The sequence below is a fragment of the Rhipicephalus sanguineus genome, chromosome 2, assembly GCF_013339695.2.
Source record: "Rhipicephalus sanguineus isolate Rsan-2018 chromosome 2, BIME_Rsan_1.4, whole genome shotgun sequence".
NCBI lineage: Eukaryota > Metazoa > Arthropoda > Arachnida > Ixodida > Ixodidae > Rhipicephalus > Rhipicephalus sanguineus.
Window position 1 is genome coordinate 105,281,811 of NC_051177.1, and position 288,358 is coordinate 105,570,168.

A 288,358-nucleotide genomic window follows, 5' to 3' on the forward strand; every position below is an offset into this window, starting at 1 on the left:
TACAACGGAGAGACATCGGCGCATGAAAAAAAATCCACGTATTCCCGAAGCGTGGCAGCACATTCCAAACAAAAGAAATGATCGAAGAAGGCGCGCGTTTGAAACCAACCGCGCCGCGGGTGCGCTTGGTTGCGCAACCGATAGCCGGCGTGCGGCGCGCCGTTTTGCGAAGCATACAAAAAGCAACAACGGAGAGACATCGGCGCATGAAAAAAATTCCACGTATTCCCGAAGCGTGGCAGCACATTCCAAACAAAAGAAATGATCGAAGAAGGCGCGCGTTTGAAACCAACCGCGCCGCGGGTGCGCTTGGTTGCGCAACCGATAGCCGGCGTGCGGCGCGCCGTTTTGCGAAGCATACAAAAAGCAACAACGGAGAGACATCGGCGCATGAAAAAAATTCCACGTATTCCCGAAGCGCGGCAGCACATTCCAAACAAAAGAAATGATCGAAGAAGGCGCGCGTTTGAAACCAACCGCGCCGCGGGTGCGCTTGGTTGCGCAACCGATAGCCGGCGTGCGGCGCGCCGTTTTGCGAAGCATACAAAAAGCAACAACGGAGAGACATCGGCGCATGAAAAAAATTCCACGTATTCCCGAAGCGTGGCAGCACATTCCAAACAAAAGAAATGATCGAAGAAGGCGCGCGTTTGAAACCAACCGCGCCGCGGGTGCGCTTGGTTGCGCAACCGATAGCCGGCGTGCGGCGCGCCGTTTTGCGAAGCATACAAAAAGCAACAACGGAGAGACATCGGCGCATGAAAAAAATTCCACGTATTCCCGAAGCGTAGCAGCACATGCAAAGCAAGAGAAATGATCGAAGAAGGCGCGCGTTTGAAACCAACCGCGCCGCGGGTGCGCTTGGTTGCGCAACCGATAGCCGGCGTGCGGCGCGCCGTTTTGCGAAGCATACAAAAAGCAACAACGGAGAGACATCGGCGCATGAAAAAAATTCCACGTATTCCCGAAGCGTAGCAGCACATTCCAAACAAAAGAAATGATCGAAGAAGGCGCGCGTTTGAAACCAACCGCGCCGCGGGTGCGCTTGGTTGCGCAACCGATAGCCGGCGTGCGGCGCGCCGTTTTGCGAAGCATACAAAAAGCAACAACGGAGAGACATCGGCGCATGAAAAAAATTCCACGTATTCCCGAAGCGTAGCAGCACATGCAAAGCAAGAGAAATGATCGAAGAAGGCGCGCGTTTGAAACCAACCGCGCCGCGGGTGCGCTTGGTTGCGCAACCGATAGCCGGCGTGCGGCGCGCCGTTTTGCGAAGCATACAAAAAGCAACAACGGAGAGACATCGGCGCATGAAAAAAATTCCACGTATTCCCGAAGCGTGGCAGCACATTCCAAACAAAAGAAATGATCGAAGAAGGCGCGCGTTTGAAACCAACCGCGCCGCGGGTGCGCTTGGTTGCGCAACCGATAGCCGGCGTGCGGCGCGCCGTTTTGCGAAGCATACAAAAAGCAACAACGGAGAGACATCGGCGCATGAAAAAAATTCCACGTATTCCCGAAGCGTAGCAGCACATGCAAAGCAAGAGAAATGGTCGAAAAAGGCGCGCACTTTAAACCAGCTGCACCGCGAACGCGCTCGGATGGGCAAGCGATAGCCGGCGCGCCGTTTTGGGAAGCAAAAACGAAATACAACGGAGAGACATCGGCGCATGAAAAAAAATCCACGTATTCCCGAAGTGTGGCAGCACAGGCCAATCAAGAGAAATGATCGAAAAAAGCGCGCGTTTTAAAAATAAACGCTATGCCGTACATGTACGGCGAAAACCCTCAAGGGGTTAATCACGAACAAACTCGCCCAAGCAGCTGTTTTAGCTCGTTATATTACCGCGAATTACTTTTATTGATGCATTCCAGAACAATCTTATCGTCCTTGTCGTCATTCAAGGTCTATTTTATGCCTTCTCGAAGGTCTCTCCCAATAATTTCCAATTTCCATTGACTTGCATGGGCCGATTGCAACTCATTGGTTGGTTGGTTGGTTCCTTAGGAGAATAGCTCAACCCACTACGGAGGATCGGCCAGGAAGCGTACGGCAGTAGACTTTGTGAAAAAATAAAATAAAAGGAATATGCGAAAAAGATAATTTATAGTAAAGCAAAAATGGTGGGCCAATTTTGATTTTTTTTTTCATTTTTTAATGTAATGTAATTAAACGAGTGTTAAATAATAGATTTAAAAAACTAAATAATTACAGAAATTTAAGTAAGGGAATGAAATTATATATTTCTACTTATAATATTAACATGGCAGTCTCTTTGTTTCTTTAATATAAATGAATATGATATCATATATGCCCATGTTGCATTGCCCCAGTGCCGACGCCCCCAGGGAGAGTAATGCCGATGTGGAAAGCTCAAGGCCAAGTTTTTGAAAAGGTGGTTTAAGAAATCTTTGCCTTATGTTTTGGTATCTTCGACATTCTGTGAAGTAGTGCTCTATTGTTTCTGCTTGATTACAATAATTACAGTTAGGAGAATGAACGAAACCAGGCCTGTGTAAATAAAGATTTAGTGACGGTATTCTACATCGCAGTCTAGTTAACGTTACTTCCAACTGCCTTGTACTACACCATGTGCTATTCCACGAAAACCTAAGGTGCTGAAAATATGTATTGTTTATGACAGAAGATTCATGTTTGCGAATTGCTTAAATTCATCACACCCTTTAACCCTCTAACACCCTCGGCCTCGTTTTCTCTCGATTTATATCCAATTCGTAGCTCTCACTGACCATCAGTTATCTATCCTTCGCATTACTCGACTCACCCAGGTCAACTTCTGTCGTCTTAATGACGACAGGGATATGAGCCATGCCAAGTTTTTTCTGTGATCCACTTCGATTCCATCTGATCTCTTAATTCCAGGCCTATCGTATTTCGTCGCATCACAGCCTGCATGGTTTTTAGACTTCAGAGGTATTTTGTTGCCCTAAAATTCCTTCCCCGTGTGTAAGTACTGGTAAAATGCAATAGTCGTACACTTTCCGCTTCAGGGACAGCGGTAAACTCCCTGACATGATTTGGGAATGTCTGCCGTATGCGATCCAGGCCCAACTTCATCGTCATTCATGATCATGATCATCATATTATCTGTATATGTTATATGTCCACTCCACGACGATGGTCTCTCCCAGTGATCTCTAATTTACCCTATGTTGTTCTAGCTGATTCCTTTTTCGCCTGCAAAAATGTCAGTTTTATCTCTCCATCTGCCCGCTCCCGTCCTCGTCTGTGGTTCCCATCCCTTGGTAAAAAAAACTCTGACCACCACCGAATGTCGTATTACGCCAATCCCTTCTGTCCAATCTTTCCCTTTTGTGTTTGTGAATATACTGGCCCCAGTCTTATTATTGCGATAAATTATATGGACACTCTGGGCGGATTTTTGTCGTCGCCGTCATGTCCCGGATATATATATTGTTACGGGGAAGAAACTATATACACAGGGTATATTTTACAGCAAAAGGGTACAGCGCTGTCGCAGTCCAAGCGCGTTCCGCCCAGGACTTCGTCGTCGTCATTCGCTGCCTTTCTCCGCCCGTGACATTACCCGCCGGCGGCAGAAGCACCGTCCCGGTGCGATCAGTTCTCGGGGCGAGAGTGGTACGGTTTAAGTCGCGAGACATGAACTATATCGCTCGTGGCTGAAGCTGTCGCTGACACAGGATTGAGTGGAGCGATCTCATAGGTCACGCTAGTGACCTTTCGTATGACGCGGTAAGGGCCAACATAACGGGACATCAGTTTTTCGCATAGACCAACACGTCGCGATGGTAACCACAGCAAGACCAGCGACCCCGGAGAGTACTGCACGTCGCGGTGTCGGCGATCGTAACCACACTTTTGGTTAACCTGCGAGGCACATAAACGATCCCGGGCGACCTGGCGGGCGATGTCAGCACGGGCCAGTGCATCACGAGCATAGGCAGTCGATGAGGCGGCGTCAGAATGCAACATGGTGTCCATGGGTAAAGGCGGGTCGTAGCCAAACAACAGGTAAAAAGGTGAAAATCCAGCCGTGTCGTGACGTGAAGAGTTGTATGCGAATGTTACAAAAGGTAGGTTGATGTCCCAATCGCGGTGGTCCTCAGAGACGTACATTGCAAGCATGTCTGTCAGGGTACGGTTCAGGCGTTCGGTGAGGCCGTTCGTTTGTGGGTGGTACGCTGTAGTGAACTTGTGGTGGGTCGAGCAGGATCGCAGGAGGTCGTCGACTACTTTAGATAGGAAACAGCGGCCGCGGTCAGTGATCAACTGACGAGGAGCACCATGACGCAGAATGATGTCATGAAGAATGAAATCGGCTACATCAGTAGCGCAGCTGGTGGGAAGTGCGCGTGTGACGGCATACCGCGTTGCGTAGTCGGTAGCGACGGCAATCCACCTGTTACCGGTGGCCGACACGGGAAAAGGTCCTAGAAGGTCGAGGCCGACTCGGAAAAATGGCTCATCTGGGACTGCAATGGGCTGAAGACCACCAGCGGGCAATAGCGCAGGTGTCTTGCGCCTTTGACAGAGGTCGCACGCCGCAACGTACTGTCGCACAGAACGGTAGAGGCCAGGCCAAAAGAATCGCCGTCGAATGCGGTCATACGTGCGTGACACCCCTAGATGGCCGGCGGTGGGTGCATCATGAAGCTGGGCCAAAACATCCGAGCGGAGATGCACAGGAACAACGAGCAAAAGCTCAGCACCGTCAGGGCGGGCGTTGTAACGGTGCAAGATGTCGTTGCGAAGGACGAACATCTGTAGGGAACGGTCAGGCTGTGGAGATTGCAGGCCATCTATAATAGGCCGCAGAGATGAGTCGCGGCGTTGTTCAGCAGCTATGTTGACGAAGTCGCTAATGGAGAGAACGAGTGGTGTTTGTTCATCTTCCGTTGTTTCAGGCGGATCGACTGGGTGCCGAGACAAGCAGTCGGCGTCCCTGTGAAGTTGCCCAGACTTATAGGATACCGAAAATGTGTACTCTTGTAAGCGCAGCGCCCAGCGACCGAGGCGTCCTGTGGGGTCCTTGAGCGAGGAGAGCCAGCAAAGCGCATGATGGTCTGTAATAACCAAGAAGTGTCTGCCATACAGGTACGGTCGGAATTTCGCGATGGCCCATACGAGAGCTAAGCACTCGCGTTCTGTGATCGAGTAATTTTGTTCCGATGGCGACAAGAGGCGGCTTGCGTACGCGACGACGCGGTGTATACCCTGTTGCCGTTGTGCAAGCACTGCGCCTATGCCGTGGCCACTGGCATCGGTACGGACCTCCGTAGCGGCAGACGGGTCGAAGTGTGCCAGAACTGGCGGATTGGTGAGGATGGCAACGAGTGATGAGAAGGCGTTTGCTTGTTGTTGGCCCCAGGTGAATGCGACGTCCCTTTTCAGCAGGCAGGTCAGGGGACGGGCTACTTCGGCGAAGTTCTGGACAAAACGACGGAAGTAGGAGCACAGTCCAAGAAAACTGCGGACGTCCTTAACAGAGCCGGGTGTGGGGAAATCTCGAACTGCACGGACTTTTCCAGGGTCTGGTTGTACGCCGGCAGCGTCTACGAGATGGCCGAGTACACAGATTTGGCGTTGTCCAAAGCGACATTTCGAGGAGTTAAGTTGGAGGTGAGCGCGTCGGAAAACATCAAGCACGGTGGACAGGCGAGTGAGATGGTTTTCAAAAGTAGTGGAAAAAACGATAACATCGTCTAGATAGCAAAGACAGATGGACCACTTCATGCCTCGAAGGAGAGAGTCCATCATGCGCTCGAAAGTCGCGGGAGCATTACATAAGCCAAAAGGCATCACCTTAAACTGATAAAGTCCATCAGGGGTCACGAATGCAGTCTTCTCTCTGTCTTGGTCGTCCACAGCGATCTGCCAGTACCCTGAGCGCAGGTCTATTGAAGAGAAATACCTGGCACCGTGCAAGCAGTCGAGCGCGTCGTCTATACGCGGGAGGGGATACACATCTTTCTTGGTAATGTGATTGAGATGGCGGTAGTCAACGCAGAATCGCCAGCTATTGTCTTTCTTTTTAACAAGCACAACGGGAGAGGACCAGGGACTGGAAGAGGGTTCGATTATGCCCTTATGGAGCATTTTATCCACCTCCCGTTGTATAATAGCACGCTCTGGAGCTGACACACGGTAGGGCCGTCTGTGAATGGGTCGGGCATCACCGGTATCGATGCGATGGGTTACCACGGATGTCTGTCCCAAATTACGGTCGCCGAAGTCAAAGATGTCCTCGTAGGAAACGAGGAGGCGGCGGAGAGCAGAGACTTGTTCAGAAGTGAGCTCGTCGGATATCATTTGCGTGAAGTGGTCGCACAAGGATGGTGAGTCCAGGGTCAAATCGGGTGGCGATTCTAGGGCCAAGGCGGAAACTGTATGGTCGGCGAGTGGTGTCAGATGTGCAAGTGACATCCCGCGAGGAAGAACTTGCGCCGAGAAGCCAAAATTGAGGATGGGAAACGAAGTTCGATTGTCTGTAACTGTCACCACCGTGTTGGGGAGCGCGACATTGCGCGTCATGGCGACGTCAGGAATCGGGGCAGCAACATAATCGCCATCAGGTACTGGTGGGAATGGCGAGAGCTGGACTTGAACGGCGGCTTGCGGCGGAAGTCGAAGAAACTCGAGGGAGCGGAGACGGGATGGGCCGGCAGGGGTGGTATCTGTGAACGAAGGGAGTTCCAACCGGAGAAGACCTGCTGAGCAGTCAATAAGGGCAGCGTGCGTGGACAGAAAGTCGATGCCAAGGATGAGATCATGAGGGCAATTTTCGAGTACAGAAAACAGAACTGAAGTGTGATGATCAGAAATCGTGATGCGTGCAGTGCACATTCCAAGCACAGCAGGAGTACTCCCATCGGCTATACGGACGGTAGATGTAATCGCGGGCGTTAGAACTTTTTGGAGGCGGCGGCGGAGGTCTGAGCTCATGACAGATATTTGTGCACCAGTATCAATGAGAGCCGTGACAGGTATACCATCAACGAGAATGTCAAGAAGGTTGCATTGCTTGTCAGGAGTAACGAGAGGATTTGCAGTCCGAGTCGTGTATGCAGCGTCACCTCCGGGGGCTGCACCGGCTAGTTTCCCGAGTGGCGGTCAAAAGGAGACCGAGAACGGCGAGGTTGGGGCGATCGGGACTGACGGCGCTGGGGCGATGGCGAGCGGCTGGTCCGATGTTCCGAAAAACGCTCCGCACTTGTCTCAGCACGGAAGGACGGAGCATATGGCGCACGTTCGGAGCGGGAACCCCAATTGTTGAAGCTTGGGCGAGGTGATGAGGTCCAACGGCTGCGGCAATGGCGGGCTATGTGTCCTATCCGATGGCATGTGAAACATATGGGCCGATCATCAGGTGTACGCCATTCGGCCGGGTTTCGTCGGGGCGAGAAGGTGGCGTTCGGAGTAGCGGCCGCAACGACTGGACAAGCCGAGACAGGAGTAGCATTTTGGAAAGTCGGTGAAATGCCCATATTCGCAATCTCTTGGCGGACCACGGCCTGGATTAATGAAACAGGAGCGAAGTTGTTTCCTGAAGTGCTGTCGCCAGGGGTAACGGGTGCCATAGCCTCGAGTTCCCGACGGACAATCCTGGTGACGTTTTCCGGAGCTGGTGGCTGACGTAGCGTGGGTAGATCTTCACAGGAGGACGTAGCTGCCGTGTTGGGAAGGCGGTCAAACCGGTGAATGATGCGCCTACTTTTCGCCTGTTCAAAGCGACGACATTCTGCTATGACCGACTCCACCGTCGAGCAGTCCTTGCACAACAGGAAATTGAAAGCATCATCGGCAATTCCCTTCAGTATGTGCCCGACTTTGTCCTCTTCAGCCATGTTCTTCTCTACCTTGCGGCACAAAGCCAACACGTCCTGTATATAAGCGATGTATGGCTCTGTGGCCGTCTGGGCACGAGTTGCGAGCTCTTTCTTTGCGGCCACTTGACGTCCAATAGGTTTCCCGAATAAATCGCGCAATTTCTGCTTGCAGACATCCCAACTTGTCAACTCTTCTTCATGCGTCTCGTACCAGAGTTTTGCAGTGCCACGCAAGTAGAAGAGGATGTTTGCCAGCATCAGCGTTGGGTCCCAGTGGTTGCTGCTGCTGACGCGCTCATATAGAGCCAGCCAGTCGTCGACGTCCACGCCGCTTGTGCCGTTGAATGTGCCAGGATCACGGGGCTGCACCACAACGATCGGCTGTGGGCCTGACGGATCTTCTTCACACTGGGTCGCTTGGTCCGTCATAGTGGCAGCTGCAACGCGCCGTCCGCTGCGAAGATCCAGTTCCTGGTGCTGTATAGCGAGTCGTACCCCGCACCTTCCACCAAAGATGTTACGGGGAAGAAACTATATACACAGGGTATATTTTACAGCAAAAGGGTACAGCGCTGTCGCAGTCCAAGCGCGTTCCGCCCAGGACTTCGTCGTCGTCATTCGCTGCCTTTCTCCGCCCGTGACAATATGTATGCAAACAGAAAAATAAAGCAGAATAAAAAGAAAAAAACATATGAAGTAGCCGACCGGGGATTCGAAACAGCGGCGTTAGACAACTCCACCACACACCATGTATGCGCCCGCGAGGACGGCGATCTATTTATGTTCACCATTTACCGCTGGTCATACGCAGATCTTGGTGGAGCTTGAGCATGCTTTCTATCACGCACCTACATTTTCTCGACGTGCAGCTTCGGCCTCGCGGGCTCTCACCTCAGGATTCTGTCTGCGATCGCGCGCTGCCGCCGCCTTCCGTGCCCTCCGTTCCGCAGGCTTGTCTTCCATCTGGCGACTCCGAGCTAAAGAGAAAGCGTGCCAAGAGGGAACCTCATGGAGCGTTGCTTCTGAAATGTTGTCTTCGGGTGTCGTTGAAAACACGAGACGTAGTAAAGAAGAAAGAACGCCACACAGGCGAACACGCAACCAGAGTGTCACTCGTCAACGTCGTCTTCTTCTTCTACTGCGTACCAGAACGCGCGCAGTAAAGAAGAAAGAATGCCACACAGGCGAACACGCACGAGAATCTCACTCGTCAACGTCGTCTTCTTCTTCTACTGCATACCAGAACGCGCGCTTCTCACGAACTAGAAGGGGCTACTACAAACAAACCTACAAACGGAGGATGCACAGACCCACGGCATAAGGAGCTTCGCCCCTAAAAAAAATCATAGCATATCCACGGAGTGAATGATGATGAGTGGGCGAAGCTGCGGAGGTTCATCGGTAAACCGTGAATCTTCCGTGAATTCTGCCCAGTACATGATCACCAACGTGAGATCGGGCGCGTTTATACTAAAGGTTCGATGAGAGTTATGATGACTTGCAGCTCACTTTAGTTTTACATGTACGCTGTGAATTTTCATTGTTTAGAAAACCATTGCTTTAGAAAACATCTGGCGTCTTTCGTTAAGCAGCTGGCGTCTTTTCGTTTTGCTTTAGAAACATCTGGCGTCTTTTCGTTTTTCTTTTAGAAAACATCTGGCGTCTTTCGTTGGTTTATTTGATCAATGAACGGCGTTTTGAACAAAATTTTTATTGTTTAATCACGCACAGGAGAAATCTCACCAGGCACTACCTCGGAGGTAAACAGTGGCTGCTAATGGGAATGAGAGACAGAAGAAGTCGGCTTTTAGCTAACACTTACACTTCTACTTCTACTAACGTTTCCTACTGGAACATGCCAATGGCTGCTAATGGGGAATGAGAGACAGAAGAATTCGGCTTTTAGTTAACGCGCACGCTGCGAATTTTTTATTCTTCAACAACGCACAGGAAAAATCTCCCACCGGCACCACCTTGGAGGTCAAGATCTGGTACTAGCGTTAAGACTGGTTACGCACTACGACGGGGACGAACGGATGCCGCTTTAAGGAGTTTCGCCCCTAAAACTGATACAGAGTGCTAATGCGGGCTCGTCGGTACATACTGAAAAGAAATGACACCATCTCGCACTAAGGGGGACCATGAGGCGATGCGAAGCCGGAGCACTTGCGCGATCGCGTTCCGTTGGCGTTCGTTGCGGATGCTGCCGACCTCGGTCAGATTGTTATCGAACCAAAGTCGGTCGCACGCGTTGCAGCTCTGCCCGAAGCTCCCGTTGAGGAATTCGCGCTGGAACCGGGCGTCGGCACCGTCGGAGCCCAGGTGGGGAAGTTGTTAGCGAGGCGTTCTGCACGGGCGTTGGACACGCGTCGTCTCTCCGCTGACGCTGACGCTTGGCTTCGACGTCGGCGTTGCGTACGGCGGGGTTCGCTTGCTGACGCTGCCGTTGCGTTTCGGCATGTCGAGCCCGCGTTTCATCCGTAGCAGTTTCCCGCCGACATTACCGTTTGCGCTGGGCTTCCCTAGCCCGGAGCTCGGAGTCCGCTTGCCGACGTTTACGTAGCGCTTCGGCGCGTCGAGCATTCCGCTGCTCCGCGATCTCGGCAGGCGTTGAGGTATTTCTGCAACTGGCGCCGACGTTCACGTTGGAACTCATGACACCGGCGCAGCCGGCGCATTGACCGAGCGTGTGTACGACCTAACGCGAGCCTTTTATCTGAACGAGGAGTGGGAGTTGAGAGGGGGAGGGCGAGTGGATAGGGAGAGGAGAAGGGAAGTGATGAGAGGGAGCGGGTGAGTGGAGAGGAGGTGTGGGGAGAGGGTTTGCGCATGCGCAGTATGGGTGGTGACGCCGCACACCGTTTGAACTGCGCCATAAGGTGCTTCGCATCTAAAAGAACACCGGGCACACCTTGCGTCAGACGCCCCCGTGTGGCAGGAGACGCAGAGGGGTCACTCCACACGCCGCAGTTTAAAAGAAAAAGAAATATCTACGAGCGTCTTATTTTCCACTGTCGACACGCAGTCTTGGCCAATCCCCCAGAGTGGGTATGTGCCATAATTTTGAGGAAAGAAACAAACAACCAAAACAAACAAACATTGTCGACACTTGCATCGCGTTGCTTAAGCACAAAGACGTAACAACTGTGACATTCGTTAGTTCACGCTTGTCCTGTGTACACCTGTGCGTTCATTTCGGGCGTCTTCCTCTGTGCTTCAGCGGCGCGCTGCAAGTATCGAGCTGCTTGTCGTTCTTCGTCCGAGATTCCAATTTCTTGCTATCACATTGTTTGCTTCGCCCTTGCGGTGAAACTAACTTTTCTTTAGCTTTTATGCATTTGCGCTAATTTTCATTGCTCCACGTTCTCAAATACGCGAACATATTGTATAAGCAATATCTGTGCGTATTCGGGAAGTACGGACAATATTCCCTCACGTCCTGCGTTGTTCAAAGAACCGGGAAAACATCTTCCGCTTCCGCACGTCCAACTCTACGTATAGGGGTTTACGAAAGCGGCTATCGCAACTGGACGGCGATCTCCGGACCGTTCATCAGTACGTTTCACCACCGGTCGTTTCCGATCGTTTCGCTGCGCACTTCCTGAACGAACAGGAAGCACAAAGTTCGGTATCCACGGTTAGGCGATGCATTACGAGGTTGGTGCAGAGAAAATATACGAAATATTACCGGTCGCTGCTAACCCTAATGAGAAATCTCGTCACAGAAGATAAATCCGTGCTCCTGAATTCGCTCTTATGGCAGCAGTTGCTATAAGTGACACGAATTTCGGCAGGAATAGGGCACACACGGTGCGTCGTCTTTCATCTATAACTTAAGCAAAGGTGCACCTGCTTTCACGCAAAAATATATGAGGAAGCTGAAGCTCCTATCAGACATTGGGTTTGGCAGAGCAGTGGAAAGCCGAGATCAGTATAAACACACAAAAGGAAAACAGAAAAGGCTGCGTTATGTTTGTCCAGAAAAATCATGGTCACACTGTTGCTTTCTTGAAAGCCAAGGCGAGCACTACCTATCTATATGAGTGACTGAATTTTCTATCCAATAATCGGTTGATTGGTGGCATGGTCAGTCGATCTGCGGATCGCAACTATACGAGATAAGGAAAAAATCTACCTTGCGAATTTGGGTTGTTCTGATTAAGTGAATTTTCTAACCAGTGATCAAATGATTGGTGATATGATTGGGGGATCAGCGGGTGTCCACTTGATGAAACGGAGATTCTAACTTTCGCATTTTAATTGTGCTCTTCCATAACTTCTGAATAACGAGTTAAGTCGCGTTAACATGCGAATCTCGAGGAAACTCGCGCTTCAGACTCACTCGAGAAACAGTGGCAGTGAAATTTTCCTAGGTGCAAGAGGGTTTGGACTTCGCCCTATATTGGAAGACTTCGCACCTTTCTGAGCCTACCTATTAGCAAACAATAATGGTAATCAATCTCGCATGTCTTTCCTTTATTCAGCGCTGCGCTTTCTGTATTTCCACATCAGCAATGCTTGTCAGAGTGACGTTCATAATAGACATAAAGGTATCAAGCGCAGAGTTTTCAGAAAAGTGAAGCAAGTATAAGGCAAATTATGTTTCTTGTTTGTTGACGAGATACGTGCGCCCCAGAAAAAAAAAGAAAGCTTAAGCTTTCTAGTAGTCTACTTTCGTACACTATTTTATACAAACTTCATTCAAATGACGCTGGTGTAAATGAAACGCTCGTTTACCGTGATTTGTGCGCAGCTTGAAGAAACGCAGGTGGTTTAAGTAGTTTCGGAGCACCTGACTACGTCTTCGTCCGTAACGCTAGTGCTACACTGGAATATCCAGCTCTAATTAGTTGGCATGCACCTCTTGTAAAAACTTTCCTGTTGTCTATATATATTTCGGGCTGTCTACCACCGATTATTCCAGCGCCATAGATATAATCATTCATGTAAGGGTACAGATTACAGCGTTGTTACTGGTTAGTTCAAACCTGCAGTGCATATGTTGTCAACGATCTTATTGCCAACAACAGGCTGTTTTTAATATTTGTGCTGACGTGTGACCCGGTGCGCAAACAGTTCCTTTATAAGGTTGTGCAAGGCACCGCTATCCGGCAGCGGTCATTCTAAACAAGCATGCTTTTACGAAATCTTTAAATTCATAGCTGCTATACTACATCATAAAGTAACACACAAGAAAAACTTTCTTACAACGGGGTAGACTTACGCATATAAATTTCTTCGGCACCTAGTATATTATTTTGAAAGCTGTTCTGGTGTTTTGACTGCTGCAGAGGTTTCTCACAAAGCTCATGGGAAATAGGAAATTCTTTTTTTTTTCGCTGCATAACTTTGTGATATGAAGTAGCCGAGGCAATATGGACCTCAACCTCTCCACAGCAAAACAGTTAGAACAGAACAGGAAATCGAAATAATCTCAGGTGCCATTTGCAACGCAAATATACCTTCCATCACTCTAGTAACCACCGAGTAATAGAAAGGCAATTGAATACACGAATGCCATGGCAAACTGCGGAAGTGAAAAACGAAGACTTGCAGGAGAACCGAAAGGGGGCGCGGGTTCTGGGGGAGAAGCGCTGCTGGCAGAAAAAAAAAAATCTTGAAAAGGCAAGGCAGGAAAACAAGTTCTTTCTTTGACTAAACCGAGCACCGTTCCACATCTTAATGAAATCTCGCATACCCGTCCCCTGCAATATTTTACTTTTTTTTACCGCAAGTGGGATGCAACGTCAACCTCTGTTCCATCTCGCGGCCGGTTTTGGCATTCCGCGTGATTTCGAGTTCCTCTGAAATGCAAGCGCCAGGCCTCCGAGGCCTGCATTCAACTCAGGCGTGCAATATAGAAACGGCATATTCATGAAAAAAAAGCAAGATTCACCGCATCTCGGAGTAAGAAATTCCTGCGCTCTGATTTTGGGCCGTCCGCCTCCAACGACCCGATCTAAATAACGCGGAGCCCGCTGAATTCCTAGCCCGCAAAAAAGGGGACGCCTTTTTGAAGGCGCACTTCCTTGGGTCATTTCTAGCACCGTCAGCGGAGCTTTACTTTATAACAACTCACATTGCATTCTTTAAATCTTGGTTATTACTTTGTTGGTTTGTTTGTTTGCGTTCGTTCGTTCGTTCGTTTGTTTGTTTGTTTGCTGCTTGTTTGTATTTTTGTTTGTTTGTTTGTTTGTTCTACCAGTTGTTGCCTTGAGGGTGCACCTTTAAACTCTTTAGATGGAGCAAAGCATCGCATGTTGCGCCGCCGTTTTTTTATAATAGCACGACACACACACACACACACACACACACACACACACACACACACACACACACACACACACACACACACACACACACACACACACACACACACACACACACACACACACACACACACACACACACACACACACACACACACACACACACACACACACACACACACACACACACACACACACACACACACACACACACACACACACACACACACACACACACACACACACACACCGTATGCCCCACGAAATTAAGCACTTGCCATAGGACACAGTGGCGCTTACAGTGCAAAAAAAAATAATAAGCCCCATACTTCTCCGTTGTACTGCTGCCAGCATTCGTTGCTTTCCAGCACGTAACGTCTTCCGTCGTCCTTGTTTATAGTCGAATGTGTCGCTTCTATTTATCAGATGAGCTACGCGAGATCAGTGACCGTGCTAGCATCCGCTGACGCCACAACCAAGAACATCACTAGCTAGGTCGGACGTGGAGCTACAGTGTCAACGTCGCGAGCACTAACGTGTCAAGAGCTTGCAAGGGAATTCGATTTCTGGTGGTAGTTATGCAGTCAGCGCCCATCCCGTCTACTGTCTTTCTTTTGTCCTGCTTATTCAGCGCTTTTAAATGCGAAGCATTTCTTAGCGAACTTCTGCGACTTCGAGCGTATCTATCTATCTATCTATCTATCTATCTATCTATCTATCTATCTATCTATCTATCTATCTATCTATCTATCTATCTATCTATCTATCTATCTATCTATCTATCTATCTATCTATCTATCTATCTATCTATCTAGCCGCCTACGACTTTGTGCTCTGCTGGCCGTTTCGTTAATCGGATGCATACCAAAATTGGTATGGCATAACATGACCGTATTACGAACATAATTGAGAGGTCATAACATGAAAATCATAACACGCATGTCATGAACAGCATGATTTACATCATGCTGTTCCGTTAATTGATTGATGATCATCGTGGTAATTGATGATCATCAATTGATGATGATCATCGTGGCCGTTCCGTCAATTTGATATATACCAAAATTGGTATGGCGTGACAAGAGTACATCACAAACATAATGACAGGTCCTAACGTGCAAACGATGACACGCATGTCATGTGCAGCATGATTTACATGACATGGCCTCGGGGCGCTAGCGGCCGTTTAAATGAATGGATATATGCGAAAACTGATATCACGAGACATGTCTGTATGACGAACATAACTGACACCTGGTAACCAAATCATGACATGAATGTCATGTAACACATGACTTACATGCCACGCTCATGGCGCACTCATGGCCGCTTCGCTAGATTGATATACACCAAATTGGTATTGCGCGATGTGACTGTGTGAGGAACATGAATAACAGGTGGTAACATGAAAACCATGACGTGCATGTCATGTATGTAAGGATTTACACGTCACGCTCATGGTGCATCCGCGGCCGTTTCGCTAGCTTGATGTACACCAAAAGTGGTATTGCGCGACGCGACTGTTTGACGAACGTAAATGAGAGGTGGTAACATGACAATCATGGCATGCAAGTCATGTACGACATGATTTATATCCCACGCTCATGGTACGGTCGCGGTCATTTCGCTTGCTTGATGTACACTAAAATTGGTATCGCGCGATGTCGCTGTATGACGAACATATATAACAGTTGGTAACATGAAAACCATGACATGCATGCCATGTATGTTATGATTTACATGCCACGCTCCTGGTGCACTCACGGCCTTTTCGGTCGCTTGAAGGGACACTAAAGGCAAATAACAATTTATGTCAGAGTGAAAGCTCAATATATGACAACTTCTAAAACGGCAATATTATCAACAGCAGTGCCCTACTTACCGACAAATTAAGATAAATGTATCCCATGATGAGCGCCATGAGTGGGACATTTTTGAAGTGATCCCGATGACGTATGAGAGTCTGCCTACAATAAATCACTAGTAATAAAACTAGCAGCAATAAAAAAAGAACCTTCCGTGCATTAAAAGACGTAATAAAATGCTGCTTGTTCGTTTCCGTTTGATTCATGGAAAGAAGAACCTCTGTGGCGTTGCCATGGGGAACGGCGCGCGTGGTTCAAAGGTTCCGTTTTCGCCAAACTACGCTTCGCCCGGCGCCCTGCTTCGCTCACGCTGTCGCATATGAGTGGTAGCTTCGTGATCGCGTACTGCCGCGTGTGTTTTTCGCGCTCGTGAAAGTCGCTCTGACAGAAAGTTTGACAAAATGCCAGAGGCAACGACGCCGGCACTACGAGCCCTCAGCAGCATACCGCGTTCATCGGGGCTTAAGTCGCTGAATTGGAGCCCAGCGTCGCGAGCCAATGTCTCGTTGTCAAGTTCTCCGTCCACATCCATTGCGATTGCGACAAGCTTTGATGGCTTCGATGGCCGTTGTTGCTGCTGTGGGTCCCGCTACTTTCGCTCTGCTGCTACTAGTGTCGGCGGCCGCGCAGTAAAGGCGGGCAACGTTGGGCACGGCAGCAGTGACGTATGAAAGTCTGATTTCAGGCGGGTCATTTGAAGTGCGCGAACGCGATGCGGACCACTAAAACGTGATTTTATTTCAAAATAACCACTTCCTTGGCATAAAAGTAGCACTGCGAGGTTTCTGGACCACTATTTCAACAATCAACGTCGACTTAACATTTGCCTTTAGTGTCCCTTTAATGTGCACCAAAATTCGTATTGCGCGAAGTGACTGTATGATGAACATAAGTACCAGGTGGAAACATGAAAACCATGACCTGCATGTCACGTATGGCATGATTTACATGCCATACTCACGGTCCACTCGCGGCCATTTCGCTCGTTTGATATGCACCAAAATTGGTATTGCGCGACGTGACTGTATGACGCACATAAATGAGAGGTCTTAACATGCGAATCATGTTATATGCATGTCATGCACGGTATGATTTACATGACACTGTCATGATGCGCTTCCGGCCGCTGTGTTAACTGGATATATACCAAAAGTGCACGGCACGCCACGAGTGCGTGATCAACATAAATGACAGCTCATGCATTGTATATACCAGAAGATATGTTTGATACGCATGGTATATACCTGATTGTGTATGCATACGTGCATGGCAAACATACAATATATTGTGAAGTAGATGCCATGGCATGAATGATTTCATTTGGCTCAAATACAAACAATGCGACTTGTGCAGCTCTTTGCTAGCTCTTCGTATTACATCGAGTCCCACAGTGCGTGGGATCTGCCGGATATTTTAATAAGTCACTATGCGACTTTACTACCCCCCCCCCCCCCCCAACTTGCCGCACTTAAGCCCGTCGAAAAATCTCATGACACATGTGACACATATCAAATAATCCCGTATGATCATACGAGAACACACATGATTCATATGTGTTCATGTGAGATTATTTGATCTGTAGCATATGCGTCGTACAAGCTTTTCGATACGTGCAAGTCTGGTCAACGACCTGTAGGGAATGAATTGCGGTGCATGGGGGAAGCCACGGGACACACAGGGCGGGCTGTTGTCAGGCACATACCTGCCTATATCCTTGCTAAAAATATTTTTATTACTTGTGGTAAATATTTAGTAGGGTCAACAACAGTCAAAGTATCAAAAATGGTAAGACGAAGAGCTTTCCATTTGCCGGTATATAAGAAAAAAAACAACTATGTGGTGCTAAGAACGTAGAAGAAAGTGGACAGGTCATACCTTTTATGTGGGCTTATAACCCGCATAAAAGGTACGGTGTGCTTCGATCGATGTCAGCCGTCGAGTAAAGCTCTACGTATCTTGTCTATTGTTATTTTATCGCTCTGTTTTGTCCTTGCGCCTAGAGCTTATGCCCCTCTTCCCTAAAAAGAGGCAGGAAACCGATAGCTACATGTAATGAGTAAACAGCGGTAATAACGAAGAAAATATGAAATAGAAGGCTACAAGGGGAAGGAAGGAGAGAGCGGCAGCATCAAGAATTTCGGGCGATGTAGTGCAGAGTGGGGCGTCTGTTTGGTCGAAGGAATCGTATATACAACGCCGGTTATGGACCATGCCAATAATGCCACGCCGATGCGTAGGAGTGTGTGAAAGAAACATAACAAAAGAAAGTAAGCGGACAGACAGTGGGTGGTCGGATAAGACCCAATGCGCGTACGAACAGAGGGTGCTAAAGAAAGAAAGAAAGAAAGAAAGAAAGAAAGAAAGAAAGAAAGAAAGAAAGAAAGAAAGAAAGAAAGAAAGAAAGAAAGAAAGAAAGAAAGAAAGAAAGAACCATGAGTCATGCACCGAACTTCCGTTGTAGACAAAGGGTGATTTTATACACGGAGCTATAGAACAAACCTTTGTGTGAGTCACCGAGCGAAGTATCGATATAGGCTAGCAGAAGAGGATGAACGCAGGCTTAAAGATCGCTCGCAGTGTGCGAGTACTTATTTCGCGTTCTGGGTGTTATCGGATTTCCTTACCTGCGGCAAGGAAAAAGGAAAGGAAGAGAAAGAATCACCAACTCCGGTGAAGCGCCTTTGTTATTAAATTTGATCCAGCGGCGCTACACTCCGGGCGGCAAATACCGAGCTACCAGTAAGGGCGTAAAATATCTGATTAAACATTCAGGAGGCCTTTTCGTCCGCCCTTTTGCACAATTTCTACGCACGAAATTTCGGGGGTTGTCTTAGAGACTCATCCAAAGAGTGTCTATATTTCTTAAAAAGGTTAGCGCGCATATAGGACTGTGATAATACATATATGAAATGCGGGGCATGGTGACGGCGCAGATTTTGTCGCTGTCCTCGCTACAGCTCGCACAGACGGCTGCTAGCTGCTGTGTTGACCCGCCCTGACGACGGACCCCTGTCGGAAATGTTATTTGGTATCACAGTGTCAGTTTATATATGTTATGATTACTTTATCATGCATTAGACATCTTCTAGACAATGTCATTGTCCCATGTACTGCGTAAAGGGTACACTGGCCTCGTCAAGCTGTCCATAAACAGCTTTTAGCTGGTGAAACCCTCCAGAACCTGTTGCTTTCTGGGAAAATAAAATTATATGACTTGATTTGATATCAGATCAACAAAGGTGTTTCCACAAAAATTGCATTTAATATTATTGCTTATAATTTATTATTATTTCTTACCCCAAAATTAAATAAATATATGCTGCTAGTTAAGATGATTCAGTGCGCCATTTTCGTCGCTTGCAGCGGCGTCTCAAGCTCCTTGTTCCCGAGTGCAGTGTTCTGTTGCCAACGAAAAAAAAATATTTTCCCCGTGTTTTGCTTACAGTGGAGTCTGCTTATTCAAAATTATAATAGCCCGAATTTTCAAGTACATGCGAGGCCATTATGTTAAGCGCATTCGCACATCCGGGGTGTCGTTCAGCACTCGTAAATTATGTAAGCAACATACGAGAGCAGATGCTGCCACTTAGAATAATACAAGATTAAAGATGGCGAAGGGTGAAAATATGTGCATCTTTGACAATTTGTTCTCGTAGCTTAAGAAAGTACGCCCACGAACTCTTTTTTCGCCACTTGTCCATTACTGCACCTCTCTTCAATGCGTAATTCATCCCACGTGAAGCGTGTACTTTCTGCAAGATTACTGGCTCTGATGATACTGGAAGCAGCATCGCAGTTTCGTGATCCATTCGCACAATGGCGTACATCGTTTCTGAAGCATACAGACTCGCCTGGTACGCTGACCGCTTCAAGCGCATAAGTTTTCTCGTAATAATATGTGTTCTGGAGTTTCTCGCCTTCAACTAACCGGCACAAAAACGACAAGCGTGCCTTGGAAAAAAAATAATAAATAATCGGGCTCGGTGTACTGCTTTCTATTCTGTGTGGACTTTTCTTTTTGCGAGAACCAAGTTTTGGTTGTTCCGAGAAACGGTAACGAAGTGTTAACACGAAGGCATTCGCTAAAACAGCTAGTGCATCGAATCTCAGTGGCTCGGCGCTGCTTTATAATGCACGAATAGGAACCGCGTCTCGCTGGGCAGAATCAGTGTACGGAAGGCGTCGAGCGAGGAAGAGCCATACTGAAGCGCTGAAAAAATAACGACATTGTGGCTGCGTTTGGCCAATGCCATTGTGAGATCCATAGAATGTAAACCATTCCTGTTCATTCTTCGTTTGTCCTTTGTTTACCTAGAGGCAGAAGCTTCCCGAAATTCGTGAGGAAAGAAGCTTTGTTGTACGCATCGGCACATTCTTTCATTCGGCGCTTGTAAGCGCGTGACGTTGACAATGACTTACAATGCCAAGCTTTTCATGTCATCGACACACATGGTAAGGCTGCCTTCTTCAAGTGGTTTTGGGACGTTAAACCCCAGATATTATTATATGCGTTATTGAATGGTGCTTCAGAAACTTTGAAAGCCAGGTGGGAATTGTTCGGGGCTTACTCTAACGAACGGTGCGTCACCAGCCGGACATTTTTACTATATATAGTAAATGCGCAGTCCTGAGGGCTTGTTTTGAGACTGTAGCATTAACATATTAAAATATTGGCAGACTGCAATCTGGTGGTATTTACTTTACGCAAATTTGCTTTAAATGTTTCCGCGTTTAATGAGGCCATTTTTAATCATCGAGATAGCTCGCAGACACCACCACATAAATGCAATGGCTACGTCGAAACAGAAACAAAGTTACACTTGAAACAAGCCATGTGCCAATTTTTCTCACAACTCAGCTCAAAGGGGCTCTTTCCTATGAAAGACAAAAGTTTTTCACAGGAAAGAGCCCCTTTGAGCTGAGTTGGGAAGATGTATTAATTAGACCGCAACGAGGTCTTAATTACGATCGTGGTTGTGCGCAAACATGCAGATCATTGAACGACTGCACCAAAAAAATAAAGGATGGACTAGGCTTCAAGATAAACTAATTCGCTGCAATGATTTATGACTTGCCACTTTAGACACGATTTCGGAAGAAGAAAAGAAACAGCAACTGAGCTGCTGAAAAAATATTATTGCGTTGCAAAAGCAGACTAGGTAACTGAAAACACATTTCTATACGAAGCAGTATCATGAAGAGGTAATATCACATTATAAAGAACAGCAATATTGTATCATGCATCAAGCTAACGACGTGACAACAAAGCTTCATTTATTCGAGGTGGTCTTGATAACATTTTTTTTTAACAACTAACTTCCCTACGGACAGTAATTACGTTGACAGCTATGTAATGGTGCTCTGAGTCGGCGCATATTCATTAAGTATAGAACCTTGCATTGTATCCTGAATAAATTAGTTGTACGGAAGCTGCAGCCTGCATCTTGAGGTTGTGCGTGTTGCTTACATTTGCTTTTGTATAGCCGAAATAATGTAGTTATCACATGACAAATCAACAAACGACTTGTTAGTTTTTAGTAAAAAGGCTTTCTCTCGCTTAGACAAACACGAGTTTCTAATTATTGCGATCGCTATTCTGCTCGTTAGCACTTTGACCAGACCATGCGACAGTGCGACAGGCGGTAATTCTGCGGTGTGAGACTAAGCGGTAGGCGAATGTTTAACAAAGAGAGCTAGGTACGCTCGTGTACTTGAATAATTGATTGTGTTTACTGCTGCTATGTGTCTGCTCGAAGATCAACTAGTCTAGTAGCTATTGAGGATGCCAGTTTTTGTCTATCAATAATACCAGTTTGATGGTAGTCAGCCTTCTTCGCTTCTTGGCCGATGTGTTTGCACATTCAAAAGGCCAATATTTAGAGATCGTATTCATTAACAATGGTTGTGGCGTTGCAATAGGCGGCCTAGGAACAGAATATTTTCTTTGCACTCCACCCCTGCAGGAGTAATGCCGCTACGGTTCAGAACGAAAAGCACAGCCCCTTGTTGTTGCCGCATATCGCCATAGTCCCGAAGCAGCCGTGGCAGGACATCCTTGAACGAAGCAGTGATTTATCTGGTGTACTCACCGATGCTAGCACAACAGGGCACGTTACGATGGAAAGGATACCACTCAACGATAATCGCTGATTTGGTTCTGAGAAATGGCTGGAGCGTGCACCTGTACCATTTGCTAATGTGTGTTTTTTGAATTACTGCATTTATGTAACGTACTATGCCACAATGGTAAGAATTAGTTTACAAATCGGCGGCGCGTGCAATTATCCCACGCGTTCCTGCGTATATTTTGAACTACTGCATTTAAGTAATGTATTACACCACAGTGGTATGAATAAATTTACAAATCGGCGGTATACGAGGGGAGCGCTTCCCCGCGCCCTTCGTACCACCCTGAAGAAGAATTACCTGCTGTTCTACCCAAATCTGACGGTAATCAACACAGATGAAGGTGCGGTAAAGAATCCTGATGTCGTCGTGGCGTACAGCATCTAAAAAATCACGCTGAGTAAGATATTGATGAAGACGGCCGACATCATTCTGCATGGCCACGCCAGCCTATAGGCTTCCAGCGCCTGACGAGTACACACCGCTGCGTAAGAAGATGTTGAGGCACTGTTAACATCGGTACTGTATTCTTGGCATATAACCCGCCCTGCATATTAAAAAATTAAAAACTGTTACAAATTTCCGCGTATTGCCGTGGAGTCGCCTTTTTTGCATTACCACAAAGCAGTGCCGTGAAGTCAACTTCCTCACGAAAATTCTCATCGGAAACGCGGTAACTTTTTGACACCTTTAGATTGAATTATACTATATATCGAAACAATTAATAATCGTTCTTGGCGGGAGTTCGAATTATGTGGGTTTGACTGTAGTAGGTGGAGACATATATCACATACCGCACCATGTATGGAGACGTTGGTAAATGCGAGATCGATGCACGCGCTTCTCGACGTCGTAATGGCTTGAATGGGTGTCTTCAATCTGTCATTGACTCTGGGCCCACATGACAGCAAGGAACGACGGGCTAGCCGGTGCGTTCTGATTAGAGTCCCCTACCACACGGGCTTCACGCCCACACAACGCAGGCGGAATGTTCTTTCTGATGAACCAGCCGCCTCATTCTACACTCTCTCTACAGCAGTTGAAGGCCAACTGATACGGCTGACGATGGCGCTCTCCCTTCAAATCGGCACTTCCCCCTGTGCTACGAGGTCCCATTCTCCTAATCCGCGCCTTCAAGTTGCCGCGGCCATCGGGGAGAGGGAGCCCGCGTTTTATAGACTGTTGCACTGGAGTACAAAGGCTGACGTCGCCGCCTCGGCAGTGCATATTGGAGAGGGGGAGGAGATCTCGCACATTTACAGCAGTGCAGAGGGGATTACGTCACGCTCTCGTTGCGAAAGTACATTGTTAGCATCGGCGTCGGTCACTTCCTGTGGGAGAGTCACGTGTTTTCCGGACAAGGACTTTGCGGGCTCCCTGTAAAACACGTTTTCGCCAATCTAGCCAAGTAACATTTTAGCGTTAATGAGAAGATCCATAGGCCTATTTTTTGGGGTACAAGGGGTCCTCCCTGCTCGCACTGTTGCATCTACTGGTTAACGACTCTATGGTTGAGCTGTCAGAGGCTTGATGGAATAAATTACAAACAGTAATCGCCCAAAATTTGGTGCCTTTGAAATTTGCGCTGTCGTAAAAATGGCTGTCTACGTGTTTTGTATGCTTTCTACCAGACGGCGGTAGAATCGTGAAATTGCTCTTTGAAGTAATAATGCGCGAACCTTTGCGAATAAGTCTGTGCCGATTATATAGCCGTGAGGGAAAAATTTTAGACTATCGAAAATGACTACAACGGAAAAGACTACAGCGAGAAAGTAACATACTGATTCGGCACAATAACTACTAAGTGTAGAATCTTCCGCCAATCTGTTTAGCAAATTGCAGCGATTCCTATCTTCACGCATCTCGAACACGAATCCAGGGTCGTTTCTAGCGTTTACGTATTGGTCGAGAAGAAGTTATTATAAGAAACTTGATCTGCACTTTCCACGTAGGGGAGCCACGTTTCTCTGCTGCCCGAACGCAGCGTCAAATTTCAATGTGAACGACATGGCAAATCTAGCGTCTCCTGCCGACGCCCATACGGATTCGTACGGCATGAGGAGAAATCACGGTGCACAGTCTTATTTCATGCTCTGTGACACGCCACGAGGTGCCGGATGGGGCTGCGTTCACGGCGATTTACAAGGCGTGCCCCACGTCTTTCTCCAATCGGAGCAACGAAATTGCATGCGCCGCTGCGACTTGCTTGCGTGACTTACTTCTGTCATTTCACTCATACTGCTTCCTTACTTTTTTCGTCGGCTGCACGTTCGTACAATTTAGGGTTAAACATGTAAGTGGGGCGGGCAGATGTTTCATGGACCGATTCAAACTGATAAAAATTATTACGGTTTCTCGGGATCCTCCCTTCTTTAAGTATGGGAGTTGTCTCTTTCGTATCGTCGTAGCGCGCTTCTTTGTTTGCTTTTTAACAGCAAAGCTGTCCTTCTTCGAGGATTTCATGTCCGGGGCCGTGGTAACGCTGATCATAAATAGGTATGTGCCACAGAAATGGGGTAAATCCGACTACTCACCACTGGTTCACTAAAAACGAAGAAGAAAACTCGTCATCAAACACTGATCATAAACGCTTATGTACCACAGAAATTGGGTAAATCCCTCTACTCACCACTCGTTCCCTAAAAATGAAGAGAGAAAACTCGTCATCAAACGGGTATATGCCACTGGTATGTGCGTCGTCAAACGGGTATATGCGGTCTATCAGAATACTACCATCATCATAAACGGGCATGTGCCGCAGAAATTGGGTAAATCCCTATACTCACCACTGGTCCACTAAAAATGAAGAAGGCAACAGTTGAAGCTTCTTTGTAAGCCTGTGTATAAAAGTGGTATCGTCAAGACGCAATAACACTATACTACCAGCTCAAAGATCAACAAAGAGTGTTGAATAAAGAGCAGTGATACAACATAACTCAAAGACTTGCAGAACATAGAATCGCGTTAGCATGACGATGGCAAGGCCACCAGCTTCGATGTTTCATCAGTGTCCGCGAAGCGAAGCTGGTTGAATTTTTTTAAGCAACATGCTTGATTTCGGCTGCTTAGGAACTATAGCGCAAAGAAAGGAGTTGGACAGGAAATAGAAATAGAAATAGAAATAGAAAGGCCCTAGGCGCGAAGGTTAACCACGGAGAAAAGCGTCTGGTTGGCTACTCTACGCAGGAGACTGTGAACAGAAAGATGACAGAGAATAGAGAGAGAGTGCGGTTAATTCGCTGAAGCGTGCAATCCTGCGCCACTACTCGAAAGCCTTCGCGCCGAGGACATAAAATTGGCAGGAAGGATAAGTAAAAGCGGTCGCGTTGCCGCTTGGTTGGTCGTTGTGTTTGGCTGTTACTCTGTTGTTATGTAAACGTACCGTTACCTCGATTCTGTCCTTTCTGCGTCGGTTACCATTCACGTACAAAAACGATCTCGTTCAAAGTGTAGGTTAAATGCTCCCGCCACGAAAAAGCGTAGGAATGAATCGCAATAAGCTATAGAATCGTTGTGCCCTGCCATCCGTCTATCTGTAACCGTCTGCTCACACGTATGAATTACGCCTTGCAATACATTCTGTCTCCGTTCCATCTGCAGATGATAGCTATAACTTGGTCGGGTAAAAATCGTCGATACCAGGCTCCACCCAGCGGTCGCACCTGGTGCGATGCACGACAAAATGCGGCCCCCCTTGTAGTGAGCAATGTATTGTATATGGAGACATCGCGTGCTCGACTGCCTTCGGCTCCATTTCGCGCCAGGGGCCAAGGCGGGGCCAAGGTCTCGCGTGATCGCCTTCATGCCCCGTCGGGAAACGCGATGACGCTTCGAGCGTCGACCGCACGTGGAGTGGAAATATTGCCCCTGCTATCTTTGGCTGTGCTCATCCAACGGAACCGCTAACACCTTCCTCTTATTTATGCAAAATTCATAAATTCAGGGAAACATTTGCATACGAAATGAATGTTACGTTTAATCAAGGGGAGGCAAGGCGCTAGCTGGTGTGAATGTCTTGGTTGTCGTTAGTAGGCTTAAAAGTTTTAAACTGATATGAATTAAAGTAACGTGAAACTCCGCTACCCTGATCCTTTTTCCTGAATAATACTGTTGACTGAGATGAAGAAGAGGAATTGGTGAAGGCTTTCGCCTTCGGGTCGTCTTAAAGAGGTGCCCAAAATACCCTGGGAGTTTTTTTTAATTCAGGAACCAAGCCTTATGCGGCTGCGCCTTGAGTCGAACGCGCCATTTAGGTGTATTCGAACTAATCATCGGCTACAGTTACAGTATAACTTGCTGCTACGATCTCGTTATGAGGATGAATAAGAGTTTGCTGCTGACAGACCTAACTGCTGCGACAATTACTGGCGCGACATTTTGCTTTCACCGCACATATCTTGGTTTCATTGATGGAAGCACAGACCGTCCGTGTTCACAAAAACGCCTTACACTAAAAATATTTGTATAATGGAATATTGCAGTCAATCAGGACTGGTGCCGGACATATCACTAGTGAACCAGGCCGACCAATTGAAAGAAACGATCACAAGATAAAAGTTTTGTGAGTTTGGTCCCTGTGTTTTGTTTTTATTAACTAATATTTGCCGCAAGGCATAAGAATAATAAATGAAAGTAAAATGAACTCTTAATTTGGGATTGCATTATTTTGTACGCTCTTAATAATACACGAATGGAATATCCTTCCGTCAAGTATTGTTACCGACCCCTACGCAGTGTGCCCCTTATTCATAAAACAGCATGTTTTCACTTCCTGACGCTTTTTCTTTTCTTTTATTTTTCTATCTTTTCTCGGCGCTTTCTACGTTCCAAAGAGGAAATGCCCAGCCCATGTATGTTGTGCCACATATTGTATGCTGTGATTTATTATTTTGTATTGCCCGTTATGGTTTCTTAGATGACCTGTATGCAATTAAAGGAGTACTCACAGGAATTTTGAATAATTGCGGATTGTTGCGTTAAATGAAAACAGTGGTGTCAATAACCCTTTAAAGAGTATTGTGGTGCGTGGGAATGCATCGAATATAGTTTTAATACCACTACTTCGAAAAAAAAAAACACTTTCGCTTTCGATATCGAAGGGGCGGCTTCTCAGTGACGTGTCATTGCAGTGTGACGTCACGGGGAGACAGCAACTTGTGACGTACTAGCGGCAGGTCTGTGATCTGCTCGTGGTGCACGTAAACAATGATTAGATTAGTGAATTGTGGTCCAGCGACCCCGACAGTGATATCTGCGATTTAGGCTGCATGCAGGGCGCTGAATTTGCAAACTCAGCGGAACTGTGTTGACTCGTCGAGATAATGTCCATTGCGGGGGGGGGGGGGGGGGGGAAGGGGGCTGGCTTGCAGATGCTAAGCGACGAAAACTTTAAAATCAAAGTAAAATTCTTTATACGTGCTGTCTGACTCCCGCGTATGGACAGCGTTAGCATCGCATACCAAGGAAAGGTAACATGTCCCTTCTGCGATGTCTCAAAATCGTGTCAGTACTCCTTTAAGCTTTGTAAACCACCCTACTACAATACTAGAGGGCGCTGTAGGTACTTGTATAAATGTATAAATAAATTTAAAATAATGTCCTAGGTAACGTGCCCGTTATAGCCAAGAAACTGGACATTCTTATATTGTTTCCTGGATATGGCTATCACTTTACATGTAACGTGACTACGAGTGAATTGAATGCGTTCTGAAAGGACAGGCTAAGTTGGCAAATTTACTAGTCGTCCCAACTATGAGCCCCAAAATATACCGTGATCCAAATGCACCTCACTGCCACTATGCAAATTAATATACTGTTTTCTTTTCTTTTTGTTTTTTTCTGGCATGACCCCTCACGGCACTGTTCGAGCTCCCATTTTACGAGTGAAATGTTAGAATTATTGTCTCTAGCGCACCGCTTTACAACTAATCCCTCGGGGCTCTTCAACAAATGGGAGTCTATGCGCAAAACTAATCTATCACTTCCTTTGCGGCGTAAGCTTTCATACGCAGATGCAATTTGCTCGTAAGCCTTGAAATAACCGACGCTCCCTTCTCCTTCGTAACGTACAAAAAACCTCCTTCTCCTTCGGGTGTTCAAAAAACTGAATGAATGGCGGAGCCGACGAGGAAAATGCCACGGGCCAAATGTTGTCTCACTTCAGCAATCGTAACACACAGCAGAGAAGCTATACGCTTCTCCACGTAGAGCGGCGCCACTGGTCTTAACGGAACTGGGGGCATCCACGGCCACAACACTGCCACCCCCGCTTTCGCGCAAGCGCAGAGCTCTCGGATTGCATCTGTGGTGCGTCACAATTTAATTATTGCTGACTAGCGGTGCACCGGGCCGAATGAGTAGCGCATGGGCGTACGTTTCCTTGCCGCCGCCGCCGCTAGCAATTCCGGTTACAAACCGCCTTCGCGGGCAGCGGCTGCCCCCAGTAACGCATAGCTCAGCAGCGTGAGCGTCGCGCCCAAACATGAGCTTGGGTTCCCTATACAGACTGGCGACGCTTTGCGTTGCACTTAGTTCTTTCACTTCTGATACCTGAAATGACGTGTTTGTTTGTTTGTTCGTTCGGTTGTTTGTTTGTTTGTTTGTTTGTTTGTTTGTTCGTTTGTTTGTTTGTTTTCTGGTGGGTGCGCTTTCATTCAAGTCCTAGGAGGCACTACTTCCACCCGGCGAAGCAGCAGAGGGGAAGATAAACCGAACGACAACAGGTGAAAAGGGGGATTTGGGAAGCTCGCCGTTTTCTTTCCAGAGGGTTCATCCAGCGGCCCTTCTGTTTGCGCGTACCTGTGCCAGTCAGTGCGCGAAAATGGCGAAGGGCTGGCAAAGTTTTCGGCGCGGCGTAAAGTGGGCCCTCATTTCCCGTATCTCGCTCGGTGAGCCAGCCAGCCTTTTTTTAGCCGCTAGACTGCCCCGGGGCACCTTAAGCTTCCTGCAAAAGGCGCTTAGCGCATTAGTTGGGAGCAGCTTCCTGCGTATACGCCCTGTACCAGGTAAACACGCCTGGAAGATAACACACAGGAGCGAGAGAATCTGCTCTTCACTTCCTGCTCGCGTGGCAGCACTAATGCGTTAGGAAGCCTCAGGGAAGTTGCCGAATGCTCGTTATCTAAACATCGCCCGTGGCTTGATCGGCCACGTTCATTGCCGATAATATAGCGCAGTAACTTGGACGCCGCTGAGGAAAAAGCGGTGAATTTCGCGTAAGTGACTGCGATTCATGCGAATGGTTCATTGCGCTCGGAAGTCATCCACGTAATTAATGGTAAAATATTAACGCACTCATCTGAATAAAAATTTTCAAAACCAACCTCGTGTTATTGAAATGTGAGAACACCTTTGACACATGCGCCCAACGCAGTTTCGGACTTCCTAATGTGTAGCTCCATGAAAATGTGAGTTGAGCATTCAGCCCATAGTTGCACTAGAATATAAACGAATCTATCAGAGGCGAAGCACCTTAAGGACGAGGCTTGTCCGGCGTCTGTCCGTGTGTCCGTCACGGGACAGCACCGCATATATCTGTGGCTCAGACCCACAGTGGGGGATTGGCTAAGGATTGAGTCGTCTTGTAAAATGTCATGGAACTTTAGAATAAGGCAGGTTATAGAATAGAAATATTCAATCTAAGCATATGACGGCACAATGCACCCTGCAGTGAAAATACACGAGAGGGCGCATAAGCGCGTTCCAGACCACACATTCTCTTTCTGCCATGGATGAAAAAACCGAACGTGAAAGCGCTCTCGCCCGCGAAAGGCAACGCCGACGCAGACATCGGGCTACCCCGGAGGTGAGAGCTTGCGGAGCATCGGCAAAGCGGCAACGCCGACAACAAGCTGCTACTTCGGAGGCGAGAGCGCGTACATCGATCTAGCAATGCGCGATTAGGAAACAAAGTACAAGTACAACCCCTTCGTACTATTCGGTGACTTTAACGTCGACATCATGAACAACGACTGGCTTGTGCAGTATATGACGTCTAGATACGCTCTACGATGTATTTTGTATGACTGGAAACAACCAAGAACCACCAGGGGGACGTTCATGGACCTTGTCTTTGCCAACTTCAGGCTAGATCCGATCGAAGAACCATTGGCTCTACATTTCACGACCACAAAGCAGTAATATTAAAGGGGAAACGGAATCTACAACTCAACACGACATGCCATTTATGACCAATAAACATTGTATATAACTGTACGCCGCTTTGTCACTCATTTACATGTGTGAGTGGACAATGTCACGTGCGATTTACGGTTACACTGACGATCCTAGTGCTTCGCCCACTCATCATAATTCACTTCGTGGAGATGCCGCGATTTGTTGTTCTGCTTATTCAAGTTTCTATATTTGCAAACGTTGTATTCATTGCTGTAATGTTCATTAAGCGTCTCCTAAATTTCGAACTACACTGCTTGATTTTGCGGAATAAATATTGTGAACCTGGCCACTTCCCAAGAGTCGTTGAATGGCTATGTTATCCCCGACAAGTTTGTTTCTTTACAAACATTACGTAATGCAAAACTGGGATCTGCGAGTTATTAGAATTTACTTCGTAAGCTCAGAGTCATCGCACAGCTCTTCTCAACGCGGGGTGTCTGAAAAGGCACAATCTTCTTGTTTCCGCCGCTCACAACGACACTAATTACGGCGTGCTGTAATTTTAAGAGCTTATAAGTAATTAAAGCTGATGTACTAATAGATTTCCGCGCGGCGAGCACCTATTACTAACACCCTCCCCCCCCCCCCCCCCCCCCACCTTTTTTAGCCCTGTCGCACACTTTTCGGTGTTGAATATTGTATAACTTAAGCCTACATGCGACGTTCTCAGAAGGGCTCATTGAAAAAAATATATAATGAGTTGGAATAAAAGAGAGATCAAGCAAATTAATTTATAAAGGAGCGTGTGTGTTTGCCGTTGCATGCGGGCAACACGAGCTTCCATGCATAATGAAGTAAAATGTGCTGCAGCGTTTAAAATGAAAACAAATTGATTATTTTGTTATTCGCATTACTGTGTATATATGAAGTAATACTTTATTAGCAATGACCCAACCCTGCTTTATATTGCTCTTGAAACAATATTGCAAGGTCAGCATCGCTTTGGACTACTGTGAATAGCATAGTGTTTTTCGTGGTGTTCACAAAAGTGGTTTAGTTCACGTTTTCTCTTCTTTATTTAATATTTTTTTTCAATGTGTAATATTTATTTTGTTTCCGGTTTCTTATTTCGTAAAATTACACAGAGACCGAATAAAATTGCGTTGCCTTGTCATCTAAAAAACACACCTCTGGATGAACTCAAATGTTAGCCTACGTTAAGTGGCATCACTGACACAGCTTACGCGGCGTGACAAATTTGTTTTGTTGAGGAAGGGCCAACACCGCAGCTTGGGACCACTTCGGAAGTGATGAAACAATTCAGCATATTCTGTGCGTCTGTCCACAGTGCTGTTCGTGGAGGCAGTCGCTTTGCAACGCGCTCGATAAATTGGACGACCGAACTCTTTTGGACGAAAGAATCCTGCGCCACCGACAGGACTTAACTTCACAGAAGAAGGCTGTGTAGGTGCTCCTGCGCTCTCTGCGTTCAATCGGTCTATAAGAACGGCTCTGATTGGAACGTCCTGAATGTGTGTGCATGTGTGCATGATTTTCTATTTTTCTTTTATTTTGTCTCTCTGTACTCTTTCCGACACATATTTCCCCACCTCTGTGCTGGGTAGCATACCGGTTATTACTACCAGGTTACCCTCCCTGCCTTTTTCCTTTACATCTATTTCTCTGTCTCTTTCTTTTGTTGAGGAGATTGAAGAACATGTGGGCTATACATATAATGTTTCGTTATGTGAATATTGCGCATGTGCTCAAAGAATTCCGCTATAGCGCGATAGTTAGACGCGAAACTATATACTACCGTCACGCACACACACGCACATTCGTTACATTCGTTACATTTTCGTTACAGTTCGTTACATTTTATACAGTGTTGCGGGCACTAACTTCGAGTCAGTCTGCGTACCGCACTTATTTCACTTCAACGTAGGAACGGCAAGAACAGCAACTGCAGTTAAAGGCAAGCTTCTGCAGTAGGGCATTAAACAACTGGAATAGGAAGCGGACTGGTTGGGGTTCCACCTTGTTAAACAGCGCGAAACTAAGCAGTGGACGTACAAGAAAGAAAAGGTGGAAAAGAGGAGAAAAAGTGCTGAGTAATATGAAAAAATTTGAGCAAAGGTAAATTAGTGGCCTTGTTATCTTGAAAGTACACTGACAGCGCATGTCATCATCCCCTCCCACTCCTCTCTTCTTTCTTCCCTCTCCGCCTTTTATCTAGTTTCGCTCTGCTTAACGAGGCGGAATAGTTTAAATGATTTAAGTTTGTTATGTACAAGCGCTAGAGAAAACATCCAACGATCCTAATTCAAAATAATGAATGCGGCTGTCGTACTTGTAGATTCCATGTTTACGATAAAATTCTGTCAATTGCGTAAAGTGTTTTAGAATTTTTTTAGCTTCATTTTTGCCGCGCCTACGTGGCGCTGTAAGGTTGTGGGGTCCAGCACTTCCCGACGTTTGTTCAGTGTGCAACTGAGTCAAAGCCTGCACAATGAGTCGCATGTGTATCGCGAAGCACGATAAAAACACCGTTCCACACAGTGCACACAGTCGCAGCAGAAAACAGTGAAAATTTGATGTTTTCCACACGGCTGGAAGGAACGCATTCCCGGTCCTTTGCTTTGAGCAGTTTAGAATGATTAAATACCGTGGCAGTGTTATAAGCATGCCAAGACACATATTAGTACAAAACAACGTGAGCTGTCAGGCGACAACCTTTTCATATGTGGTCTGGTCTTGTCTGACACTTCACATTTTACAGGATCAGTCATGGAGCCCCACTAGTATATTTCATATTACTATCCCCTCCTTTTTTTCTTGCAGTAATTATGAAAATACTTAAATAGTGTTGAGCAGGCGTAGTGAGTACAAATGTTCACAAATGTAACGAGTCCGATTAGAGATACAACTCAGTATTTAGTTGTTGAGCTTACCTTTTCACTGCATTGTAGGATGTCTTCAGAGAACACTTCAAAAATAGGGCGTATTAAGGCGAAAGCCTTTAATGTTTCATACTAGCGGCGTCCGTCCGTCCGTCCTTGCCCTGGAACTTTACCAGCTGTGGGCCCCTCCCCCTCACACTCTCTCAGCAATCACGTGATGGCACAGCGGCATATAGCAACAGTTGCGCGTAGCTGCTTACAACGCGATTTGCGCAACTGTTGCGCAAAGCGGCGGTGGCATCCAGCGGTGGCGTCCGTCCGTCAACGCGCAACAGTTGCGCGTTGCTCCTTTCAACGCGCGTTGCGCAACTGTTGCGCAACACGGCGGCGGCGTCCAGCGGCGGCGTCCATCGGTGCCCCCTCACATTATATCAGCAATCCCGCGATGGCACAGCGGTGCGCGCGGCAACGCTCCTTCGTCAGACGTCTCGTTGCAGCAGTCGAGTTAGTTGGGTGGCTCCCAAGGGTCCCGGTGATAATTCCACGTCAAGCGGTTCAGAGAAGCGCCCCAACAATGTGGATTGCCCCGATACCATAGCATAGTTAGTCAAATGGCCACAGACTTTAGCCTAGCACAATTTGGAAATTAAAAAGCGTCCTTCGATTTTTTTTTTTTTGGGGGGGGGGCATCTTTTGTAAGACAACAATAACGGTCATCTGGCCTCCAATTCCTATATCGAGAATGGTGCGCTTGCTATTTTCCTGTCAAGCGTCCTATGATACGCTGATCGCGCGCTCGCCGTTCTGAAAGACTTGGAAGTATACCGGGAATTCAGGAATACCGACTGGAATACCGTAACTGTGGAAGTACAAGTGGAATACTGAAATATCGTGCTAGAATACTGGAGGTATACGTAGAATGCCTGGAATATCGATACTTTGAAGTGTCGGGCACGTGAAAATCACTCAAGGAAAGTCAGCCAAAATATGACGACGATTACTGCTATGTGACAGGAAGGTAAAAACTGGTAAGCGCAAATAAACAAGACAGGGACACAGGAAGACTGAACAGGAAGCCGCCCCAAATAGCTTCTTTTGCTTTTGCCTGTAGCAATGTTGACAGAAGCATTCCACTTACCGTTCTAGGAGCAGGCACAAAAAGGAGTACTTATCACATTTTAATGCCCAGATGTACATTGTAGGACAAATTTTCGGTGTTGCTCCACACTGAAGACAAAGTTCATCAAGCACAAACAGTTCGTTTTCGCGTCGTGACTAGTTTTATATAAATATAGGACATAGCCTAAATACCTTTACACGTACACCAGGCAAACGATGTTCAGCTGTCTGAAGCACAAGCGCGGGTTGAAGCACCATGGTGAATAATATGGGGGAGCAGTACATTTCATTTCCCGGCAGGTAAACATGAAAACCATGTGGTATACCTTATTTCATGTATGCTTCACGTATCAATTTATTGGGGACAAAACATGACTGCCATACTTATATTCTGCCTGCCAGGCCCCCGTATAAGAAAAATAATGTGTATGTCTTCTCAGGCGAAAATACAGTACAATATACCTAACAATGAGGTAGCAAATATCAACGAAATTTGTAGTATTTATACCGGAGGTGTTTACCGCAAACAGCCCACACACGCGACGCTTACCTTCTTAAAACACGGGCATGTTGGTATTCTCTTATGTAACATTGCAAAGTGCGAAATAATATTCAGGACAAACACTTTCATTGTGCAATACCTAGTTCTCAGGGAGAATTCGCTACACAGCAGTGCTGCGCCGCGTATGGCACAACTGTTCGACACGCGAATGAAGCGCGTCATTGTTATTCGCAAAATTTGTTTCGGCGCACAAACGGCGTTTGATAAACCGAGACAGAACAAGTGTTCTACGAAATGATACGCGAAAATATGACATTAGGGGAGGGGATCCTCACGTATGTTGATGCGGAACTGTACTCACTCATATTTGGCGAATAAATAATCGTTAACGGTTATCCCTGATTGACTGAGAAAGCACAGCTCGATGACATCACAAGATGTAGAAAAAAATGCTTTGCACTGAACAGTTTTTACTAGATATTATGTCATAAGCTATGTATTACGCACTGATGTTCCATGTTGCAAAATACTTGAAAATATAGAGCACCGGCAAAAGATGCTGTGTTACGTTTTACTGATATTTTATTTCGTATGCCACAAGCTTATCCGTTGAGCAAAAAAGAATATCCCTTTAAAACCCCTGCACGTTAAGACGGAGTTCATTCATGAGCTAAAAGCCACCTCAAGCCTATCGTTAATAAAAGAGACCTATTTCGGTGCCGTTGTATGGAGCAGGGAATGGTTATGTGTACACCACTAAATATTTTGTAATTTAGCGCCAGAAAGCTTGGAACCTATTTTGCGTAGCAAACTTTTATGCTTGATAAGTCTGTGTTGCATTATGCTTAATGGCAAGCAGAGATGACCACATGTGAAAAACCACACCTACGCGCTGTGGGAGGTCTTTGTAAACTTTAATTATTGTTCTATCGTATAACTCCAGCGACCGCATATACATTTTAGAAGCAGTTTTCCGCACGATGTAATTTATTCCGCAAGGATTCACCTGTAAAAATTTTAGACTTTACGTAGACTGACAATTTATTCTTCTATGAAGAGACCATTTCACGAGACTACCTTTAATAAGATTCGCAAATTGAAACCCTTATTATGTGAGAAAACCCGCTAATAATAACGAAATCATACTGCGGATTGTCTCACAATATGCACATCAGGTTAGAATAACTTTACCCTGTTTTTTTAAAGAAAACCCAGGACCATGAGCTTTTAGAATACGCTGCTATGCCACCTTAATCATCGAAAAACCTAAGGCATTGCGTGTGTGCAAGTACTGAAGCGTCAGGTAAAGCAATATAATTATAAACAGATCCGCAAGCTGGGGCCTTTTTAGCAGTTTTGACTCGGCAACAATTTCGCTATATTTTGAGAGTTTTTTGTTACCATTGTGGTGACATGGCCTTTTTGAATCTCTCGGTGTTTTTGTTTTCCTTTTCTGGTGTGCTTTAACATATAAAAAGCGAGCGCATTGCATCGGCAATATTTTTTATGCACACTGTCTCATTTGAACTCGTTGCGCCTGCATCATTTCATGCCTGACAGATGCACCTGCATTTCTGTCCACTTCTAAACGACAAATCAAACAAATAAATATAACGAGCGATGTGTCTACGCAGAAGCTGCTGTCAAGGCAATGCCGGAAAACCACCTGCCGTGTTACTTAATGAAACACTAAAACAGAAACGATGAATGAAATTTAATTGTTGCAATGTTTAGCAGGAAACTGCGGAATGCTTCATAGTGAGCAAGATTCAGTTTTATATTCGTTATGATAGGTTATTGAATTCCTACTTACGTGGAGGCTAAGTTGTAATTGTATACGTCTCATGACAACAGTAATATATATTTAGGATCGAAGGTAATATGTGCTGTGTAAGCACATTTTCTCATTGGTGTGCTGCTAAATCTCTGGCTTTTGTATTAAACATTGACCAGCTTTTTCTCTTCCAGAGATGCTCACATTTTCAGTACGAACGAATCTACGAAGAAAAAACAACAACAATCGATAACGATATCATCCATAGTCAATTTCCTTCTGAGAGCCTTGCTTCACAATGGATATCATACTTCTCACTGACTGAAGTACATCCGTCTTCGTGCATCGGTCATCTGAAACATGTCACCGCATAAAAGAGACGTAAATTCGTCATGTATGCTGCGTAGCTAGCAACTAGGACCACAGAAAAATTAATATTGCTGCTACAGAATACATCATAGTGTTCACAACCTAAAACTATTGTTGCTTGATGTAGATATATTTTACATCGTCAAGGGCAATTAATAAAACAACATGGTATCGTGATTTTGTTTTACACTTAAGTAGTTATTTCCTGCTACCTGATACTCAGCTGCACAATATACTAACACGGTCCCTATCAGCGACTCAAAAAATGCTCATCTTTTTTTTTTGTGCGTGTGTTCTGTTCAGTGAAACATCGGTCATGCAGCGTGTTTTACACCACGAAACGCTATATTCATTCATTGATTAATTCCACATATATAAGCTTTTCGCTTGCGCAGGCTCGTTGGAAGCTGCATCCACGTTCGAAGCTGCTTCGGGTGGAGACAAACACAAAATCTCGCGGTCTATGACGTAAGTGCTGGCGTATAAGCTGGGAGGGAGGCGATGGGTGTCACGGAGTTACACACGACAGACACGCGACAAGACTACGAGGACTATACTCATGCGAGCGAGAGCCCTCGTCGATTAGGTACGAACGCGCACTTAAGTTTTAGCGGCAGAGGAGAGCAGATTCTTCGAAGCCGCGTTAAGGCTCCGTTCTCCGATCCTCCACTAAGGAAGATGATGTTGCTCGCCATCGAGGCTCGAGCTGCTTTCTTCACTAAACCGAAGAGACATTTACTTCTCCTTCGAACAAGCACTACATCTATTACACTACAAGCTACACGAACCACACATACGAAACTCACACTTTACGGTGACACGACAACGTAGCTCTTAGATTCACTTTGCTATCAGCTGAAGCTGGCTGATGAGCCTGGCAAATGTGTCATAATAGTTATGATTATAAGATTCATTTCATTCTAGTTAAGCCCGGTGTGCCAAATCAAGTAGTATCTCAAAAGCAAGGACTTTGTATGGAAACAGCATCAAATGCCAACTCGGGTAGAGTCGCCCACATAGTGTAAAGCTGTACTGAACAAATAATACCTGTCAATAGTAATAGTTATTACTTCTGGAATGTTAGTAAACGTGCCCACAATGCACAATTCACGAAAAAAAACGTTAGTATTTCTATAGGGTGTAGTTGTGCAGACATGTGAAATATTTATCCACCCTAATAAAGTTCTGTTACTTTGCAAGAATGTATCCCACATTTCACGGCTGATGCGACCTAGCGTTACAGATTTAAGTTTGGTGTGTCAAGCAAACATAGGGGAATACAATTGTTGTCTAGAATTCTGCGTACGGTATTTAATAACCACGATTGGCATTAATTTGACGTCATGTCATAGTTACGATGAGTAGGCTCATAAGTCCACTAATTTACTTAAGAATCAATTTTTTCATTCGCAAGTGTGGTAATATTATTCTTAGTTGGGCGTACATCCGGACTTTCTTTGCAAACGAGAAGTCATTTAGAAATCGTAGCAATCACGTTAATTGATTTCGCTCAAGCAATCTCTAACGTTTGTATTGAACTGTGCACTATTTTTTTAAGAATTATAGAAACAATAACAGAATTCTCAAAATAACACAAAACAATACGTTCCTTTGTTTCAGGCTAAAATAATACCCAAAGTAAGAAATACCACTGCTTCCAGGCTTTTACAAGTCACTGTTCGGTAATAAACACAAGATACTGCTTTAGAAAGGGACAAAAAAGGTGCATTCTTGACATCGACAAAGGTGACGTGGATGTGCATGATTACGTGCACAAGGAAACTGCTTCTTACAGTTGTGTTATTCTACTATGCTAAGTTCTAAGTCTGCTCCTTCTCGGAACAATCAGAAGCACCACAATCAACAGTGTAACACTGTAATCCGATAAATTATGAAAAAGAAAAATATTTGCGCTTCATGTCGTATCACTTCCTTACGGTGGTACGTAGTTGCGCTTAGTTAAGTCTACAGCGAAACAAACATTTACGATTGTGTTACTCTAAAACACGTAGGATGCACAAAGCGCGTCCTTTCCCTGCAATGGGTATCCACAAGCGCCACAACGCTTCCTGTAACATTTCCTGGTGCACCGCCGCATTATCACACTATTCACAGCAAAGACCGCTTTACAGGTTTACGATACAAATTCTGCTCATAGCTTCGTGCGCGTTAGCATCACGTCGAGTGTACGAACGAGCAAAACACCCGCATCACAGCAACAGTTCCCCATAGTTTTTTTTTTGTTCCACGGCGCTCGCGTCTCACGGGCAAAGTCGAGTCTTCTCTCACAAATGCGTCCGGCGATTACCCGAGCAAAGGAGGCTGCGAAATGCGCGGCGGAAGTCAGTGTTGAACACGGTGTATATGACGGGGTTGAGCGCCGAATTCACGTAGCCCAGCCAAGTGATGAAGTTGACGAGCCGGTCTGACTGGACGCAGTGGTCGCAGAAGGCAGCCGTCACGTACATGATGAAGAAGGGCAGCCAGCACAGAACGAACACTCCCATCACGATGCCCAGCACGCGGGCTGCTCGCCTCTCTCGCGATAGCGAGATGCGCTGCCGCTCTTCCCAGCAGGCGAACACCTTGACGCTGGGAGGCCTACCGTTCTGCTCCAGCGTCACGCTGGTGTCGGCCAGCGATGGCCGGCTCTCCTTGGTCTGGCCGCGGTGCTGCGGTGGAGGCGTCTCCTCAGAAGACGAAGGGTGCCGTTCTTGGAGAAGCGCGGCCGAATGCTCGGCAGTGGCCGCGCAGCGGGTAGCGGAGCTGGGTACCTTGGCAGCAGCGTTGGCCCGCTCTCGCAGCCTACGCCGGGTGGCAAGAAAGATCTTGAGGTACACGATGCTCATGATGAGCAGCGGGATGAAGAACGATCCGCTCGCCGAATACAGAACGTAACCGGTCTCCTGCACGAAGATTGATGTAAAGTATTACAAAGTTATGATAAAGACTTACTTAAATAAGTATGGTATTCTCTTGGCGTAGAAAGCATTTTTTGTGAAGAGCACGAAAGGTTTCATGGTCGAGGAGTTTGTTAAGTCTCACGTGTAAGACTGCTTAGGAATGAACCTGCCAAGTTCTCGCTTGTTTTAACAGAGAAAAACATACTTTATTTTGTTATCCTCTGGTTGTACAGCTAAACAAGAGAGGGTATTCACTACAAACGAATGAGGGAGTGAAGGTGGCTAGAGTAAGTCATGTGCACTTTCCGTACTTTTATTACCGGTTGAATCATCCTGTAGCACAATGGAAAAAATATGTGTGATTGCCGAAACATTGGTAGATAAACCTGCTTCTTTTTCTTCTATAAATCAAAACCTTCTAATTACTATTTTGTACAAGAACTTAATCAGCCGGGCACATTCCATAAACAAACATAACCAATCACTGTCAACGCAGTATCTTCGTAGTCCTTGTCCTGCGTTCTACGTGCAGGTATACAAAGTAGTTAGTGCTCGGGTTAACAATGCTATGATTATTCTGTCCATTCAAATGGAGTTCTTTAATCTCTGTTTGAGTAGCGAGTTTTCTTGATTTTGCAAACAGTATTTGACAGGCGCAAACGCCCCATACGTTATAGAAAATGAGGAAAAACATTTCTGCATTTTAAGTGTGCTTACAAACCTGCGTCAGTCGGCAGGGCGTCGTCTCGTCGAACTGCTCCGGCCAGTCGTTCCAGCCGATCAGAGGCGGCACAGAGATGAGCGCGCTGATGACCCACACCAGAAAGATGGAGAGCAGCACTCGTCGTAGCGTGCGCTTCTGGGCGTAGTTGATGGGGTCGTGTATAGCCCAGTACCGGTCAAGTGCTATGGCGCACAGGTTCAGTATGGACGCCGTGCAACAGAGGACGTCGCAGGTGAGCCACAACTCGCAAAAGTGCAGGCCAAACACCCAGCGACCCATGATGGAGTAGGCCACGTTGAAAGGCATGACGAGAAGCGCAACGGCGATGTCAGCCAGGGCCAGGGAGACTAGGAACACGTTTTGTACGGTGCGCAGAGGTCTGTGGTTGAAGACGGAGCAAATGACCAGCACGTTGCCGACCACGGTGAAAACGGTGATGAAGCTTAGAGAGAGAGCGGTGCCGACGGCTTCCTGCACGGACATTGCTATACCGCTGGGAAAGGCTTCCACCACGTTATCTACTTCGAAGGACGAGGCATTGACCGCTTCGGAAACAGCCGTGACGCTGGGCATGGGCGCCGTAGTCCAGAGGACTCCGTCGTCCTCGTCCATGGTTCTCGTGTGCGGTCTCACCATCGTGGTTTTGAGATCAAGGTGGAATGCTATCGGATGAAGTCTGCCTAAAAGACGAGAACACTGTTCCCAGAGAGTGCGCCAGTCGATGGCTCGGGTATTCACCGTGTGCGGTCATGACAGAAGTGCCTTTAGAAGTCCACCGGTGGCTTGAGAGCTCTGATTTGATCAACCTGCAGTGAGCAAAAAAAAGTAAAATACATTAAGAGCGGGTTTATAAGCGATGCTCGACATGCTGAACGCATTGGAATTGTCGTAACACACGTAATTGGATCTCTTTTTACTGTCACTCATTTTTTTGCTTCAAAACAAGATGCTGTATTGTAACAACGGCGCTGCTTAAGCTCGGCAAACCCCCGAATCTCCTCGACGAGATACTGCTTAGCTATTACGTCACCTCGAATTGTCTAGAAACTACCTCGCACAGCTGCACCTTCCTCGTCCATCTTGGAAACCGCGTACATGACCGCGTAACAACTAGTCACGTAACCAAAATCCTGTAACATCTCGTGGCAAGTAGTCACGTGACATGTACCCGCCAAAACAACGTAACAACTAGTCACGTGGCATGTTCCCGCCAAGAACAACGTAAATCTAACCACGTGACATGTTTGCATCAAAACCACTTAAGTACTGGTCACGTGACATGTTCCCACCAAAACACTTACAAGCTAGGTCGAACACTTGCTCAGCTGTTGGTCCCACCCCTGCGCCACTAGTGTAAGTGGGGCACATTTTTTTTTCTATTTCGACGTTCGTTTGTACTAAGTGACCACCAAATCTACTTGACCTTACCACTTGAGTCCAGGAGTAGTTTTTATGCCACAGTTACAGCATCTTTGTGTTCACTTCTTTAAAACAATAAATTTTACGGACAGCCCATAGTAACTGAAACAAGAAAATGTCTTTCATGCAAGTGAAGGGCTAGCCGTGGGAACACTCTGATAAACATTTTTCGCATCAATACAATCGAATGGTTCCTAGACTGGGATCATGCTTAATTCACTGGATGTTGACATACTTAGTTTATCACCTGCATTGAAGAAGCACTAATTTCGCTTGAGATTCAGTTCGATGGAAATATTCTGCCTCTTGTCTGCACAGCCATTTCTCTCTTTGTATACGCTAACAGCTGCAGGAAACAATATAGCTTACACGAGAGTAACGCGAAATAAATTTCGTCACTGTTTAATATTTTCTATATCACACTTAGGTTAAGGAAAAGCAAACATTGCCGTCTGATAAACAAGCTTTACTCCACTAGGAAATGGCTTAATATATTCTTGAAATAGACTTCACCGTAGAGATTAAGATAACCTATTTTTTGCACTGCTTGAAGTAATTGACAAATAATTACTAGCCACCAACTTATTGCTCAAGAGTACGTCGGTCTGCGAGTACTCCCTCTGGTGCAAGTTAATTGGTGCCGCCTCATTGTAGGTTGCATTGGATCATAAACAATTCAACTTCTTTTGCCTTGCTGAGTAAGAAATCCTAATATCATCTCTAGGCTTGTATTTCGCACGCACTGGTGGTGTTCAGTAAATTTTATTTGTTAAACTTCTTTCTTTTTTACCAATCTGTGCTCTTCAACATTTGTGACCTAGATTGAATAAATTATGTGTTCCTCAAACTTCAGTGCATTGTGCACGTCATAAAAGTGCCCGATCGTACCAACATAATAATTTGCCTCATGAAAATGCATATTGAAGGGCACATTTTTTTTACGATGAATAATTGCGAAGCTGTTCCGTCTTTGGCTCAATCGCCGAAAGGTGTGAGGTTAAGTAGGACACGTTGAATCGTGGAACTGAATTGCAGAAATGTTGTGTACACCGACTAAAGGGACGTTTATCCTTTCAATCATGTTCAATAACGCAAACAAAATATTTAGTCGAGAAGTAAATCAGTAAGCACGGTGGGCTATTGACATAGTGTGAGTAGCGACCGGTGAAACAGGTAATTCTACACCCACTCTCTGGAAAAGCCTTTCCACTATAAGGACAATAACATTAATATTTAATTCGCTTGGCTCGGGGAGGCGATATTTGCCAGCAAATACAAACACCTTTCTTTTGAACGACGCTTTGATCGCCACATTTAAAATGCAGTATCACGGAACGAGGGCCGGGCGGTTGTTTACTGAAGTTAGTTATTCATGAAAGAATAAAGAGAGAAAAATATATACTGATCAGACGCATTGTATTAATAAATGCGAGGCTAAGCATTTAAATTCATAATCTCCATAAATGATAAACGTGCCCTATGAAGACTGTATCTTGATACGAGAGCATTAGTACGATGCGAATACACATTGTTACAACCGTTTTATAGTGTACACGGGATGAAACAATGATATAACGTTTAGTATGTTTGCCGTTTTAACAACGTGTTGCTGCTAAACCGGCAGATCCGTGCGTAGGTCGCGTGGTGCGTATAAAAAATGTTCCACTCCTAATCTCGCTCGGTTCATGTTCACAATTGAACACATTGACAAAAATGCTTGTCTAATAAATTTGAACCTGCGTAGATGATCATGCGGTCTAACACTTCAATGTTAAATGGAACATAAATGAGTGCTAACTTAAGTGTCAATGGAGAGAAAAAGCTTGGAGAACGCTTGAGCTTCTCCTTCAAGAGCAGAACGCGACAGTGTAATCGGGCCCCGTGCGCATCGCCTTATCAATTTGAACCTAGCTTCGGTTCTCGGTGGATGCCTCAACCGCGCCGCAAGGAAACGAACATCTGTGCGTGTAACATTGGCCGTTTCGAATTATACTAAAATGCCTACTGCAAGTACAGTAGCGAGGAGCCCATGACGCCGTAATTCATCCTTTTCGCGAATCAGCGAAGGACCCACTACGCGTCCGCAAGGCAACACGCAAACCTAGCAGCAGCTCACTATGTTGATGCATTTGGTGATGGTGATGATTAAATATTACTGAGCGCTTCGTAATGAGTGAGCCTATAAAACACCCGCTCCTTGCGCAATTCACGTGTTTTGACGCGTGGCGCGATTCTACGCTTCTGCCACGCAATATCGCGTGCGTTAAGGAGACTCCTCCCCCTACATGACATTTCCATAGCGTTTCTTTTTTTCGTAGCAGTCTCAAGCAATGGCGTGGCTTTGTGAAAGAACACTTGCTGGGCACACAGAATGCCTGCGTTCGATTCTCACTCAAACCTAAGCTTTTTATTATTTATTTTATTTGCATCTGTCTTGATTTGTTGGTTCCAGACAAAGCTGTTTTTCGCTCATAACCAACGACGGCGACACCAACGCCGACGCCTGAATTTCTGCAAAACGAGCTCTTTAATGCTATCGCGTTAAAAGGCGTCACCAGTACTGGAGATAGTTGGATTAGTATTGTTAAGGCCGTAGGTGTGTGTGACCTTAAATCTCTTGTTTAAACAAATTCTGGCGTTTATAAACTCTTTGTGTCATCAATAGTAATTGTTGTAACGAGGAGCAAACAGTGCTTCTACTGGTATAAATCTTTCGGCATTCTGCCGTTTCATTAAACTTGCCAAGTACCATGAAATCGTGCGCTTTATTTTCTTTCTCCGCCTGCTTTCATATATTATTTCCGGATTTGCACGTGCTATTAACTGCAGCGCTGCAAGAGACTCCTTCATGTCCAGAATGTGAAAGGTATGCGGATGCTGTAGTGGCGTTTTATCTTTCGACCGTGGCGCTCCTACTGTGTTTTGCTCTTTGGAAAGACAACCACAACATCCAGGGGTAAATACAATTAGAAAAATACGGAAGACCCTGTACACTCGCCGATTGCTAGCACCGCCTCCCGACACTCCTCAGCTCGTATTTATTTTTCCGCCGAGTCAAAGCAATTTGATCTTCAAGGAGAGACGGCTCCGATATCCGTACTTTCCGAGCATGTTTCCGGGTTCGGTTTATCCTTCGAGTCTACGAGGCAGCGAAATTTCATTTCCTCAGAAGAATCCAGTGTGGCGTAAAAAATAGCTCCGCGATGTGCACTATAGTGGAGGGGCCTTAAGTGTGCCGCTAAAGTGGAAGAATCCCTCGTGGGCTTTTATCAAAAAATAACTGGTCCGTAGATTTGATTTTAAAAATTAAGGATCTTTTCGTGTAGCTTTTCGTGACACAAGCTGTGATCTTGTCAGCTCTGCACGTATTTCTATTTGTCAAAAACTGACATTATTTCGAAGATTTTCATGGTTTAGCATACCAGAAACGTCACTTTCTTTCCTCCTTATGAAGTGTATACGTTGGCATCTGGGCTGTATAGCGGAAGTTTTCGGGCTGACAAAATTATTCGTGAAATCAAGCTAATAAGGCCTCGTTGCTTGTGCTGATATATTTTTGAGGTAATACAACTCCCTTCGTATCAATGAAGCTACACTAAAAACGCAGCTCATTAGTGATTCATTACTTATTGCTGGGAAAATCGGCAACATATTACCAAACATCTGATTGTACGGTTAGGGATTTCTTAGTATTCCGCATTTTATTGCATTTTTCTTATCTAATGTCAATTATTTATGACACATTTCTCAATTTTGGATCGTCCTTTGTGATGTCCCACCATAATAATGAGAAAAATGCACAGATTTCAATGAAAGTGAGAACTGTAGCGTAAGGACAGCGGACACACAACGACATGAACTAACGTTATACAAGAACGCGCTCATCCATAACGTTTGTCACACTGTTAGAATATTTACACACTCTTACCTTTACGGCAATAATGAAATGACTGCACATGGCGGCAAGCTCTAACTGCATATGAAACTATAAAGGGCGTCGTTAAAAACGTTGTAATAGTCTTAACACCGGGTGGGCACAGAAATATCTGGTAATACAATTTGGCCGTGATAGCTACAAAAATTTATTGTACTGTACTTCTCATATTCTCTTTTGCAGATATCATTTTCACTTGCAATGAAAAGTCTACAAAGAAAGATAATGTATTTAATAGCACTGATTATTTTATCTTACCCCTTAAACAAGACGTTGTCAGGCATTGGAAAACCAAACTCCTGTTATACTCCCATAAAGGTGTCACAATTTTGAGTGCCTCTGACGGTTTTCTTGTGACCGCCGTGTTAACGCTACAGTGATTTAAGTATACAACAGACCAGCACAAGAACAATATGTGCTTATCTGCCTTTCAATGAAATGTACTTGAAATTTCGAGGCGAATGGGCGCTAGCTACTCGTTAGGCTGGCGTGTGGCATCCCGAATACGCTCATGAATGCGTTGTTTTCGAAGCACCACGAACGGAATGGCGTAATTTAACTCATGCTGCAACCCGCAACCTTTTTTTTTGCCATCTCGTTATCACAAGCAGTCGAGCGGGCCGACTTCATTCGTTACCGTGCAAGATTTTTTTTTTTCAGAACTGGTTGAAGTTTGTTATATGCAATTTTCGCTTTTCGTAACGTGGAACCGCCTTCTCATTTGTTTGTGTGTTTCACTGTGAAAAAATGGAAGAAGATCCTGTTATGAAGCGCGGATTTCTGAGCTGAATTTCCTATTGCTAAAAACAACATTAGGAGATAAAAAGCCTAGATAACAACCAGATTAACAGCCTCATTTGTTAGCCTAAACTAGGGAAGGCAAATTGCGTTGAAAAGACGAAGCGAAAGGAGAAAGAGCATGTAAAGACTCCGTATAAAACGTATAAAATGTTTCAGAAGATTCTTAAGCATATTGAGACGGCAGCGCCCACTTCGGCTAGAGCAGCTGACGCCCTCCTGCTGCAGGGATTTTCGTCTTTTACGCCTCAAGGCTGCAGGTGGTTGCTGCGGTAGTTGTCGGCACCGGCGTCAGTTCCGTTGGGAGAGATCACGTGCTTTCCGCACATAGGCGTGCGCACAGGTGGGGCAGGGGTGGCGCCCCCCCCCCCCCGTAATCACCTAAGAGGGGGGTGCAAAGTCTGCCTCATACATTGACATAGTAGGGTGGAGGGGGCGCTGCGATGAACCTTTGCCTCCCCCCCCCCTGATGGGGAACCCTGCGCACGCCTATGTTTCCGCATACGGCTTTTGCGGACGCCAGCTTAGTGCGCGCTTTCTCCAACCAAGCCAAGAGACGCTTTCGCGTTAAAACCGAACAGAATAAGACCTGCACAACCCTTGTAGGTAGCAGAAGATATTCTGAAGGTCTGCTGCAGGAAGCGGACGGCTAAAGGAACATCGAGAGAAATGCTACTTTATTGTTCACTCCTAGTCGCCTCACGAGTGACACCGACGGCGTGGAATCTTCACGAAATGATCAGTGGCGTAAAATTGGTGACTCTTTTTTTTCCCTCATTATTGGTGGGCTGACAGATGTCGTAGCACTGGCCACACCACACATACTAGGTGATACTGTGGAGTCGCTTCGATTACTAGATAACAAAGATAAGGCCGACGAAGTACGGACGCCAAAGTACGGACGAAGATTGGCAGTAAAAGGAAGCAAAGGTTGCAATGTTGTCGCTTTAACCTGACGTGCATCAGATCGAGTTTGAGAAATCGAAACGTCCTGACCTATGAGTGCCAACAAGAGAACCTAAATATACAAAAAAGAATAATAAACGAATTCAAAACAACTATGGCAAAGGTTGAAGACCCAGGAATTGAGGGGAAGAACGCACTTTACGCAGAAGCTCTTAGCTTAAGGGTACAAAAGCATAATGAATATACTATGTATACGTATAGTAAAAAAATGTGCTGAGGTTATAATGAAGACGCAAAAGGGTAAAGACGTTCCGCACCAATTTTAATCGAGTCAGCGACAGTCTTTCCGTCTCCTACGTCGAGTGCTGAAACGACATTCGCAGAGGCTTTATTAAGCATCTTTCGTTTTTCTCTCTCAAATATCTTCGCTCACCTTCAAATTTACGCTTGATCCCTGTCTGTTCTCTTGCGACAGTGCAGCCCCAGCCTTTCGTCTCTGTACACTCGCTAAGTCTTGAGAAATTCCTCGGGTTTCTCTTCAAGCCGTCTTTTGGTGCCTGGCGAGTAAACAGCGCTAGAATGGTGACAGGTAGGCAGCCGCCAAGAGGAAAGAAAAATACATAAAACGAAGATTTAGACAGCCGGCGTTTTAGGACAGGTGCTGATTTCGCCATTCCTTACAGCTCTCAGCAGTGCGGTGTGCCTGCGGCAGTGTTCAACCTGTTTAGTGCGTCGGCGCGGGCATTTTAAGATTAGTAATGCTTCTAATTCGTGACGACAGTGAACGTCTTTTAGTTGTACGTATTGGTCGTCGACAGCACGTCGAGTGCTGCTTAAATCGTCTTCGCACGGGTATGAGAGACGTTGCCCGTGCCGATCGATTCGCGGGAACAGCAGCAGCACTCTCCAACTTAAAGAGCGACGCTGTGCTCGCTATTTTAGGACGTTAAGCGTACGCCATATTATGCTGATTTTCATCTTATCGTCCTAGAATTACGTTATCGATCGCCTGCGCTGGCAATTCTGAAATATTCGCTCTTATTAGGCTTTTTAAAGCAGACCAAATTTCTTTTTCCAGCATCAATTGTTCACCCACAAAAGAAAACACAAAGGCGACTTATAATCAACCGCCAGCGCTATTCATCAATAGTATTTCCAAATATAGACGCAGCTCCCTTGATGTGTGTCGCTATAGGCGCCTTAACTTAAATATATAAATTATAAAGTCACTTTACTTAAAGGTAATGAAGCTGAAAGCGCTTCACCACTTGACATACTATCTTACTTATCGGATAAAGACGTAGGTTGCGTTGATTTCGAAGGCTGTCTTTGTGGGCTTCTTCCATCAATATTCCGAGCTGTGTACGATGTTCCATTTCTGGCGAAAAATATGGACCGATACGGAATACAGTTCAATCTGTCGGAGCTTCTCAAAAAGCTAGATGTCACCAGGGAAGGATTAGGAGATATGAAATTGATGACGTTAGAGGCGTAATTCATTACTCCTTGGCCGGCGTTTCGTTAACTCGGCTTTCTTAATTGTTCGTTAATTTCATGAGGTACAAGATACGTAACTAGATTCACTTCAGCAGCAAGCATTGTAAGCTACAACATAGTTTAATCAGTAAATTGTCCAGTTTTTACCGAAAGAGCCGCGGTTGGATTAGTCTGAGTGCTACTTATCGCAGTTGTCAACGCCCTCTGAAGGTATATCTAGAACATTGTCAGAATCTCATAACGTAAACCTGAATGTGCCTAAAGTTGATATGAAACACTAACTCTTGTTTAAGCGACTCAAATGTTGCGTCATGCTAACACGTAGGGGCAAGCTTACAGCAGACTTTTCATCTAAGGTCTGCTGAACCGTCAAAAATATAGGTTTTTGCTAGTTACTAAGCTGGAAAGTTTTGCTGCTACGTGTGGAGAAAATTAACGACACTGCACTTTCTCTCTATATTGCTAACAGAAAATGACAACTCCAAAAAACATTTTTGTAAAGATGAGCTGTAAATGTCACAGCGAAAGTAGGTATGAAAAAAGCCACAGCTTCGCCGCAAGGGCGAAGCAATGGATGCGATAGCAAGAAACTAATGCTATACTAAGTGAGGCTCGCCACTGGATACTCTCAGTTTGAACAGCGCTCCTGTTGCAAAGGCGGCTGAAGCAGCGAAGGAAACTAGCGTGCTTCAAGTGTCGAGCTGTGATACTTGATAGTTGGCGCTCATCTTCTATCTGTTCGTTTAGCGGCGTCCCTTGAGCTCGAGTGACTTTCGTACGCTCCGTAACGTGAGCGCGGACATCACAGTGACAGCTCGAAACATCCCTCTTCCCCTCACCACGAGAAAACCGCGCGAGCAGACAGCGGAAGGGCAAGGTTCTCCCTGTGCAAATATAAGAAGCGAGCGAGCTCGCCGACGACTTTTAAATCCGCCCGTCGCGCTCCTCGCGCCAACTCGCTGGTAGTGAAGAAACACTTGTAAGCGCCTGCCGTCTCTGAGTCCTGCCAGCGGTAAAGGGTGTGTATATAACGCTCGCCGTTAGCTACTTGAAGGATCTGCGCTTTCTGGCGGAGTGATTAGCGCCACGCGCTGCGGAACGAGAGGTCACTGGTTCGATTCCGCGCTTCGGAACCATTTTTCTGAATTATTTTGCTTTGGGACTTTGATATATATATATATATTCATACTTATACATATACGGTGCGTGACGGCGGCGACGGCGACGGCAGAATCCAGCCGAGACTGTCCATATAATTGCTATCGCAATAAAAACGATAATAAACGTGATTCAAACATGGTATTTTGTAAATCAGTGTGCTACACATGCGCCACATAGTAATGGTCATCGTCTCCGCTGCACTACCAATAGCTGTAGCTTGATAATTACAGGTTCCGAGCACTGACTAGCAAGTGCACCAGAGCTACCGACATTACAGTGGGTAACGCAAACGCATTAAGATCTGCAGCGTTCCCCCTGCTCTGTTGTCAAGTACATTCGAAACAACACGTCGAGCAATGGTTGACGTAATCCCAATAGTCACGTCACACCTAATATCCTCTAAACGTACGCAATGTGATAATTTTGGTAAATGCAGACAAGCTGTGCCGGGTCCACAAGTAAGTCGTGATTGGGTTCTTAGAATAAATGGCACCAAACGGTACGTATGAAGACGCCGAGAGCATAGAAATTGCCAGGCTTCGCATTGATATACAAAGAGAAACCAGCCGCTTCACGGCGACAAATCAATACTCCAAAAGAGCGACAGGCTTCTCCGTTTGCTTCTACAGCTATGTCCACAGCGTGGTATTTAGGATAAGTATTTATTTGCAAATTCCTTCTCTTTTTTTTTCGTGTACTTTCCTTCGCTTTTTTTACCTGTTTTTATTCGAGTGTTGTGATAGGGTTTTCCTTCGGCTTGTTGACTCTGCGTTACAAATCCGGAAAGCAGACTCCCGAGCACACACATTTCCTTAACAAAACTTGGTGGGAGGGCGCGGAAAAATCCCATGTTTGCGGGAACGCTTACTCCGGGAGACCTAAAGCCACACATAAAGAGTGGAATAAACGACTACGCGCGTCGCCGGTAACAAAAGAAAATAATGAAATAATTTTGTGCCGTACATATGTTAGCTCTCTGCTCGCTTCAGTCTCCGTACGTTTTCTTACTGAGCTCACGGCCTCTTGCGAAAGATCGCTGCTCTCTTCGCAAGACTCATGCGCAAGCAGAATTCAAGAGCTGCTCAGCGAAGAAAAATGAACCGCGCAAAGTGTTCTGAAAGTTATAAGAGAAGAAATTTAAGGCGTATAGCGATCCTACATGGATGCGGCTTTGTTTTCGCTGTTCTTTCTTGTTACTTTCTTTAGTTTAACCTTAAGCTCCTTCATTTCTTTTCTTTCTGTTTTTTTTTGTGAAAAGGGCTCGCGATTGGCAATTCAAGTCCATGGAAGAAGCGGCGTTTTAGCGCTGTGCGTTGCGGTTGGCGCATCTTTTGCCCGTTCTCCTTTTAGCCTGTAAAGGCAAAATTGCGTGGAGATACGATGTCAAGATTACCAGTTTTTATTTGGCGGCCATCCGCGCGCTCCCATTGATGCGGCTGTGTGAGGGCCATTTTAGCGAAGCATTATACTGAAGCAAGAAGCCAGAGCGTCATATGGCGAAGGTCAAATTTCGTCAACAATGACTTTGCGAGACAGTACAATGGAAAAAAGTTAACATTGACTTTGCTCTCCTAACTGTAAACAGTTATGTGAGGGGAAAAAAGTAGCTGCATAAGCTACGGAATTGCCAGTTTTGTTTAAGGTGCGTTAGCGCTGCAGTCAAGTTGTGGTCCCTGTTACAGCGAAAGTTGTTATGAGTTCACAACCACAGCCGATTTTGGTGTCATAGTTTTCCGCCACCGCCGCCACCGCCAGTGTCCGTAACAGCTATCGCGGGAAATATGAAAAAAAAAAAACATGGCTGATCCCTCCGTCATACGAATCGGTATAACACGAAAGTGAAACGTGTCTTCACAGAAGTAGTGCTTATTGTGTAGTGATATATGAGACCTTGTACAATGTCTATTGGTGTTTGGCAGCTATAGCACCGTTTGACGTGGATGCACCCATGTTAACAGCATGTCTCTATTGCGACAACTAACACCCATGATTATGATTAAACCGTTGTGGTAGCTGACGGTGTGAACATATATTTGGACACAGCGAATCGCGAATCCCGCGTAAGGATGATATCAACAAGCTCATAATCAACACTGGTGCCCAGTATGCACTTCTTCAAAGCGTCGTCAATTAAGCAGAGACGGCACGGTGTGCGCTTTCCGGTAATGGGTAGCCGACGCCTGTGCTCATGCATACATAACACACACTGCGCTTCAGCAACACGGGAGGTAGAGGTTCGTAGCCTGAGCCGCAAACGCGTGCGTCCTGCTGTGCTCTGTCTCGCAGGCTCTGCTCTCGCTCCACCAAGGCACGACATTTGCCCGTCGAAATTGCGTCTTTTCTGCAACGCGTATTGCAGCAGTTTTGTTTGTCTGTGCTCTCGCAACTGAAGCAGTCGGCGGCGGAGAAATCCCGTCGGTGCACGTCGAAGCTGCACTACTCCGATGAGCCGACGCACGCTAACACGAAACGAAAGGCAAAGAAAGACCTTAAGCAACGTAACTGCGTCAAGGGTGCCCCGGCGACGCCAGCGCGGCCAGTCTACCTCGCTGGTATCGAGACGTTGTAACCATAACCTCCGATATCGCGTGCAAACTCGGAGTAAGCGCTAGTAAGTGTCGATCGTGAAGCATTACTTCTTTTCAGATCTCACAGACGGCGGCACCGCCCCGCTCCGCCCGCCGCGAAAGAGGATGTGTGAAAGATATAAGGCGCGTGCGCACTGTGTCTCGCATCTCCTGAGTTAGCTTTTTTTTTCCTTTTTTTTTTTAGTTAGCTTATTCGGTAGAGCGCCGGGCGCTTGCCGTCGCGGCCGCAACGTGATGGGTTCGATTCCCAGCGGGGTATCTTTTTCTTGTTTTTTTTCTTTCTCACCCATTGGCGTCCATTTTATCAACGTCACATCCGTGACGGATGTACTTGGTGGACCGCGGCATAAAACACTTTCGTGTTAAAAAAAAAACGAAACAAGAAAAAATATCAGGATCGGATGAGATATGATTCCGGGCCCCCTGCATGGCAGTCAAGTATTCTACCACAGCGACACGCCGGCGCTTGGAACTCCTTCGCGAAAAGGCCCTATACATGCAGGAGCCAAGTAGGGCAAGGAGCCATGTTCACATATGTGATATAGCGTGGCAGAACAGTAAAATAACAACCAGGTGTCACAGGATGTGAATCGCGTAATGAGTGGGTCGTTGAACGCTTTCAACCCATCACAAAGGGATCAGCCATAATGCTCCATCGTCATCAGTCACATCATCAACAAAGTGCAAATAATGCTTTACAGATGTGTAGCGGTGACCACGCTTCTCCGCAGAATGGCGAATAATGACATAGTGGGTGCTTCTCTACTTCATAAAAATTTAAGATGGTTTATGGCGCCGTGGGTACCTTGCATGCGTATTTGTATTAGTTGCCCCGAGGGGGTGTACAACGGGCTCTAGAAAGGCCCCTCTTCCAGCTTTCGCTGTGACTGTGTTGCGTGTTTCACGCAGGACTCTCAATTTTTTCATACGTAACGCAAACAAATTTGATAGAACTGTTTTTATGCATCGTTATGTGTCGACTTAGGCTTCTGAGAATCGTGGAAGCCAACCAAGCGCTATAAGCAAGACTTTAGTGCCCCTTTTTCCAGAATTAAAAAAAAAACATTAGCGGTCATCATGCCGTCCTCGGACAACATTAATTCTGTACTAGCCAACATCAGCCCAAGTTAGCGGTCATTCTGGCTTATTTATCCAAGGTTAGCCTGCACTAGCCTTCTAGCCTACAGAAGCCGACATTGCCTATCGCTTAGCAAATGCTCAGCAACATTAAACGATGCTAACGAGCACTGGTTAAACATTTTGTTATGATTCATCCCTAGGTATACTGGTCCCACAAATTCTATTGATTCCACAATTTTACTCTTCAATACAATGTTGTCAACAAGTTCCTTATTTTCATTCCGTCCCAGCCAGGTCGCCGATGTTGTTAAGTTTCATCGACCTCTCCAAAGAACGAATGTCATGTGTGGCTGGCTATGTTTTCCAAGATCTAAAGCAATGCAAAGGATTTTACTGCGTAGTTTCATTGGGCCCGCTTTGAAATGATGACGTTCAATATGCCATCATTTCAAAGCTGAGGGTGGTTGAATAAAACGCGGACCTCGTATTTTTGCGAGACGATAAAAAAGTGACAGCGACTCGTTCAACAAATCTTCTGGGTTCAATACTACGCAGTGCGGTTCCGTCCATATTTTACATCCATCATGCTAGAAAGAGCTATTTCATAATCAGAAGAAGGTCACCGAGAAAGTATACGAATTGATGATTGCACAGGAAAGTAAACGTTCGGATCGCCGTAGAGAGACGTAATCCGCGCAATTTAAAGAATCATTCTTGTTTTTATTCGCTGTAAAATTCCCTCTGGAAAAATGAAAACGTTCAGTTATCTTCCAATTGTTTTAAAAACGTGAGAACTAGAAGTCAGATTTGTCGGAGCCAGAACTCCAAATTCCACTACATCAAAAACAACGAAAAAACAAAATTCAAGTAAGATAGCGCACCGCGTGGAGATTATAAGCATAAACGGTTTTCAATAAGCCGACATTAAATACGGAGGTTGTCGAGGCTTTCGCTCTAAAGCTGATTAACTGCTGTAAATACCGCCATACCTCGGAAGACAGCAGCACGAACTGTTACTATCTGTTTTCTTCAAAATTTCGCCTGCGTTTGTGTCTGAGATTCTTTCAAACGAATCATCCTCAGTTGCAATCAAGCATGAAAACAGTATTTAAGCGAGACTGCGTTGCATGTGAACAACATGATTTGCGAACAGTAAACAAGTAGTTATGCAGCGTGCATACTGCGTGCAGGTTAGAGAAATACGCCGCGGTTAGAGTAAGCACACACTGCAGAGTTAAGTGGGTATTTTAAATAAAGATCTAGATATGCAAGCAACATTTGTTGCGTGTATAGTGCCAGTTCGTACAAAGCGCCCCTGCAGTTTACGTGGAGGCATTACAAACCAGCGGCACGTACACAAGGACAAGGGTGCTTGCGATGTGTATTCAATAAAGTTTAATGCAGGGCGAGTGGTTCACGATGCTGAAGATGAATAAAATGTGCAAACAAGACAAGGACGAGGTGTTCACAAGGAAAAGTGTGCTCTTTCAATAAACTTTATTTGTCATCTCTCATGTCGACAGAAGCGCATAATCCCACATAGGTACTAATAAGCGGGCTCCTTGTCAAAAACGTAGCTGATTACACTGCTACACAAAAGCTGTGCAACAACAACAAAAAAAAACAATTTGTCGCCATTTAGCAACGTAACCGAAGTATCGCTCACACATGCACTACATCTTGACAATTTGCCAAAGGCTATCAGTTGAGTATAAGGTGAATCTTTGTTTTTACTCAAAATCCCGATCCCCCGATGAAGCTAAGCGCACAGGCAGGCTTGAGAAGGAGCAGGAAAACGCGGAATACATTAATTTCTTATAGAAAGCTCATGGTACTCGCCTGTCAATGTTTTGTCCTTGTCTGCGCGCTCTTGCATATCTCATCCTCCTTCATCAATGTGCACAAATTATGTTTTGCGATGTGTAATGCGTGCAAAGAAAAACGCTACGTTCTAAGCTTTCAATTTTGTACTACTGAGCAAGTACCGAGGAAACGACGTACTTTCTCGCCCTGGCTAACGTGTTCTATAGCGGTGGATTTCGCCGCAGTAGCTCTGTAATCCTTGCCACTGATCGCTGCTCACTTATTCAAAAACGCCAATGGCGTCTGCTCTAGCCCCTCCAACCAATGCATATTCGAGCCACTTTCCTTGGTGCATGTTGAAGAAAGGCAGTCATACACTCTTAACTTTGTAACTCTTACTATCCGTGCACAAAATCATGTTTATCCGATACTTTGTAACGGATAACTTAGCAAGATACATTGTAACTCATACATATATAAGGTACATTGTAACGGTTACAGATATCAGTTACATTGTAACCCTTATAATTGTTGATATTATATAGGTTACGCTGTAGCCTTGTATTTTTTATAATGTAATGTAACTTATAGAATGTAACTTATAAAAAGGTGTTTTTAAGGGTTACGTCAGCTATTGATATCTTTTAGTTTTGATTGCACTCTATTTACACCGGGTGTTTCAAGAAACCTGCCGAAAATTCTCAAAAATACCGAAAATGCGATATTTGCTGGCTGCATTGAGAATTGCTTGCGCTGTAGCGACAGGCATCTTAAGATTGTTAAAGACCCCACTTAGGAGTGTAATTAAAAATAAACTAACTCTCTAACTGGTGAAGTTAGGTGGTTGTATTAAAGGAGTGAAATGAAGTTTTACATGCGAAGAACCCATGCCAGCTTCGAAATATAGAAAAAGCAGCCTGTAGTAATTATTGTGTCGTAGTGAAATTCAACCAAATTCAATGGATGCCACCTTTCAAAGCCGTGGAATTTGGTTGAATGCCCCCCCCCCCCCCCCCTAAGACAAAAAAATTACCAGAGGCAGATTTTTCTATACTTCAAAGCTGGGATGGGTTCTTTGCGTAAAGAACTTCAATTCACCCCTTTGACAGAACCACCTAACTTCACTAATTAAAAAGTTAATTAATTTAACTCTAATTGCAGTCCCAAATGGTCTTCAACAATCTTAAGACGCCTGCCGCTACAGCGCAAGCAATTCTCAAGGCAGCCAGCAAATATCGCATTTTCGCGATTTTTGAGAATTTTCGGCACATTTCTTGAAACACACGGTATAGCCAACCTTCGGTTCACTGTAATGAGGTTTACAATGGTACTGTCACGTCTGGCAATTGTTCTCACAGAAGATTGTGATGCCAAAATTGGGAATCTGATAAAATCACTTCGCCTATATTTCGATGCATTTGAACAAGTCATTGAAGAGTGGATGACGTTTTCTCTCGCTGCTGCTTTACCCGTATATGGCTTCACTTTCAGTCCCATTGCTCAATCTTCTACACAGATTGTCTCATGAGAACCGACCAGTCGACAAATCACACTACTGACCAAATTTGTGGGCAAGATTTCTAGACATGAGACATCGTCTAAATGTTGAAAACTGGCTGTGAAACAGAGTGCTATCAAAACAAATAAAAATGTCCATATAAGTAGCTAAAGTATCCTGAAAAATCAACACACTCTTTTAAATACTGTCTGGGCTTCCCCACTCACATAAATCAGCTGCAGTTTTTTCACACATATATACTGCCGCTCACTCGGGTATTCCTTCGACATTGGCGTAGCTGGTAGAGGTAGGAGGGTTGGTGGTCCTAACCCTCAAAAGTTTTCAATTTTGCATGTACGCGTACATTCGCAAACATGCACGACTACATGCAGTGACGAGAAGCGGTTGTGACAGCTATATTTTGTATTTATTTTAGGCTGGCTGGTATTAGAACAGGTGAGTTCAATCACACTGCAAAGCTCTCCAGGCAAGGTCTCGGATATCAATGGCATTTCAAATGAACTTGAAGACAATTCCATTAGTGAACTTCCTAACTCTGTCTGAACTTTTCAGACAAGGTATTCCTTTACACATTTTTTGAATTTTCTCAAAAAAGCACTGTCAGGTACAAAATTCTTTATTTAAACATATCTTCTTTGCAAGATGTAATATCTAAAACAGGGTGACACGTCGAGTAGTGTCAGAGCCCTACAGCTATGAAAGACACAAAGTATGAAAGACACAAAAGATGTCACAAATACAGCTACATAAAGTAATGCAACTGCATTACTACATAAACACAGATAGCAGAGAAAAGTGCTGCAGCTTAAATTACATTTTTCTGCTTTAGAAAGGCCAAAAAACATTTCAGGCGTCCACAAACCACACTTTTTGGTGGCCTATCTCCTGGCAATGCAATTGTCTGCACAAAAGCAAGCATCTGGGAATACGCAAATGGATACTGTAAGTTCTTTATATGATACACCAAAAGACAAAAAAAAAATAAGTGCCCGCGGTAATCCAGATGTGGAGACAGAGATGACTTCGTCTTGGCTGCCAGCAAAAACGCAGACTTAGTCAGGAGTGCAGTAAATGTGAGGCGCTGATATTTGAAGTTCATCACCAGGCAATTCCGCCTACAAAAAGAAATTACAGACTACATAAACTACTAGCTAAAGTTTGTTGGTGGTGCGGAGTATGGTACGCATGCGCTTGCCCACAGAATAAAATGAAGATATGTGCCAATAAGGGCAAAATGAGAACAGCGAGCTATTAATGCTGGCACTAGCAAACCATATATTCAGTGCTACAACATACCACAAGTGGGAGTGTTGTGGTGTAAGATACAAAAATTTTAAACAGGTTTTTCAGAGGCACAAGGAATCCTTTTTGCGTATCTACGAGAGGGCTCAAGCCGCAAACTATTAGTGTTGAAGAGGGTGTCCACGTACCTCATTTATCAGACTGTGCCCAACGTTGCCTTGTATGTGCTTCATAACATCCACCAGTGTGCAGACCCGTTCTTTCTTTTAAGAGAAAACGTCTACCCCATCATTGAGTTCGCTCTCGCGTCTTGCTATGTTAGCATTGAACCGAAGTTCCACCTCGATGCACAACTGCAACAAAGCAATTTAGGACATTGAGAACCATCACTCCTATGAAAACAGGCTTAAATTAATGTTAGGCGTCATAAAAATCAGCTGTACAGATGTGAACACTAATGTTCATTAAGTTTATCAGCTGATTCGCTAAGAACTATTCGACATTGGTCGCCATTAAAGCTGACATTTGTTATAGTGGCTCATTTTTAATGAACATCTTTTGCAGATTTGATTCAACAATTCGTCGAATTTCCAGACCGCGGTGCCGGCGATGCCGCAACTGCAGAGCACACCGGGTGCGCCGGAAGGTGCTGCGGCACGCCGGAACAACTTACCTCGACGTGATCTGAATGATGGTGCGCCACGCGAGGACCTCGCCGCGTGAAAAACAGTGTGTCATCTGAGGAGAGCAAGCCGACTGATGGTCCATCGCGCGTGATGTGCAGTGCTTGTCGCATTCTTTGTGATATTAAAGTGGTCATGATAACGCTGCCAGCGTTCCCCTCAACGCTACAGCTCACGTCATGCTAAGCAGTGTTGTTGCGGGTCGAGGATCGCACATGACAGAGACAGCGATGAGCGTCAAAGCTAAAATTACAAAGAAAGACAAAGTCAAAATTACAAAGAAGGCGACAAGCATCGCACATCACGCGCGAAGGACCGTTGCTGGGCTCGTTCCCCTCAAATGACACGCCGTCTTTCCCGCGGCGAAGTCCTCACGCGGCGCGCCATCATGAAATTACGTAAAGGGAAGATTCGGTGTGACGCAGTACACGGACCGCCCTTCCGACGCACCCGGTGCACTGAGTTTCGATATCGCCGGCACAGCGGTCTGAAAATTCAACGATGGATCTTTTGAACTACACCAAATATTTCGATTTTTTTGCTAAATCTCACAGATTTTTTTTGTAAAGCCCGCCTGTAAAGTGAAACTAAATGCGCAGAGAGCGCCACTAGCATCCGTCAGTTACGCCCAGTGAAGGGGCGTATTCAAATTATCCCATCAAAACATGGCCCACAGCTAAAAAAATAAAACATAAGGTTCTTGTAATTTGCCAATCGATGTGTGCTGTTCAGCGCTTGCTTAAAATTTACAACAATCAGGTTGATAGCGATGCCCGGAGCGTCACATCACAGGTTCTTTTTCGTTAATTGCTCGGGGAACTGAAACCAGCCTCTAGAAAGAATACTCGGCACGAAAGGCGTTACGCTTGCCTAGTACAGCGGATACCGTAAAACTAAAACACAGAAAACAGCTATTCTACTTATATAGGTAAGTACTTATTTTAAACAATGCTGGCTTTACGTATTCACGATTACTAAAGGTACCGGCCTGTCCGGAGTTCTCCAGCACATTAGAGACAGCATTTCCAGCCGTAGGTGCTCCCATAGACGCTGTAAAAAACTCAAATTATTAGTAGCGAAGCTCCTTAGGCCGGCACCCCGCCGTCGCCGTTGAAGACAGTCAAAGAAACAGGCAAACATACAAACAAACAGTGTTGAAGACAAACGTCATAGACAAACAATGCACCGTAGGCTTCTCTAAGTGCTTGCAAAGGAGCACGTGTTGCTGACACTATTACACTGTTGCCGTCATAAAAGCTCGAAAAACTGCAAACAACGCCAAACGCGGTTATAATGTCAACAAACGTCATGACAAGGGCACTGCCGAATCTTACGACGACCACAAATCCGGAGTGGCCAAAGCAAACGCATAAAGCGCCAAAGTACCGGCGAAAGCCTTGCCAGGCATCGTTCGCGACGAATTCCCCCATTGGGCACAGCTGAAGCCTCCTTTTCTTTCCTGGCAGCTGTTAAATCTCGACAGGTGCGGGTGAGAACACTTTCGCACAAAAAAAAGTTTATCTATACCGAAAACAGAGAAAACAGAACAATGAAAAAGAACCACTTACCAATTTCGTCTAATCTTCCATGCGATCCGGGCCAATGATCACAGTAGTCACACCGTACGTTAGCTGAAGCGAGCACAGTGTAGCGTTCACAGTCACAACCAACTTCTTTGCAGCGGCCGCGAACTATCCCAAACAAGTCCACGTTCAACGCTGATATGTTCGGAAGCGCGTCCAACGGGAATAATGGTATAAATTTGGCGCGAAGCCGGCGACGCGAGGTAACACACACGGCCAACACCATGCACCGATCACGACGCCATCTACGTAACGCCTTCCCGACACGCAGCGCTGCCGCGCTGCAACAAGAATACATGTAGAGATACCATAGAAACATGGCCGCTGCTTCTGCCCCGAAGCATGATTCAAACTTTCGGATCCGGCTACTCGCACTTAAACAAGACCACGTCCATTGTGAGTAAAATAAAACGAAAGTTTGTGACCAGAGTTCGCTCTTAGCAAGAGTTATGCTGCATTGAAAGCTATCATTTTTTATTGAAGCGTGGCGAAAGAGATCATTGTTGCTTCAGACCACTGCCTATTTCATCAATCCACAAGTCTCCTCGGCAATGGAGCGGCAGTATGTGGCTTTTCGGTGTACCAAGACTCCGCTGGCGAGAATTGGCGCGTTGGGCCACCAGTGCCAATGTACAATATAGCAGCGAATGACGTATTGCAGATGTTTTTTCTGTGCATTTTATGTCATTCAAGTTTGTTCAGACGCTTGCTCGCGCCGTAACTGAGTTTGTTTAAATAATAGATATTTTTAGCCGAGTGTCGCTTACGCTCAGCCCCGCTTGAGTGTAATAGAAGCATTTTGAGTGCAGAGTTACTGTATATACAGTTACTCAATTCGAGTGGGCCGAACAGCCGGTTCCGGGCTTGCTTGGGGGTGAGGCGCGGTGTGTGGAAATCCTATACGTAGTTTTCATGTGACGTCACAGATAGGTTCTCTGCCACCGTGACTTTTATCTCATTACAGAGTGTCAGTGTAGGGCACGACGCACAGTCGTTCTGCCCCTGTGTTATTTTGTGCTCTCCCGCTTTCTTCTGTTCGCCAGCTGCGTCAAGGGAAACACAAATGAACGCTAGAGGGCTCCGGCATTAATGTAATGTCACGGTTTCTCACTCCACGCGTCTTACACGGCATTTCAACCAGGTTGTGCTCCAAGATGGCTAACAAAGTGAAGTCAATGAAAACTGCGATGCGGTCGAAGTGAATAGGGTTGCGTTGTTTGGGCTGTGAGGCACACGTTCCCTTCGAAGCGTCCTTGTAGGATGCAGACCACGTTCGGCAGGGACGCCGATGAGCATCCCTTGCGCCACTATAACGTCCCCACCACGTCACTACGTCATTACGTCATCGCTTAGTAAAAAGTGAGCCGATCATGGAGGCGGTGCAGAACCAGGGAAGGTGCAGAAAGCTTGCAATGTATCCCGTCCTGGAGGCAGTCCAAAACAACATTAGGTGCATAAAACTTTCGCAGGCGGACGGGGGAGAATGAATAGATTGACGGATAAGAAAAAGATGGCTTTCGCCTTCTCATACGGATATACAAGGGCACATGTGTGAGAAGAACGCTGATTTTGTGATACTCGAGAAGTCGGTTATTGTAAGTCTTGCAATATTCGTCGTTATTGTCGCACAACATTTGCCTGCGGGCTAGTTCCGGTATGGCATCCTGCTTATTCCTCGAGTGAGGCGCCTTGAGGCATAATTTGTAACTCAGTAATGTGCACGTTCTTATTAGGCCGACGAACCATGCGGGCACGAAGGCAACTTAGCCTGCACTTTGCTCATGTGTAATTTGCGAACTTCCACTCCATTAGTTAGGTCTCCTTGGAATCTCGGTTATAAGTTACCAAAAAAGTGTATGCGTTACACATGGGTTACAATATATAAGTTACATGCCGGGGTAACGGATAAACTTCCGAGGTAACCGATAAACGCATCCATTCGCAGTTTATTTCAGCAATGTAACCGATAGAACGAGACGGAAATAATGAAAACATCAAAAATACGAACGATGTAACTGTTATTTTATCCGTTACTCACTTTTATCGGTATATTTATACGTTACCGTGGTAAGAGTGTAAGAAACAATCTACCTTGCGTATGCATTGTATTTCAAAGACTATTTACTACTGATGTGTTACTACAGCTCGTGCGTAAGCTTAGCACGGTACATGTGTTCGCTAGTCAAAATAGAATGTGAGTGCATAACTGCTATACGTCGACGAAGCCCACCAGTGTTAAAAATACCACGTTTTAATGAAGTTTCTAGCCGTTCCGCAGTGAACAAATTTAGCGCTTGATGGCTAGTTCGGCAAACAGTATGAGCCCCTTACAACCATGCTGTCCTGGACGTCGTTGTGGTATAGAAGAGAGGAATGTTCACATAAGTTCATCATCGAAATTAGGCAGGTAAGTCGTTCACGCTACTGCATCGCCACGAAGATTCTTTTTTTTCCTCTCCCTTTTAAATACCGAGCAACATCGGTGCTGGCGCAGCACACCTTAACAAACAAACAAAGACAAAAAAAAACTTCGGTGTGCCTACGCCATTGAAAAACAACACGAAAAGGCCAACTTGATTACACAGCCCATTTCAATGGCCGCTTGCAAAGAACGACATTCATTATCAAGAGTGCGACAAAAATAGAAGGAAAACATTGAGGTAGGAATTTTCACAAAGGGTCTGCGGATGATAATGCGATCAGTATTGAACGAATGCAGTACCACACCGTAGTGCCATCGCTAAAAGACGTGATTAGACGTGCATATTACATACAGCCTGACTTCTCTTTCGCTAAGCAATCTGTACAATCTAGTTACAACCGGCCGCACAGTCTATCTGGGCCATCGCTCATCAATCCTTTATGATATGTATCACGTTGGGTACGATGATATGGTTCGTTGGGCTCGAGCCTGTCTGAAATGTATGACAGTAGGAATGTTGTTTATTTTCCTCAATTTAGATTGCAGACACAGTGACCTAAGCTGGGGTGCGAAATGTTAGACACGAAAACGCGCGTTGGCGAATTGCAAACGAGGCAAAATTTCGAAGGAATGCAAATTGCATTTTTATGCTGCGTAGATCTTTGAAGCTTCGTGAACGCGACGCTGAATACGGTCGGTGCACAAGCAGTGCCGAAGACTGGTTCGAATGCAGATAATTGTATTTCCGCATAATGGACGCACCACGCATTGACAGAGATGAGAACCTGCTCTGCAATTCGCCCCGCCCCCCATCCTCTCTCTTGCGCTATCAATAGTACACTACGTGCAAAATGTAAAACTATGCTCTTATTGAGCCAGTCGAATAGCTTTGTACTTCGCTTTGTAAAAGGCTGCGCTGGCCTAGTACGCCTTCGCAAAGCACGCTACGTCTAGTCATCTAACGTGCGACAATGGATGATCCGGGGAAAAAGAACTTTCTTCCGCAAATCACAATCATCGAAGCCACTCGCACGAAAAGAACACCATTTCAAATCCTCCTCTCTACAACAGCCGTGGTCGAATTTACATACGAGCTTCTAGGTCGCATGTTGAGTGCCCGCGCTGAAGGACCTCTTACGAAAAAAGCACCGCGCCTCCTAAGAGCACAGACACCGGTACGGAAGAACGTATTTTTAAGACACACGCACATACGTCGCGCCAGCCTCTTTCATAATGTCTTATTTATTTATTTATTTATTTTTTATTTATTTATTTATTTTTAGCGTACTTACGTTGGAAGCTTGTTACAACTAACTTACAAGGACGCGTTGTAAAGTTAGTTGCAAAAATTCCATGACCCTTACGGAAATGTCATATATGGCACTTATATAAATTATATGCGGCCATATATGAGTATATATGTCTGCATATGTGGCTACCGCTTACCATATATGGATGTAAATAGGGCCATATATGGCGCGATTTACCCATATATGGAGACAAATACAGCCATATATGGCGCGGCTGGTCCATATATAGAGTGAAATGCAGCCATATATGGCACTGGCCGCACCATATATGTACGTCAAGTAGATCCATATATGGGGTTGTGCTACCATATATGGGATGAACAACGTATATACGGCACGAGTTACTAACATATATGGGGATTGTCATATAAGGCAATCCGTACAGGAAAGTGGCCTAATTGGTATCTACACCAACAAGAGTATCAAGTATAAACATTGTTGCAATGCAATCGTAAAAGATAAAATAATAAGGTATATATGTACGTGTCAGTGCATGGTTCACTCGTGTATAGCTTATACTGAGTTTTACATGAACTTTAGGTTTCCAACAATAGGTGGCAATTATTACGACGTCATTATTATATATACGAGATGTTTTTACAAGGGCGCTATCCTGTCCGCACATATAATACATGCAAGCTCCCAAACCTCGCTATTTTCATTAACCAAGCTGATGTGTATAGTTGTGGTATATAAAGAAACGCCATGCATGCAACTTCTATTGTTCACAGTAATACATGGTTAAATAAAAGCTAGTTTTAATGCAGCTTTTTATGTCGCACATCAGTGGACAACCTTGCCGATAATTCGAAGTTTGTGATGGCTATATGCTGGACACTTCATTTAACGAGGTTTCTGTGAACGTTGTTTACTCACATCTGGGATCACTTTCAGTTGACATTTACCATAGTAGTATGCGCAGAGCAATATTTGAGGCAGTATTTTCAAAAACAAAAATGAGACAGTACAACTCGCAGGCCTTATGCTTACATTAAAAATTGGTGTCGTGCTCATGTCTTGCAAAAATGCCGCTTTGCGTTTCATTTGGCTGCGTATAAACTTCTTGACTGTGCAGATGGTCAACTTAATGTTCATTTGTAATAAGTACATTCAAAGAATTCATTTGATGCGAGGTTTGGAAGCGTCAGTTGAATCTCACTCGATACATACTTAAGGGGTATATGTTAAGAGGTGTCCAATTGACGCTCACACGATGCACATTTAATTCACCAATTATTAAGCGCTCAGAATGCTGAAGTTTTATAACACCGAATTCACAAGACTTCTATTTTGTGTGTGTCATTTCTTGATCGGGATCGCTAATAACGTGCACCAATTGCCTTAAATGTTATCTTGCGAATGCATTTATCACGAGACGTTTTTGTGAATAATTAAGGGCCTTACATAAACCAGACTGGCCATTCTATTTACAGCGCTCCGTAGAGCAGCCACGTAATAAATAAAACTTCATGGGGCTATATCCTTTCAACACTAACAGTGTGGCGCATATGCTTGTGAACTATACGCGAATACGTATACATAGGCGCGCACATGCATAATTACACGCTCGAGTGCAGCGGCTCATGGGTACGCGGACACACCCGTTTGTTTCAATGGGGCCATATAATTTTTGCCATGGGAGTAATATCGTTGATTCAACGTTCATCTAGGGGTTGTAGGAACAGTACATTTATTATTACCATTATTATTATTATTATTATTATTATTATTATTATTATTATTATTATTATTATTATTATTATTATTATTATTATTATTATTATTATTATTATTATTAAAGCATGAGAAGTAAGATAAATATCCGGATCAAACACGTCGTGGCAGCCAGCGTACGTGAACGACTCCCTCAAAGGTCATGCACCTGTGCCTCTCGGCAGCCAGCGGGGATAGAGCAAGCCCTATTGTCCCGAAACCCGCGTGACTAGTTAAACGCGGTGCTGCTTGCTCGCGGCGAACACAAGCGAGGACGAGCGATTCCGGTCCGAGGGGTGAGCAATTCGGCGAATGCATACTGGAAACTTCCACTGCACGCAGGAACACAGACGACCAGAAGGCACGTAGGCCCATCTACGGTTGCGATAAAGAAAATAGCACACGAAAAGTTTAACTTGTAAGGTGTTAATATCGCGTTAATATTTATGAAGAGTTGAAACTTTGTTTGCCAATAAGCTTCGCAAAATTTACTGCAGCGACAACTGTGTAAATTGGTGATCTCACGGACACCTTAGCGATGCATCATGATCAAGGCTGTATCCATCCGCGCCGCTGTTGCTTCTTTGCTGACCGGAGCAGCATGCGCGTGTTGTGTTCGTCACTTGTGATCTTTCTTGCTCTTATTTCTTGTTGAGCGACTGCTTTGATTTTGCACTGACTTCAACGTAGACCTGAGGAATTTACTTCTCTGCATGTGGTGCAATTGTGGATGCAGAGGCAAGTGTGTTTTTGTGGAGAGGCCGTTGTTTTGACCATCGTTAACTTTTGGTGCGCAAAAATGGACGCCTAAGCTTGCGTGCAAGTTTTCCTCGCATCTTCCTTTCTGAAAAGCTGTACGGATAAGTGTGGTCGTCTTAAGTTGTGATTAAGTTCCTCTGGATTTACTGGCTCTGTACATCACAGCCTCTGCTAAATTTTAAGGTAAGTTTATCGTTTTCATTGCCTTCTTACGCTGTACTCGAAAATTATGAAAACTCACAAAGCGTAGTGCATTGCATGTTTTGATCAGTATATGACTGCATAATAATTGTGGTTACGTGATTAAGCCGTCGTATTCTAGCTATTTTATTTTTACAACACCATTTTGTTTTGTTTTTTCTATTTCTTCCAGACATGACTCCCCCAATTTATCGGAAGCAAGCGCTGTACCAACTAAATTATGGCTTTCGTGTTATTGTAGTTTTCGTAAAAATAAAGAAAACATAGATATATCTGGATATTTTTTTTTGCTTTGACATGTGAGAGAACACCAAAAGTCAATTACAACTTACGCAATTCAGAAATGAAAAACAGTTGGCAATCCGCATCCCCAAGTATGTGTCATGACATTTATGTGCCCGTGTCTTAATTTGTCAGTTCTCGCCCAGCTTTTACCTTGTTTTTAGAATTACGCTTGTCTTGAAGATAAGTGCACACGGCTAAAACTTCTTTCGAGGGCAATTCTAGAAGACGGTCTACGGTACTCACGGATTGAAACGGGACTATTTAGGACCAATTAACGCACATACTTTTATCTCCACCGTCTTCAGTTCGGGTCATATCGGCGTAATTTCGACTCGAACGCGTAGACTAGAGCAACATTATATGTAGAGACCAGATTAGTCGTGATATGATGTGGTTATCTCGAGCAGTTGCGCATACCAGTCATTATACTAAAAAATGTGATGTCGCCTTTGAATCCGTGAGCACTGTACGTAATTTTGTACAAGTCGACAAATTAGGCCCGACTGATCTGCTTAGGGCTCGCAACTGATTAAAATATTAATGTTTTAGTAGCTGTATCAAAAGCAGGCAAGTTTTGAAAACACAATTCTTTAGCGTCTGGTTTTCAAGAAATGTCACTCCATTTCTACTCACACAGAGACTTATAGCCGCCATTTGTTCCACTATACTTGCACATCACAAGCTTGCATACCAGCCGCTATTGGTCGAACTCCATAAAGGTTAAATATCATGTCCCCTAAATCATTCAATGCACGCGCAGTCCACATGGTCAGTGGCAAGTAGATAATTTAATTTGTCTCGCAAAGGAATCCCAATTGACACGCAAAAATATTCTGAATAAAAACACGGTGAACAATGTGTTTATGAAACTGAATAGTAAAAATACGTTCTTTGTGTTCAAAACGTTTCAGAAAATACAGATAGGACAGAGCGCACTCCTATCTGCCTTTTCTGAAACGTTTTGCGCACAAAGAACGTATTTTCCCTTTTAGAATGCAGTACCAACCAGCCCAAGTAGCCACCCTGTTGAAACTGAATAGAATATGTCGATAAGCACTCAATTTACTCACTATGTATCTTTTCGTGAAAAAGTTGATGTAGCCTGAATGAAATCACTAAAAAGAAACAAGAGAGCAACTTATTTGCATGCTTTTTAGCTACATGGGCACAGAATGTTTCGATCGTGCATGTTAAAAGAATATAACTGATCTGAATCTTAGCTGCCTTGCCAAACTGTTGTTGTGCAGTGAATACCTCCATACATTAAAAAACTTGACTAACAGTCATGTGCTGACCGCAAACAGTAATAAACAGCAAAATGACGGTTTTAGCAATAAAGCTTTGAGGATAACTGTAATTTTTCTTGGCAGGACAGTGAAACAGCTCCGATCCCTCGCGTTGAAAACACGACTGCTACTGCAGACCGTCGGGTGGCATCAATAATCAGGGAGCATTAATTTTAGCTGTAGAATGATTTCTGCAGCTTTAATTTATGCCGTCCTCACAAGCGGAATTCATATGTAGCAGTCATCCATATATGGCTATATATAAAAGTACCCATATAAAGCCATATATGGCTTGCATTCATATATACCCTTACAAAAATCCCATATATGGACATATATAAAAATTCCCATATATGGCCACATCAGGAATTGGGCATATCAGGCCCATATATGAATATTCGCCATATATGTGCCATATATAGCCATATATGGCTTCATATGCCCAATTCCTGATATGTGCCATATATGGCCATATATGGCCTGATATGCCCAATTCCTGATATACCCATATATGGATGAGGTCTATATATGAATGCAAGCCATATATGGCTTTATATGGGTACTTTTATATATAGCCATATATAGATGACTGCTACATATGAATTCCGCTTGTGAGCACGGTATAAATTAAAGCTGCAGAAATCATTCTACAGCTAGAATTAATGCTCCATGATTATTGATGCCACCCAACGGTCTGCAGTAGCAGTCGTGTTTTCAACACGAGGGTTGTGAGCTGTTTCACTGCCCTCCGAAGAAAAATTACAGTTATCCTCAAAGCTTTATTGCTAGAACTGTCATTTTGCTGTTCTTACTGTTTGGGGTCAGCACATGACTGTTAGTCAAGTTATTTTAATGTATGGAGACATTCACTGCACAACAACAGTTTGGCAAGGCAGCTAAGATTCAGATCAGTTATATTCTTTTAACATGCACGATCGAAGCATTCTGTGCCCATGTAGCTAAAAAGCATGCAAATAAGTTGCGCTCTAGTTTCTTTTTAGTGATTTCATTCAGGCTATATCAACTTTTCACGAAAAGATACATTGTGTGTAAATTGAGTGCTTATCGACATATTCTATTCAGTTTCAACAGGGTGGCTACTTGGGCTGGTTGGTACTGCATTCTAAAAGGAAAAATACGTTCTTTGTGCGCAAAACGTTTCAGGAAAGACAGATAGGAGTGCGCTCTGTCCTATCTGTCTTTTCTGAAACGTTTTGCGCACAAAGAACGTATTTTTACTATTCAGTTTCATAAACACATTGTCCACCGTGTTTTTATTGAGAATATTTTTGCGTGTCAATTGGGATTCTTTTGCGAGACAAATTAAATTATCTACTTGCCACTGACCATGTGGACTGCGTGTGCATTGAATGATTTAGGGGACATGATATTTAACCTTTATGGAGTTCGACCAATAGCGGCTGGTACGCAAGCTTGTGATATGCAAGTATAGTGAAAAAATGGCGGCTATAAGTCTCTGTACGAGTAGAAATGGAGTGACATTTGTTGAAAACCAGACGCTAAAAAATTGTGTTTTCAAAACGTTGCCTGCTTTTGATACAGCTACTAAAACATTAATAATTTAATCAGTTGCAAGCCCTAAGCAGATCAGTCGGGTTTAATTTGTCGACTTGTACAAAATTACGTACAGTGCTCACGGATTCAAAGGCGAGATCACATTTTTTAGTATAACGACTGGTATGCGCAACCGCTCGAGATAACCACATCATATCACAACTAATCTGATCTCTACATATAATGTTGCTCTGGTCTACGCGTTCGAGTCGAAATTACGCCGATATGACCCGAACTGAAGACGGTGGAGATGAAAGTATGTGCGTTAATTGGCCCTGCATTGTCCCGTTTGAATCCGTGAGTACTGTACACCGTCTTCTAGAATTGCCCTCGCAAGACGTTTTAGCCGTGTGCACTTATCTTCAAGACAAGCGTAATTCTAAAAACAAGGTAAAAGCTGGGCGAGAACCGACAATTTAGGACACGGGCACATAAATGTCATGACACATACTTGGGGATGCGGATTGCCAACCGTTTTTCATTTGTTAATCGCGTAAGTTGTAATTGACTTTTGGTGTTCTCTCAAATGTCAAAGCAAAAAAAATATCCAGATATATTTATGTTTTTTTTTATTTTTACGAAAACTACAATAACACGAAAGCCATAATTTAGTTGGTACAGCGCTTCCGATAAATTGGGGGAGTCATTTCTGGAAGAAATAGAAAAAACAAAAAAAAATGGTGTTGTAAAAATAAAATAGCTAGAATACGACGTCTTAATCACGTAACCACAATTATTATGCAGTCATATACTAATCAAAACATGCAATGCACTACGCTTTGTGAGTTTTCATAATTTTTGAGTACAGCGTAAGAAGGCAATGAAAACGATAAACTTACCTTAAAATTTAGCAGAGGCTGTGATGTACAGAGCCAGTAAATCCAAAGGAACTTAATCACAACTTAAGACGACCACACTTATCCGTACAGCTTTTCGGAAAGGAAGATGCGAGGAAAACTTGCACGCAAGCTTAGGCGTCCATTTTTCCGCACCAAAAGTTAACGATGGTCAAACCGACGGCCTCTCCACAAAAACACACTTGCCTCTGCATCCACAATTGCACCACATGCAGAGAAGTAAATTCCTCAGGTCTGCGTTGAAGTCAGTGCAAAATCAAATCAGTCGCTGAACACGAAATAAGAGCAAGAGAGATCACAAGTGACGAACATTAGCCGCGCATGCTGCTCCGGTCAGCAAAGAAGCAACAGCGGCGCGGATGGATACAGCCTCGATCATGATGCAGCGCTATGGTGTCCGTGAGATCACCAATTTACACAGTTGTCGCTGCAGTAAATTTTGCGAAGCTTATTGGCAAACAAAGTTTCAACTCTTCATAATTATTAACGCGATATTAACACCGTACAAGTTAAACTTTTCGTGTGCTATTTTCTTTATCGCAACCGTAGATGGGCCACGCGCCTTCTGGTCGTCTGTGTTCCTACGTGCAGTGGAAGTTTCCAGTATGCATTCGCCGAGTTGCTAACCCCTCAGACCGGAATCGCTTGTCCACGCTTGTGTCCGCCGAGTGCAAGCAGCCCCGCGTTTAACTAGTCACGCGGGTTTCGGGACAATAGGGCTCGCTCTATCCCCGCTGGCTGCCGAGAGGCACAGGTGCATGTCCTTTGAGGGAGGCGTTCGTAGAATCTGCAATTCGCTGCTTCACGTACGCTGGCTGCCACGACGTGTTCGATCCGGATATTTATCTTTCTTCTCATGCTTAATAATAATAATAATAATAATAATAATAATAATAATAATAATAATAATAATAATAATAATAATAATAATAATAATAATAATAATAATAATAATAAATGTACTGTTCCTACAACCCCTCGATGTACGTTGAATCAACGATATTACTCCCATGGCAAAAATCATATGGCCCAATTGAAACAAACGGGTGTGTCCGCGTACCCGTGAGCCGCTGCGCGCGAGCGTGTAATTATGCATGTGCGCGCATATGTATACGTATTCGCGTATAGTTCACAAGCATATGCGCCACACTGTTAGTGTTGAAAGGACATAGCCCCATGTAGTTTTATTTATTACGTGGCTGCTCTACGGAGCGCTGTAAATAGAATGGCCAGTCTGGTTTATGTAAGGCCCTTAATTATTCAAAAAACGTCTCGTGATAAATTCATTTCCAAGGTAACATTTAAGGCAATTGGTGCACGTTATTAGCGATCCCGATCAAGAAATGACACGCACAAAATAGAAGTCTGGTGAGTTCGGTGTTATAAAACTGCAGCATTCTGAGCGCTTAATAATTGGTGAATTAAATGTGCATCGTGTGTGCGTCAATTGGACACTTCTTAACGTATACCCCTTAAGTATGTATCGAGTGAGGTTCAACTGACGCTTTGCTTTCAAACCTCGCATCAAATGAATTCTTTGAATGTACTCATTACAAATGGACATTAAGGTGACGATCTGCACATTCAAGAAGTTTATACGCAGCCAAATGAAACGCAAAGCGCATCCTTGCAAGACATGAGCACGACATCAATTTTTAATGTAAGCATAAGGCCTGCGAGTTGTACTGTCTCATTTTTGTTTTTGAAAATACTGCTTCAAATATTGCTCTGCGCATACTATTATGGTAAATGTCAACTGAAAGTGATCCCAGATGTGAGCAAACAACGTTCACAGAAACCTCGTTAAATGAAGTGCCCAGCATATAGCCATCACAAACTTCGAATTATCAGCAAGTTTGTCCACTGATGTGCGAGATAAAAAGCTGCATTAAAACTAGCTTTTATTTAAGCATGCATTACTGTGAACAATAGAAGTTGCATGCATGGCGTTTTTTATATACCACAACTATACACATCGGCTTGGTTAATGAGAATAGCGAGGTTTGGGAGCTTGCATGTATTATATGTGCGGACAGGATAGCGCCCTTCTAAAAACATCTCGTATATATAATAATGACGTCGTAATAATTGCCACTTATTGTTGGAAATTTCATGTTTCAAAGTTCATGTAAAACTCAGTACAAGCTATACACGCGTGAACCATGCACTGACACGTACATATACCTTATTATTTTATCTTTTATGATTGCATTGCAACAATGTTTATACTTGATACTCTTGTTGGTGTAGATACCAATTAGGCCACTTTCCTGTACGTATTGCCATATATGACAATCCCCATATATGTTAGTAACTCGTGCCGTATATACGTTGTTCATCCCATATATGGTAGCACAACCGCATATATGGATCTACTTGATGTACATATATGGTGTGGCCGTGCCATATATGACAGCATTTCACTCTATATATGGACCAGCCGCGCCATATATGGCTGTATTTGTCTCCATATATGGGCCAATCGCGCCATATATGGCCCTATTTACATCCATATATGGTAAGCGGTAGCCACATATGCAGACATATATACTCATATATGGCCGCATATAATTTATATAAGTGCCATATATGACATTTCCGTAAGGGTAGGCCTCATCCATATATGGGTATATCAGGAATTGGGTATATCAGGCCATATATGGCCATATATGGCACATATCAGGAATTGGGCATATCAAGCCATATATGGCTCTATATGGCACATATATGGCGAATATTTATATATGGGCCTGATATGCCCAATTCCTGATGTGGCCATATATGGGAATTTTTATATATGTCCATATATGGGATTTTTGTAAGGGGAGAGACAGCTGTGCTAAAATCAGCGTTTCTATTTTTTATTAGATAGCGCGCGAATATAATACATGCGGAAGAGCATTCATTTGTGGCTGTTCGTCCTGTTACTCCTCCTCTTTCATCTGTGTTTTTTTTTCCTTTTCTGCTTCTTCGCGTCCAGGGCAGCCAAGGGTGCCTTGAACTGGTATAGCGCATTACGGGGAAGAAGAAACGGCCGAGCAGACCGACACAAGAGGACAGAGCGCTAACTTCCAACTCGCCCAATCTTCAACACTTGTGGACAACGGTGCCTAACTTCACGGCAGTTGCTCTTCCTATACGTTTCTTTAACTTATTTCTGCACGCGATATCACTCAGTACCCGCATGGACAAGTGGTTGTAAATTTTATGGAGCATTTACAGCTTCTTTCGAGCTTCTGCTTTCGAGCTTCTGTCTCAAATGTTTACAAGGTCCTAAAATCCTTCCTCGACATATACAAATTAGCCGGTTCAATCGGGACGGCTGACAATCTGCGAGCAAAGCGTTGGTGGTATAAATATACGCGCAGCAACACGGTGCGCTAGCTATTCCTACTGTGTGAGTTCTTGCACGGCGAGCACCTCGGTATCTTGTAAGAAACAGAAAAAATATGTAAAGCATGAGAGGGCGCTGATGTCTGTTGCTCTATCACTACCATATATCGCTGTTTGTTCTCTTTCTAATGATGCACCAAGCATCCCAGCTAGGTGAACTCCTGTATACACTGTCTTCTTTATTGTCTCTTATATGTCCAAGCAACATTAATACAAAAAGTTTCGTTGCCTACACTGGCATAGCCAGGGGCTACCCTCCCCGATCTTTCTTTTTTTTTTCAATTTTGCGTGTGTAGATATAGACGCACACACAGAAACACACGCACGTTCGTACATAAAACATGGCTGACACCCCCTCCCACCAACAACAACAACAACAAAAAAAGAAATTTCTGGATGCACCCCTGGTTGCCTAGTATTGGTCTTATGCACTTAAACATGTAAATAAATAACTCTGCTACTTAGGAGTAAACGTGCTTCCACTACTTGTAACATTTCAGTATACTCAAACTGTAGTTCCTTCAATAGCAAACCATTAAAACAACGAATGAAGCTCGAAAGTTCGATATTACGTGCATAGAGATACCACAACCATTACTTTGCAGGGTCCTTACAGAAATCGTACGCCCTGCGGAAACAAACTTCGGGAGAGATCTTCTAGAGGCAATGTTTCGTGCGTGAAAGCGCCTACGTCACTGCAGTTGTTGAGCGGAAAAAGAAAGGCACGAACGTAGTCTTTTTTTTTTCTGCCTTACGAAGCAGCGAAAGATATATCACCTGGTTCGCCACAGTTTGTTTACGCGCTGCCACAGAATGATGGATGGCACCGCCAGGACCGTCATCAGCCGATACGGTGCCACAGTGTACGACGCCGTTGGGAGTTCCTCAACGCGCTCTTTTTGTTTTTGCGGCTTCCCCTTCAATGCCGCGCAAGTCGGAGAAGCAGTATCACCTGTCTACCTATGCTTTCTCTATAGGAGTTTTTGGCCAGCGTTTTATTTGGGTTTTCGGCGAAAGAAAAATGCTTCGTATACATGACACTCCTGTGTCGCGGCATGGAATACGGCGAGCGTAACCGCTGACGACAATATCGTAACCATGCCCTTTTTTGGGTACATAAATTGCTTTATGTCAGAATCGCAATTGCAGTTTTTGTCACAGAGGTAGTGAACAACGTTTAACATTTCTTATCAATGGGGACAATCATAATTCTAAAAACTGCTAGTACTAATGCAGTAATGGGCTGTACGTTGAAATAAGTCAGTAAGTCAGCTGGTGAGCGAATGAGCGGCTAACTAACTAACTAACTAACTAACTAACTAACTAACTAACTAACTAACTAACTAACTAACTAACTAACTAACTAACTACTAACTAAACAGCCAACTAACTAACTAACCAACCATCTAACGAACGAACGAATTAACTAATTAACTAAAGTGTTCAGCGCTGTCTCCTGTGACCGAAACCATGATCAGCCGTGAAGAATGAGAATGCAGGGGTCTTTTAGACTCGGATCTTAGGCAATACAGTGTAATTCCGGAACAAGACAATAATATGAAAAAAAGGACAGGCAGATAGAATAGTAGATAGAACAAAATATAGTACAATACAGTTTTACATAAATACCACACAGCTACTAGGCAAGAGTTGTTCACAGTTGTAGTACCTTCAAGCGGTTTTGTGTGCAACTCATTTTTATGCTACTATTGCATTTTTTTGTACGTCTGGCAAGTATACATGAAGGAAAGGAGATGACTCTTAAGGGCTCGTTTTTCTTTGTTAGACACAATAATAATGGGAACTAACAGACAATAACGCCAAGGAAAGTATAGGGCGTGTTATCTGTAGTATTTAGAATATATATGAAGAAAGTAAAGTGGACGAAAAGATAACTTGCCGCCGGCAGGAACCAAAAAAAAAATGTGTTCCACACTCGCCGCCATGGCTGCGATTGGCGCTGACAAACACTCCCAGGTTTAAATCAACATATTACCCCACAAAGTGAACGGGAGGATGACCGCCGCCGTAGCTCAGTGGTAGAGCATCGGACGCGTTATTCGAAGGCCGCAGGTTCGGTCCCTGCCGGCGGCAAGTTATCTTTTCGTCCACTTTCTTCACATATATATTCTAAATACTACAGATAACACCCCCTACACTTTTCTTGGTGTTATTGTCTGTTAGTTCCCATTATTGTTGTGGCAAGTATACAATCACGTATGTTTCGATACCTTGTTTTTTTTACATTCCCTGGTACAACATCCATATTAAAAGGAGATATTTAAGAAAGAATGAAATAAACATTTTGATACACAGTAGCGCACACAGAAGCATAGCCTTACCGTTTTTTTTTCTTTCGTTATTTGTTTTTGTAAGCAAACAGTAAATGATTGAATATAGAGCCTTTGATGCATGTCTTACAGGTTTTTCAGTTATATTGCATCTAAAAAATAAAAGAGAAATGCGGGAAGCTTACACCAAGTCGCACGAAGCTTTCCACAGCGAAGCTGCTTGATTCTCAAGTGTTTTGGTTGATGCCGGTTGCTGCTATGTTGCAACTGGTTGATAGGTTTTGATAAGTAAGTAGGTTTGTTGTAAGTAGGTTTTGCTATATTGTAACAATGTTTGATACGTTGAAAGTAGGTTTTGCTTGAGGATCGACCGTCTTCGCTGTGGCAAGCTCTGCGCGACTTAGTGCAAAATTCCTAGTTTTTTTTTTTTTTAATTAACCGCCGAGACAGTGTCAGTGGCAGACCCGTTTTATTCCCACAAACCGGATGAATCTAGCAGTAGCCATCTTTATTCCGTTCGTCGTCACCCACGCAGCACTGGAAATTCTTCTGGAAGGTCTTTGTCGCCATTAAATGCTTCGACCAATTCTTCTTCAATGTGTACAGGCATAGCGTAAATTACACTGGAGGCGCAATGATAAAGAGACACCGCAGCTGATGGGCACCTATGTAGTCCTGGCTATTGCTTTTTTGCCAAGTTTTGCCCTTTTTTTCTTTCTTCCACTGTTTCTTTCTTCTCTCTTCTCTCTGTGTTTTCTACCTCTTTTTTTTCTCTGTTTATCTCTATTTATTTGTCTCTCTCTCTCTCTCTCTATTTATTTCTATTTCTTTCTCTTTCTTGCTCTTTTTGTCATTCTTCCTCTTTCATCCCTTTCTTTCTCTCTATCTCTCACTCTATTTCTTTCTCTCTCTCTTTCGTCGATCTTCTCTCTTTCTCATTCTTTCTGTGCCATACTTCAGTCTCTTCCCTCCCCCTTTCCCTCCTCCTCACGCTCACTTCCCTTTCCCTACCCCCTTGTACACTATACTATACAAGGTTATGCTATACTGCGCTAGCGTGCTTGATACCGAGTGGTTTTGACGCTCGCCTTCAGGTCGTGCTACGCGGGTTCAAATCCCCTCTCGTGAAGAAGTTTTCGGCAAGATTTTCTGTTTTTCTCTTTCTTTGTATATTTCTTTCTTCCTGTCTCTCTGTTTCTTTCTTTCTTTCTTCCTTTTTCTCACTTTGTACTCGTGCTCTCACCCAGCACGGAAAATCAAGGATATTACAGGGATATTATGTAACTTGTGTTCGAAGTTTCTTTCTTTCGTGCCAGAACAATAATATCGTCATGAAGCACGTTGCGTAAGCAAATAAATCTCGGCTATAATATTCACCACCTTGAGTTCTTGACTGTGAACGTAAAGTCAAGCGTAAGAACCCTCACCGTGCGGTGGCAGTAACGAAAAAATCGAACCCACGACTTCGTACTTAGTCGCGCAACAGCTAAGCCGGCGCGGCGGGTCGATGTAGCGGTCACGTATACTATGTATGCGGCTAGAACGCTTACTTCTCATGTAGAAGTTTGATCTCTGTGGAGCATGACTTCGCTCTAACCTATTCACGCAGTACTTGAAACTCTAGGGGAAAATAATTAGAACGTTTTCTTTGAAGTAGATGTCATCGTACAGCAATCCATAGTCAAACATACGAGGACACTACCATGTATCCAACAAAGTATCGTCAATCTTGCGTGTCCACCTTTCCGTATTATTGCGATAGCAATTATATGGACAGTCTCGACGTTTTTTGCCGTCGCCATCATGTCCTTCCGGTATGAAGTCCAAATTGATAAGATCCCCCGCTCATTGTATGTTCTACCGTGGGTAAAAGCGCGCGAGCGGGGGCGACGAACGCGGCCGAAGCAGAGACCAAAAGAGCCGGCTTATTTCCGTCGCTCGGAGGGTGCATGCGATAACATCACCCCGCTCGGGAGGCCTGCCGTCAAAGGAGACAGAAAACGCCCCGCCCGTCTTTAACGACCATGAAAAAAGACCCGAGGGGGGGGGGCGGGGGGAGTGGGGGGGTTGACGCGCGAGCAGCCACTTTGAACTTTGAATCTAAGGGCGCGGTCGCGATCGCTGGCGCGCGCGCTATCTCGAAAGCCATCACAGCGGGCGGCTCGTATACATTTCTACGTGATGCGCTCTCAACACGAAGTGACTGTGCGGAGAACATCTCTCCCTGGAGTGGTCGTATTTTCTTACACCAGCGTTTTGTAGTTACGCGAGATCGGATACAAGACAGTTAGCTGCCAGCCTCACTTCGTGTAACAATACAATTTGTTGCTAGATCGCATTCATTGCTTCGCCCTTGCGGTGAAACTGCTGGTTTTTTTCTCTCTCACATATTCTAATACGTGTAGTACGCTCGACATGGAGGCTCATAGCTTACGGCACTCTGTCATTGAGAACGAGTTTACTATTTCAATTAACGGGTGCATCGACTACCTCCATTTCGAAGGCGGCGGAATTCAAAAGCTTTCATGTACCGCGGTTTCTGTACCCGTTTAAGAACCCGCGCAATCTGGTTTGCGCAAATACCTTTAGTAGAGATTCCGTAATTGATCCCCTGCTGTATACGCACCCCCTCCCACATATATATATATATATATATATATATATATATATATATATATATATATATATATATATATATATATATATATATATATATATATATAATTCTGAAAAGCGTCGGAGGTACTGCAAGATAGGCAACAAAACAAATATATATTTTCTCCTAATAGTTTCGGCTGGCGGTCCAGCCTTCTTCGGCGAATGTCTTATCCTTACTTACATTCTCCGAAGAAGGTTGGGTCGCCAGCCTAAACTCTTAGGAGAAAAGAAATATTTGTTTTGTTTCCTATATATTACGGCAGCCAGAAAAACTTCTCTTTATCCATATATATATATATATATATATATATATATATATATATATATGTATATATATAAAATATGTGTGTGTGTGTGTGCGTGTGCACGTACCCGTTTCCCGCATTACGGAATCCCAGACAAAGTTCATGTTATTTAGGAGTACTCACATTGATGTTATCAACGTTACTCCAGTGCTTGACGGGTCACTGTTAATATTACATCTAGAGGCCGTATCCACGGAGATTCCGAGCCGACAGGGCGATTTAAGGACACTAAATTTCACGATTCAGTACAACTATGCTTTCGTTGTGTTGTGCAACGGCATGATCACGAGGAGTTTTTAAGGCCTCAATGGAGGATACTCTGCTTTGTCACTCTTGTAACCACATTCTTTATTAGAACAACGAAAGTGCCCGTGCATTAAGTTAGTCGGTTGACGTTGGCCACCTTGTTTGCGATTTTAGATCGTGGATTATATGTGCGAGAAATGCAAAGTCGATGGATTTAGGTGCACGTTATAGAAACTGTAGAAGGATGTGTTATCTTGACGTCCAACACCAGAAAATGAGCAGGCGGTTATCGGTCGCACTCTTCTTGGATTAAAAGGAGCATACGACAACGTTTCTCATGAGGCCATACTTGACGCCCTCGAATCGGTTGGTCTTGGTGGTCGAGTGTACCGTTGCATCTGTTGCTACCTGCACATGAGATCATTCTTTGTGCAAACTGATGATGGGCCAACGTCTCAGCACTACGCACACCGTGGTGTTCCTCAAGGTGGCGTCTTAAGCCCCACGTTATTCAACCTTGTGTTGATCGGACTCGTGGAACTTATACCGAGTTCAGTTCATATATCCATTTATGCCGATGACATCTGTGTTTGGACATCAGGTGTAACACAGCCTCAGGTGCGTGCAAGGCTTCAAAAAGCCGCGAGTTCAATATCGGCGTACTTTAGTGAACAAGGCCTCGAGATTTCACCTGAAAAATCTTCGTTGGTCGCATTTACGCGGAAGCCAATGACAGCATATGCCGAATCAATCAATGGGCAAAATATTTGTTACGCCAGGACTCACAAATTCTTGGGCGTCATCATCGATAGAGACCTTTGCTGGAGTCCCCATGTGGCTGGTCTTAAGAAGCGCCTGACAGCCATCTCCCATCTTTTCAAATTCCTCGGAGGGAAAACGTGGGGTACATCGATCCACGCTATGTTGCAATTATACCGGACTCTATTTCTCGGGTACCTGCGGTACAGTCTACCAGTGCTGACGAACACTTGCAAAAGCAACATACGTACACTCGAAAATGCTCAGGGTCAGGCACTCAGAGTTTGTCTCGGACTGCCACGTTGCGCATCAACAGCGGAGACTATTGCCATTGCAAAGGATCATCCGGCTAGCATTCACATAACCTTGGAGGTGCTTAGGGCACACATTAGGCACCTTGCTCGCGCCCCTGCCCACCACCTAGCCTCACTTCCAGAAGATCGGCCCAGTGCCTCCTTTTGCAAGAGGACTTCGAATTTCCGAGAGTGCCTTCCAACAGGCTACACACCTCCTGAAAGAATCATGACACCCCCCTGGTGTCTGGAACAGCCTAAACTTCGTTTGACAGTGCCAGGGGTTCGGGCGAAGGCAGATCTCTCGTCGCCAGCTTTAAAGCAGCTGTCTCTGCTGATGCTACATGAGGAATATGCAGACCGCGTTAAACTTTACACAGATGGCTCTACAACTGTTAGGGGATCTGCAGGCGCTGTTATCTTCCCTGCAAAAGCCGAATTCTATCATTTTAGAGCGTCTCATAGGACTAAGTCGACTGCTGTGGAGCTTGTGGCACTCCGCAGCGCACTTCGAAGAATTGAACCAGAGTCACCACAGAAATGGGGCATATTTGCAGACTTGAAGTCAGCCCTGCAGTGTCTGTCATCAGCATTACGTCGTGGTGCACAAGACCAGCTAGTATTAGAAATAAGAAAAACCTACCAGGAATTAAAGGACAAAGGGCATGACATAACTTTTCAGTGGCTTCCAGGCCACTGTGGCATCGACGGCAACGAACATGCCGATAGTTCTGCAAAGAATGCTCATGAAGGTGGCGTGCAAGAAGCCATTCCATTATCACGAACCGATGCAGCGTCAAAGATTTGCTCGCTCGCACATGATCTAATGCATTCAATGTGGAATACGTCCGGTTTTCAGCATACCCGCCTTCACCGTCTGGATCCATCACTTCAGCTTCAAATTCCATCCGGACTATGCCGATCCGAAACAACAGTCCTCTGCCGCCCGTGGCTTGGAGTGTCTTTCACGAACAGCTTTGCTTATCGAATCGGAATGGCAGACAGTGCTGCCTGTGCTCACTGTGGCAGCGAGGAAACCATTGCGCACGTCCTGTGTCACTGTGGTGCCCTATACCATATGCTACGCATTCAGGGGCCGAATTAACAAAATTTCTCTTTCTTAGACGCTTCTTGCCATTGGCGTAATTAGCATCAGGATTGACTGAAATGTTCTCCTGCAGGCATTTTTTTAACGTAAGACGTTTTCCTGAATATGGCCCCGATTACTGATTGCAACACATAAAGCCGTACCCTTTAATTCGTATATATTCTTACCCAAGTTGTCGTCGTATTTGGCCGGTAAAAAAAAGTCACAGTTTCGCCGCAAGGGCGAAGCAATGAATGCGATAGCAAAAAATTAATGCTATACGAAGTGAGGCTCGCCAATGGATACTCTCACTTTGAACAGCGCTCCTGTTGCAAAGGCGGCCGAAGCAGCGAAGCAAACTAGCGTGCTTCAGTGCCGAGCTGTGACACTTGATAGTTCGCGCTCATCGTCTGTTTGTTCATTTAGCGGCGTCCCTTCAGCTCGAGTGACTTTCGTACGCTCCGTAACATGAGCGCGCACACCACGGTGAAAGCTTGAAACAACCCTCTTCCCCTCACCGCCAGAAGACCACGCGAGCAGACAGCGGAAGGGCAAGGTTCTCCCTGCGCAATGAGAAGAAGCGAGCGAGCTCGCCGACGACTTTTAAATGCGCCCGTCGTGCTCCTAGCGCCATCTCGCTGGTAATGAAGAAACGCTTATAAGCGCCGGCCGTCTCCGAGTCCGTCCAGCGGTAGAGGGTGTGTATATAACGCTCGCCGTTAGCTACGTGGAGGATCTACGTTTCGTGGAGTAGCGGTTAGCGCCGCTCGCTGCGGAGCAAGAGGTCCCTGGTTCGATTCTGCGCTTCGGAAGCATTTTTTTGAATTATTTTTCTTTGCGGATTTTATATATATATACATACTTATACATACACGGTGCATGACGGCGACGGCAAAATTCAGCCGAGACTGTCCATATAATTGCTATCGCAATAAAAGTGGAGCAGCTTTAAGTAATCTTGGCCCTCGGCGTCAAGAAACTACATTGAATATTTCTCATCACTTGAAGTTTTACCATCCTAAACGTTGTAGCGGGAGAAAAAAATCGCATTTCACGAAATTCGCTGCACTGTCCAGGAAGTGTACATAGATATATATATATGCAAAAGGGGGCGTGAACTTCTCGCACTACATAACTTCCGATTTTTCCACGCTGAATGGCATGCGCATTCCAAGCAGCGTCTGAGAGATCGCACGTCATGCAGTGAACATCCAAGATCGCGCTCTCTCTGCTGGAGCAAGCAAACAGAGCGAGGGTTCCACTCAAAAATACGACGAAAGCCTGATACTGAGCACAAGCGTCACGCATCAACCCATGCTCACGGGCAGCTGTCGTTTTACTGCGTGACAGCTTGCGGTGCCGTATACTTCCGAGAGACCCTACCCACCGTCGATCCCGGTGACGGCATGCTATGGCGAGGCAATCTGCGCGCTGTATTTGTTTTTTTTTTATTTCCTGTCGCTCTCGCCGAGGAGTAACGAATAGAGCCCTTGCAGTGAATAGGGCTCTTGCTGTATTGTTATATACCAAGTGGGCCTGCTGTCGACATCACAAATATACCCAGAGAGGAGGCAACGAGACGCTCCATCTAAGTAAACGCAACCCATTGACTGTCAACTCTTAGGCTGAAGGAAAAAGAAATTGAAGTTTTGAAGTTTCTATTTGTTTGTGCATGAGTTCGTTTTTGTTCGTCGATTTTCTGTGGCGAATATCTTGCTTGAACAAACCATTCGAGTCAATTGAGCACACGTTGTTCATATTCTGCAGCTGAAATTTTCCACACACTTTAATCGTGGCTTATTTGTGCACGGTCGTTTGAATCAGTAAAGGAGGGGTTTGTCAACTACAGCTGAAAAAAAAAACGTGCGTGCGTGCGTGCGTGCGTGTGTGTGTGTGTGTGTGTGTGTGTGTGTGTGTGTGTGTGTGTGTGTGTGTGTGTGCGTGCGTGTGTGTGTGTGTGTGTGTGTGTGTGTGTGTGTGTGTGTGTGTGTGTGTGTGTGTGTGTGTGTGTGTGTGTGTGTGTGTGTGTGTGTGTGTGTGTGTGTGTGTGTGTGTTATGCTAGCAAGGTGCAGCCTGTGTTTTTCCGCTCATGTACAGCTAATTTCCTCGTGCTGTTCTTAATGCATTTAACGTCTTTTATAGCCTGTTGCCACGATTTCAGGACATACCCAGACTTAACTCGCGAATTCAAAGGGGACGTTTAAAAGAGAAAAAATAATAAATTTGGGCCTGATGTGCAAATATCTTGCAATATACCGACAGCATGTCACCCTTTGGGGCTTAGAAAAGCGAACGAAATTGCGCACCATGCTTCTAAGGAGGGTGACCGCTATAAAAAAAACTCGTGTAGCTGTATCCAGTGAGGTCAATCGCCCGCTTTTCCACGAAATCACTATCTCAAGAAAACTGATTATATTGCAGACTGCTACAAAGTGAGAAGCAAGTTCACCTGCTAAACCTTAGTTTCTTCAGTGAGAAAACATACCATCATAAAGATATTTTGTGCCAGAGGCCCCCTTTCAGTTGTTCTTTTATCTAGTTTAAACATTTTATCTTTGTAGTGTTGCGAGGGTAATTTTTCATGTTTTAGCTCACATGCCAGCTTTTCTAACTGCAGCTGGATTGTTATTTTAGGAAAAAAAGATCTGGGCTGTAATAGAGAAAATGGGAACTTTCGTGTAGATAGAATTTATGAGTCTGTGCGAATGGATTCCCGCGTCCGCACCAGCGGTATAGACGAAGTTACTCAGACAAACACTGCATCAGCGGTTCTATTCATTCTGTCGCAGTCGCTACTGCGCACCCTGAGTTAATAAAAAAAAAAACGCCAGGCCTGCGCTGAAACCGCAGCACAGTCACAGCGAAAGCTAGAAGAGCGGCGTTTCTAGAGCCCCTTGTATGCTCTCTTGGGGTTACTAATACAAGTACACTAGCATGGCACCCACTGCGCCATAAATCACAATTTTTGTGAAGTTAGGAAGCATCTACTAAGCCAATATTCGTCATTCTGCGGAGAAGCGAGGCACCAGCTACACGTCTGTAAGGCATTATGTGCACTTTGTTGAAGCGACGACGGATGACGATGCAGAATTATGGCTCAGCCCTTTGTAATGGGTTGGAAGCTTTAAACGGCCCACCAGTTATGTAATTTGCATTGGGTGACGCCCGGTCGCTATTTCCCTCTCCCGCCATGCTGTATAACATACTTTGACGTGGGAGAGGGGGGGGGGGGGCGAAGAACTTTATTGAGACCCTGAGGAAAAGAATCATGGGAACCTTATAGGCTTCCTTGGCAACCAATTCAAGTGCTGTAGCATGGAAAGTTGGGCTAGTTGGAATGCATTCATGATTGAGGCAGCTCTAAAGACGAAGACTCAGACTAGGGACACAGAGTGCACAGCACCCGTCCTGTGCACTCTGTGCAAATATCTTGTGCAAATATCTAAAGGAAAACAGAGGAGGAACACACTCCTCTGTGTTCCTTTAGTCTGAGTCTTCGTCTTTAGCGCTCCATCAATCATGAATACAAGTGCACTTGCCACGTACCCACTACGCTATAAGTCATTGTAATTTTGAGAAGTAGGGAAGCAGGCAGTATGCCATGTTTCGTCATTCTATGGAGAGCCGTGGTATCTGCTAAACGCATGTAAGGCATTATGCGCACTTTGTTGATGCTGTGCCTGATGACGATGAAGATTTATGGCGGAGCCTTTTGTAATGGGTTGGAAGCATTCAACAACTTACTCTTTGCGCAGTTCGCATTGTGTGACGCCTGGTTACAGAATTCGCGTTGTGCGACGGTCGGTGCTTATTTTGCTCTTCTACCACGCTGCATTGCATATGCTAATGTGGTTCCTTCCCGACATGAAGCCTGTATAGGACCTTTTTGCAAAGCAGTGTCAAGCACAGGCATGGCTCAGAGGTTGAATACTTGGCTCCCACGCAGAGGGCACAGGTTCGAACCTCATTCCATCCTGGAATTTTTTCTTCTTTCGTTTTTTTTTTTCTGATTTCGAGCGATAGTGGTTACGGACACCGGCTGCGGCGGCGGCGGCGGCAGCGGCGGACAACTACGGCGCCGAAAACGGCCGCTGAAATGATCTCATAACAGCTTTCGCTGTAAAATACTCGCTCTGTGCACAAAACTGGATGTTCTCAGATAACTTGATAAGGGCACGAGGAAGAGAACGGTAGTCTTCGAAGGCCCATTTTCACAAAGAAAAGTCAATCAAAGAATGACTTCCTCTGCCTCCATACAATGCCGTGAATCGCCCTTTACAGGCTCCCTCGTTTCATGCCATTATTCCTCGGGGTCCAATAAACGAACGGCTCCCCACACCGATGCTGCCGCGACCAGCAGCGTCGCTGTCCCGGACGCCTTGACCTTGCCCGATAGCACGTCCTTCTCGCCTAGAATTTTCTCATCACGCCTGCGATGACAAAGTCGGCACGCGTGAGCCTTTTGCGCCGCAAGGTCTGCATTCTTCTAATGCCCGGCTCGGTGCCATAACCATGATAATTCCGAGGTTAGGCGCCAACCTGACCTTCAATTTGGTCCGCAGTGTTTTGGGGTGCACTTCCTAATGCTGGCCCGCCGTCTGTTCGTTGCGCAGCCTTATCTGTTTGTGCATTTCTTGAGCAGGGTAGCGTTACATTGATGTTGTGCTTTCAGTAAGGTACATCAAGCTATATTTCCTGAGAATAGCTTATGTTCCACGGTGGCATAGACAGCTTAGTGGGGAAACCCTAATGTTACTGAGCGTAAGACTGCCACAAGCCTTCGGCTCTAGCAACTAGCATCGCGTGCACTGATTCAAAAAATAAATGAAGAATGTCTTGTTTGAGAAATACTTTTTTTTGAACGCGAATGCGACTCACTATAAAACGTAGAGAGGTGATTAGCGACTTCATGTCACGTTACAATTGTAAACAAGTAAACTGTCTTAATCATTAGACACTGATATGGAGAAACGTAGCAGATTTAGCCTGTCGTCCAAGCGAATGCAGGTAACGAGACACGAGAGGCACAGAACGAAATATTCCTTGCTTTTTTTGCGAACTGTACAGCGTTTTGTTGACATACGTACCTCTAAACTATGTGCTGTAAGAATGTGGCGATCAGTACACAGAGCGCGAGTTTTCCAAGCCATTTCAGCGCAAGCTCTGTCAGCGTATCATAGAAAACCAACAGAGAATTTGAAGTATGCATATCATCGTTTTTTTTTTGTTTTGTTTTTTGCTGAAACGTAACTGTCTCGTACTCCGGCATGCTTCACCAGGCACTGCCAGCTAATCGTGCTGTGATGTTGATATTGAGCCCGATTTAGTAAGCGAGAAAATAACACTGTCTCTAACAGGGCTAGCTGCACACCTGGTTCAATGCTGGCTGAACCACGACGGAAAGATTTCTTCATGTGTAACAGTAATAAAGAAAAACTAAGACAGAGAGGGAGAGAAACAAAAGAAAGACAGGGAGGTTAACCAGGTTGTACTCGGTTTGCTACCCTACACAGGGGGAGGGGGAAGGAAGTAAGAATACGCAGTGGACCAATAGCGATGCGATTATGTTTCCACCATCGAAATAACGAATTCAGTGCCACGAAATGCAATTCGTGACCCTCTCAGTAAACAGCAGACGTTCTCAAGTGTGTAGAGAATATAAGGACAATCGCGTGAAATTACGTTGTCAAGTAGATACCGAGCCCAATATTGAGAGCGCGGGGCTATAGTGTTTGTTCTGAAAGAATCGCGTAGAATAAACAGCATTCATCACCATGCCTGTCTTAGCATATAAGTGCACGCTTGTTACGTCGCTTTCCGAGCTTCGTTCGATGCGATAATGGAGAAAGCTCGAGTCGACCGACAATGACAACTGAAGCGTCTACCGAAGTTTGCCTTCGCGCCAATCCTTTGAGACAGCTTCAAGCGCGAGAAAAATGGGTAAATAGAGTAAGGCAGGAGTAATAACAGCCCACCAAGCCGAAACTTTGTTTTTCTCCCAAATAAGTGCTTTCCGTTTGCATCTGAACAAAGAAACAAAAAGCTCATCTTGAGCCGCTCTCGAGGGAATGTGGTGACACATTGAACACACCATTCGCGCTGCTTCGCTTTGGCAATCGTTTGTTTTGTTCCTGTCTGATGCAGTGCAGCTTGCTGGATGGCTCCTTCACTCGGCCTAGGTGGCAGTGAACAGCGGAATTGGACCGTTGCTAAGCAGGCGATATAAATCGACTTTCTGCGGGTATACACTCAGGTGCTCTTTCGATGCGCAGCAACAGTGTTAAGTTTCTTCAGTGTTCCATAAACCTTAAACGTTAAGTAAACATGATAATATCTAGCAAAGCTTTAATTTTGGCTAGTTGGTACAGCATTCTAATGTTCTTGTGTTGAGAAAGATGCCTTTTTTCGTTAGTCCTTCGTGCATTTTTGTCAGCGCAAGAACATTAGAATGATAATGTCGAGAGCTTTGATACAGTGAGAGCGACGGTGATGCCCATGCGCTCGGCACTATACAACCTTATGTGTTGCTTATAAGCACACGAAAAACATATCAAGAGGATACCAATAAGATGCGGAACGTTCAGTAATTCAAAACGCCTGTCATTAAGCCTATCCCAAGCGTTCCTAAGGAACGCTTTTCAAGCTGTGAGATATCTGCAGATGCAAAACATGTTGTCCAAGCCATGTCATGCCGGACTCACCGTACCCAATCACGTAATTGTTATTATATGTAGCTTCTTTTTCGCGTCAATTAAACATAAGCTATTTAAGTAGTACAAGCAAACGTGTCTGTTGGTACCTCGTGGCTTGTGAACGCGGCACTTTTGGTGATATGACTTATGGGGTGCACCGTGCTACTCCACGCCTCAGCACGCGTTATGTCGAGTGTACTACAGTCTTGAAGTTAAGTCCCGCAATTAAAAGTTGCGCCGTTTCTTGCAAGTATAGGCGTTACTGTCATTTCGTCTATAGTGCGCACCCTTCCTTGTCTATTGTGCCGTTTCACCTTTGGCAATGCTGCGCGAGTTGCCATGCGCCTCTTCGAAATTTCGCCATAGTTGGAGAAACGTGTGGAAAAAAAAGAGGTTTGTCAAAAGGGCGAGGTGTGAAACATTCTTTCTTACTACTACTGTTTACTGAAGCGAAAAAAAAAATTCTGCTGTGTAGTTATTAGTGGCACGAGCAACGAGTAACACTCTCGTTTCGCTTTCAAGCACTTCCGGTGGAGCACTTACTTCCGGATTTCCGAATATTCGGACAATGTATTTTCAAAAAGAAACCTGGTACTAAACTATTGGTTCTAGTTCAAGTCGACAGTTATATTGGATATATGTGATATCGGAGCGCAGCTTACTTAAGATAAGGTCATATTATCTGTCACTATAATTACTGAAAATTAAGTGAATAATTTCTTTAGACGAGCGTACGCTTTTCTTGTGAGCAGCTGGGATTGCTGCGCCACCTGGCGGAGCACATCTCAACCACGTGCTTCTTTCTGCGTGGCCCCCGAGATCCGCTTCGGCAGCGCGACGCAACACAATGTTAACCGAAGTAGTACATCAGGGCACACAGACGCCAACGTGCGAGTTTTTATTTTTCTTCCTGGCACAAAAGAAAAAAAAAAGGTACAGAACAAGCCTACTCCTACGAGGTAATTTTTTTTCATTTTACACCTATAAGCATGGTACATGCGTAACTTTTCCGTTGTGTAGTCGGGTTTAAAGCGGAGTAAGTCGCACATTTCTGCGAAACCACTTTCCTAATTCTGATGTCCACGTCCATGTTAATGCTTCATTTTAAACGTAATCACTTTTGGAAACATTAATGCAAACACTGATACTGCTTTCGAAGGTATACTAATATATAAGGTACCGCGAAACAGCCGCACTGACACATCAATTTTGTCAGCAAATCCACTCAGTAGTCTACTATTAGATAGAGGCACATTTGTTGGCGAGACGAAAAAAGCAAATAACCTGGCGGGTCTGCGTTACGTATAATATGTCCTTGTACGGCGTCCGAACGATTCAGCCAACCGGTCGAGTCAGCCACGTTAACGGAGTAATACATCACGACACGTCTAAGCAATGGGCCCGGAAATGACCAACGCACCGAGGAGAGCAATGTGCGTCGACATTCAGTCCCAGTAAAAAAAGCATTACGACGCAAAAATTTCAAGGCTGTTTTCTATCTCCGGATGGACGGGTGTTGTTTTTCCGGTGCATCGGAATTCGCGACGTGTGTTGCCCTATATTCTTTTGGGGTGGCACTTAGAAAACTGCTGCAGTTTTTCAGACATTATATCGGCTGTATTTATTCCTGCGGCTGCAATTTATGTACGAAAAAAAAAGAAAAGAAGATGCAATGTTTAGAAGCCTAAAACCTTTTTCATGCAAGGCTTGTCGAGAACAGGCGTAGCCTAAAAATTGGGGGAGTCCAACCTCCCCCCCCCCACTCCATTTTTATGCATGTTCGTGTGCGTGTTTGTATGTGTGCGTGCGTATTACACACACAAAATGTGTAAATTTCGGTAGGCAAACGGTGTGGGGGGTGTGGTGGAACACCCCCCTCTTTTCCTTTAGAAGTAATCTTGGCTCTTTGGTAGAATACTTATCTTTCTCTTAGGGTCAATAAAGATTGACATTGAGCTACTCCTGATAAATACCAAATGTTCTTTCCCCTGCATCTATGGATAAGATCGAACATCTACTTCTCAATACATCAATGCTTATAGTCACACAGTTAGGACGGTAAGAAATGCAGTCAAGCCATCAAATAAAGATTTAACTATTTATTGACCGACTTTGTTCTTAGTAAAGCAAGTGACACTCACAGTACGGTAATAGCGAAGATGAAAGTCGTCGGTCTTCTAAAAATTTGTCTACCGATCTAACGCATCTGCTTTTTACACTTTGGTCACGACACATTGCAACGCAATCGCTGGTGCTCGCGTGCGTTCGAGAATGAGCATACTCGACTGTTTGCGTCGGGCATGTAATCTGGTTGGAACAATCCAAAGCATTTTATAAACTGAAATATGCGCAATGAAAAAGAAATCAAATTAGGGGACACAAATCAAAACATAGAAGATAGCCTTTGTAAGAACGATTTGTACCAAGACGGCGAGAGTTGGTGAAAATTCATGTTTAAAGCTGCTGTTATGCTGTTATCATTGTCCTGGTTCTGAAGGCAGTTAGCCCTCTTGTTCGTCTACGCATGTGCAATCGGTTCTCTTGTACTTTTAAATGTGATTCTGTTCAATAAAAATTCAACTGTGAGTTAAGCGCTGTCCTGTCAAAATCTTAGTTCTTTTGTCCTCGCTTTATATGCGTTTAAAAACCTTTCCAATAACTTTATTATTATCAATCAATAAGTTTATTATTATGATATAAAATAATGTTACTGGGAGTAAAATATACAGACGAGGGTTCCAAAGTACACGACTGCAACTTTTGCTTTAAACATAAACATTGTGTACCACGTGCATTTCCTGCCAATATAGTTGCTTATCAATCAGTTTTAATGTAGGCTGCGAGAAGTGCCGCTGGCAACTTGGCCATATAGCTGCTTAATTTGTACGAGTAAATAGCTAAATTTGGGTCACGTGCGTTTTATATACAAAGGCCTACACAACACACAGTGCTGTTCATATAGTCTAATTCTTTTAAATGAACGACGATCGAAAAAGCTCCATTTGCTAGTCATTACTTTCGTCATCAAGCTCGATTCCTCTGAATCCAGATAAATATAAGTTTGGCATGTGACATTTTTTTTTCTCAATTGTGATAAATAGCGATCATTCCCTCTACAGGAAGCACGGTTCTTCTTTAAGTTGATGAACACCTCAAAAAAAAAATCACCAATTTTCAGCAACGAAATTATATAAGGGAAGCAACCCACGGAGAGACCAATTCCGCATGTCGATTTTTTAAAAGTATGAATTTCTAAGCATCGGTAATGAGCAGCCATAAAAGCCATATGCGATTTTGGTCCTCCGCAGTAATTAAGGGCACGAGTGGTGAGCGCAGTGAAGAGCGCCGATTACGGGCGCACTCTCCTAATTGGAAAGATTTGCACTCACCTAGAGATCGTTGCGCAAACCTGGCAAAAAAAGAACAAGAAAGCCAGAGCTACGAACAGGAAATCGGTAGGTTTCGAAAGCCTGAGTCTGCCCAGGAAACGGGTCCGGCTTTATTAAAAAAAAATAGAAAGAGGGCTTTCGATATTTGACTTTAATACACCCTCATCTGCCTGGGTGTGTTGCCTCTCCTCTTTGCTCTTGCGTTAAATCTACAGGCACTGCGGTATACCTTCGTGGCTTCGGCGTTGAGGTACTCAGCCTGAGCTGTGACGTTCAATAAGGGCCGCGGCAACGCACTGCCATGTGGGTACATACGAAGATTCTGACGTTCGTTATAGAGAATCCCAGGTGGTTCAGAATAATTTGGCAACCTTCGCTTCGGGGTTCCGCATACTAAAGTCACGGGTTTTAAATGTAATGTCCCCTAAATTCGTCTTTATGTGCACTTACGTTTACGCCTGCTCTTTATTTCTTTTGTAACAACAGCCATTTTTCCGTGCAGCGGAATGTCAGTACAGCAAATTTCATCCTTATCGGCGTCATCGCGTTCTCCAATTCTTGCTCATAAGTTGAAACTGTTATCGTTAATAAAATGTAAAATTGTGCAATTATTTATGAAGTGACAATAAAGCTACAAGTGCCGGACTGTCAAGCTACCTTCGCGTGGTAATCAAGCTTCTTGATGACACCTTAATGTTACGTCGTAAATAAACAGTCTGGGACTCCAGCGCGGCGTGTCGCTTTCAGAAATCTCCTCAGATTCTGTTGGCATCTTCCGAGAATCATTCGCTAGTCGGACGAGAATGCAGTGAAGGCATTTCTGAGCTTCTTGAGGACGATTGGCCTGTGCGGAAGCCTTTGACTATATATGCGCTGAAATGCTGCACGACCGCACGAACGCGCCGCTCGTTTCCTCCCCCTCTCCCTCTCGTCTTCCTATTCTCCCTTCTCTTTCATCTAGCTTGGGGTAGCCATTCAGAAGCTGATCTGGTATAACCTCCCTACCTTCTCCCTTCATTTCTCCCTTCCTTTCTACCGTCATTGACTTCCCAGAATCATTAGAAGTGTTTGCCAGTCAGCACTCTTGGACTGCTCCGCACGCCCTCAGACGGTACAGAATATATTCTTAGAGCGTGGCAATCCTCGGAACGAGAGCATGTCTTAGGCCTACAAGAATCTCGTTTCTACCGCGCGCACTTCTCTGATTGGCATAGAAGAGGCAAAGTGTCGTGGTTTGCGCTAGCCTTTCTCGAGTCTTTTGGTTTCGTTTCGCAGAAAAACCTTCGAGCGGGCAACGGCTGGGATCGCTGAGAGCGTATTAGGTGTCTTCTTCGAGAGCGTGTGCTTCAACACAGAGGTATATAAAAATATATAGAAGAAATGCAAATGTAATTGTCGCGCAAAAGAAGAGTGCTAAGATTACCTTGATTAGAAAAGGAAAAGAAAGACGACGGAACTGACTTCAGAAATTTAGGGAAGGCACATGCGTATACAAACTCGGATCAGATTTTCAACAAGTGAAGCAAATTACAAAACAAGTTTTTTTTTTTTTTTGCGCTTGCCTTAACCTACATCTTCAGCCATAGTACCAGAACTATTCTGAAGCGGAATCGCGAGTTGGGCTAGTGTGTGGATGTCCATCGTAAAATAACTGACAGCGCAACGGGCTAAACACGGACAGAAAGAAGAAAAGGACACCGCGCTGATGTCAGCGCGGTGTCCTTTTCTTCTTTCTGTCCGTGTTTAACGCGTTGCTCTGTCAATTATTTTACGATACCACTGGGCCGTCCAGCAGGCCCGCGGAGCGGCCGGCAGGCTTGGCCTGACGGTCTCGACGTGGGAGTCGCCCGCTCAATAACCTGAATAAAGTTTTGCAACCAACTAACCAACCAACCAACCAACCAACCAACCAACCAACCAACCAACCAACCAACCAACCAACCAACCAACCAACCAACCAACCAACCAACCAACCAACCAACCAACCAACCAACCAACCAACCAACCAACCAACCAACCAACCAACCAACCAACCAACCAACCAACCAGAGCTATTATTTCTGTGAACTGTTTGTCGATTAAATGGCTGAGTAGCACACTAAGCATGTGACTTACAGACCCAGGATTGACACTGGTGGATGGAAGATCTCCTGTCCACAAGGCGATGAAAGACTTGGTGACTCTTTGAAAGCAGCTCGGATAAAAAAAAAACAGCGTTCGTGACTAACCGTACGTAATAGAATAATGTGAATCTGCGAGCGCACGCACTGCAGAACTTTCTTTTGCATTACTTAACTGTATTCCTTCATTTCCCGTTCTCGCGCGTAGGTTAGCTAATCACGGTTCATCGTCCTGCCTCTCTTTTATTATCTCTCTCTACATCGCATTAGTTAATTCTTTATCGCTGTAATTCAGCGCATCGAGCAGGCAATAGCTATAAACAGTGCGATAGAAGTCGCACGTTCGTCTCGAACACTGAAGATGTCTCCTTGTATATTTCGGCTTGTTTTTCAGCAGCCTGCATCCGCGGCCGTATGCGGCATTGCATAATCGGTGTACGCTATAATCGTATACAACGTGGACACCATCATTTGCATCATTTTGCTTATGATGTGGTTGATGTTGCTGCTGCTGTTGTCGAGGAAATCAGATTTGAACACGACGCAACCAAAGCTCCAATTATACCTTATATATTCCGAGCCAGGGTACTATTCTGATACACAACGTTTTAATAACATGAAGCGCACAAATGGCCACAATTTTTTTCCCCAATGCTTCAAGACAAGAAAAGAGAACAAATATATTTGTGAAAAGACGAAATTGTCATATGCCATTGTACAGCCCGAAACTACAATGGAAATTTCTTTCTTTTCCTTTCTCCAGTGTAGGACAGCATGCCGATTTATTCTGAACTGGTTAACTTCCATGGCTTTCCTTCCTCTTCTGTTTTCGTTGCTTCTTTCTTTTTCGGGAACGATCCAGCACCTTGCGACGCGGACAGAACTTATCTGCCGTATTACAATCACCCTCGCATTGCAATCTGTATTTCCACTGATTAGCTCAGGCAGTGGTGCAACACTCCATGCAACCGTAAAGGGGTGATTCCACGAGAGATCGAACATGCCTGTCTGGTCGCAATTTTTGTTTTGCTTGGGTTTTTTATATCTTATGTGGGCCCATTCAAAGTGCACGGAACCGAAAATTTTATTTCCAAGAAACGTTGCCAGCGCGCCAAAAAAATATTTGAAGCTGGCGGCGCGGGCCTCTTGTTTTTGCTCACTGCAATGTTTTCGGATTTTATGGCCGAATTTAGCGCGAACTGTAAATGATGTGTCGAAAATTTTTTGGCTGGTTTTAATACGCATTACTGTGAATTACATCCATGCTTTTTTTATGCTGTCCTCAAAAGAAGAAAATGTGAAAAAATGGCAAACACGGCCGAAATCAAAAAAGGGTCCTAGGCTTGAGGCGCCTTGGCGCCTTTGCTGTTAGAAACAGAAACTTGAAAACAATGTCAAATATAGAAAAGAGCCTTCGCAACATTTATACGGAAGATCATTTTCCTACAGGTAGCGCAAAAAAAGAAAAAAATAGTTAAAGAAGCGAGTTTTTTCAAAAAAGTATATTTTCAAAAAATAAAATAAAAAACTCCGGTCTCAATTTTGAACACAATTTTTTATCGAAGAGCGCTTATGTCAGTGAACACACGGTTTTAATATCATATGTCCTCATTTGCTTTGTTTACGAGATATAACTGGCCAAAATGACCCTTGCTGTGTGTGCATACTTCAGTGCGACTGATGGTTGTTATCAGCTTGCATTGTGCGTAAATCTCAGTTTTAATTATTCTGCTGCAGCAAAATCTTGCTCTGGTGGCTTTTCGTCAAGAAAAATGTGTTCTCAGATTTTATTTGCTTCTAGCGTGTGCGAAAGTGGGCTGCTGCCGCCTTCTAAAGGGTGATTGCACGAGAGATCGAACATGCCTGTCCGGTCGATATTTTTGTTTTGCGGGGGTTTTTTATATGTTATGTGGGCACATTCAAAGTGCCCGGAACTGAAAATTTTATTTCCAAGAAACACTCCCAGCGTGCGAAAAAAATATTTGAAGGTGGCGGCGCTGACCGCCTGTTTTTGTTCACTGCAAGGTTTTCGGATTTCACGGCCGAATTTAACGCGAACTATAAACGATGTGTCGAAATTTTTTTGTTGGTTTTAATACGCATTACTGTGTCCATGCTTTTTATGCCGTCCTCAAAAGGAAAAAAAAAATGTGAAAAAAATTGGCAAACCCGGTCCAAGTCCACAAAGTTTGCTAAGTTTGATGCACCTTGGCGCCTTTCCTATTTCACACAGAAACTTCAAAAAAGTGTCACGTATTTCAAAGAGCCTTTGCAACATTTATGTGGAAGACGGTTTTCCGACAGGCAGCGCAAAATAAGAAGAAAATAGTTAAAGAAGCGAGTTTTTTTTTTCAAAAAAGTACATTTTCAAAAAAACAAGCTCAGGCCTCAATTTTGACGACATTTTTTTTATCGAAGAGCGCTTATGTCAATGAAAACACCATGTTAATATGTGTGTCCTCATTTGCTTTGTTCATGAGATTTAACAGGCCAAAATTACCCTTGCTCTGTGCGCTCACTTCAGTGCGATTGATAGTTGTCATCAGCTTGCATAGCACGTAAATCTAGTTTTAGTTATTTTCCTGCAGTAAAACTTTGCTCTGGTGTTTTGTCGTCAAGAAAAATGTATTCTCAAGCTTTAATTGTGTCCAGCGTGCGCGAGGGCGAGCTGCTGCCGCTCTCTAAAGGCCTAACGCGTACGCAGTTTGCAGCTTACAACCTCAACTTACCCCGCCAGTATTCGCTAATCAGAAGCACGCGAGACACCGCGTAACACATGGTTTAGGTCACTTTGTCAAAACTCTCCTTGCACACAGAATAAAGCATCTCTATGCCGCGAAGGTCTACTTAATCTGTAACTAAATGCCACAATCAGCAGGCGCGCTGTTATGCAGTTGTGTTCTCACTGCCTGCTTGCTTCCCTTCCATTACGTGCATTGTACGCTCTAACCACCTTCCCCATTCGACGCACACTGTGCCTAAACAACATTTGTAAAAAGTTAGCTCAATCATTTTCGAGCCGTTTATTTCACTTCCCGCTATCACATGTTTTCGGCGTCGCAGATAACGTCTTCCTGTATCATCTCGACCTTTGCCTCAGCGTTTCAACAGCCAGAAAACGTGCGGTGCGGCATGATTAAGCCATGAGTGGCCGAAGCTGCCCAATTGATGATGTTTTGTTGCCACTTTATTAAAGTGCTTTCCCACGTCGAGGACAGCAGAGGTCATTGGTGGCGCCAGACGGACATTACCCTTAGTTTTGACAATGAGAGTGGCCTACAAATTAATTATTACAGCCCAAAGCGCTTAGACAGCCTTACTCATAAAATGTTAAACCGTGAGCAGTTCTGGAAAAGCATTCATGACAGCTGCGCAGATGTGAGATAATTTGTGCGGCACCATTCAGTATAAACGTTTCGACTTGCTCTAGGTCTAGCTGTTCACTACACGCGATGCCCGCGGCCCTTGGCTAGGTCCTTTTATTCTGGGCCGATTATTTACGCGTTCACAAAAAGAAGATTGCTGAGGAAAATTTTCGTTGCGCAAATTTTCTTTCTTTGCTCTTTTTGTTGTTGCCTGCCTCATGAAGCTACTGTCATAGGCTGAGGATCTTCGCGACACCTGCGAGGACTGCTTGCATTGCTTTAGGCTCCTCAAGGAAAACCTGTCTACATCTAAACGCGATGAGGTAGACCAGGCATTCCTTCAGGAAGAAGAAGCGGTTGATATCTTGAACAGGCGTGCCCATCTTTCCTCTGATGATATATAGGCGAGGTTGTAGGCTGCAAACTGTTTACACGTGAGCCGTTTAGAGGGCGGCAGCAGCCCGCTTTTGCACACGCTAGACACAAATAAAATCTGAGAACACATTTTTCTTGACGAAAAGCCACCAGAGCAAGGTTTTGCTGCAGCAGAATAAATAAAACTGCGATTTACGCACAATGCAAGCTATTAACAACCATCAGTCGCACTGAAGTGAGCACTCATAGCAAGGGTCATTTTGGCCAGTTATATCTAGTAAACAAAGCAAATGAGGACATATGATATTAAAACCGTGTGTTCACTGACATAAGCGCTCTTCGATAAAAAATTGTGGTCAAAATTGAGACCGGAGTTTTTTTTTTTTTTTTTTTGAAAATGTACTTTTTTGAAAAAACTCGCTTCTTTAACTATTTTTTTCTTTTTTTGCGCTGCCTGTAGGAAAATGATCTTCCGTATAAATATTGCAAAGGCTCCTTTCTATATTTGACATTGTTTTCAAGTTTCTGTTTCTAATAGGAAAGGCGCCAAGGCGCCTCAAAGTTAGGACCCTTTTTTGATTTCGGCCGTGTTTGCCATTTTTTCACATTTTCTTCTTTTCGAGGACAGCATAAAAAAAGCATGGATGTAATTCACAGTAATGCGTATTAAAACCAGCAAAAAAAATTTCGACACATCATTTATAGTTCGCGCTAAATTCGGCCGTGAAATCCGAAAACATTGCAGTGAGCAAAAAAGAGAGGCCCGCGCCGCCAGATTCAAATATTTTTTTGGCGCGCTGGGAGCGTTTCTTGGAAATAAAATTTTCGCTTCCGTGCACTTTGCATGTGCCCACATAACATATAATAAACCCAGGCAAAACAAAAATTGCGACCGGACAGGCATGTTCGATCTCTCGTGGAATCACCCAAAGGCGTTTGGTCCCAGGTTCGAATCCCGGAGCAGGACTACTCTTTGTAAAATGGCACAAATCCTTATGGATACCCATCGTAGCTTCATGTTGCAATTTGGCTGGTGGTAATTTTTCCCGTTTAGGAATATTTCTTGAATATTGCGGAATTCTGCACGACCGATTCGCCCAAATATATTTTTGTAGGCTGCGATTTCGATGGACATTGAAGCATCCGCAAGCACAAGTGGCCAGTTTTATGCGCTTTGCAGCACATGTATGTGCTCCTCAAGGATTAATTGTACCCCCAACGGACGATGCGCCACAGTTCTTACAATTCACGCGTCCAACGAAGACGCGAGTACAGCTATGAGAGAAAGATGAACTTCAGCATATTAATTTACAAAAAGTATAACCAGGTCAGCAAGGACCTCACAAAAGGCTATTCTTGAGGCATATTTCGTTGAAATATTCAATTCACTCCCAAACCTGCGAGAAATTACAGTCCGTAAACTTCCTATGTACTTTATATTAGCATACACTGCCCATTAGTGTACCGCCACTGGCAAATATTTCTGGGTTTTTCGAGCTGACTGCGACCTAAACGATATAGGTAGCAGCGTAGCGGAAATTTTCTACGCATGAAAGCTTGGCCCTGTGGACCGTAGATCGTTTCTTTTCCACGCAGGCGTACAGGATGGTCAGTTTATGTGCCCAGGTTAACACGGTCCACTGCTTTCATCTCTAATGGACCTTAACGCAGAGGCCACACATAGCACGCGTAGATAGGTAAAGGCTCGTCTGCGCACCCGGCGATGTACGCGCCCAAACGCGACGTGGTATATAGTTTAGTGACGGCGACGTTGCTCTACTGAGCTGGAGCTCGAGGTTTCACTCGTGATCTTGGTGGCGCAATTCAATCGGGTGGAACGCTAGGACGTTCGTGTCGAGTTGCTAAACACGAGGACACGGGTTCGGTTCATGGCCACGGCGGCCACACCACTTCGAAGGGGGTGAAATGCCAAAAAACACCCGTGTGGCAACGTTTAGGTGCACGTTACGGAAGCCCGGATGATACCGACGCCCCCCCCCCCCTCCCCCCAACTACGGTGCGCCACATAATCGTATCATGGTTTAGGCGCGTAAAACTTCAGGGGGCTGAATCTGCGAAACTGATTTCATAAGTGTGTTTTCCGATTGGTCAGCCTGCTTCGCTAATGATATGTCCGTCATCGTGACTGGCTGAAATGTTCTCTCTCAAATATTCTTAGCATAAGACGTTTTCGTGAATATGGGCCCAGAAATTAGTATTATTGAGAACGCTCGCGTACGTATCTTAATAAAATGCAAGATAAAGAAACCCAGGTGGCCAAAAATAATCCCGAGTCCCCCATAACCGGATTGTATTTTTGGAACATAAATTTCTATAACTTAGTTTACTTGGTGCGCATAGAAATGCTACTCCTTTTCTCATGCTTCAGCACTAGCAAGCTGGTACAAGAAGTGGTGCTTTACGCGCATAACGCTTTCGGCATTGAAGTCACAATGATTTTCAAGTATACTAAAATGTCACCTTTATTGCAAAAAGAGGGCAGATGCCTTTTTTTAAAGTAAAGCATTAGAATTAAAACTCGAAACGAGGGTCGTGGACTCAAATTCTATGCATTCGCTTACTAACTAAAATGTGCAATTTCTCAGAGACGCACAGATTACGATAGTTAACTTATTTACAGCATGTACTCGTACTCACAGAGCTGGTGTGATGACGTCATCCGGCAGTGTGGAAAAGTGCGCATATCCCGTGGCGAATGTTCTGTGCTGCCACTGATTTCATCATTGGCAGCTGCTCACGTGACAGTGAACAAGCAGCCTGCGTATGAGACGTCACATCCGGAGAGGTCCGTTGGCGAGGAGTGCAATGCGCCTTGGGTTTCTATTTTGTAACAGTAACTTATTAAGCTTATCCGTACGTCACTTGTGCCTAATTGATATCGTATACTATATATGTAGACCGTAAATCCTCTATTCGTTTTTCTTTGATGACAGATGACCACGCCACAAGGTAACTCGAACATTGAAAAAAAAATTCAGAATACACCCATGACGTTTGTCAATTAGTTTCTAGGAACAGTGGAGTGGAGCACAACTTATTGCATGCCCCATATGTACCTGTCCTTATGAGTTACGATACGTCATAAATCACGCGAGTTAACTAGGAGCACAAGTAGCAACCAGCCTTTCACTTTACGGCGCCGTCGAATGGGTCTGAACTCTGATCTATTCGCGACGGTTAAGAGCAAGGAAAGGATCCAAATGATATCTGGTTCGAATTATCCGCTAGATCAGCCGATACGAAAATATATGACGCTGGTGTGAGCATGTGCAGATGCTAGAGGAAACAGACACCACAGTGCGGGAATGCTGCTGAGAATGTGTCGCTTTAAAATTTGATCTGCTTCATGTCTAAAGCCTCGCAGTCAGGCTGGTTTCGATAACACCAACTCAGATATATAGCTTCACCGTCGTGATAAGCTTCCGATTTCCCGAAGCTTAAGTGAGAGCTATAGAATAACGGTTGAACTCATTAGTGGTGCTCATTAATATAAACGTACTTGCATTTTTTGCTAGGTATGGCCCGGATTCAAATATATATATATATATATATAGTTAAGTTATATTCTAAGGACGAATGTCCGACAGCCACGTCGAAGTGTTCGATTTCTTGCACGTCGTCGCTTCTATTTCAGTGTGTAATACCGTGCAAAATGTCCACGTAAAACGTAGGTGAAACAGCGAAAAAAAACTACAAAGAGCATAAAGATACCGTTAGCAATAGCGTAGGACGAGTTTCTTCTGCACCGCAAAATGAAAAAGAATGTGAGGCGGTGTTTTTAATTTATCATTTTATTTATTTAGCCAGTAGAGAACTCGCAGCGGGGCTATTCGATGCCCGTCACGGACAGACCACGGCGCACAGGAGCGTGGAGTTTCAGCACGTCTGTAAAGTACCGGCCTCATCTGTATGATAATTAGAAGGGAAGCCACCATGCCAACTCCCTCACACACACCGGTGTCGTTGGTTTTTCATCTCGACGCACTGACCAATCGTCGAGTGGCCGCGAGAGCGATTTTCGAAGCGACCAGTTCTTGACTTTATTGCTCCGGTCTCATTCTGCATTCTACGCGGCATATCCCCAAGGGAACCTGCGTAGGTTTGCCTGCCTTCATGGCTGTTAAACCACTACATCATTTTTAGCGCGCGCGAAAGCGTTCCGCACGCTGTAAAGAGAGAGCCGTGACAGTATGCCTGTACGTGTAATCAGAAACGTGCGTGAACTCTTAAGCGCCGTGTACTTTTTTCATCTTCAATTTTGCGTCCCCCACATGACGGTGTCCCCATAACAGCTAGTTTTGATTCACGCACAATGCTTTCTGTCCGTTTTATACGCCCCTAGTAACAACACGTCATAATTATTTTCATCGTTATTACCTCAAGATATAACAAGCAAAACAGCGGGGTTTTATGGATGCTCTATACGCACCTCAGCGGAGACAACGTCCTCATTCAGCTAATGCGCGTGAAACCAAACATGATGTTATTTATTTTAGCAGGCGATCCTCCGAGAAAAATAGGTTAGGGACACTGCAGCTCTAGAGCATAGAACGCGAAGCAACACTGTTTTCTTTTTTTTTTTTTGTTCATACTCAAAATAATGAATACCGCGTTCATGAGCCTAAAAATCTTACACAAGAACTTTTATTTAGAAACTGTCGTGAAGTTCGCATGTTTAACTCTCAACTGTTTTGTGCAAGTCTTTCTTTTTGGTTTTATGGCTTTTATGTGCCGGGATATGGTTCTAATCCTCGACGAAACAAGAAAAAAAATAACGTTCATGAACGTATTTCCTTAACGCATCATACCCAGTAAGACTGTACATCTTAAGTAGAGACAATTTCTAACATATCACACGTGTGACGTCCTGTTGCGTCAATGTTTTGGCAAAGCCTATGATGCAGAACCTTTGATAGTACGTATTTGCATTCATTTACAGCACCATTCAACCAACACGTTATCAGGTTTTTAAAAGCGAAGCTGTTTATACCAGCCATTGGTTGTTAATCCGCGAACAGAAAACTATCGATATCATCATAAACCGGAACGGCCTATCTTCCTCAGTCTTCGTCCTCTTCTTCATCTTCTTCATCTTCTTCTTCGCTCCCAGAACACGTGCGCCGATTTGTCCGGCGTAGGATGCAATAACTCTGATGGGCGAGATAACGTTACAGAGAGAGAGAAAGAGAGAAATTCTTGGTGAAAAAAATTTCTTGACGAGGCGGGATTCGAACACGCGTACCCAGGATCCGAAGGTGAGCATTGTAACTATCCAGGCACGCTTGCGCAGCGTAACATAGGCTTGTGTAATATAGTGCACCAAGGGAGTGGGAAAGGGGAGTGAGTGTGAGGAGAAGAGATTGAGGATGAGGAGGAGAGAAGAAAGTGAGGCATAGCATAAAAAAAGAGAAATAGAAAAAAGGGGCGGACAAGCAGAGAGAGGGAGAATCAAAGAGAAAGAAAGATAAATATATAGGAAAAAAGAGGAAGAGACAGAAAGAAAGAAGAAGCGAGAAATAGAGAGAGAGAGAAGAAAGAGAAATAAAGATAGAAGGAGCGAGAAATAGAAAGAAATACATAGACAGATAAAGAAAGAAAGAAATCGATATAAACATAGACAAAGAACACATATAAAAAAAGGGAGAAGGAGAAAGAAAGAAATGAAGAAACGAAGAGAAAAAAAAATTCACAGCATATCCACGGGTGAATGATGAAGAGCTTGGGCGAAGCTCCTGAAGCAATCATGGTTACACCGCGAAATCTTCAGTTGTTTCGCCCAGCAGTAATCAAAGTGATAGCCCAGTACATCATCAAAGACGTGACAAACACTGCATATATTTATACAAGAAATTTTATTAATCGTAAGTGGTAGCTAGACGTGGCTTCCGTTCCCCCTTCATTATAACGGCTTTATGGTCGGTGAAGTAATGGATCGGTGATGGGTCGTAGTATACTGCCGGTTAGACAAGGTTAGACTAAGAGGAGCTTCGCTCCTAAAATAAATAGAAGCAAAGAAGGCCGCCAAGCTCCGCACTTCCTTCAGGCTTGGCACCACTATAGAGCGAAGCTGCCAAATATTTTTTTTTCAGTTAGAGTGATATTATTCAGATGACAGCGATAATAACAACGTGTTTTCTTGTCGGCTCACTTGCGATTGTGCCATGTTTTATACAGGACAACGACCTTATTTTTCAAAGTGTTTCAATGTCATCATAGATGAAGTGACAGGGAAATACAAGCAACTAATAAATCACTCTAACACGACGACAGCGACGTAAGCCGTGAGCAACAACGTCACTTTTCGCCGAGAGAGGTTCGCTCATCGCTTTGGATTAGATTCATCATTTTTTCTGTTATTTCCGTAAGACTCCAGGAGAATAACTATCGCTCACTCCGACTGCTGGACGGAAAAATGCCTCGACTTTGAAGATTGGTCTCGCTTTTGAAATGTGCAATCGTCGCAGACTTCAAACGGGAGCGAGAATGCGTCTTTTTACCGAGCGCGGGGCGATGGCACCTGTGCGCGGACTTTTTGATGAAAATTTCCCCGTTATAAATAGAGCGAAGGACAAAATGAATAACGCTCCGGTGGAGTTTGGCTCAGAAAGCTCGGTATTCGACACAGCGTCGCCAACCGAAAGCGGTCGCAATGAGAAAGCGCAGTCGGCGAGCAGCTGAGACTTCGATTTTCAAATGAATGAGCACTGTTTTGTAATGCATCGTCGCGGTCGTCGACCATCCACGTTGCCGGTCAGACGAGGTCAGTGTATTTAGCTGCTGCCAGATTTGTTCTAGCTTTCTATATGTCTTCGAAACGCTTCAGTGACATATGCTGTACAGACAACTATGTGAAGTCAGGGAAAGCACGGGGGCTGAAGTGCAGCAGATTTGCCGCCTTGGATTTGAGTGGTGCTGCTCGACACGTACGGAAATATCCAGGAAAGTGGAAGGGAGAGCGGTCCCCGACGTGGCACGGCTGGTAGTGCAGAGCAATCTTAAGGCGTAGCTTTTAGGCTACAGTGTGACTATTTGGTAATGGGTACCAACTATCCCAACTGTAATGCCGTCGTAGTTCTGCTACAGTAGTTGCGTAACTACGCGTGACTACCATAGGCGTGCTTGGTTTCTCCGTTAAGGGGGAAAGGGGGGAGGCAAAGTTTCACGACTGTGCCCCCCACACCCGTCACTGGAATAAAAGATGAAAACAAGCTTCGCAAAGGATGCAATGGACGCAAATATTATAATGAAGTGATGAGGCGCTGCTCACAACAGCCTGCCTTTGGTTCCCGGCTTTCCGGGCGTGAAGATGGGAAGTAAACAGTTCTTGAAATGCAACATCAGGGGTCCTTGGCAGCCATTATCGCCAAAAACCTGCAGGGCCATCGCAACGCACATTAAACAATCATGGGAGAGGTCGGACTGAAGAGACGTATGGGCAGACTTGAAGAGACGTATGAGAAAGACGGTGGCCGCCCCTCTTCGATAATTAGGCCAGCCCCCTCCCCCTTGCACGCGCCTATGGTGTCTACTGCAGCAGAAGAATTTATGGCCTGACACAGGGGCATAGGCAGAAATTTTTCGCAGGGAGGGAGAGGGAGGGGATCTGAAGTGGAGGCCCGGCAGGCAGACGCGGTCCAGTAGTCATTTTGTGCTCTGTATGCCATGCTAACAAACAAAATAACAAACTCGGCGGGGGGGGGGGGGGTGCACGGGCCCGGTGTGCCAACCTCTAGCTACGCCATTGGCCTGACAAGTCTCACAAGAAGCGACCTTAGTAGCAGATGCATCAATATCAGCTGAAAAGAGCCACAGTTTTTTTTTATTTATCCAATTTCTTTAGCCGGCATGCTGATGACGTTTCGACTTTTCTAAAACACAAGTAAAAAAGATTTCTTCAATGGCGTGCTAAAGGAGGTCTTGTTTAAGTCCTATATAAGTCTACCACATCTCGAGAATACTAAATAAAGGAAGTTATTTCGCTGATTGTAAAGTATGTCGCGTTATTTAACTCTATGATATTTGCCTTCAAACGCGTTACCAGGTAATCTTTTATGTATGACACTAGAAAACAGCTTTGTTTCGCGCTAATATGCAAAACATACCGATAATTCCTATTTCATGGGGTGGTGCATGGAAGACGGCCGCAGGTATATCGAAGTTAACGTGAGGTATGCGGTGATCACTAATTCAATCTGTGCGACCTTTGAATCAGTTCATTGAACAGGAAAAGAAATAACTAAATTTCCGAACATTCAGACGGCAACAACACATTCAGAGAGGCCTCGCACCAACATCTAACATTATTCAGAAAGTTAGGTTGTTCTTTCGATTTTTCTTACAAGACAAGATACATTCTACATGCTCATTGGCGTATCTCTTCACTCGTAGAATACAGCTTGAGACCAGACAAGAAATACGGAACAAGACAACCGAGTAGGGCAGTCTATGTCGAAACTTAACGGACTTCCTTTGCAGAAATTACTTTTGTCGTACGGCTTATTTGACACAGCTCCACAACGCATCAGTGGCGCTTCTTTTATTCGATTATGACTAGGAGTAACCTTAATGTGTTGCTCTCTTCCTCAAGAAAATTAAGGAACTTGTTAAAGAAAGGCAGACGAGTTTTTCAGCTCAAAACTTCCTTTTTGCATAAGGTAGCCAGCGGTTTTATGCTCGCCAGCTTGGGATTACGAGTTCTAACTTCACTGAGGAAAAATAGTAAGGATCAAAGATTAAGGCTATGCGACTGCGAAATAGAAGAACCCTTTTATTGCTTAGGAGATCAAACAACGGAACGTTTGTATAAATCACTTACGGCACAGGGCAGCCGTAATGTAGTTCACGTCAAGTCAGAGATCTAGAGAACTCAGATACGTCATCCCAAAAAGCAAAATATCCCTTTTGAGCTTTCTTGAAAGAAGCCAACTGAAGTGTAGTCTTTGCCTCGTCGTCAATTTTGTTCTCTTTTTTGGCAGATGAATAGTTTATTGTTTTGCGTATAAACTGAGTGATATCGGCAGAACGAGGCTTCAGCGTAACCAGGAGCTGGACTGAGAATGTACAGGCGAACACAGCGTTCAATTTACGGATGCAGCATCACAAGTAACTTTGTGTCTTGAATTGTGTCAGAATTCCTTGTAACAAGTATACCAAGTTAAACACAAACGAGAAAACTAAAAGTACTCTTTCTAAGGCGAAAAACTGTCGAAAGGAGCAGTAACGTATGAAACGAAGGTTTAAACAAAATTATATTTAAGGTAAACAGGTACTGCAAATACTCTAGTTGCCACAAGTAGGGCACATGGTAATGAAATCAAAATACAATGAAAGTGCAGGGGACATTTTTTGTAGGCTTTACCTGTAGTTTAGTAATTGCGACCTAAATGGAAAGAAAGTAATGCAGATGAAAAACAGCATTACCTGCGGCAGGAGCCTAACTTACAACCTTCGAATAACGCGTCCGATGCTCTGCTGTTTGAGCTACGGCGGCGGTCGCTTTCCCGTCCGCTTTTTTGGGTATTTTTCTCCATGTAAACCCGGAAGTGTTAGCCGGCGCCTTTTGTATCCATGAGGGCGAGTGTAGAACAGTCTTTTTTGCCAACCGGCGTCAGGGAGGCAGGGAGGGGAAAGAACAAACAGGCAAAGTTAGCATTTGACTATGGCCACGAACCTGCGAATTTGTGGTGTAACTCGTTGTTGTTGTTTTTTTTATTCTTATCTATATTGCACGGTCCATGCCACAACAACTCGCCATAATTCATAGAATATTTTTAATTTTAATTCTGAGGAAGCTCAAGCTGTGAAAGCAGCAGCGTATTCTCGCTCTTCTATTAAGTTAGCATTTCTTATTTAGCTTTGTCAAAAGTGGGAACACGTCCAAAGTTTTTTTTTTTACATACTTTCGCAGCTTTAGCCCACGAACGCCTTCCAGTTTCGACAACTAACGTAGCGCACAAAACGTCTTGGCGAGTAGCCTGCAGATTTTCAAGACTTTTGTCCCTGTTTTCAGCCATATATTTCGAACAACTATTCTTCTAGCTATGCATGGGATTGTGAGAGTTACTCTTGAATTTTATGCGTCTTTCTTTCATCTGAAAACGTAAAAAGAGGCTTTCCGTTCTCCGAGACAATACAAAAACACGTTTTTCGTTTCGGTGTTAGAGACCAATGAGTGAATTGACAGGAAGGTTATAGGGGACGAACGGTTGCCGCTACTGTCACATCTCAAAAACCGTCCTGTGTTGACACCGAGGAGGTTTAAAGAAACTGCAATTTTCTGTTAACCCCCTTGGTTGACAATGCAATAGGCGACTAGTGAATCGAAAAGAAAAACAAAAAACCCAAAGAAAGAGACCTAAGGCTGCTTATTAAACGGCTGCAAAAATCAACGGTGAAAAAGCGTGCGTCACTACCACTTGCCTCATTGTCATATCGTGGTTTGGTATGTTAAACGCCACCCTTTACGTGCATTAACGCGTTGTTTCTGTTGGCTGTGCACTAACGATTCAGCTGGCTGTGCACTAACTAGGTCTGTCAGCGCTTGATGATGCTTGGAATTACGGCACAAACTGACAAAAAAAACAGCCGCCAAGGATTCACTGACGGCACATATTTCACGCGAATGTCCAGATTTTGACGCACTGAAACACAAATGGGGAGAAAGTTCAGAACTGCAGAGTGCATTAGTAAAAAATGAATGTAAGTTTATTTCTTTATCTTTTTCAGAAATTTCCACGAATGATATCGCTCTAATACGGTCAAGATGCATGACATTAATTAAGGCCTCTGCTAAGAACCACTCATTTCATGACAGCTCTCACACTTAGGCTGCGCTATTTTGACGCTAATTACCCGCCAGTCTGGTTAAACAGAGGCAAGCATCACAGCTTTCGCGCTTTATATTTGGCTGTTCTTTAACAAATCTTATCTGCTCTCACTTGCATCCCGCAGCGGCAACACCACGTGTCTTGACAAGGACAAAGTGCTTGCAATTTCGCGGCTCCTTCATCATTTTTCAACGCCTGCTATTACTCACTGAGATTTAACGTTAATGGAGAGTGGCGCCCCCCTGCTGCTTATCATTCGTTTAAAGCTTAATCTCATAACGTTAAGTGCCCTTTCATGTCTTTAAGTGTAACAGAATAGTCTTCATCACTGCGGAGAGGCCCAGCTTCGTATCTTTCACTTAATTCGTATAAAAATCAGCCTCATACTGTTAGACTTCTGAACGAACTAAATTTCTTCGTGTATATTTGACACTCTTTTCCGCTATGCCAAAGTGCAAGCTTTACAAATTAAAAATGAAACGCCAGAATTGGTCACGTGACCTCAAACGTGCGTGTATTTCCGATCCCCGCCCTTTAATAAAACCACTTCTTTAACCATGAAATGCTTTGCAATATACTGGTCAAAGCCCGTAGATGAGAATACGTAACATTTTACAGTTAATTAAACATTCGTTGATGTCTCAGCAAAAAGATCGCTTGTCACAATGATGATGGTAGATCCCCCCACCCTGCGCACAGTTCCAAAGACAGGAGAGTGAACTGATAGTGTTGCAATACTGTGTGTGTACACGCCCTATACAGATGGCTGCTCTCAACAAATTAAGTCGAACGGACAATATGATTTAGCCACTCGTCTTCTGAAAGAGATTCTGCGCCACATTTAGAGTGCTGCACGCTACAACTTTATTTCAGGAGGGTTAGCGGAAAGCTATTAACAAAGAGTGACTAATTGTTCCGTTTGGGACTGCCATGATGACGACGTTTGATTAATAGTTCGTGGCAAGAATTGGCTGTAAATGCGTCATAGCTGGTGATGTGTGGTTTGTGTTAGAAAGCGCCTATAAAGTGGTGGGGGGGGGGGGTAGGTTGCTTTATCTGCTGCGTTTTCATTAGGAAGATTTGGAGGGCGAGGTTCTGGACAGCGGCACCAAGAACGGCATCTTTACAACGTCGCTCTACTGATAGCAAACATCCAGCTGTTTCGTTCTCGCAGAATATATATGCGCTTGTGTTAAAGCGCTAAAGTCGATGGATAATTTGCCTTTTTTGCTTAGAATTGCGATTGTTTCTGGTGACCCCGTTTTTGTCTGCAGACATTATATTCGGACAGTATATATATATTCGGACATTATATACAATTTCGGCTGAAACATGGTGCTGTTTTATTCGGGCTTGCTCACGCATTCTCCGTGTTGATACATACATACATACATACATACATACATACATACATACATACATACATACATACATACATACATACATACATACATACATACATACATACATACATACATACATACATACATACATACATACATACATACATACATACATACATACATACATACATACATACATACATACAAATAACTTTAATGAAAGGTCCTGCGAGTTTGTGGGGCGGGAAAAACGTCCCGCCTAGGTGATGGCCTGGAGTTCTTGAGTCCTGGCGGCTTCCTCGGCCCTCTGGACAGCCGAAAATTTATCGTCAATGGCAGAGCTGTGCAACACAGTCTCTCAGCGCGCGCGGAGGCTTTCGCTAGAAGCAGCGTCCCCAATATTGTTCGTTATCACTCGACATTCCCATAATACGTGCTCTATAGTGGCTCTAGAACCACAGTTCTTGCATTTATCTCTCTTGCTAAGTCTCAATAAATGAGGTGTGAGATCACCGGGTGTGGATAGGTTCTGGTCTCTGTAATCGCCGCCAGTCGACAGACTGCTTTTTGCTTAACTTTCGGTGAGGTGTGGGGAAAAACGGGCCTTTGCAATTTGTAGTGTTGTGTGATGTCACTAAACCTCGTCATGTGATTCTCCCGTTCCCCCTCCTCTCCATCCTCGTTCTCGGGAGACACTGAGGTGCCGGATGTACTATAGACCGTCACTCGGTCCGTATACGACGTCGACACATATAGAATCATATAACCTACGTAAGACTGGCTTAAACTATCCTGATATTTATGAACCGTACTAACCATTGCTTACAGCAGTTGTGCATATGAACATCCCTAAAACACAACCAGCGAGATGATATGTGGTTTGAACCTCGCTCCTGCCTCCTCTCTCTTTTCCTCGTTCTGAAAGAGTAGGCAGATATTATGGCCCTATCGGTGGCAGCTGTCCGTCTGCTCCTTCACTATTTTCTTTTTCTTCTCTGTACAAACATCTATGCTTGCATATCTAACACTACTCGTACTCCTACTCCTACTACACACTACTGCTACTACTACTAATAATAATAATAATAATTATAGTAATAATAGCATCCAAATACTCATTTTTTTCTGCTTTTCAATGGGTCAATAAATTATTCCTTGATCCTCTGAAATAGCCCCGCCACGGTGGTTTAGTGGTTATGGCGCTCGACTGCTGACCCGAAGGTCGCGGGATCGAATCCCGGCCGCGGCGGCTGCATTTTCGATGGAGGCGAAAATGTCTGAGGCCCGTGTACTTAGATTTAGGTGCACGTTAAAGAACCCCAGGTGGTCGAAATTTGCGCAGCCCTCCACTACGGCGTCTCTCATAATCATATCGTGGTTTTGGGACGTTAAACCCCAGATATTATTATTATATTGATCCTCTGAAATGGTATTGTCTTATTTATTTCGATTCTATTTTTTCTGAATCTTCTGCTCATACGAACACGAACTGCACCCAGAAACTTTTTCAATTCTGAATTGTGCGGATAAATATACAATAAATTGTCGCCCAACAAAACATTTTCGCCTGGCAAAATTACTAGGTTTTGTGTCAACTATGGATTCGAGTAGGACATTGTGAGCTCAAGGCAAATCTGAAGAGAGAAGCCCAATCGCATTCGTTCATGGAAGCCCTCTGATTGTTATTTATCTAGGTCAAACATTGGCTGAAGCCATTTCTTTCAAATATTTCTGCTCCATGAAGGCTTGTGTGAGCCACTGTTTTGACACCAGGACGTTTGCGCGCGATTCTGAATTATTTATGTTAACCTTTCACGAATTCATAGGTCTCCCACTTTCGCCGACCTACTGTATTATTACGCATCGCTATGTCCAACTGCGCTGTTGTCGCAAGAGTCGCAATAGACCCTTTCATAATTGTTAAATTAGCTTTCCTGCGATCCACTTAGCCCAACTAATGGCATCTAGCTAATTCTGCAAACAGTCTGCTCTCGCTGTTATGCGGAAAAAAGATAGGCGCAGTTGTCTTGATATAAACTCGCATAATATACGAGCCCCAGCGCATGCAACTAGGACCGCTTGAGGCACGACGCGAGCCGCCATTAGTTAGGCGAAAAATTCGAGGATGCCCTTCAAGAGTTGAACGCGATAACTCAATCGGGCTCCCGCAAACATTGGCTGTTTCAAACTATCCTAGAATGCCCACTTCAAGCATAGAGTTTCCTAAAATTAACTAGCGGGGACTCTGGCGCTGCGATCGTTCAGCTACCACGGGAATGATGGGTAGTACACAAATTTGCCCAGTCTTCGTGCTTGCGGCTTCAAACGTACTTGTGGCTTTGTTTATTGCTGTGTTTTGGCGTTCGTTTTGGATAAAAGAATATACCGTTGTGAACTTCGTGACCAGGTTTGGTTTGGCGAGCTTAAAAAAGTTAAAGTGGTGAAGTGGAACTGCTCACTTTTGCTGAACTTTGTTTTGCGACAAAGCGGATGCAGGCGACGCGCAGTCAAACGGAGCCGAAAGAACGAAGTTTAGACAAATTTGTGTACTACCCATCATTCCCATGCTGGCTGAAGCGTCATGCGTTGCACCTCCCATAGACACTAGCGCCAGAGTTCCCTCTAATAAGTATTGTAGAAAACTCTACGACTTCAAGTACAGTTGCGAAGTGCACTTTACGCGTCCGTCAGCTGCCACGCGCACCTACGCAGCTGCACACTTCGTAATGGGTGGGCAGCTTTAAACCACCCACTCGTTGCGCAATTCACATGTTTTGACGCCCGGTGTGATTCTAAGATTCTGCTACGCAATATTACGTGCGTTTAGGAGACTCTTCCCACTACGTGACATTCCTATAGCGCCTTTTTTTAACAAAGTAGTTTCAAGCACTGCCGTGACTCCATGGCAGAACCCCCTGCTTGCCGCGTAGAAGGCCTGGGTTCGAATCTTACTCGGACGGAATATCTTTTATTATTTATTTATTTTTACCTATCTTAAATTTTCCCTCACAGGCAACCTTGATTTTTTTGCTCACAACCAACCACACTGTCGCCGACCCCGACACCGGAATTTCTGGGAAACGACCTCTTTAACGCTATCCCGCTAACAGGCAGCGCAGGGAAGCGCATTTATGGATTATGAAAGGGGTGTCTACCACGCGGCTTTGAAATATCTTGCGAAAATTAGAATTAAAAGCACATTATAGCCTACAAGCTGGCTAGAGCAGGCATGCAAAAGGATCTCGCCACTAAAATTGTCGGTAATACTGGTTTGCCAAGAATGTAGCGTCTGCTCTGAGGCATTGACCCTCTGCCGTGCTCTCAACTAGGGCTGCATATAAATAGCACCCTTTCCTCACCCCAACTTAATCTCTCTCTCTCTTTCTCTAAGGAGCATATTATGGGAGGACCAGCGATGTCCATCAGTGGACAGGCAGCACACTGTTTTCGCACTCTGGAGAAGTTTACTTGGGGACCTACGTTCGTTGGGTAAACAGATATACACATTTAGTGCCGAGATTCGCGGGGGTCATTAAGCGTTCTCCTTTACTCTCCTGTACACGAGAGCGCAACTTTCGCAATGGGGAATCATCTTTGGGTAGAGAGCCTTAAGCCTCGGACGAGTGCAGCCGAAGTTGTGTCAACAAACAAGGGGAGACACAGGGAACTTGGGAACGCCGAATGCACCTGAACGACCGGCCACTCCGCACCCTCGCACTCTGTAATCCTGCTAAGTGCAGCAGGTGCTTACGAAGATTACGATAGTAATACTGATCGGTCAATACACTTCGAGCAATCTGTATTTCCTTATTACGAGTAATATACATGCTTGAATGTGACGCAAGATACATTTAGTGAAAAGGGGGATGAAAAGAGAAGAGAAGCGCCACACTTATATCCTCCTTTCAGGTAATACATTTTAATGTATTAGCGGTAAAGAGCCCGTGTCGCAGAAATTCTGGTGTCGGCGTCGGCGTCGTTCGTTGTGAGCGAAAAATCATCATTGTCCGTGACCGAAAAATCGCCATGGATGCAAATAATAAAAGATGATGTATCCGAGGTGGTATCGAACCCAGGCCTTCGACTTGATGTTCTACCGCAGAGCCACGTCAGTGCTTGCAACTGCACTTAAAGTAACTTTCATGTTTCACAAATATACACATCCTGTGTACAGGCGTCACAGTACGCGATGTAATATTACTGTAAAACGTGGTACAAGCGTACATTGTGATCGGGCGTCGCACCATCTGAAGTGCATAACGAGTTGGTGGTTTAAAGTCGGCCGCGCATTACAAAAGGCATACACATTACTGCGTGTATTCCCTTACGAACAATTATCACGCGCGTAATTGCTGCTGGCTTAAAGCATGCCACCCGTTACAAAGGGCACACACATAAGTGCGCGCATTCTCTTCTTACACACACGTAGTGGGTACACTGTTGTCATAGAATTGCTGTTGAAGAGGGCAGAAACCTTTACCTTGACTATAAGCGTGTGTGAGTGTGTGTATGTGTGTGCGTGTGCGTGTGCGTATGTGCGTGCCTGCGTGTGTGTGTGTGTGTGTGTGTGTGTGTGTGTGTGTGTGTGTGTGTGTGTGTGTGTGTGTGTGTGTGTGTGTGTGTGTGTGTGTGTGTGTGTGTGTGTGTGTGTGTGTGTGTGTGTGTGTGTGTGTGTGGCCGACTGAACATAATGAGAAGCGAAACAGAGCGCGATGAGGACGGGGCCGGACACCGCTATCGCGTTGAACTCTTAAAGGCGAGGCCCCAATTTATGCGCCACAGTCAAGCATGTCTAAACAATCTAAGCACCAACTCCTCCTAAAGAAGTCCTTTTTGAAGTAAGATACATCTCCTGGAGACAGACAGAAATTGTTATGTTAAGGGTTCCGATGAAAAAAAGAAACATATGTCTTCCAACGCAAACTGTCAGGATACTGCCGATGTCCACAAACCATGAAATCATCATGAAATCATGTTAACTAACTTATTTAACTGAGATTTGCTATCTGAAATTTAAAGAGCATTATTTCTTTACGCCGCACACTGCTTTCGACGATTTCATGACGGTGTGTTCTCAAGGCGGCCAAACTTCAAACAAATTTTCGGCCTGTGACCAGTTTCGAAAAAAAATATAATTCCCAAGGTTTGCTACGAAGTACGCGGGTATTCAAGTTACTCCTCGAGATTTAGTGCACAAAGCAGCGTTTTATTACAAGAGTAACTGAAGCGACGCTACACATTCGCCGCAAGCTTGATGGTGGATATTTCGAAATCCGCGCCGCCCTGAGATTTCATTCCAAGTCAATAGCTCTGGATATTCGCCGGATACTATTTCCGAAGTCTAATGTGTGTGCAAGGTAATTAGTTCATTTGTTATTAGCGAGTCTTAGGTGATTACCTGAGAAGTATTGTAAGTTCAACATTTATGGAGATCCGCCGTACCTGACAGATCACTTTTTATCTTTATTTTTGATAGTATTCTGAAGAACACCCAGCATATTACAATGTTCTTTTCGAAAACTTTCTCCCCCATTCCTTTCCCCTGTGCAGGGTAGCTTACCAGTTATGCCAAACTGGTTACCACCCTTGCCATTCCTCTCTCTCCTGTTTTCTTTCCTTTTAGATGCGAAGCATCTCTTGCTCGGAGGTATGTCCTGCGGCCTTAGCGTCCACACTTACACTACGCATGCGCAACACTCCTCCTTCCCTCTCTTCAACAGCGGCGCGTTACTCTCTCCACTTCTCTCCCAGCACCTGCTTGCGCTTATCCTGCGTTCTCGCTTCTAATCTCGTGGCACATGCGCTACTCTCCTCTTTTTAGTCTCCTCTCCTTCAAGTGTGAATATAAAGTGGGTAGAGCACTGCGCGCGTTCAGCCCAGCGCTTGCTTCGGTTGACTCCTCTGAAATGCGGGCTCGACATGCCGAAATTCTCTCCTGCACAGCGCCGCGATGAGCGCCAGCGCATGCGCGTCCCCTCCCCCTCTCTCTCCTCTCCTACGCTGCCTCCCTCTCGCGCGCCTGTCAACCGCGTTCCCCGCTCGCCCTGTGAGAATTAACGGCCAGGCTAGAGGAAAGACACGACGCGCGTAGTGCTCCTCTTCGCGTTCCACGACGCGAGGTTGGTAGCATGCCCAATGAACGCCAACGGAACGCGATCGTGCAAGTGCTCCGGCTTCGCATCGCATCCACTTTTCTGCGCAGCAGCATTTGCGCTCTCCTTCTCCATGGCTGTACCACGCCAGCCAGCCGGTCTGACAAATGGCTAACTTCCCTGTCCTTCCGTTTTCCTTTTCCTCCTCCCCGCTATATGTATACCCCCACTGATACGTCTGCGTATGCACGCAAAATGAGAGGCGCTATCAAGCGGCTCCTGCGCAGCGTCAGACGGCCACTGCGCAAAGGAGGCGCACAGCTGGGCGCGCGCCATCGCCAATGTGTCTGCCATGGTTATGACGTCACTCCTCTGGAATGCGCAGACCAGCGAGGCGCGCGCGACGGCGGGGGCTCCGGTGCGCTAGCTGTGCGCCGTGGGGCGTCACTGCTCTTCGCGCATGCGCAGCACGGCTCTCAAACTGCCACGAGAAATCGCTCCGCCTCGCCCAGTGTATCTAACGTTACAAAAACACTTAAAAAATAGAAAACTCAGCCAATGAACGTTGATATGAGTACTCTACCGCGGGGAATTTGAGCCTCCGCTCCCTCCCCCTCTCTCTCCTTTCCGATCAACCAAATGCTTCCACATCCAATGACCACAATAAAGAGACGCTCTTCGTTTAAATAACGGGCCGAATGAAGCGTTAGAATACAGTGTATCTGCAGTAATTTCACGCGTACAGCCTAGTTCGTGTACCTGCACACAATAATGAAAGTAGGCGATAAAGATGATGAGACGAGAGAGAGAGAAGTGTTTTAATGAAAAGCTGGAAATGTTAGTCTGGCTCTTCGCCTGACCTGCTGCTCCAGGTAGGTGCTGGCTGATGATAATGCTATGTACACTGATAACCACAAAACACACACACACACACACACACACACACACACACACACACACACACACACACACACACACACACACACACACACACACACCACAGACACACACACAAACTACTGTTTACAAATTTTTGTTCAGCGCGTAACACAGAGGTACTGGTTTTTCATGGGCCCACAGTATGTCGCAGCTCTAAACACGAGTCCCGTTGAAGGTGCAAGGCCGCCTTCAGAGATCGTCTCTCTGACGCGTATCGCCTGCATTCACACAGAACGTGTTTCAGGTCTTCTGGAACGTTACACTGAACGCACAATAGTGAATCCGACAGGATGATTTTGCTAATCTCTTAGTATAACGTTGTTCTTGCTTTCATACCTTTGATTCTTAAGTTAAGCGTTTAACTGTGGAGCAGTGTGGAGCAGCCAAACAGGCTAAACGGTTGGAACGCGAGCGCGCACTTTACCGTGAACACCAGCGTCGCCGAAGGGCTAGTTCGTCTGCCGGAGCATGCTAAGTGACAGCGAAACGCCAGCGCCGGAAGTTAGACACAGATCTACGGAAGAGAGAAGCGGAGGCGAAACGCCAGTGCCTGGAGCTATAGACGCACCACGCTCGGAGAAACAAACAGTAGAAACAGAGTAGAAATCAGAACATAGAACAGAAAACAGATGATCGCAAAAGAAATGAGATAATCACAAAAAAACAACAGGAAAGGATAGAACATATCACATAATGCAACTAAAACAACGGAAAAGAGCAGAAAAAGCAGATAAATACAAGAAGAGATCAGATAAGCACAAATCAATACAAGAAAGACACACTCAGCAGTTCATACCGCTGGACTTGGGGTGAAGCCCTGGCTTTAAATGAGCAAAATGAACAGCTATGCGGTTGCTCTAAGAAATTTCAGAGCGTTTATATCTCAGTCATAGGCACGAATCGAAGAATCAATGTAAGATAAACAAATTGGACGAAAGCACAAATTTTCAAAATCTGTTCGAAGCCCATACGACGTCGCATCAGCATCTATTATTGCGATAGCAATTATATGGACACTCTCGGCGGATTTTTGTCTTCTCCGTCGTCGTTGCCCTATCTATTCTATCTATCTATCTATCTATCTATCTATCTATCTATCTATCTATCTATCTATCTATCTATCTAAGTATATATATATATATATATATATATATATATATATATATATATATATATATATATATATATATATATATATATATATATATATATATATATATATATATATACACACAAAGGCACAAAACAAAATGATTCAGTACAAAGAAATTCCGAAGAACCTGACCGGGGATTCGAATCAGAAAGCATCCGCCGGCATTATAACGGCAAGCTTTCTGTATACACTATTTACCTCTGTGGGTACGATTATTTCGGAGGAGCTCGAGCGTATTCTTTATCACGCGACGCTCCTACATTCTCTTTCAATTTCAATACTGCTCTTGAGACGAACACGAAAAAGTGGCCCTTTTCTCTACCGACTAGTGATGTGGAACGAAAAAATTGGCCGCGTATCTGCGTGCTTCGCTGCAAATGTCGTCTAAAGACGATAGAAGAGGCGCTGCGTGAGATATGGGCCATCTGGCAATACATCGGGAAACATGAGTGCTGTGTTGCGGGCTGGTAGTCCCGGCGCAGCGGCAGGCGAAGACCGGCGGTGACCAACGCGAGCGGTGGGGACGCCGGCCAGCCCGAACACGCTGTTTGGCGCGATGCGCCGAAGGAGAAGAAACGTCCGCACTCAACGAGTACTCTCCACAAACTTTACACGTCGCCTGGGTAAAACAGGAATGCCAGAGCGGCGCCCCCTGTCATTCGTACAATGCAATACTGAACCGAAACCGAAACACAACATGAGCTTGTGCAGAGGGCACGGAGGAAGACAAGTTTCAGCGCAGTCGCATTTTCAGCTCACCTTAAGAAACTAGGGTTGTAACATTGTAGGGCGAGTAGGGCCAGGAGGACCGTCACGACGAAAACCTGCCTCCTCAGTCGTATTCGCCTGAAACGTTGGTGTGGCTTCGCGTTCCCTCCTCCGCTCCTGGCCTTTCCACAAAGCTACTGCCTAAGTACGAAGGCCCCTACCGTGTCCTACGTCAAGCATCCCCAGTTAACTATATGATTGAGCCTGTTCAATCATCTACGAACCGCCGTCGTCGCGGCCGCGAGACTGTTCACGTCGATCGACTGAAGCCGCATTATGACCCACCAGTTGTACCTGTTCCTTAGGTCGCCAGGATGGCTCCTTTTCCGCGGGGGAGTGATTTGTAACATGGTAGGGCGCAGACAAGAACGCCTGCGAAAGAAGAAGACGAAGACGGTTGTTGTTGGCGCTCGCGCTTGCTCGGCTTGGACCGCTGATCGCTTCAGCTGTGGCAGTCTTTTAAGTCTCAACGTTAAACGCATACCATCAAGGTCTTTAAAATTGCGTATCTATGTATTTTTTGTTAAAGGAACACACCGTCTAATACTTACCTAGTGATGTTGCGCCTCAGATATGCGTAATGTTTGTTTTTTGATCAACAATGTACACAAGTATGAACCTAGTCAGCCGTTCACGATGGCTGGCCCTTGGGCAAGTGGTTCAACTTTGGCCGAGTGGCTGAATCGAGGGACGTGCCGACAAACAGAAAGACAGACAGAAGGACAGACAGAAGGACAGACAGAAAGACAGACCAAAATTTCGGCGTTTAAGTTCCCCAAGAAAGACTATCGTCTTTAAAAAAGAAAGAATGCCGGGCACACCTTGCGTCAGACGCCACCGCATGGCAGGTGACGCAGAGGGATCGCTCCACGCGCCGCACTTTAAATATAAAAAACATATCTAAAAGCGTCGGCTTCTGCGTAGTCGACACTTGCAGCGCGCTGCTCAAACAAAACGACGTAACACCTGTGACACTTGTAAGTTCGCCCTTGTCCTGCGTATACCTGTGCGTTTTTTTTTTTTTTCGAGCGTCCTCTTTTTTTTTGTGCTTCAGCGGCGCGCTGCAAGTTTCGTGCTGCTTGTTGTTCTTCGTGTGACATTCCAATTTATATCTATTGCATTCGATGCTTCGCCCTTGCGGTGAAACTGTGACTTCTTTATTAGCTTGTTCACTTTTATTCAGGTCTCTTCATATGAATAACTTTCTTGGGAAGTATTCACTGCACTGGTAAATTGATATCTGGGAGAAAAAAAAGGATTACGCTGAAACATTTTCCGCTCTATGGCTGTCCCATGACATCGACTATGAGTTTCATACGTTCATCGTAAGCGCAAGGGCATGTGCGAATATAGTACGACAGAAAGGCGAAGGTTCACATTATCGGTAAACATGCGTGCTTCAAGTATTAAGGGGGGGGGGGGGAGGCAATTTCATGAGAAAGTTATTTGTGGGCCTGTATTTTCTTATTTTCCTGTGGTCGGCGCTTCATGTTACCTCCATACACTACTCCTCAGAGCTTTGGGACACCATTTCAGCGGTACAATGGGTCATCTTTGTTTCTTCGCGTGTTCCTTGAACATGTTTACTCCTACGCTACGTGTTTACGGCACTGCCTGCTTTCATGCACCTCTGATGATGTTGCCCCTCGGCCTGCGTTGTCGACGTTAATGAAAGTTGCTTTCACCAGAAAATTGCTATTCATTAGCCCTGCGGCTATACGCAACAGTTCCTAATGGCTGTACTACCCGTGCACATATATATATAGTGCACACAGCCGCCTAGTAAACAGGCGCCTATGCAGTATACAGTATTTTTTGTATCCTTAAAAGTATCATCTGCGTCCACAGTAAGGTTTTCTCGGAAATTCGGGACTGAAAGATACAGTGCGGTGTCATGAAAGGGACTAACAGGAGAAGAAAAACAGGAAGACAGAGAGGTTAGCCAGTTCTCAGACCGGCTGGCTACCCTGTGCTGGGCAAAGGGGAAAGGGGAGTGAAAGATGATAGAAAAGAGATGTTACAAAAAGCAGAAAATAAAGAACAAAAATACGATGAACGACACTGCTTAAAGTCTGTCTATGAGACTAGTTGTGCGCAAAAAGCGCAACAACGCTTTCAAAGCTTTCCGTGCCGAGGACGGTTTCGGCCAGTTTCCTAAGATCTTTCCCTCCGACAATGGACGATTTTCAAGTCTATATAACACTTTGGACAGTTCTTCTCTTGGTACACTGAAGCGAGGACACTCACAGATAAGATAGGCGATTGTCTCCTCGCAGCTACAACTATCACATGTCGGGCTGCTGGCCATTCCGATTTGAAACGAGTAAGCATTCGTGAAGGCCACCCCAAGCAACAGGCGGCACAGGAGCGTCTCCTCAGCTCTAGTTATTCCCGACGGAAGACGGAGCTGTAGATTTGGGTCCAAGTCGTGAAGACGGGCGTTGGTAAATTCCGTCGAGTTCCACTCTGCCAGTGTCAGTTCACGTGCAAGTGAACGATGCCTTGTTGCGGCGTCCGTTCTTGACAGCGGTATAGCTGCACAATGGAGAGCATCATGGGCAGATCGGGCGGCTTCATCAGCACGGTCATTTCCGTAGGTACCGCAATTACCATAAGACTGCTTCATCACCGCGCCATTGAGAAGCAGAACAGCGTAACCTATCAGTTGATACCAGGTGCTGTACCATGAAAGAGGCTGAAATACAATAAGCCTTCATGTTTGTAGTCAAAAATAGGTACATTTCCTTGCAGAAATTAACATAGTGGTTGCTATTTCTCTCAGTGTATACCTATGAAAGGTATTCGCCGGCATAGCTTAGAGTTTTTATGCTACACTTCTCATTTAATTATTATAACGTCATCGAACAAAACGGCAACGCTTATACGGCAAAGCTTTCGTTGCCGTAGATATAATGTGCGCTATTTTGTACATTTAAGCTGGAGGAAACCATTTAGCGAGGTTAATTATGACAAACAACGAGTGTTCCAATGAAACAGCACTAACCTTATAAGAGATCAGTGCGATAATCAGTTCATAAGACCAGTTCATAAGAGATCAGTGTGTATAAATAATTTCACATTGTTTATTCACTCTACTGTAAACATTTTTCAACTATGTATAGCTTTCCTTTTTTTTGCGCGATCTGCCGAAGACCAAGCCAAGACGAAGTTATTAAGCGCCATTTCCAAGTCATACAAAATGTCCAGTTTTAGAAGAAATGAGCAACACGTACGCACCTTGTGTGCTATCATTCTTTTTTTTTTTTTGCTGTCCATGTTGATTCGCACTGCACTGTGTTATTAAGCTCAACCAATTAGTCCGCCAACGTGCTTTATACACATCATCCTCGACATCTTGAACGGGTTGCCGAAAAAAACGTTACGACGAGATATTTGCAAAACAACGCGCTACATGCTCCGAAAACATTGCCATATGAAGAAATTCAGATGTCTGATCTGTAGAAGACACTCTTTCCTTGTGGCATCAATGTCCTGTCGTCTAATAAAATTGTGTCTGTCTAGAAATGATTTTAAAATGGCAAATGGAGGAGAAAATGAGGCATATTTCTAAAGCGATTAGGGCGTTCTCTGTATAGCACTGCTCGTCTAATATACTTCTGTATATCACAATTGAAAAAGTGTTCTGCGCTTAATTGCGGCTGGGCACTACATTTTTTCATTGAGTAGTTCCGGCAGTGGAGTGAAGATGGGCACTGCTAAGCATAAGGTGAATAGAGTGATCGCGGCCGTGGCATAGCCACACTACGGTCAGCGCGATATGCCTGATACGCAGATCGTGTATTTGGCACGTTGAAAAGAGCCTTTGGAAGCTACGAACTCTCATGAAGCTTCATAATGCAGATAAATTACAGATATGAACATACAAAACCAGCAATCATCTGGTTGGGATGTGAAGAACTATAGGGCTGGACTTTTTTTTTTATTCGACAGGGAACGAAGGACGTTCAAATAAAAGTACAATGCCCCTTATCGGTCGCGAATGTTTTGAAAAACAGTTTCAATATACACTTCCCGCAGGGTGAATAACCGTTTCTTAAACGGCCTTCATTGCTAGGAGCGCCTAGCCCTGAAAGAACTCGGCTAGGCTCAGATGTGTAAGTGCAGCTATGTTTTTGTGAACTTATGTTTTTGAAGGCAACTGTGCTATCATGAAGGCCTTTCAGGGCAAAAGAATGCCAAAGAAGAAAAGAACCAAGCAATATTTTCAAGTACCATCGACAAAGGAAACATACTGGAGCCACCTACGCGGAAAGCATGTCGAGTAGGAAAAGTGTGCATTTACATTCGCCTGGGTCACAACGCAGAGGTCTTTGCCCTATACAAAAGCGTTCCGTATTGAGGCAGAACTCTTGTAGTGTTTTGAAAAATTATTAAAAATTGAAATACATGAAGCATAATGATGCAAGTTGCACGGAGGTTTTGTATTACTTTGATGGCTCTAGGGCAAGCTTTGGTGGTTCGAGAACTAACTTTAGTTGCTTGCGAAGATTGAATCTTGGGATGGGCTTCGAAACTCTCCTTGACGCGCGCGACTGCAAGATTTAGCCAATGGATTTAGCTGATATGTTCTTAGCAGTGTCTGCTTTCCGCAACCACTTTAACGTTTCTGCTCAAGATATACTCCGAATATGAGTGAAATGACAATAAGTTTCTTTTCAGCAATCTGCTACCTTCAATAGTTATAAAGATTGCAGCCTTTAATGATTAATAAAAACATGTTTGCCGATAATATATTGATTACTTCTTTTTATGTTGTCCAGTAGGAGAGGAATGACGAGTTTAAACGGGAGCTATTTTGGGTGTTCTACGTACCTATATTGCGTTGTGTGTTTTCGTCTCTCGTCTTTTTTCGGGACGTCGTGTGTGGCGTTACCAGTAACGTTTGCCAGTAGCTTCTGATGACAGCACACTGCCCTCCAATGTTTTCTTCAAAACTTTTTAAGGCGAAAGCCTTTGATGTCGTACACCCTTCTCACAGGGGTAAGCTTAAGCGCTGTTATAACCAACTGCAGTTAGCGGATGTAACCACAGTTACCGTAAACCTGACAGAGACGCTCTCACACATTTGCAGCGCTTCCAAACGTTCTTTAGTTGATACATGGCTGCGTTCGTGCAACACCGCTGTAACACCGCCTTGTACAGGGCTCAGGGCTTCACGCTCGATTATGGACGCGTCAGCAGCGTGTTATTATGCGCGTCTATCAAATAGCGTGAAGCCCTGTTCAATGAACGAACGCAGTCGTGTATCAATCTCGTGAAATGTACACGAGATTTTTGCAGCAGGGACAAACTTGCACCTCAAAGCCGGTAATTTATCTTCCCAAATGCGTATCAACGTCTCCGTCGTCGCAACGGTCCAGTTGACACGCTTTTGCCTCGATATTTCGCTGAGAGCCGAGCTGCTCGTCCGACATGGGGGTCGCCATTTTGTCAGTTTACGGCGCTAACAGGTGTTGCCTACCTCCGTTTACGAAAACGGTCATTAGCGGATTAACTGCGGTTAGGGTTGTCGTGTGACACGGTACAACAGCCGTTAGACTTAACAGCCGCCGTGCTTAACTGTGGTTAGACTACCCGTGTGACAAGGGTAGTATACTCGCGGCGTCCGTCCGTCCGTGCCCTGGAACGGTGCCAGTTGTGGCCTCTCCCCCTCACACTTTCCCAGCAATCACGCGATGGCACAGCGGCGCATAGCAACAGTTGCGCGTTGCTCCTTCCATCGCGCGTTGCGCAACTGTTGCGCAACGCGGCGGCGACGTCAGTCGGCGGCGTCCGTCCGTGCCCCCTCACACTCTCAGCAATAACGCGATGGCGCGCGCGGCAACGCTCCTTTAGGGTGCCTTGATGCGCGTTTTGTCCGCTTTAGGGTGAGGACATCTGCAGCGTCTACTGCGCCGCGGCTGCCATATTTGAGCCCACGGCGTCTTACTGGTGTCTTACCACTCTACGGAGGCTGTGCTGTGTGATGCGAGACGCGGGGCAAAAAATGGCGTCGCGGCGGCATCAGCCCCTTCAAAGAATGGCAGCACCCTAAGGGGGGCGCGCACATCGAGGCACACTACGCTCCTTCGTCAGACGTATCATTGCAACACTCGAGATAGTCGGATAGCTCCCAAGCGGCCCGGTCATGATTCCACGGCAAGCGGTTCGGAGAAGCGCCCCAAGAATGTGGATTCCCCCGATACCATGGCATAGTCACTCGATAAGTATCCTTAAATTTCTCTTTCTTTCTTTCTTTCTTCCTTTCTTTCTTTCTTTCTTTCTTTCTTTCTTTCTTTCTTTCTTTCTTTCTTTCTTTCTTTCTTTTTTTTCCTCCTTTCTTTCTTTCTTTCTTTCTTTCCTCCTTTCTTTCTTTCTTTCTTTCTTTTTTCCTCCTTTCCTTCTTTCTTTCTTTCTGTATTTCTTCCTTTTTTTCTTTCTTCCTTTCTTTCTTACTTTCTTTCTTTCTTTCTTTCGTTTTTTCCTCCTTTCTTTCTTTCTTTCTTTCCTCCTTTCTTTCTTTCTTTCTTTCTTTCTTTCCTCCTTTCTTTCTCTCTTTCTTTCTTTCTTTCTTTCTTTTCTTCCTCCCTTCTTTCTTTCTTTCCTCCTTTCTTTCTTTCTTCTTTCTTTCTCTCTTTCTTTCTTTTCTTCTTTCTTTCTTCCTTTCTTTCTTTCTTTCTTTCTCTATTTCTTTCTTTCTTTCCTCCTTTCTTCTTTCTTTCTCTCTTTCTTTCTTTCTTCCTTTCTTTCTTTCTTTCTTTCTTTCTGCATTTCTTCCTTTTTTTCTTTCTTTCTTTCTTCCTTTCTTACTTTCTTTCTTTCTTTCTTTCTTTATAGGTAACGGGCATCCCCGGAACGCTGTATTCAGGCGCAGTCGGCATGGCGTCTTTCATTTTCTTTCTAGCGCTCGTCAACCTGTAGAACATCCCAACGAAAGGACCATCGCAAAATGATCATAAAACGCGGTTGAGGAATTCAATTTTATTTTCGATGGAGGCGAAAATGTTTCCGGCTTGTGTACTTAAAGTTCGGTGCACGTTAAAGAACGCCAGGTGGTCGAAATTTCCGGAGCCCTCCACTACGGTGTCTCTCATGGTCATATCGAGGATTTGGGATGTTAAACCCCATCAATTATTATTATTATTATTATTATTATTATTATTATTATTATTATTATTATTATTATTATTATTATTATTATTAGAGGAATACAATTTTCTCGAAGTCTGAATTATAGAGAGATGAGTAATTCCGGATATCGACCTTGCGCTTTGTCCAGCCGATCGCTTTTTTATTTATCTGGAGTAGAGAATATTCATTGGATAATCAAGGAAGGAGTAATCTCCGTGTGTAGAATACCTCCTTAAGTTTAAGCCACGGATTGACTCGACGAAGTCTGGATAATGAATGGAACTGCAGGCATAGAGGTGGCTAAGACGCTCAGTGCGCTTCCCTTGGGCGCATTCTCAATAGGCGTTGTAGGGACGTCAGGCGTTCAAATCTAGGCTTGAAGTTAAGTGGCTTTTCTGTATACGGGAGGAAGACTTCCCGAAACGTTACGTTACAAAGACAATATTAGATGCGAAGTATCTTAAGGCGGAGCTCAATCCGGTGGTGGTGGTGGTGGTGGTGGTGGTGTGCGGCGTGACCACCCTTACTGCGCATGCGCATACCCTCTCCACACACATCCTCTCCACTCACACTCTCCCCTTTCCATCTCCACTTTCCCTTTCCACTTTCCCTTTCCACTTTCCCTTTCCACTTTCCCTTTCCACTTTCCCTCGCCACTTTCCCTCTCCCCTTCCCCTCTCTCCTCCCTCCCCTCTCCACTTTCTCTCTCCCCTCCCCCACTCCACTTTCCCTCTCCCCTCCCCCTTTCCACTCTTTCACTGAAACGCGGGCTAGACATGCCGAAATTCTCTCCTGCGCAACGCCGCGATGAGCTCGAGCGCATGCGCGTCCCCTCCCCTTCTCCCTCCTCTCCTACGCTGCCCCCTCTCGCCCGCCTGTCGACCGCGTTCCCCGCTCGCCCTGTGAGAATTAACGGCCGCGCTAGATGGAAGATACGACGCGCGTCCCTCTTCGCGTTCCACGACGCGAGGTCGGTAGCATGCCCAACGAACGCCAACGAAACGCGATCGTGCAAGTGCTCTGGCTTCGCATCGCCTCATGGTCCCCTTTAGCGGGAGATGGTGTAATTTTATAAGTGGGGAAGATTAGTGAATCTGTTGCGAAGACATTTAGAAGAAAGCTCAAAAACTCATGGCGGAAAGCTCGGGACCAACCGTGTTAGCGAGATTTTACAGCATCAGTTTGGAAGTGCGGCGAGTTGGGCGGGTTGGTAAAGATGCATAACTAGGGACGTTCAGCGCAATAACACGGAGCCACAAGAAAGAGACGCAGACAACACATGCGCTAACTTCAAACCACGTTTATTTGGGAACGCACATGCATATATATAAAACTCTAATCGCAGCAATCTCACGCCTCGCTCTCTTACAAATATAGGTCTACAAGAAACATGATGTTTTATCAAGAACACGCCTACAAGTCATCAACTAAACAGGGAATCTCGCACGTGTCATCCAGCAATGCCAAATCATACAGAAAACCCAGTAAATCAAATATACAATCGAAATTACAACACATCACGCACGCCCATCTGACGAATATACGGAACGCATGCGAAATGACGCAACCATGCCGGCTGCGCAAAAAATAATACCCTTATTCTGTCGAGTGCGGCCCTACGAAGGCATGCTAAGAAACGAAAATTCTTTTTGATGAAGGAGCAGTGATGGTTGGCTCACGCACTTCGAGCCTTGTTTTTCGATAACGTAAGCCTCAGCTATTTCGCGGGTTACTCTCTCCCTGTGACTCTCGCGGGTTACTCTCTCCCTGTGTCTCTCCGTGTTATTGCGCTGAACGTCCCTAGTTATGCATCAGTTTGGAAGACAACGAGGGGGGGGGGGCAGCCATAGCTTTCAATTATTACAAGCTAAAATTATAAATGTATCCAGTATGATCCAGTATGGAGTTTTGTGGTACTATCCATCGCTTGGATTCCAGAAATCCTCTTAATATCCACCCATCCGTCTAGATTCTACATATTTTTTATTTGTTTGTCTGTTTTAACAAAGAAAGTAATAGCTAGTTTTAAGTTGATGCTGCATGGTGGTGTTCGCTCTTTACGCATACATTCCTATCTCATCTTAGAGCAATTATTTTTGAGTATGAATCAGTGGGAACATGCCCGCCTGTCAGAGCGTTTACTATGCCTTCACAATTGTGATTGTTAAAAAAAAAATCACAGTTTGGCCGCAACGGCGATGCAATGAATGCGACAGCAACAAATTGGAACGTAACGCGAAGAACGGAAAGCAGCTCGAAGTGCCAGCGCGTCGCTCAAGCGCAAAAGGACGCATGAAAAGAACACGCACAGGTGTCATAGCTCACACGCTTAAAGTGTCACAGCTATCAAGTGTCACAGCTCGACACTTAAAGCGCGCTGCTCAACCATAAAGAGGGACGCACGAAACGAACTCACAGGTATACACAAGACCAGCGCGAACAGCTGTAACAGGAGCTCCACTAGGGGCTGGTTTCCCGAACAACCTCTCTGTATATAACAGCTTAATAAATGTTTACTACTACTGCTACTACTTCTTTCTGTTTTAACAGGATGCTCCTTTCGCAAATGGGCCGCTGCATCGAGCGAAGTGACCTTCGCACGCTTCGTAACTTTGGCGCGGACGTCGCGGTGAAAGCACAAGACATGCAAACCACACCCCTCACGAGATAAGCACGAGCGCAGGCGACCACGCCCTGTAGGGCAAAGTGCACCACGCGCCTCTCGCGTGGCAGGTGGCGCGCGCGCATCGCAACGAGCGGAGCGACGACATTTTAAAGCGCGCCTCTCACACACTTCGCGCCATCCGGCTGGTGAACAAGAAAGCAGGCTGAAGTAAATGGCGTATATAAAAAATTCGGCAGGTCCCACGTTTTGTGGGAACTGGTTTCATGCGAAGCATTCAGCGAGTACTTCTATGCTGTATTTTATGGCTTTGAGCCAAGCGTTACGAGGTGAGTGTAGTAAGTGTGTGCACATCGTGGGCTTACCAGGTACGTCAACAACGCTGGCGTTTAAACGGTAACTTATGGGGCGACGTAATGTGAGCCCTCACGTTAGAATGCATGCGTCAGTATTATCGAAGCTAAGTGCACTTTATGGTACAATCATGTGAATATCACGTACCTTTCGTTAATGGATTCCACCTGGGTTGAGCAATGCTTCAATATAGCTGGGAATACAAATGTATTGTTTTCCACAAATACAAATACAATACAAATGTATTGTACAAATGTATCATGGGAATACAAATGTATTGTTTATTAGACTACTATAACAGCGGAGCCAACATTGGAGCCACAGACGTTAATCTGATATGACGCCTGTATCGTAGGACTACATATGTAGTGTTTACGCCTGCACAGGCTGTTTTTCTAAACCAGTCTATGGACTTGGCGCGGCTCTTTGGTAAAATGCCTGATTGCCACGCAGAATGCTTGGGTTCGATTCCTGTTGGGATCCTAATTTTATTCTTTCCATTTGCCGGGTCAACGCTGGCGATGTCGGTTTTTCTTAACGCTCTCGCATTTAAATTATCATTGTCTGTTCTCGCCGTTCGTGGGTAGTTATAAACTTCCAGTCACCTTTGGTGCATACCCATACACCACGGCTCGTGGCAAACGGGTATGTGCCACACATGTCTGGATGAAAGGGTTTGATGGCGTGTACGACAGGATTTTCACGTTATTCATATCGTGAGCCGACAGTCATATTCGTCAAATCATCTTACCCCTCCATGCCAATTGTGGTCTATACCAAGTTAAGGAGGCGATCATGGGAGCCCCATGATGTAGGCGGCTAGATAGATAGATAGATAGATAGATAGAAACGCTCAAAGGGCCAAAGGTTCGCTAAGAAATGCCTCACATTTATTAGCTTGCTGTTAGCATGCTGAAAGACACTTTTCGTGGCCTAGAGGTCTAACGCCGCGCGCTGCGGAGCGAGAGGTCGCCCGTTCGATTCCGCGCGTCGGAAAGTATTTTCTAAATTATTTTTCTTTGGTAGCTTATATACATACATATACATATACGCGACATGACGGCGACGGCATCGCCGATGGTGACAACCAGCCGAGAGTCTCCATATACTTGCTATCGCAACAAAAATAAATCATTGACTTTAACGGGCTTTACAACTGCTCCTGGCGCTTTCTCAGGATGATTCAGCGATTGTCTTTTTTAACTCAGTCCGACACGCCAATAGTGACACAAACTTCGCACCTTGTACGTCTATCTGTTCACTGCTTTTAGCGGTGGACCGAGGCAAGTGTAGTAATTTGTTTTTTGCTCATTCCACGTCGCTGTACAGGAATAGCTGTACTTCAGAAATTCAGTGGCGAACATTACATCTGGAGTTTACTTTACATATGTAAATTTAATTTCAGTTCTGGCACTCAATGCATTTTTAAGTCCGTGGGCGGCCTTCAAACATGCGCGAGGATTGGCAGGATTTTTTTCTTGCGTTCTTCGTACGCTGTCTGGACAATTCTAAATACCACGGTTAAAATTGTATGTGGTACAGCTGTGCGCATACGCTGTTCTTCATTTTAAGTGATTAGCTTGCCAACAGTTCATAGTATCCTCAAGGAAAAGAAAACTCGCAATTTAGATTAACCTTTACAATTTTAGGTACGTGTTCTCACTTATTGAATGAAATGCGCACAGAAGTTGCAGTATATTTATATAGACTACGTATTCAGGATGCATGTTCTCACTTATTGCATTAAATGCGCACAGAAGTTGCAGTATATTTATATAGACTACGTTTTCACGATGCATGTTATAACTTTCACGATGCATCTTATACGACGCGTGCTCAGGACAGACACGTGTGCTTACCTCAAATCAACTCGAACCCGTGACCGATTAATATGTCGGAGACCTGGAGGGCCTAGGCTCGTGTAGTCTTGTCTTTCATCTGTAAAAGGTAGTGATAACGTGTCAGTTATGTAAGCGTCATTCTTCGCGAAATGCGCGATGAAACATCTTGTGTATAACTAATTAACTAAAATTCTGCATAGGAATGAAGCTACCAAAGGAGAAATGCAGAGAAAGCGTAGGCATTATCTGTGTCAATGCTGAAGTCGACTTTGATACTTAAATTCCCCAGAGCCAGTCACACAGATTCAAGTCTGAAGAAGTGTACGCGCCAGCTTTACAGGCTGAATTGGTCGTATGCGCATACGGAATGATTCTCCTGGCAAACATATCCAGCTTTTGATTAAAATGTTTCTCTCTCTCTCTCTTTCTTTCTCTCTCTATTTATATTCCTTTTTTTATGAAACGGGGGCAGGCGCAGTTCTCCTGTCGGTGGCACTTGTCAGACTTGTCTATCTGGTTACGTCTTGTCTTTAGCATACTTGTTTCCATTCCAAATGATCGTAATGAATCCAAGATCGCTTATCGACAGCAAACAGCTAAAAGGTAAGTTACTTAAATCATGAAGTATCAGTATGTAATGCGGCTCGCTTCAACGGACTTGTCGTGTTAGGCATCGTAATCGTCATTCTCATAAGCATAGTGGTGCGATGTTATAGCGGCTGACAGCGATGAGAATTTCACGAAGTGTGGAGATGCGTCTGTCGAAACACTGCATTGCGATTTCAGCGGGCGCCTTTTTACAGGCATTTTTGTCGTGCGTGACCATACAATGATGTGTTCCTATTGAATAGGAAAATGGAAGGTGATCGGCACCTTCCTCTTTGCTTGTACATTTGTTTTCGGGCGCCTGCTCTTCTCGCTGCTCCTTTTTTAAACATTTCTTTCCCTTGCCCGCTCCAACAAGCGTACGGTAGCAAACGCGATGTTATAATTCAGGTCTCTCTCTCCATGCATATCTATCTATCTATCTATCTATCTATCTATCTATCTATCTATCTATCTATCTATCTATCTATCTATCTATCTATCTATCTATCTATCTATCTATCTATCTATCTATCTATCTATCTATCTATCTATCTATCTATCTATCTATCTATCTATCTATCTATCTATCTATCTATCTATCTATCTATCTATCTATCTATCTATCTCTACAAGATGTGACGATAATACCGATAATACCGCGAAAACCTGGATAAAATAATCTTAGATATAACGGCCGACATATGCAACGGACCCTATATTCAGGATGAATAATTTACATAATACTTCGGAGTTAATATTAAAAAAGTACTAAAAGCAAGATACCCAAACAGATGTCGTGGGACCGAGGAGGTTAAGAAAAACATAAAAGAACAAAATATTTGCGCATCAATACCCTTTCACTGCAAAAGATCCTCGTTTTTCTCTTTGCTCTCTTGTAAATTCTTCTTTTGTCTCCGTCTTTTATACGCTGACTATTGTACATCTTGTGAACAGTTACTAACAGGCCGCGCGAGCCGACACCCTTCCGTCAAAAGCATGTGCACTTGTAACAGGCATCCTTCTAAATTACGGCCACTTTTTGTAGTTTTTCCGCGTGCTAATCCGTCACAGTTATGTTTTTCCTTCACCTCACCTCGTGTCTCGATCAATCTTAGAAGACCTGCCAGGAGCACACCATGACAGAATGGTTTCACCAAGAGTAAACCAGCTTGACTTTCGGAACTGAGGGGATCGCGGTAACTTTTCCGAGCAGCTGCACGTACACTGCTGAAAGTTGCTTTGATCTGCCGCGGCTATCGAAGATATCCTTAGCGGTCAGACGAATCTCTCGGCGTGCACTCGTGGTGATTGAACTAATAGACAAAAAAGATACACGGAAAGAGAAATGAATGAAAAGGAAGTTGACAAGTTGGAAAGGTGCGAGACAGACGAGCGTTAAGTTTGTTACGCTGCGCCGGACCAATGAACGCCGTATGAAAAGAAAGTCGAGAGCGAACGGAACATTAGCATTGTGCACAGGTGAGGCTGTCTACCATTGCCTTGCGGTCAGACACAGTCGGCATATAGGTGAATAAATGAATGGTGTAATTTTTTTTGTGCGTGTGTGGAGGGGGGGTGGGGGTGGATGGGTGTGTGTTTTGGGGAGGGGGGGAGGTTTTAACATACCAAAACCACAATATGATTATGATTATGAGAGATGCCGTAGTGGAGGGCTTCCGACCACCTGGGGTTCTTTAACGAACTAAGAAGCTTTCTTTCTGAGAAATCCGTTTGTATGTCCTTTACGTGCTACGTGCTACAAAACAGGTGCTACAAAACAGGTGCTTGTCAATTTTTTTCTTTCGTAACACTTCCGCCACCTTGCGAAATTGCGCAGAATTGATATGTAATATCAGCGAGTGCTGATCATTGAGGTTGGAGCTGGTCAGTGCTTTCTCCCAAAGTTCTTAAGAAGGGTGGAAGGAATTCGACAAGTGCGGCTCAATATTACAAATCCAAGCAACACGGCCGCCTTTCTTCGCAAGCTTGCGACGCACTTGCCTGTGGAAAAAGGATCCTTTGTCTCGCAGAACGGCATATGGTCCAGGTGATTTTTCGCGCACTCCTCAGATATTGCGTTCACCGTTTTAGTCTTGAGAAAAAATCGTGCAGCGATTGTTGTAGCTTTAAATTCCGCGCTCTGTGCAGATCCGCTACTGTGAAACCTGAGTAAGAGCGTAGCGCGGGCACCCAGAGATTCCCGTTCGTAGAGTTCCCACTGCTCCGTTTACGGAGCCGTCGATGACGTGAACGTTTGAAGTAAGCATGTAGGGTTTCCCCGGCACGGAAAGAATCTCCTTAGGGAGATTCGCAAACTGGGTGTGCGACATGCGCGGTACTTTCTGGTGCGCTTTATCGAATCCCTGCTTATTACGGCAGTTGAGATAGCTATCCTCCAGAGCGAGTTCCGTCAGATTGTTTCCCCCCCCCCCTCCTTAGATGTAGCGACGAAGGCGCCGGAGAAATGCCGTTGGGAGGAGCACCCGTGTGATTTGGGAGACGCTGGCGCCCTCTCATGCGCGGCGCGGGTGTTAGCCGCATGTTTGCAAAGCAATTTTAGCGATATTAAGTTGATTACTGCAATTACTTCTTAGTTCTTCCTGTTAACTATTTTATTTTAGACCTTGCCTGTTTATTTTAATCAGGTTTTGAGCATTGCTAGCCTTGTTTTGCGCCTGTATTGACCACTCGATTTTCAGCGTGATCACGCCACATGAGATCTACGGATAGACGACAAGTCATGCCCCTAAAATACTACGCACTTGAGATAAAGTACGTGCTCAATGCCCTCCTGAGATTGTCACGAGTCAGATATGTTCTTGTCTCCAAATCGAATGTGAAAAAAGACAGGATTTACCAATAGACTAACCATGGCTGTATGTAGGAAGGATACATACCTGCGGGGCAGTTGCCACAGTCCTTGCGGCTTCAACAAATAATGCAGTAATGGTCGAGAAAGTTTAAAATGCTCGGTATGTACTGCGTGCACTTTTTTTAATGCATGGTAGGGTGGCCTCCATGAATTTTAACGTGATAGTGATAAGTATGTTGGCTTAATTGCCAGGAAGAATAAAAACATTGCCTAACACTCATCGGGAGAAAAGGATGTTAGAAGGCCAGTGAGGATAACCACAGGTTGTTCGTAGCTCTCCTGTCCTGTAGGATAGGGATGACGTTAGGCAGAGTGAAAAAGGGACAGTTGAAGGAAGCTCCAACCATGTGAATTAGGCGCGCAATCTTGCACAACGACAGATGTCAAAAGCTTAACCACTGCTAAATTTTCTTATATATCCTCACCACTTTATCGAACACCAATGTGACTAGGTTATTATATGAATGTTGCTACCTTGGTAGCGTTGGGCTTCAAATTGAGCTCTGGTAGAATGGGGCTAGAACTTGAGCTCGAGCATCAGCCGCTTCTGTGGAAGGCAGAGCATAGCTGCCGCCGGGAACCTACTGGTAAAATAGGTACAAGCGCATTTCCGGCGTGGTGCTCGGCAGAACGAAGTTGGGAGGGCGCTCATCCTGTGGGAAATTGTCGGCATGGGACCGCCTTACCTAAATATAAGGTCATCCTCTTTCTTTATTACCATTATTATAATTAAATGAATGCAGCTACCTTGGAGCGCTCGTCTATCAGGCACATCGGGTGTCAGTTGCCACCAGGTGGGCTAGCAAAATGACTCGTCACAGCGGCATGTGTCGTAGGTGACTTGTCGGCCATATACCACACAGCAAACGTAAGTTACGATATTCGTCCCACTTCAAGGAACGGCTCGCTCAGCATGGCCTTTTTGCGCCGTCGTAACCCAGGTAGTTTTCGTTAGCTATCTCCCTAGTCCACATTCATTACTACTTATTGGTGATCCGCCACGGGTGGTGCGTAAACGAATGCTCTGTGGACCCTTGACGAGATCGAAAAATTCCATGTATTGGTGGTTTACTGATGGAAGTTATGTGGAGCACTCTACTGGTTTCCTTGGAGCACTACAGAGATGCACCGCGGCATGCTTTGTACGATAGCCTCGTTAAAATTGAACACGCGGACCACAGTTGCCTGGTTCTTTGATCCTGGGCCGCGCTCCAAATCGGAGCGTGGGGAGATACTGCTACCTTCTATTTAAGAACGTCACCAAGAACTGACAATGTTTTGGTCGTATAGGTTCCAGAACTTCATCTGCGATTATTTTGTTTTGAATTTTTAAAATTGTTTTCTTGCAGTGTATTTGCGTGTAAGTGTGGTACCCCGACAACAACGCTTCCTCATTACACAAAATGCACTGACTGGTTACCGCTTCTTTTTTCACTTTGCTCAGGGCGGCCGTCAAACACTATAGCATCTGAAGAGGGGGAGCAAGCTTAATGTGGCCGCTAGGCAGCTACAACAACAAATCTAAAGCTGACTCGAAATTGCGTAAATCCTAGTAAGAGCGCCTTAGGAATAAATCGAACGTAAGATAATTAAGCTTCTAAGCTCACGCCGTGTGTGCATGCATTCGTCGTTGTGGCTTGGTTTGTCACCGTTGTTGTATGTGTATAATTGCTGACGGTGAGAGCTAATTGGATCCTGAACTTCCTTTTTAAATGTTGAGTGTTTGTTTTTTCTTGCATTGTAGCGAAATCCCTCATGATGGCAAGCGTGAACAGAACACAGTACACAGTACAGTACACAGGCGCTGCCCAATTTGCTACCTCATTGCAGCGAAATCCCAGTGCGTATTGAATGAACACTTCAATTTATATGTCAAGAGAGTTCTGTGTTTGGTTCTGTTTGTCAGTACAACATAGGCCGGGAAAATTCCAAGAAGCAGGGCTGTATCAGTACGAACATCAACTATAAAGCTCGTATGCTTTCCTTCATGGTACCGTTTTGTGAAACTGTGCTTCGGTATTTCGTATAAATGCTACAGGCTTTAGCCTGATTAAAAGCCGCAACTGTTTTTCACGTAACATTCCCAGGACACGTATACCAACGCATGGTTTTCATGAAAAGCCTTTGTGCAATAGTATCACAGTCATTCACGAGCAACAATATTCGCAATCAGTGTGTCGGAACGGAACGAAAACCGAAAACGAAAAGCGCAAAAAAAAAAAACGAAAAAAGAAAACCGATATTTTTGACCGGAACGAAAACGTAACCGAAACTTTATCTATTATTTCGTTCCGCAGTGAAACCGAAATTTTTCGATTGTTTTTCGGTTCACGAGAAAACTTCGCAATCGGAACAACTGCGCTGATGCAATGTGAGCATATCTCAGGGTACAGCTATTAGCGCGTACCTCAGGCAGGAATTTCAAAACAAAGATATGTTGCAATTGTGCGAAAAACGAAAACAGTGGCAACCAGACATGTTTATACTAACGCAAGTGGGCTTTTGCGCGCCTGTAACACAGGCCAAAGTGGAGAGGGCATTGTAGGCGCTGAAGTTTGTTACAGCGGAAGCTGTTATAAGATCGCAACAGCTGATTTTCGCGCCATAGTTGTCCACCGCCGACGGTGTCCGTGACCGCTATCCCGTGAAATAAGAAAAAACTTAAATGAGAAAGAAATTTCTAGGTTCGGATGAGATTTTAGCCCGCGTCCTCTGCGTGGCAGTCGGGTTTTCCACCACGGTGCCATGCTGGTGCTTGTAACTCCTTCGCAAAAATACTCTTACAGTCGTCATGTCGGGCAAGGAATCGTGTTAACATATGTAATATAGCGTGGCAAAAGAGTAATATGACAACCAGTCATCACACAATGCTAATAGCGCGAAGATTGTGTGGTTTATTACTTCCCACCAGTGTTGCGGAGGTGCCACTCCAGAATTGGAATGACTACGGAATCATTCCGCATTTTCACGACCCCGAAATGAAATGGGGACAACGCTTTCTGAATGGAATGGAAATGGAATTGAGTTCCTATTACACGGAATGGAATGGGAATGGAATTGCGTCTTTTTTCCAAAATAGAGCACGTTTTCGTCTACGTGTTTTGTTCAAACTTCAAACATGAGTTAGTCAGAGCCTCGATTTTAACAATAAAGCAGTATTTTTAAAATGACTTGGCTGATTACAAGCACGGTACATTTATAAGCAACGCGCCTACTACAAACCGAGGCCTAAGTTAGTGTACAAACAAATACATTATCCCAACAGATGCTGAAGGGAGAAACAAGTTACCCCTGCGCGTTGGTTCTCACTGATACCCCCAGACGTTCAGTGCACCAAGAAAAGAACTGTCCAAAGTCTTAGATAGACTTGACAATCGCCCATTGTGGGGAGGAAAAGCTCTTATGACTCTGGCCGAAACCGTCCTCGGCTCGGAAAGGTTTGAAAGCGTTGTTGCGCCTTTTGCGCACATTCTCAGAGGCAGACTTTAAGCAGTGTCGTTTGTCGTATTATTGTTTTTCTCTTCTTTTTTTGTAACATCTCTTTTCTATCATGTTTCACTCCCCCTCCCCTTTCCCCAGCACAGGGTAGCCAGCCGGCCTGAGAACTGGCTAACCTCCCTGTCTTTCCGTTTTTCTTTTCCTCCTCCTCCTCCTCCCACACGAAAGTACCGAATACCCTATGCACGGCCGGATCTTTCTTTCACGAGCAGTGAAAGAAAGATCCGAGCTTTCACAGGAAGTTCTCCTCACCCCATCTATGCTTGCGAGGCGCGCTTGACAAGCGTGAGTGCTGACGAGCAGTGCGGCCCAGTGTTGCGTATTCGATGCAAAGGCACAAGGTGCTGCCCCAGCGGTGCACTAATCGAATTAATACCAGCGCACCTAGAGGGCTTTGTTCCCCATTAACCAAATCTTAGTTTTCTCCATATTCACGACCACTCCAGACTCGTGGCAAAACTGCTTAGTCTTCTTGAATACTACTTTTGTCAGCCTCACAATACGCTAAGTCGTCATTTTAGCATTAACACATTTAGGCTTAAACAATATTAAAACAACACCATTCGTTCAAACATGCTGACCCTGGAAATATTATAGGTAGCGGGAGAACTGCCCATATAAGAATTAGTAGGGTGGTTATACTGCACGAGATACGTCACCAAGCTACTATCTCTTGACATTGGTAACGTGTTTTGGGTACTTTTGCAGTTCTTAATGCATCTGATGACATTAGCTTTACGGGGCGTTTATTCTTAACTCGATAAAACTATCAGATACATTTCCTGCGTTGAGGAATTATAGGAATGGAATTGAACTGCCCGGCCATTCCCGGAGTGGGAATGGACTAAGTTTTTTTTTTCATTTCGAGGATCTGAAAGGAATAGAATTGCGGCTAGTTCTAATTCCCCGGAATGGAATTGGAATGGAATGGAGGCGCCCATTCCGCAACACTGCTTCCCACCCACTGCAAAGTGCTCAGCAGTAATTCTTCATCATCATCAGCCACAGCACAAGGTGCACATAACGCCTTACAGATGTGTAGCGGGTACCACGATTCTCCGAAGAATGACAAAAAATGGCATAGTGGGAACTTCGCTACTTCAGAAAAATTACGATTTATGGCGTAGTGGGTACCTTGCATGTGTACTTGTATTAGTCGCCCCAGGAGACTCTACAACGGGCTTTACAAACTCTGCTTTTCCAGCTTTCGCTGTGCCTGTGCTGCGTGTTCCGAGCAGGCCTGGCTATCTTTTTATCAGAACAGCGGTCAGGTAGTACACTCAATGACGTGCTGCTTCTGAGATAGTACTCACTCCCTTGACACAAAGCAATGAGCCCACTAAAAAAAATCGTATTTGCCTTTTGAGAAAACAAGTACTGCAATAATATCTGGAGTTTAACGCGCCAAAACCACGATATGATTATGAGAGACGCCGTAGTGGAGGGCTCCGGAAATTTCGACCACCTGGGGTTCGTTAACGTGTACATAAATCTAAGTACATGGGCCTCAAACATTTTCGCCTCCATTGAAAATGCAGCCGCCGCGGCCGGGATTCGATCCCGCGACCTTCGGGTCAGCAGTCGAGCGCCATGACCACTAGACCACCGTGGCGGGGCAAAGTAAGTACTAGGACTTTGAAATTATTTTGGTTTGTGCTAGTTGGTAGGAATTCGTAGTACAGTTACTTCTGCTACTTTGAAGAACGTGTTTTACCCTTGTCCCACTTTCTTAAGAGGAGGGCAGGTAACTACATCACAAATCCAATGTTCTTTATGATTACCTTAACTTCAAATTTCTGCATAGAAAAAAAAACCGTTACGAACCATTACGGAACAATTTTTGTTCGTTCCGGAACAGAAACGGAACGGAACTTTTTGCGGTGGAACGAAACTAAAACCGAAACGAAAAACATTTTGTTCCGACACCCTGTTCCCAATAACGTCGTCGGGGCCATAAGCTCCTGTTGTGCACACGTGCATGACCACATCGCTTCTTTCGCTCGTCGGAGCTGTCGCCTCGAGACACCTGATCAAATTTTCAAAGCTTCTCCGGTACCACACCCAAATGTATCGACCATGCTTATCTGCTTGATTTTGCTGAGCTGTGTTGGAGTTGGTGGGTTCGACCTTCTAAACAGTGTGCGGTCGCGTTGTTGTCTCTGTGAGGACTTCAGCAGCCATGGTGCCAAATAAGAATTGAACGAACTTATGCCCAGCGATCTCGTGCTGAGGAAAAAGTTCCCAGGCACGATTAGACGAACTGGGCATAAGCTCGCCCAATTGTGCTAAGGCGCCATTGAACGTATTTGTGCCTATAGACGATTTTACATAAGGTATATATATGGGCGCCGGCACCTTGGGCTTTTAAACGAGCGTTGTTTGATTTTTGTATACCGCGGCGTCAATTTTAATGTCACGGACCGTCGAATGCACCGACCCAACCATTTTCACGTGTATACATCCGCAGTAGCATTGTTCGTTTGTTTGTTAAAGATACAAAACGGCAAGATTAACAACCCAATATGGCGGCACCGAAACCCATTCGTTGAGTAGTCTATAGTTGGTTACAAACCAGATAGGATTTGCATAGACGTTTTGTTCATAAAAGAAAGTTTATTTAACCGGTCCACGCAAGTGCTAGAGACGCTTATAAACTAAATAATGATAAATTGCATCCGTGTAACGTACACAAACGCTCGACGCAATCTTATGCAGGCTGCAGTAATACACTCTACGCTACCAAGCAACTATACAACAGCAAACATGTTAACTAAAAGCATCTTACTTCTCAAGAAGATGGGAAAAAAAAGGAAAAAGAAAGGGGGAGTGTAGAACGGGGAGTCGGGTAACTTGTTCCGTCCAATCACATTTGTTCACTTCCGTGACATCAGGCACATTTTGCATGTATCAGATAGTTGGGGTTCCCAAACAGGCACACGTTTCTGTCGCTGGTTATAAGTCGATAACTTGAACGTCCTACTGGATTTCTTCAAAGATTATGGCATCATTCTGCAGCCGAAAGTAACATTTTAGTTAGGACCGACGAACCTTTACCTTTCGATATTCGTGTGTTTACATTAGCACAGAAAAAATTACCGTGAGTTGGAAAGGAAACCAGCTTGCACGACTCTATAGGTGATTGGCAAGCGTTTGGCAAGCATAGGTGATTGACAAGCGTATTTATTCTGAGGTTCTAACCGACTATAAGAAAGCAAGAAGCGTGTGCTCACATTGCAATGATAGTAGCCAGCACAGTCGTCGGTGGTCGTAATCTAACCTATGGACATAATGAGTCGCATAATTATGCATGAATTATGGTGCAGTCCGGCTGGCGTTCGTTCGATAATCTATATACTCCACTACCGCGTCGCGCTTGAAACGTGAAAAAAACTAGTGCAAACTCCGAGGTTGCTTCGACACATCAGAGGGTGGCTTGGGTCGAGCGAGAACTCATGTCGCCCTTTTAGCTAGGGAAACGCGATCACACTGGAAATTGAAAACAACTACGCGTATCAATATGAGATGTTGCGGGGTGCCTGAAGCTGCACGGGATAAATGCCATCATTATATGAATCGTCTCAGATATAATGAGACGAGTGGTTGTTGTGAGATTCAGCGATTGCTTCGACATACACGAATACATTATTTGGATTTTAGTGCTACTGTTTTAGCTTTGTTGTAGCTGTATTTAAGATGTGTATAGTCACGTCGTTCGCCATACAATGCAATTTTCTGTTTTAGCACCTCTTTTATGTGAAGTGTTATTCAATTTTGTTTTTCCTTTCTTTGATCCTTTCAACAGCTGTGGCTCAAGTGTGATGCATATTGTAAAATTGAATTCATGAATGCATTAGAAACAATATCTGAGAGTTACTCGTTAAGTTTTGAGTTCAGTTCTTCAAAGGGTATTCCTACATCTTTATGAATAGGTGAATTAGGACAGCAAGCATGACGAACACACACAAAAAATGACTACCTTATACTTTTCACCTCTGTATTGAGCAGTGTTCTTCAACTGCGCCTCGACCTACATTTATTTTTTCTCTCTTTCAATAAATTAAACAGTTGCTATGTTTACACGGTACGCCATGTTTCATAATTATAAAAGTGCATTCCCTAGTTCTTTTCTTCCCTGGTGCCCTGCATAACGCGACCTAAACGCATGCCGTCATATCGACATCTGCACGCGAACTGTTGGACAAGTACAGGGTGATTCTTTTAGAACTGACCAATTTCATCGTGCTGTAGTTTTCTTATAAATTATCCTATTTTATTGTGGTTTGCGGCAAAACATTCAGGAAGGATGAAAATTTAATGGTCCTTCCCATTATTCTTCCCATTATTTGGCTGCAATGCCTAAAAAAAGAATAAATAAAAAAAGTTGGTTGATCCCTCCGTCATAGGAATCGGAATAACACGAAAGTAAAGCGTGCCCTTACAAAAGTAACTGAATGTTTACTGTACATTGATATAAGAGAGTTTGCACAATGTATATTGATGTCTGGCAGCTAATGGCACCGTTTGACGTGCATGCACCCACTTTGATGATTGGTGGTACATCTCCATCTCGATGACCAACGTTCATGTTAAATGGTTAAACAAACCCTTGTGGTAGCTGTAGTAGTTAACGGTGAAAACGTAATCATAGAAAGAGGTGTGATAGCCAGAAGAGCGTCGCATATTGGACGCAGAACTTGGTCGCCATCCCGAGGTATGTTGGAATGTGATTGAACACATCGGGCGGACTAGAGGGAAACGCAAAACGCGTCGTGCTGCCCCAGTAGCCCGGCTGCGATTTTTCTCTGGGCGAGCGCGTGAGCGGGGAACGCGGTGTTACAGCCAGGTGAGGCAGGCGCGCGTCGCTGAGCTATTTTTGGTTTGCATTAGCTTGGCTTGATGCTATGAGCGACGCACACGCTTTTACGACGCTTAGGTTGAGGTCGCCACCTCGCGGTGCGTTAAGGCACTGACAAAATTGAACTTCTATTGAAAACGCGCCCAATGGTACTGACGTGTAACGCGTTGCAGGTGCTAATTGCGGAGGCCTCAGTAATGAAGAATTACTCTACTTTACGCTCCCAGAGGCCACACCACCCCGCCGACCGGGAGAGTGGTAGTTATAAAAGGCGCGTTTGTAAAGCCTCGAGAGTATGTGACCAGTGGGTTCCCAGAGTGGAGTCGTTGTTACACATGCCAAAGTTTTAACATGTAGTCAGCTAACAGCTGCTGGTGTATCATTGTACTGTTCCCTGGTTTACGATTAGTGTATGAAAATACTTTGTGAGGCAATAAAGAAAAATAAAAGTGACCGTGGCGCAGTGGATAGCGTGCCCGGCATCTGTTCTTGCGGACCGAGCGGTCGTGGGTTCGATGCCCGTTGACGGAACTTTTTATCTTTGCCATCTGATCGCGTAAATTTTTGCGACGTCATTTCCGTGACGGAAATACGTCACTGAAGTCTTGGTGGATCCCGGCATAAAACATTTTAGTGTTAAAATAACAAAAGTCGCGACATTCCGCGAAATTCCATACAAGAGACACGGCTGGTGTGTGCAAATGCGCATGCGTCAAGGCGACGTGGCACGGCGCGAGTGTGGGAGTATAGAGTGCTCGGTTTTCACGTCAACGTAACGTGATGAACCTGGCGTCGCCAACTTCCGCCGCTGCTGGCTGACGCGAACGCGGCACCGAACTTGCCACCCCTCCTTTTATAGCGTTTCACCGTTTTCGTTATTTCTTATTTATTCTATTTTTTTCGGCATTGCACATCAAAAAGTGGGACGGTCGATTAAATTTCAATCATTTCTGAATATTTTGCCGCAAATCGCATTAAAATCAGATACTTTGTAACAAAACTACATCCTAATGAAACAGGTGAGTTCTAAAAATAATCACCCTGTACTTGTTTTTCAGCGGTTCAGGTTGAAGAGCGGTTCTACGCATCTACTGAGTGTGCGTCTTATCCAGCGGGATGGGGTTTTAAAAAGCAGTTAATCGCGTTCAGCTCCAGTATCTTCTACCAATGCAGACGTATTACGTTGAAGTGCTTTCAATATCAGATGTCACTTTGTTAGTAGGTGTATTTTGACTGTCTTCGCACACTACCATGCTTTATAAATAACGCATGCATGCGCTAAGTAATTGTTGGCAGTACACAAAAATAGGCACGCTTGAGACGACACGTATACGTACTCCTCCTCATTGACCGTGCCGCTGAGTATGAGAAGCTCTTATTTTGTAGGTGATATTCCATACCGATATACTTCGTCTCAATGACAATAGGCTTTGCAGTACACATCCGCGTCACAATCAGAATGCATTTCGTTGATATAGTTCATCAACACTCGACGAAACTACTCTTCTTGATGGACTCATCTAAAAAAAAGTACGGACGCTTCTCGCGTTTCGCGCTAGCATTTATGCAGACCCTGCGGACTAAACAATGACTAGTCCTACTGTAAGCTGATAGGAGAGATGTCTGTGCTTACGCGTCTTATCAGCATAACGTATTCATCCATGTACATAATTTACACGTAGGCAGATTCGCCATATGCAACTCCTATTTCTTCGCTCGGATTACAGCAGCCGACGCGCACGAGAATTGTGTACGCAGCCGTGTCAGCAGAGAAAAAGAAACGGGCCGAAAGTATCCTCAGTGTTCCCACATACTCTGCTCCACTCGTGTGGTTTAACCCTAGAGTTTGGAAGCAGTTTCGTTTCGCGAGCGCCGTGCAGTGCTTGCCTAGCTGTCATTGGTGATGGATCGTGAGCCATACCGCACTGGTACTTTTCCAACCTATCATAACTGAGCGTCGCGAACACCTCATACATTTTTTTCCCGCATACTCGCCCATAGACCTAACACTGGCTCTTTTTTTTTCTGTGAGAGGTTGATGCTCTGAAAGAAGTCTTTCTTTTTTCTTCGGATGTAACGCTCTTGCACTTACATGCGTGATGTAGCACTCCAGTGCACGTGTGAAATCTTACCCAACTTCAATTTCGTTCTCATAGTAAATCTTCCGCGATCTCACCCACCGCGCTTCAATTCCAGAGCTAGCACTCTACTTCTTGTTCATGCTGTTTGCACAGAAGCAGCTAGGAGGCCGCGAAATAGGAGTACACGCAAACATACAAACAGCCTGTCTAACGTCTTTTGCCACGTGATTCAAATGCGAAAGAACGAGTCGTATTTTACAAATTCTTTTTCCCAGCTCTTGGCTCTGTCGTGCATTCGAGACCAGACAGGATGCGGCAGTCGTAAAAAGATAAATAAATAAACAGCCAGAACGACCATGCCAATAGCCTGCTGCGCACCAGAAGCAAAACGCAGTCAGGCACAAAGAGCGAGCACGCTGCCAAAAAAGTGTGACAGAACCGAGTGCTTTTGCAGCAGGCGTTCTGTCGTGATACAAGAGAAAACAAAATAGCAGCAGTGGTCAGCTCCCATTGAAAGCACTTGGGCGACCCCACGTTACGAGAGCAAAGAGAGGTCAAAGGCAAATCAATTTCTGCGTGGGCTGGCATCGATTGGTAGCAAGGAGTACTTTTATATGACAGCCACCTTTTCACGTCCTACAGACCATAGATGGCTGTCGAGCATCGTGCTGTGGCAACGTAAAATATCAGAACAGTAAGCGCAGTTGCGTCGGACAAGCTCGCTACAATTCATAGACGTCTTTCTCGGCCTGACGACCCGATGACAAACGAAATGAGAGTCGGCATCTCACTGGAAGACGATCGAAGCCTCATGTCTTGAAATACAAAGACGCATAGTGCTCAGCGAGCTTGTTCAACGCGGCTGTCTGTTGTCACTCAATAAGCGATATACATCAACTTTCACTGGTTACCCGGGCACAGTAGTATCGTCGGAAACAACCTTGATGACGTTGCCCACACTTTAGCAGCCCCGCCACCTCCTCCCCCCCCCCCTTCCAGAAAGAAATCCCCAGGGTTTCCATAGCTTCGTCGATGACAGGCCGCGCGAAGAGTTTTTGTTTGCTTGATCTAACTAAGCGCGAACATTGTGGAACGCTCCGAGTGTCTTCGAGTGCTGTCTCCACAGACATCACGCTTCGTTGAAGCTAGACATTCTGTCACACTTCGCTCAGTGTGATGCAACTTTACTGAGCCTCTACTCGCTAGAGGTCCCCTTTATGATTGCCCAATCATGTGTTTTTTGAAAGGTCAGACGCGCGCATCTTTGGTTTGTACGCGTGCGAAGAGACGATCAGACGCGGGATGTATTTTGTCTCTTCTGCAGCTTCTGACACTAGGTTCTTCAGAGTGTATTAAAGAGACAAGACGATGGACTGTTTTCGCAGACGGACTAGCAAAGGGAGACGCTCATAGGTGCCGTTAATGAGCGTGGCTGGCCTCATCGACCGATCATAGGAATGATGGTCAGTCGCAAGTGTTTGCTTTGATAGGGCTTTTTTTGCTCCCTCCACTCTCCTTCTTTTGATTCCTTAACGTCATTCCTCTTGCGTAGGGAAGTCAAAGAAACGTGTTTAAAGGGGCCCTGCAACACTTTTCGAGCATGCTCAAAAAGCGCTGCCGATCGGTAGTCGAGGCTCCCGAGAACACGCCAGCCAAATATTATAGCGATGCGCACGGCCTGGAATTTACAATAAATTCTCAAAGTCAGCTGAAAATCGCTCCCTCTTCTCTCGACAAATGATGTATTAGTCCGCAAAATATGGCGTGATTGTCGGCAGTTCCACCATTGGCTGATGTTATAATCACGATAACACCCTCATTATTACTTTCGTTGTTAATTTTGAGTTCAATAAGTAGATAATATGTACGTTTATATTATGTTATCGCGTTAAAAACACCGAAGAAACATTAATATTAGCACTTCCGGTCTCACCGACAGCTCGTCTGCTCGTAGTTGCGTGGTTCCGTTTTCTTCGCCATGCGCAGTGCCGAAAACGTGAATATTTCTGTGCTTTTGACCATCGCCGGTTGCCGTTGAGAGTGGCAGCCGTTCGAGTGTTGCCTCGTCAGCTGAGAACTGCATCGTCGGCACGTTCTCACGACCGACCGAGGCACGGGCGCAGCGTGTCTCCGATAACAATGCTGGCGTCCGGTAATGGCGGCGCTTCGGGGTCGTCTGCCAGTGCCGTCTTACGAGGCGGTGTATCGGAGTATGGGCCGAAACCGATCTCAGCTGTCATCCGTTCCAAACGAGCGCGCACGTTTGCTTCCATGGTTGGCAGAGCGATGAAAACACTACGGCGTTCGAGGTGCACACCCAACATTACCAAACCGACGCGCAGTTTTCAAGCACGCGCGATACACAGCGCGATCGACTCCGCTCGACGAGAACGACGCAAGCCGACCGGAAGTGGCGGCACAGACCACGTGGTTGCGCCGAGAGGCCAGAGAGAAAAAAATGAAAAAAATGCCGCCGGCGCTGACGTCGCCTCCTCGCACCTCCGCCCTCCCTCCCTCCCCTCACGCCGCGCGCAGCTTTCCGCGCGCTCGCTGCGTTGAGTTGAGAGAGAAAGCTGCGGAACGTGATCTCTCTAATTTGGTAACACCACTTAGACTTGACGGATTCGAAAAATTTTTGCGGCATATGGCTCGTGAAGAGTCATACGTCAATAATGGGACTATTCCAATATAACAAAGAAAGGTGTTGCAGGGCTCCTTTAACATTTTTACACAGCCCCGTGCGTAGATGATTCTTCTCATAAGGAATGCAAATGCTCCTAGATGACAATCACGTATGAGTTGCTGATTTGTGAGAGAGAACAAGGTTTTATTTGGGAGGTAGCGAAATTTTTTCCCTAAAGTGGGCAGCCTCCCTATCCAGAAGACCATCCATCCTAACCATGTTTTTAGTTCAGTGCATTAGCTCTCGCTGGTCTGCGTCTATGTCGCGGGTACTTGTGTCGCTGTGTTTTCTGCGGGATCCCCACACTTTGTAGTGTAGGGTGTTAGGCCCATCACAGAAAGTGTGCATATAGGAAACTTGGGCGGCTGAGACGTGGTGTTGATGTATTCCGCGCACGCTTTCCTGAAGCTACTGTCTCTTCCCTTGTGATTCTGTGGTATTTGTTGGGTAGGTTCTCAGTTGCACTCGGTGGTGTTGCAGGATGTCTGTGCATTTCTTAATTCGAATAAACGTTTCTCTTGAACATCAGAAACAAATTTTCTGAGCGTAGGTGTACGTGTTTTCTTTATAGTTATGACACATTCTTGCATTTCAGGTGTGATGACGTCTTACCAGACGAAGAGAAAGCTTTAATAGTAGCGCATTTGCAGAGTTACTTATGCGTGAACAATGCATACGGCTAAAATGGCACGTAGAATTTTGCCGGCAGAGGTCGCTTCGATACGCCATTCGCACCGCTCGACTATGTTTCGGAGACGATTCAGTGCGCATTCCTGAATCTCGCTATAAGCGAAAACGTACAATCAGCTTGAATGAAATGACGCTTTTTACCATATCGTCATCTTAACTTTAAGCTCACTTCAGTCGTAGTAACGTTTATTTCGCCTTCCATATTTCCTGCTTCGGTTTTATCGACTCCTTACCGTGATACGGAGTCGATAATCAAGCCATGTCAAGTACAAAGTCATGTGCATAGTCAAGTACATAGTCAAATGCACTTGTGCTCAAAGCTTCCTACCTGTATAAAAAGCATCGCTACGTTTCCACCCAATACATTAGGAAATTCCAACCGTCGTCGTATATCCCAAGTTACTCGAGCCCTGAAGTGCTCATTGCTTTCCTAAGTCCGGCGTTATGGCGCTGTGCAGAGCATACAAAAGCAAAGCGCGGTCAGCGCCTCCTTGATGTTCGTCTGGTTCCGTACGTACTACATGCTCGTTTAATCGAGGAGGCAGGCAGGCGTTTGCGCGAACCGCTAAGTCGGGGCGATGCCCCGCATTTCACGGGAGCAATACGAAGCCGACACCCAGGTCGTTACACCCCGCGTTTCGCAACTATCAAGCTGAAGTGCTGCGGGAAAACGCAGCGCCCACATAAACAATAAGAGAAAAGGACCGGCCGGATGCAACCATTAGCAGTTCGTGTATATACTATGTGTTACCGAGAGCCGGCGTCGTTTTCTGCGGCGTGCTGGCGAAAGCCCTCGCTCACGCAGGCACGCAGCAACAGCGTAGAAAATGCGTCGCACTCGTGCGGAATAGCCGGCACAGAATTGACGACGGAATTGGGGGAGGTTCGGCACTCGCTAATGGTGCGATTTGCACGCGAGCAAAGTACACAGCAACAGCGTACGTCCGTTTGCAATGCTGCGGAGGCAATCGGACTTCCCTGTATCACCGCTCCTTCCTTCCTTCCCTCGTGTTTCGCCCATTCCGCGTGTAGGCGGGATGGCATGAGAAACCGTTTGCTATGTCGGTAAAATAAAGTATTCCTAGCACCTTCTAGAAACACGAAAGCCACTGGGATTTACCCAGCGAGTTAGAGCGTAACGCACTTCCTCTGTTTGTTTTTCTCCGTTCTATAGACCTATTATCGCTGTTGCAGGAGGCAACTTCGGCTTTCAGGAATGGTCGTGTTTTGTGGAAAACGGCGCAACTTAGATTGGCAGAGAAAATTCTGAGCACTGTATTCGTCTTTATTTTTCTTTATTGCCCTGAGTTTCACCACGTCTTTCTTCAGCCACTTAATTGTTTACCGCCACTTACGCCCGTAGTGAAGCTCTCCTTTTTTTTCGTGAATTCCTGACGTTATTTCCAAGTCCCGCCGTTAGGAACGGTAATTTAATCAGTGTGAAGGAAAACACGCAGGCCGACATTCCTGTACACCCTGCACTTTCTTTTTGTGAACTTAAAACAGTGACATAACCCGCCTTCAGGACCAACAGTCCTCGTGTGAAATCTTAAAAGAGGGCGCTATCTTCGCTGTGAGAAAAAAGAGAATTCGATATCACCGCTTTTCATTATATAACTTTCTCAAGCGTCTCGTATAGATGGCGAAACCACAGGTTTGCGATCAGAAAATTGTCTTCATGCTGCGCAGTGTGTACTAAGGCCAATGGACACATCACTTGCTATCAACGTTTTGCGCGAGCTTCCGAACAGCACCGTACCACTTGAGCCATCTAATTCACTTATCGGGGCGCATATAACAAGAAAACTACATGACAACACGGCGGATTCTCACCAGGAAGCAGGTTGAATGGTGGAAACGTCAGGATGCAGGCGCGTCCTTATGTCGGTATGCATTTCACGTTATTGCGAACGGCACCAAAATATACCACACTACGTATCGTATACGTACCGGCATGGCATAACTTCACTATTTTGCTTTATTCTGGCAAGCAACTTCGATTTTTTTTGAATAATTTCTACGCGTGGTGCCAGTGTGTGCTTACAGAGTGTGCACGTGTTACTCAAGCGTGTTTGAAGATTCTCCCATGTTTCTGAAGTTTAAGTATCAACCTTCCTGCAACAGCTGTGCATATACCTATAGCGTCAGCGCCGGTTAATGTCGTACTGTGTGAAGGCTATTTCTTAGAAATAGTGTATTCACGCGTGAATAAACACGCATAAATACACTGTCAAACGTTGTATAGAAAGTATGTCGTATAGAAAATGTTGTAAGAAAGTATCTAACAAAATCACGAAATCAACAGTCATCGCTGCTTAAATGCACGTCACGTGGCGCCATGGCTGCGCGCCGTAACAATTTCGCAGCCCTGAAGGAGTAGCGCGACACGGGAGCATTGCGGTTGTAAAGTTCCATATCTGGCAATTGATTTCCGCACCTACCAAAAGCGCTCTTTCCCATATGAAAAAAAAAAAGAAAAGAAAAAGCTTAGCTTCGCAAGTACTCGTCCACCTGCGCCACTGATATCGACGAGTGTCAGACGCCGAGAGTCAAAGTTTCATGCGAAGAACTTTCAGTATTTACTATCCTGCTCCTTGTTGCTTCCTTCCTTTTTTTTCTTCGCTCTTACCGTCCACATTTTCAATGTTATCGGACGCTCTCAAAGGGATGCGCAACTTTCTAACGCGGTTCGTTATAACATTTTGAACGTACTAAGACGTGCTTAATCAAAATAAAGAGAAAAGCCTTTTTGTAAGTGCATCCGGAGCGGCTGTATGTGTCTACCTTTTTTCTCTTAATGAGCAATATCGGCACGGTGAATGGGTGTATAGCTACCATGATGCTTTCCCGAATTGGGCGGCACGGGGTGATTAACTTACCACGGGGAGGCTGCAATTGCGGCGCTCACAAGAAGCAATCACGGGCCTTGATTTGCATGCAAAATGTTCCTCTAGCTGCGATTCTCCGGAAGTACATGGATAATTTGCACTCGCATTCAGCAGGTTCGAATAGCCAGCGGAAGCTCAACATTAAAGAAGATACGTTCTGGGAAACTTCGCACGACGATTCGAATACCGCAGCTTCGTTCCCACTCGCAACAAGTGAAGCAAGTTTTAGAACGATGACTGCCGGTCAGTGTGGCATAAGACCTATAGGCATTAGCTGAAGACCTTTCCTTACTTAAAAAATGAATTATGGGGAAATCGCGCGAACAATGGCGCAGTGGGAGAGAGGTAAGGCGCTCGTTATCAAGTGGTCGGTAGTGGTAGTGAAACTTCATTTCCTAAAAAAGGGTTCCTAAAGGACACTTGGCTAAAAGCTAGGTATGGGGTACCTCCCACGTTGAGGCAGATAGCCCTACGCTCTCCGCCACCTCGCGGGCCTTCTGGACGACCCATAGTTGACTTTGGTGCATATCACTATTGGTTTGTTTATTGGAGATATGGTATCTATAAGTTATAGACAACAGGCATAGAACTAGAACCACGCAGAAAGGAAGGGCGCAACGCTGTGTTGTCACTCGGCCGACGGGTCTGATAAACATTTAAGCAATAATGAACGCGGCATACTCGATGACAAAACTGCACAAGAAATGCGATACTTTGAACGCGCAAAACGGGGGGGAAAAACGAAAAAAAAGAAAACCGAAAAGAGTGATAAAGAAGTAACTCGTGAAACGACAGAAAGAAAAAAAAAAGGTTTGTAAACATGTTGCAACATCGCTGTAATCTGCAAATAGCAACGAAAAAAAAAAACACAGCAAGCATCTGTCAACAAGGTTCTCTCCCTGTCCTATTCTCTGCCTTGTATAGAAATGCAGGCATGTATGCATATACAAAATGTACCACGTGAACGAACCGAGGCAAAAGGAAACAGGCAAAGCGAGTTTGCTGACGAGACCTGCGTAATGTGTCATGAAAAAAAAGTATATAAATATATATTCTATTTACGAAGAAAAAAACAGTTCATAATCTGCGCCTTGTCCTGTGTCTTTTTTCACATTCCCGTTTGTCGCACTGTTTCGCCATAATGTTTCTATGAAAACCAACAAGTCTTCTTAAAAAAAAAACTACTTTATTATAAATAAACCTTTTCAATAATTACACGGAGTAAATTCCAGCAAATGGGTGCCGTGCTTTGAGTGAAACATTCTATGGCTACAATCAACGTTTTAAAGCCAGCGCCGAGTTCTGCTTCAAGGGAAAGTGTAATCGTATTAGTTCGAATATTTTAACTATACACAGTGCCGAACAAAAATGATCAAACCAACCTAAAATGACCCAGTCGTGTAAAAGCTAGTACATTCTTGTAATCAGATGCGGCTGCGTAATAAACGTTATGTCTCAGATAATTGCTTATGTCAACCTTTCAAAGGGGGATCCGCAGGTTTTTTTACTGGGCTTATTCTTTTTTCCTCCATACTCCTATTATTTTTCCGTGTGCTCTTTAGTGCTTGACTGTGATTTTATGGAGATGGCTGTGACTCAAATAACTTTAGGAAAATTTCTCTGTTTCGAGTAGTTGAAGCTAAAGCTGTAAGATAAGCAAACTACGAGAGATTATTTTGCATACCATTTCTTGCCTAACCTAAATCTCTAAACTTGGAATGCACCGCTTAGTAATCGGCGAAATGGAAAAGGGTGGACAGCGACAATCTTCCAGAGGCATCTCTCCCGCATTTTATTGCCATCTAGATAGGCAACAAAAAAATTGCCGAAGCTTGCACTAAGCCGCGCATGCCTTGAAAGAGCGAAAATGGACGATTCTGAAGACCAATCTGGTTGCTTCTAGGTTGTTTCTAGGCCTTAGCTAGGTGAGGCAGGTTGTTTATAGGTTGTTTCTAGGTCGTTGCTAGGCTTTAGCTAGGTGATGTTACGTTATTTCTACGTTGATTCTCAGCGCAGAGAGGTTCGACGTAAACTACAGACAGTCACAGGCACGACACGGGCACGACATTGGCGTAGGCCTTCTACCGCTTCGGGGTCTTCCCGCAGCCGCCGTTGCCTTTCCCGTTCCCGAGTATTCACTCGTTGTACGTACTCGGTGTAGTGACGCAGAACTATTGGTAAATTGACTATCGATAGCATCGATAGTTTTTTAACACGAAAGTGTTTTATGCCGGGGTCCACCAAGTACATCCGTCACGGATATGACGTTGATAAAATGGACGCCAACGGGTAAGAAAGAAAAAACCAAGAAAAAGATACCCCGCTGGGAATCGAACCCATGACGTTGCGGCCGCGACGGCAAGCGCCCGGCGCTCTACCGACTAAGCCAACTCGGGAGATGCTAGGCGCGGCGCGAACGCGCCTTATATCTTTCACACCTTCTCTTTCGCGGCGGGCGGAGCGGGGCGGTGCCGCCGTCTGTGAGAGGTGAAAAGAAGCAATGCTTCACGATCGACACTTACTAGCGCTTACTCCGAGATTGCACGTGATATCGGAGGTCATGGTTAAAGCGTCTCGATACCAGAGAGGTAGACTGGCCGCGCTGGCGTCGCCGAGGCACCCTTGACGCAGTTACGTTCTTTGCCTTTGGATTCGTGTTAGCGTGCGTCGGCTCATCGGAGTAGTGCAGCTTCCACGTGCACGAACGGGATTTCTCTGCCGCCGACTGCTTCAATTGCGAGAACACCGACTAACAAAACTGCTGCAATATGCGTTGCAGAAAGGACGCGATTTCGACGGGCGAATGTCGTGCCTTGGTGGAGCGAGAGCAGCGCCTGCGAGACAGAGGCCAGCGGGACGCACGCGTTTGCGGCTCAGGCTACGAAGCTCTACCTCCCGCGTTGCTGAAGTGCAGTGTGTGTTATGTATGCATGAGCACAGGCGTCGGCTACCCATTACTAGAAAGCGCACACCGTGCCGTTTCTCTCCTTAATTGACGACGCTTTGAAGAAGTGCATACCGGGTACCAATGTTGATTATGAACTTGTTGATATCATCCTTACGCGGGATTCACGATTCGCTGTGTCCAAATATATGTTCACACCGTCAGTTACCTCAACGGTTTAATCATGATCATGGGCGTTAGTCCTCGCGATAGAGACATGCTGTCAACATGGGTGCATCCACGTCAAACGGTGCTATAGCTGCCAAACACGAATAGACATTGTACAAGCTCTCATATATCATAAGCACTACTTCTGTGAAGACACGTTTCACTTTCGTGTTATACCGATTCCTATGACGGAGGGATCAGCCATGTTTTTTTTTGAAACTATCGATAGTGTAGACAAACTATCGATTGTACTACTATTTACAAACTATGTATAGTGCAATCGGTGGTTTACCATGGTTAATATTACTAGTGATATTACTGCCACGGGTGTTTATTGCTTTGCTTTGATGTATTCGGGTTTCACTCACAAAGACTGTTAGCAACGTTTGACGCAAACGGCGCCGTAGTGTTTGAGAAACGTCACGATTGTTTGAGATCATTCTGTTAAGATTATGCGCCGGACGCGAATAGTCAAGTTCATTCGAGAGCTTACGCCAGCACCAGTGATAACGCTGGAAGGTTCGATGACTGATGTATAAAAGACGACGCTTTCCACCGATGATCGTATTACTCGACGGCCGACGATTGCTCTCGCCGCTATTAGTGCGCAGCCTGTATCGCCTGTATTTCGAGTTCTGACTTTTTGGGCACAGGATCGCCCAAATAAATAGCTCCGTATTTACCAGTCTTGTTGCAGCATTCTTCACCGTCACAACCTCGTTACAATACTATCAATAGTGGTGAGAATAATAATGCTGTTGCGGGCCGGCCATATTGGCAAAATATTTGTGATAGCCTACTATCAGCTTCCCTTAATTTATGAGCAATTGTTGGCAAAAGAAATAAATTATTTCCATAGTGAAAATGGCGGAATATGTTCATCAATAAATCAATAAATTCACACCTAAAAGAAACAAGTCACACCTTACAATTAACAAACTTAGTTCATGATATTTTTTTTGTATATTGAAATCGTAAAATGCAATATAAACTTCCACTACATGTAAAAAGTTCCACTACATGTAACGCCTTCCTTTCCGCTACAGATGAACAGTTTGACTTTATGATGATGTGTCAGCGAAGCACTCTGGTGAAGAACACAAGCATGTGAACTTTCTTGCTCTTCAGCCTGCTCCTACGGCTCCCCTATGTACCACGCGCAAGGGGAAGCAAGTTTATTCTTAAATGAGTTCGTGCTGTTGATTATATACTATCGATAGTACCACCAAATGTTTTACTATCGATAGCGCTATCGATAGTACCATCGATAGTTCGATAGTGACTCGGCTATCGATAGTACCGATAGTACCATCGATAGTTCTGCATCATTAACTCGGGGTGTTCGGCTCGCCGCCGCCGCTTCGCAGCCATTTGGTGGGCTAACTGTTGCCTTTTTCCTATTTAGTGGAAGTTGGGAGTGGTGGGATTTCCATAATTTCTGTGGCACATACCCGTTTATGATTATGATAGTTTTCTGATAGGCCGCACAGTGGCGCAGTGTGTACAGGTGTTGCTCCGTGTTGCTAGGCATTGCTAGAGAGCACTGGTAGTACTGGTATACCATGACGACACTACTTCATTAGGTAATTAGTGTAATTAGTTATTTAGTTAATGTTAATTAGTGTATGCAGGTGTTGCTATATGTTGCTATTTGTTGCTAGGTATCACTGGCAGTACTCGTATACATTGACGACACTAGTTCATTAGTTAATTATTTGATTAGTGTGTACAGGTGTTGCTAGGTATCACGTAGCGGAAGCTGCTTGATATTTACTGGTACGATTTCTGGTTACCTGTCGCCTTCTTCATTTTTAATGGACGAGTGGTGAGTAGTGGGACATACCCAATTTCTGTGGCACATACCCGTTTATGAATCGAGATACGGCATACAACTTACGGCTACCTTAAACAGTTTCGCCGTTAAAAGAACATACCAAAGCTCGAATAGACACTGTTTAAATGCTTAGGGAAGCATTGCACGCACTGGAAGAGCATTTCAGAAAATAAGGGGGAGCTTGGTATTCTAATTATAGGTGCACCTAACTACGGTCTATCCATTGACTCGGTAATCCACAATTCGAATGAAACATCTCCCCCCTCTTCACTCCAGTTGCTCTAAAAATAAATAAAAAAGAAAACTCGTTACTCTCCGGAACACGTGCTTCAGCTGTACACACAGTAGTATGTTTGCAGTTTAGAGGTCGCAGTGACCAATGCGGTGGACAGATTTCGTTCGAAGCACGTTCGTCACTTTTGCAGTCTTTTTTTTTTTTTCTCGAGCCGCCCGGTAACAGAGCAAACCATTTAACAAGGAGTCACAGTTAGCAGTAAGTGGCTGCTTAGAACATCGACATAGGATAAAAGCTTCCAACTTTTGTTTTGATGTAGTTGCCTTTCAAGTACGCTATTATCAACGTTTCCGTCGCCGTACACGCCTCTGTTCGGTGCAAGTACAGTAGCCCAGCCATTACGCTGTTCGAGGCTTGCTCTCTTATACGAAGGCACGCCGCTTAACGAGGTCCTTTTATGGCAGGCTCCGCATTCGTTGGCCATTTGCCTTCATTCGATAGTCATTGCTGCTTTGGTTTTGGGCCCTTTGCCCTTCGTGATGCCCAAATGCCGCCTCCATTTGGCTCTCTCGCAAACAGAGGCAGCTTTGTTTATTATGCAATCGTGCCGCGCGGAAACACGCCGAAACTGGGGTGACCGAAAGACGCGAGACTGTAAACACATTTTCCCGTCTGCCATGTAGAGAGGTGACATTACGAAGCATCTGTTGAAGATCTGCAGCTTGCAAGCTGCAGCTTGCAGCTTACAAGCTAAAGAAAGCTGACAATTGTCAATTCAACAATTCAGTGCTAGTACGAAGACATTATTTTGTTTAGCCGCAGCAGTGAGGAAGAAAACAGACTGACTAGTTCAAGCAACAATGCTAACGTAAAAAGACATGTCTTAGTGCTTTGGACAAATCACAGAAATTTACTATGCGTATGAGGTAGAGAGAGAGAAGGAACAACAAGGACACTCATAGCGTCCTGCGTATAAATACCGGCTGGCTATCTTGTGTTGGGGACATGCGTAAAGGTGGTATATTGTTATACTGCAAGAAAACAGCTCTAAAAAAACATGGCCGATCCCTCCGTCATAGGAATCGGTATAACACGAAAGTGAAACGTGTCTTCACAGAAGTAGTGCTTATTGTGTAGTGACATATGAGAGCTTGAACAATGTATATTCGTATTTGGCAGCTAAAGCACCGTTTGACGTGGATGCACCTATGTTGACGGCATGTCTCTGTCGCGACGACTAACGCCCATGATCATGATTAAACCGTTGCGGTGGCTGACGTTGTGAACATATATTTGGACACAGCGAATCGTGAATCCCGCGTAAGGATGATATCAACAAGCTCATAATCAACACTGGTACCCGGTATACACTCCTTCAAAGCGTCGTCAATTAAGGAGAGAAACGACACGGTGTGCGCTTTCTAGCAATGGGTGACTGACGCCTGCGCTCATGTATACACTACCACACTCTTGCGCTTCAGCAACACGGGAGGTAGGGGTTCGTAACCTGGGTCGCAAACGCGTGCGTACCGCTGGCCTCTGTCTCGCAGGCGCTGGTCTCGCTCCACCAAGGCACGACATTCGCCCATCGAAATCGCGTTCTTTCTGCAACGCGTATTGCATCAGTTTTGTTAGTCCGTGCTCTCGCAATCGAAGCAGTCGGCGGCGGAGAAATACCGTTAGTGCATGTGGAAGCTGCACTACTCCGATGAGCCGACGCACGCTAACACGAAGTGAAAGGCAAAGAACGTAACGACGTAACTGCGTCAGGGTGCCTCGGCGACGCCAGCGCGGCCAGTGTACCCCGCTGGTATCGAGACGCTTTAACCATGACCTCCGACATAGCGCGCAATCTCGGAGTAAGCGCTGGTAAGCGTCGATCGTGAAGCATTACTTCTTTTCACCTCTCATAGACGGCGGCACCGCACCGCCCCGCCTACCTACACCGCCAACAGAGAGCATCGTGCGAAAGAGAGAATGTGTGAAAGATATAAGGCGCGTTCGCGCCGGGTTCCGCACTTGCCGATTTAGCTTAGTCGGTAGGGCGTCGGGCGCTTGCTGTCGCGGCCGCAGGGTCGTGGGTTCGATTCCCAGTGGGGGATCTTTCTCTTGGTTTTTTTCTTTCTCACCCGCTGGCGTCCATTTTGTCAACGTCATATCCGTGACGGATGTACTTGGTGGACCCCGGCATAAAACACTTTCGTGTTAAAACACGTGCACGCATTATCTGGATGCGATGCGCTACCAAAAATATAATCAGAAGCACAACTTTGAAGTCAATGTTGTGTATCGAAGCAATGCGTGTATGGCCTAGCGCGTTTAACCTGGTCTGAACCAGTTTTCTAACATTATCTCACATGAAGAAATCTTCCACTTTGCTAAGCGTGATGGAAAAGCTTGGAGGACGCTTGAGCTTCGCCTTCAAGAGCAGAACGCGATAGCGTAATCGGGCCCCGTGCGCATCGCCTACTCAATTGCTGGCCTCGCTTCGGTTCTCGGTAGATGCCTCAACGGTGCCGCAAGGAAACGAAAGTCTGTGCGCGTAACAGTGGCCTTTTCAAGCTACCCTAAAACGCCTACTGCGCCTACTGCAAGTACACTTGCGAGGTGCCCACCACGCCATAATTATTCCTTTTACGAATCAGCGAAACGCCCACTGCGCGTCCGTAAGACAACACGCGAACCTACGCAGCTGCTAACTTTGTTTACCTTTGTTGATGCTTTCGCTGGTGATGATGATTAAATATGCCTGGGCGCTTTCTAATGGGTGGGCCTTTAAAACACCGGCTCGTTGCGCAGTTCACATGTTTCGACGCCTAGCGCGATTCTACGCTTCGGCCACGAATTATTACATTCGTTAAAAAGACTCCTCCGACCACGTGACTGTCATATAGTATTTTATTTCGAAGCTGTTTCAAGCAACAGCGTGGCTCTGTGGTAGAACCAGGGTGTCAGAACGAAATGTTTCTCGTTTCGGTTTTAGTTTCGTTCCACAGCCAAAAGTTCCGTTCTGTTTCTGTTCCGGAACGAAAAAAAATTGTTCGGTAACGGTTCGTAACGGTTTATTTTTGTATCCGAAAATTTTAACTTTACGTAATCATAAAAAACATTGGATTTGTGAGGTAGTTACTTGCCCTCCTCTTGAGAAAGTGGGACAAGGGTAAAACAAGCTCTTCAGAGGAGCGGAAGTAACTGTACCACGAATTCCTACCAACTAGCACAAACCACGGCAGTGTAGTATTTATTTTATTGACACAAGTGCTCGAAAGAAGCACTGCCAGGAACATTACGTTCAACGTGGGTTATCACACCTTTCGCAAGTGTCGCAGTTGTCGCCGAGAGCCGTGTGGCTTGCTCGCTGGCTTTGCGGTCAATATCGCATATGCGGGAAGGTAGGATTGATGGCTAGCTCACCTTAAGAATGAAGAACAATAATTAAATTTAACTTAAGTTGTACTTGCGCTTTAACCAGTGCAGCCAGATTTAAGCCAACGATCCGGTGGTAAACTGTGGCTTGTTATGGGCACATAAAAAGCCAAAGTGATCCCTTACTTCGAAGAGACACATTACAGTTTGAAGACGGATGTGGCATTGTAGTGCTGCGTAGAAGGCTCGTGTATTCTGCTCATGCTACTTTCATTGATTGGACGCATTCTCTGTATTAATATTTTTTATATCCCATTCGAGTGACTAATAGAGGCAAGTGTGTTATGGCCTCACGTCTTTTATGTATTAGGCGTGAAGAACTCAGAATTTATTAGGAGTCATAAATATTCCTTACTCGTTTAGAATGTTCCTGTTATATTAGGAAGTTGGACTCACTAATACCCTAAGTGGTGCCCTTGTCTTAAAGATCGGCTTCTTTCTTTTGTGCTCTGCTGCGAGTGCTATGCCTCTCAAACCACCATATGCAGCTTTTCTGGACACCAGCGGCCTAGTTCGCGTGAACGACACCACGTGGCGTATCGACCTTAAAGAATTCAAAAGTCCCGCCATGACGTATGCAGTGACGCGGCACTAAATAAAAGAGAATCAAAAGAAACAGTACACACGCCCCAAGACTGTCGCTTCACCTCGGTGCGCAGAAAAGAGCGCTGTTTGTCAGCGTTATCTCGACGGCGATGACTGGCAATGAATCGGCAGTTTTTCTAGACGTGCCATGCCAAATGTCTGGCCGTTATAGACGCGCCCGCGATGCATGAAGAGAATCGTGTTTTTATTTGTTTGTTTGTTGGTTTGTTGGGTTGTTTGCTTAGTTTCTTGCGCTGCCGTACCGGTGGGATATTGGAGCAGCATGCTGCTTTGCGAGTTTCGTTTTTCAGCTAGCGCGAACCATTATGTTTGGGTACGAACAGGTTGCATAATAAACCGAATTTCCTTTGGTGTACCACTTGGGTGATGCTCGTTTGCTCCTTGCGTTACCTCAAATTAGAACTGGATAAGTTTGAGAACGCTAGGAACGAGAGTAAAAAAAAAAGGAAGTTAAACATAGTTTTTATTTGTTTTCATTTAGTTCTTATTGAAATATGCCTGCCACCGCAAGCTTGGCGCCGTCTAAGCGGGTGTGCAAAAATGATACAGTCGTTGAAAGATGATCTTGTACACGGAAAATGTGAATTTGGTTAGTTTTTTTGTTAGGAATGAACGTATAGTAGAACATATACGACTGACGTGTTGTGTAATAATCTCTAGAACTGCCGTCTATCCCGCTAAAAAAGGCACTTATCTATCCTAATTGCATTCTTCTTTTTCTTCCTTTTTTTTTCCCTTTTTTTCTCACGGTCGACTGACTCACATGCTGGAGGTGATTGTCTTGAATCCTGTTGGCGCAGATACACTATTAGGTTACTCTAATGGGTCGGAAGTTCTCCGGAAGCTCTCCTTTCATGTTCTGCGGGCGCAGTCTCTTTCAACTTTGCACTACAGCAAGCACAACGTCGATCATGAATCACCTACTGCCCAATAGTCCACTTTGATCAGCACAAAGAAATTCAGAAGAGCGAAGTTTGGCGTTTTTGCGCTGACAACAACGATTGTTAATGCAACATAATATAGTAACTATTCCTACAATCTCCCAAAATCACTTCTTTATTCTGTATCACTCCTGATGTAGAGTACAAAATACATTTGACTTGCTCAACAACGGGTTACAAGACACATCAGAGAAAAGCTAACCCTTTAATTCCCCCTTCTTTCGTTCACTCAGCATATGAAAATTTCTTCAGTTGTGAGTGGAGCTCCTTCTGTTGCCACGAAGATGTGCAGGCGTTCCAAAAGAAATCTTAAGCCTTTCTTTCCAGGAGGTTCCCTTAAGAGAACGATGGTATTTATGCTCACAGGAATTTTGATTAGTACTTTTTCGCTCGTAGCAATGATTGAAAAATACCAGTCTTCAGCCAGATAAAGCCTAGCGAAATCTGCTTTTTCCCTTAATATCTACTGCTTTTCAAGCAGTAGTCTTCTTCCTCTGAAAGCCCAACGGAAAATGACCCATGTCGAATAGAATGATTACAGCTCCGCTCGAGGGTCTTCAAAACCGGAGCTTTTTTTTGTGCTTCATGATGCAAAATATCAGCCGCGTATTGAATCCTGGAATCTTCTGGCTTGATAGGAATGTCAAAGCTGCGAAGAGATTCCTGGTTGGGATTCTTTTTTGGCTTAAACGTGTAGGCCCACCTTGAAAGTCCCTTCCACTGTATCGGGTAGTTTTGTCTCTATTGTAGATAAGGAAATCATAGTAAAATAGATACTACGAAATATATAATTCAATATTAAATTTTACTGCAACATAAAAGTTGCAATAGAAATACGCGGAAAAGCGACTAAGAAAAATTAATAATATTTCAGAAGACACGATAACTGGCATGTAGCCTCGACTTTATTAATAAGGATATCTGCACACAGGTGTGAAGTCTGGTTAATGCGCATCGATAGCACAGTGCCACCATAGATGCGCGCGTTTTAGAAAACACCCTCTAGACATGGTATTCCCTCTCAGCTTTGTCTGAGTGGAAATAGGTCAAAGAATTGAATTTCTGTCAATCTGATAACATGTTTTTTTTTTCTTAGATTAGGCCCTAAATCTGCCCTAAATGGTGGCTCTGCGCTGTACAGCGCACACGTGTGCTGTACAGCGCAGAGCCACCATTTAGGGCAGATTTTGTAGTGACGCGGAAATTACCTCCTTGATAGTGAGAAAGTTCAAATATGTATACACAATAACCTTCTCAATATTTACTTATGGACAAATATTTGGGATCGTGGAACATGAGGTGAGCATGAGTGAGGTCACGCCTTTTTAGAGTAAATACTTACTCTATCAGTATATATATTCGCGATGTGCTTTCTTAAAGGGACTGACAACCGACCGAAATGTGTCACAAGACCCTGGCTGTGGATTACAGTGACATAAACGAGCTTTTTTTTCACCATATGATTAGGATTTGTATTGTTGAATTGCGCTTTGAAAGTCACAACGGCATGTCGCGTTGCCTGTCGGGCAAGCCTTCATATTGCATGAATGAGATATGCAGAATGCTGTACGCAGTCCGCTGCTATTTACTAAAGAAAAAAAATGCGTTTAAAATTAATCCGCACGTTATTAGGCATTCTCGATTTATTCTGTGCTTATAAAAGAGTAAAAGGAGTTGACGTTGAAGGCGGCGTTGCCTTCGCGACTACTAGTGAACGCATGTCGAGCAACTGCGCATGCGCGCGGCGCTTTCTACATTGAATGAACTTCCAGGTAGCACACATCAAAAACCGGAAAAAATGCATTCCATAACATTTGGGCTGTGGCATGGGCTTCGCAAGACACTGATCTACGTAGGCGGTGTCACGGCTGAAACGTTAGTAAAGGCATCTTTTCTTTTTTTAGTGAGTGCTACCCGCAAGGCATTCTCTCTAGTCTACACACACACACACACACACACACACACACATATATATATATATATATATATATATATATATATATATATATATATATATATATATTGTTGCGCGCACAGCAAAGGTTTAAAGGGAGTGTTTAATGAGCATGGAGGCACAAAAGACCGTGATCATCTCAGGAGCAGCGTGTGCATATATATATATATATATATATATATATATATATATATATATATATATATATATATATATATATATATATATATATATATATTGTGAAGAGCAAGAGCGGCACTGGGGCTCGGCGGCTTGGTCTACCTGCGTGGTCTACCTGGATGACATCCTGGTCGTTGGCACCACCGAGGACGAACACCTGCGAAATTTAGACGAAGTGCTCCACAGACTCTACGAGGCAGGGTTCCGCTTGAACCGCGACAAGTGTCAGTTCGGTCTGTCTAAGATAGCCTACCTTGGACATAATATTTCTCCTGACGGTATACAGCCACTCCCGGAGCGCATCGCGGCAGTGTCAGACTATCCCACACCAACCAGCTTGAAGCAGGTTCAATCATTTATGGGCATGGCGTCGTACTTGCGGAGGTTTATTCCCCACTTCGCTTCGATTGCAGCTCCCCTGAGCGATCTCCTCAAGAAGGGCGTCCAATTTCAATGGGGCGATGCGCAAGACACCGCTTTTCGGACGATAAAGCAGAAGCTCACTCTCTGTCCAGTATTGAGTCACTTTAATGATGACTGGACCACTGAAGTCCACACCGATGCTAGCCAAGTCGGTCTAGGGGCAGTGCTCGTTCAACGCGATTTAGACGGCGTCGAGCACATCGTCGCTTATGCCAGCCGGAAGCTATCCGATACCGAGCGCCACTATCACTCCAATGAGCTGGAATGTCTGGCGGTGGTGTGGAGCGTGGACGACAAATTTCGGCACTATCTGTTTGGACGCAGGTTCACCGTGGTAACAGATAATGCTGCTTTAACATGGATGTTCTCCAAGCAGCAGCTCAAGCACAAATTTGCCCGGTGGATTATTACGCTCCAAGAGTACGATTTTGACGTGCGTCATCGCGCTGGGGTCTTGAACAATATCGCCGATGCCTTGTCACGCAAACCTCTCACCCGTGTGGACGGAAGTAGGCAGAATCACATCTACTTCGCTCAAGCAAACATGCCCAAAGCCCAACAAGAGGACAAGGAATTGGCCCCAATCATTGCGGCTGTAACGGGTACAAAAACAAACCCGATGTTTGTAATACGCAATGATGTGCTCTGCCGTCGTCAGTGGCACAAGGACATCTCGGAAGAACGCTACCTTCTGGCTGTTCCGAAATGTTTGCGTACCGAAATACTACGGGCCATTCATGACGACCCCGAAGGAGGGCACATCGGACAACGAGCCACGCTCCGCAAACTACAAGAACGCTTCTGGTGGCCGAAAATGCAAAGCAATGTGCGCTCTTACGTCGCCAGTTGCGAAGCGTGCCAACAGTTTAAGCGACTGCCAGGGTGCCAGCCAGGACTGTTGACACCTGTTGAGGTACCCGATCAGATATTTCACACGGTAGGCATTGACTACATAGGGCCGCTCCCCATCACATCTGCTGGAAACCGCTATATTCTTGCGGCTGTGGATTATCTTTCCAAATACGTCGAAGTGGCAGCCGTACCATCCCTTGCCTCTGACCATCTAGTCGGTTTCCTGAAACGAAGATTTGAATGGAGGCATGGCTTGCCAAAGAAGTTGATATCTGATCGCGCAACAACATTCCGTAGCCGGCAACTACACAAGTACCTCTCTAAGGTGGGGGTGCTGCACCATTATGCATCTGCGTTCCATCCCCAGGCAAACGGCCTTATCGAGCGAACCAATCAAACTATTCAAGCAAGACTCGCTCCGTATACTAAAGTAGAGAAGAAAGGAGAGGCCGATTGGGATGTCCACCTTCGGACTGCTGGCTATGCGGTTAACACGGCGGTGCAGACATCGACTGGCTCGACGCCGTACGAAATCGTATATGGGAAGCTGCCACAACTGAAAGCTGTCCTCAAGCTAGACGCTCCTGTTAGCATCACACGCCATGACAGCCGTACGGACGCCTGCCAGAAGATCAGAGCTGCGGCGAGGAAAAGAGCCACACAAGCCCAAGAGAAACAAAAGTGCAATTATGACCGCCGCCGGCGACATGCCCCGACGTACAACATCGGAGACGAGGTGTGGGTTCAAAGGGGCGCCAGCTGTGTGGGCAAGAAGCTACTCGCGAAGTTCGAGGGGCCCTTCACAATCACCGAACGCCTGGGAGAGAACACGTGGCGCGTTAGCACCGCGGATCCAAACTTTGCACTCGACCGGCGGAAGAGAAATAACTTCGCAGTGCACGTGTCGCGTTTCAAGAAAAGATTGCGCCGTTTGGACTGAACTGTTGTTTCTTTTTTGTTTGCCAGGTCCGCAGCGTGGCCGAGTGTGAAGAGCAAGAGCGGCACTGGGGCTCGGCGGCTTCCGTCCTTTACAATATATATATATATATATATATATATATATATATATATATATATATATATATATATATATATATATAGATATATATATATATATATATATATATATATGGTGCATTACCGACACGTTAGTCATAAACCTAAGGCGAACAAGCAAGGCGAGCTTGATCTGTTCATGAGTTTGATGAACCGTAATTAGTATTGGCTCCGGAACACAGTGCGGAGGGCAATCTAGTGAGCATCGAATACTTGGCTCATTGAATCGGTAAGCAGAACTGTAAAGCGAAAAGCGCTTGTTAGTTTTGAAGTCTTCTTCCTCGCTCTTTTCATTCACTCTGTTGTACATTGCTGCTAACATGGGTACCTGTTAAGGGAAAGTCATCAGTAAAGACAACATGCATGTGTCCATGCCCGGACTTCCCTCTTAGTTACTCCCTCTTATTACTCTTTCAACGGCGTGAAGTGGCGTTGCGGCAACAAAGGCAGTGTGTAATCGGCTAATATTCCCTATGAAATTACCTATGCTTTTTAGGAAAGCAGCGTACACTAAAGAACGTGTTGAAAGGGTGTCGTTTCGCCTCACAAAAACAGTCCTGATATCGTGCATGCCTCTCGATTGCATTATCGCCGCGCGCCCGGCACTTCCAGGTCACGAATGGCATACACGTTATGAGCGTGAGACAGCATTCTTCATAGGAAAGTGGCGAGTGCCGAGAATTCAAGAAAGGAAACGCAAGCCAGCAGCAAAGCAGCCGGTTGAAGATATCTCCGTCGTTGCTATGGCAACGGCGCGCGGCCGCGCTCGCTTCCGAGTCTGCTTGCCTACCGTTTCGCCGTCTGTTCCGTGCACACCGGTCCCCGCCGCCGGTTTGCGCCAGTCAGCGAGGGGGGGGGGGGGTAGGGTAAAGGAGGGGGCACTTGCTGAAGGCCTTGAGAGTTTGAAACACCTATTCTCATTATTCTTGTCGGTAAAACATCGCCTCCGTCAAACTTTTGGGAGGGGAGGTTAGCCCTTGGGGCATACCCCCTAGCTACGAGCCTGGCCTCTGGACTCCTAGGTGGCCCCGGTCGGTCTACGAAACTTCTTCCGAAATACCACGACCCGTACCGTGTGGTCTAGCAAGCCTCGTACTTTATATACGCCGTCAAGTCGCTTGAGACTTATTGTAATCAAACAATGTCGAGGCATGAGATTGTGCATATGGACCTGCTAAAGCCTTACTGTCACTGTGCATCTGTCCGTAATTAGCCAGGATGGCTCTTTCTCGGAGGGGGAGTAAATGTAATGCAAAAGAGCAGCACTACTTGCAGAAGCAGAGAACGCTGCTCCCGTAGAAAAAAGGCGACGATTCTACAATACAAGCGTTGCGTTGGTTTTACTATTACTGGTTACGTTTCTGCGTCGTCTCTAATAGTAGAGTACTTCTTTAAAACGCTTCATTATATTACAAATGGCTGCCCTCATGCTTGCCTTGCTTTCGTTTTGTATTGCCTTCTTATGGTTGAGGTTAACTAAAATCTGGGTTCCTTTTCTTCGTTATTAAATAATGGGTTGCGTGGTAATAAAAAAATGAAACACTAGACGTTTACTTGCTCCATTTCCAAAAGCGAAACCAAAACTGCATCAAATATCTTGGGTGCAATGCTCCAGCGAAAAAACAAGCAACTAAGTCTTCAGCAGCGTTGTACTAGTAATAACCATTGCTGGAGTTCTATGTGTCAAAACCACAATATGTTTATGAGGCGTGTCGTAGAGGAGGGCTGCGGAAATTTCGACCACTTCAGGTTCGTAACGTGCATCTAAAACCAAGTACACGAGCCTCTAGCATTTTCGCCTTGTTCAAAAATGCTGGAGCCGCCGTCAAACCTGTGCCCTCTGGGTCAGCAGCCGAGCACCGTAACCGCTGTACCACCGCGGCAAACATAAGCAATTCTGAAAGAGACAAAAAAAAGAAAAAAAAACGCATTGGGATTCGAACCCAGACCCCAGCGATTGCGCGCAAACAGCCAGCACGGATGATCACCCCATTCAGCCACAGCGCGCAGCGGCTAGGCCGTGATACGATAGCTATTATAAAGATACTACGATCAAACGCTCCTTGCAACGCTCCTTGCAACTGTCCCCACCTTCCAAAGAGCAGGAACGGAATGCAAAAGTGAAAACAGCTGCTTTCTGTTTGCAAAAATGCGCTGTAGGCCATAATTCGATGTTTCAGATCGCAAGGAACGAGCACGACATTGGAAAACACACACAGCGCTGAACTTACAACTGACTATATTTTCAAACTTACAGAGAGCGCAGCATGTAGAAGGGTATATGAGCCGTCCGCTGATGCTTGTCGAGATAGCGATTTTGATTTCATTTAAGTTAGGGCGAAATCATTGCACTGCTGTTTGAAAAAGAACAAATAATTTTCCCATTCCTTGATTGGCTTAATTATCTGTTGGTTTCATTAGTAGTGTCTAACAAAAAAAAGAACCCCTCGAAAAATTCCCCTTCGTTCGTTAGGATTACGACAGACACTTGCGTTAGCCCTAAAGTAAAAAGCAGCTGCAAAAACGTCTAACTTTGTCATTTAATTACTACGCCTAGCTTGTCTAAGCTTAGTTCGCTTCCTTTACGTTGCTGAGTTGTAGGTATTTGAGAAGATCGTAACGACATCATGAGAAGGGAGAAATAAGTTTCCACCACAATGCGCGTACAAAAGTTCGGAAGAGCTTTGTTCATCATAACTTGATCGGGCGTTCTGTTCCTTAGGACGTTTATAAAGGAATAAAGTAAGAATTACAAATGTAGATCTGAACGATGTGATACGCGTGGAGTGTTTAAACATACACTAAAAAAGTCATATAATAAAGAGAAAAAGAAACAGCAGCTCAAGATTACAGTAAAGAACCGAAACCGAAACGAAATCTCTTTTTTGTTTCGGCGGCGACATCCTGTGCGAAGCTGTGGAACTAAGTCACGGGCTGAAAAAAAAATGCTGATCCGTCGCCCGGAATCGAACCGATGACGGCGCGGTGATGCCGCGCTCTGAACTTGAGCGATTATCTCGCTCGGCCACGGTAAACACCTTGTCGCCGGTGGTAAGCAAGGGTTTATCAATTTACCACAAACATTTGAACGACTGCGCTTCAAAAAACGCGTTAGGGAACAATGTTATGCCCATTGCGGCAAGTTGAGAATGGCTTCAAACGAAAGCTGAGTGTCAGGACTACATGTGATTTCCTGACGATTAACATAACTTGCTTAGTTTTACGACAGTGACCGTTTTTGTCTCGAAAAACAGGCCACATTTTTCGCCGTTTCCATAGACTCCCATTGTACAATCTTTAACTGCTCTGGGAACAAAATTGAAGCTTACTGCAACATGATCGCTGCAATCCTCTCCTGCGTTTAGGTTCCCAGAAGCGCTCTGTGGTCTGCGTTTTTCAACATTCACCCTCTACACTTAATTATTCGGGAAAAACTCGCCAGTTCCATTGAAAACGCGCTAGCTTCGCGCCGGGGCCGCCAGGGGCGCTGGCTGTGATGTGTCCACAAAAGCTGGATATGCTGTATTTTACCTCTTGTTTTACGCTAACCATCGTACAAAGTAGCGATATGACACGAAACAAAAGAACGATAATTAATAATATTACCTGGGGTTTAACATCCCAAAACTACTATATGATTATGAGAGACACCATAGTGGAGGGCTCCGGAAATTTCGACCACCTGGGTTCCTTTAACGTGCACCTTAATCTGAGTACACGGGCCTCAAACATTCTCGCCTCCATCGAAAATGCAGCCGCCGCGGCCAGGATTCGATCCCTTGACCTTCGGGTCAGCAGTCGAGCGTCATAACCACTAGACCACCATGGCAGGGCAAACAGAAAAACGAAGAAGGAGACATACACCACGCGCTACGTTCTCGTAGCACCCTTGATTTGCTAATCCGACAACGCCATTCGGTCGCCAGTAACGAAGGATGATATCCTCATTTCATCTCGCTCTATACTTTCGTTGACAGTCATTTTACCATGGTGTACACAACAAGGACGATTTTATGCTTATGGACCTCCAAAATTGAACTCTGGATTATGGTCTGTGTCCACTGAACAAGACACCTCTTCAGCTCCGACTTCATAATCTACTCTGTACATCTACTGTAGTGCGCAGTTTTGTTCTCTGTAAATGGCTAAGCAGCCGTGGTGTATTTTGCGTATAAAATGAACCAAACTTTACTTTCATGAACGTAACCCTGCGCCATAGTTATAGTTACATGCATAAATGTAAGCGTTAAAGCCCCGCTCATGCAGGAATTCTCCATCATGAGCCGCCACATGTGACTGCCTAATCACAGTAACTCTCGCGTCTGTGCAGAACCACGAGAGGTAGTGAAGTTCTGTGTAGGATCTGGAGAATAACACTTCGCAGTTCAATGGGTCTTCGGGAGTTGAATCCCAAATGCCCGCGTAGCGGAAGTTGTAAACGCTGTGCCAGCCAGAACGCTCTGAGGGTCACTCAAGAAGCGGAGAATTACGGGAAAGGGAGCGGCTGCATGGAGCTGCGGATTACGGTGCGCGTGTCACGACGGAGAAATAATCTCGGTGATTAAATGATAGACCCGCCGTCTCAGGAAAGGTTGTCAGATAGAATTTATAAAGGTACACGGTGGTTATAGTTGCAGGATTATGTAGCGGCTTATGAGGGAAGTCAGGCGTTCTCTTTTATTTTGGATACGCAGTGCTTACTGCAAATCGGTAACTCTTATGTTATCGCCAATCTGTAGGGACGTGGTGCTGAATTAGGCGGATCCTTTTGACAGTGACTGTTCTAAATGTTCGAAATGGCAGTGCAATTTTTCGAAACAAGAACAATGATATGTATGAGGCAGGCAAAAACTGATATTACTATAGACTTCTTCAAGACGTCCCCAATATTGTTCAACATGACTTGAAAAACGCAATACTTATTTTATGAAAATAAGATTTTAATAATTTCGCACTAACTTAGAACAGTACCTTCATATCTGCATGCGTTTTTCACGCACTTATAGAAGTACTGTCGCGCTCGATATGACTCGCAACACGGGAGCGCGTGGCGTCACGAGCTCAACGATTGCGCATGGCTCCAAGTTTCCCTTATACCCAAAACTAAATGATATTTTCCCACTGGGGATCATCCCCAAGTTACAAAACGGTTTAGTTGTGGAAATAAAGTCTAGTGAAAGTCATGAGTAATCTTTGAGCTCGTGAGGTCACGTGCTCCCGTGTTGCAAGTCATATAGAACGCGACTGTACTTAACATCTTCAAGGTATTTTGGGGAAGGGTACTTCTTATCGTGACAAATCTTTTTCTGAGAATATATGTGTATCTATGTCAGGTTGCGGGTCACAGACAGAAGATCACCGCCATTCACTCACTGCGGAGCTTCGATTGAGGATGCCGCAGTAACATCCCATGGAGCCACGCAAGCCTCCTGTACACTGTGGTGTGGTCTTTACGCGATACCATACTGGCCGGACGTACCAACCGAAGCGTAAGAAGTGAGTCGTGATGGAGAATAGAGACTGTATTTACTGTGCCTTCCCACTGTCTAGCCATGAGCAAGAAGAGTCATGCGCAGACCTTTGGCATGTATTGACTACCAATGCCTTTCTGAACACTTTCTTTTACGTTCAGTGCCGAAATGTTCAATGGGCAATATCATGAAGACCGCCGTGGAATTTTTCGAGAGACGCTGAAGTGATATACGACTATAACAAGCCCGGTTAACTTGAAAATGTGTATTCATGCCTGTTATTTCCACATAATGAAATCATAATTTGCATCACCATTATCATGTAATAATCACTGACTAGGATGCCATCCTCTCAATTGGTTCCCCTTCATTACTATCCCAACGTTGAAGGTCAAGATCAATCGTGGTCGTTTAGGCAAACCTCCAATACTTTCTCTCACAATAAAGCATGTTCTCTCTCCTACCAGTTACTTGTTTTTTTTTTTTTCAATTCAGAGCCTAAATAACAAATCAACTCGCACCATCACCTAATATCTTACCTTAATTTTAGCGAAACAAATCTTACTCCAATCAGCTAATCAGGACATTTCACTGTTTCGCCTGCATTCCCGAAAATATAACTTTCTCTCAACACGGGAGAACAGCCAGACGCCTGTGCAATGGCAGGGGCCAAAGTGCATATAGGTAATAGTAGTGACTCACAGCACTGCCGTTCCGATTCAACCTCCCTTGCGGTTTAAGTTAGAAAAATCATCGCATTAAACATTGGCAAACATTCGATATTGTTGTTTGAGACAGAGCTTAGTAAAGTGGTAACCTTACCTAAGATGTTTCAAACACTTTTTTTTTAACTGTGTTAAAAAACTGGTTTGGAAGAATGAATACGAAGCAGCACTACATTTTTGACACTTCTCTGTCCGTAGAGTACAGTGCTCCTCGAAAGCCATCTATTGAAAATAGAAACTCATTAAACAAGCTTTACAAAATATAGCTATCAAATGAAATCCCTCTTTCGTAATGTTGTTTATTGTAAATCCTTCACTCTACTGCATTAAATGTTCCGACGTCTGCCGCGATTAAAAAAAGAAGTACTTCACAGGAAGGTGTTCATGCTTATAGACTAACGATGCTAGCTATTTAATCAAATCCATAACCAAATGAAAATACAGGGTGTTTCAGCTAACTTGCGCCAAGTATACTTTTTTAATTTCGCGCAGTGCAGAAAAAAGCTGGAAAGAAATTTAGCAGGGCAGTTTTCCTAGCATAGATGAAGCAATTCAAAGTCGCTTAACAAACTTTACAACTTTCCTAGTTAATATTTTTCGTTATAGTTACTGTTTTAAAGGTTAGTTAAGCAGTCTTTGTTAATTACCCAGCTTATCGCATTGGCAGTTATACTAGCATGGATAAAATATTCTGACGTTTGAGAACAAGTGCTACAACTTTTCCATTGAAGATTTTTCTATAGAGTCAATATTTAAAACGTTCATTAAGCAATCTTTGTTAATTGCTGAGCTTAGTGGATTGGAAAAAATAATCTGACGTTCTCTATATGGCTCAGAACAATACTACAATTATTGGGGACGCGTAGCGCCAAAGCCTAATTTTTTAATACTTGGTGCTTCTTAGCTGAAACACCTTGTATGTATTTTTTGAACAAGTTCATCATTTTCTTCAGCGGTTTGGTACAGCAATGCGCTTGTAAGGACTTTCAGAACAATTTGAGCTGTGACTGATAAGCAGGACATACTAAACTGGAACAGTTAGAAAATTATCCCGCCTACAATTATGCTTAATTTACAACCGAAGACAATGCTGAATTGCATCAGATGCACGAAGCCGCAGTATCTGCGGAAGAAAAACAGTTGCATCATAGTAGTATGATGTTTTGGCCAACTGCCGACTCTAAAAAGATCCGCTTCGCTAGAAGAGGTTGATTTCATGTCAAGGTAGAAAGTTGCTTAATAAAATTTTCCTACTTCGTGTTTCATTTTTTTTTAAATACTGAAATATTTGCATTCGTCCAGCGTAATACAAAAATGCCGAAAAATAATTTATCTGATGTCATCGCTAGCATCTTTGGCATACTCTAAACCTACAATGCATCTGAACACTTCACTCACCTCTGGCATGTTGGATGGTCTCCGCATAATCCACGCTTTTACGAATGGAGCGCCCGGACTGTCCGCAGCGGAAAAACTTCGCAGCATCTCAAGAAAGAATTCACTCGGGAAAGAGCGGGCAAAAATGTTGAGACTCCGAGACTTGTTGCAACGTCGGTAGTATCCACCAATCCTTTCTAAATGTTCGTCAAACTCGCGAAATTTTTACAGCGCGTTTCGTCCAACAGAAGCACCATATATTGCACAAAAAAGACAGAAAAAAATTGGGGCGGAAAACTTTGAGAACAGTCTTCGTCGCGGAAGAGACTTTCACTCTCGATTTAACGAAAGAAAGTTTGCGGGGGGTTCCTTCGCAGTTTCTCGACAGCGTGCTTCGAAGGAGCAAACTTTTGCGGGAGCAGAGGCGCTCCGCTCCGACCGATCCAGCCGGCGCGTCGGCGCGGTTCTGAGTGCTCCGGCCCGTGGCCGCACCGAGAGCATAGGGAGCGCGAAAGCGTTCCGCCGTTTTCGTCGCCACCTTTTTTTCCCCTTGCTTCCTTTTGTTCCGGTAGGGATCCGCCGTGAGCTGGCGGAGTACGGCGCTGGCGCCGGATGTGACGTGGGCTGATCGTTCTGTTCACGTGACTATGCGCGCACAGGCGCGCGCGGAGAAGGCAGTCATTCGTCCGCTCCTCTTCGCAAAGCTGTCGCTCACTCGAACGCCTTGGAGGTGTGAAGTGTCATCCTGCCGTTGTGGTTTCGTGCGGCGCTAGTGAACCCATTCAAAAGCCCGGTCTTTAAGTCAATGTTGTTGGCTTTCATGCGGATCGTTTGAAAGACACGATGATTCCTACTTTAAATGGACTGAACACAAACAGCTGAATACAAGACACGAGAAAGCGTGCAAATGAAGTCGCACCGAATTCCAAAGCTTCTCTTTCGTAAGTGCGCTTCCCCATTGGTCAGCCGGCCTCGCTAATCATATGTCCCACATCGTGATTGGGTGAAATATTCTCATATGAACGTTTTTAGCGCGATATGTTGATGTTAATTTTGGTCGTGATTTATTTCTTTCCAGCCAACTTCGCACATTGGACACTCGGAATATATCATGCATTCGTTGCGGCTCAACGGCATTCGTCCTTTGCCGATACCGCTAAACAGGTTTGCGCGAACCGTTGATGTTGTACTTGCGAGGGCATATTGTTAACACAGTTTCCAAACGCAGAGATTCGGTCATACAACTTATGAAGCCTTTTTTTTAGTTCCTGTATACATGCATTAAGCATAAGTGTAATAACAATTGTTGGGGTTTCACGTCCCAAAAGCACAATATCATTATGAGAGACGCCGCATTAAGCATAAGAGACTACGTGTTCCAAGTACGTCCGTACAATACATTTAAAGTTATACTTGTACCGTAAGACCAATAATGTCCCATTACAGAGAATGTGATAACGCGAAAAGAAGCGGACAAACCAAAACACTAACATATCATGAACGTTATGAATTAATAAAATCAACAAACAGACGTATAGAGGCGCAGTGTCCAGCGATTTCTAAGGTGCATAGAGTTATTGTATTTTTCTTTATAACTTACCGAAATCGGTGCCTAACGTTGGTAGCAATATATCACCCCTTTCAAAGCTTCTTTCTATAGGCATATGCGGCAGTGCTCTGTTTATTTTATCCTTAAGTACAACAAAAACAGGCTTTTGTCATTCTCAGAGAGCTACCAGGATTATAATGCATTACAGCTTATTGACAAAGTTCGACCAGTGATCGCAAAACATGGGTGTCTTTTAGTGCGCCATGCATTGCCTTATTCTATAAACCTCGACCACAAAAGACCACGGAATACCGCTACCGCTGACCATTAGTCGTGGAAAGAACGACGGCCAAGAAAGGATCAGAATTACTGGGAGGTATCATTAAGGGTAGGCGCTTTCGGTCGATACTCTTTGCTTTCTCTCCACCCATCGACGTTCACCCCGAACAACGGAGGTGGGCCACAGGGTTTATCGTCGCGTTTTTTTTTTTCCCTTTACGTTACATTCTTCCTCTAGGAATGCGTGGTTGACGTTGGCAGACTGTTTTCTTCTTCTTCTTCTTCTTCTTCTTCTTCTTCTTCTTCTTCTTCTTCGCAATGCGCTAGGAAGTCAGGATCCTGCGGTTCCTTGTGTTCCCAGACAATGGCCCTCAGTTCCGTCCCGCTGTTACAGGAGCGGAGCCCGAACAATGCCAACTGCTCTCATCAGCGGCCTAGCGCGAAAGTTGTGAATTTACACCGAAGTGGAACTTGCTGTCTGCTGCTCTTCGTTCACGGCCGGCAAACCGCATGCACTCTGGTGGGCTTGCTCGTACCGGCAGATAGTCCCCCTTTTCAAGTTGCATCGTCAGTAGGAACTGGCCAGTGTAACTAGCTGAGGCCGAGCACTCTGTCTTCCTCTGATAAGCCCTTTCTCTCTTTGCACTCTGTCATCCTTACCGCACATTTCATTGTATTGCCCTGCATTGCCCAGAATGACCTTGCTCAGTGGGGTCTATAGAACTTCCCCGAATGGTGAGTCGGGCAATGGTGCGAGTAAGCCTGGCAAGTGCAGTAAGGTTAGATGCACCTAAGAAAGGAAGGAAGGAAGCAACAGGAGAAAAGACAGGGAAGTTAGCCAGTTCCTAAACCGGCAGGCTACCTTGCGCTGGGGAAAGGAGGAATGAAAGAGAATAGACAAGAGAAACACACGTAAGCTTTCAGTAGAAGCATTTACTGCTGGAAAGCAATCAGCTGTTTGGGAAGCAATTGAAGTACACTTTGGGCATTCTTCGTATTAAAGCATAAGAAAGGCGCCCACACAAAGGCAACACACTGCTTTAAAATATATAAATATAAACTGAACAAACACAACATCAAGCGTTATTCGATGCAAGCAACTTAGAGACATTAACGTATCCCAGCATTCTATTTACTACATCAGAGGTGGTGGTGGCGCTAAAGCTTTATTGCCCAAAGAAGGGGTCCTGAAGGACACTCGGCTAATATCCAGTTGTAGAGGGCACCTCCCACCTCGAGTCAGCAGTCATTTTCGTACTTTCTTTTTGCAACATTCCTACCAATGATCAAGTAAAATGTATTTCAGCTCTCTATACGTGGGCCACACCAGGTGGATTTTTTAAGGCTTGGTTTTCTTGTTGTTGTTTTTTTGCAATAGGTACCACGAGTCCACGCCGTGATATTTACTGATGCAATGACTACACACAGTGCCTATATAACTGCGCTACGCAACCAACATGCGGCATACTGATTATTGTTATCACGCCTATTCTAAACATACCGTCATCCAGTTTTAGAACACTGTCATGTTGCATCACTGAAATAAAACACTCAGTAACTGGTACGCAAAATCCCGAAATTTATTGAAACGTTAAGTTAGCTAACGTTAGACGCCTGTAGCATTTCAATGGTTCTGAGATTAAAGAATAGGCATCAGCGCTCAGCGACACCTATTCCTGCCGTAGATCTTTGCTGGCCTCTCATAATTGTTGCATTCTGGACATCGCAACTACGTTGTATGAGGTTACCGTAGAACGCGCGTTGAAATTGTACACGAGGAAGGGATACAAAGACACGGCAGCGCGCCACTTCGTCCGTAGTGTTTGTTGGTGCATTCGCGTCCGGGCGGATCCACAACTTTCGCGTTCATTGTACCATGCCACAAAGGCACCGGTTCGCGTACCAGTTTTGTTAGGCGCTTCACGAAGTTCATTGCAACGCGTTCACTATGCACCTGCAGTCATGCGTTTAAGCTGCACTTTGTTTTATTTTTGTTTTTGCTTTTGCTCTAATTATTCAGGAAGTTTCCTACGCAGGACATTGCCAACAAATCTGCGTGTGGAGGCTTTCATCACCATTATTGAGATAGCAGGATAGGCGCTCCTTGTGTAGCAGCGGGAACAAAAACGCGCTATGGGTCTAGACACATGAGACGTACTAACTGGTGCGCGAAGAGGCACTTGTAGAAGTAAGAAAGCGGGTATAATAGGCATGCACAAACACTCGACGTATTTGTACATGGCATACACGACGCGAAACACAATAAATAGATGTTGAAAACAGAGACCTTTGCGAAAACTGCCAATCCAGGCTGCTACTTGTATCTCCGTTTCTCTCTCACAGCGTTTCGTGTTTATTCATTGATGACACTTCCAAGGCAAAGACGTGTTGACATTTTAAAACCTTTTTGAATGGCTATAAGGGAATGCTTTATTGAGAAGGCAGAATTGCATTAAGTTTTTGAAACAGTTGTGGCGAATTGTATTGCGATGTTTCTGAAAAAAAAAATGCATTGAAACACTGGAGGGCCGGCATTTCTAGGTACGAAGTAAACGCTTGACCAGTACCAGGAATGGCAAACAGAACTGCAACATTTCAAGGGTTCTGTCGGGATAGGGGTAGCCTTTAGAGTAAATAATGACACTCGCTACTTTCCAGTGTCTTTACTTACATACTCCCAACGCTAATATTTCTTGTAATATAATTTGTAATATAATTTGTAATATAGAAGACGCTTCACTATTTTAAAGCATCTAAGATACCAGTTCAAACAAATAAATTTCGTTCGCCGTTTCTAAGGTATTTCTTTGAATTGGTTATTTACGAAGCGCCTTCAAATAAAAACACAACTACTTTCTATACTATACACAACTAATGAAACCGAGAGACATTATTTGTGGTTCCCTAACTGTATTGTAAAGATTCTCACTTCAATTGAAAGAAATTAAACCGGACGAAAAATCACCCTTTCCGTCGGTGGGATCCGAACCCACGACCTACTAATTTAATTTAATTTCTTTTTATTTAAAGTGAGAATCACAACAACACAGTTAAGAAACCACAAATAATGTTCCCTACGCTTTCCTTGACTCAATTGTCTGTTTAGTTGTCGGTTTTCTTAGTTGCGTGTAATACAGAAAACGAGCCCATCGGACAATGCCCTACTTTCGTAACTAATTTCTGCGAAAGTTTCAGTTTCATACGCCCCTAAATGAAAACACAATTTAGAGCTTCTCTGTGAAAAACATCGAAATGCTAGTTGTTGTTTCTGTGTGACTAACACACATTTATGTCAGTGCCTTCTGAAAACTCAGACTGAAACACTGAACTTTTATCTCAAGTCAAAGAAGGGAAAAGATGTAAGAAAAAATTTATTACGACATTCCTAGTGTAAAACTGAACTCGATATCTGCACAAATGTACCTTCGCGCGGCTATTGCGCACGTGAATGTTATTTCTTGAATTTTAACACACACACGCACGCACACGCACACAAACACAAGCACGCGTACACGTGCGCGCGCACACACACACACAAACACGCACACACGCGCACGTGCGCACACGCAAGCCGCAGTGAGCTACGAGGAAGCTTATGTTTTTCATGTAGCATACAATTTGCGAACATCAAAGCGGCCGAGCAAGGAGCGCAGTTTCTTCCGCCTTGCGAGCAAATTGTCGACAAGAAACATGGCGGATGTAAGAAACGGCTCCATGTGCAATTTTGCTTCAACTTTCTGTTTCCTATGTTGACTTACGTGTTGTGTTTTATTTCTCATTTTTCCTGCAGGGTTAAGACCCAAGTTTTATCGACGCGTAGAGGAGATTTATGAGCCAAGATTGAACTTCGAGTGCTTCAAAGACAACAAATACGACTAAATAAAGTACTTGCTATTGAAAAGACGCGTACGAAGAATGAACTTGTTACGGCTTGCGAAACGCGCAGTTTTATTTACATTGAAAAAGAAAATACGCATACCGGTATATAAAGGCGAAACACGTGAGCGGGAGATTTCAAGCTCCAAAACAAATGAAACATCCGGCCTGCGATCGCGAAACCGAAGCGTCAGATAGGAAGTAAAGGAGCTCAAAGCAATCTTTGAAAAAGAGGTGACTTTAGGGGTTTAGAGAACTCTGTTGTTTCGATATTTCCAAAGAACACCAAGACTTGTCTAAAATCTTTCCGGCAAACGCTTTGTTTTGCGCTCACATAAAGACGACGTCACCGCACAACGGCGTGCATGTCCCAATGCACAAGGCGCGATCATGCGGGAGAGTCTATTCGCGCCTCAACAACTCTGAGATCACGTGACTTCAACATAAACGTCATGGATTACGTCATCACTAGAGCGGAACGGCGCCAACCAATGGCACTGGCAAAATATTGATATTTATTCAATGCCATGCAGAACCTTGCCTTCCATTCAAAATGTACGCAGTAGTATGACGTCACACATGACGTTTCTGCTACGGTCCCGTGACCCCGAGCTGCTCAGGTGCAGATAGACTCTATTCAATCATGCATAAGTTTAGGCTATTGTTGAGCAAGGAACGTAGTGTCAAGCGCTTAGAAACACGTCGCCCTTGTCTGTATAGCTCACCGCTGCTTACTCGGCTGATGGCAGACTTGAGCGAAGTTCGAGTTTCCGTTGTAGAGAGAGCGGTACGTTTTGAAACGGGCGATTGGCTGATATTGTCAGTGACGTAAGAGTGTGGTTATGTTGGGGTAACTCGTGCGACAGCTTCCACATTAGGAAGGGCTCGTAAACTCTTCGTCTTGCGGGTTCGAATAACCTTCACGTTCTCTTTTGTTGTGTTTTGTTACAGTGAAATACACGCAAACCATTTATTTTATGTATAGTTATTCGTAAGGTCGGTCACCTTCTGCAATATATTTTTCAGCTAACCAAAACTCTCCAGTAAACGAACTTCCGGTGGGGTGAACATGGCGCGCTTTGCTGTAAGGACCTCGTTTTTTTTCTTTGCTGTTTCTGCCACAGCCAGTCCGTCGTGCGATCAGTTCGATCTATACATATGCTCGACCTATAACACTGAGGCATGCCGGCGTGTTTCAACCAGTGTTGAAACGTAGACCGAGCAACGATATTCCAGAGTGCTCCAGAATCGTAACATGAAGCAACGACGAAGCTAACGAATGGCCAACCCGCAAATTTTTGTCGGTCGTCGTCATGCAGAGATATAAAGAATACTATGACCAAGAAAATGTCCCCGTCCAAGGAACAAAAAAAAAGAAGAGAAAACGCGGTGCTCAGGGGAAATGTGCTCACGTCCACTCGACGGCCATGCTCGCCGCTATCACAGGCGCACAAGGTAAGCGTGGCGCGGCGACGACAGTGGCATATGCATGCAGGCCCATCGCCATCGGCTACTCGGCACATCCACTCGCGCATAGAGAAAGTCGTCGGGCCATTTCCTGCCTTTCTGGGCTGTCCGGCAGAGTCACCGGTGCCTGCGGCTTCTCAGTCAAGAAGTTTCCTGCAAAAAATCTAGCTCCCCCGAGCGGCGGAAATGTGCACGCGGGAAGACGCTCTCTGAGAAGGCGCAACAAGCGTGCCTGTTCTTTCCCTCCCTAGGGATGAGGATGGACGTCGTTTCCCGTCTGTATGAACCGTTCTATAGGGAACGGTGGCGTCCCTCTCTTCATGAGCAGTGGAGCACTCGAGCTTGCGCCAACTGTTCTGCACTGGTGCATACGATCGAACAACTGCTGCCCGCGTGGTAGAGGCCCGGATGTGTTCGGCTAAGAGTCACAATCCCCGGCGAGTGTATTGAGTAAGTGATGCATACATCGCTTGGCACATCTTGCTTCACCTGTTGCAACATGGAAAATTCCACGTGTACTATCAACCACTTTTTCCGACGGTGTAGCTATAAAAGCAAGGAAAGAAGCGCTGAACGAAGAACAACGTAAACAAATATCAGAAATAATCAAAAGCTTTTCAAGTTAGAGGAAAGCAGATGTACTACCTCAGGTCAACACGAGCTTTATGAAAAGCTTTTAGCCGATGGTTTCTGCGAGAACTCATGTATGTATGTATGTATGTATGTATGTATGTATGTATGTATGTATGTATGTATGTATGTATGTATGTATGTATGTATGTATGTATGTATGTATGTACATTTTACAAAAACAATATTTTATAACACTTTGAACAACTGTATGTGTATGCAGGCTTTCTCAGCAAACTTCTGCCTATAATAAAAAATAAATTCAGAAACACTTTGTACGAACATTGATTGCTGCATTTTGATGAGCCCCGTCTGTACCAGTTATACGTATTTTTTTCTTTAATTTAGCAGAAGTTTTATTTGGCTAACCTTACTTCTCTGGTATTTATTTACCTTAACTGATGAGGTATGAGATCATACATTATGGAAAATGTAAAGAGATGACCAATAAGAGCGCTTAAAACAACGCAGACGTTAGCTCCTCCGTTTTAGCTATAAAACGAAAGGGAAGGTATGGAAAATTTTAAATTAGCAGTTTCGCCCCATCATCTAACAATGGAGCAAATGACGTGGATTAGACTGGCACTCCGTCCACGCGCCATGGATTAAAGCGTAAACCTCATCGCGTAATCCGCTGCGCGTGACGCTCGCGTCGAAATTACATGTACCGCGTTTGACAAAGAACGGGGCTATACGTTCTAAAATCGGCTGACGCGTTGTTGAAAGAGCTGTGTCACTCTTCAACCGTGAGAAAAGCTGGGCCCGCCTTTCCGAGATGCTTTCGTTTGACACCGTTGTAATCCCCGGTAGCGGACACGATATCGCGGGGTATGCTTTCCCAATGCCTTCTTTCGTGTTACCGAAAAAGTAAAAATACTCGGGACCTTGGTCTATTTAAACGCTGCTAGCTGCCATTTCTAGAGAGCCCGTACGTTGTTATGGGAATTCATTAAATGGATGACGAAAACTGATGATTCTGTGTGGTTCAGTCCGCTATACTATCGGATAATAGCGACAACGTCATCTAAGAAATTACGGCTTTAATAATTGTTGGAATTTTACGTCCCAGCACCGCGATGCGATTATGGAATAGGCCGTAGTGGATGGAGGGCTCCGGAGATTGGGACCTCCTGGGGGTTTTAACGTGAACCTAAATCTATGTACACGGACCTCGAGCTTTTTACCTCTATCGAAATGCAGACGCCGCGGCCGCGATTCGATCCCGCGACCTTCGGGTCAGCAGTCGGGCACCATAATCGCTAGACCAACGTAGCGGATGAAATTGCGCTTTAGTTTGCTCTTCAACTCTAAAAAATATAAATAAGCGTAGTAACAAAATTACAATGCACTATATTCCAGTGGATATCCGCCCAGTGCAATTCTACGAGGAGATTTGCAGCGGAAGAAGAGAAGGACAAGTGCATGCGCAAAAATGTCACATTCGGACTTCACAGAACAGAAAGGTAATTCCGGCATGTATATGCCAGGACGGATTTTACTCCGTGATCTTACAGCGACGTCGATCGACCAGAATTCTCTGTATTAAGGCGAAAGCCTTAGATGCCTCATCCAGCGATAAAATTGACCGGCGTCCCCCATTGGGGGCGTGAACAAGAGCGATGCAAAAAATTATCATGGCATGATGACGTCACATGGTGACGTCATCATGCCATGATAATGATGACGTCCATCATGATGACGTCACATGGTGACGTCACATAACGTAACGTCAAATGGTGACGTCACCACACGACGTCATTGCTTGGTCAAAGGTGGGCCGATCCAGGAGGCAGTGCAAAACAAGCCGAGGTGTAGAAAGCTTACAACGCTCCCGATGCTGGACGCATTGCAAAACCACGTTAGTTGCAGAAAGCTTTCGGAGGGGGGCGCGGGAGGTTCAGTACACCGACTTAGAAGCCAAAGAAGAAGATGGCTTTCGCTTTCGAAAAGACACAGAATAACTTTATTGGCTAGTGTGCTTGGACCACCCCCGGTTCCCTGAACCACCACGCTTCGAGTTGGTTGAGACGGATGCATAAGGAACCCTGTGAGTTTTTTTTTTTAATTGACCCTTCACTTGGATTAACTTGGTATCAAATGCGAACCTTTACACACCTCCTTTTTGTTTTCTTGATGGAGTACACTCCGTAAAAGACGCATGCTTACCTTTACGAGCGTGCTTGCGCATGAAGAAATGCTGTCCTTAATCAGTGCAGCGGTGATCGAAGAAATGTACTAAAAGATGTAGCAGCCTTTGCGCAATTTTTGTTATTTCAGCTAGGAGCACCGTAACTAGCCATACGGGCTTCATTTTTATCTGATGTCTGTAGTTAAGAAAAATGAGCGCAGAAAGCAAACATTCATATTTACTTGGGTTTTTTTTTCTTTTCGCAATTTTATGGTAGAAAGAGCGAGAATCCTGCTAAAGCTGAAAAGCCGAACTGGCGAATACCTACTTAAGCGAACAACCTTTGCTTTCGCTTTACCGCCTCTACGTTTAATTAGTGCGCTGAAATTTCCGGGTACAATGCGTGGTCTCATACAATGAGTCTCTGGCGACGGTGGACTCTAGTATTACCATCCTGCAATCTCGCTCACGGGGATCACCACCTCGGTGCACCCCGCTGATCCAGTAGATGACCGCACCCATTAGAGCCTGTAGAAGAGCGTACCCTATAGGGACTGCGTACTGATGAGAGAACAAGATTAGAGTCTCTACCTGTCCTACTCATGCAAACGGTAATGACACGCTCTCTCCTTTGCAGACGCGCAAATGAGTTCTCTGACGGGAAAGCGCGGAAAGATCTGCAGGTGTTGGTGAAAACTGCCGGCACAGAATGTTAAGCACTGTTCCTGCGATGCGTTGGGGGAAAGCGTATTTCTCAGCGATGGTAAAGCTTCCCCGCTTAGTTCGTTGTAGGGTTGCTTAACTTGGTGGACGTGGGCTTTAGTAACTTCGATGAGAGTCACCGTTTGTTGGCAGCCACTACAAAATGCGGTGATGTGGCTATTGAAATGACGAAAAGAAAAGATCTGGCTTTTATAATTGCTTCGCGCGACCGTCGTGCCCTGCATTAAAACTCGAAAGGATGTTGTATGCGTCAGCGAAATCACCGACCATTTCCTTCCTACTGTGCACTCTCGCATCTTTACATTCCCTTTCCCACTCACCCAGCGTATTCTAGCCCATCAGAGCGCCACTGCATACACAGGAGCAGTGGTTTCGTGGTCAGACAGCGAGAAGGAAGGCTCGGTTATACATGCTTCATCTAAAATGAGGATATCTTCAGCCTCCACAATTAAGCGAGTCCTGTCGCATCTAGTTTTGCCTAAACTATGTTATTAAAGAAAAGATGTCAACCAGGCTGCTGGGAATGAGATGTGTTTGTCCACTCTGTTAAAGTCCATTAGGTGGATACAGGGTCAATGCCCATCGGGCACGCCTTTGCGGTTGCCCTTCTCTACTCGTTGCTAAACCAAGGGGACTCTATGACGTAATTTGTACCGTAAGACAGTGAAGCACAAGATAATGTTTTACCTTACTTGAATTCTGTAAGATTGTCTTACGTGTTTTCTACGCTATTTGCTTTCACTCTTCGCAAGTTCGCGGGTTCGGTCTTCATAGGTAATCTACCTCATCGGTATTGCTGGGTAGTCTGCGGAGATTAATAAACCCATATCGATCGCAATGGAAGTTTCTTTGTAGCTTCCTCCTGCCTTGAGCTAGATGGCTGTTTTTTTTCGTAAGATTAACGTAACCTTATTAATTTCCACAGAAATAATTTGCTGCTAGGGTAGTACAAACTGCCATACTGTAAGTATCACTGAAATGTCGTAATGTGTTCGTAGGTTTTTATCAGACATTGTATGTAACGTCTCCTCTCGATGAGCGCATTTTTAGCTTGCAGGGACATTTTAGAGTTGCGTCTGGTTAACCCCCCTCTCTTGTTTGCTTCTCTCTCTGTCTGTCTCTTTTTTCCTCTAAGTATAAAGCTGCGCCACTAAGAACACTTTTTTTTTACTTTTTTATCTCGTACTTTTTAAATATTGTTCACGATTACACTGCTCTCTTGAAGAAAAGGCCCCTTTATGAGTTTTTTAAAAAGCCGAGCTGTTGTAATGTTTGACTGATTGATTGATTGATTGATTGATTGATTGATTGATTGATTGATTGATTGATTGATTGATTGATTGATTGATTGATTGATTGTAATATTTGAACAGTGCTCGTTCTTTGGAGCAATTATGTCAAGCGATTTCGAACAATGCACCAATAATGTGTATTCAAGAAACACGCTTCATGTAAGGATTGTGACACTTAAACGGCCTTCCTTGTTAAACTGGAAGAATATGTATTTACGTGTACTCCTGCGTTTATTGCTTCGCAAGGATCCTCAAAAATTAGCCTCAAGTGGATCATGGTGAATAAATGGGTGATGGGACACCATTAGCCAGGGAAGCACCGCCCACCCCCCGAACACTTTTTTCAGTTTTGCATATGTATACTATATACAGACACACATATTAACGCACGCACGAACATACCTAACGTATGGTAGACCCCCCCCCCCTTCCCCCCGAAAAAAGTTCCTGGCTACGCTAGTGCATTTGCTTCAAGGAACAGTTGTATGACAAGCCATATGTGAATTCTACAAAGCACCATTACAGTAATATTATATATTGTGAAACTCTGCCAAGTTATCACGTCCGTGTATTGAAGTATCGGCTGAAGAAACGTGTTTGTTCAGCCTTGCCAACATTGTTTAACCAGCTGTGAGAAAACTGCGGGCCTGCGGGCGAGACGTGGCAATCTGCCACGTCTCGTCCTTTGACATATAAGAGTCTGTGGCTTCACATTTGCCTTTCTAGGGAGTGCATTGAATTAGGTCCCATGGCTTAACTGTGCGCAAGAAGATTCAACGAGACTGGTTCCTCCCTTCCCACGTTACGCAACAACTATTCCTAACCCTTTGTCGTAACGCCAGCCAAGCGAACGAAAACTCACCGCAGGTCCTTAAACCGGAACTCCTATTGAGCGATGCCCTCCGCTCTGTGTGTGTGCCAGCCTGATCGGCATTCTTCACACTCCGGCTTCGCTTCACGAGACCGGAATTCCTCACCTCGCGGTTTTCATTGCACTGTCTTGTTTTTCTTTTTTTTATTATTCCGGCTTTCTTTTGCTGCCACGAAGTCTGCTTGAAGCCAGAAGAAAGTCGCTCGGCTTACAAGTCACGTTCGACTGTGCAGCGGCTTGCAAAGTTTGTCCCTGTGCTCGGCAAGGCATAGGTAAACGCAGTCGGCAAGAGGCCAGCCCAGAAGGCCGTCTCACGGGAGGCCGGGCACAGCGCGAGTTTGTCCACCCCGACAACAAATGATTCACGTATAGGCCTGCTCGACTGGCGCACACATTCGGCGACCTTTAATGCCACTTCATTATTCATGCTTCAGTGGGTCTTATACATAGAGCGCGAGTACAAAGAAGAAAATGTGAATGCAGATGAAAAAAATCGACAACCTTGGGAATTTATTTATCTTACATATTTATTTCACATATCCTCAATCTCCGAAGCATCGCAGAGAAAAGTGAGTGACATTTATATGAAGAAAGAAAATTAAGATGATAACGATTATTTATATACTCATACAACCACTCCTATAGATCAGCTGAATGCTGAAAGCGAGTTTTTTTTCTATCATTTGGGAACAAGAGAAAAGTGGGAGGTTGTTGACGGCTACTTGCTACGGAGGTCACTTTTTTCAGGATTCTTTAGGCAACATGTTTCATGCATGAAAGGGTAACAAAAGTACAGCTGCGAACACGAAAACTCTCATTAATTGTTTAATTACTAGTTAAAGTCTTCCTGTGTTTAAGACGAATCAAAGTACATTTCTGAAACGCAGCGTGGAAATCCGAACTGGCTTCTGACGGCTGTATTAGCATTCTTAGCGGAAACTTCAAAAGCTTGTTATTTCCTCTGGACAGTGAACTCTGGCAGTCCCTGTGTGTCGAATCAGTGGATCCGGATTTTTACATTACTAAAACTCACATTACTAAAACTCAGATCCCGCCCTCCCGCGGGAGTCTTTCATTCCGTTTTGATAACTCTAACAAAGTGGGAACTTGTACGGTCAATCTGCAGGGGCGAAACCTAGGACTATGCAACGCGCATTGAAACTGGAAGGGATTAAGGAGGGAAGCACACAGAAAGGTAGAAGCAGGGAGGTTAACAAGACAAGCTACCGGTTGGCTGCCCTACGCTGGAGAATTGAATAAGGGAAGTAGAAAGATGAGAGGAAGAGAGAGGAGGGAAAGGAAATAAAAGAATAGCATTGAGGAATGCGGTACGGTCACTGACGTATACGTTACAGCATCACAAGCCTGTCGTCCTCTAAAGCACAAGGGTGCCCTCATTGCCATGTGGGCCGACTAGCGATGGCGACGCCGTTAACTATATACTATAGGCTACAACGATACGAAGGCGATCTTAGCACACCACATTTCTTGTAATGCCATACTTGCCATATATACTGGGTGTTTCAAGAAATGTGTCCGAGAATCCTCAAAATAAGGAACTACAATGGAGAGTTTGAAAATTGGGGACCCAAGGCACTGGGTCTCCAAGCAGCGTTGGGTAGGCTGCTCGTGCATAAGAAGGAGCAGCAGAATTTGAGAATTGGGTGAAACGCAAGCTGCGTTGGGTCAAACGCGCGAGGCGCCACACGTGGCGAAATCAAAATCATGCGAGACGCGGGCCATACCATACCATACTGCGTCGTGGCCCGCGCAGCGTCTGCGTCGTCTCGCTGGAGACGCAAGACGCCCTGAGGACCCACGCTAGTTTTCTATTTTTGGGTCTCGGGTCAACGCGAGCGCAAGAGCCCAAGAGTGGCTTGGATTCTGCGCATGCACCCTGGCGGCTCGCAGACTTCTTGGGTTCCCAAGCTCCTTGGGGCCCCAATTCCCAAATTCTCTTATACTTCTTCACCACCTTCAGCAATACTTTTTCTGTGGCATTTTACAGTGACTAGAGACATTTTACAGTGACTAGATACATTAAGTACAGCATTAACTAAAAATTATTAGAATTAACTTTTTAATTAGTGGAAACAAGCCGTCGCGACAAACGGCTGAATTGAAGTTCTTTATGCGACGAGCCCATTGCTGCTTTGAGATTTCTAAAAAGCGGCCGTTGGCAATTTTTGTGGTGTGAAAACACCTGACCAATTTCGCAAGCCGAAGCCGAAATCGAAAAAGAAACTTCACTTTACTATATGATAAAAAGTAGTAAAATAAATGCGAAAGACAACGCTTATTGAACTTCCTGCTTTGTGTTGCTCGGTAGTCGGAAGTAAAACAAGCTTCCGTTAATGTAAGTCTATTTATAATATTCGAAACTTCGTTGGCGATGTTGAGATAAGCCTTTCTAATCGTTCCAAAGGTGAGCATGTCTTAGAGGCCGGTAGGCAAGCCTGACGCGCACGCAGTAATCATTCACCAGCTTGTCTAATGACTGCGCGGCATTTTATTTATACAAATTGCAGTTCAGAGAGATGGTGAATGAATGGCACTTGGGTATCTTGACTTCATCACCTGCAATGAACATTTCCGAAAAAAAAATTATATATATATATATATATATATATGCACATATGAAAGCCGCATACACTTCCTTTCTTTTACGCAATGTTCAAAAGACTAACTTTGTCTGACGCGCTTCTGTTATCTTTTGCAACGCACGCAACTATCACACGCGACTTCATATTCCAATTGTCATTGCGCTCGAGAACTCGTCGGGAAGCTGATGAAATGAGAAGAACTTAATGAGGTGGCATTCTCGCGCCATTATTCTCAGCTTGCCCAAGAGGATTCAAGGATGCCGTTAGTCATGTGACGCAATGAGGGTTCCCAGCGTGAGCCGGTAGATCCCAGCCGTCATTAAGCCTCTTTTGTGATGTGGTGCTAAACTGTGCGCGCAAGAATCCTCGAGCAACGGTCCGCGGAACGCGGCCCGTAGACGGCTGCCCAAACTGCAGACTCATTAATTTCTAGCTTGATAAACATAGGGTCAATGTGATGGCGACGAAGGTCGGCTGGAAACTAGTGCGCATCAATTTAGGGTCGTTAAAAGGGATTTCCTTAACAAAGAGCGTTGATATTGTCACGTGGTCGTGACGTCGACGAAGGCAGCAGTCAGCACGTCCGAGATGAAACTCTCTATTTGGCCGAACTTGTGGCCGAGAAACTGAAAGTCAAACTACAGCAATACACTGATAGCGGCGCACAGAGCGTCGACCGTTGATCAACTGACAAGCGGTGAAGCGCGTCGGCTTTTATACAGGCGCTATCGAACTTTCCAGCGATATCGCTGGTTGTTGCGCAATCTCTAGAATAAGCTCGAGTTTTCACGTCTTGCGCGCAATCTTAACAAAATGATCTACAATAATCGCGAAGCTTCTCGAACACTGCGGCGCGGTCAGCGTAGAGCGTTGATAACAGCCCTTGCTGGTCAAACCCGAATACATCAAAATCGAAGAAGAAGCGGGCGTGGCAATATCTATCTAAAATTGTCTAAGTAGCTGCAGACAGAACATTCTTGGCTGTATTGTCATAATTTTTCAGAAAACCAATACGCAATCGAGTACGCATGCCGGGAAATTCACCTAATTAGATTTGTGGAGGCAATCATCGATCGTGTAAGGTACAGGGTTTCAGAATAAGGCCAGCGCACTTTCAATTCTTCGGCACAATTTCGTCACGGTTGCAGTTTGAGGAAAACAGTAGAGATCTTGAGTATACTGTGTGCTAATTCAAAACGTGAGCAAGTTGACATAAGCAACGACTGCAGGGAAGTATTACAAATACTAAGAAAACCGAACGAAGAAGTGAAGGCGAAGAAGACAACGTTGAGGCTCATCCGCTTGTGGCTTCCCGGGCTATGTTCTAAGGGCTGAACTTTTCGGCGTACCGGCTGTCTTACTCACATCTGTGCATCACTCTGGAGGTTACTTCAGCCTCGCAACGTGATTATAACTACACGAGGCGACAGTTAAGCTGTACACAGAAGCTAACAGTCCCAAATATTGAACGACAGATCTGTTGCCATGGGATTTATGTTATGCAAGGCGAGCCTATGGTCAGGCACATGTGTTGTGACATTAGCAGATTAATTTTAAGCACAAAAGCATAAACGTTCGTTCGTAAAGTTTGCAAAGCATTAATAACCAATTTTCGCACTGCGAAGATTGTAAACGTTATTTCATATTTGCAGGCAGTATAGGAGTTTTGTTTGAATGTGAAGTTAAATAAGGTTGGCGCATCGTTGGATCACGGAATATTCGTAATCGTCGTGGCACGCGCGTAATATCTGTTATATGGCAAAAAAAAACATGGTCATGCCTAAACATACATTGTTCACGTGAGCTCACACGTGTCCTTGATTATCGGCTGGATCTGTGGTGCTATGCAGGATGGCCCGAGCTTCTCGGGCACACGAGTTTGCTCCGAGCTTGCATTACGGTGGTCATGACAGGAAGACAGTGCGGAGCACGCGATAGCCGCGTTGATAAAAACGGCTACAAGAACGAGAATGGCGTCACAAGCGCATATGCGGCATTTGCGGCGGTTCTCAAAGGAACACCGCGTGCGAACGCGTCAGCGCCGCCACTCAGTCAACATTTCTACAGTGCAGCGGCGTCAGCGTGATTGTCGCGCTATCTTTTTGCCAACTCATCAACGCGCCTCCCACGGGCGTGTTCGTGGGCGTTTGTCCTCTTTCGGAAAATTCTTTCGTTCCACCTGCAGCATGGAAATTTCCACTCTCGAAGGCAACAAGGGCGCACGCGCAGCACTCTGGCGCAGCTCGTTTCGCTTCCCTGGAATATTACAGATAAATACAGATAAATAAACGGACAGGGTACTGCTATACTTACACATCTGGAGATTTTCCTGTAGTAACGAATCGGTAGAAATAATGCCTCCACAAACAAGTAAATAGTTCTCGCCGAAAATCCCACCAGGGGCGCTTGCTTCATAGTTGTGAGTGGTACGTCGTGAGAGCGGTGAAACTGAATGCGAGACATTGTAGCCACGTGATGATATAACCTTTAGTTCTTCGTGCGTGTGTGCATAGTCTGTGCGATTAGGCTCATAGATGAATCGTGCCGCTCGCTGGCGTTGCGTCATGAGCACTGTTCCTCGGCAAGAGGAAACGCGGTGGGCGGACCCGCTCTTCGCCGAGGGCGTCTTTCAATCAAATTGATTGCCGCGCGAACTCGGGCACAAACTCGTTGATTCTGAAAAGGCCCCAGTTCAACTCGTAACTGTCATAGTGCGGGTCGGCTTGTCAAGTGTTTCATGCGGTGGACGCTACTCAGTAGCTCCCTTGCATATAAAATAATTTGGCCAGCTTGCACTACTTGTGCGAAGTATGGAGCCATCGGAGGAGATTGTGACCACCTAGCTTGTTCGAGCTTTTTATCTGGCTCGTCTACTCAGTATGCTTGGTCTGCTTCGGAGTAATGACCATGTCAGTTCGGTTTAAATATTGGTGCTATTGATTAGGAAGGTCTTAACTAACATGATATTGAATGTACTTTCTTAATTGTTAATTTTTAATTGCCACGACATTAATTACCCATGTTTAATTCGCAAGGTCCTGAATAGCACGGAGGTAATTAGTATAATAATAATTAGTACGATCCTAATTAACTCGACTTCAGTGAGTAAGGTCTTCAATATTTCGATTTTAAGTACACGCTCCTAATTAGCGTCGTGTTAATTAGCACTAATTGTCAATGTTTTAATTAGAGTGGTATTAATGACTCAGGTTTATTTCGCAAGGTCCTGAATAGTACAGAGGTAATTAGCATAATTATAATGAGCATGAGCCTAATTAACACGCTCATATTTGGCGCCGTGTTAATTGACATTAATTTATAGTGTCTTAATTACCGCGGCATTAATTACTCAGGTTTAATTACAGATGCAATTAACATAATCCTGATTAGCACTACCCTAATTAACACGATCTCGGTGATTAAGGTCTTAATTATCTTGGTTTTGATTACATGCTCCTAATTAGCGTCGTGTTGGTTAGCATGATCTTAATTACCTTGTTCCCGGCTTTACACGACTTCATTAGCATGGTCTTAGTAAGACGTGGCTTAGTTAGCTCGGCCTTCGTATGATTTGGCCTAATCAGCTTCGTCATAGCACGTCCTGACTTAGCTAGGTATACCGCCCAGCCAATTAGCTAATCAGCCGGGCGCACGTGTTCTGGGAGCGAGTAGACGATGAAGAAAAGGACGACGAGGGCGCGCGCCGGCCGAGCAACGCGCTAGAATGTACAGGCCGACCATGGTGATTATACACGTGGCCTCGGCTATTAGCTCTAGCCGCCGTGTTATAAGGCATTCGGTCGGAACTAATCTCAGAGGACACGGTGCTGATTATCCTAAATGATACTTAGTGCGGACATTAAACGCTTGAAAATGAATTCAAACGGCCCGCGCACACATATAAAATATAGTTAGTAGAGCTTTCTGCCACTTTTCTTGCATGGGTGCACTCCTGCACTCAGTGGAACGACAAACAAATGAAAGAAGTTTGACGACACCACCCAACCTTCTCGACCGCCCTTGACGTGACGCCGCGTTCCATCGTAACCAATGGAACGGAGCGCGCGCTGAGGGATGGATTTCACCTTATCGTACTATTAGCTCGTTCAAAAGGGGGTGTCGCCAGAGCTCGGAAAGATCCCGAGTTTCGCCGAACTCGGGCCATCCTGCATAGCACCCCTGCGATTTTTTAAGCATGTGCGGATAATAGAAGAACAGTCGGCGTCGGCGGTGTTCTTTTCAATCTTTCTGGTCTCCCTCTTAGCAAGCCCATAGCAATTCGATGCCATTCTATATTCTTTTTCCCCTTTCCCCTCTCCTCACGTAGGGTAGCAAATCGGGTCCAACCTGGTTAACCTCCCTGCCTTTCCTTGTCGTTGTCTCTCTCTATTGATACCATTAATACTAAAATATGTACCTACTTCCTCTAGGGACACTTACGAGTTAAGGCTCATTCACGCCTGAGACTAACTAGTACCGGTCGCGGGACCGTTTGCGACTGGCGGTCAAAAAGCGACTCCAAGCAACCGATGTTCACACCTGCGTGCGACCTATATACTTTGCCACACAGAATTCACGTCTGCTTGTGTATATCTCGCATTGCAATTGGCCCGTAAAATAAGATGACGTCCTGTTCCTGCGCATACGATTGGCCCAGAGCTTTGCGACTTCAGTCGCGCGACTGAAAAATCGAGCAGCAAGCGGCTGAGCCAAAGCAGTCGCTGTGTGACCAAAACGGTCATTTGCGACCAGTCGCCTTGCGACTAACTTAGTCGCGCGACCGTTGCTAGTCGCTGTTGTGTGAACGAGCCCTTACACACCTATTTAGTAGATTTAGCACAAAGCACGACCACTGTCTCAAGCACTCGCACATTGCAGGACAGGGTGATTATCCTGGCTTCACTGCCACCGCGGACGGTTCTTGTCATACCGTCCGATCCTTCGTCTTTTTGGAAAATTTCTGCTCCAAGTTGTAATTCCAAGTCCTTGAAGACGACCCCTAAATGCCTGTCTGCACTCTTTGTAAAGCATGCCCCATTTATTCCTAAAGGTTACGCAACGTCGTAGTCGTCCTTCAAATGTGGAATGGTCTCTAAGGGGTCAAGTTATCTTTCCATGCAGCCGCTTCGTTACGAAGACAGCGGCTCGGTGTGTCGGCAGCGCTGCAGGAAGCGATAATTACTCTCCTCGTTTTAGTTTGGCGGGAGCAATGCTTTCTAGCGCCTCTTAAGTGATCCATATGCTGTCGTAAAAAAACGCTACACACTTTTGCTCGGCTAGCCCATGAACAACGAAGGAAGAACAGTGTCCAGCGCCTCGATATCAACGTAAGCCGGAGTTTGAGAGAATATCTCATGCAAAATGTGTGGCATTCCGCAATGAGCGGCTGGCCGGCACATGTGATTTTACACTGCAAGTACGTGTTAAATAAGCGTAAGCGCTGTCTTTGAAGTGGTGTGAACTTCTTTTTGTAGAAAGGATAAATGTGCAAAGCTGAATTTGCGGGGTTATATACGGCATTTACCTGCGAAACGTAAATATTGAACAGGTCAGTCAATATTAAGGGACCTTGGGCGCATTTCAGTATGAAGTAAAATTATTTCTCAGATGGGTTTTGGACCTTCGGTTATACGTCACAATTTATCACTCTTATTTTAAGATTGCACGCAATTATTGTAACACTTGCAAAAATTCGCAAAGTGACTACTCTACAAGTAGTTAAAAAAATAAAATGGAAGGCCACCAGCTAACGTCGGACCAGATGTCACACTCAATGGAATCGATCATCCACAAGTCGACTCCCTTCGCGTACATGGCCTTACAACACATTAACACGGCTCTGGCTCTTCTGCCACTTTTGGATCCCAATAACGTTCTCACTCACTCACTCACTCACTCACTCACTCACTCACTCACTCACTCACTCACTCACTCACTCACTCACTCACTCACTCACTCACTCACTCACTCACTCACTCACTCACTCACTCACTCACTCACTCACTCACTCACTCACTCACTCACTCACTCACTCACTCACTCACTCTCACTCACTCACTCACTCACTCACTCACTCACTCACTCACTCACTCACTCACTCACTCAGCTACACTTCCGAAACTCCAGAAGACCCTAGCACAAGTCACTCACCTTATTCGGGGCATGACCACTCAAAGAGATCTCAAGGAGTACGAAAATATCCAAATAATCCAAACCATCCTGATAAGCGGTATAACATATGGCACGCCATGTTTACTCCTCAAGAAAGCTGAAATTGAAAAGCTGAACATCATCATCCGAAAAAAAATTAAGAGGACTTACTATCATGACCTCAACCACGACACTCCATCAAACTTGGCCTCCGTAACACCTGGGAAGAATTGGGTGAAGCGCATAGGGCCAGCCGGCTGGAGCGCCTTAAGCTGACTCAAACAGGCAGAACTGTGCTTACAAACACTCATACAGCGAAAACTTCATAGCAGACTACGACGCGAAAGCCCCATTACCGCCACTTCTACGACACCGCAGCTCTGTCACTGCAATACCTTGGAACATGCGTGTAACACACAACGAAGGCAGAAGACAAGTAATAATTAGATCACTAAGCAAGACATTCTCGAAGGACACCGACACGAGATATAGAGACGCGGCAAAGTGCCCAGGTAGAAGAACGTATGCAATTATCGTGACCAACAACGGAGGGATGGGCTGGTCTTGGCCACCGTACCGGTCAGATATCAAGCAACGGAGACGGAAATCGCCATTGTCGTCGGCATTTGCCAGGTACAAACACACAGTCGCCATCTTGAGCGATTCAGAAAGATCATGCAGAGACCTTACAAAAAGGCCGAATCTCTAGTGCAGCAGTTAAGATTCTGAAAGAAATAACGAGATGACAAGAGCTACCCGACACCTACGTCGTATGGGCCCCTGGCAATGAACAATTGGCAGGAAACGAGGCAGCACATGTTGTCGCCCGAGAGCATACCAGCCGGGATTTCCTGCCATAAGGGCTCCAGAAAGCGACGAGGGTGATCAGCTAGCATGACATTGCAATCAACTACGCAGGAATATTGCGGCACTGACGGCTCGAAAGAAGAATATTAACATTCACATCCAAACGTAAGAATGGCGGGAAACAGCAAGCGCCGACCAATCGTTAAAAAAAATTACGTTTCGGCCCCACTACGGTGGCCTTGCTCACAAAGAATGAAAAGATTTTTGGGGTGTTGGCTATATGGGTGTGATGATGTGACGTAAGCATCGATTGTATATTGGCGTCAGGCTGCCTGAGTTGCGATTGAGCGTGTCACCGGTTGTCTGAATTCCAGATGGGATTCCAGATGAAGCTTTGCTGTTCTGTTCTTTTCTTTTCCTATTATCAGGGCTGGGCAAAGATACTTTGAAATTGTATCGCGATACGATACAAGATACTCAGGCAAGAAGTATTTGAGATACAGATACAAGATACCACAACGCCGATTGTATCCGATACGATACATTCCAATTGTATCTTAAGATACTTCGATACATTCGCAAATTTGTTATTATATATCTGTATATACAGCAATGTGGCACTAAACGCCAATGCACAAAAATGTTCGCTTGAGAGTTTAATAACTGCGACCAATTTTGTTTCCTTTAAATGAAGTGTCCGTTAGTAGCTCCAAAGTTTTTTTTTTTTTATTTCTTGCTGGAGGTATATTACTTTTGTTCCGAAACAACTTACTGGGGTTGCTATAGCTGCTTACCATGACAGCTCTATATACACGTCGCTGATAACGGTTTTTGCTTGCCGCTTTTGTAATTGGGTGGAGTCGATGCTCTGCATGCCGACCAGCTGGCGGGCTGCCATCTTCAATAAGATGCATCCGCACAATGGTGCAAATACCGTTGTTAAGTTCTACCTTGTCCGTAAACGTATCACGGTTTTCGCAGTACCCGATCATCGGACAAGTGTACATCTGCGAGAGCGCTGGTAGCGACATTCTTTGCGACGCATGTTGTTTACGTAGAGGACATAAAACTGCAATTAGTTTTATATTCTACTTACTGCTGACGTAAAGCGTTCATTAACGACGTACTCAGTAATGCGCGATCTTCTAACAATTTTTCTTTTATAAGAGAACATCTACTGCCCAGAAAACGTGTCAGACGTGTTTTATAGTTGCACGAAGTGTCTCAGGACACCGCCGCTATTCACACTATATTGCCCCTTAAGCTTCGATTACCTGGTGATTAGTAAGAGTAAAAATATTTAGAGAAGACTAAGAAAGAAACAGAAATATAACAAACTCAAATAGAAAAGTGGTTCTGCATCAAACGCAGCAAATACGTATAGGCACACGATACAGGCGGCACCCCCAAGAGATAATAATAATTGCTGAGTTTAACGTCTCACAGAGCCACAATATAATGATAGACGCCATAGTGGAGGGCTCCAGAAATTTCGATCACATGGTGTTATAAAACTTAAACATAAGCGCACGGGCAGCGAATTGCGGCAGCCGCGACCTTCGGGTTAGCAGTCCAGCGCCATAACCACTAGACCACCGCGGCGGGTAACCCCTAATAGCTATGACAATTAGGCATTTAAAGGAAGACCACAAAAAATTCAATGCCTATGTAAAATAGTGTAAACCGACTCGTTGAGACGCTCATTAGAAAAACGAAGCGTTTTGTATAACAATGTTTCTCCAATCCCTTTGCTAACATTTTTGAGATGGCTCCTAATAATTTACGTTATTATCATGAAAACTCAATTTCGCTATTTTTCTAAGCAGTATACAGAATTACTGTATGCTCCAAGCACGCACATATTATTATATATTTGTTCTCAACATCGCCTTGACATAACAGTAAACTTAAGTAGAATATAAGTATCTAAACAGTAGCAGAAATAATGCAGAGAGCTAAAAGTAAGAATTAAGCAGAGTGCTTACGTTGCCAGCACGTTAAAGATATATTGCCGTAAGCAGACCCGAAAAAATCAATACAGAGACATAGGTGATGTATGGGATGGAAAAGGACAGCTTAGAAAAAACTTGTGCTGACAATCCAATTATGATTTTGAAAGCTCTTTCAATAAAAAAAAAGAAGGAGACGTACGCCAAGGTAGCTCCTGTTAAGTGAATGTTTGTTCTGTTAAATCCAGCATCGGTACCGGTGGTGCTATAGCTGTTAGAATGTGATTTGCGTGTAAGTCAATCTCATATCATGTAAGTCAAACCTGCATCGACGAAGTCCTTCAAATCGCCGATGTGTTAAATCCACTAGACACAAAGCAACCCCTTTTCCTGCATTCTTCAGACTTCGTAACGGCGCACAACGCAAGAGAAATTTCGATAACGACACTACAGCGGCATCAGAACTTGTGCAAAAGACAACGCACGCATTGTTGGAGTAAGCGGCACAGGATAGTAGCTAAGAACCAAGTGTGATAGCACTGACACAACTAAAAAAAAAGAAACCGTGAATACAAAATGGCGTCTGGGTGTAGATGTTCTCTCGTTTGTCGAGAGGATGCGAGCGCCACCACGTGACTCTGCATTCTCAATAGGGACGCTCAGAGCTCATCACCTGCCCTCTCTAGCAAACTCTGGCGGAAAGATAAACTAATATGTCACTGTCTTTAGTTTTATTCTGGTGACTTAGTGTGAGCAGTATATATATCAGCTTGAGAAATGGAGTTCAACCAACGTTTATTGTTTCGCACCGCGATGTTGCGATCGCAGTATCTTGCATCGTAAGATACACGATACATTCTTTAATGTATCGGAGATACAGATACTGATACACGTCTTGCGAGAGGTATCGCGATACAGATACAAGATACCCAAAGGGTATCTGAGATAGTATCGAAGATACATGTATCTTCAATACTGCCCAGCACTGCCTATTATCAAGCCCAGTCGATGTCATGGCTCGTGGACACTGCGTGATCAGTTAGCGCATTTGTCGCCACGTGCTTGGTTTCTACATCATAGCTGTGCTGCTTAATTTTTTTAGATGCGAAGCAGCCTTTGCTCAGGGCATTGTCCAGTGGTGGAGGTGGTGTCCGCGCTCCATTGCGCATGCGCCTACTCTCTTTCCCAGTCTCCTCCTTTACGCAGGTGTTCGGTCGCCTTGTCTCCTCTCCTCCGCCGCGCTGCAGCCGCGGCGCAGCCTCTCCTCCCACGTGATGCAGCCACGCCGCAACGAAATATAGTCTGTAATCCACTCTCTCCTCTCCCATCCCCATTTCATGTGTATATGAGGCGCGTGCGCTAGGTCGGCTTCCGTCATTGTCGCTTCACTCCCGTTCATATAAGTTGTAACGTCAACGTTGGCGCCACTCGTTCACTCGGCGCTAACGGAAAGCAACGCACAAACACAACGTAACGATAACACAAACACTAAATACAAACCTCACACACGAACGGAAATGCCGAGTGAACGTAACGGAATCTTGGTGTGTGCCCCCGATGCTGCTTCGCATCCCGTCATGGTTCCCTTCAGTGGGCAATAGTGTAATTTTTTACAACGTCGCCAGTTTCACCGATGTAGACGTGGTTACAGTCAGCGCAACGAATCCTGTATACGACGCCCAGACACTTCTCCTTTTCGAGTTTGTCTTTCACCGTCCCCACAGCCGGTCTAGCTTGCGTGCCGGCACGTGATATACGTCGACTTGATATCCTCGAATGATTCGGGACAAACTTCCGCTTACACCGGGGACGTACAGACAGCAATAATTTTTCGCGTTCCCTTGTTATCTTGACGTTGGGAGTGATTTGGCGTAGGATGAGCTAGGCTCTTTTAAACAGCTTGGATGAAAGAGCTGGGGTAGCCCGAAGACGAGAGGCCACGGCGTGTAAGAAATAAACTAAGCAATAAAGAAGCCACCGTACCCCGCAGACTACGAACGTACACATATATCCACGGCAGTATTATGCACCGAATTAACAGCACAAAATTCCCATGCCTATGCCGATTTTTGATGTACCGGACACTATCCAACACGTGGCGTTGGAACGCCCACACCGCGACTAAAACAGACAAGACGAAGCCATGAAACCGCTGAGGCCACCGAAGAAACGTGGGAGGCAATGCTGACGGCACAGAGCTGGGAACACCAGCGAAGTCTGGTAGACCAAGCGCGGCACGCGGAATTGGCCAACACCTTTCTGGACTGAATGGCCTTCTTCGCACGGCCCAACTCGGGCGAAGAAAGAACACTTTCGCGCTGTTTCTTAAAATAAACGTTTATTCCTCCTTCTACCTTACGCAGGCAAAATTTCTTTCTGTAGATGTGGAACCCACAAGGAAGGAAGCGTGAGCACGAACGATTTCGCAAGGTTTATTTGAACGCCGATAATGTCTCAACGTTTCCCCTCGCTTCGTCGAGGCAATACGCCATCGTATACATGCACTTCGTGAGAGGACATATACGTTTGGATACACCGTTTGCATACGACGCTCTAGAAATGTGATAGCCGTGTTTATGTAAACGTGCCTACTGTTTGATTAGCGGAGTTGAAAGAACACAGTGTCTTTATTCTTTTTTATTACTTCTGAAGGGTCGCTTATTGCGCATGGTAGGAGGCACGTGCTGTGGAAAGTAGCGCGGCAATGCTAGAGATATTGGCTACAAATTAAAAAAAAACAATGACTCAAAGAGATGCATATGTAGTGTGCTCAGCCTTTCATCTCCATTATGGCCGGCAATCATTCTAGATGATGATGAGGATGAAAAACATTTATTATAAAAGAAAAAGAAAGAGAGTTTGGGGGCCAAAGCATGACCCCGCTACATGGTCGGCGTCCCTAGTCCGGGACACCGCATGACGAGGCCCCGTCTCGCGCCCGTCGCACCAGAGCCCGTTGCGACTCCAGCGAGGAGCAGTTGAGGAGGGCAGCCTCTCATGCCTCTCGTGAAGGGGTAGGGGAAGGGGGCAGTTGGGATTTTTAGTACATGCCCACACCATGTGGAAGATATCACAGGTCTCCCCACAGTGTGGGCACCGCCCATCCGTGTTCGGATCGTGGTGTTTTAGTATTGCAGGACAGAGTAGAGTACCTGTCTGCAGGCGCCTTAGAGTTCGCTCATCCGCCTTACTCAGCCCCTTTGCAGGAGCCGGGAAAAGGCGGTGAGTGTCGCGATATTACGCGAGAATTTCTTCGAACCGCAGCAGCGGCGTATTGGCCTCCGAGTCAAGAGCCAGGGTGAGGAGCCCGGTGAGTAAGCGCTCGGGCGGCCACGTCAGCGGCCTCATTAACTCGTAAGCCCTGATAGCCAGGAGCCCATATAATTCGTTTTGGGGTCGGATCAATGGTAGCCCGTTTTAGAATTTGGACGGCTAAGGGGGATATCTCCCCTGCCAAGTAGTGAGCACATGCTTTACGGGAGTCCGTGATGATGACTTTCGAATTGGGATCCGCGGCAGCAAGCGCTATCGCTACTTCCTCAGCTCGCTCTGAATTTTGTGCTCGGAAGGAGAGCCCATTGACGTGTTTTTGCTGGTGAATTGCAGAGGCCGTGTAAAATCCCTTGGGCGAAGGCCCTGCTATGTCCACGTAGAATACACCAGGTCGAGAGGCGTGTTGTCTTTCAAGCGTCCGAGCCCGCGCTTGTCGTCTGCTTTCGTGCGTGTGCCTATCCATGTTACTGGGGAGCGGAGAGACCGAGAGCATATGGCGCCACAGTTCCGGAATACGCTCCGCCTCCTCAGCAGGGCAAACGTGTTGGATCTGTAATCGGTTTAGCAGGCGTTGCCCGGGGGCCGTCTGCATGAGCCACGTATATTGATTCACAAGGTGGGCCTCCCGCAACTCCTGGTAGGAGTTGAGCACACCTAACGCTCTGAGTTTGGCGTTGGAGGTGGCCACAGGGAGATCCAGAGCTCGCTTAGTCGCCTCACGGATGATGACATCTATTCTGTCGTCTTCGTGCTTGTTAGTGCGAAGGTATGGGACGGCATAGAGTATCCGGCTAGTCACGAAGGCATGGGCGAGCCGAAGCGCGTCCCTGCCCCGCAGACCGCCCCGCTTGTTGGAAACGCGGTGGATCATGCGCCCTACCTGTTCGCCTACTCTCCGAAGTTTCGCAATAGTGGAGTCCGGTCTGAGTCTGTGGTGAATGAACAGGCCCAGAATCCGAAGCTCCTCCACCTCTCTTATGGGAACCCCGGACAGAGAGACGTGTATGGCTGATTTATCTCTTGGCTTCGCTCTAACATGCAGAAGCTCTGATTTGGTTGGAGCACACTGGAGTCCACAATCGTTGGCATACGCCTCGACTATGGATGCGGCCCGCTGAAGGCTTTCCTGCATTTCCCCAATGCTCCCTTCGGTGGTCCAGATTGTAATGTCATCGGCATATACTGCGTGTTGAGTGCCTTCCACCCGGGCCAATTCATTTGGGAGGCGCATCATAGCAATGTTGAACAGGAGCGGTGATAACACAGGTCCCTGAGGGGTACCCCATGTTCCCATAATGTACGGGCCATATTCCTCGTAGACTGTGGGTTGTCTGCTAGTTTCTTTTGACATAGTTGTTTAACATAGTTGTTTAGTATGTGATGCCCCGAAGTAGCACCACATACTAAATATGATAATAATAATTGTTGGGGTTTAGCATCCCAGAACCACGATATGATTATGAGAGACGCCGTCGTGGAGGGCTCCGGAAGTTTCGAACACCTGGGGTTCTTTAACGTGCTTTTAAATCTAAGTACACGGGCCTCTATCGTTTCACCTCCATCTAAACGCAGCCGTCGCGGCCAGTATTACGATCCCGTGACCTTCGGGTCAGCAGTCTAGCGCCATATCCACTAGACCACCGTGGCGGGTACGGTACCAAAGAAACGCTGATGTTCAGAGGCATACTGCAAAGCAGAACGACCAAGCGCATCGAGCGACTAGCGTCACGTTGCAAGAAACAAGAATCTGTAAGACGGCACGTGCGAGTACGTGCGTGCTCGATCTGTCGCGGAGGTCATGCCGATCATGAGCGAGTGCATTAGACAAGCCACGTGTCGCTCTCCACCATTGTTTCGCTTCCCAGCGTCGTTCTTGTATCCAGGGCCGTGCTCTCGATCACTAGATAATATTTGTTAGTGGTTGAAGCGAGGCAAATGGTGCAGAAAAAAATTGAGCAAAGTGCGGTGTCTCTCCGTGACCCTCGATTTGCGGCTGCGACAAGCAATCAATTTTACCTTCTCGAGCAGTACATCACCGACTAGCTGCTTCCCACTCGACGCGATACTCAATAACGGAAATGCAGGTGCGTTTGCTCGTCAGTTTTCATTCCCGCACGTGCCATGTTTTTCATATGAACACAGGGGACATGTATACAACGAACGTACAAAGTAAAGACAAGTAATTATTTAAGCATTTTAAGATAAGATATACTCAGGCGCAGCCGTCTTGAAAACAAGTGTAGATAACTTTCAATCTTGACCATTGTTATGTTCTGCACGGTACCGTATGAAAACCGTCCACAGGGCATCGTTAATACTGCTCCGAAGAGATAGTATATATATCACATACTGAAGGCAACGTGCATCTAGTTTTGACGTAGTCCACTTTTTCGAAATACGAAAAAATAAACTGATTCGTCGACTGACGCAGCGTGAGCTCAGTTAACATTCTGGAAGCCCAACCTTATATTTCTGTGTGATACAAGCCTCTTAATTTAGCATGTGCACGTGACGTGAAGCTTAAGTTCGAGCCCATGAATGAGGTCTCGTTGAGTCTGAGTGATTACTGCATTATCTGTGCTGAGCCGCCATCGGCAGCGTTGACCCGACGAATGCAAAGAATAAAAATTAGGACCACTGCAGAAATCGAACCCAAGCATTCAGAGTGACAGTCAAGTATTCTTGTACATAGCCACGCCAGTTCTGAAAACTGCTCTGGAAAAACACCATATGCAGGCGTAATGTCGACGCAACGTCAATTGTGGTTGTGTTGCAGGCTATCTAATTTTACAAGAAAGCAATAAACACTATATATGTACTCCTACGATACAGGCGTAATATCAGATTAACGTATGTGGTTCCAGTGTTGGCTCCGCTTTTAGAGCAGTCTAATAAACATTACATTTGTATTCCTATGATTCAGCAAGCTATATTCAAGCGCCACTCGACCCCGGAGGAATGCGCTAACGAAAGTTACGCATGATATTCACATCATCGCACCGTAAAGTGCACTTCGTTGCGATTATACTGACGTATGTGCTCTAACGTGAGTGCTGACTTTACGTCAGACCATTATTTACACTTTAAACGCAAGGACATTCTCCGCCGCAACACACGAGATTTAATTCCACCGTGTGGTTCAAACCTCTCAGGCGGGCTTACTGAAGCGTCCGCGGCTACAATCAAGCACCTGCTGTGGACATGCCCTGACCTGAACCAGATTCGGCGGCGCTACCTGAGAACAGTGGGCCTTCATCCGACGCGACCACCGGATTATGATTTGTGGCTCTATGGGCCCCACCATACAGCACTGTTGATGTATATAGCGGAAACCGGCCTCTATCTGTATATTTTACTATGTATGCCGTTGGACAAGCTCTCGAAATAAAATAAAAAACGCCAGTGATGTCGACGTGCCTGGTAAGCCCACGATGTGCATACAACTGCTACATAGCGGAAATAAAACAGCGCAAAAGACGTAGCACAAGAGAAAAGGAACTGCAAACAACAGCGCTGCACTTTAGCAACTACTACACTTACAAAAACACGTCGATCCCACGTCGTAAAACCTGGCTCAAATCCAAAAAAAAAAAACAATGCAGCATAGAACTCCTCGCTAACTGCTTCGCATGAAACCGATTCCCACAAGGCGTGGGATCTGCCGAATTTTTTCTATTTGAGAAAACCAGCTAATCATTCACTTTGACGAATTGCACGACACAGCTGGTCGGCAATACTTCTCGCTTGCTGGATAGCAGTCGTTCATTTTCTCCGTTGGCAGTGATTGCATCGCCCAAAATTTCTAATGTGTGTTTCTACGTCCCTCATAAACCTCACGACATAATGTTCTGCGTGATAAAGACGAAGTGGAGCCGCAGCTTCAGTTTGGAGACACGCAGTTGATTTGATGGCTTCTCCTAATATAATGCCTTACTCTCTCGTAATGGTTTTTTAAGGTGTAATGGAGAATTATTCTATTGCTAACCTAGATGCTTTCACGCGTTCGAAGAACGACCTGCACGGCAAACGTATAGGTAGAATGCTGTCGGCCTTTATTACTCTTTCTGTCTTAATGAAATGGTATTTGGGTGCGCTACGGGGCTTCTTTCTTCATTTCTTTTCTTTTTTTGAAAGCCGAGACGGATAAGTGCGCACAGCATGATCACATTGGAAGAAGATGGGCGTCTTAGTGCTATTAAACGCAGGAGCTGGTATCGTTATAGGTGACCGTTAAATGGTGAGCGCCGAATGGAAGTCGCTAAGAGCGGTAAACCTAGAGCTGCTCTTGCAGTGCCGGTTCATTCTACCGCTTAAAGTGATCGAGGTAAACCTGCTCACGCTTCATGCCATCAGCATTACACACTCTAATCGATCTGCTATAAAGGAATGGCACCGTGCAGCCCTTTTTTTCAAGCCAAATAAGTGCTCGAGACATTGAGCCACGCGAAACGGTTAGTTACGTTTTTCTTACGCACTAATTTACTTTCTGTGTGAAAGTTTGCATGAGACAGCCTTTGGAACCATGCTAATACAGTTGGTCACTTATATGCCTGAATCAAGCGACGTCATTCTTTTTATTTGTTTGTTTATTTATTTTTTGCTTGCTGTTCACGAAAGGGGAAGAATATAACCGAAATGCAGCAGCTACTGCTGCTGCTTCGATTCTGAACACAAGCACGGCACTTGTGCAATACTGCACTTCTTGAGAACTACGATCGCTCCAACTGTAAGGGACATTCTGGTAACGACGAGGCGGTAACCAGGGTGAGGTTTTGCAGACAGCACTTCTTTCGCTTACACCCAAGGCAGTGCCAGTGCTTTTTTGCGAGATGTACGCTTAAAAAAAGGAATTCTTTTGGGTGTGCATATATAGCCCTCACACAGCAAAGCTTCGTTCGCGCTTCTAAATCGCCTCTCGATAAAAAATGTTGCGTAAGGGATGTGCTCAGACATATTGCAGAGCCTAAAGTCGGATACAACTTAAGAACTCCGGACAGGGCCCTCCCAGACGACCGAAGCGCGGCAGCTGATCGTCTCCGCGACTAAAGAAATAGTCCCGCTCATGCACTCAGCAATGTTCTCCGAAGGCCGAGTAACCGGCCGTCCGGCTCATGACGTCAGTTTGGAGCGCGCCCATTGATGCAGGCTTGTGTGCATCCACCTTCGAGAAAAGGCCGCGGACTTGTAAAGTTGTATCCGAGTATAGGAGGTTAAGAATTTGCGTTGAACATCTCTCATCGATGTCCACCTGAACACATTAGACATATATCTTTGTCAAATACCAGTAACGATCGATACACTGCGCTTCTGCATATTTCGAGCTAAATTTTTAAAGACAATTAGGCACGTTCGCGCAAGGCCATTTCCAGCAAAAAGTGCTACATTGCCCTATTTGCGGAGAGCTGCTGTTTGCTGTGAAGGTATAGGAGCGACATTTTGCCACCACACTTTCCAAGCACAAAGTTAAGCGTGTACATTTTCCCCCGAGAACGTCGTGTATATGCCTATGTATGTACGTGGTCATCTACCTTTATGGGCATAGCGCATCAGTGCGGACGAGAGATGGGTGGCGCACTCGTAGCCGCAATGCGGGATCGATTCAGGGCCAGCTCAACACCACGTTTCCCGTGCAAAACCCGTCATCAGGGTGTACGTGCCCGAACGCTATTCTGTGATGGCATCCCGGGCGAGAATAGGTGATTGCACAGAGCGTATAGTTTCCAGGGCGGTACTTAAAGCGCGAGATCAGCATTTCTCGAGTTTTACGAGCTCCGCGCTCCGCGTCCGTTTCCCGTCCCGCTCCCATCGTCCGCCCACGCAGTTCGCCTGAGGTCATAACACCCAGCGGATGGGATAGCGGGAACAGCCTTTACGGAGGCCATGCTGTTTCCACAGTCTCTTGTGCGTTCTGTAAGTACTGTTCACGAAGAACGACCATCTGTACAGTATACAACACATGCAGCGAAGGAGTCCTCCGAATCGAATCCCCAATGCTGCTTTAATATAAAAGCGTTCTCCAATCTATTCAATACGCTTGCTATAGATGTCATACATTTTGATAGACCGAAAGGTGTTACAAAGGGCACAGAGACGTACGCTTTACGTTGTGTGGCCGTCCGCGGCCATGTGCGCCGTGTATCTCTATAGGAAATCAGCAGACTGCTCAAACCTTTGTACGTGCTGCGCTCTCCCCACTTCGCGTTGGCGACAGACCGCACGAAATCCGCTTCGCTCTCTGGAGCGGCAGTACTCCCTTACGCCAGCATTTTGGAGAGCTAAGCCGGATGAATTCCGATTTGTTGCTATCGCATTCATTGCTTAGCCCTAGCGGCGAAGCTGGGACCTTTTATTTATTCTATACTTCTTCGTTTTTATTTTGCGTACGCTGCATTCATTTTGCGTCAGCGATTCTCTGTTAGAAACATGACGCCGTATTGAAGATTCGCCCGACCAATAACGTGACAACTTCGCGGCTGTTGTTTCGCGTTTCTAAGCTCTAGGGTTTGAATTAGATTAGCGGCCACGGAGGCCGCATTTCGAAGGCGGAGGAATGTACGAAGTTCTGTGGATTTAAATGCACCTTGAAGCCTCCCTCGTGGTCGAAATAAACCCGGATTTCTCCCCTACGGAGTGCCTCATGATCATGTGGTGGTTTCGCCATATAAAGCTCCAGAACTTGTTATTATGATAGATAGGTGAATCGTCACTTACGAAGAAGTCCAAGAAGAATAAACCGCGGAATTCGGAGATTTTCGTTCCTAAACGCTCTATGCTATTGATCAGACGCCTTATACAACGAGGAGGACTGGTTAAAACTTGTTCTTAAGTGCAGTTGTGTAATAAGAGTTTTCTGGGAACACTAGCGGGAGCTCAAACCTCAACCTGTTTCTTTACGCTGAGCAGCTGCTTAACCTTAGTGTTCGTGAAACTTGACCACCACTTTAAAATTTCGTGTTCTTGGAAATCGCATCTCCATTCAGAAAACTTGCCGGTATATTCACTCGCAGGTGTCATCGCCCCCCCCCCTCCTTTCTCTTACATCCAACCTAGCCAACCTTTACTTTGCATAATATGGATGCAATTTTCTCCAAACAATCTCACAGCTTTCTTTCTCCTTTTGCTCAGCGAAGGAAATAACTCAAGAACAGCCATCTTGTTTGCTCGGCTGTGCGTGCGTGCGATGCTTTCAGAGTGTGAAGACTGAGGAGGACCTCAGCCGTTTTACTTTTGTTGAGTGTGCATATTTTAAGATGCTAAGCGGGTGAACAAGAAGCAGTTATTTTTGTTCCCCTTCAACGCCTGCATACTGGTATCGTTGCTATAACTATCCTCTTTCAACACTCTACACTCAGGGAAATGAATCCGGGATTTTTCCACGTGCTTTGTTGTTTTGCTCATCAAATTATGCTGACAGTGAAAACAGAAAAAAAGTTTCTATAACAAAAACAGAAAAAAAAGGGTGAAGTGCGCGATGTACTTATTGTGCCCTTGTCACTCCTGATCATAATATACTTGGATGTGCATAATGAACCAGGCCGGGAAAGTCAATAAAAACGAAACGAATGGGAATAAATTTACAAAGAAAATTGTAATGCAGGTTCGTGTGAGTGGTTTTGTAACGTTTATATTCATTTCTTTTTTTTTCTTTTATCGTTTATGTTATAAATATTTATGGTTGTGAAGTTTGCCAAAGCTCTCTGTTGTTTTAGTTTAGCCGGACACTCTGACGTGCTAGGCGGTGAAAATGATCATTGCTTTGGATGTTAAACTTGAAGACAAAGTACAGTGTATATTTTTTTTTCTTGGCACTAGGATCAGGTAAGGCCCAGGATCGCAAATATAAATGTTGAACTAATAAAACTGAGTTTCTCCATACGACCTGTCTGCCACAGGATATTGCAGACCATCGACCCATACCTAGCGCTCATCTTGCATAATTCTGTAGGCAAAGTAGCATAATATGTAACAGTAATATTTATAAAAAAAAAAGAAAACTTGATGCTGTGCCTACGCGAAGTCATCTTGTAGAGGCGAACGAATACTTCTCATAACTTACGAGTTGAAATAGACGACAAAAGTTAATGAATTGATATTATTTTCTTACTGCTGCCATTGTGACGTGTGTATAGGGTAGAAATTAATTTTCAGACGGTTGTATTGCTGAGCAACTACACATTCACGAGTTCTGTTTGAGCGCATCTGTTCTGGAATATTAATCATAGAACGTGACAATCATTTCGATAACTTCTCCTTCAGGGGCATGTATCTCCACACAGCGTCCAGCAATGTCAATGTGCAGTGGCGTGGACAAAGGGGAGGGGGAGGAGGGCTTGGGGAGATTCAACCCCCTCCCCCTCTATTCTGAAATTTTCGCATTCTGTATGCGTATACAGACGGGAAGACCTACAAACACACACAAGAATATACTTCAAGGAGGTTGTAGACCTCAAAAACGCACCTTACCTAGCGCATATCCATGAGGGCAGGAAGGCTTGTATGGTGTGTTATTTAAATTACCTTTGGCGAGCACACTAGCTTGCCACCTTTCGTAGGAAGACGAGCGAACGATCCCAGAATATTATGACGCTGATCCAAATAAATCGCTTTCACTGATTGTGGTATACATAATATTATAAAGGAATATATCGTAAAAATTTCTAGAGCCTAAACATCTTATTACTTCACAAAACTTTTTAATGAATGCCCTCTTTTCGGAACCAAGGCATTATGCTATCGAAGAGACGCGGCTGAGAATCAAGATTATTCATAACTGTGTGCAAACCAGCGAGTGGTGATTCACCAACTTTACATAAACTATGCGAAGCCATATCTAGACTCGAGTTGTCGTTGTTGGGTGAGCACTTATTACCTGAAAGACTGCATCATAAGTGAAGATAACGCCGTCAGGTCCCTCGCAACCGATACTCTCACGAAAGTGTGAACTTGCGTAACAAAGGCATCATAATGGTGGCGTCCGCGCCGTTATACTTCCCAGAACGCATACGCGGCCGCGGCGCTGATCCCTCAAAGATCTTCTACGACCCGCGTTTTGATAATCTTCGTTTCTCTGAGGCCTCCATTTGTCGGCATGATTTCTTACTTTTTTACCACGCCAAGAGACCTCGCAGGACTGGAACGTAATTATACTGTAAACGTAACATTCTATCCGCGCGCGTGCGCGCACGCACGCACGCACACACGCACACAAGCGCACACAAGCCCACACACACACACACACACACACACACACACACACACACACACACACACACACACACACACACACACACACACACACACACACACACAAGCGCGCGCGAGATAACATATTATTATTTCTATACACATTTTCTTTTCTATTCATCACCCAATTTATATTCTTGCATAATTCAATTATTTCCTGTATTTTAGTGCGTGCATAATTCATTATTTGTTCGACTCCACGCATGTATGTTGTTTAGTGGCCGATGTATGTTCTAAAAACAAAAAAAAATGTGATTCCTATCGCGATAAACCGCCAAACAAACGTGTCATGTTTCTTCTTTGACGTGGCAACCTGGTTAGTACAAGTTAGTTCGGTTCCGGCTCAGTACATGTTCATTCGAAGAAATCTCCAGAGACTTGGTTGAAAATGAGCAATCAGGCCACTAACTGGCCTCGCCCCACTACTCTAATTATCCCGAAAGCATGTCCGGCGGGTTCAGACCAAAAGAGCACGATCGATAAACGCTGCAGACCCGATATACACGCTCTCTGAGTATTTCGTTTGCTCTCGACGGCCAGCTGTCGACAGGCAAGCCGTAAAAATAAAAAAGCAAAATGGCGGAAGCTTCTCTCTATACTACAGAGTGGTCCCACGAAACGTATAGAAGGACTCCTTATCAATCCTTCGATTTGGAGAAACGTTTTACTGAAAGGCACTCCGCTTGCTCAGTCTAGGCAGATTGTATTAATTGTTTTATTTTGGTTACGCCTCGGAATGCGGTCGCTTCCAGATAAGAGTGTCTGCTCCTTCCGCTTCAATAAAGAGTGTCCATAAAATGCCACTTTTGCGCAGTACGTCTAATGGTTTAGAGGGTTCAATGTTTTGTACTCTCACTGTTTTAATTGCGAGAAAGGATTAAATAAGCCATAGGAGACATATATTCATGTTTTATAATATATTTCTGTTGTCACATTTTCTTTAGACTGCCTAACTGCGATTTGCTGGGTCGATTCCCCATGTGGCGCAGTGGTTACTAGAGCCAGAAACGTGGGTAGAACGGGAGACCATGTTGGCGAACAGAAAGTAACCCTGAGAGGAGATAGAGGTATAAGCCATTCCTGTCCGAACCGTTTTTTGAGCATGATGTTGTGTAGGTCAATTGGGATTAGATCTCTTATAAGAGCAGATCTCTCACGAGTTCTTTTTGCACTTGCACGACATCTGGTCGGGGCCATCCTCTCGCACAACACTTTAAACTTCCGCTGGACACCTTCCCTGCCGAGTGTACCACGCCGCTACGCGTGCTCGACAGACAAACACCGCATCCATAGCATAAACGTGGCTGGTCGTGGGAAGATGGGCTTTCTTGGTCGTCCGCAATTAGTACGTCGTGCTCTAAAAATATTACGCCGTACAAAGAGGTCTCCCGTTCTCATCTTCTCTGGCGTACTGTCGTGAACGAGAGTTCTGACGTGCGCCGCAGGACGCGGAGAAGCGGAACCTTTATTAAAAAACTTAGCCGCCGTCTCAAGAAGTTACCCGCTCGGCTCGACTTGCGTGGATCCAGGTTCAAGGCGCGCTGCCCTGATTCGCGAACAATTCGCGCGAGCGACGAAGCCCAATGACTCTCGCGCCGTGAACTTATCGGCTTGCGTCCACCAGGCGGCGCTAATCTCGGTTCGCTTGTCAGCTTAGGTAGGTGCGGTGGGCATATTACCCGTCGCTGGAGAGGGGAGGGGTGTGGGGAGCTGATCCCGAGGAACTAATTAGTCCTTCGTTTTCGCCTCGGTCCAAGTCATTGGAGTGCGCGAGACCGGCCTCGCCAACCCCCGTTTCGACGTGACGCACGCTTTTTGAGAACCACTGATGCAACACTTATTTGTATACTACCGTATAGTAGGAAAATCTCGATCCTTTACAGTTGCCGCGGCGACGCAAAGATTTAGAAATGGAATCTGCATAAAGTACGAAAATGCTTGACAATCTTGAATCTGCATCAGATATGCATCCGTTATATCAGTGTAGATCTATCTATCTATCTATCTATCTATCTATCTATCTATCTATCTATCTATCTATCTATCTATCTATCTATCTATCTATCTATCTATCTATCTATCTATCTATCTATCTATCTATCTATCATTTGAAGGCCTCAGCATTCGCTGAAACATTACAGAAACATTACGTAGGCTAACGCGCTCTCGTACAGGTCGTAATACGAAATATGTCTTAATGCATGGACACTTCTTGGGTACCTTTCTCACGACGACTGCAACTGAACGCATGTGTGTTGAGTTTTCTGTTCCTGAAAGTGCACACAATTTTTTTGCATTTTTATGTTTCCGTAAATACATCATTACACCCGTAACGGATTAGAGACGGTGTGCTCATATTATGGCTAAGTATTTTTCTAAAATCATAAATTCATTCCATATTTATGGGCAGAATGTTTCCTTTCGTCTATAGCTTTCAATCTAGTTGTCAAACTTTTGGTCGAGCATATTTACAAACTAGAAAACAATGTTTCAATATTAACCAACCTAAAATATACTTGTGGAACCATGTTCGCAGCTATTAAAGAGAACCATACGTACTTCATGACTTAAAGAAATTACACCATCTCCCGCTAAAGTGGACCATGAGGCGATGCGAAGCCGGAGCACTTGCACGATCGCGTTCCGTTGGCGTTCGTTGGGCATGCTACCGACCTTCGTCGTGGAACGCGAAGAGGGACGCTACGCGCGTCGTATCTTCCATCTAACCTGGCCGTTAATTCTCACAGGGCGAGCGGGGAACGCGGTCGACAGGCGGGTGAGAGGGGGGCAGCGTAGGAGAGGAGAGAGAAGGGGAGGGGACGTGCATGCGCTCGAGCTCATCGCGGCGTTGCGCAGGAGAGAATTTCGCCATGTCTAGCTGGTCTAGCCCGCGTTTCAGAGGAAGAGTGGAAAGGGGGAGGGGTATGGGAGAGGGGGAGGGGAGAGGGAAAGTGGAGATGGGGATGGGGAGAGGGATAGTGGAGAGGGAAAGTGGGGAGGGAAGGGGAGAGGGGAAGTGGAGAGGAGGTGTGTGGAGAGGGTATGCGCATGCGTAGTAAGGGTGGTCACGCCGCACACCACCAGATTGAGCTCGGCCTTAAGATACTTCGCATCTAAAAAGTTAGCCACCTAATCTAAGGTACATGCACTGCCAACCTTTCAGACCAGCGACAGGGCACGTAACGTTACCGCAAATATTCGGAAGAATCGACACCCTCGAGCGTCAGAGTTGGCTCCAAGAGTTGTACCGTGATGTCTTCGTATCTTACAAATATTCGTTTTATAGAAAGGGTGAGCATGGAAGCGTATAGGAAATCAATGTTGCTAGAACGGAGTACTAATGAAAATCACAAGAGTGGCAACCTTCATTAAGATGTCGCTCCACTTACTCTGCACCGTTTGTTTACACCGCGTTTTGCCAGTTGGCGCTGCGTCGGGCACCCACTTGCTCTGACGGGTGCACCAATGAGGTAAAGTTTGGCGTCTGATGGGATTAGGCGAGCTAGATGGAAGCTTTGACCAGTGACACTCAACTCAGTTGCTATGCAGGAACAACACTAGCACTACGTTGACGCAGTTAACTGGAATTTATGTGTTGTGTCTATAGCAACTCCAACACCTTTCATTTTTTTTTGTCCTTGTTCCACGTTATCCTGCCAAAGCGAAGCCACGTCCGAGACGAGCGTTCTTTCGTAGAGCCTGATTCCCAGGGGACTTACGCTCTCGCTAAGCCATTATATTGGCGTTTTATGGGGGGCTTCCTCGTACACGTATCCACTGTGTTTTTTTTACGAAGTATTTTGTTTATGTTTTCTGAGCAGTAAAACACACCTCTGACGGACGTGGTTTCAGAGGGTTGCCATTCATCGAGAACTGTAACAAAACATGTCGTATCCACGCTTCAGTGTGGTGAAAGTTTCATGAGGCTTATGTGAAGGCAAATCATGAACATGTCTGTAACAACTAAACAACAGAAGAATGGGAGAAGTTGTTTGTAATCTTTGAAGCGTAGACACAATAGCCTAAATGCCTAACCTAGCTCATTACCCATGCGTTGCACTGCCGTACTTACGGCGGCGCCTATTGATTTCGGCGTTCGTATTCTTGTGTATACATTCGATTAGGCAGTAACGCTGTTTAAATTAGCTCTAATAGATTATACATTCCCAACTACGAACGCGACCTTGTAAAAAAAAACGCCAGGCCTGCGCTGAAACCGCAGCACAGTCACACCGAAAGCTGGAAGAGCGGCGTTTCTAGAGCCCGTTAAGCTCTCTTGGGGCTACAATACAAGTACACTAGAAAGGTACCCACTACGCCATAAATCACAATTTTTGTGAAACTGGGAAGGACCCACTAAGCCATTATTCGTCATTCTGCGGAGAAGCGAGGCACCAGCTACACGTCTGTAAGACATTATGTGCACTTTGTTGACGCGACGACTGATGACGATGAAGAATTAGGGCTCAGCCCTTTGTAATGGGTTGGAATCTTTAAACGGCCCACCAGTTATGTAATTTGCATTGGGTGACGCCCGGTCGTTATTTCCCTCTGCCGTCATGCTGTATAACATAGGTTGACGTGGGAGAGAGACGGGGAGGGGGCGAAGAACTTTACTGAGACCCCGAGGAAGTGGATCATGCGCTTATGGGCTTCCTTGGCAACCAATACTAGTGCACTTGCGAGGAACCCACTACGCTATAAATCATTGTAATTTTTGAGAAGTAGGGCAGCAGGCACTGTGCTTTTTTCGTCATTCTACGGAGAGCGTTGGTAGCTGCTGTACGCATGTAAGGCATTATGCGCACTTTGTTGATGCTGTGCCTGATGACGATGAAGAATTATGGCAGAGTCCTTTGTAATGGGTTGGAAGCATTCAATAACCTACTCGTTGCGCAATTCGCATTGTGTGACGCCTCGTTACAGAATTCGCGTTGTGAGACGCTTGGTGCTTATTTTACTCTTCTACCACGCTATATTGCATATGCTAATGTGGTTCCTTTCAGACATGAAGCCTGTATAGGACCTTTTTGCAAAGCAGTTTGAAGCACCGGCATGGCTCAGAGGTTGAATACTGGGCTCCCACGCAGAGGGCCCAGGTTCGAACCTCATTCCATCCTGGAATTTTTTTTCCTATTTCGTTTTTTTTTCTTATTTCGAGCGATACTGGTTACGGACACCGGCGGCGGCGGACAACTACGGCGCCAAAAACGGCCGGTGAAATGATCTCATAACAGCCTTCGCTGTAAAACGAATCAGTGCGGAACAAAAGAACTCCACGTCTTGCAGAAAAGTTAGACGAGTAGTGGCTTCGCCTGCGCCGAGCCGACACGCTGGCGCTGCGATCGATTCAGACGGTTTTCTCTGCAGAAGTCTGATATGCGCTCTCGGGGGACACGCAACAACACAGCGACCGCGTCTCCCAGTCCCATTTGTCTTCCGGACTGGAGCACGATGCTACGCCATTTCTCAAATCTAGAGCACTCTTTTAATGCTTCTAAGTTCTGCTAGTAAAATGGCAAAACAATGACGTACGTTTCTGACTGTACATTTTTTGACATAAGCTTGTCATTTTGCAGCTTCAGCAACAGGGCGCAATGTTGTACAAGTGGCGTCGCGTATGTTTATTGGCGGTAAACCACCTTGGTTGACCCAGGACAAACAGTGTAGGTAATTTATTCGATACGGCATCATAAATGGAATGTGCTATATTGTGCAGGCAGTCACGTATGTATCTCTATAAAAGTTTATTTCTGGGCAGGGTGGAAGCCAGAGGGAGTCAGACTCTCTTTATGTATGTTCTTGCGTGTATTTGTATGTGCTCGCCACCCCGAACTCCTTCCTTGGCAACGCCACTGTGTCACGGCATGTAGCATGCTCTGTAGCAAGTAGTTTTAATTGCTGAGCGCATTAGCGGCACACGCTGTGGTGTGATGTCGTATGCTATCGTATGCTGTCGTGTGCTAACGTATGCTGTCATCGCTTGGTGTAACGCAGACAAAAACACGTATAGCATAGCCATCTGTAGCCTATTGAGCTCAGCCTCGCGCCAAGGAGAAGACTTCTTCCTCTTGTAGTGAAGAGTGGCCTCAGCGGCATTGCTCTGCGCCTCAGCGGCATCGCCATCGCCGTGAGCTCGTGGTTGCTGCGCTTGGCCGAACGCTGCTGACCGCTACTTGTTCACACGCATTCTCTGCCAACAGACCTCTTAGCAAGTGGTGGAGGCTGGTCGGTATCGATCGCCCTGGAACTTCGGAATCGCACTCTACCGTCCATCATGCCCAACGACGCAGGCGCCACTCATCCAACTCCTCCAACGGCACCGCCCACCCTGCTCTGCGCCGGTTCCTTGCGTCTGCGAGATCCCCCCATCTTCTCAGGCACTGACAAGGACGTGGACGATTGTATCTCCACGTACGAGCGAGTGAGCGTTCACAACAAATGGGACGACGAGTCCAAGTTGAGCTACGTTTCCTTTTATTTGTCGGACGTGGCCAAACTGTGGTTCATAAACCACGAAGGTGACCTTCTTACGTGGTCGGTTTTCAAGACCAGCTTCACCCAGGTTTTCGGTCGGCCCGAGGTGCGAAAACTCCGCGCAGAACAACGCTTGCGTACTCGATCCCAATAGCTTGGTGAGAATTTCACCAGCTACATCGAGGACATCCTTGACCTTTGCAAGCGGGTGAACGCGTCGATGTCTGAAGAGGGAAAGAACAAGCATATTATGAAGGGCATTGAGGACGCCGCTTTCCAAACGTTACTGTCGAAGAGTCCTCGCTCTGTCGTCGAACTCACATAATTATGCCAGAGTTACGACGAGTTACGCCGGCAACGTCTTCACACCAGACGTCCTTCGGCGCCTGACGACTCTCTCGCCATCCTTGGCATCGGAGACGACCACGCTCCTCTGCTATCGAAGATAGAAGAATTAATACACGCCGAGGTCGCTCGTCAACTCTCTCAGATGTCTTGCGTCCCAGGCCAACCACGCAGTTGTTCCTCCAGCCCGTGAACCGCCGCCAGTCACTGCTCCACTCACGTACGCAGAGGCCGTTGCCCGACCTTTTCACCAGACGCTCCAGCCACCGCCTATGTATAAACCACCGACCTTTTCACCGCCCCCTATGCCGATTCCACACCGGCCACTTTTTCCGACCCCCCAGCCGCAGCTTGGAGTCTACTCCGACCAATGGCGAACCTACAACGACCGTCCCATATGTTTTGCTTGTGGTGGTGTTGGCCACGTGGCGCGTTATTGCCGTCGTCGCACAGCGTCCTCTGCGAACATTCGACGAGTGCCGCCTTTCGCTCCTCACTTTTCCTCGGCGCCTTCCAGCAATCCGTCCACTTCGTTTCGCCCTGATCGCTCATTCGCGCCTACCCGACGCTCGCCATCTCCACGTTGTCGCTCGCTTTCTCCGATGCGTCGCCGTACCGGACCCACCGAGCAGGAAAACTGCGTCCACGTCGTCATGCACAAGTCCTCGCCCCTCTCCAGCCAACGTCATTGAAGTGCCGGTAGATGGTATCGTCGTCATGGCACTTGTTGACACAGGAGCCGCTGTATCCGTAATTTCCGCCCAGCTGTGCCGCAAACTCCGAAAAGTTCTGACGCCATTATCCGACCTGTCGCTTCGAACGGCGAACGCACAAAGCATAGCACCTTTCGCGGCCTGCACCTCACGAGTCGTCATTCAAGGAGTTGTACATATCGTGGAATTTGTTGTGCTGCCTTCGTGTTCCCATGACGTAATATTAGGCTGGGACTTCCTTGCAAGTAATAACGCCGTTATTGACTGCTGTCGCGCCGAACTCGAGCTCCCCCCCCCCCCTCCGTTTTATAAACTGTCCGTATCCGACGACACAACCGTTCCTCCGTGCTCTTCCATGCTTGTGCCTGTGTTCTGCGCCGCTATTTCAGGTGGCGATGTTCTCTTTACGCCCTCTGACCTCTTCATTCATCGCAAATGTTCTCCACTGCCCGTCGCTCTTCTTACTCTCCGCAGTGGCGTCACGAAGACGCTCGTTCACAACACACTGGCGTGGCCCTTACCTTTATTCCCTGGTGAATGCCTCGGTCGCGTACAGCCGATCGACACCGTTCACATTTTTCACGCTCCGCCTACTTCACTTTCTACTGACCTCAGCACACTCACTTCTGACCCTGCCGTTGATCAGCTACTTCTTGACGCTTTCCATCGCTCCATCGATGCCGCAACGTCTTCTTCAGAACGAAGCCAGCTGATCACCCTACTGCAGAAGTTCCGCGCTTCTTTTGACAGCCATACTTCTGGTCCCGTTCGCACATCGACCATTTCTCACACGATTGACACATGAACCCATGCGCCTCTACGGCAACGTTCCTATCGAGTCTGGGCGTCGGAGCGCCGTGTTATTGACGATCAGGTTGCTGACGTGCTCCAGCGAGGTATTGTACAGCCTTCCAACAGTCCTTGGGCATCACCGGTCGTTCTTGTTAAGAAGAAGGATGCATCCATTCGCTTCTGTGTCGACTACCGACGTTTAAACAAGATCACCCGGAAGGACGTTTACCCGTTACCGCGAATCGACGACGCCCTCGACTGTCTGCAGGGAGCGCAATACTTTTCTTCGCAGCACTTGCGCTCTGGATACTGGCAAGTTCCCATGGAAGCATCTGACCGACCGAAAACAGCATTTGTCACACCTGACGGATTATACGAATTTACTGTCATGCCTTTTGGCCTATGTAATGCTCGAGCCACTTTTGAGAGGATGATGGACACTATTTTACGAGGCCTCAAGTGGAACACATGTCTATGCTACCTCGACGACATAGTTGTCTTTTCCGCTGATTTCAGCACCCATTTAAGTCGTCTCGAGCATGTTCTCACATGCCTCACTGACGCAGGACTTCAACTAAACCTAAAAAAGTGTCGTTTCGGCGCCCGACAGCTCACCATTCTTGGGCACGTCATTTCACCCTTCCAGACCCAACCAAGCTTCGCGCAGTCACCGATTTTCCGAAACCGAAGAACCTAAAGGAGCTGCGAAGTTTTGTCGGCTCGTCATCGTAGTTCACACGCTTCTTTAGAAATTTCACCTCCATATGTGCGCCCCTGACGGACCTCCTTAGCGGCGACAAGGACCTTTCCGCTTGGTCGCCAGCCTGCGACGACGCTTTCACCAAATTACGCCGTCTGTTAACTTCGCCGCCTATCTTCCGCCACTTCGATCCTGCCGCCCCTATGGAGGTTCACACTGATGCCAGCAGCGTCGGACTTGGTGCTGTGCTCGCGCAACGAAAAGCAGGGTTTCATGAATATGCCGTCGCCTACGCGAGCCGAACTCTGACGAAAGCCGAGGCTAACTACTCGGTTACCGAGAAAGAGTGTTTAGCGATTATTTGGGCCCCTGGAAAATTTCGCCCTTAAGTGTATGCTCACGTGTTTGACGTAGTCACTGACCACCACGCTTTTTGTTGGCTATTCACTCTTAACGACCCGTCTGGACGACTTGCTCGCTGGGCCCTCAAACTTCAGGAGTACGACATACGCGTTAAACAGATCCGGTCGCAAGCACACGGACGCTGACGCCCTTTCTCGCTCATCGGTATCGGATGACGGTGCTTGCCTATATGCCATTGAGCCTGCACTTGCGTCACCCGCCCTACACAACATAACAGCGGAGCAACGGAAGGATCCCTGGATCAGTGCCCTCCTCGGCATCCTTTCTGATCCTGTCACCTCATCCCCGTCTCGTGCTCTTCGCCGCCAGGCTACCAACTTTTGCGTCCGGGATGACCTTCTTTATCGACGCAACCACCCTTCCGACGGTCGCAAGTGGCTTCTTGTGATACCCCGCGATCTCCGTGCTGTTATATGCGATGCTTTCCACGCGGACCCACAGTGCGCGCATGCAGGCCTCTTCAAGACATACGCTAGGCTTCGACTGCAATTTTATTGGCACGGCATGTATAACTACGTGCAGAAGTTCATTCGCTCGTGTGCTCAGTGCCAACGACGAAAGTTACCTGCCGCACAAGTCTATCCGTCACAACCTCTTCCCTGTCCTATAGTCGACCCTTTAACCGTGTTGGCATTGACATATACGGACCGCTGCCATCAACTCTAGCAGGTAACCACTGGATTATCGTTGCGATAGACCACCTGACACGATATGCCGAAGCAGCCGAACTGCCTACTGCCACAGCCCGTGACGTTGCAGCATTTCGGTTGCGACATTTCGCTCTGCGCCATGGTGCCCCTCGCGAGCTCCTAAGCGTGCCTTCCTTGCCGACGCTTTGAAGACACTACTTGACGAATGCCAAATCGTGCACCGCACAAGTACAGCGTACCATCCGCAAACGAACGGCATGACAGAGCGCTTCAACCGTACTCTTGGCGATATGCTATCAATGTACGTCGCCTCTGATCATTTAAATTGGGACCAAGTTCTCCCTTTCGTCACCTACGCTTACAATACTGCGGTACAAGCTACTACTAGATTTTCTCCGTACTTTCTTCTATACGGACGAGAACCTTCAAGTACGATTGACACCATTCTACCATATAAGCCTGACCAGTCAGAAAGTACCCCTCTGTCCGAAGCTGCCCGACATGCTGAAGAATGCCGCCAGCTTGCCCGCTCCTTTTCTACCGAGGACCAGTGGCAGCAGCAATCCCGTCAACCTGGCGACCGTTCGGCACCAACGTTTTCCCCTGGCTCTTTGGTATGGCTTCGGGTACCCGCGACCGCACCCGGCCGCTCCGCAAATCTCGTTGCCAAATACCTCGGACCATACCGCGTTGTAGAGCAAACGTCCTCCGTCAATTACCTCGTGGAGCCCATCACGCCATCGACAGATCTACGCTATCGGGGCAGCGAACTTGTCCACGTCTCTCGCATCAAGCCGTACTACGACCCAATCGTTGTGTCCTCACCCTAAGCCGCCAGGATGGCGCCTTTTTCTGCGGAGGGCGATTGCAGAGAAGAAGAGTGGCCTCAGCGGCATTGCTCTGCGCCTCAGCAGCATCGCCATCGCCGTGAGCTCGTGGTTGCTGCGCTTGGCCGAACGCTGCTGACCGCTGCCTGTTCACACGCCTTCTCTGCCAATAAACCTCTTAGCACTCTTGTTGTTCGACCGCTTTGATGATGATATCAAGTGTGGGGCACTTTAGGGGTTCGCGTTGTCGTATGCTGTCGTAGCTTGGCGTAACGCAGGCAAAACAAGGTACAATAATAGAAAAAAGAGGAAGCAAACGAGAACTAGACAGAGAGAAATGGAAAAGAGAAAAAGAAAGAAAGAGAGGAGCAATGAAACAAAAAACCGAAGAGAAAAGTACGGCAGATTCCACGCCTTGTGGGAATCTGCTTCATGCGAAGCAGTCAGTGAGTGCTGCATTTTTGCTGCATTTTTGGGCTTTGAACCAAGCGTTGCGAGATGAATCGACGTTTATTTGTAAGTATAGTAGTTGTGTGCACATCGTGGGCTTACTAGGCACGTCGACAACGCTGGTGTTTAGAGGGTAACGTATGGTGTGTATTATTTTCTGGAAGGGCGAATTATAAAATGAGACCCTTAATACTACTAGAAAGGGAAGCTTTGCGCTTGTGCCTTGGTCTTCCCAAGTTTGTGGGAAATAATGTGTTATATATCGAAGCGCGAATACCATCTTTGATGAACAGATTCAAAATCCTTACAGTTCAAACCTTTTTAAACATATATAATTCGCCTCAGAATCGGTTATTTTACGTTTTTATGAAAGATCCAAGCCTATTTTTTTGAAAAACAGTGGTCGCGCTTACACACCCCACAAATTATATTCGTTCAGGTGCTCCTAGAACCATTGAAAGTTAAAATTAAACATATTGGCTCAACACGTACAAGTCATTCAAAACTTGACATAGATTTTGATAATATTTTTCCTTCGAATGCGAAATATATGCCATTACGGTATTTAAATGATTATTTGCAAGATTACATTGCGCACCTGACAATTAACAATATAATTGCGACTGCATCCGTATCAAACGAAAAGGTGGGGTAGGCATCTTCTCTCCTTCTCTTGACTGGTCTTTTCCTGTTAGACTTCCAGATTACACAACTATTTTCAGTGCAGATTTATTTGCTATTGTTCTGGCTCTACGAAAGCTTCCTTCAAGCGAATCAGAAGCAGTTATAATTACAGATGCTCTTTCGGTATGTTCGGCACTCTCTTTGGCGACAAACTTACCGCTCATTAACATGTTTCATCATTTAGTACCGGCGAACTTGCAAAAAATTCAGCTGTTATGGGTACCAGGCCACTGCGGAATATATTTAAATGAGATGGCGGACACATTAGCCACAATATCTTTAAGGGGACCCATTACACCGATTATCCCCGATACTGCTCACGCGAGAGCAATAAGATTTCGAAATGCGTGTCTCCTTAGTGAAATAGGCAAATTTTCATGGGATCAATTCAGCGACTTCGCACATCTATGATATGGCTGTAATAAGCAGTGGTGTGTATCACGGCAAGTAGAAGTTACTTTCCCCAGACTACGCTGCAGAATTCCGAAGTTAAATTATTACTTACACAAGGATGGCCTCAGCGCGTCTCCGTTATGTCAGTTTTGCGGTGAAATGGAGACAATAGAGCATTTATTTTTATTCTGTGACCGGTATTCTAATCAGCGAAAAAGATGCCTCGTCGCTACCCTTCAAAAGTTAGGATTACAAATCAATGTTCCGCAAATTTTATCATTTGGTGGCATTACATTATGTTACAGCCACAGGGAGGTCCACTCTGCAGTGTTTGATTACATACAGGAAACCAAAGATTACCATGCTAGTTTATATTGGCTTATTTTCCTTACTAATTCCAACCCGTTGTTACATCCGTCAAACATCACACCTGATAGACTGACTGTGTGCTCTGCAGAATTTTCAAGTATTAGCTATGTTTTTTAACTGTTTTAGTAAAAAATTACAAAGTTTATCTTTAGCCTGAAGTATTTACCTTAAAATCCTGCCGACCGGTTCTTGGCCCATCCCCCTTTGTGAGTAAGCGCCACTAGTAAGATGTCATCATCATCATCAACTTATGGTCTGACATAACGGCAGCCCTCACGTTAAAACACATACGTCAGTATGACCGGAGTGAAGCGCACTTTAATGTGCGGTGATGTGAATATCATACGTAAATTTCGTTAGCGTATTCCTCCGGGGTCCAGCAACGCTTGAATATAGCTTGCTGAATCATAGGAATGCAAATGTAATGTTTATTAGACTGCTATAAAAGCAGAGCCAACACTGCAACCTCCATTGACGTTAAGCTGGCATGACGCCTGTGTCGTAGGAGTACATATGTAGTGTTTATTGCTTTGTTATATCAAATTAGATAGCCAGCATCAGAACCACAAGTAACGCGGCACCGACATTACGCCTGCATAGGGTGTCTTTCCAAAGCAGTTTAGAGACCTGGCGTGGCTCTGTAGTAGAATACCTGACTGTCACTCTGAATGCTCGGGTTTGATTCTTGCTGGAATCCTGATTTCGTTTCTTCGCTTTCGTCGAGTCAACGCTGCCGATGTCGGTGTTTGTTAAAGCTCTCGCATTTAAACTACCAATGTCTGTTCTCGCCATTCCTGGGTAGATATAAACTACCAATCACCTGTGGCGCATACCCGCATACTGCGGCCCGTGGTAAACGGGTATGTGTCAAATGTGTCTAGAGGAAAGGGGTTGACGACGTACGCGAAGGGATTTTCGCGTTATCCATGTCATGACCAGAATGTCATATTCGTCAAATTCTCTTGCCCTCCCATGCCAGTTATGGTCTACAGCAAGTTAAGGAGATGATTATGAGAGCACCGAGGCATAGGCGGCGAGATAGATAGATAGATAGATAGATAGATAGATAGATAGATAGATAGATAGATAGATAGATAGATAGATAGATAGATAGATAGATAGATAGATAGATAGATAGATAGATAGATAGATAGATAGATAGATAGATAGATAGATAGATAGATAGAAACGCTCAAAGTACCTTGGGTTCGCTAAGAAAGGCTTCGCACTTAACAAGGCTGCCCAGCTCCGCACTTCCTTCAGTCTATCCACCACTATAGTGCGAAGATGCCTTAATGTTCTTTTTCTCAACCCAAACTTAAAGGTGTACACCCAAATGCGTAGCAAACTTCAAGCATATTATCGAAGATGATCGGCTTTCGAAATTTGCAGTGCCAGTATTGCGCATTTGCGTGTTCTAATGGGTCTATACACGGCCAGACTGAGCAGATGCGCCATCAGCGAACAATGGTCGACGATGGGGCAACATCCTATGCTCTTGTGGCAAAACGTCTGTATAGTTAGCGGTGGCCGGTGTGCGAAATTCGAGCATACCATCCAGATTACACAACGGTGCTCATGCAAGGCGATCATTTTACAGAGCTTGAAACAATATGAGCCCATGTATCGATCCTGAACTGCCGGCTCTGTACTCCAGGTGGGCTGTAGAAGCTTCGTAATTATGTGGTCCCCGAATATCGAGCAGTTCTTCACCCTCCTTTGACGAGAGCAGTCAAGCACACCTTTCATCTCACCGATAGCCGAAGATTGTGGGCAACGCTGTCCAGGTTGTTCTCACCTGCAATGCGTTCGATACAACTGTATAACTCGCGGTGATCGAAAATCGCAGGACCGCACGCCACTGCCATTCGTTGCAATTCCCAACATGAGCTTCGGCGGAGTACTTCGCAACTGAGCGGCACGATTAGTGTCCACTGATTGACTATAATTTGCGGGCGTCCCTCGTAATTGAGAATAGCTCAGAACTCTAACGCGTTTCAAGCGCAACGTTCGTGAGCGCGCTTGTTGCCCCCACACTCTGGCTCATCTCATTAACGTGGTCCTAAAATTTGCGGTCATCGTGTAGCATGCACTTAACGCGAAACTAATAATCCAAAACTAGCTGAAGCAATGCGCGTACTGCACTTTCCTGCACCCTAATTATCTTCCACAAGCTACGAGAAACCGCTTTAGTTTGCGATATGTTGTGAAGCGTCATGTCTTTAGTGCATTCACTGCTGATTAAGATAACTTCAGTGAGCATTTTTTTTTTTACGATGCAAGGTGGCTTATCTAAAGAGCGGTTTCTATGATAGTTTCCGGGCGAAGGAATTTCGTTGCCATGCTTTCGTTTCTGAACACCCGCACGCTTGGCTCTTTGAAAAGAGAATACAATAAAATAACGAGGTATACGTGTCAAAGCGAACTATCTGCTTATGAGGCGTGCAGTAGTGGCGGACTGCAGATTAATTTTCACCGCCTGGTCCACCGAAACGTGGCCCTCATGACCGGGATGAAAACTGCGACCCCGTACACAGGAGCGCCGCAGGGAAACGACCGTGTCGCCCACTTAGCAACAGCGTCAGATGAAAACGCGAATGTGAACGACATACAAAAAGACAGCGGTTATTGTACGCCCATACTCATCTCCTCATTCATTTATCACAGGCTGGGCAAACGTTGCTGTGTGTGACGCAACAAAACTCCCTGTGCTCTAGTCAGGTAACATAAAACTCACTCCACGAACCACGTATGCTACCCGAGCGCAGCAGTTTGCAGAGCGGTAATTCCCTGTTCCAGGCGTTGTGAACCATGCAAATTGGGATCTCACCGCGAGGCATATCCAGAAAGAGAGGTCATAATAGGATTACAAAGGATCTTTATTACTGCGGCAATTGTTTTTTTAGCATTTTCTAGAGGTCCGTGAACCATCCGGCATGATCGGTCTGCATCACTAAAGCGAAGGATTTTGAACTTTTACTCGCGTTTACAGCGAAGCGCCGAATATTGTTGTTCAATTCTCTGAAGCCTGATCAAGTTAGAGCTCAGTGTTGAACCCGGGACAAGCTTACGGGGCTCTGCTTGCGTAACACGTATATACGCCGTATGGCCAAAGACAACGTACGCAAAATGATAAAATACAGCCTGTCGCACTTTATTTAGAGAAACCTAAGGACTACGGCGGGCTTTTATATCCGGAGATAGTGTACGGCGACGCTTACTGTTCTGCGCTTCAATGCTTTTGCGAAATGTACAGCTGTCTTTAAAGAGTCCTCGAAAAAAGGATGGCAATGTTCAAGCGTTGCCTCATAGCGCTCGCAGGGGATCTGTAAGTGCGGGTGTGTTGGAATGATCGCAGGGTTCCGAATTAGTAGAGAAAAAAAATAAACGGGAATATTATCTGATACTAATGCACGAATCACGTCCCTTAACGAGCGGTTTGACTATGAATTGCAACAAGTCAATCTAGAGAAAATTTCCGCGTCTTTGTCGAACGAAAGGATTTTGTCTCAATTCGGCCGGCTCTCCAGTGCACAAAACTTAGTAGCTGGCAACTACTTTCAATTAACTTGAAGTAAATGAACTTATCGTTGTTATTTTCAAAACAACCTCGCAATAATTTGTCGTTCAGATAGTTTCAGTTAGCGGCTTGCTGGAATTCCTGAAGCCAAACAACAATAAGGGCTTCACGTCATTGCACACAAGGCGCGCCTCTTAAATAACGCATATTTCAATATCGCAACCAAAATCTGAACTCAGAGATAGCAATTAAAAACAACAAGAGATCACACAGAAAGATGTAACATCATTACAGTACGTTGCGCGATGTATAAACATATACGTATATTAATATTGAACGACGTGGGGCTCAAACAGTTCAGACATGAATGTGTCGGCACACCTAGCCGTTTAAAAATCATTTCTAAATTGAATCATTGTTAAACGTTCAAGCCGCTTTTTTATTAAATGTGTTTAAGGAGAGGTTGGTGCCTATACGTGGCTCCGGCTACTCCCCTTCCCTTATTTATTAATTAGCGTCACGAGCTTATAAATAAAATAAGACTCACTCACGGCAACGTCCTCTTAAAAGGAACGCTCACACGTTATTTTATGTCGCGCTAATTTGAAGTGCCTTCACACTTCATATTTCCTTTATTGCAACTAGCGCAATATTTTTAGCCTCAGATACGTAACGCTGCTGACCGAGTACAGTATCACATATGAAAAAGCAATAACCTCCTCAATAGAATAACATAAACATGTGTTAGCCGTTGACATTACCAGATACGAACGACGCTTTGAAATGATACTGTAATTGTTGGTGTTTTACGTCACAAACTGTATAGAGTAAGAACACGATCAGCCTACACACTCCGGCATGGTTTTTTAAAGTAAGGGGTGGTCCTTCCCTACTATGTACTGAGTGCAATGAAGTTGGGGATACAGACCACTACATCTGGTCCTGTTAGCGCTTTTGCTCCGAAAGGGGGCTTGGCTAATGGATTGATATGAAGAAAAGAGGGTTTCCCCACGGATGCTGTGAAGAGATTGTGTTTCCGGAAGGTGTGCGGATGATTCGAAAGGGAGTGGCTGCTATTCTTTTACGTTTTTTGCAAGAGAAAGACTTAAGCGGTGTATGGTGAGACATACTGCATGGATCGGGTCGCTCAGGCGGAGCATCTGCTGGCCGGGTCTGCCAGGCTAGCCCCGCACGCGGCAACAGCACCGCCACCACGTGCCAAAACCATGACATGCTTATGAGAGACGCCGTAGTGGAGGTTTCCAGAAATTGCTACCACCTGGGGTTCTTCAATGGGCACCTAAATCTAAGCACATGGGCTTCTAGTATGTCGCCTCCATCGAAACGTAGTCGCGGCGGTCGGGATTCGATCCCGCGACCTTCGGGTCAGCAGTCAAGGACGCTTTAAAAAGAAGCTTCCATCTAGAGTACTTCCAACAAGGCGTTATCGCGCGCACAGTAATTTCGTAACATCTCAAACCGCCCTTGCGCAATGCTAAGACAGAAACTTATATGGGCTTGGTGAAGGTCAGCTGGAGTCCGTGCGCTTCAGAATTCTTGTCGTCTCAAGGTTACGACCATCGTCACAGTCAATGCCTTATTGCTGCAGCCCCTTGTTCCCTTGATATTTCATTACCATGGCACTGAAGCAACGTTGACAGAATTGTCGCTGATAGCGCGGCGCATTAATGTCAGTTTGTTGCCTAACATAGGAACACAGAAAACACCTCACTAAGCTATGGTAATGAAGACTCTGCGCCTGATAAGCACTCCGGGAAACTTTTGTCTGAATTTAAGAGGCGCGCGTTTTATCCTTCGCGGTAGGGAGAGAAAAAGTCAGTTTTTTTTAGCGCTTATCAACAGCGCCAGAAGCGACCACTATTGTATAACGTAGATTTATGCTGCAGTTTAAGCAAAAAGATTCCCATACTTGCGATGCGTGAATGGCTGTGCCGCACCTATTAGGCTCAACTTGCGCAAGAACGTTTCACGTTCTGTCCGATACCGCGCCGTAATTTCGAAATATGTTAAAGCCAATTATAAGAGGCTGAAATAACACGTGCTATGATTTACTCGGAACTTGCACTGGAACACTGTGTTCCTTGAAATCGCGTCGAGACATTAAAACAGACAAGAGCGAGACGTTTCGCCAGTTCGTCACTGAGAATTGTACCCAGTAGAACATCATACTACAACGAAAACCCGACGAACGATTGAACGAATCATAACCAACCATAGTTGCTATGCTGGAGTCTCTTTCCTAGCGCGTAGCCTTCGTTTCTTTTTTCCCTGGCATAGAAAGCAACGTCGTGCGTGTTTCTTTCTTTTATTTGCGCGTCAACTTCAATAGTTGAGTGAAAATAGGCCCACGAAATATTTTGTAATGTCGGTTCCTTGAACTGCTGTAAAGTTGCTTTTTTCCAAAGATAACCGAGAGAAAAATGAACTTCAAAAAAAAGAATAAAAGAAACAAGAAGACCGAATCCATGTCGGCACACAATCGTCTCTCGTCCCTTTCTCCTTTTTTCCAGTTTACTCGAACGTCACCGGTTTTCCTGTTATCTGAAACTCAATTATCTTCTTTTGACATACACACCTTCTAAACTACGAGTGCTGTATTGTGTTGGATTCCTACATGCTATCACCGAAAGTACATTCCGCCAAATACCAAGTGGTGAATAAATGAAATTAAGTCAGTCTAGTGTACACATACTCCTTGCTATGTCCGCATTTGTATTCTGCATCTTCTGTTTTCCTGTTCTCGTCTCTAATTTTGTCGCGTCATTACCTGCATCTTCTGTAATACGTAACTTGATTCTACAATGTTTCCAGTAGATTTAGCATTTCATGCGGGAGGAAGAAAGTCCAGAAGCATGTCTTAAACCATTAGTCAGTAAGTGGCCACAGCACGAATGAAGACTTATTTAGGCATGTTTATCAAAACTAAGTATAAACGGAATATAGCGAATTTTAGTTAGAATGAAAACCTAGACAACGTTTAACTAAACCCGAGTTTAGGCAACTAGTTTAGACAAGCTAATAGACGTTGAAGCTCGTTCAGACACGGCTTCGTGTTTATATCTTTTTTTTTGGGGGGGGGGGGTTATGCAAGTAGGTGTGGTTTATGCAGGGTGCCACCACGATAAAATCCACATGACTGAATGATGATGCCACTGAGTATATTTTATGGCAGACTTCAAGAGAAAGCTTGATTAAATGAACAGTTGACAGTATTAGGCAAGTAGAAAATTTTATCAGATCTTTACCATAACTTCCTGTACGTTTCTGTCCAGTCCAAAGACATGTAGAGGGCGTCTCAAGCGTATGCATAATAACCTTGAGAACACCGCTTTCTTTGAATGTATTTGACCTTGTGTTTTATAAAGACACAAAAATTTTTAAAGTGCGGTGCGTAAACGGAAAGTCATATATGCTTGAGGAGCACTCTCCAACAAAATATCCATGCAGGAACTCAGGCTGGTGATACTTCTTTTTCGTGCTCTGAATTCATTGAAGTAGGCGATATATGCCACTTCATCTAGTCCAGCAAGCCTCTTTTTCTTTCTGGATGGACGAGGCTTCTCGACAACATGAGAGAAAGGAGGTTTCCTCACGAGTGCGCTGAACATGCAGCCTTCCCAGAAGTACCGAGGATAGGGCGCACGGAGGTGTCTCGAATTCTTCTTAATTTTCTCCCAGAGAATGGACGAAGCGATTCATATTGAAATGCAAAGAGACCCTCAGGCAGAGCGATTCCCGTGCAGGTCTGCCGAACTGATGCCGCCTGTTATACATCTCTCACTCAAAGACTGTGTTTGATAAAGGGAGTCAATGCAGCTGTTGGCCATTCGCCAAAGATCTTCATACGTAAGCCTATACAGTTTTGAAGCTAGGAACAAAGTACAAATCTTTCTTTCTTTCTTTCTTTCTTTCTTTCTTTCCTTCTTTCTTTCTTTCTTTATATCTTTCTTTCGTTCCTTCTTTCCTTCCTTCATTCTTTCTTTCTTTCCTTCTTTCGTTCTTTCTTTCTTTCTTTCTTTCCTTCTCTATGCCTTTCTTTTTTCGTTCCTGCCTTTCCTACTTTCTTTCTTTTTCTTTCTTTCCTGCTTTCTTCCTTTGTTTTTTTCCTTCTTTCTTTCTTACTTCCTTTCCTTCTTTCTTTCTTTATGTCTTTCTTTTTATTCCTTTCTGTTTTTTTTTCTCCTCAGGTGACTCTATAGGATGGGCTTGTCCCTGCAGGAAACTGAATGCATGCATGCACAAGCTCAATAGCAAGACCTGTGGGGAATGCTGAACGTAAGAGTGATGTAACAATCACTCAGGCTAGGTAGTCGCTATTCCTGAAGACATTGTCACGTTTTCAGAGCATGACCAACTTTGGCTCCTCTGATTGAAGAAAGTAACCTGGCGACACATCCTGTAGTAGGCAACGCGCCTTAATGTAGTCTCTAGTGTGAAGCCTCTTGTCCGTTGCAAGTCTCCGGGGTTCACAGCCCGAAGAGCCCACGATTAGAAAGTTGAGGGAACAAGAACCTCGAAGAGAAGAACACAATATAATGCGAGGTTGACCATGTTAAAGAAGAAAGAGCTCTCTGCTTCACTATCGAGGCGGCAAGATTAGATGAGATGTGTTGGGAGGAGCGAAGTGGCAGACGAGATTAGTACGGCCGAGTGGGCCTTGGAAACCAGATTGCTCCAATCCACCAGAAAACATTAAGATAACAAAGTACGCCACATGGGGCAATCCATTCAGAGGATCAATGGCAATCAGTGGTAAATAAGAAAATTCCGCGAAAGCAAATGATAAGAGAAATAAGGAGAATGTGGTGCAATGCGCCGGTTCTTTTGACAACGTTTCTTCCTAGAGACATTGAAAGACCTCATAGCTAGAGCCTGTTCTCTTACTTGTCGAAGGAACAACGCTCGCCCACATTTTCCCCCGATTGTCAGTTGCCACAGAAAACAACCGCGTGGTACGGTTCTAAATTTTTAATCTGAGGGCCAGTGATGCATAGGTAGCCGTTTATTGAATTCAATAAATATTAGGAAGGGGGCATGTCCAGGGTGAAATCAAATGGGGCTATGGCCTGTCTTTCACACTGCTCTTTGCTATCCAGTTGAGGTTCGATGTACACAAGATTCGATTGTCTCAGGTGAATTATTAATGCTGCAGTACACTCTTATTCATGTCCTGCTTAAAATTGTAGGTAGAGCCTGGGAACTAGACCGTTTCCGTGTGGTTTCCTGGATATAGCCAGCACTTACCCGGGATCCTATTAAGAGTGTAAACGTGTTGGTAGCAGCTCAAGAGGGAGCAGCCCTGTTCTGTCTGTTTTAGAACGCGGCTCTTATGCGTCCTGCGATGAGCGTCGGCTTGCCTCGTGCGTCGTCACCGATGGAACGAACACAGCGAAAGATGAGAGCCATCACGGGGTGCGGAAGAGGTGGCCAAAGAGGGAGGAGGACCCTGAAGTTATGGCCGCGGAAAGAGAAACTCATTGCCACCGCTGTCGCTGAGATGACGCAATCGTGTTTGCAATCTGATTGGATGCGCGCCGCGAATTGTGTAGTATTTTCTGAAAGCCACGTGATTGAAATGTGTTGGGCCCCTTTCGAATAAGAACTCCTCGATTCATCCCGTCGTATTTCTGTTCTGTTCCGTACTCTTTTAAATGGCTTGCTGTGGAAAAGTTGAGGTTTAATGGCTACGAAAGTTCCGATTACAAAATCCATCATCAAAAAACAGCGGCTGAGTTAACTATCTATAGTTTCTGTTGTCTGAATAGCATTGATCTTCAATATAAAATTGCCGACTAAATCAGTGGTTATTCGAAAGACTCAGGTGAGAGGAATGTGAATTTAAAGGATCGGACGTCTAATCCTTCCAAAACAGTCTTATTCTTTCAAATTTGAGAGCTGTTCCGAAAATAGTGCCTAGGTTCCAGGGAGAAGCACTTTAAGACAAAAAGGAAGACAAGAAGTCAATAAAAATCTATTGTGATCTGCTGCCAGGGCTTAGAGCCTTAGTCGTATAAAAAGAGCTCAATCGTCGGCATAATAATTAAGAAAATATGTGCAAGGAACAATTCAATTTCTTCTCGTAGCCAGCCATCGCTATTCATGGATACGCGGTGCGGAAATTCTTTCAGACGAATGAACCCGCAAGACCCAGTCATATTAAGTCGCTTTTTATGCTCGTTCACATCTCTGAGTCCCTTTTTTCTTTTCTGGAGTCTGTATGTGATAAAGTTTCGGCAATTCCGAAACTCTACCACGGGTTCCTTTTTAAAGACGATGAGCATGCCCATTGCACCCATGGGCGCCAAATGTCAACGTTATACGCGAACATTCTTCTGCTGACGTCATAAGACAGCCACCTACAAAGGAGGTATACTGTTTTTCGAACATTTTTTAGGACCTTAATTTTCGAGGAAGCAAACGCATTTATAACGTTCACGTATCTAACCACGAAAATAACTGCGGAAAGCATGCATTCAGGTTTGATATGACACAGACTAAAAAAGGGGTTAGTACGCGTTACTCTTTTCGGTGAGTCCTGACTTGCGATGGATATAACCCTCTTTAAAGAGACACGTCCACTCTCTTTTGGGGGACTCGTTTTCGCAGGCACACTCTGTCCCGTGGTGGCCCCTTCTGGTGTTGGGTGTGCCTTCTCCGCATAACACTTCTACATTGTGGTGGAGCTGACCTGTATTTTCCCTTCTTCATGAGATGCCTTTAAAGCATTTGTTGCAGATTTCTGCGACATATGCATGCGAGCATACCCTTAGGGGCAAAGCACCTTAAGGCCGAGGCTTGACCGTTCCTTTGGCGTCCGCGCTCACGGCACAGTACCGTGTAACATCGAAACATCAGGTTTAACAATAGACTATAATATCGATCATAATTGTGACAGAACAATATAAAACACCTACAAACACGAACCGTTTATACTAGTCGGCGACTTCAACGTACACATTATTGATCTTAGGACCGAGCTTTGTCGTCGACTCTCACTGTCCGCTGTCACGGTATAAGAAAAAGTCACAGTTTCGCCTCAACGGCGAAGCAATGAATGCGATATCAACAAATTGGAACGTAACGCGAAGAACGGAAAGCAGCTCAAAAATGCCATGCATCGTTCGAGCCCAAAGGACGCACGAAAAGAACACACACAGGACGAGCGCGAACTATCATGCGTCACAGCTCGATACTTGAAGCGCACTGCTGAAACACGAAACGAACGAACGAAACGAACACGAAACGACGCACGAAACGAACGAACAGGTACACACAGGACGAGCGCGAACTAAATATCGCAGTTGTTACTTATTTCTGTTTGAACAGCGCGCTCCTTTCGTAAACGCGGCCGCTGCAGCGAGCGAAGTGACCTTCGTACGCTCTGTGACTTCAGCGCGGACATCGCGGGGAAAGCGCAAGACATACAACCTCCCACTCCACCCCTCCGCCCGCCCCCATTCTTTCCTTGAGATAAGCGCACAAAGGCGACCACGCCCTGTAGGGCGAAGAGCATCGGCGTTCCCAGGAGCGGGGCGAGGACCTTTAAAGCGCGCCTAGCGCCCAGCGCGCACATCGCGCCATCTCGCTTGTGAGTAAGAAAGCACGCTGAAGTAAATGGTGTATACAAATCGCACGCCGTTAGCATGCTGAAAGACGGAACTCTCCGTGGCTTAGCTGTCTAACGCCGCGCGTTTCGGAGCGAGAGGTCGGCCGTTCGATTCCGCGCGTCGGAAAGTATTTCTGAATTATTTTTCTTTGTGGCTTTTCTACATACACATATACATATACGGTGCATGACGGCGGCGGCGGTGACGGCAGATATCAGCCGAGACTTTCCACATAATTGCTATCGCAATAAAACCGTTTCTACAGTCGCAACATATATGTGTATGTGAATAAAAAAGAAGGTTTACAATAAACGAACATCAGTCATAATTGTGACAGAACATTATAAAACACCTACAAGCACAAACCCTTTACACCAGTCGGCGTCTTCGACGTTGACATTATGGACCTTAGGACCTAGCTTTGTCGTCGACTCTTTGTCACTTTATGTCCCTCAATTTACATTATATGGGGCAACGCTCGGGTAACGTACGGTTAGTCACCCATACGTTACCCAGAGCTTCGCCAATTCGTCATTATTCACTTCGTGGAGATGCGTGGTTTTTCTAGGCTCGCATACTTGAAGAGGAAACATAGCTAGAAACAGGCTGAATGTGTCTGCAGACTGCACAACTTAGGAGCGAAGCTCCTTATGCCCGCACCCCGCCGTCGCCGTTGAAGCTCGCTTTTCTTAAGCATCGCTTTAGGTTGCAGTGGCCGGTGATTTAAGAGGAAGTGTTTAGGCCTTCAGCGGTTTGATTCTAGCGCACCAGAAATTCGAGGTTAGAAGAAATAAGCTCTATGCACAAATGGTTATAATGGTCGTCTTCACTTTCACCACCGTTGCTGTGGATTGTGAAATGACAACCACCATTCTAGAGCACTACGGGCGTTTTCCTACTGAAGGCCGACATGGCAGTATTGACCTCAAATTGGGGTATTGTCCCCCATCTTCACATTTGGCATGACAACGTCTTCAGTTCCTTTCTTTGCGCAGGTCCATAAACAGGGGGATGAAAAAGTCTTTGTGCAAATACTAGGTCAGGGAGTGACCTTCATCTAAGAATATCCGAGTGTATGTCAAGGGTTACTCCTCACCCCAGAGAGAATGCGTGACTATCCTCGTCGTACGTGAGGTAGAGTCACGGTGAACTGGCTGGAGTTTTGTGTCGACACGGCATTTGCCCGCGAACACTATAGTGGGGAAACTAGCCCTGAAGCACTAAAATCCGCATTGAACTAGTTGTTTTTTATTTTGCCTGTAACCTATGTTTGTAAATTACAACCTTGTGTCATGCGTGCTGAAAAGTAGACATGATTTCTATTCCAGTTTTGTGCATTATTGTGAATTCGCCGAATTTTTTTCTCCTTGCCTACATGAAGCAGGCTTTTGCATGAAGCCGTCCAGCCCCCGCCGTGTCGGCTTCATGCAACCCGGCCCTCCGCATGAAAAGATTGAGGACCCCTGATGTAGCGATGGGGCCGATTTCATAAATCCTTAGTAAAATGCTACAACGAGGCCGACGCAGGCAGCGTCTGCTAACGAGTTTCTTGATTGAAAAAACCGACTGCTCGCGCTGCACAACCGTTCACTGACGACCCCGTATATATAGGCACTGGATTTTCACCTCCAAGGTAGTGCCTGTGTGAGATTTCTCCTGTGCGTGATTAAACAATAAAAATTCACAGCGTACATGTGAAATTAAGGTGAGCTGCAAGTCGCCATGACTCTCATCAACCCTATAGTATAAACGCGCCCGATCTCACGTCGTTGATGATGTGCTGGGCAGAATTCACGGAAAATTCACATATGGCGCCTGTCATTGGTGGAAGGCAATCATTCGATTTAGTGCTGCGACGTACGCTAGGGGGACCGTTGTAATGAAGGGACCACGCAAACCAACAGTACAATAAAAGGTTGATGTTTGATATATACACGGTGTTTTTCACGTGTTTACTTCATCATATACTGGGCGAATTACTCGGAGTATTCACGGTTTACCGATGATTACCTTCGGAGCTTCGCCCCATTCATCATCATTCACCCCGTGGATATGCTCTGGATTTCTTTTGTTTTTGTTTTTTGCTTTGTTTTTCATCTGGCATCCTATGAAATATGTCACAATACTTAAGTTATACGCAGGGTGCAGAAACTCTCAATGAGATTATTGCCGTATTATTTTTGTGTCAGCCGTTTCATCGAGCCCTGAAGGAATCCCGAGAAATGTGAAAGAAAGATGGCGTGTTTGTGCGCTCGTTGGCCTGAATTGTAGTGTGTTCAGTCGCGTTTCTAAAGAATGAATTTGTCATGACGTCCACACTGCGTCCACTTCAGATGTCATTCACAGCGTAATGCGGGATCCAATACGCCTCTTTCTGCGCCAAGAACCAAGTAAGGGCTTTTATGTATTCGCACTTGTCGCTGTCGGTTTGCGCACAAAAGCTTCAATACAACCTTTAACCTTTGGATGTCCCATGGGCCGCTGTTCTTGAATGCTCTTCTCTATTATTACGTGTTGTGTCCAGTGAAATCCATTGGCTCACTGGAAACAAACCAAGAGCAGGGGTCGAAACAGTTTCGTACCCACGTTTTGCAAACGCTGCTGCTTTCTACACCGGCATTCATCGTTTCTATAAAAAGGCAACATAGAAAAGGTCTTCCAATGCTTCCAACTTATATCCCTGAGCTGCACTTAGGAAAATTTGTTATTGCGAAATGCACAACACGTCCTTCGGTATGGTATTTAGGCAAAAGTGCTGAAACCTTGCAGGCACATTGCCCCTCCATGAAAGATGCGGTCCTCCAAAGTGTAACGTTTCTTTCACTAATATTTCGGTGTTTTCAAAGGTGGTTCACCGCATTTAAAAAAATTCTACACAAGCAAAATGGAGGAGCGCCACATTTTCCCAACTATAATCTTAGGCGAATTTTGCATTCTGTCGAAACCTTAGGCTTGAAGAAGTACGAAAAGACAGAGAAATTCGCAAGGCTTGTGAAGCGTGCGAAATCGCCACCTGTAATGGATTGCTACTTTTCACAAGTTATACTTTTTCGTTCTTATTTGTCTATTCATACTGCGAACCTCTCATACATCTACGCAGGATGAAAACAAAACAAAAAAGAAATACCGGCAGATTGGCAAATAACAACGACGAGTGAGGTACATATGTCATCTAAAGAAATAAAAAAGAACTGATAGAGGCTCAGCAGCAATCATATACTGGAACACATGCCATTGCAAATCAGGTTATAGTACATTACTGATCCTAGAGCGAAAAGTCAGCATTCTTCAATATAACGGTAAACATACTAGGATAATTACAATTCACGATGTGACCAGTGAACCTGTTTCATATCTCCACAGATATCTCTAAAAGTGAATGCTTGACCGAGTAAAACGTATTGTCATAAACACTTGTTGTGGTTGTGGCTTCATATACTTTGATTTGCCAGTATTTTTGTTTTTACGAAAAAGATGGCACCACAACTACATAAAAACATGTCCCTGTGAACGCAGGGCATCTTTGTAGGATGTTTACTGGAACAGCAACTGTATTTTCATGCTTCTAGTACCTTGAATAAATCGAAGGACGTTATTCTAAATTTTCTTTCAGTTTTTCCTTGAGACACTGTTGCTTGTTTCTACTGCATTGTACATATACGAAAGAATAAAAAGAATGAATACAAATTAGCCAGATGAAGTTTAGTAAACCTACTTGAAGACACGATGAAAGCACAGTGAAGCCAGAACCATAGTGCTGATATATTCCAACTTGAGAAAGGGAGATAAAAGATTTTGGCAGCTTTGCACTAGGGGTGCCGAGCCTGAAGGAAGGGCGCACCTGGGGTGTCCTTCCTTGTTTCTTTCTTTCTTTCTTTCTTTCTTTCTTTCTTTCTTTCTTTCTTTCTTTCTTTCTTTCTTTCTTTCTTTCTTTCTTTCTTTCTTTCTTTCTTGCTCTCTTTCTTTCATAAAGAGAGCACGTGTGCCGGTTCAAGAAGATAATGGTTTTTTTTTTTTAGGACAGAGCACAAGTTGATGCCAGCCTAAACATCTTCGCTGTTAATAAAAGATTAAGGTCAGAATAAAAGGTAGCCCACTATCTACCTGAACGGTTATATTTCCCTGGTTGTAGGTGAAATATACAGGTGACATAGGAGGTGAAAGATGAGAAGATAAGAAAACAAGTTCTCATTTGCACGATGAATCTTTTCCAGAACAATTGAAGCTTTAATCGCCCAATTCGCGATCGGTCATAGTAAAGGGACGTTGAATATATCACAAGTTTATTTCATTTCACATCAGGACCAACTGATAGTCTGCGTCTCTTTCCCTGGGTGAAATGTTTCTTCGTTTTCACAAAATAAATGCAAAAATAGATAAATAGACAGCGTAATTAAGGTAGCTCTGAACTATATACCCTAAGGCCTTTGAGCTGGCGCAAGAGTGTGGTAACCGAAGTTTGTATTTAGAAAAGAACACCGTGATATTGTTATAGAAAAAAAAGCTGCGGAAACAGAGAGAACAATTGAGTTCAGAACCAGAGAAATATACATAAAAGATAAGAAATAGCATTAATAAAGACAAATAGCATTCAACAAAACGCAAAGTTTACGTTCAGTTTACGTTTCAGTCCAAGTTCAACACTACGATTTCTGTCTTTCGAGGGACAATGCGAGGGTGCAGAAGCTTTCGGAGCATTATTCATAAAATGTTTCGCAGGCCTCTGAGGCGTCATTGCCAACCGCCATTGCTCACCGGTATTGTTGCCATTCAGTGTCATTTACCATTACCGAACCCCACGGGCACAAGGGGTTTGTGCGAAAGTTCGATGGTGATAAAGGCGAGGCTATTCAATGGGCACAATAAATAGCTGACCCGAGTTCTCGCGCATTCGCAGCATACTGTGCTTTAAATCGCCCATTTATAGCACCTTTGCAAAGGCTGTCGATGCTTTAAACGTATAGCGTACGGTACTCTTCACTGCATATATTGATAACCTCCACGTGACGTCACGCACACAGTTTCTCAATGTACTGGTACTATAAAAATGCGGTTATGATGACGACAGCGAAGCGCATTCATTGCGGCGCAATGTTGGCGTCTGTGCAAGAAAAATTCGGCAGATCCCACGCACCGAGGGAATCGATGTTATGCGAACCATGCGCAGGTAGGTGACTGTCGTAATTTTTCACATTGATCGAAACGTTACGGAATGGCGCTTGAGAAATGTGCGAATGGTATACGCACACATATTTTGAAGAGTCGCACATGTATTATATAACCAGTTGTTTACAGCTGCTTAACGATGCCAACAGCAACATAGGTGTTACCAACACCAAACGCAGTAAGCTGATATGTAGTGCTTATATTCTTCAATATTGGATAGCGCGAATTCGAATAGGACAATGAAGGGACACAGATGCACAGGACAGGCGCTACTCGCAACTACGCTTTATTCAGAAAAGCTTCCCTAGATATATACGCAACCGAGTGGCACGCGCTGGCGCAATGCACGTACGTTACAGTCACAGTTGCAGTTGTTAGAGCTGTGTTACAGTTGTTATGCTTATACTTATCCGTTATGACGGAGAACGCACGCACGTTTCATGAGCCCGTATGCATATGTGGAAGGGGTTCTTGGCAGGTCTTGAATAAGGTCATCATCACCGTGATTCGTGAGCACCATCAGCTGGATAGGACTTGTTATCAGATCCATTCGTGATCGCTGCTACGAACGGTCTAAGTGTAGGGAAGTGCGAGGTATAGTAGAGCTCGTGGAAACCGCGGATGGCTTTTACGAAGAAATGATCTATGATGCCTTCTGTCCTGGACGTGGCACCGAGGTCATATGATGCCCTGTCCACGTCCAAGCCGTCTTTCATGCCGTCTAAAAAGCAGGCTTGTTGGGTTTTGAAAAATCAATGCTGAAGTCACCGGTAATCATGAGGGACATGGTCCTCTCGGCAGAGTCATTGTGAGAAGCATTGACCCCGGTTTTTGCGTAATCCACGTTGTCGACGTTGTGTACCACGTGCACGAGTGGATGGTAGCCCAGCGTCTTCCACGAGTGCTCTCTCTTGAAATGCTAGAGGCCCGTGTACTGTGCGATGTCAGTGTAAGCCAAGTAATACCAGATGGTTAAAATTTCCGGAGCCCTTCACTATGGGGTCTCTCATAATCGTATCGTGGTTTTGGGACGTGAAACCCCAACAGTTACTATTATTATCACTTTCCTTCCATGTCAATGTGTATGTTCACGGTTACTGCGTTGATTTAGACTCGGTTATCACCTGTGGCACATACCCGCATAACATGAACTCTGGTGTGCGGGTGTGTGCCACACGTGTCTGAGGGAAAGGGTTTCATGACTTACGCGACAGGTATTTTGCGTTATTCATGTCATCACCAGTGGAGTGTGTTCGTCATACACTCATCCTATGATATATATATTCTGTTATATTACAACCTATGGAGACGGCCGGGAGAGCGCCCAGACGTAGGCGGATAGATAGATAGATAGATAGATAGATAGATAGATAGATAGATAGATAGATAGATAGATAGATAGATAGATAGATAGATAGATAGATAGATAGATAGATAGATAGATAGATAGATAGATAGATAGATAGATAGATAGATAGATAGATAGATAGATAGATAGATAGATAGATAAAACGCCCAAAGTGCCTGAGGTTAGCTAAGAAATGCTTCGCATTTTATAACAGAAAATTCCTGTGGTGTGTATACTGATAACATATGCGTAACGTCACGGATGAAACTTCCCATCAAGCTGGTGCTAAAGTATGGCGGCGATGGTTATGTCCAGTTTCTTCTACAGTGTCCGAGGTATTTGGAATTTGAGTTGTTAAAAAATTGCAAGACGCTTGAGCTCCCCCTCAAGAGTAGAAAGGGATAGCGTAATCGCACCCACTTCGCATCGCGCTCTCATCGCTAGCCTGGCTTCGCTTCTGGATGGACCCCTCAACCGCGCCGCAACGAAACGAACGTCTGTGCACGTGTATATTGGCTGCTTCAAACAATCGGAGAATGCCTACTGCAAGTACAGCGGCGAAGTGCCCACTACTGACATAATTCTTCCTTTTGCGAATTGGTGAACTGCCCACTACACGTCCGTAAGGTAACGCGTGCACCTGCGCAGCTTCACGCGTTGTTGATGCTGTTGGTGATAATGATGACAAAATTATGCCTGTACCTTTTGTAAGTGGTGGGCCTTTAAGACAACCACTCGTTGTGCAATTCACGTTTTGACGCCTGGTGTGAATCTACGTTTCTGCCAAGCCGTATAACATGCGCTAAGAAAACACCTCACACTACGTGACATTAATACACTATTTTCCCTCAAGAGGAAGGTAAATAACAGCTGCATCTTACCGGTACTTACCTACGGAGCAGAAACCTGGAGACTTACAAAGAGGGTTCAATTTAGGACGACGCAGCGAGCGATGGAAAGGAAAATGATAGGTGTAACGTTAAGAGACAGGAAGGCAGCAGAGTGGGTCAGGGAACAAACGGGGGTTAAGGATATCATAGTTGAAATCAAGAAGAAGAAATGGATATGGGCCGTGTACGTAGCACGTCGGCAGGATAACCGGTGGTCATTAGGGGTAACTGACTGGATTCCAAGAGATGCGAAACGCGTGAGGGGGAGACAAAAGATTAGGGGGGTAAATGAGATTAAGAAGTTTGTAGGTATAACGTGGCAGTAGAAAGCACAGGACCGGCTTGATTGGCGGAACATGGGAGAGGCCTTTGCCCTGCAGTGGGCGTAGACAGGCTGATGATGATGATTTCCGAAACACTTTCGAGTATGGGTGTGGCTCTGTGGTAGAACACCTGCTTGGCATGCTCCTAGGTTTTATTCCCACTCCAACCGAAATATTTATCATTTTTATTTGCATCTATCTCTAATTTTCTCTCACGGGTAACGCTGATGTTTCGCTCACAGCCTACGACGGCGACGCCAACACCGGAAGTTCTGCGAAACGAGTTCTTATACGCTCTAGCGTTAATACTCTATTAGCAGAATACTTTCCTTGTGCAGTATATTATCTCGAATACTTCACTTCACGCCATACATGTCTAGACGAACTAAATAAGGTCTATGCGGCCTCTAACACCTAATTTAGTTCTCACAACTTCTACGCTTTCAAGAAAGAGGATTTATTGAATAGTCAGAACTATCACGCATCCGCTGCCGCAGCTATCGGCACCTCCACTGCTTAACGTATCTGCGGTGGCGGAGGAACTGCTTTCTTTTTTTCCTATCCGTCCTTGACCATAAACACTCCTTGCTCATCGACCGCGGCACGTTCCAGTTATGTCGGTGCCAAACTTCACCGCAATAAAGTTTAATATGAGCCCGAGCCGGTAGATCATGTCCCATGAGCTTCAATGCCGGGTAAAGAAAGCGGGGAGGAGGGGGGATGTATTCGCCATATCATGCTCACGGCTGCACACATTCTCCGACATAGTGCATTCGCCAAAGATGAGATGCGTTTTATTTTCTTTGTTATTGTGTTGTCGCAGCTGTTTCCCCCAATGCTCACGCAGTGAGCGGCGGCTTTTTGCTACGGTATACTCACAAACGCTTGCGGAGTAGTAATTAACGTCCAAGAATTTAGCGCCGAAGCTTCCGGCATATGCCTACATTTACGCTCCACGTTGCATCCAAGCATCCAAGCCAGTGGGAATCGGTCGACGTTTCTAAACATAAGGGAAATCGCGTCGAAACAAAATAACCTCGCGTGGGACCTTGAGTCGGTCAAATACGGCATTCTACAGCCCGTATGAGTATCTACAGTCCCATCCTCCTCCTTTTGATTGTGTGTATATCTTATTTGTTGCCTTTTTCTTGAAAAAGATATCCTACGGGACCTATGCTTCGTTTCATGCATCCGGTGCAACTCTATAGAAGCTATGCAAGAAGTTTGTCTGCGAAATGTGCAAGCCCGCGAGTCTCGCGCGTGGATTTCGTCGCTGTAAACGTGGCCTCCGCCATTGGATCCGCCTGCACGCCACCAGAACTAATCTCGGAGGCCACAATACAAAAACAAAGAGGTGCTAGTGATCCAGAACAATCGTACAAATAACGGGGTCCGTTTATTTCTAAGGCGCAAATATTCTTAATTTAATACGCAGTTTAAATTTAAAAAAAACGAAAAAGAAAATCACACAACGGGTGGTAAATCATTGAACTATTTCTTGGTGCGAACGCATCTATTGCAAGAAGTCTCGCTTGCTCCCACAGCATTGCACCTGATCTATGAAAAGGAGTATAGAGATCTTTCACGCCGATCTATCAACGGCGCATGCGTAGCCCGTCTCGTGGCGCGCTTTGAAGCGTCCAAAGACGCATATGGCGCTACGCAGGAAAATCAACCAACCGAGTCAAGTGGACGTGTCTCTACGCTATGCACTGTCGGCATTGACTGAACTGTGATAATAATATATGGGGTTTTACGTCCCAAAACCACGATATGATTATGAGAGACGCCGTAGTGGAGGGCTCCGGAAATTTTTACCATCTGGTGTTCTTTAACGTGCACTGACATTGCACAGTACACGGACCTCTACCACTTCGCCTCCCCCAAAATGAGACCGCCGCGGCCGAGATCGAACCCGCGACCTTTAGGTCAGCAGCCAAGAGCCATAACCACTGCTCCACCGCGGCGGACTGACTGAGCTTTAGGGTTGACTTCCGTGGGTTTACCTGCTGTCATGAGCTTTGTGCACGGCTACATAAGCGTTCCATTAGCAGGCGTGCTGTTCACATGTCACATGCGTTTGTTCACATGTCAGTCATGCATGTAATTATTTCATTATGTGCACTCTTTATAGCCAGGTTAGAGGCGTTGGACAGGAAACTTAAGGCCAGTAGAGCGGACGCCCTCATTTCACATGGTGCGTGAGATTGCAAAAGCGATTTTAGGCATGTAAATGTCGCTCTGATACAGAAGAGGTTGAAATGTGTGACGTCATCATGACATATATGAATGATGACGTCAGTAGATGACATAGTCATTTGGTCAAACGCGGGCCGATCCGTAGCTAGTGCAACATCACATGAGGTACAGAAAGTTTCTAAAGAGGGGGAAGAGCGGAGGGGGGGACAGTGCAGTCAACTGAGAACATCGAGGTAGTTTAGTGCGTGTCTCTTACATTGCGGCTCTTTATTTCTTGCAAAAAGGCTGGCCCCCTAATGTATAACGTAATGTATTACCAAGTGTGATGCAGGCTTTCGTCTTCAAGTGTGACAGAGCGTGTAAATTGCTGTCCAACTTTATTAATTTTTTTCTGCTTTCCTTTAATGGCCTCACTATTGCGTTGGAAACAACGCTCTTGCACAGACGAAATGCACATGATTTCTTTTTTGTTATTTTAGTATTTGTCCTTGTCTGTTGTCTGACTGCTCTCGCTTTGATTTCCGGGAGAAAGTGAGAAAATTTCCACCGTTTCAACTTTGCGTTCTTCCACGTGCGGAGCGTCATTCGAATAGAAAAGAAACGCTTTAAGAAGATGTACGACTGTCCAAAACTTTTCTAACGGGCGTCGTGGAAACTTGGGCGCAATAACGGCGAGGGCTTCCTTCGGCCCGGAAGTTGTGAATGTCGCTTGGAATAAAGAAAAAAAGAAAGTCAGGCGTTATATGAAACAGGAACTGGACAAGGTCACGAAAGTATTGCAGTGTTGCGGAACCCGACGTTATACGTCACAGCTTTCTGTTGTATTTTATTTCGAAATTCGCAGAACGCGCATCAAAGACAATCGTGCATGGTGACAATGAAACAGAAATAGAAAAGAAAACTGCACATCACAAAAGGAATGTCGCAGCATCGAGGAACGCAGGAAACACATCGGGTGCCCGAGCGTTAAGTCACAAAATGTCAAATATCAGACGTTGAATAAATACGCGTTTCGGTCACTGTCGCAGCTGTTGCCAATGCTGGATTGCTCTCGGCCAATGCGTGGGTCACAATATGTGCGATATATGCTTCACAAACAGCAAAAAGTGCCGGAACAAAAAAAATTGCTTCTCTCTGTCCAAGATGTCGTAGGGAATACCAAGATATGCAAGGACATGGAAATCTCCAAGAGGGGCTGACGCAAACACTTTTTTTGTTATTGCTTTCTTCAGACAAATATCCGACGGCTAACCGGAAGAAAAAAGGAAGTAAATATAACGTATATAAAAATATATAAAAAAAGAACAAAGTAATGTCTATGCTTGGCCTGCCTGACAACCCTTGCGAAGCTTTTATGTTTAATGCTCGAACACTTTGGTGTTCGTTGGCGCGAAGGAAGTCAAATAGGGGGAAGTTATCGCATTAACATAATAAAATGCTTTCTACCTTTTACCTCAGCGCTTCGATTGACGCGAGAAACTTTAGCTGCATGGTTCAGCAAATGACGAGAAAATGCAAACGAAGTTCTGCTGTGGCGCTTCTTTAACTCCGTAAGGGATAGGGTTGTTCGCTGGTAAGATGCAGCAAGACTTTGCTCATTCTAGTTAATCATCAACGTGAGTTAGATTTGCTGACACTGTTATAAGAAAATGACAGATAGTTTCCTCTTCTTAGTAGCTTGATCGTAACACGTCCTCTTGCTAGGCGCTGTTCACTTGACTTACGCTAACCAAATATCATTTATATGTTGTTGTTGTTTTTGTTTTTTTGAGACAAAAAAGAAAATTCAACCAGCTCCGCTTCGCGGATACCGATTAAACAACGAAGCTTGTCGCCTTCCCTACGTCAGGCTAATGCATTTCTATGTTTTGCAAGTCTTTCACGTATGTCGTATCACTTCTCTTTATTAAACACTCCTTGTTAAGCTTTGAGGCGGTAGTATAGTTTTATTGCATTTTGACCATACCACTCTTATACACAGCTTTACAAAGAAGCATTTGCTTAAGATGCTCCGATATATGTTGTATCACTGCTCTTCATTAAACACTCTTTGTTAAGCTCTGAGGTGGTAGTCTAGCCTACACTAAAGAAAAAAAAAAGAGTATGCGTGACTCTTTTCGGAGAGTTCTGACTTGCCACGTATAGGACTCTCTTTAAATAGTCACGGTGACTCTCTTGGTGGGTCCGGGTCGGCTCGCTCTAGGACAGTCCCCTGACCCTCTAGGAAGAGTGGAAAGACTCTCATCCGGAGGATCACGTTACCGCTTATAGGGAGTCAGACGACTCTTGCCGGTAACACTCCTACGGGGGTCAAGGGACCCACACCGAAGCATCAAGCGACTCCACAACTATTTTAAGCTACTCATTTGACCCTTGCTCTACTTTTGCGCGACTACTGTGAAAATAGTGGAGTATTCATTTTAAGCAAGTCCAATAATACTTGCCGTTCTGCCCAGCGACTGTAAAAAAAGAATAGTTCAGTTTTAGCATTATTTTAATAAAACTCGTCAAAACAACACATATTTTCCAGCAAAGTTATATAGAAAGCGCGAAAAGATGGTCTGTGATTTCCAGTTAAGAAGTTTGGGTATTCCTCATTTACATGCTTCTATGAGTATAGCCAACTAAAATGTGTGACTGTGATGTGCACAGTGTCATATGGTGCTAAATGAACAGCAGAAATCGCCATCATGTTTCCATATTTATTCCTTGTGATTAAGAATAAATCAAAAAGTGGTGACGGCATGAGGCATCAGACTTGTGGCTTGCTAGGTTGTCGCTCCTGTCCAGCGTGAGCACCATGAAAAACGGCATCTGAAAAGCAGAACGTGATATTATGATGAGAAAATGAAATTGCAGTAAAGGATTGCAAAACCTACACAATAAGTGGTTCACACAGACATAATAAAGGCTAACAACAAAACAACAAAGCACATCCTCCGGCAGTCAGGGGCATGCCGTAAGCGGTTATTGACCGCATGTTTTACAAACGTAACCCATCCTTAAATACTCAGATAAACAGATGCGAGTACTAGGGCCCGAACGACATCCAGCGCGTGCGTACGCCGTCTACGTCGAGATCAGACATGTCATATGCTAGAATTAGCGCACATAACTCCCACAATCACGTACACTCACTCGATTCTGTTATAGCGCCCAACGTCATCGCAGTGTATGCAAACCACGAAAACGGCAAACAGAAACGAAGGAAAAAAGTGCAGGGCGGCGGCCGCAACAACGGCCGCCGTCGAAAGACTCTAGCTTTTTCGTTTTACCGGCGAGGCGTGTCCGACTTGAATGACTACCGCGTACGTCCTGGAAGCCACCGTACTATATCTGCACCTCAAACTACCGTCTTTAAGCCAACAAAAACCATTATATATAGTGCGTCTGAGCGTTATGTACACAGGCTTTTTTTTTTTTCACGTTACCACGCGCGGAAGCACGCTGCACATTCAAGGTCGATGGAACTGTTATTATGAAGTAGACTAAAGTGCCTCTCAAAACGACATCTTGCACCTTCAGTAGTGCAGACACAACGTGCGATCGCAAGAAATGACCCTCGATAATTGTTTGCATCGCTCACTTTATGGGAGCTTGTACAGCAACGCGCATAACGGTGGTAACTCGTTAACTGACAGCTTTAGTTCGGCATACGCAACAGCCCCGCAGATGCAGGCTGCTGTTGGAAATGGCTGGCGGATAACTTCAGCAAGGCTGCTGCGGACTGCTAGGACTGCGGACTGCAAGGCTGCTAAAACTCTATAATTAGTGCCTACGAAAGCAGTACACTCACCGTTAACTGGCGCCCGTTGTCGGTGTCCGCAGCTCCATGAATATTCCGCCCTCCAAGCGTCATTTCGTGCACGGAGCCGGCGTCAACACCACCGAAGACGCCCAACGGCCCAACCAACGCAACCACGCAACACATTCCAATAGACCAGGAGATTGAGACGACTGAGAGAGGAGAGCGGCGCGCCACTCCGGCACTCCGGCGCCAACCCCCTCTGCGTGGCCGAGCAAGACGCCACAACGGCGCCAAAGGGCAAGCACGCGATATGTATGGCGTATACGGCGGCTCTTCCGATACCGAAGCCAATCGAAACGCGCTTCAGGAGGGTCCAGTGACTCCTTCCCAAATGCGAACTCTTTTTCTCTGCCTGTACCTTCCAAAAGGGGTCAGGTGGACACCCGAAGAGAGTCACGGTTCCATGACCCTCTTTTGAGTCTCTTTTTTCTTAGAGTGTACCACCTTTTATAACCACAAAGTATCACGTGACAGTGGTGTGACTGTGGTAACGCGCACGCCATTTGGCTAACTGTTGCCTTCTTCCTTTTAGTGGAAGTTGTGTGTAGTGGGATTTGCCCAATTTCGGTGGTAAAAATGCGTTTTAAAGACGATTGTCTTTTTTGGGGAACTTAAACACGCAAATTTGGGTCTGTCTGTCTGTCGGTCTGTCACACGATTCAATTTCAGCCACCCGGCCGCAGTTTAATCACTTGCTGAACGCCCAGCCATCTTGAACTGGTAGCTGCGTTCATACTTGTGAAGACCGTCAATCAAAAAACAAATATTACGCATATCTGAGGCGCTACATCAATACGTAAGTATTAGGTGGTGTGCTCCTTTACTATAACATACATAGATACGTAATTCTAAAGACCCTCGTGTTTCTTAGGCTGCTCTGAAACGGCACAGAAACGGCCGGCAGAGAACTATCGTCTTTTGACGACATTTGCAGCATAGCACGCAGATATGCGGCCAATTTGTTATATATGATATGCTATATGATAGGCACGATAGTTTTCTGATAGGCAGCGCAAATTTCTCTGGCACATACCCCTTTGTAGGCCTAACTGTTGCCTTCATTTTTAGTGGACCAGCGCTGAATAGTGGGATTTACCAAATCCCTGAGGCGCATACCCGTTTATGATGCCCACAAGCGTTACCACGGATCCCGGACATGAAAGGCTCGGCCAAGGACAGCTTCGCTGCTAAAAACTTTTCCCTTGTCAGTAAATGTTCATCTTTGTTTTTTCTGCTTCAGCACTGTACGTAGGGGAAAATGGGCACACATGCATTGAGTGTATGTACCACAGCCATGTTCAGAGACAATCACATGTGGTTTGCTGGACACGACTTCTAGCTTCCTTTGTTTGTGTAAGTGCTTTCTTGTGTGCAATGCTTCTCAGAGGCAAAAAAAAAATGGCGAAAACACATACATTTATAAGTCGCAATTGTTGGTTCGAGAAGTTACGCATCGAAGTTAACGCCTACAACCGGCCATTTGATCCGTTCATATAGTTACGCAACACTGATGATGTGTTCCCTGACGTTTGCCAGTTTCTCGTGAGCAGCGTTAACGCCTTCATTCTTTTAAAACATGAAAAATCCCACAGTTTTCAGAGAGAGAGAGAGAGAGCCACAACAAATGAGGGAAAGGCAGGGAGGTAAACCAAAATTGAAACATCCGGTTTGCTACCCTACACTAGGGGGCGGGGGAAGGGAAAAGGTAGGAAATAAGATTCCAGAGAAACGCAGGCGCGCGAGAACAAAGAAAGAAAAGGGAAAGGTGAGGAGCCGGAGCGGCGGTGTTGGTACGCCTTGATGACAGGCTCCTGTCGGAACAGACAGTGTTAGACTGCCGACGCGAACTCTCATCACACCGGAAATCTAGTAAGGTCTTACTGAATTTCTGCGCAGTTTTCAGTGGGTTTCAACAATATTGTAAACTACCTTGATATCGTAACGTCTTCAAAGCTAACGCTCAGCGGGACCTATCGGTAACCTTCAGCTGAGGTAGCTGTCCAACCTAAAACACATATCACTCCTGAGCTGTATCCCTCCGCAGCATTGGGCAAGCGCTTCCCTGAAGAGCGCCCCCCTTTTTTATCTTTATAAAATATGCCTGAAGGTCGCGCACAGCAAAGCCGTGTCCAGGGTGCTTCCCGACGTTTCTCAAAAGAAAGAAAAGCGTGAAAAGGAGTAACACGTACCGCGTGGCTACACATACACAATCGCTTAACGGTGACCCTGGCGTAAAAGCGATCCTGATCGCCTGACGTGCACGCCATTATCCTGGCCATTATCATTATATCCCGAGGCATAAGTTGTCAGTGGCGATCGATAAAGGCCTCTGGCTTTGACGTGCGTTCATGAAAGAAAGAAGCGGTGATAGGAAAAGAATATGAAGAAGTCAAGCTGAGAATCATGGACACTTGATAGAAGGTGACGCCCGCCACTCAGTATCATGACGGGAAGCATAACTTCATAAGAGAGTGGCATGACAGCAAGAAGCCAACATAACAACACTCTATTGGGCTTTAGGTGCAGCTATGTGGCACAATGGTGTAACTCATGATTGATAAGCGGAAATGACCTTCCAGCGAGGTGTAGTACTCAGATTTTCTCTGCATTTGGTATTATCACTATACTATGAGTTTTGTCTACCGTACAGCGTCATTTATTTTATTTATTGCACAAATGAAAAAAACATATTCGGAAATTTTCTTCCCCCATCAGTTTCTGGTACATACAAAGTATTCTTAAGTAAATAAATAAATGAATAAATAGTACATATTCCTGTGATATTTGTGGCTTTTATACACTTCATCTTTATTATTCTTTTACCATTGACCTTTCTTCAATTTTTTTCTTCAATTACTTCATTTTTTACTTTCTTGGGCATTCCTTGTAACGCACTATGCATGCCGTGGCTATATCTTCTGGGCTGAGTAACCAGTTCACAACGGGACGGGTGACCTGTCGCGATAACCGCGCAACATATGCGTATTGTAGGTTACCCCGAGCTTATGGCTTTCTAGGTCACAGCAGACGGCCGCATTTCAGTTGACAGATGCAACCGCGAAAGCTGCGATCTGACAGAGGTAGAATGCAGCAACTCTCCTCATCCAGCTGTTGTGTGCCAAAATCATATCACGGCAATTCAACTAAACGCTCCCTCTGATATTACATGCGAAGTATCTTAGGGCGGGGTTCAATCCGGTGGTGGTGGTGTGCGGCGTGACCACCCTTACTGCGCATGCGCATACCCTCTCCATTCCCCGATCCCTGTCCCGTCTCCACTTTCCCTCTCCCCTCCACCTCACCCCTCTCCACTTTCCCTCCCCTCTCCCCATCCCCCTCGCCACTTCCCCTCTCCCCTCCCCCTTTTCACTCTTCCTCTGAAATGCGGGATAGACATGCCGAAATTCTCTCCTGCGCAACGCCGCGATGAGCACCAGCGCATGCGCGTCCCCTCCCCCTTTCTCTCCTCTCCTACGCTGCCCCCCTCTCGCTTGTTCTCGCACGTCTGTCGACCGCATTCCCCGCTCGCCCTGCGAGAATTAACGGCCAGGCTAGAAGACAAGACGCTCGTAGCGTTCCCCTTCGCGTTCCGCGACGCGAGGTCGGTAGCATGCCCAACGAACGCCAACGGAACGCGATCGTGCAAGGAGGAGGAGGTAAAACTTTATTTGACCAAGGGATTTGGGCACGTACGTGCTCCGTCTTCGCATCGCCTCATGGTCCCCTTTAGCGGGAAATGGTGTAATTTATTGCTCCCTTGTTGCTTAGGTGGCGTTAGAACTTATCAACAACTTGAACAAGTCTGTAAACACAGTCTGTAAACCGAAAACATGCCTTACGTGACTGCTGGTACCCAAAGCACCGTTTTCTTTAAACCTTTCGGCCCTGGCGGTGTCAATTGACACCATCACACAAAAATTGCCCTAGCACTTCGGAAATGAAACAAAACTGCCGATTTTTTGGGGAATACTTCTTCAATCATCCCCACTGCGATTGACACCAAAATCGTGACACGCTTGCGGAGCTGGGAGCCGCAAAGAAGAAGAAGCTTGACCGAAGTCATGGGTGACGCCGAGGCGGGTCAGCTGAGGCGGGTAAGCGCCATTTTCGGATCGACGTACCAAAGCTGTTTCAATGAGTATCACATTGAAAAATGAGACGTGGTTCACATTCTGTGTACTCTAGTGAAGAGCAGGAAAAAAGATGCCATTTTTGTCATTTCGCAACCGCTGAGCCCTGATGACCTAATTTGACGTCATGTCTGTAAATCCATTATTACTTGCACCACTGGCTCAATTTTTCGTTTTTGGTCTTCTGAGGTCATAACTTTCGAATCATTGAAAGCTGCAAGTCCAAGGGCGAAAAGCGTGTAGTGAAACCACGGTATTGCGCTCTCTGTATTTTGGTATTGCCTTATGGCTTTTGTCGTAAACATAAAATGAGGAGGAGTGGGTAGTTTGGCTTAACGTACAATTCCATTCAACGCCCTTCTCAAATGTGAGTAAGCCGGGAACGACGGCTGCACCTTCACCTGTTTCAGTGGTTCATGGATTCGAGGCCGAGGCGCCGCTACGCCGGTTACGCGCACACCCGTTCCTCCCGCGAGACTATTCTTGAAAAATGGCTGCGAAGCACGCGAACGACGAGGCGTTCGCGCTGAATCCATTCTAGCGGAAAGAAACGTGTGACGTGACGCCCGAAGCACTCAATCACGAAGTAATTTATGGACGCTGCCCTCCGAGTGCTAAACGGCCATTTCATATTTTAAGGCGTGACTAAGGGCTATTATACCAAGTGACTAGACGTATGTACCTGTGCAAAAGTGCCAATTTGGGCTTTTCGATTGACTAACGACATTTTGGACAAGCAGCCTAAATTGGAATGCCAATATCAAAGGAGGTGCTTTGCGGAGTAGCTCAGAAAGGTCACTGTTGCTAGTCGGCTTCGACGCTTACACTGAACATCTATATAGTCATTCATATGAAGCGCGAATTCTCGTTATATATACCTAATATTTCATCGCTTCTACAGGGGCTAGCCATTTCTGTTGGGGAGGTTACGCACGTCGGTTCAAGCGAAGAACCGCGGTAGATTCCGGCCTGTCCTTACTGCTTGCTCGCTGCTAGTGTTCGCTATCCGGTACCTGTGACGAAGCTGAACCCGCAGTACCTGTGCTGGCCGCGCCGACAAGTGATAATTGTGGCCAAGATTGTGTGTGCTGGCTGTAAACGCGGGTGTGAGAGTAGAAGACTCTTTTCTGTAAAAAAGACATAGCTCGTAGGTGAGTTCTGCACTCTAAGCAAAAAAAAAAAAAGAGTATGTGTGGCTCCTTTCGGGGAGTCTTGCCGCGTATATGACACTCTTTGTTGAGTCCCGCTAACTCTCTTGTGGGTCACGTGACTCTCCGAAAAGAGTACAGTGATCTCCAAAGAGTGTTGGCGTGCCTCTTTAAACTGAGTCATATACATGGCAAGTCAAGACTCCTCGAAAGGAGTCAAACGACTTCTTTTTTTTAGAGGGTGTTTGTGATGAGCATACTTTTTAGACAGCAAAACTCGCTTGTTTGCAGTGTCAAGTCATCCGTTGCTTCATTCTCAATATGCTTTCCTCTCCTCTCTCTCTTTCTTTCTAGACGTACTTTTTTAATATTGTGCTTTTGAATATTAGATGACGAGCCTGAAGCTACAAATTCCTATGCGAACGCATCTGTATGCTAACCAACACACATGTAATACACGTATTTACAATTTTCCAATCGGAGGAATAAAAAACGATAAACCCAATTCTTTTTGAATACAAAGGAAAAGTAGGTTGGTTTAAGAAAAAAGCAGATTCTCATTTGAAATTGAGCGAGATATATAGAGAGAAGGCTTTTCAAATCAAGCTTGATAAGGAACACATAAAGAAAAATAGATATGTAATCTACATTAGTTTCGCCGTGGGATATTATTCACGATGTGAACGCATAATACTGACAGACTGGTCAAGAAGCTACGATAGAATAACCGGAAGAGATGGAAACACATTCCGTGCTGTCTCGTGTGGCTTCCTATCAAGAGAGCGATTTTGTAAGGTAATATTAACCGCCCGTACCAACACTAAGTAGTTCACTTCACTATTTTTTTTTCGTGCGTAATTGGGTAAGTATTCCAAGAAAATAAATTGCCACCGTCCTCGAATAAAGACAAATCGTCGACAGGGCCTATCTAAAAGAGCAGCGAAGTAGGTCAATTAATAGAACTTTAATTAACGCGGAAGTTAGTACGTGTCTCTACCCGTATTTCGTTCGGCACGCTTTTATCAGCCACCGTGTGGGCATGTCTCTCATTTTGGAAAAGACAAATGCCTCCAGTTCCTGGAATTATACACCGCTTCAGAACAATTGTCAGGGTAAAATGAAAGCCCTTGTCTCAATGTGAATACACAAAAAAGCGAAACTCGAACGGTCACTCTTTTCCGGTTGCATTTATTTTAGGGCGACAAAGAAATTAATTTCGTGCTCGTAATCTGAGGCAACTGCGGAACTGCGGCAAAAAAAGAAAGAAAGAAAAGAAAGCTCTTTGAATCCCATGCGCATGCTGTATGTTTGAGCAGGGCAGGTTTGGACATTATTTACTTTTAAGGGGTTTCATTCATTAGTGTTCTATTGCAGTCGCTTATTAGAAAACAAAAACAGCGTTTAATTGCAAACGATTGCAGTTTCATTTAGCTGAAAGTCTTCGTTTACTCTATTAATGAGCATCAATTTTAATGCAAGTTGCCACAAGTCATTGTCAAAGAGGGAAGTTGAGATTGCGCCATTTCGTACTTTCAAATGACGGCATTAAAATACGGTGAGTTACGAGATTTCTGCGACATTTATCAAAATGGCTGAAATTAACGGTAATGTGCTTACGTGCAATTTTTAGTCATGTGCTTATGTGCGCTTGTAAACAGATCCGTTGTGTAAATGAAAAGTTATTGGGGGATGGCAGGGAATGAGCTCCAGAAAAAATTATATTTCTTCACTTTAGCTACACTCTTAATCATGTCCTGCTTAAAGTTGCAGTTTATAGCCCGGAAACGAGACGAAAAATCTAACGCCTATAGACTGTTTGTTTAGCCGGCACAACCTGTAGCCGGCGCCGCCCGTAGCCGTCCCGCGGCGTAGTAGTTTTCTCAGCGGCTCATATCATAGGCGGGACTCAAATAGGCCGGAGATTTTTCGTCTCGAATCCCGGCTAGTTACGAGGCCGGCTATGGAGATCTCGTTCCGCGTGAGCCTAGCTACGGTGTGTCCCAGCTACGGCACGTCCTAGCTATAGGCGGTGTATAAAGCGGCGAAACAAAAAATTGATTTTAAGCCACCTTTTAAGCTCTAATCGGGGATTTGGAGGTTTAGACACATATTTTATGATATACATAATCCATATACACATATTACACTCAGAAGTAAACCACAGAAAAATTCACAACAAACACTCACGGATTCGAACTCGCGAACACTCGATCAGCAAGCGCGTACGCTAACCACTACACTACATCACGCCGCGGCGACAGCATTGTAAAAGAACGGGGGTTTATATGTACCAATAGGTCGCTACACACTGGTGTATTAGTGCAGTGGAGATCGCTATTATACATGCAGCGTTCACTGATACGTAAGGAGACATTTTTTAAATGACATTCGTGAAAATATATACGGGGTCACTCAGTTATTGTTCGGAGCATGCTTGAAGCGAATTTGCGTGTTTGGTATAAAAGGTAAAACTGTTCCGCATATATTTGGCACTGGCGCCTCAGTGACATTTAAGGAATCTTAGCGTTCATAATACCCCAGTTCTATTCACGTAAGCCGCCAGCCTGTTGCCTTTCATGGATTGAACGAGTTTTCAACGTCAAGATTCGCTTGCCGTGGGACGTGAGCGCGGAATCCATCCGTGCCAACCGCACAGCGACGTAGCCGTAGCAACGACGTAGCAACGACGGAGATTAGCCGTGTTCTAAGTAACGTCGCTGGCCGCTTCACCGCCGATGGTTACCGGGCCGGTAGCCGATACCGTCACTAAGCCTATTCAGTTTATTTCGAAGCCGTAGTCGACGGTGCTTTAGAACAAAGCGCTCACGCTCATATGCCAGGATCTTTTACTTCTTACCGTTGTTGGCTCGACCCTCTCCCCGTAATACTTACACACTGAGATGAACATGCGCTGATAACCGTGGCATTGTCGGCAATATGTATAATATGCGAACACGCTCGAGCAGGTGCGGTGTGCCGCGCACGCACTGCAAATGAACTTCACTTGTAAAGGAACTCATCTTGGTTCTAAACGTTGGATAGTGCACGTCGCTTCCCCTCAAACGAATGACACTATTCCCGCAGATATTATTTTTGCTTCAACAGAAAGTGCGGCCCACGTTTCGGTCGACCATGGAAGCGAGGAGGTAGAGCTGACTACATGCAGCTTCGCGGTCGCTCGGAGGACTGCGCCGCGGAAGAAATGCCTCTCACATGCGCTTACTTTGGACGACACTCGCGCGACAGACGTGACTCGTGAAGTGGACTGTCCACGCTAAAGACATGGCGGCTCGGCATTCGCCGTTGTCTGACACGCAGTGCGCAGGCGGGAATTGGCTGCTAACATGAACAGGATCTTATATCCGGCAGTAGTTATCGCCGAAATATTTATGACGTTCTGTTACGACTCCATCAGTGGCCATATTTTTTAGAACATCTCGATTCATGCGGGTATAGCGGTCCCGCCGCGCAAGTTAAATCACCTCATACTAGTCTCAAAGCGGAGAATTCGCTAAACTCACACTGGATGATACAATATTTTTCACATAAGTTTGCTAGAATATTTTCTGGAAGCGCGAGTCCATGCAATGTACTATACGCAGTATTTGTGCGAAAGGCACCTTCATGGGCATGCAGTGCCTAACTCTATACAAGTTTCACCTTTCAATAAATTTTTGGCATATTTCTCAGCGATTAATACGGCGGTACACGCAAAATTGGCCAGCTACATCCACACAGCTGCATTTGCATGCGCACGCGAATGTTAGTTTGTTGTGCTATAGAGTGCATGGGATAGCCTTCTCGGGTTTTTTACGTGTGCACGCACTTAATTTTTTTATGTGCGGATTACTGAGAGGTGTTGCGCACACTAGAAATCCAGAACGTAGTATAGTGGTGCAATAATAGAAAATGAATTTCACACCATCGAGTAATAGGTTCTAGTGTTGCAGAGCTATGCGCAGATGCTAAAAGACAACGTATGGTTTATGAAGGATGCAACTTTTGGTGAAGCTGGATTTTTAATTTTTTTTATTGCGCACATACAAAGCGGTTTCGCCTCAGTGTGGCAGTCGTCACGAGGAACTTAAACTGCTAAACTATGATATATTATCCCAAGAAAGTTAACGTAGAGTGGCCATTTGTCGAACATGAGGGTGTTTGACGATTTCTGAACTTTTTAGGCCAATGAAGCGATGTTATGACGAGGTACACCCACCGGCGTACGCACTTCGCGCTGGCACATATGTACATACGTTCCAGAGGACGGTAATTTAAGTATGCAAATATTGTTTTCCAGACTTAGGCATTGCTTAACATGTATTTAGGAGAAAAGCGTGAACGGTTTTGCGAAATCTAGAAACCTCGTGGAAGCTCTACAGCCCGCACTTGATTTTGACAGCATGCCGTTACTAATAGTAGAACATTAAATTAGATATATACATTTCACGCAAATGATTCGAGCATTTGTCCAAGGAAGCATTTTATTTTTCATCATTACTAGCCTATTTTATGTCCACTTGAGGGCGAAGGTCTCTTCACTAATCCCCCACTGATCCTATCCAGCGTCTTCATTACTATTCTTTTGTGTTTGTGGCATGCACAAGAACGAAGAAAGCAGTCGGGTTGCGGTATCCCTAATGCGGACTCCCTTGACGTCAAGTGGCACGTCGTGTAGTGGTTGATTGTTGGCTAATGGAGTTTTAGAATTGTGTACGCAGACGTTGCGTTGGCTGGGCACGTACGCTATACTGTATTCGGAAAGTAACGTGCGTATACCAGTGTCTAGTCTTTGACAGATGCGCAGTGGCAACAAACACAAGAAATTGTGCACACGAAGCTCTGGGTACCGAGTTTTAATAGTGCCTAATTTTAACCACTTGGGATTTTTTTAACGTGAACCGACTACATCACATAGGAGAGTTTTTACGCTCAGTTTCCCCTTGATGGTTACCTAGAGTAACCACTACAAGTAACTTGGAAACTATAAGCATGAAGTGTGTTTAGACATGCGTGTAAAACTTCGCATTCTTTTTTTTTCAGTAACGGCGGTTAAAGCATGGATGCACCATGTTCCTCGTAAATGTATCGTTCAGCGGAATCATTTTCGTTGTGAATGACTTGACTGGCCCTATCAGCTTCATAGTTCAACAGTACCTGCTGTGTCTAGCGTGTATAAACATGCGAAAAACAGGTACTGCTCACGTGTAAAAATAAGTATTTATTGTAAAAAAATACAAACAGCGCTAAAAGCAATGCTCAGCGCTGAAGGAAACGATAAACGTGACATCCGATACTCTGGTGCTTTTGATCATTTCTTTTGATCGTTTCAATGTTTCTTCAGCAGCTTCCCACCGGCAAAACACCTGGGAAACAACTCGGTATTTCTCATTGCACTCTGCACAAGACGAAGCATTGAGCATACCCAGTTGGGTACGTGAGGACCTTAATATAGTACATTGTCAAGCACAAAATAATCGTATCGTACATCGTCAAGCACAAATTTCTCTAGCACTGTGCCAACCGAACGTTTCAAATTCTCTTGCACTTGATCGCAGTAGAAAGGCTTGTTGTCGTACTCCCTCCAAAACTCCGGGGTCAGGCGATGGGCGGGCTGCTGGCATGTCATCCTAACGAAAAAAAAAAGCAAGAAGACACATTCGACGTTATGTTCTTAGATCACCTGCCCTTTTCGCCCATCACAAAAAAAACTTCTACTTGGGAAGCGGTTGTTCTCATTCTGTTGTACACCTTGTCGAATTTTGTTTAAATAGATAGTGTCACAGAAGTTGGAAATTACAAAAGTGTTTTCAGAAGCTGCTAATGAAGCTTTCTTATAGTATTTTAACCATAAGCTTACCACAGTTATGAAAGAAAGCTTAACATCAGTTCCTCAGAAATACTCGTCGACCTCCACGAAATAAATACATGCGGGCATTGAACGTCTGACCGAAGATGGCTGACTTTGTTGAGCTTCTCCATGAAACTTCCCGTTTTTTTAGAAGTGAAACTCTGTTTCGAATGTCGGCTGCAAGTGAAAACCACAGCACAGTCGCAATTTGATGGGAATCACGTACAAGGAAAGCAGTTTTACAATAGACTCACGATTCATTCGTTAAGTAAATAAGATTTTTAGATGGGAGTGAAACGCAAAAAAAGAAAATGAATAAAAAACACAAGAAGAAAGATCGTATGCGCAGTTACGGCATTGTAAACAACACCACGGCCGGTGTTGCTGCTGCTGCTGCTAGAGACCCTGCAAGGTGTGAGCTCCTGGCCAGTTGCTCGATAAAACTGCGCCTGGCTTTTGTGTCAGAAGGTTTTGCAACCTCCAAACGTATTCAAATTCTGTGTATACTATCACGAGGATGAACAACAATTATATCCCTTATTACGACTGTTGTATGAATTTCACTTCTCTGTAATAACATTAACAATGATCAATCCAACATAAATAATAAGCTGCCAACAAAAACAACAGTACTTTTATGCATCCACGGTTATATATCGCTGTTGCATCGCATGAAATGATGGATGAGAGAACAAAAATGCCATCAACTAGCTAACGTCTAAATTACATATGACGCATTACTTTACCTTCATCGAGATCAGCAATTTGCACAGGCACCACAGCTGGTGCATGATGCACTGATGTACTTGTACACACTTCACTTGGCACTGCATAAGACCAATGGGCAAATGTGACCCGAAACCACAGAAATCAGTGAAGGGGCAGAGTAAATACGCAAATGTATTCACGAGCATGAATGAGGCTCGCTTTAAAACTTGTTAGAAATTAGCCAGCAAAACGCGTTTTAAAGACTGTCGCTATTCAGAAAGTCAAATTGCAGATTTTTCCTCCTAAAAACAAGAGATGCCGCTAGTCGTATCTATGAGCGCCTGATCCAATGAAACGGTACTAACGTCTTCGGTACTCGTAAGTGCAGTTTTATTACTTTTTGATTGGGGGAAAACTTTTCCGCTTCCCAAAGGTAAAAAAAAGAAATGTGAATGCTAAGTATAACGACCTACCATTAAAGGACGTCCTATCATCATTCAACTGCTAGCAAAAATATGCTTCCTTTGATTGCCGCATTGTATCATTGACCATAAATGCAGAGGACAGTTACTAGCCGAAAGATAAGAAGCCATGCGAGAGCTAAAATTACACAGCTTGTCAAGCAACACGAATTGATTATCTCAGTGACACCTGTCAAGAGCGACGAAAGCCTCTGAACTGTACAAGAGTTCACAATAAATGCGATCAGCACGACAACACGTGCGCGACTATAGAGACGGATCACGATTACAACAAAGATAAGTACTCGTATACTCGTATAGTTACTTGTACGCATACTCGTATAGTTATTTCAAAAGCCGGCAATAGAATATTCTGGCAGCTCAATACCATCATTCATATATATCAGCACAAGCATGCAACAATGTGAACGCTAACAGCACGAGCATATATGTGAAGAAAGAACACTCACCCAGGCGGGTACGATGCGCCGGGCTGTGTCCGCAGTGTGCGCACCAGCGAGACAGAAATGGCGCGAAAGCGTCGTGTAATCCTGCGTCAACTGCTTGCGTGTAGCCATGGCACGTGCAAGGGCATGTCGCTATGTCCTCGCAACACCCCCTTAATATTGAGATAAGAGAATTTTTCCATGGCGGCCGAGTACCGGCTCACGCGGCACGCTCAACAAACCACACCAACCTATTAAACATCCGCCGCTGTCGTGGAATGCGCTAAAATTAACCACTCGCGCCAAAAACGCAACCCCCTTCCCGTCGCACAATATCTTCGAACTCTCGCTTTTACCTCCTTCCTTTCTTTTCTCTGCGCAAAAACAGCAGAAGCGGAGTGCAATGGAGAGTGTTGCAGCCCCTATTCTCTCTCACGCACGCAAGAGAGAGCGCGTAGTTAGCTCCATGCGTATACCTCCTCGCAGCATAGCTCGCCTTTACGGCTGACGCTGTCGGCGCATGCGTATACACCGACGCTTGCGCCGACAAGTTATAACACGCTGGAGCATACGCTGAGCTGTAGCCAGGATTCTCACTTACGCGGCCCACACCGACGCGCGACTAATACTGCAGGCCGTCTATAAGGCGGCGATGAAGGGTGCACGTTTTTTATATACGCTTGTCACGGCTAACTCCTGTTCGAAGGCCTACTATAGCCGGGAGTTTTCCTGAGTTTTGAAGCGTCCCGCCTACACGGCATGAGTTAGCCAGGACTTGATTAAGAGTGTAGAAAAAAAAATCACTTCAACTCAAATATGTCGCGCATGACCTTCCCCGTAAAACAATGGCGCGGCTTTATGTTACTTTGACACGGTTTTTCTAAGTGCTCGCAAAACAATTCTCGTGCACTTTTGACGAGGGAAGATTTTGCCTTGTAAATTACTTTTGTTTACCTGCTCCGAATTCCCAAAATCTATCAATGTAAACACAGTCATCGCGTTGACATTTTGCACCCAGTGGACAGGGGTTTCTCTTTTCTCAGTAGACATGAAAAAAGCATGGATGATCCCGCCGTCAGAGGAATTAGTATAACAGGAAAGGGAAACGTGCCTTCACTGAAGTAGGGCTCATTGTGTAGTGATATATGAGGGCTTGTACAATGACTATTGTTGTTTGGCAGCTATAGCACCGTTTAACGTCGATGCAGCGACGCTGACGCCTAGTGGCACGTCTCCATCGCTGCGACTAACGCCCATGATCATGATTTAACCGCTGTGGTAGCTGAAGTATTTAACATATACCTGGACACAGCGTATAGTGAATTCCGCGCAAAGATGACATCAACAAACACGTAATAAACTCTGGCACTCGATATGCACTTCTTCAAAGCGTCGTCAGTTAATGAGAAAGACGGCACGGTGTGCGCTCCCGAGCAATAGGGTAACCTGTGGCTGTGCTCATGCATACACTACCACACTGCGCTTCTGCAACACGGGAGACAGAAGTTCGCAGCCTGAGCCGCGAGCGCGCGCAGGCGTTGCACGTCGAGCTGGCCTGTCTCGCTTCACCAAGGCACGACATTCGCCTTTCTGCAACGCCTACTGCAGCGGTTTTACTAATCATCGATAACCTGTCACACGATAGCTTGTTCAATCGAACTCCATGCGCGAAGCAGGCTTTCATAATTCGTTCAAATGACATCTGAGGGCATTAAAAGCGCCATGCATTAGGCGACAGTCACGTGGTATTTTTTTTAAATTCGCGCACTTTAAAGAAAGGCTGTAAAAATTAAGCAGGGGAGTTATCTTACCATAGATTGAAAAATTCGATGTTCCTGAGCAAGCGCTACAACTTTTCTATTGAAGATTTTTTTCTATAGTTCCTACTTAAAACGTTCATTAAGCAATCTTTGTTAATTTCCGAGCTTGGCGGATTATAGGGCATAAATACCATCAACAACTTTTTAAGAGAGAGAGGGATGGCTCTGTCGCATGCGAAGACAGCTGTGTTGCCCTTCAGCCGTAAGAAGTTAAAGAATTTCAATCTTTGTCTGGAAGGACGACCTTTATTGATTGTGACACAGCATCGATTCCTTGGAATAGTACTTGATCGGCAGCTATCCTGGACACCACACATAAGAAAACTCCAAAACGATGTGCAACAGTAAATATACTTCACAGAATTGCTGATTCGTCGTGGGGTGGATCAGTGTCGTCCCTACTCACTGTTCACAATGCTTTAATAAGACAAAAAATTGCGTACTCTGCGGCAGTCTTACACGGCCTTTCACCAACGTCGGAACAGAGACTTCAAAGACTTTTAGCTAGGGGATTACGCATATGTCTAGGAGTTCCACGAGCGAATTCCAGTTCCCTTGTAATAGCAGAGACTCGCCAATCTCCCTTCACAGTCATGAGAAGTATAGAAACATGTCGGCATTTTTTTCGTCTTCAGACGCAACATAAAAACCACCCATTGGCTCTGGAGATATTACAAAGGAATAGAAGCCATGTTCATAAAGAAATTAAGGAAAGAGCCAGTATAATTGCCAAGCAATGTATTTTTTAACTCTGACGTTGATTATCCTCCATGGCTACTTGCGCTACCAAAGGTCGAAGTGTCAGTGGACGGCATAATCAGAAAAAAATGACATGTTCATTCTAGCCGCCCAACAGCTAGCCCTTGACAAGATATATATGCGATATCCGGACTACATACATGTCTGTACAGATGGCTCCAGTGTACCAAAATCTTCAACTTCAGCATTTATTATACCGCTCCTCAAGGTACAAGATTCATTTAAATTATCTCGCGTTACATCGTCTACAACAGCTGAACTATTCGCTATTCTAAGTGCTAGAAAATTTATCAATTCTGTAAGATATGCTCAGAAATGGGTAATTTTCAGTGATTCGCAGGCGGCACTAACAGCACTCTGTAGCACAAAAGCAGAAATAATTAATAATAGTCTGATCTACGAGACACTTAAAGAGCTCAAAAAGGCCGATCAAAAGCAATATGAAATAATGTTCGAGTGGATACCGGGACATTGCAACATTCCTGGCAATACAGCAGCTGATGAAGCAGCACGACAAGCACACCGCAAAAAAGATACCGTTTCTATCCCAATATCGAAAAATGAATTGCGAAGCATTTTAAAGACACGATCTTTCAATATGTGTAGAAATGCGTGGTTCGACGAAAATTCTAAAAGCTGTGATTTATATCATGTAGATCCACCTATCGAATTTGAAATTTCGCTGTCTTTAGACAGAAGTGTGGAAACCCTTATTCACCGATTAAGGCTAGGAACTGCCTACACCAAGCATTTTTTTACAAAAAATTGGCCGCGCTGAAACTCCTGAATGTGATTGTGGATTCGTAGATGAAGACATATATCACCTCATTCTAGAATGCCCACAGCACGACGCACCAAGACGCCGACTTCAATCATCGTTAATAACATTAGACCGCAGACCACTAAGTTTAAGGAAACTTTTGGGCCCGTGGCCAACAAGAGGCTTACAGAAGTGTGCTTTAAAAGCATTGAAAATTTTCTTGAAGAGAGTGGCATCCTTGGCCATTACTAGCGCATTTAAGCTTTGTTTTGTATTAACGGCAGAGTGTATATTTATGTGTGTTGACTATTTTTGTCTTGGATATGTTATGCAACAGTTGCTGTTCTTTTTTTTTAAGATCACCGTGTGTACACATGTATGTGATTGTTGAATATGTTGTTTTGACTGTTATGTTATGTCTTGACTGTTACGCTAAGTTGTATATTGTATGTACTGCGGGTTAATTGTGTTTAGAAATTTGGACACTATGTACTTTATGTTTATGGACCCTATGTACTCCAACAGCTAAGGAGTAGCCGGTGCCTTATTTGTGCGCCAACATCTCCTTACATCATGTCAATAAAAAAAACAAAAAAAGTCACAGTTTCGCCACAAGGGCGAAGCAATGAATGCGATAGCAAGAAAATTACACCATTTCCCGCTAAAGGGGAGCATGAGGCGATGCGATGCCGGAGCACTTGCACGATAGCGTTCCGTTGGCGTTCTTTGGGCATGCTACCGACCTGGCGTCGTGGAAACCGAAGATGAACGCTACGCGCGTCTTGTCTTCCCTCTAGCCTGGCCGTTAATTCTCACAGGGCGAGCGGGGAACGCAGTCGGCAGGCATGCGAGAGGGGGGCAGCGTAGGAGAGGAGCGAGAGGGGGAGGGGACGGGCATGCGCTGGTGCTCATCGCGGCGTTGCGCAGGAGAGAATTTCGGTATGTCTAGCCCGCGTTTCAGAGGAAGAGTGGAAAGGGGGATGGGAGAGGGAAAGTGGAGAGGGGGAAGGGGAGAGGGGAAGGGGAGATGGGGATGGGGAGAGGGAAAGTGGAGAGGGGGAACTGGGAGAGGGGAGAGGGGATGTGGAGATATACACACTTATACATATACGGTGCATGACGGCGGCGACGGCGACGGCAAAAATCAGCCGAGACTGTCCATATAATTGCTATCGCAACAAAAACGAAAAATATTCTGACGTGCTCTATATGGCTCAGAACACTACTGCGTGAATTGGAGATGGTAGCGCCCAAGTTTAATTTTTTAATATACGGTGCTGTTTAGCTGAAACACCCTGTATATAATATATACGCGTGTATGTGTTTAGAAAAGCGGTAAATCACAAGCATTTATTTATTTATTTATTTATTTATTTATTTATTTATTTATTTATTTATTTATTTATTTATTTATTTATTTATACAGGCGTGTGTGTGTGTGTTTAGAATGACGGTAAATCACGAATAGATGGGCCCTGGAAGCTGCTGCTAAAAATACAAAAAATATACTATTGCAAGCCGTTTATATGACACCAACCGCACATTATTTCTCCAAATAAACATCTGGCCTTAACGCTCCAGACTTAAAGAATTCATTCCCAGGGCTGTTTTCTAATCAAAAACGTCTCGCAACCGCTATATGGAGACTCCTCGGTATAGGCTCTGTCGTAGCATACTCTTTCTATTTGTATTGCTTTTTATTAGGACGGCAGAAGCCGCTATTTGTAGCGCATTCCTTAATATTTAAGACGTGAAACCGCATGTAAGAGGTAGCTCCGCTATTGAAGGTCCTCAAGACAATATACAATTCAAGAAAATGGAGATGTCATCAATATGCGAGGAATAGTACGGCGGCAGCGTGGCTTCTTTTGACGCGAGCGCTCGCACTTTTGAAAATATTTTGCTCACCATATCTTTTAAGAGTTGCAAAAAGTTGTTCCGCGCGGACTTGAGCATGACGCGCGCCTTGTGTGCAACTGAATTGAATTTCACTTCATAAAACAACGTAAGAACATACGTATTTTTTTTTAAATTTCTTTTAAAATGTCTTTCACAAACTCTGCTCTCTTTGATTTCAGACGAGCCATACTTTATGCGTGAAATACTTCTAGACAGTTTAAAGCACGTGGCTTGAGAAAAATCTCACTGATGAGTTCTTAACCATCCCGCTCGTGCGCGAGCGTATCGCCGAACATCTTCCGTAGCTATACTGCCAAGTGATCGCCAAGCTATATCCTCTCGGCCTACTATCGCTAAGAAGCGGTGAAATAAAAAAAAGAAAACCGTACATGCAAAGTAATTCACGAAAATGTTCATGTTTACTAAGACAGTTGAAGCTATTCAGCGATGCAATTACGAATCAAAACGGCCAAACCAGCACAGGATACAGGCCAATCAAAACGCTAAGAACATATTTATGTACTTAGAGGTGGTTGTTATGTATATAACTATCTTCCTATTTAAAAAAAAAAAGGTATTCGGGTAAAGGAATGCAACCATATGAACGGATGTTTTAGTGCAAGTACACTCTTTTCACGATGGGTATCGTGACAAAATGACACTCTAAATTCTCCTTCTCGCTGTGATCTCTGCTATCTTCTTCCCCAACTTTCTGCTAATAGCGCTGGTGTCCACCGGGTGAGTTGTGAAATTATTTAAAATTATTCTTTTTATGTTCAGCACTTAATCTAATGGCACCCGCACGCTTAAACATCAATGAATGAAATTATATGAATTATCATAACAGGTGTTTGTGGTGTTATTTCGGGCGCCTTAACAGCGAGGTCTTTTCGCGAAGTATAATCTAAATTAGTTTCTGCGCGAACGCTTACAAAACACTAAAAACAATAACAACCTCGTAATATACCTTGCTTGATTTATACACTGGATCAACATATTGCCAGCCGGCAGCGCTACCTATTCAGGCACCCATAACATGAGTATATACCCATAATAGACACTCCTTAAACGCTATGAAACTCCCTTTGCTTCTTTAAGTCCGATACAGGGATCGAATCCACTTTTATTTTTTTATTTTTTGCTTACGCTAGCTCAAATGCGCTTGCCGAGTATTATGAAACAATGAACGAAATGTGTCGGGGAGCGAAAGAAAACCTCATAATCGAATATAACGAATAGCTTCTGGGGGCTTGATATGCACTACTGAGCAACCAGAACTTCTGCTCCACTGAGGTCAGTGGAAAACTTCGATCATAGAACCATGACGAAAAACGTACCCTCAGTCCTTCGCCCTTGGCCATCCCAATCGCTGTGATAGCAAAAACATAGCAATCTCACAGAAACAAACAAATCAGAACATGAGCAGAAACTTGCAACAACTTTTGTTTGCCATAGTGGTGCCGTACTGACCTAGGAGATGGTCGACCAAGCAGAATTCTGTGCTTGGGTGGCTCTAGAAACAGTACGCGCCCGCTTCTTCCTTTCATGTTTCTTTTGTTTGCCGCAGCAGAAGACGCAGCTAAAAGCTTAAATGACAAATATAATGGATAAGTTCTTTCTTGCTTCTTTTATTTGGCCTCCACTCGCACTAAGCCGGCAAATTTATTGGGTATAAGCGCACCTTTTTCGCTCCAAGCCTCGCCACTTTTGAAACTCCACAACATCTTGCCTCGGCAAACGCAACTCCCAACTTGTTCCGAACATGATGTAGTTATATATTTGCGCATTTCAATGACCCTTATGCGACGGACAGCGTAGAATTGATGTAAGCGTACTGAGCTTGTTTTAGCCGAAGGAACTTTACGAAAACTCTTTAGCTACGCGTCGTATTTCTTGTGCAGGTAAAAATTAGCTCAACATGTGCAGACTTTGTGAAAACACTCCTTTTCTGTAACCTCGTCACTATTTTACCAAAAAGAGAAAGAAAAATTCAAGGCCACGTTTGAAACATCTTTTTTTTTTTTTCGCGCCTTCCCTGGTTTGCCCTTTAGTGTTCCGTGATTATAACGGCTGTTTAGCTACGGCACAGCGCTAATTTACTGTGGCGAAAATTACACATAATATTTAGTTTCCCTTTGTGAGAATAAGCTCGTTCTTGTTTATAAAAGGACATCACTATAAGCCAGCATAAGTGTCACTGTAAATAACGTAGTACGTTTCATTATACTTTCCTCTGTCATGTTACAAGTACACGCGTATTTCACACCGCTTTCAAGGCTTTTCCAGCAGCACTCTTGAATCCAGTGGTGACGTTCTCAGCCCACGATGCTGTTTGCGTCACCTTCGAAGAAACCGTTGCTCGCTCCTAGCTTCGGAATAACGACAAGGCACTCCTTTGGAGCTGCGAATAAAATCTTGGCACGTTGCCATGGTAGGGCGACCCAGCAGGCCCGTGAGGCGGCGCAGAGGCAAGACCTCGGCTTCCCCACGTGGGATGCCTAGGCCCAGCTAACTAAACTGCTGGTTTCAATAAAAGTTTTATCCCTCCTTCCTTGCTATGGTAATGGCTTCACGTAATCACGCGATTCCACAAATCCGTGTTGCGCACTTGAAACGCCGTGTGTCTTGGTTGATGGAGTTTTCCTTTAGGCTGGAGATTACACACGTATACAAATCCGGGCCACGAAAAGAAGCCCGCCGCCATCGCACGCCAGTTTTCCCGAGGAGAAAACTGCGCACGTGTTGGGATTCTGAGAGCGCGCAGTCCTGCATGGACAGGGGAGCTGTTCGTAACGTTCCGCAGGAGCCTTGTCTCACGTGCCGCAGAAACTGGTCTTGACGCCTGGACACGAAAGAACGCGTTAAATGACACGCTTACTTCGTTTAAGCGACACGACACGTCGCTTCGCATCTGAAAAGACATGATGTGCTCCTTAAAGGAGCGCTGATCTTGTGCTGCGTGTCTGTGGCACCCGCCGAGCACGCATTAAGTCCCCCGAAGCGATGCTTTTGCGCGGATATATATATTTTTATGCGTACGTTCTCCCGGCTAAGTATCGCGACGGTGACTGTTGAACATTGTCTTCTTTTGCGACAGAGACACTCGCTCGCGTCGAGCGTCATTTTTGTTATGCTTTCATTCTGTTTCATGTTAGTAGTATGGTGTTTCGTCGTTGAACTGGGAGCAAACGTGATGACCCGAGGAAGAAATGCGTCGCTGTGTGAGCCAGTATGCAAAGGATTTGCGTTTCAGTGTATGGCTTCTTGAAAAAGAGAAAAGAATACAGAAGCGTGAACAGCGTTGAAAGGTGTTGTATGAAAGAAGTGCGTGTCGCACGCAAGTGGACGCCAGTCTCATCGGTACTTGCCTTTTCAGTCACTCGCTGTCGCTAGTGTCAAATGCTACGCACTGCACGTTTTCTGGCTGTATGAACAGAGGCTGGCACAATGTCATACCGGTGCGCGGGCACAGTTTTGAAATCTGGTCACGTGTCTTGGGACCTTTTCGGGCTGAAAGACTTGACATCTCGACATCTTTAAGTGGCGATGACTACAGTGGGAGAACAGTTAGAAATGATTTACCACGAAAAGACAATCGACTGCTCCAGAGCTGCAGAAGGAGAAATCGCACAGCGATCCTGCTCCTGTAACCATTACGTTGACAGGCTCCATTACTACGTCTGGCAATCTTTGAGAACTAAGAGTGATTTCTTGTTACTACCGAATTGTTTTCATAAGGCGATAGGTGAGTATAGAGGTAGCTTTATGATGCAGCAAATGCTGACCGGTGATAACGCTGGCACAATTGTATGGGGAGCCCTCTCTCATTTTTCCTTGTAAAAAGTAGCTTTTTCAAACGGTGTACTTGAGACGCTGCGCATCTAGTATGAGACGTTGCCCGGGGTTCCCAAATGATCTCTGAGAACGTGGCACTCGAAGTACTGGTTGGCTTCCACGAGGGTTAAGGCACGATGGTAAGGGAAGCACTCGCTAAGCTGCATAATGCAAAATAGGCCTTGTTCGCTTCCTTGAAGGAGGTCACAGGCGCGCGGAAACCACCAGCTCGTCCCACTACATCGATCGTGAATCACCAAGTGGCCCAATCGTCCACTTTGATTACCCACTGCATGGTTCAGAACTCCTAGCTTCTCTTTTTTCGAATGTTCTTTTATTACCTTACTTCCTTTTCTCTGGCGCAAAGCCGGGCTCTCATATGCGGTTCAGAAGGTAGCGCTACGTTTTCTAACAGAACCCTCTACCTACAGTGCCATAAATATGTATATGTCAAAGCATGTTCACTCTTGGATGGCAACCGTGGTTGCTTCTGTGCATTGCGTACGTTCCTTGCAACGATATCGCGCATTTCTGTTTTGCTTTCAGCAGTAACGAAACATTTCTACACATCCAACAGCAGAAAATATACGAGTTTTTTTTTCTATGTAAGTATTATAAACTGAAGGTCTCGGCCACAACCAGCAGCATCGAAAAACCTGGCAGCAATTTGTGATCTCTCTCTTGCATCGCAGTCGGTGTGCGTAATCACAATTTCTTTGTTACTTTGACTACCATTGCTTTCAATACAGCAAGCGTTCAGGCACTTCTTTCTCTGCTTTCATTTTGAAATTGACTGCGCTGTAGATCTAAGCAGGGAACTATAGTTGGATCGCTTGTGCGAACTGGTGGGCTGCTAAAGGATAGTGTATAAGATTTCACGGAGTTTGCGAATACGATTTTAGAATACTTAAATAAGAGAAAGAGAACAGAACGTAACGTTTGCTAAATGAGACGGAAACTTTCAGGACAGGCATGGGAGACACGGAATATTGATGTACCTGAAAATGAGTAAAAACTGTGCGCCATAAAGTGCATCTATACTACGCAGTCTTTATCTTGGTCTGAGCTATACCTCACACCATCAAGACTATTTGGGATGAGAAAAGCCATTTATCACTTCGCGCCCACGACTTCTGTGGAATTTCGTGCCCAGAGGCGGCCAGTATTATAAGCTTTGGATCGAAACAATCTACACCGCACATACATTTTAGAACTTTACTTAATCTCCATGAAAAACGAAGCGGTGCAAATTTAAGACAAAATTCAAAGCTGAATCTCCTTTGATAGGTGTCTTAGCGATGCGTAAGCTTTTTCTTATTGTAGGAAACTGCATGTTGTTGGGCTTCACTCACACGCATACATTTCGGGTGGAATCGACAGGGCATCTTCTTATTTTTACTGTTTTTCAGCGCCTGCAACGGCCCCACGAAAGGCGCGTGCCGCGACGACGGAAACGCGTGTCATGGCTATAAATTTTTTGCAAATCCGAAATTTTCCTGACGTGTACAATCTCGATGGAGGTGAAATGCTAGAGGTCCGCTTACTGCGCATTGTCAGAGCACGTTAAAGAACACCTGATGGTCAAAATTTCCTGAGCCTTCCACTACGACGTGCCTCATAATCATATCGTGGTTTTTGCACGTAAGACCCTCCCCCCCCCCCCCCCCCCCCCCGACATTATTATTACTGTTACTTCACCGTCAAGCTCCCATTGGCAGCTGTACACCCGACGCCGCCTACCGCTGGCTTCAGAACGAAGAAATGGAAGATTTTTGTCACGTTGATGGTCCCATTGCTAACAAAGAAAGGCACTAGCTTTTAGAGGTGTGCACGGGCTCCGGATAGCCCGAAAGCCCGAGCCCGACCCGGCCCGCGGGCCGGGCTCGGGCGGGCCGACGTACTTTCACCTCGGGCCCGGCCCAGGCTCGGGCCACTTGGAGCTTTATCAGGCCGGGCTCGGGCCCGGCGCAAAGCCCGACTCAAGCCCAAAATATAGAGAATGAGTGGGAATTGTTTTCCAGCACGCATACAGCGCCTTTTCCGCGACCGCCCTTTACCGCTTTTCCTTTCCATTCGCTACTTTAAACAAAAGGGGAGCAGCTAAAGCACTGCCTCTGTTGCACTCCTACAAACAGAGAAGTAACACCACCTGATCTAGTGACGGAGCCACGCGACTGTTCGCGTTAGATTTAAGGCCAAATCCCATATGAGTGAAAATGCACGCGACAGCGACGAGCGACCCGACGTAGATCGCCTTCGTCCAAGCTGACACTTGCATTGGCATACCCCATACACGTGACGGCTTCGGCGAGCGAACTCCATTGTTGCTGGCATGAGGCCGTCTACTTGTATAGCATAAGTGCCGCGAACAGTCTCTGTTAGAGACTGTTCGTCGTGTGTAGTTTGATCATATTCGATATGTTCAATAAAATGCCAAATTACCGGAAAACGCTGTTTTGTTTTCGCAGCGAACCTTCAAAAAGCCGTGCCGGGCCGGGCCCGGGATTGTGTTTTCGTACGTCGGGCCGCGCCGGGTGGTCTGGCAGCCCTTTGCCGTCGGGCTCGGGCGGGCCTTCGACAATGTCAGCGGGCCCGGGCCGGGCTCGGGCTCGGAAATACGGCCCATGCACAGCTCTAGTAGCTTTACGTAATAATTTTTACGCCTACGCGTTAAAGGACCAAGTCATGAGTGCGGTAAGTCGTGCTGGCCAAATGCTTTCAGAAAACACAGCAGTGGCCCTAAAAGCCACCCGAGCCGAAGTAACTGCGTGTTTTATGCAGCTCCAGGCGGGTCTTAGCGCTGCAGGTTCACGTGTTTCATTTCAATATGACAATATGAAACGCGTCACGGATATCTCCAAAATCGGCGCTTTAGCCGCATCTTGCAATAGAACTCGCGATTGTGTACACTCCTACGCACCGCAGCAGCCAGTTTATCACTGGAACAGCTTTTAGGTGAGTGTTACGCAACACAGCCAAAGCTGGTCCTATCTCCAATTGTCCCCATCGTCATTGAATTCGCTTTGTGCACTACAGCTCGCAAAGGCTGTCAGGTCGTGTTAGCCTGCCTAGACTACAGGTCCCTGAGAGAACAGCCATTCGTAGAATGCCGACTTGAACTGCCATCGCTCCGGAAGTCTATCAAGGGTTAACGAATTTTTGTTATGTGGGAGTGGCCTATTAGACCGACTTCAATACTGCCGTCCCACACCTTTCTTTAATAATTATTTATATATTTATTTATTTATTACATGCCTACCTGCCGTCTCCATCTTTCATTTCCCTTTCCCCTTATTTATAGGTAACGAACCAGTTGTTTTAATTCAGGTTAACCGCCCCGCTCTTCTCTCATTTGTATATCTCCCTTTCTCCTTCCCTCCCTTGTCTCTCTTGTGCGCCGTCCAGTTTGTTCTTCTTAATCGTAACAGATGGATTATATAGCGGGTTTATGGGGGCATATGTTTTAGTAGCCTTCGGTAGGAGAGTGCATCGTCAACATCAATGATGATGTTTACCGGGCTCTTTTGCCTCTGGAACAGCAATTTTTCGCTAATACTCTCGCTGAGGAGCCCATCGCGAAGCCATAAATTTACCAAATGGGCAATTCTCGCTACCTTCAATTCAGCGAAAAAAAGCTGCCAGCGCGCAAACAGCATTTTTACGTTGAAGACTGTGCCATAACATAAATAACACTAAGCCTTGTTCTGTCTTGGCTAAGTTTCAGTCGTTAACATAACAAAAGACAACAGAAAACTCCAAGCAGTTGTTTATAGCCTTCCCCCTAGGACACAATACGTAGGTGCACTAAGAAAATTATAATGAAATTCTGCGGTTTTACATAACACCATAAGGTTATGAGGCGTGCCGTATATCAAGGGAGAACTTCCCGGAATAAATTAGCCTCTCCGGACTTCTTTAACGTTCACCGAATTATACGTACACGGTGGTTTTTGCATTTCAACCTCGTTGAAAAAGGGCCGAATTGTCCGGAAAATTTGAACGCGAGACCTCGACAATCGTAGCGCAACACGTTAGCCTGTAAGATATACCGTGGCAAGTTTGGCACCGTGTGGACTTCGCTTTTTTAAGGGGCGAAGCTCCTTAAGCCGTGGGTCTGTCCTTCCTTTGTGACCGGTTTGTAACCACTCGTCAACGTCATCTTCTACTGCATACTAGAACGCGCGCTTTTCACGACCTAGTAGGCAGTTCTGGTATGCTGTAGCAGAAGAAGACGACGTTGACGAGTGACTCTCGTGCGTGTTCACCTGTGTGGCATTCTTTCTTCTTTACTGCGCGCGTTCTGGTATGCAGTACAAGAAGAAGACGACGTTGACGAGTGACACTCTCGTGCGTGTTCGCCTTTGTAGTGTTCTTTCTTCTTTACTACGTCGTGGGTCTGTCCTTCCTCTGTGGCCGGTTCGTAACCACCTAGTTGTATGACTCACTCAGCAGGTGGCGCTAGTGTGAGTTACGTCATGATGACGTCATTCGCACGTGACTGACGCAATAAAAGGCAATAGCTCTTGACGCGCTTCCTCTTTCGCAGTGAGTCACCGGATGGAGCAGGTGGCTGTAGACAGTAGACGAACAAAATAAAAGAACAAAATGAAAGTTCATTTGTATATACGCACACAGTCTCACATCTTTCTTAATGATGTAATGGGCGAACTTTCACGGGAGGGTTACGGTTTTACCGATGATCTCCCCCTCTCGAGCTTCGCCCACTTATCACCATTCATTCCGTGGATATGGCGTGATTTTTATTATTATTATTATTATTATTATTATTATTATTATTATTATTATTATTATTATTATTATTATTATTATTATTATTATTATTATTATTATTATTATTATTATACAGTTTGTCCGAATTGCAGTCATCTTCATTTGAGTGACGTTCGTCATGTTAAATATGAAGCACCGAGAATCTCTACGGTTTCTTCGGCATCCAATTAGCGATACCCAACATCTGTACTGTTGGAGGCCATCACTTAGTTCTTCGTAAGGCTGCATATGAAACGAAAAAACATAAGTCAGTGCATTCATTTCCGATCCGCCAACGTATAGGCACACTTTAATGGAACTTCTTCAATGCTTGCCGTGTTCCAGACGTTCAACATTAGGCCCTTTAGAGGACTCATTATCCGTAAAACTCGACGTTGTACAGCCTCAGCTGCATTTGACCGCCCTCCAGAAAAAAAAAGAACCTTCTTGAGCGGGGTATCCGTGATCTCCAGGAGGAACAACGTATAAATGAGCGCCAGCTAATTCCTTCATGGAGATTTCGTGAAGCACGCTGCTTGAAAATCTCGTAGAGCGGTCAACCCGGAAGTGATGAAAGGACCGACATCGAGTGGGTCGCAAGTATCGGCGAACGGGCGTCGAATCGTAGTACTTACTATTTGAAATGGTATGCTGTTCCACTGGCACAGAACGATCTAAAAGTAGATAATCAAAGAAAATTTGCCCGTGCGGATAGCATTATATAGTCAACACAAATTAGTCTTCTTGGCCACATATGTGATGAGAGCTTGTGCGGGAATTCAGAAGTGACACGTGGAAAGAAGTCGGACGAAGATGCAGTAGGCGCTCAAGAAAATACTGTGTCGTGAAATAACGTTCTCGAAGAAGGTCCCCCTGTCGAAAGCAAGCGTGCATAGGACATCAGTTTACGTCGCGGTGGTCGAAAAAACACTCCGCAATGTTCCCTGAGCACCACTAATCAGTTTTCGTGTTGTCAGTTTCGGTTTGCAGCAGCAAGCGTAGCTTGGAACATGGCGCATCAAATATGATACGCTAGGCGCTGGGTGTATGGTACACATGCAGATTTGCTTCATGTAGGAATTCTATTACCCTTTTTTGGCTCCCAACGTAGGATAGCCAGCTATATGTTTATTTCTGTTAGAGCCTGGCCTGCCTCTTTATCATTCGGTTAACTTCCCTGCCTTTCTCTTAAAGGGACACTAAAGGCAAATATTAGGTTGACATTGATTGTTGAAATAACGGTACAGAAACCTCGTAGTGCTACTTTTGTGCCGAGCAAGCGCTTATTTTGAAATAAAATCACGTTTTAGTGGACCGCATCGAGTTAGCGCAGTTCAAGTGACCCGCCTGAACGCGGTGTTTCTCACGTCACTGCTGCCGTGCCCAACGTTGCCCGCCTTTACTGCGCGGCGGCGTGCACTGGCGGCGTGCGCCATGCGGGCATCCGGCAACATCACATGCATGCGGCATTTTGTCGAACTTTCTGTCAGAGCGACTTTCACGAGTGTGCAAAACACACGCGGCAGTACGCGATACCGAAACTACTACTGAGACGCGACCGCGTGAGCGAAGCAGGGCGCCGGGCGAAGCGCAGTTCGGCGAAAACGGAACCTTTGAACCACGCGCGCCCTTCTCCATGGGAACGACAAAAAGGTTCTTTTTTCCATGAATGAAACAGAAACGAACAAGCAGCATTTTATTACGTATTTTGATGCACGGAAGCTTCTTTTTTTATCGCAGGTAGTTTGATTACGAGTGATTAATCGTAGTCGAACTCTTTCACGTCAACGGGATGATTTCCAAAATGTGCCGCTCGTGGCGCTCATTGTGTGATACATTTAGCTTGATTTCTCGATAAGTAAGGCACTGCTGTCGATAATATTGCCGTTTTAGAAGTTGTCATACATTGAGCTCTCACTCTGACGTAAATTGTTATTTGCCTTTAGTGTCCTTTTAACATATATATCTCTCTTTCTACTATTCTTCTTTTTCTGTTTTGCTTGCTTCATGTGCGTTGTGATAAATTTGCGGGATTATCCATGTCGTAAGGATTTTTCCGCTCTTTTCTCTTCTCGCTTTCTCTCTCTCTCTCTCTCTCTTGAGAAAGTTATTCTTAGAGAGCGACATATAGTCACGGCCACAATAACCCAGTTAAACATTAACTTAATATGTTGCACTGTGTTATGACAAGTGAAAAAAAAAGGTTCTTTGTCAGCAATTTTAAATACTTCTCGATTCTCGATTACGAGAACGGAAATCTGGGCGAGTCTGTTAGAATGCATAATGGAGCAGGCAGCGCAAAAATACCAAGACCCAAGCCAGGAACATATACACGAGACTTCGGGATTCATGTATGTAACAGTATGGCTCTCAATTCTCAGGTTAAACTCTTCATCAATAAGGGAAAAAAAAACATGTAAGAAGCAATGAACGCCTGTGGCCTATTTCACTTCCAGCAGCAGCAAACCTCTAAGGACGGACTCAGACTTCAGACAAACGACAACTCTTCTTCTCAGGTCCTTGCGTTGACCACTTGAATACCATAGGCCTACATACTCTTTTGCCACTTCAATCTCCTTGTGGTAGTGGTTAACTAAGCCATATTGAATAGATTACCTCTCATATGTATTTGCACGAGAAATGCGCAGCGCGGTAATGCTCAACCACAGAGGCATGTGACCATAAGGTTAAAAGCCTTGGTAAGGGCAGCGCTAACACATATTAGGCATTTCCATGTCCTGGACATGCTAATAACGGGGAACGTTAGATGGTCGTAAGTGTAAGCTGCGTTAGAGCGCTAGTGACGCAATTTACATAAGCTACCGCAACAGACCCACCCATATATCTTTATTGTTTCAGTCAGTGTATAACTTTTTCCACTTTAATCAGCTTCTTAGCGCAACCACAATACAGTTACGCGGACAGAAAAGACTACGAGGAGTAAAGTAAAACCGCGAACCCGCAGCCGAGCGCTAGTTCTAAATGACGGTAATACGACCCTCAATTTCCGACCCACCAATCACGTTCGTTTTGTTGAGCTAAGCAGCGCAACGGGACTTACTTAGTCAGCAGGGTCTCTTGAAACAGGGAGCAAAAATTTCTATTACGGCGTCTGACATGCACCTTAATGAGGAAAAGAACACCGCTGAACGCTGCTTCCACAATTATTTGGATTGGCAGTAGTCATTACGTTAATGTGAAAATTGAAACCACCACTGGACGGCGGTTATGGCTGCAATTCGCTATTTTTAAAGCGTTGCTTTCCGGGCACATTTTGAGTGGCTGTGACGTTTACACGAATTATACTGCGGACGAGGTTTAAAAGTTACAAGGAAAAATATATCAGGGCTTAAAATAAAAGAGAGCTGAGCTAGTTGGTAAGTATTGATGTTAAAGAGACCGGGCGTGCAAGCACGGAAACACGCGTTTCTGGTGTCTTGACTTCTCTCTTGCGTACGTGTTTGCACGCCCTGTCTCCTTAACATACATCAAGGTATTCGTTGTAATTACTTCACGCTTTACAATTAATTTGAAAAGTATTGCGAAACAAATGACTCACAGCAGTAATTTTGTGTAAATAATTTCGCGCGACTTTGGTTTACTTCTGTGCGCAAAGCTCGAAGCGCCCTCTATGAATCACAATTTTTTTTCCCTAGAAGTGCCGCCCCAATAACTACTTGTACCATTCACATATATTAGCACGATTTTTTTCAGTGGGGTGAGAGATGGTAAACAAACCACTGGGCCCAACTGATATGGAATGACCCACATATATAAAGCTTTCGTTCTCTTCTACCCTTCTCCCCGAAGCCAATATAGTAATCATTTTGCGCACTTTACCCAGCCGTAAGGTACACACGAAGTGGTAGCATAAAAACACAGTCAGGTGTGTCTGGATTTGATAACATCAAGCGCAAGATACAACGCGTAACCACAACTGCCCCGACGGCAAAGTGTAAAGAAAGCTTTCCACTGTTGCTGTACAATGAGCGGCGCAGAAATTTTGCTGATGACTCTGTTTGCCTTTGGCCAGCTTCGGTGAAAAGCATAGATAAAGGATAAAAAATGTTACGTATAGGGAAAGGAAACCGAGACACAGCCATATGTTCGTGGAAGGGAAGCAGTGCTAAGAGTGACGTTGTACAGACAGTGGCAACAGCTATACAACAGACACCTCTCAAGACGGTTGTGTAGGAAATAGCGATAGAGACATTAGTTTGGACCGGGACCAGAATTGTCCTCGTCATTTCGGAAACAGCTGCATTGTCTTGCTAGTGTAATCAGCGGCTGTGTACCTGTTTCATTGCTTGTCACTTGTATGGAAGCTAATATTTCTCACCGGCGCTCTGGTACGCCGTATACGTGGAATGATTGAAGGAACGTACTAAGTGGCCAGACAACGCAAGTTTCGTTACGGGTGGTCGTCCTTGCGCATAGGGAATCGCTCTGAAAGGAGAAACCACCGGAGGTGATCTAAACTCGTTGTACTTAATCTGTCTACAACATATTCCTCGCCGATTGTGAGCCCGCAAATCACCAAGCTGGCATACCGCTCGTGCCACTTGGCTATAATTGTGCGTTAATTTGACGACCAATTTGCCAGACGTCGATTGCCTCCAGATGAATGCGGGACGCAGGTGCGCGCTCATTCTTGTCCAGCCCTTCCACTGAATACTCTCACTCTTTTGCTTACTACGTGCGACACACCTCTTAATCTCTCTCATTTTCGCCAGGCACGATCATTTTTATATACCCTTTCTATAGAGCCTGCAGGCATTGTGCTCATACTTTTCCATGTATTATTTAATACATTTTAATAAGAATCTTGCGCAAAACGTATGGAATCATTAGAATGACGTACGGTACGTTTCTGTAGGGTTTGTTCATAGTTTTCCAAGTTACGATGCTAGCGTGCGCTTCCCAAGAACAAATGCCAGCGATCCGTTCATCAGGCGGTAGGCACTAAGTCATTTCGTTCATGCATATGTGTAGTAATATTCCAGCTACCTATTCATACATATTCATAACATCGGCAATGTAAAGCATCAGTTATGGCTTAATGAAATATTTGTGGCGCAATTGAGACAAGCAAGGAAACAAGACAAGATAGGGCGCCCTATCCTGTCTTCACTTGTTTCCTTGCTTGTCCCAGTAGCGCCAGAAATATTTTATTAAGCTATGCACCAACTCGCCCAACGTCACACTCTACTAAAGCATTAGCTTTAGTAGAGTGTGACGGAAAACTGTTCAAGACAGTTTCCGCCAGCGTGCCTCTAGCTGCCGCAAAAGAATGTGAACGCAATTTCCTGGGCTTAATATAAGTGTAGGACATAGTGTTCCTACTTTCTTCAGAATTTTTTCGAGCTCCCGAATTTGCTGAAGATATTAGGCTTTCGGCATTTCCTTGATGGAGGACACTCTAGTTTTTTAGCACATCTCTGGCACTCCCATAGTTTAGTGTCTCATACTTACGTTTCACGATCATCTGGCTCGTTAACGAGTTTACTCTGACTTCAAAGAAATCTCATTTTATCTGATTACACTCATCCGACGTAAAGTCTTAGTGGTCGTTAGTGCAAGCTACTGACATGCTCTACATTCCTGAACCAAAATTACACCCCTGTGTCGAATCGCTTCAAAACGGACCTGGGCCGTTTCGCTGCGCTCGTTGCTTCGGGGGATAACACTTAAACCAGCGCTCACTTGATGGCTTGGGTAGATTAAATTCCTTGGTCTAATTTAGAGTTGAGGCCAGCGAAGACAGGCGCTCGACGATGGCGAAGGTGATCTGTAAGACAACGCCGTTGGCTGCGGCTATAAAATTATTCACGTCTGTCACAAGTACGCTGCTTGGAATGGGCACTATGCTGAAGCAGCGGTGGTTGTGTGTGTGTTTATGTATGTATGTATGTATGTATGTATGTATGTATGTATGTATGTATGTATGTATGTATGTATGTATGTATGTATGTATGTATGTATGTATGTATGTATGTATGTATGTATGTATGTATGTATGTATGTATGTATGTATGTATGTAGCCTAAATGTATGAAGTAGTTCATAGGTTAACGAATAACGCCTAGATATTAAGAGATGGAACAGGCAGCCGAGGACGGCAGAGTTTTACGTGGTGTGACAAAATTAGGAAGCTTGCAGGCACAAAATCGAGTGAGCTCGCACAAGATAGAGATCTCCGGGTGAATCTGACTAAATCTCTTGGTGATTCCTTCGCCCTGTAGTGCACATAAAATAGGCTGAGAATGATGATGATGATGATAATGATGACCGAAGTATTATGCAGACATTAGTCGCACAACTTCGGCGAATGTTTCTTGAATAAGACTTGCTGCTGATCAAGCTCCTTTTTTTTCTTTTTTCAGTGCAACGTAGCACTGGCTAAATAAACATGACACCAGCACGTAGCCAGGTGCAGTACTAATTGAGTACTTGGCGGTTATTGAGGGTGGAAGCGAGCATTAATCTTTCAGAGTGCTTGGTGTAAGTTTCAATGAAAGTGAGTATGAAAGTGTGCGCCACTAAATGTGGCAAATTGTTACAAACGTAGCCTGCGCATATATAAGCACACCGTTGTCTAATGCAGAAGGGCGAGTAGTATCATAGTGACTGTAGAATGAAGCCACTCGTGTCATTCCGTTTTCCATTATTCACCACGTTCTCTGCTACCCAATGAATTGAGTCTTTGAAAGATGCCCCAAATACATTTGATGATGATCAACCTAGAACACTCTACAAGGAAGGTTTCCTGCTTAGTATGTTCCATTACCCAGCGCTCTTTGAAGCTTGAAAATGTTTAGGTCAATGTAAATTTCTCAAGGGAGATAGATCTCCGTGCGGCATGTCTCGCAGCTACGAGCAGCGTTATGAGAGGGTTGGGTATGCAACCTGGTGAACTCTAATCATGCGTCATCGAGTTATTTTCCTTTCTGGGTCTCTGCAGAGGTATGACCACTCACGTAATTGAACTTCGTATCTGTTCCCGTCAGAGGAAATGTACCAATGACCCGAAATGACCGCATCGTAAAAACAGGATAGAAAAGGGAAGAATGCAAAGGTCACGATCGCTACGATGTGCGATGGTAAGGAAAGAAGGTACGGGAGCGTAGATGTGAAGGTAAGCGCTCAACGCACATTGTTCTCTCCCGAATTTTCTCCGATGATGGTTTGCCCAAGGCAGCCAGCAAGAAACGCTCTGGAAAGAAATCTAGCAAATGCCCAGATTACAGTGTTACATGGAGAAAATTCTATATATCGATAGAAGAAGCGCACATGACTGCTCTCAGAGAAGGATGAACAAGCATCGAGCTCGCCTGAGAGATGCTTGTTGTCTTCCGCCTGATCGTACAGCTCTTTGATTGAAGGTAATCAACCGAAATTGGGCCAAGCACTGATGTTTCAACGGTATCTTTTTTTTTTTCTATTCGGTGATCATTCCTAGTACTTGGTCCAACCCTGCGTGCTACGTCATGCGGATCAGTTCCTGCCGAGTGTTACAAGCTTTTATTTATACCCGTTCGGGCAAACAACCTTTTGCTGGATCTTCACGCTTCAAGCAGCCGTGCGCTTTTGATCATTGATGATACTTTCTCCCCCTAGGTTCGCTTAAGATTTGCGTTCTTCAAGCTGAGGGCAAACAGCCATCTGCGTCGCCGTTCCTGTGCAACTTGATGGGCGAACATTACAATCGATCAAGCTTACCGTAGCACAGAGATGTTTACACGATATACACTAGCGACTAGGTTAAAACCCTACAAGAACAGGAACATGCGACGGCATTAGTTGTAATAATGGCACGTTTAACAATACTTAAGTACCCTATATTTCTATATACGTTGCATATGTTATTGCTCATGTGTTGCAAAGTGGTCATTTATTTTTCTTTGTTTCGTATAGCTTTGTTTTGTATTTTGCTTTAAGTAAAATGAAGTACCCGTCGGCTTATTGTCTCCAACATCAACAGTCCTGGTAATCCCATTTAATGGTAACTATTCATTTTACCATGCTTCATATATAGCAGGCTTTTTTTAGGTAAAAAATAAGTGAGGGAGTTGTGGCAATTCCTTGCCTACGGCTACCATTTTCACTTGATTATTGAAATAAAAATGAGATTAAAAAGAAAAGAAAGATAGTATTGCTTTAGCTGGGTTCAAAAGTTCTCGTTTTAACAGAGCCCACTAATGTTTGGTTCACACAAGTACGATGCACACTTTAATTGTAGTTCGGTAAGTACCGATCACCAATGTCAGCTATTCGACGAATGTAGTGTTTCGCTAATATTATTTCCGCTCTGAACTGGGCGTATGCATCTTTTCTGGCTTTCATAGGAGGATATATGTTTCTTTTGTACTGAGAATCGTCTGCCCGCGATGAGCGGGGTGTTTGAATAAACTTATTTTTGGATACCAAGCCATTGATGGCCAGAGAGATCATACTTTGTCGTCATAATATTCCTCGCATTTCAACTTGTACAGCGCGCAACCGACGAATGCCAAACATGGAGAGACGTTACAGCTCCTGACGGTGACGAAGTACTTAGCTAGTTGTGCCATGTCACGGATCTCCTAGCGACGCCCTTTCCTGCCTCCTTATTCGCGTTTTCATCGCTCCCTCTGTGGTCTGAGCCATAGAGTTTCATACAATACTTATTAGAGGGAACTCTGGTGCTAGAGTCTATGGGAATTGCAACGCATGGCGCTTCAGCCAGCATGGGAACGATGGGTAGTACACGAATTTGTCTAAACTTCGTTCTTCTGGCTCCGTTTGGCTCCGCGTCGCCTGCATCCGCTTTGTCGCAAAACGAAGTTCAGCAGAAGTCAGCAGTTTCACTTCACCACTTCAACTTCTTTAGGCTCACCGATTCAAATCTAGTCATTAAGTTCACAACGATCCATTCTTTTATCCGAAAAAAAAAACCAAAACATAGCAATAAACAAAGCCACAAGTGCGTTCAAAGCCCACAAGTACGAAGACTAGGCAAATGCGTGTACTACCCATCATTCCCATGGTGGCTGAACGATCGCATCGCCAAAGACCCCTCTAGTTAATTTTAGGAAACTCTATGGTCTGAGCGACGCATCTCATTCTTTATCGATGTGACCAGTTAGCACGGTGTCGCGGTTGACTACAAGCACGTGATAACTCCTGCGGCACTGGCGCGCCGTGCATGGGTCGACAGAGTTTCTTAGTCACGCCGGCTACGCCTGGAGCCGCGGTTGCATCGCGAAGCGCTCTTTATGCGGCATCGGTGCGAGCGAATCCCGAGACCAGAGCGTCTGTTGTGTAGATCGGTCGGTGTGTCCCCCGTTCTTTTACTGCCCGAGAAACCCTGCGAAAAAGTAATGTGTATAATATTACGTGCCTTTCTGCGCATCCATGAACAGGAGGAGTCGAGAAGTATCACTGAATCCAGAAGCAAGGTGATTAATATGGATAGATATATGAGCCCAGAAATACGTGATTGGTAGGCACATGACGGCGACAATGGCTTCCGAAACATTCATTCGGATGACTGCTTTTTGAAAGGTAAGAGTGCTGATATGGTTTTTGTTTAGTTTTTTTTGGTTGTTGTTGTTCTAGGCTACGCGCTATAATTACGTTAACGTGCCACTAAAGTGCTCAATTTGTTTCGCACAGTGCAATTCAATCTACACTGTTTCTTTTTTTGTCTTACAAAAGCAAGCAGACAGAATTGTGGCTACTCTTGCACGGTTTTGCAGTATCAAAATTATCGAAGTTTCATCGAGCCAGCCGTGCTACTAAGTGTTCTATTAGCTCCACGATTAGTGCGTGTGAGAATGACGGAAGAGGTATACCCGATAACACATCTATAGGCCTCCCAAGCTCGGCCAGGGGGCGCTGCGTCGCACGCGTTTCGCTACAGGTTGGCGATGCAGGCAGTAAAATTAAAAATAGAAGCGTGGGTAGAACAAAATGATATTTTGGGAGAACTTCAGAATGGATTTCGAATCGACAGGCGGTTAGACGATAATCTGTTTGTTCTTACCCAGTGTATAGAAATATCGAAAATAGAAAACAGGCCCTTATACGTAGCTTATCTAGATATCACCGGGGCGTATGACAACGTTAATCAGGAAATTTTGTGGGATATATTGAAGGAAGTGGGCATAGGTGATGACTGTGTACAGCTTTTGAGGGAAATATACCGAGGAAATACAGTTTGTATAGAATGGGAAGGAATAAGTAGCAAGGACAGCGTTGAAATTAGCAAGGGGCTGAGACAGGGATGCCCTTTGTCCCCGCTGTTATTCATGCTGTACATGGCGAGGATGGAAAAAGCGCTAGAAGGTAGCAACATTGGATTTAATTTGTCACACAAACAGGTCGGAGCGATGGTTGAGCAGAAGCTTCCAGGTCTATTTTATGCTGATGATATTGTCTTATTTGCGGACAGTCAAGATGATATACAGCGACTGGCAGATATATGCGGAAGGGAGTGTGAGGCTCTAGGACTAGGATTTAGTGCAACAAAATGTGGATTGATGGTATTCAATGATCACGGAGACCATACGGTCTTTATACAGGGCCAAAAAATACCGAGGGTAAGCGAGTACAAGTACCTCGGAGTATGGGTAAATGAGGGGGATAGATATATGGAGGTACAAGAGAAAGCATCGGTAGCAAAGGGAAAGAGGAATGCTGCAATTATGAAGCACAGAGCTTTATGGGGATACAATAGGTACGAGGTGCTTCGAGGGCTGTGGAAGGGTGTGATGGTTCCGGGGCTTACATTTGGGAACTCAGTGGTGTGCATGAAGTCAGATGTGCAATCAGGAATGGATGTAAATCAAAGGACGGTGGGCCGCCTCGCGTTGGGCGCTCACGGGAAGACGACAAATGAGGCGGTAAGGGGTGATATGGGATGGACAGGCTTTGAAGTGAGGGAAGCGCAGAGCAAAATGAGATTCGAAGAGAGGCTGAGGAAAATGAAGGAGAGTAGATGGGCAGAGAAGGTTTTCAGGTATTTGTATAGAAAAAGCGTTGACACGCAGTGGAGAAAAAGAACTAGGAGGCTCACCAGTAAATATACGGCTAGCAGTGCGGGCGATATGGCAACAAGGAGCATTAAGCGGAAGGTCAGAGAGGCGGAGAGGACTTGTTGGATGACAGCGATGGAAAAGAAGCCGGCTCTGAGTAACTACCGAAAAGGAAAAAACGAAATAAGGAGGGAAAGGTTTTATGATAATTCAAGGGGAAGCGCTTTACTGTTTGAAGCAAGGTCGGGCTGCCTTAGAACGCGTAGTTATAAAGCGAGATTTAGTAACGAAGAAGAACAATGTACATGCTGCGGGGGAACTAAGGAAACGATGGAACATGTACTGATTGAATGTGGCGATATTCACCCAGGTATACGTGTGGGCACGAGTCTACATAAAGCCTTGGGTTTTAGGGACAACAATGGAAAGCTGAACACGTCCGCGATAGAAATAAGTAAGAGACGGTTAGAGTATTGGTGGCAGAAAAGTAGAGATAAAGAACAAAAATAAATAATGGCGGAAAAATAAGGTCATTCTGCCTTAAGAGGCAGAGAGATGGACCGTGAATTTATATTTTTTGGTATAATAACATAGATTTAATCAATGTAGATAAGGTATTAGGCCAACATGAAACAAGGAAGCTTTTTTTTTTTTTTTTTTTCTTCGAGCCTGGTGGCAGACATGTCACCGCCCCGTTTTAAAGGGGACGCTCATAGCATCCATCCATCCATCCTTCGCCGCCTTTCTTGCAAAAACCGGTCGCTTCTCTCCCCGCACCTGATTTTGACAGCGCTGTCTCAGCACGTTCACGCACCCTGCACGCGCTGTTCTCTGCTCGCCGTGCACGTGCAGCTTCACGCGTCGCTTGCTCTGAAGGTTTAGAAAGATCCCAGATACGGAAAAAACATTTTCACGGTGGGAATCTCACCCGAGGAGGACGGTTGATCAACCACCTTTTCGGGACCGAGCAGGTCAAGGGCGATGCTGTTTGTGCGAGCGCTACGTGCGTGCCGATGGTGAACGGGCACATTTCTTTGACATGAATAGGGAGGTGACTGCGCGAGTTCTGTAATTATGTTTCCGGTAAAACGCACATTCGTTGCGGCAGTCGTGTCTACTCGGAGCTGTCAGCGAACATCCAGCAGGCTTTCGCGTGCGTTTTCGACTGATAACTTTCGATTGCTTGGATGCCAAGTTTGTCTTGAGGCTTTAAATTTATCATGAGCTCAGTGTGAAGAGCATAAATTTGCATCTACCCTGTTGAGTCACTCCATGGCAGCATTGCAATACGCAGTGTTCAGTCTCGTGGGAGTTTTACTTTTGCCGAGGTTTACATCGGATGATAACAACGTCGGATCGCAAGTTCAATGCCACCTTGGATCTTTAGATCTCCCTTTGACAGCATAATGATGCGCTCAAAAAAAAAAATGTTTCATGCCCACTTCGACCATGCATGTTTCTTGCAGAGGCGTGTTTCATTTCGGATAATATCAACGCCTGATCACGCACCGTGTTCGCTGATTCGAATGTCGCTTTGGTTGTTTCGAGTGCTCGCTTGGTCAGCATCATACTATACAATACCCACTGGGATCGCGCATGTTTTTGATTATGCCGAGATTTGTGCCCGATGATAAGCGCGTCTGATTTCGCGAAGCCGTCGAAAATTTAATTGCCGTTTTTCTTATTGTTTCAGCTCGTTTCCACAGCGGCAACTGTATATCGCCCGCGGCCCACGCGCATGCAAGGAGCGTGAGCCGCGGGCTCACGCGCCTATATATTACGTGCCGAAACCACGTCATTATTATGAGGCACGCCGTGGTGGGGGACATCGGATTAATTTCGGCCACCAGGGGTTCTTTAACGTGCACCTAAATCTAAGTACGCCGGTGTTACTGCATTTCGCTCCCACCGAAATGCAGCTGCCATGCGCGGGAATCGAACCCACAACCTCGATCTTAGCAGCACAACACCTCAGCCTACTAAGAAATCACGGCGTGTCTCATACAAGGCCGATATAAACGCTCTGTGCAAACATGCAGCATAATTCTGTTTACAGTGAGCCGCGACAGCTAATTTACCGCCATCAGCAGAATGAAACACTTGTAGTACTCACGGTACGGTATTTAAACTGTGGTGTATTGCCAACAGGGGCGTAGCCAAGGGGGGGTTGGGGGGGTTCAACCCCCCCCCCCCCGAAATTTTTCAGTTTTGCATGTGTATATATACACGCACACATACAAACACACGCACGAACATACATAAGGTATGGTTGAACCCCCCCCCCCAAAAAAAAAAAAAAAATTTCTGGCTACGCCCTTGATTGCCAATATGCTCCGCTGCTGTCACATTACAAATGGTTGACTCGGAAAGCCAGCGCGCGATCTCGAAATGTACAGCGGCTGTTTACTTTTTGTAGCTTTGGTTCACAAACGCACTTCTCTTTCAAATGAGCATGGCCATCGCGTTTCTCCCCGTTAATAGTTCATAATACTGTGTACGACAAAAACTGCTTCAAGGTGACAAGACCGCGAAAGCATCGCTTAGTGCGGCGAACTGTCATAATCCACTCTAGACGCCTCTGCTCTTCGCACTGCTTGCATTGGAAACGGTTGAACTTGACGGGCAGATTTCGGCTCTTCGTCATTTTTAAACTTTTGTGACAGTTCACAATGCAGCAGGACTGCGT

General features: G+C 45.2%; 2 protein-coding genes across 2 annotated transcripts; both read right to left on the bottom strand.

Annotated features, from left to right (window-relative positions):
* Window positions 1–34,294: 34,294 nt before the first annotated feature.
* Window positions 34,295–173,902, bottom strand: LOC119383503 (octopamine receptor). Its single transcript, XM_037651671.1, has 4 exons — window positions 173,551–173,902; window positions 131,201–131,279; window positions 40,494–41,302; window positions 34,295–39,775 (listed from the first exon to the last, which is right to left on the bottom strand). Exons 3-4 carry the CDS (start codon window positions 41,130–41,132, stop codon window positions 39,155–39,157), a joined length of 1,260 nt encoding a protein of 419 aa, XP_037507599.1. The 5' UTR covers window positions 41,133–41,302; window positions 131,201–131,279; window positions 173,551–173,902; the 3' UTR covers window positions 34,295–39,154.
* A 27,188-nt stretch (window positions 173,903–201,090) lies between these two features.
* On the bottom strand, window positions 201,091–202,477 carry LOC119381785 (uncharacterized). Its single transcript, XM_037649545.1, has 2 exons — window positions 201,702–202,477; window positions 201,091–201,214 (listed from the first exon to the last, which is right to left on the bottom strand). Exons 1-2 carry the CDS (start codon window positions 202,475–202,477, stop codon window positions 201,091–201,093), a joined length of 900 nt encoding a protein of 299 aa, XP_037505473.1.
* Between the last annotated feature and the right edge of the window lie 85,881 nt (window positions 202,478–288,358).

What these genes read in the sequence shown, in the direction of transcription:
- LOC119383503 (XM_037651671.1), bottom strand. Translation starts at nt 41,132, where the DNA reads ATGGTGAGACCGCACACGAGAACCATGGACGAGGACGACGGAGTCCTC. An exon ending in CGCCCTGCCGACTGACGCAG is followed by an intron (nt 39,776 to 40,493) that starts GTTTGTAAGCAC and finishes ATCTTCGTGCAG; the next exon opens with GAGACCGGTTACGTTCTGTA.
- LOC119381785 (XM_037649545.1), bottom strand. Translation starts at nt 202,477, where the DNA reads ATGTCAAAAGAAACTAGCAGACAACCCACAGTCTACGAGGAATATGGC. An exon ending in CTCATGCAGACGGCCCCCGG is followed by an intron (nt 201,215 to 201,701) that starts GCAACGCCTGCT and finishes CCTGGCTATCAG; the next exon opens with GGCTTACGAGTTAATGAGGC.